This window comes from Dama dama, chromosome 4 (genome assembly GCF_033118175.1).
Source record: "Dama dama isolate Ldn47 chromosome 4, ASM3311817v1, whole genome shotgun sequence".
Classification (NCBI taxonomy): Eukaryota; Metazoa; Chordata; class Mammalia; order Artiodactyla; family Cervidae; genus Dama; species Dama dama.
In genome coordinates, this window is record NC_083684.1 from 68,732,088 (window position 1) to 68,986,964 (window position 254,877).

General features: G+C 58.3%; 23 protein-coding genes, 2 long non-coding RNA genes, 1 other non-coding gene and 1 pseudogene across 46 annotated transcripts in view; 14 read left to right on the forward strand and 13 right to left on the reverse strand.

The window, feature by feature from the left end:
• Positions 1–2,978: 2,978 nt before the first annotated feature.
• ZNF784 (zinc finger protein 784) lies at positions 2,979–5,981 on the forward strand. 2 transcript variants are annotated; one of them, XM_061140240.1, is made up of 3 exons: positions 2,995–3,098; positions 3,519–3,584; positions 4,288–5,981. In XM_061140240.1, exons 1-3 carry the CDS (start codon positions 3,021–3,023, stop codon positions 5,176–5,178), a joined length of 1,035 nt encoding a protein of 344 aa, XP_060996223.1. In that variant the 5' UTR covers positions 2,995–3,020; the 3' UTR covers positions 5,179–5,981. The 2 variants fall into 2 exon arrangements, with proteins under 2 accessions (XP_060996224.1, XP_060996223.1); XM_061140241.1 differs by lacking the exon at positions 3,519–3,584 and having other exon boundaries at positions 2,979–3,098.
• Positions 5,982–8,579: 2,598 nt separating this feature from the next.
• Positions 8,580–19,987, reverse strand: ZNF865 (zinc finger protein 865). 5 transcript variants are annotated; one of them, XM_061140244.1, is made up of 3 exons: positions 19,715–19,987; positions 19,104–19,243; positions 8,580–12,154 (listed from the first exon to the last, which is right to left on the reverse strand). In XM_061140244.1, the coding sequence occupies exon 3, from the start codon at positions 12,126–12,128 to the stop codon at positions 8,988–8,990; it is 3,141 nt and encodes a 1,046-aa protein (XP_060996227.1). In that variant the 5' UTR covers positions 12,129–12,154; positions 19,104–19,243; positions 19,715–19,987; the 3' UTR covers positions 8,580–8,987. The 5 variants fall into 5 exon arrangements, with proteins under 5 accessions (XP_060996227.1, XP_060996229.1, XP_060996228.1 ...); XM_061140246.1 differs by lacking the exons at positions 19,104–19,243; positions 19,715–19,987 and adding an exon at positions 18,868–18,898; XM_061140245.1 differs by lacking the exons at positions 19,104–19,243; positions 19,715–19,987 and adding an exon at positions 18,324–18,414.
• A 145-nt stretch (positions 19,988–20,132) lies between these two features.
• ZNF524 (zinc finger protein 524) lies at positions 20,133–23,784 on the reverse strand. 3 transcript variants are annotated; one of them, XM_061140251.1, is made up of 2 exons: positions 23,689–23,784; positions 20,133–21,197 (listed from the first exon to the last, which is right to left on the reverse strand). In XM_061140251.1, exon 2 carries the CDS (start codon positions 21,156–21,158, stop codon positions 20,361–20,363), a length of 798 nt encoding a protein of 265 aa, XP_060996234.1. In that variant the 5' UTR covers positions 21,159–21,197; positions 23,689–23,784; the 3' UTR covers positions 20,133–20,360. The 3 variants fall into 3 exon arrangements, with proteins under 3 accessions (XP_060996234.1, XP_060996235.1, XP_060996233.1); XM_061140252.1 differs by lacking the exon at positions 23,689–23,784 and adding an exon at positions 23,583–23,678; XM_061140250.1 differs by lacking the exon at positions 23,689–23,784 and adding an exon at positions 22,967–23,058.
• FIZ1 (FLT3 interacting zinc finger 1) lies at positions 23,674–28,796 on the forward strand. Of its 2 annotated transcripts, none has more exons than XM_061140247.1 (3): positions 23,674–23,902; positions 25,328–25,685; positions 26,513–28,796. In XM_061140247.1, the coding sequence occupies exons 1-3, from the start codon at positions 23,679–23,681 to the stop codon at positions 27,686–27,688; spliced, it is 1,758 nt and encodes a 585-aa protein (XP_060996230.1). In that variant the 5' UTR covers positions 23,674–23,678; the 3' UTR covers positions 27,689–28,796. The 2 variants fall into 2 exon arrangements, with proteins under 2 accessions (XP_060996230.1, XP_060996231.1); XM_061140248.1 differs by lacking the exon at positions 23,674–23,902 and adding an exon at positions 24,485–24,809.
• A 6,676-nt stretch (positions 28,797–35,472) lies between these two features.
• On the forward strand, positions 35,473–40,007 carry ZNF579 (zinc finger protein 579). Of its 2 annotated transcripts, none has more exons than XM_061140253.1 (2): positions 35,473–36,261; positions 37,876–40,007. In XM_061140253.1, the coding sequence occupies exon 2, from the start codon at positions 37,878–37,880 to the stop codon at positions 39,579–39,581; it is 1,704 nt and encodes a 567-aa protein (XP_060996236.1). In that variant the 5' UTR covers positions 35,473–36,261; positions 37,876–37,877; the 3' UTR covers positions 39,582–40,007. The 2 variants fall into 2 exon arrangements, with proteins under 2 accessions (XP_060996236.1, XP_060996237.1); XM_061140254.1 differs by lacking the exon at positions 35,473–36,261 and adding an exon at positions 36,807–36,886.
• A 15,954-nt stretch (positions 40,008–55,961) lies between these two features.
• SBK3 (SH3 domain binding kinase family member 3) lies at positions 55,962–62,454 on the forward strand. Its single transcript, XM_061136800.1, has 4 exons — positions 55,962–56,344; positions 56,793–56,943; positions 57,371–57,573; positions 60,201–62,454. Exons 1-4 carry the CDS (start codon positions 56,300–56,302, stop codon positions 60,885–60,887), a joined length of 1,086 nt encoding a protein of 361 aa, XP_060992783.1. The 5' UTR covers positions 55,962–56,299; the 3' UTR covers positions 60,888–62,454.
• Positions 61,558–69,603, forward strand: SBK2 (SH3 domain binding kinase family member 2). The gene is made up of 8 exons (XM_061140644.1): positions 61,558–61,573; positions 61,719–61,777; positions 61,884–62,039; positions 62,642–62,801; positions 64,158–64,424; positions 66,491–66,693; positions 67,076–67,633; positions 69,460–69,603. Exons 1-8 carry the CDS (start codon positions 61,558–61,560, stop codon positions 69,601–69,603), a joined length of 1,563 nt encoding a protein of 520 aa, XP_060996627.1.
• Positions 69,604–77,001: 7,398 nt separating this feature from the next.
• Positions 77,002–97,289, reverse strand: SSC5D (scavenger receptor cysteine rich family member with 5 domains). 3 transcript variants are annotated; one of them, XM_061140257.1, is made up of 14 exons: positions 97,139–97,289; positions 96,632–96,658; positions 96,059–96,367; positions 95,335–95,454; positions 95,032–95,145; positions 94,391–94,699; positions 92,614–92,931; positions 92,188–92,364; positions 91,643–91,960; positions 89,011–89,589; positions 88,615–88,932; positions 88,271–88,438; positions 83,039–83,194; positions 77,002–79,000 (listed from the first exon to the last, which is right to left on the reverse strand). In XM_061140257.1, exons 1-14 carry the CDS (start codon positions 97,161–97,163, stop codon positions 77,079–77,081), a joined length of 4,860 nt encoding a protein of 1,619 aa, XP_060996240.1. In that variant the 5' UTR covers positions 97,164–97,289; the 3' UTR covers positions 77,002–77,078. The 3 variants fall into 3 exon arrangements, with proteins under 3 accessions (XP_060996240.1, XP_060996239.1, XP_060996238.1); XM_061140256.1 differs by lacking the exons at positions 91,643–91,960; positions 92,188–92,364; positions 92,614–92,931 and having other exon boundaries at positions 88,615–88,929; XM_061140255.1 differs by lacking the exons at positions 91,643–91,960; positions 92,188–92,364; positions 92,614–92,931.
• Positions 80,376–80,482, reverse strand: LOC133055283 (U6 spliceosomal RNA). The gene has a single exon (XR_009692582.1). It is a non-coding gene; the product is annotated as a U6 spliceosomal RNA (small nuclear RNA).
• Positions 97,290–98,081: 792 nt separating the features above from the next.
• Positions 98,082–107,662, reverse strand: NAT14 (N-acetyltransferase 14 (putative)). Of its 5 annotated transcripts, none has more exons than XM_061140261.1 (4): positions 100,794–100,811; positions 100,016–100,130; positions 99,380–99,578; positions 98,082–99,228 (listed from the first exon to the last, which is right to left on the reverse strand). In XM_061140261.1, the coding sequence occupies exons 3-4, from the start codon at positions 99,572–99,574 to the stop codon at positions 98,680–98,682; spliced, it is 744 nt and encodes a 247-aa protein (XP_060996244.1). In that variant the 5' UTR covers positions 99,575–99,578; positions 100,016–100,130; positions 100,794–100,811; the 3' UTR covers positions 98,082–98,679. The 5 variants fall into 5 exon arrangements, with proteins under 5 accessions (XP_060996244.1, XP_060996243.1, XP_060996246.1 ...); XM_061140260.1 differs by lacking the exon at positions 100,794–100,811 and adding an exon at positions 100,537–100,561; XM_061140263.1 differs by lacking the exons at positions 99,380–99,578; positions 100,794–100,811 and adding an exon at positions 107,572–107,662.
• ZNF628 (zinc finger protein 628) lies at positions 101,266–107,535 on the reverse strand. Its single transcript, XM_061140258.1, has one exon. The coding sequence runs from the start codon at positions 104,574–104,576 to the stop codon at positions 101,394–101,396; it is 3,183 nt and encodes a 1,060-aa protein (XP_060996241.1). The 5' UTR covers positions 104,577–107,535; the 3' UTR covers positions 101,266–101,393.
• A 12,660-nt stretch (positions 107,663–120,322) lies between the features above and the next one.
• C4H19orf85 (chromosome 4 C19orf85 homolog) lies at positions 120,323–127,439 on the forward strand. Its single transcript, XM_061140645.1, has 2 exons — positions 120,323–120,495; positions 126,983–127,439. Exons 1-2 carry the CDS (start codon positions 120,323–120,325, stop codon positions 127,437–127,439), a joined length of 630 nt encoding a protein of 209 aa, XP_060996628.1.
• On the reverse strand, positions 121,585–123,772 carry LOC133052445 (uncharacterized; annotated as a pseudogene).
• Positions 127,440–128,767: 1,328 nt separating the features above from the next.
• ISOC2 (isochorismatase domain containing 2) lies at positions 128,768–138,402 on the forward strand. Its single transcript, XM_061140265.1, has 6 exons — positions 128,768–128,896; positions 132,252–132,389; positions 135,698–135,907; positions 136,167–136,237; positions 136,380–136,497; positions 137,998–138,402. Exons 2-6 carry the CDS (start codon positions 132,255–132,257, stop codon positions 138,076–138,078), a joined length of 615 nt encoding a protein of 204 aa, XP_060996248.1. The 5' UTR covers positions 128,768–128,896; positions 132,252–132,254; the 3' UTR covers positions 138,079–138,402.
• Positions 138,403–143,552: 5,150 nt separating this feature from the next.
• Positions 143,553–155,356, forward strand: SHISA7 (shisa family member 7). Its single transcript, XM_061140266.1, has 6 exons — positions 143,553–143,704; positions 144,649–145,379; positions 146,989–147,143; positions 148,567–148,632; positions 149,060–149,209; positions 150,898–155,356. Exons 2-6 carry the CDS (start codon positions 144,700–144,702, stop codon positions 151,539–151,541), a joined length of 1,695 nt encoding a protein of 564 aa, XP_060996249.1. The 5' UTR covers positions 143,553–143,704; positions 144,649–144,699; the 3' UTR covers positions 151,542–155,356.
• Positions 155,357–166,664: 11,308 nt separating this feature from the next.
• UBE2S (ubiquitin conjugating enzyme E2 S) lies at positions 166,665–170,637 on the forward strand. The gene is made up of 4 exons (XM_061140267.1): positions 166,665–167,080; positions 167,678–167,825; positions 169,079–169,269; positions 170,070–170,637. The coding sequence occupies exons 1-4, from the start codon at positions 167,078–167,080 to the stop codon at positions 170,397–170,399; spliced, it is 672 nt and encodes a 223-aa protein (XP_060996250.1). The 5' UTR covers positions 166,665–167,077; the 3' UTR covers positions 170,400–170,637.
• Positions 170,638–177,305: 6,668 nt separating this feature from the next.
• RPL28 (ribosomal protein L28) lies at positions 177,306–181,920 on the reverse strand. Of its 3 annotated transcripts, none has more exons than XM_061140269.1 (5): positions 181,770–181,920; positions 181,332–181,420; positions 181,114–181,237; positions 177,613–177,731; positions 177,306–177,441 (listed from the first exon to the last, which is right to left on the reverse strand). In XM_061140269.1, exons 1-5 carry the CDS (start codon positions 181,843–181,845, stop codon positions 177,352–177,354), a joined length of 498 nt encoding a protein of 165 aa, XP_060996252.1. In that variant the 5' UTR covers positions 181,846–181,920; the 3' UTR covers positions 177,306–177,351. The 3 variants fall into 3 exon arrangements, with proteins under 3 accessions (XP_060996252.1, XP_060996251.1, XP_060996253.1); XM_061140268.1 differs by lacking the exon at positions 181,770–181,920 and adding an exon at positions 181,641–181,665; XM_061140270.1 differs by lacking the exon at positions 181,770–181,920 and adding an exon at positions 181,607–181,631.
• Positions 181,921–182,978: 1,058 nt separating this feature from the next.
• TMEM238 (transmembrane protein 238) lies at positions 182,979–186,696 on the forward strand. Of its 2 annotated transcripts, none has more exons than XM_061140271.1 (2): positions 182,979–184,112; positions 186,569–186,696. In XM_061140271.1, exon 1 carries the CDS (start codon positions 183,566–183,568, stop codon positions 184,103–184,105), a length of 540 nt encoding a protein of 179 aa, XP_060996254.1. In that variant the 5' UTR covers positions 182,979–183,565; the 3' UTR covers positions 184,106–184,112; positions 186,569–186,696. The 2 variants fall into 2 exon arrangements, with proteins under 2 accessions (XP_060996254.1, XP_060996255.1); XM_061140272.1 differs by lacking the exon at positions 186,569–186,696 and adding an exon at positions 185,788–186,555 and having other exon boundaries at positions 182,979–184,119.
• An 892-nt stretch (positions 186,697–187,588) lies between these two features.
• On the reverse strand, positions 187,589–189,443 carry TMEM190 (transmembrane protein 190). The gene is made up of 5 exons (XM_061136810.1): positions 189,251–189,443; positions 189,130–189,165; positions 188,077–188,202; positions 187,915–187,999; positions 187,589–187,826 (listed from the first exon to the last, which is right to left on the reverse strand). The coding sequence occupies exons 1-5, from the start codon at positions 189,306–189,308 to the stop codon at positions 187,589–187,591; spliced, it is 543 nt and encodes a 180-aa protein (XP_060992793.1). The 5' UTR covers positions 189,309–189,443.
• A 5,384-nt stretch (positions 189,444–194,827) lies between these two features.
• IL11 (interleukin 11) lies at positions 194,828–197,288 on the forward strand. Its single transcript, XM_061136822.1, has 4 exons — positions 194,828–195,138; positions 195,312–195,398; positions 195,515–195,676; positions 196,667–197,288. Exons 2-4 carry the CDS (start codon positions 195,369–195,371, stop codon positions 196,835–196,837), a joined length of 363 nt encoding a protein of 120 aa, XP_060992805.1. The 5' UTR covers positions 194,828–195,138; positions 195,312–195,368; the 3' UTR covers positions 196,838–197,288.
• A 1,546-nt stretch (positions 197,289–198,834) lies between these two features.
• GARIN5B (golgi associated RAB2 interactor family member 5B) lies at positions 198,835–205,238 on the forward strand. Its single transcript, XM_061140646.1, is given in 10 exon segments — positions 198,835–198,984; positions 199,179–199,333; positions 199,439–199,728; positions 200,136–200,197; positions 200,345–200,448; positions 200,569–200,594; positions 200,698–200,780; positions 200,964–202,606; positions 204,868–204,940; positions 205,179–205,238. Coding segments are annotated over 10 exon segments (2,646 nt in total).
• On the forward strand, positions 204,234–206,611 carry LOC133052063 (cytochrome c oxidase subunit 6B2). Of its 2 annotated transcripts, XM_061136843.1 has the most exons (6): positions 204,234–204,472; positions 204,693–204,778; positions 204,868–204,940; positions 205,441–205,566; positions 206,223–206,323; positions 206,418–206,611. In XM_061136843.1, the coding sequence occupies exons 4-6, from the start codon at positions 205,455–205,457 to the stop codon at positions 206,469–206,471; spliced, it is 267 nt and encodes an 88-aa protein (XP_060992826.1). In that variant the 5' UTR covers positions 204,234–204,472; positions 204,693–204,778; positions 204,868–204,940; positions 205,441–205,454; the 3' UTR covers positions 206,472–206,611. The 2 variants fall into 2 exon arrangements, with proteins under 2 accessions (XP_060992826.1, XP_060992820.1); XM_061136837.1 differs by lacking the exons at positions 204,234–204,472; positions 204,693–204,778; positions 204,868–204,940 and adding an exon at positions 205,190–205,347.
• A 5,367-nt stretch (positions 206,612–211,978) lies between these two features.
• On the reverse strand, positions 211,979–219,267 carry KMT5C (lysine methyltransferase 5C). The gene is made up of 9 exons (XM_061140273.1): positions 219,169–219,267; positions 217,264–217,523; positions 216,927–217,092; positions 216,450–216,559; positions 215,484–215,647; positions 215,342–215,361; positions 213,585–213,721; positions 213,347–213,507; positions 211,979–213,150 (listed from the first exon to the last, which is right to left on the reverse strand). Exons 2-9 carry the CDS (start codon positions 217,521–217,523, stop codon positions 212,651–212,653), a joined length of 1,518 nt encoding a protein of 505 aa, XP_060996256.1. The 5' UTR covers positions 219,169–219,267; the 3' UTR covers positions 211,979–212,650.
• Positions 219,268–229,481: 10,214 nt separating this feature from the next.
• LOC133052078 (uncharacterized) lies at positions 229,482–232,695 on the reverse strand. The gene is made up of 2 exons (XR_009691996.1): positions 232,379–232,695; positions 229,482–229,602 (listed from the first exon to the last, which is right to left on the reverse strand). It is a non-coding gene; the product is annotated as an uncharacterized LOC133052078 (long non-coding RNA).
• Positions 232,696–236,330: 3,635 nt separating this feature from the next.
• LOC133054885 (uncharacterized) lies at positions 236,331–238,977 on the reverse strand. The gene is made up of 3 exons (XR_009692527.1): positions 238,711–238,977; positions 237,647–237,838; positions 236,331–236,503 (listed from the first exon to the last, which is right to left on the reverse strand). It is a non-coding gene; the product is annotated as an uncharacterized LOC133054885 (long non-coding RNA).
• TMEM150B (transmembrane protein 150B) lies at positions 236,544–244,812 on the forward strand. 2 transcript variants are annotated; one of them, XM_061140275.1, is made up of 8 exons: positions 236,544–236,742; positions 237,049–237,179; positions 237,539–237,614; positions 238,672–238,731; positions 238,802–238,869; positions 239,043–239,170; positions 241,287–241,470; positions 244,032–244,812. In XM_061140275.1, the coding sequence occupies exons 3-8, from the start codon at positions 237,547–237,549 to the stop codon at positions 244,229–244,231; spliced, it is 708 nt and encodes a 235-aa protein (XP_060996258.1). In that variant the 5' UTR covers positions 236,544–236,742; positions 237,049–237,179; positions 237,539–237,546; the 3' UTR covers positions 244,232–244,812. The 2 variants fall into 2 exon arrangements, with proteins under 2 accessions (XP_060996258.1, XP_060996259.1); XM_061140276.1 differs by lacking the exon at positions 238,672–238,731.
• The window catches only part of BRSK1 (BR serine/threonine kinase 1), a 22,965-nt gene continuing 12,874 nt past the window's right edge, over positions 244,787–254,877 (reverse strand). The window contains exons 9-19 of the mRNA XM_061140274.1: positions 253,919–253,950; positions 253,469–253,639; positions 252,693–252,790; positions 252,327–252,486; positions 252,048–252,108; positions 251,143–251,509; positions 250,620–250,668; positions 250,403–250,526; positions 249,498–249,696; positions 246,334–246,423; positions 244,787–245,016 (exon numbers count right to left, since the gene is read on the reverse strand). Of these exons, the coding sequence (XP_060996257.1) occupies positions 244,859–245,016; positions 246,334–246,423; positions 249,498–249,696; positions 250,403–250,526; positions 250,620–250,668; positions 251,143–251,509; positions 252,048–252,108; positions 252,327–252,486; positions 252,693–252,790; positions 253,469–253,639; positions 253,919–253,950 (1,509 nt within the window). The 3' untranslated portion in view covers positions 244,787–244,858. The remainder of the gene's footprint in view (positions 245,017–246,333; positions 246,424–249,497; positions 249,697–250,402; positions 250,527–250,619; positions 250,669–251,142; positions 251,510–252,047; positions 252,109–252,326; positions 252,487–252,692; positions 252,791–253,468; positions 253,640–253,918; positions 253,951–254,877) is intronic.

Sequence of the window (254,877 nt, forward strand, 5' to 3'; positions counted from 1 at the left end):
TTCCCAGACCAGGGATCAAACCTGTGTCCCTTGTGTTGGCAGACAGACTCTGAACCACTGGACCACCAGGGAGGTCCCACTAGGCAACTTGTTAACCACTTTGGAACCCTCTCTGGAACCTTCACTCAAAGGGAAATAATACATGTTTTTGCAACAACAAAATTAAAAAACAGAGAGATAACCAAAAAGAACCTACTGTATATGATAGGAAACTATATTCAATATCTTGTAATAAATTATAACGGAAAAGAAGCCAAAAATATATACATCCAAAAGAGAATATATATATATATATATATATATATATATATATATATATATATAGGAACCACTTCGCTGTAATGAGACTATCACAATATTGTAAATCAACTATACTTTCAGTAAAAAGGAAGAAAATTGGAACCAACCCAATGTCCACCACCAGGAGAATGAATAAAGGTAATCTGGCATCATCAGTCGGCTATCAAAACAGCATTGACAATGAATGACTAGACTACACTACCCTATGGATGTTTACAAATATAAAAAAGCAATATTGAGGGGAGAAAAGGTTACACTGAATGACACCATTTATCCTAAAGGTGTTAAATGTGCAGAACAGTATCACATTGTATCATGTATGTAGCAAAATAGAAAGACATACATGCATCAGTCAGTCAGTAGGAATGGGAAACAGAAGATGCAGAATCTAGTAACCTCTCTCAGGGAAGGAAAGGAGGAAAATCGGTGGGGAGGGGTACACAGAGGGCTTAGACTGCTTCTGTAAAGTTGTACAGTCTTTGTTTATTAGTGAGAACAGGGAGCTATTTATGATTCTGGATATTTTTTGTATAGAGAAATGGTTCAAGATAAAATTAATATTAATAAAGGCTCCTTATATTCATCTGTCAATAGACTCTGCTGCAGTAACAAACAACGCCAAGCTCAGTGGCTTTACACAACACATGATTATTTTAAGTGTTATATATCTAAGGAAGATGAGCATCAGGTTCTGGTCGCTGTAGACACATACTCTGGAATTTAGGCTGATGAATTCACTTCACTTCACCCTACAAGTTCCCAAGCACAGAACAGCAGGAATGGAAAGTGATCAACAGCTGGGCTGGCTCTTACCTTGTGCTGAAGTTGACACACATCTCTTTCACTTATATTTCACTGGGCAAGGAGAATCACAAGGCCATGTCTAATTGCAAAGGAAAATTCAAACTTATCATGTTCCCAGAAGGAGGAGAAGCAGAATTTAGGAATGACCATCATGTTTAGCATCTCCTCCCCTGTTGCCAGGAGAAATATCAATAACCTCAGCTATGCAGATGACACCACCCTTATGGCAGAAAGTGAATAAGAACTAAAGAGCCTCTTGATTAAAGTGAAAAAGGAGAGTGGAAAAGTTGGCTTAAAGGTCAACATTCAGAAAACTAAGATCATGGCATCTGGTCCCATCACTTCATGGCAAATAGATGGGGAAACAGTGGAAACAGTGAGAGAATTTATTTTCTTGGTCTCCAAAATCACTGCAGATGGTGACTGCAGCCATGAAATTAAAGATGTTTTCTCCTTGGAAGAAAATTTATGACCAACCTAGACAGCATATTAAAAAGCAGAGACATTACTTTGCTGACATCGGTCCATCTAGTCAAAGCTACGGTTTTTCCAGTAGTCATGTATGGATGTGAGTGTTGGACTATAAAGAAAATTGAGCGCCAAAGAATTGATGCTTTTGAACTGTGGTGTTGGAGAAGACTCTTGAGAGTCCCTTGGACTGCAAGGAGATCCAACCAGTTCACCCTAAAGGAAATCAGTCCTGAATATTCATTGGAAGGACTGATGCTGAAGCTGAAACTCCAATACTTCGGCCACCTGATGCAAAGAACCAATTCATTGGAAAAGACACTGATGCTGGCAAAGATTGAAGGCAGGAGGAGAAGGGGACAACAGAGGATGAGATGGTTGGATGGCATCACGACACGTTGGACATGAGTTTGAGTAAGCTCCGGGAGTTGGTGATGGACAGAGAAGCCTGGCGTGCTGCAGTCCATGGGGTCGCAGAGTCACACACGACTGAGCGACTGAACTGATGCCCCTGCCCTCCCAAGAAAACAATTTAAAGTTGCTCCAATCCAGTGCTCAGGGCTGGTGCATTGGGATGACCCAGAGGGATGGGATGGGGAGGGAGGTGGGCGGGGGGTTCAGGATGGGGAACACATGTACACCCATGGCGGATTCATGTCAATGTATGGTGAAAACCACTACAATATTGTAAAGTAATTAGCCTCCAATTAAAATAAATAAATTTATATTAAAGAGTGCCCCAAAAATAATAAAATAAAATAAAAAAATAGAGTTGCTCCAATCCAAATATCTTGCATATTTCTTTCTCACTGGGTTTTACAACCATCTACAGTTTTGTACGTGAGAGAAATGCAGGCACGACCCTAAGAAATGTGGTGACCTCTTCAAAGTCACACAACCAGGCCACAGAATGAATAATTGGACGCCTAAGACCTCAGCCCTGTCCTTGGTGCTGTCAAAACCCCACCATCTTTGGACTCTTTCCTCCCAAACATCATACCACCTAAGGACTTTTGCTAATAAATCCTAGTACCACCAGTGTGGCTGTTTGATGACTGTATTTCTGCAAATGGACTTTAAAATCCTTACATTGGTAAACTGTCTCACTGGGTTATGGCAAGCCATGCAAAGGAGATGACCGCAAAAATGTGTGGCATGGAAACAGAACAATCATTCAATTCTGGTCAGTGTCAACTGACTGCCAGAGCCTACTCATACAGGTTAAAAAGAGAAATTCGAGTTAGTTTCTCAGGCACCCAGCGCACCACGCAGAATGGCTCCTGAGGGCACTGACAGGTGATTAGAAAGAAATTGAGCACTTTCTTCCCAGCTCTCTGGATGCCCCGCCCCGTTCTCCGGTGCGCCTGCGCCGAGGCGCTGACGCCATTCCCAGGCCACGCCCCCTCCCGAAGCGACCACGGGCCTCGGGGGCGGGGCCTGGGCAGAAGATGGCCGCCGCGCGCCCGGAACCCCCGAGTCCGAGCTCAGCGGCCCCGGAGCCGCGATCCCCGGAGCCTCCGGACCTGGTGCGGGCGAGGAAGGGGCCATGGCTGGGGACTCGAGACGGCAGGAGGTCCCAGGGCTGGGGGCGGGGCCGGGGCGGGGCCTAGGTAGGGGCCGGGGGGGTATTTATGGCTCCGGCTCTGGGGGCGGAGCTTTCTCGGGGTGGGCGAGGGGCGGGGTTTATAGAGGAGCCAATGAGGGCGGTGGGTGGGGCCTGAGTGGGTGGACCCTGAGGTGGGGTGGGTGGGACATCTGAGCTGTTGATGGGTTCGGAGAGTTCCCGGGGATGGAGTTTGTCTAATTAGGGGGCGGGGCCTCTGGAGGGCGGGGCCTCTGAAATTTTAGGGGTAGCGAACCTCCTAGGTTGGGAAGGTGACCCTGAAAGACAAGGGTGTCGGGTTATAACTGGGGCATCCACGCTGGGGTGGGGTATGATTCTGCAGGGATCTGAGGGATGCGTCTTGATGCCCAGGAGAGGATTTGGGTGGAAGGAGAAACGACTGCTCCAGGTGACTTTGGACCCGTGCTCAGGATGGGAGAGTACCTGAGGACATTCATTCATTCGACAGACATTTACTGAGCTCCTACCTGGGCTAGACAGATGGAGACGCGAACGAATACATGAACTGTATTCTTTTGGAGCGCACAGTCGAGTAGGGGAAGAGAGACAATAAACGAGACTTAATTGTGATCTGGAGAGAAAGAGTGAGCTGAGAGAGTGGGGGGTAGGGGAGCTAAATTTAGACGAGAGCAGTCAGCTGTGTGCCGGCTTATAGTTACACTGGGGTCAGAGAGATAAGGAGGAGCTGGGTCAGGGTGGATATTAGATGACGGTTTGGGATTTTAAGTGCAGTTGGAGTCATGTGACAGTTTTGAGTGGGAAAATGACTGCTGTCTGATTTCCATTTTCAAAGGTTATAAGGGAGCAGGCGTAGGCACAGAGACATTCAGAGGGTTAGGAGACTTGGCAACAGATGATTGGCTTTTAAGTGCGGGTGGGGGAGAGAAATGGCTGGACCTGTGATGTATTTTGGGCAGGAGGAGAAGCCTTGATGGTCATAGGGCAGAATCCCGGAGGATGGAGAGCTGAATCTAGAAGTCGAGGGGCCCAGTAGGCTGCAGAGGGCGTTTTAATAAGTGGGGCGTGTTGGGGGGCGGTGCGTGTTGCAGCAGAGTCCACAGGCTCCTCTGTTTCTCCCCCTCCCCACTCAGGTCCTGGTACCTGATGATGGCCGCCCAGCCACCCCCCCGAGTGACCTCATCGAGATCCAGGTGGTGAAGGTGACGGACACCACGCTGGTCCCCGAGCCCCCGGAGCCAGGTTCTCTGCACTGTGCCTTGTGCCCGGCTGCCTTCCGGCTGGTCTCCGAGCTGCTGTTCCACGAACATGGTCACCTGGCGGGGGCTGAGGGTGGCGGGCAGGGTGGGGACCCCAGCCGGTGTCATGTGTGTGGCCACAGCTGCCCTGGCCCCGCCAGCCTCCGTGCCCACTATAGCCTGCACACGGGTGAGCGGCCCTACCGCTGCGCCCTCTGCCCCCGGGCCTTCAAGGCCCTGGCCCCCCTGCTGCGGCACCAGCACCGACACGGGGTGGAGCCGGGGGCCCCTCGGAGGCCCCCGGAGACGGCGGCGGCGGCAACTCGAGAGCAGCGGCCCTGGGCGCCCCCGGAGAGGTCGGAGGTGGTGCTGGCGGCGGCAGCGGCGGGCGCGGCGGTGGGGAAGCCCTTCGCCTGCAGGTTCTGCGCCAAGCCGTTCCGCCGCTCCTCAGACATGCGAGACCACGAGCGGGTGCACACGGGCGAGCGGCCCTACCACTGCGGCGTGTGCGGCAAGGGCTTCACCCAGTCCTCGGTGCTCAGCGGCCACGCGCGCATCCACACCGGCGAGCGCCCCTTCCGCTGCAGCCTCTGCGACCGCACTTTCAACAACTCCTCCAACTTCCGCAAGCACCAGCGCACCCACATCCACTGGCCGGGGCCGGGGGACTCTGGGGGCCCGCTGGCACCGGGGGCCGAGGGGCCGGGGAGCCGGTGTGGGGCAGGGAACCCTCCGGAAGAGGGGCGTGGGGAGATGGCCAAAGTGAAGGTGGAGGTCGACCAGTAGTCTGGGAGAGCCGGCGCACGTCGCTGCAGGGGACGGGCGGGTGAGTGAGACAGGCCGGGGAGGACGAGGAGAGGTTCGGGGCAGAATGACGTCACAGCACACAGAGATGGCCACGCGCGGCCCGCGTGGGAGAGTGCACGGACAGCCGGGCTCAGGACGCTCACAAGTCACACAGCCCCTGCGTGAGGTTCGGAGAAAGGCACGGCAGTAGCCCTGCGGGTGCTAGGAACCTGGGCTGGATGTCATGGCCTCGTTCAGCTCCCCGACGGCTTGTCCTTGCGCAAGACATCACTTGTCGAAGCAGAGCCTGGGCACTTCTTGGGGTGGGGGGATCCAGGCTGGACCCTTTCACCTACCTCACTGGATCACACTGACCCTAAGATTGCCCACCTGTCCTCAGTCTGCCCGCTGGATCCTCCGATAAAACTGGGACCCTGTCTCCTCAAAGCCAGAGGGTCCCCAAGTCACAGTGTCAAGGATGGAAGCCTGACCCTAAGGATTTTGATGCCCTGCTCCCATGGTGGTCCCTCCCTAAGCCAGACTCCTCTTTCAAGACAACTAAAAAGCCAGCCCACGCTCAGCCAGCTGCTGCGCCCCTCCTAAAGCTCGGCTCAGAGCCTAGGGGCTACCAAGTAGCCCCCAGTGGATCTAATTCCCTCCAGTCCCAGTTGGGAGCAAACAGCTTACAGGCCAGTCCCAGGCTATCCCGCGGAAGGGTTGGTGGATGCCGATGGAGCTGGCCTAGCCGGCCTGTGGTGGGTGTGGGGCAGGAGATGAGTCATGGCTGGGGGGGCAGAGGAGGGCCTGGGGGCTGGAGGTGGGAGGCCTCCAGTGCTATTCCTATTAAAGGACTCTCTGAAGGGTTTCTCTATGTTGACCTTGTGTTTCCGGGGGAGAGGGTAGGAGGGCTACACTGGGGTCTTGTCCCCAGCATTGAGTTGTGACTCTCTTCAAACCTCTGTTTCCTTATCTTTAGAACCAGGGAGGGGGTAGTCCGGGGGCGGGGGGTGTCGGTGGTGGACAGCGTCTGGCTATCCAGAGAAGCTATGTGGTTCAGCTGTGGAACTGGGGATCAGGCAAGTTCGGCAATATGAAGGGTCTCGCGGGATCGGTATGCTTCAGGAGGGGGAGCCCAGGACTCACACCTCTTCCTGTTCACCCAACACCCCCACAAGACATCTCATAGATGAAAGAGAATTCTGTTTTCACCAAGGAGACGCCCCTGGTGTGGACATCACCACCCAAGCTACACACCTTGGCGGGTTCCTTAAGCCGTCTTCACCCTTCACCCATCCGTCTAATCGCTTATCAATTTCCTGTTGTTGGAATCTGAATGCTTCTTTTCATCATCACTATCCTTGAAGACCAAGCCAACAACAGTCTCACAAGGTCGGGGCCCTGCCCTCTTCACTCCAGGCTGTGGCCACCTGGACCCATCCCTTGGAAACACAGATCCCCACCTTGTCACCAACCCCCAGCTCCTTGTGGCTACGAGGAGGGATCCCAAACGTGAGTGCCTATAGGGACTTCATGATGATGTGAGGAAGGTGGTGGGGTTTCAAGGAGAAACACCAGGACGAGCGAGGTGAAATGGGACCACTGGCACGTGGGATGTGATGGTGCTGGGAACTGGCAACAGTCTGGAGAATACATGCCACGTCCAAAGAGAGCAAGGGCTACTCGGCCCTGGGGGTCGCAGACCATGTTGCTAGACGTTCCAAATTATTCAAAAGTTGCATTACTGTTTATATTATGTGAACTCGCTCTCTTTCTTTTTTAATGTGGCTGCACTGGGTCTTATTGTGCATGTAGGATCTAGTTCCTCGACCAGGGATTCGTCCCCGGCCCTCTGCACTGGGGGCTCTGAGTCTTAACCACTGGACAACCAGGCAAGTCCCCATATGTAAAATCATTCCATGTTCAAAGTCTGGCAGCCAAGTCTTTTTTTTTTTCCCTCCCATGGGCTAAACTGGATGTCTCAGTAGCTCAGATCCAGCAGCTGCCAGCCTCCAACCCCTGCCTCCAAGGTCATCTGAGCTCCACTGTTTGGGATTCGTGGCTCTTCAGGAGCCAGTCCCCGACCCTTGGCATCTCCGGCCACACCAACCTATTCAAAACTTGCTGGAACGGCTGGGTTGACTTGGACATGCTTTAACCCTCCACCGGGAATTCAATGCCCAGGTCACCTGGCAAGCTTCCTTGGCTCTGTCCTCCTTTGGGTGTCCTGCTCCTCCCCGGAGCCTGGTTAGCCCCTCCGGTCTGATGAGGAGATTGCGCCATGCTCTCAACCCCCGGGGAGACTCCACATCCTTTGCAGCAAGGTGCGCCTCGTCCATGTGACTCACTGAGTCCCACACCAGCTCTGTCACCTGCTGGGTCTCCGGCGTTAGAGTAAGGTGGCCACACTGGCTTGCTGCCCTCTCGTGGGTCAAACTGGACTCACCCAGGCAGTGACTCCTGACCTGACTTGGTCTCCAGATTTCAGTCCTGAGGCACCCGGGACTGTAGGTCCAAGGCTCCTATGAACCTGCTAGGTATCCTTGGAGCCTTTCTTCTCTGGGACCTCAGCATCCTCTTCTGACAAGTGGGCTAAGTCAGCCTCCCAGGGCATATATTTCACTGCTCTGAGGACCAAAATGAGGGCTGTGAAAGGGCTTCTAAAGTTCCACTAAGTCACTCTGGAGGGCGACATCCTACAAGTGGGCTGTATCATAAACAGAGCCCTGGCTCACCAGCTCTCTTCCAGCTCATTTGAGGGAAAGGAACGTGTCCACTTCACATTTGTGTGCTGTCACTCAGTCTTGTCCAACTTTTGCAGCCCCATGGACTGCAACCTGCCGGGCTCCTGTCCATGGAGTTTTCCAGGCAAGAATACTGGAGTGGGTTGCCATTCCCTCCTCCAGGGGATCTTCCCCACCCAGGAGTCGAACCCATGTTTCTTACAACTCCTGCAATGGCAAGCGGGTTCTTCCCCACTAGCGCCAATGTTTCCCCAGTGTCCATCAAAGGACCCGGCAGACAGGGGCCTTGGGGAAGAAATGTTGGCCGCGGAATAAACAAACCACGAAAGTATCCTGAAGGGGAAGGAGTCCAGGTACATGGTCGGTTCCCCAGAGCAGTGCCTTACCTATCTTGTTCTGCGTTTGCTCCACTGGGAGACCAGAGCCTGGACATGGTGAAGCCTCGGTGACTACAGGCTGAAAGAGGAAAAGCAGAGAGAGGCAGGGCGAGGCAGAAGGGGTGGGGAAATCGCCATCCCAGGAAGCCAAAATTCTCAACCGTCTGTTTTTCAGCGCTCGACCCCCGCCCCTTGGGACGAAAGAAGGGACTCCAGCGGCCCTGTTGATAAGATTTATTATTCTCCGCTCTGTACAAGCCGCGTCTGCCCCCCGCCCCCCACCCCCACAAACCAAGAGCACCCAGGCCCCCACCCTGTGCCCTCCCGAACCGCTCGCGCTCCGCTGTCCGGCCAGCTTGCCGGGGAAGGGGGGAGTGTCAGTCCAGACCCGGCTCCACCCAGCTCACCGGGGGGCTGAAGGCTGCTGGGGCAGGGGGGCTGGAGAGGGGTACACATCAGGGGTGGACGGAGGGTCGAGTTCAGTGTCCGATAGGAGGAGAAGGCCGGGGAGGTCCAGGTGGAGAGAGGCAGGCTAGGGTCTGCACGACATGGGCCTTGGGGGAGGAGGCTAGTCTGTCTATAGTTCGGAAGGATGGATGGGACGGCCGGCAAGAGAAGGTCCGCGCCCCCAAGGGGCGAGTCCGGGAAGGGACGTCTGATGGGAGTGGCGGAGGGGAGGCACACCCCCCGGTCAGGCGTCCTTCCCGGGCAACGGGCCGGCCCCTGCGCCCGGCCCTGCCAGGCCCTCGGCCTTGTGCGCCAGGCGGTGTTTCTTGAGGCCGTAGGTGTTGGCGAATCCCTCGCCGCAGGAGGAGCAGCGGAAAGGCCGGCCACCCTGGTGGGCCGCCAGGTGCTTCCGGAAGTAGCCGGGATCCTTGAAGGCCTTGAGGCAGGCAGGACAGCGGAGCTCGGGTCGTGGCGGCTCGTGCGCGCGCTGGTGGCGCAGCACGGAGCTCAGGTAGAAGAAGCCCTTGCCGCAGTGCTCACAGCGGTAGGCGCGCTCGCCCAGGTGCAGCCGCTGGTGCTCCAGCAGGTTGGAGCGGTAGCGGAAGGTCTTGCCGCAGGCGCCGCAGCGCAGGGGCCGCGCCACGGCGTGCAGCCGCCGGTGCTCCGCCAGGCTGGACGACTGCGCGAAGCGCTTGGCGCACACGCCGCACTTGAAGGCGCGCTCGCCCGTGTGCACCACGCGGTGCTGCCGCAGGTACCAGGAGCGCAGGAAGCCGCGGCCGCACACGCCGCAGCGGTAGGGCCGCTGCTCCGTGTGGCAGCGCTGGTGGCGCATGAGCAGGGCCGCCTCCCAGAAGCGCTTGCCGCACACCGGGCAGCGGAAGCCCCGCTTCTGCCGGTGGCTGCGCCGGTGCAGCAGCAGGTCGTAGGCGCCCGCGAAGCTCTGGCCGCACAGGCCGCAGCCCAGCGTCCGGCGCACCAGGTGCACGTACTTGTGGGTCACCAGGCCCAGGAAGTGCTTGAAGCTCTGGCCGCAGGTAGCACAGCTGAAGCGCTCGGGGCCCGCGCTGGCGCCCCCGCCGCCCCCGGCCGCCGCGGACCCGCCCGCGTCCTCGCCCCCGGACACCCCGGCCAGTGCCGCCACGGCCGCCCCCACCTCCCCGGCCAGCCCGTTGTCCAGCACGGTGGCTGCGTCGGTGCCGCCAGAGCCCTCCGGAGGCTGGGCGCCGCCGGACGCGGGCGGCAGCAGGCGCTCGGGGGCCGCCTGGTGCACCAGCTTGTGCCACATGAGGTTCTCGATGAAGCCGAAGGTCTTGCCACAGGCATCGCAGCCGTAGGGCTTCTCGGCCATGTGCGCCTCCTTGTGGCTCATGACGTGGAAGAGATCCGGGAAGTGCTCGCCGCAGTCCGAGCAGGCGTAGCTCAGCCCGTCCGCGGCGGCCCCGGACGCGGCCGAGCCGCTCGGGCCGGCCGCCCCCGCCGCGCCCTGGGCGGCGGGGAGGCCGGCGGCCCCGGCCAGGGCGCAGGGCAGCTGGAGCCGATGCACCTGTCGGTGGCGCGTGAGGCTCTGCGGGTAGCCGAAGACCTTGCCGCAGAGCTCGCACTTGTAGGGCCGCTCGCGGGTGTGCACCACGTGGTGCTTGCTCAGGTGGAAGGACTCGCGGAAGCGCTTCCCGCACACGGGGCACTGGTGCGGCTTCTCGCCCGTGTGGATGCGCTCATGCCGCTTCAGGGTCTCGCGGCGCCCGAAGCCACGCCCGCAAATGCCGCAGCAGAACGTCTTGCCGGGCGCGCCAGCGCCCGAGCCCCCGGCCCCTCCCGGGCCGGCCCCGCCGAGCAGCAGCGGGTGGGCGCCCAGCAGCGGGACGGGCACGGCGCCATACACCACCGCCGCGGCCGCCGCCGCCGCCGCCTTCTCGCCGTCGGAGGCCGGCGGGTCTGGGGGCAGCAGATAGGGCCCCGGCGGGAAGGCGGGCGCGTGCGGCGCGCCGGGGGCCGCCGCGTCCTTGGGCGCGTCAGGGGCGGCGGGCGGGCCGTGCGCCGCCTTGTGGCGCAGCAGGCTCTGCGGCGCCGAGTAGGACTTGCCGCACAGCTCGCAGGGGTAGGCGGGCCGCGGCCCGGGCGCGCCCGCGTGCGCCGCCTGGTGCTTGAGCAGGTAGGCGGCGTCGCGGAAGGCCTTGCCGCACACGCCGCACGGCAGGCGCAGCAGGTCGGACGAGTGCGTCTTCACGTGGCGCTTGAGGCTCTCGCGGCGGTTGAAGCTCTTGCTGCACACGGAGCACGAGAAGGGCTTCTCGCCTGTGTGTATGATCTGGTGCTGGTGCAGGTGGCTGGGCTTCTTGAACACCTTCCAGCACAGCGTGCAGGCGAACGGGCCGTCGCCGCCCCCCGCCGCCGCCGCCGCCGCCGCCCCCGCAGGAGGGGCCACCCCCACGCCCGCGCCCGCGGGGGCCGCGCTGCCGTCGGCGGGCACGGCCGGGGGCCCCGGGGGCGCCGAGGAGGGCGCGGCGGGCGCGGGCAGGCCCAGCGGAGGGAGCGGCGGCGGCGCTGGGGCGCCCGCGGCCGGCGGCACGTCCTTGTGGCAGCGGCGGTGGCGGATGAGGCTGGACACGTGGTTGTAGGTGCGGCCGCAGACGCCGCACTCGTAGGGCCGCTCGCCCGAGTGCACCAGCATGTGCTGCACCAGGTGCGAGGACTGCTTGAAGGACTTCTGGCACACGCCGCACGGGAAGCGCCGCTCCATCAGGTACTTGAGCCGCCGGAAGTAGCCTTTGTCGTCCTTGGCCGCGTCGCAGGCCGCTGACCCCGCCGCCGCCGCCGGGCCCGGCGGCGCCTGCGAGGCAGCGGGGAGTGGCCCGGGGGTCCCCGGGGGCGCGGCCAGCCCCGGCGCGGTCCCCGGCCCAGCGGCCGGCCCCCCACGCTTCAGGTTCCCGAACAGGTGCTGGTGGCCCGAGAGGTCCACGATGCCCCACTGCGGGGCCGGAAAGGCCGCGTCGAAGATCGGGGGCGGCGGCGCCCCGAAGGCGGGCGGCAGCGGCGGGTCAGGCTTCTTGGCCTGGGAGGACGACGACGAGGACGAGGAGGACGACGACGACGAGGAGGACGAGGAGGGGGCCTCGGCCTTGGGCTTGAAGCTGGCCTGGGGCGGGTAGTCGTACTGCGGCGGGGGCGGCTGCGGGGGCGGCTGCGGCGGGGGCCCGGGCGCGCAGGGTAGCGCGGCTACCGCCTTGGCGTGCTCCCCGTATAGCTCCATGGGCTCGAAGCGCTGGTGGTTGAGGAACTCCAGGAAATCAAAGGGGTAGCTTTGGAAGTGGACCCCGTCCTCGCCCCCCAGGCCGCCGCTCCCGCCGCCCCCGGCGCCGCTGCCCGCTGGGTTGGCCTCCATCCTGGGCAGCGGGGAGACGGGGGACCCTGCAGAGAGGAGAGCGGGGCTCAGGAGGCAGGGCCGCGCGGGGTCCCCCAGCTGAGGGCGCTGGAAGAACCACACGCACCGGCCGGGGCCCCCCCCCCAACTGTCCACCCTCACCCGTCTGTCTCTCTGTCCTTCCCCTGCACCGAGCGGTCTTCCCCCGGGCTCCACTGGCACGCTGACCTCTCCCACTCGGCCTGCCGCCTCCTGCCCCTGTCCTCTCTGGCCCTCATCTGCCTCCTCTTCCAGAGATTCCCCCTCTCCCTTCTTCCCGCGGTTCCCACACATCTCCATCCATCCCCAACACCGCCGGCACGCCTTGTTCTCAGACTCTGGTCTCGGGCCCCTGTGCAAACACTCCCAGGCCTCCAGCCTGGTTCCCCCAGGCCCTCTGCTCTGTAGCCACCACCACACAGGCACTAGCCCCAGCCCTGTGCTTCCAAACCCCTCAGGTTCTGCCTTTGCCAAAAGAACAGTTTCTATCAGAGTGGTTAAGAGGGTGGCCTGTGGAGCCACAATGCCTCGCCAGCCTCTGTGTGACCCTGGACAAGTTCCTGAACCTCCCCATCTACACTTGGAGGTGACAAATCATGTCCCTGTCTCCCAGGGCTGCTGGGAGGACCCGACAAACTACGGTGGGTCGGGTGGACACTCGGGGCCCTCTGGAGGGGATTCTCACCCTCACCCTCACTGCTGGTAGTAGGAACATAAAGTCAGGACAAACGGGGGAGGGGGCGCTGGGAGGAGGGCCGTGTGGGCAGGGGCGTTCCTCCACTACCATGTAGGAAGGAGACGCTGCCGGCCTGGGAGGAAAAACAAGCTACAGTAGGAAACACGCCGGGCCTGGGTTTAAGCCCCATCCCCGTCCTGACCTATGCTTGTAAAAGGGGCGCTGACCCCCAGGAGGGGGACTTAAGGGGGCTGGCGCAGGGTGGAAGGGAACACGCTGGCTGACAGGGCTCGCCCAGTCCCTGGAGCTACCTATACCTTCATGGGCATCACGCGCCTGGGAGGAGCCCGGTGGCAGGTGGTCTGGGAGCCGGGTTCCCGCCCTCGCCCGAGGGCGATTCCCGCCCCCCCCCCCACCCCCACCCAGCAGTCATTCTCTAAGCACCTCCTTTCCAGGACCTCTCCTTCCAGACTGCAGCTGGCCAGTGTCTGCCCCAACCTACAGTGTCCCCTGCAATTGATCTCAGCCTGACACCCACCAGGGGCCCCGGGAAACGCCTCCACTGAGCAGGTGGAGCGCCACGGGGAGAAGGGCCCGCTCGGTCAGGCGTGCCTCTTAGCCATCGTCCACCCTCCGCTGGGGCCCGGGCCCTGCGGCCAGCCCACCCCAGGGGTCAGTGGGCCCTTCCGCGCCATCTGCCCACCTGGCTGCATCTGTCCCCAGACAGGTGAAAGGTGAGTGCCTCCCCGACCCCTGCCCGGAGGTCAGTATTTTTAGCCTCCAGCTCCGGGTGTCCCTGGATGCGATTCAGCAGCCCATGCCCTTCACACTCGGCTGGTTAATCTGATCTCCGGAAGGACCAAAGGCGTGGCCGGGTGCTAGTGGAAGTCTGTGGGCAAAGCCAAATCCAGGAGGCAGTGCTGGAGTGGGCTGGCCAGGGCAGGGGGCGAGGGTAGGGAGCGCCCGGTGGGGGCGGGGCCCCGAGATGAAGGCCCACCCCACCCCAAGCGTACAGCTAAGGCTGCGGGTCGCTCCCCAAGGCCAGCACCCTTGGAATCCCCGCCATGACGCGCGCACACACAAGGTGGTTCCCCGAGGAGGAGGAAGGCAAGGGTGGAACTCAGGGGACAGGAGCCTTATTTTGGGGGCGCTCTCTGGGTTATGAGGGGTGTTTCTACATGGGGCCGGGTGGGAGGGGGGTTACCTTCCTGAACATATGGAGTGGTGAGGTGGTGCGGCTGCTCCCTCCTGCCTGGACCCTCGTCCCCAGACCTCACGCCCCCAGCCCTAACCCCCTTGAGGTCTCTGCTTCAGGTCAACGTCACCTCCAGGAGAGGGGACGCGCGTCCCTCGCCCCACCACTCACGCGCCCCTCATCCTGCCGCACTTTTTTCACCAAAGCCACTGCGGCCAACATACTGCGCATATTTCCTCTTGCTGTCTCTTTACTGTTGGGCCTCCTCGCCTTAAAGAGCGAAGACTTGGCCTGTGTGGCTTACCACTGGGCGCCCAGCACCTAGCACAGCGCCTGGCACAGCCTGGTTACTTGGTAAATTATTTGCTGAAATGGAATTAAACAGCACCCTCCCACATCACCAGCGGGAAATCAGATGGACAAAAATGGAAAAGTAACAAAAGTTAGGAGATGCAGCTAAAGCTGGGCCCAGAGGCAAACTTATAGCTATTGGTGTCTGCTGATATAAATTCATTGAATAAATAAAGGGATTCGACTGTGCTGACCAGAACTTACGGGGGCGGGCATTTAGCAGAGATGGAGCTGATATTGTCGAGGTGTGCCCAGGAGGACAAGTTCTGGTGGGAATGATGTGAAGAGGGCCTCCAGGGCAGGTGAGATGCCGAAGGACTGCGGCTGAGAGATGCAGGCAGTGGGGCTAAGGGACAAAACTGACTGGGCTCACAACTATTTCCACTGGGAAAGGAGCCACATTTCCTGTCTCCAAGGACCCGAGTCTTAAACTGCTGTCTTTCTAAGGGGAGATGTGTGGTGGATTTCATGCAGAGTGACCTGAGGGGGGGAGCCCCTCCCAAGGGGCAGGTGTCCCACAGAAACCGCAGTCACAGTCCTAAGGACTCGTGTTTGCTGTCTGATGGGTTTCACGTGGACCATCACCCTGATGCCTCCTAATGTCCTGTACATTACTGGATCCATTGCACAAGGAAGGAAACGGAGAAGTGGGAGGGGTCACTTCCCTAAGGAGGGGAAAGCAAGTATTGGATCCCAGGCCCCTGATGCCCAGACCTGTGGGCCCTGCTGGTGCAGTAAAGCTGCCTTGTGATGAGATTCTCCTCTGTAGTGACAACAGCAATGACACATAGTAACGGGGAGCCCTGGGTGAGTGCTTCCTACGTGGCAAGTACCCTTTTAAATCCTTCGTATGTGTTGACTCATTGAGTCTTCCCAATAACCCTAGAAGATGTTTCAGATTATTAACCCCATTTTACAGAGGAAGAGATTGAGGGCCCGAGAGGTCAATTAATCTCCTAAAGTCATACCACCAACAAGTGGCAGGGCCAGGAGTCGAAGGCCAGCGGTGAGGTTCAAGAGGACATGCTGTTATCCTCACAACATGCTGTCTTTATCTTTTTCTTTTTTTGTGGTAACACCTCATGGCTTGCAAGATCTTAGTTCCCTGACCAGGGCTGGAACCTGGTCCCCCTGCAGTGAAAGCATGGGGTCCTAACCACTAGACCACCATGGAATTTCCATGCTGTCTTTCAATATTTCTCTCCAAAATTAAAAAAAGCCTTCACTCCACTTTGTACTGGAAATACACTCTGCCCATTCACTTTGCTGCCACACGACCCCAGGACTAGCCACTGGCATTTACTCAATGCTAACCAGCACTGCACTGTTTTATGTGCCTTCTTTCAATCAAACAACAGACTCGCAAGAGCAGCACTACTGGGACTTCCCTGGTGATCCAGTGGTTAACAATCTGCCTTGCCATGCAGGGGAAGTGGGTTCAATCCCTGGTCGGGAAATAAAGATCACACACGCCGCAACTACTGAGCCCGCATGCCACAACTAAGACCCGACTGAGCCAAATAAATACAAAAAAAAAAGGAAAAAGATAAGCTTTATTATTGTTCTTACTTAGTAGACAGGAAGACTAAGACCAAACCATGTCACTGTTGCTCCTTTGCTCAAAACCTGCAGTGACATCTCAAAAGAGGTCAGAGAAGACCTCCACAGCCCCAGCTGCCTCCTGGCAGCTCTGGCCTCATGCTGGCTCCCATCGCTGCCCCAGGGCCTTTGCAGGGGCTGTTGCTTCTGCCTGGAAGGCTGGGACTCCCACACACACAGCTCTCTCACCCCCTCATCTCCTTCACGTCTTTGCTCAGACGCTGTCTTCTCAGCAAGGTGCTCCAAGACCACTGTGACCTGTCACCCCCAGCAACATTCCTGCTCACCCCAGCCTCCTTCGCCTCTCTCCTTTCCAGTCAGTGCATGCGTGTGTGCGTTTGTGACCCTGTGGACTGCAGTCCGCAGGGCTCCACGGGGATTCTCCAGGCAAGAATACTGGAGTGGGCTGCCATGCCCTCCAGTCAGTGCCACCAAGGTATGTTCTATTTGTTGCTGGACTGCCCCTCCAGGAGGTGGGCTCCAAGCAGGCAAGATTTTGTATCTGATTTGGTCACTTGTCAGCACTTAGAACAGGGCCTGCCTCAACAAACATGTAAAATGAGTGAATGAAAGAGGCTTGGGGAATAGGGAGTGGTCTGCTCAGAGATATGATAGCTAGTGAGCCAGGGTTCATGCCCTTAACCATTTCACTCCCGGGGGAGGGGAGCATTAAGGAGCCCCCCACCCCCTTACCCCGGGGGGGACTGCAGCTGTCCAGGAGAGGAGTCTACACACAGGTTTAACTTTTTGGTGCTGGGGGGACGGATCTCTTGAAAGAGGCCTTCCTGCCACCTCCTCTGACTCTGCTGTATTTCCTTCACACAAACATCTATATTTCGCTTTTTAATTGTCTGCCCCAGAGGTGGCATATGCACTCCACGAGGACAGGGGTTTTTGTCTGTTTTGTTTGCTGCATCCCCAGTGTGTAGCAGGTGTTCATTAAACAGTTGTTGAACAAAGGGAAAGAAGGAACAAATGAAGAATGCTCTGGGCTCCGCGGAGCTGACCAAGGCCAGGAGACTGGTCACAACGCCCTCACCTCTAGGGCCCTGTGAGATCACACCGTTTCCCTGCTCATCCTCCCTTCCACTCCTCTGCTCCAACCTCACTACCTCCCCTGCTGCCCCTCCCATCAGCACACTCACAGCAACCTCAGGGCCCCTGCCTGGAACAATTCACCCAGACCTTTCCATGGTGAGGCTGCCTGTGCTAATTCAGGTTTCACCTCTGAAGTAGCTCATAAGGCTCTCAGAAAAATCCAGAAAAACAGCACCGATCTTGTTTACTTGCTTTTGATCTGTCTCAACCAGACTGTAAAGACCGACAAAACAAAGACTGTATGGCTCTCTCCCCTTCACTGCGCGGTACACCCTGGACCTGGAACAGCAAGCGCATGTTCGTTCAGTGAAGAGTGAATGAATGAATGTCCAGGGGAAGAGGCGGCCGTTGCCCAGTGAAGCTGGGTCTTCCTTGGGGAGTCCAGGAGGAGGGGCGTGGGGAGAAGCTGCAGGTGAGGATGCGAGCTGTCAGGGCCAGGGGAAGAGCTTTGAGGGGAAAGCCTCACGTGGGGCGCCGTTCCCTGGGAGGACCCCAGACAGGCGCTGACCCCGAGGAGGGCGGGGTGGCGGTGTTTCAGGGGAGCCTGGGGCTAAACTGACAGCTATTCCTATCTGAAGGGGGGAGGATGTGAGTGTGCCAGTACAACTCTAGGGGGAGCTGTCTATGGAAGGGGGGAGTGAGGGTGTCGGTCATCGAAAGCAATATTCTCAAGGGGGATTATTGCGGGGGGGGGGGGGCAGAAAAGGAAAAAAGGTATTTTGGGCCGCTGATCAGAATGCAAAGTATTTTTACAGTAACGAAGGGGGCGTTGGGGAGGGGGGTGGTTAAGAGCTTTGGGGCTGTTGTGCGTGGACAGAGAAAATAGGGATCTGCTATAAAATACTAATATCACACTCTTGCGAAGCAACCTACAAGAATACCAAAGGGAGGGTTCACGGACAGCTGCTCCGCACGGGGACGGGCAATGCCGATGGCATTTGGGGGGCTGTCCTGCAGGAAGCAAAAACGGGGGGACTATGTAGAAAGGGAACCTATGAGAAAGCCTTAGTGGGGGGCCCTGGCAGCAGCTGAGGGATCGCCACGAGTGAGCGCGTTCTGGTAGCTGTCCTGCACGGGGGGCGGTAATGGGGCGCTATCCGGAGTAGTCTTCTGGGGGAGAAGTCATGGAGGGGGCCCCCCAGCGAGGGCCGGGCGCGAGAAGCACTGATAGGAACGCTCTGGGAACCAAGGCGGGCCAGGGCGGGACCCCCCGCCCACGCTGCCCCCGGGCCCCCGGGCCACGCGCCCCGTCACTCACCGGCGCCGGGGTCTCCGCCGGGAGGAAGCTGAGGAGGCGGAGGAGGCGCCGCCGCTCCGGGGAGACCCGAGGGCCCGACCGGAAGTGCCGCCCCCTCCCCCTCCCCGGCAGCCCCGCGCCGCCCGCCTGCCCGCCCGTCCGGAAGCGGAAATCGCGCCCGTCTCCGAGGCGCCGGCGTGGAGGAGCGGAAGGGGGAGGCGGCGGCAGAGACAGGGAAGGGGAAATGCGCCTGCTCGCGGGATCTGGGGCCGCGGGGACCGGGGAAGCCGGCTCCGCTTCCGGTGGGCGAGCGGAGCGCAGTGCGCCTGCGTCCTGTGCCCCCGCCCCTTCCTAGGGCACCGCCCACACGCCCCGGGCCCTCGTTAAGCCACGCCCCTTATGCAAAATAACACATAAGCCCCGCCCCATCCACGACGGCGCCTCTTTCGGAGCTTAATTATCATAGTCCCCGCCCACCGCCTCAGAACCCACCCTCCTCGACCCGCCCCTAGAAGTCTACCCCGTACTTCCCCGTCTCAAAGGCCCGGACTCTCTGGAAGCCCACCTCTCCCTCGTAACCCCGGCCTCTCGGAGCTTCTGGGGCCGAGCCACGCCCCTGCGCGTGAGCCACGCCCTTTCCGCTCACAGTATTTAAGCCCCCGCCTCTCTCACCGCTTTCACGCTCAATTGTTTCCCACTTGCAAAGCATTTCCTGAAGTCAGGGGGTCTGAAAGTGTGACTTTAATACCTGCAGCGGCGGCGCCACAGGAAATTAGAACTGTAAATTCCCAGGCCCCTTACCCTAGATTCCCTGAATCACAGACCCTGGGGGTAGGCCTAGGGACCTGCGTTTTAAAATGCTTCAGGTGGAGTTGGAACTGCAGGGGCCCCGAGGAACCAAGTCGGCAGCCGGGCAGCGGGCGGCAGATTCTTTCTAGGGGCTATAAAAAAAAAAAAAAAAAAAAAAATGCTTCAGGTGATTCTGACGCAGGCTGAAGTTTCGAACCACATAGCTTCACGACATTTTACACGGCCCCTCACGTATACTCGCTCTAAGCCTCGCCTCTAACTCAGCCCCACCTCAAGCAGCTAAGCCCGAGTCTCTCCAGCCCTTCCTCCTAAGCTCTGCTTTCCTCTGGGACTCTCTTTCGGTACTCCTCTCTTAAGGACCCCCTTCTCTCCCCTCGGCCTGCAGAGCAGTTATATCCACCGCTCAGCATCCTCACAGCTCAAATCCTACCTGTCCCAACACCTTGCTCTCCTGCAGTTTCCCCTTGAAGCCCCTCCCGTCAGATAAGTCCCCTATCCATTCCATCTTAACTCTCTCAATTTCTGCCCACCAACCCGCCCACTCGTTTAAGCCCCTCCCGGTCCTCAGCCCCCTTATCCTAGGCCCCGCCCACAGCCTTCACCTAACTGCGCAGCGTCCTGAGCTCTGCCGGTCCAAGTCACTCCTTATCTACTTAAGCCTACCAAAGTGGTCAGTCCAGCACGCAACCCTTAATTTTGTTTCTCTGCAAACAGCGCCAGAACAAAGAGATGGGCCAAAGTGGTGGCTATACGATTTCCAGGAATCTGGTTAGAATGACGCAGGCGACAGGGACCCGGGGTCACGTTTGCACGAAAGGTCCTATGTTTTACTTGAGTGGACATTTAGGGGGGAGTGCTTTGGGGTCCGCTGGAGATGGGAGTGGCGGCAGAGGCTTCTCTCAATCCAGTCTTTAGCGCCAAGCTAATGAAGCGCATGGCATGGGGGTGGGGCAGCGGCGGAAGGACACGGGAAGGGAGAAGGGGGCCAGCCCTGGGACCGTGAGGGAACACACACCAATGGGCAGTAGGCAGAGATTTATTTCCACAGCCCCTGCCTCCACAGGCCTGTCAGTCCGCCGGAGGGTGGTAGAAGGCAGCAGGACCCAGAAGCTGAGGTCTGCACCCTCAGCCCACTCCCAGAACGGGAAGACCACCAGACAAGGTGTCCCGGCCTCGCTGCCCAGGCACCGCACCCGGGGCACGCCCAGCTCTAAGCCTGGCCGGGGGAGCGGTGGCCGGGGGTGTGGGTCAGGCCAGCTCTTTCCCCTCCAGCTCTTCCTCCTCGTCGTCGGCCCCTGCCGTGGCGGGGATACCGTCGTCGTCCCACGGCGCTTCAGGCTCTGGGTCCGGAGGACACATAGGTGCCCCCATGGCCTCGGGGTGCTTGCGTTTGGCGTGCCGCCGGAGCGTGTTGGTCTCCATGAAGCGCAGCCGGCACACCGTGCACTGGTAGGGGCGCTCGCCGGAGTGGACGCGGTGGTGGTGGGCCAGCTCACCCGCCTCTCGGAAGCGGCGGGGGCAGAGCGGGCAGCGGAAGGGCCGCAGGCCCGCATGGATGTTGCAGTGCCGCCGCAGGTGGCTGGACCGCTTGAAGGTCTTGCCGCAATCCTTGCACTCGTGCGGCTTCAGCTCTGAGTGTGAGATGCTGTGACGCTCCAGGTCGGAGAGGTAGGGGAAGGCCCGAAGGCACACCGGGCAGAAGTGCGGCGCCTTCTTAGGGCCGGGGCCAGAGCTCTCGGGCCCGCCAGCCACTGACCCTTCGGAGACCGTGTAGGGCACACCCTGATCATCGATCAGCAGGAGGTCACTGCCATCGCTGCTGCCCACCGGGGCGCTCACCCCCTGTGTCAGGGGGGGCTCCTGCTCTGACTTGGCTGGGCGGCCCCGCTTGCGCGAGAGGGAGGCCTTGAGCGTCCGGTTGGAGGAGGTGGCCCCCCCAAGACTTCGGCCTCGGCGGCCCCGGGGAACAGGAGGAGATAAGGCCAGAGGTTTCTCTTCTTCCTCAGGCAAAGGCGAAGGCCACGGGTCTGGGCTGGGGGTGTCCATTGAGCAGTGGGGGGCTTGGGTCTGGGCACTGGAGCCGGGCTAAGAGGAGAGAGGGGCAGCCGTCAATGCAGGGTGGTCTGGAATAGCCCTAGTCCCCCAGACAACTTCCTGGGTTCCAGTCCATCGACCAGGGCATGGCCGACATCCGCTTGGACAGGCAATTAAAGCCAAACTAGTGGGTAAAACAGCAGGATAATTCTGTGCCAGTCGCTAAACACCTGGGCCCCACAGGCATCTCCCAGACGTCCCTAACTCCTCCTAGACATTCAGGGTCAAGGAGCAAAAATAAACTCTTCCTGGGGTGACAGAGTCCAACTGAGAGTGTAGGCCAGTGTTTGAGCCTCAGAACAGAGAGAAGAGCCAGCAAGGTCTCAGAAATGTTTTATCTCTCTTCCTGACAAGGTGAGAAGGCCAGAGAAAGGGACCGGGGTGGGAGGGGTGGGGGGTCAGGACTGGAAGAAAAAAAGAAAGGGACTTGTCCCGGGTGACGTGTGCTCCTGAGCTGGAAATGAGGATGTATGTCAGAGCTGTTACGAGCCTGGGCTCTGGAGCCAGAGGTTTGATCAGAGCTCAGGAGCTCAGATTCCTGAACCTGTCACTCACTCTCTGTTTGGTGGCCTTGGGCAAGGCGCTCACCTCTTCAGGCCCCAGCTAAGCCTTTGCGAAACATGGTATTTCTACCTACTCGCACAGACGTGCCATGAGGATAATATACATAAAGTGCTCAGTAAACAAGGGGCTTCCCTGGTGACTTAGACTGTAAAGAATCAGCCTGCAACGCAGAGGACCCGGGGTCCATCCCTGGGTAAGGAAGATCCCCTGAAGAAAGGAATGTCTGCCCTCTCCAGTATTCTTGCCTGTAGAATCCCAAGGACCCAGGAGCCTGGTGGGCTGCAGTCCCTGGGATCGCCAAGAGTCGGACAGGACGGAGCGACTAACACTTTCACACACAGAGGTCCTTAGGAAATATTAGCTCTTATTATCATGGCTTGTAACTAAGCTTTACACCAACCCTCTGAATAAGGGTATATCACCTCCTTTTTGCAAACTTGGGAAACGAAGGCACAAGTTGCCAGCTCCCTCTGCTGGTAAGCGGCCGGGTCAGGACTTGATCTCAAGGACTCCAGTGTCTCAGGGAGTGGTAAGTTCTAGGCCCAAGGGAACTCATGAGGTCCCTTAGCCCTACGTTTGAATCCAGCTCTGCTGTTAACTAACAAGTGGCTTTCTCTCTCCGAACGAGTTCCCACCTCTGTGAAATGGACATAGCAGGGTTGCCGGTTGTAATAAGCACCAAACAATCTACCATCAGCAACACCACCAGGGCCTGGGACCAGGGGACTAGAGTGTACTAAAGTTAAAGGCGAGAAACACACAGGTGCACCCCATTAAAGCAGGCACCCAGACTGAGACACACCGAAGGGCAGCCACTTTTCCGTAACCACACGGCTCCCTCTGTTGGGAGTGCCTAGGCCTGAACCCGGGTCTCTGGAACGAGGCCCAGACCCTCGCCCTCCTCCACCCCGGGCGCAGGCGCGCGCTCGGCCGGCGGCCCCGACCGCGCGGGGCGGGCCCTGCGGGGGCGGCGGCCAATGAGCGGCGCCGAGCCGCGGACGGCTAGGCCGAGCCAGGAAGGGGGTCTGCGCGCGCGCGGCCAGGCGGGCCGGCTCGGCGGGGCGCGAGGTCGGCGCGCGCGCCTCGGCGGTCGCGCGAGCCGGAGCAGGTGGGGGGCGCGCTCCAGGCGCGCACGGCCCCGGGCCTCCCCTCGCCCGCTCCCGTCCCCCCGCCCGGGCCCCCCGCCTCTCGGGTACCTCATTTGCATGCCGCCTGGACTCGCGAGTGTGCGCGCGCGGGGGCGCGAGGCCGGCGCGCCGGAGGGGGCGGGGGAGAGGGGGGCCCTGCCTCCCGGCGGCGCGCGCGCGGCCCCGCCCCTCGGAGAGGACGCCCCTCCCCCACCCCCCCGCCCGGCCCGGCCCGGCCCGGCCCGGCCCGGCCCGCGGGGAACAAAGGGCACGCGCTGGGTCCTAAGGGCCGGTCACGTCCCCGTCGGCAGGCCGCTCCTGCACACCCATCGCTCTCGCTAGCCCCGAGCGGGAAAAAATTACGGCACCAACACATCCTACATAAACAGAAATATCGTCCTCCCCCAAAGGACCCAGCCGGGTGACCCAATCAAAGAAAGATACCAAAAGGAGGAGAAGCGCGAAAATGGCGGCGGGTTCCCGTAGTTAACATGGCGCCCGATGGGCTTCAAAACCCACTGGAAGACTAAAGCACAAGATGGAGCCCGCTCTTTCCTCCTGTGTCTGTCGCAGGCGGCGAACTTCAATGTCTGTCTTTTCCTGATGCCACCCGACGTCCTACCCAGGAGAAGCCTGAGGTTGCGACGAGGGACTCAAATCTGCCCTCATCTTTGTTAACACCCACCAGCGTCGACAACGCCGGGATGAGGCCGAGCGCTCGTAGCTTGTTGCCCTTAGTCTGTATGGCGCCGAGGGTCGCCTTAAGCCCCGCCCCTTCCCCATGCCCTCACCCAAGATGGCGCCGCCCCGGCTTCTCTACCCTCCAGCAGCTGGGAAAGGGACGGGAAAGAGGGAGAAGGGAGGGCGGCGGGGAGGAGGGAAGCCAAGAAGGCGGGAGGAAGGGGGAGTGAGGGGGAGAAGGGAGCCGAGGCGGAAGTCGAGGGGCCCCCCGGGTGGAAGTGACGCTACCCCCGCTGCCCAAAATGTCGGCGCCCAGAGGGAGGTGTAAGTAATTAAAGAGGAAAGCCGACTGACTTTCCCGGCCTCCCGGGGCCGCCTCAGGGCTCCAGAAACCCCGCTCCGAGCGAGCAAGGTGGACTCGCCGGGCCGCGGGGCCAGCCAGACCTGCCCCCGCCCCGGGCTCCCGGGCCCGCACCTCTCAGGGACAGGGGGGAGGGGCACAAAAGGCCGGCTCTCGGGGCCTGGGTCCCCGAGTGGACTGGGGAGGGGGGCCAGCCCCGCGGGCGACTGGGTGGGGAGGAGGCGGGGCCTAGCGGCGCCGGGGCGGAGCGATGGCTGCGAGGAGGCTGAGTGGGCGTGGCTTGCGGAATGGGCGGGACTGGGTGGAAGTGGGAGGAACTTGGGCAAGGGGCGAGGTTTGACGAAGGGGCGTGGCTCTGGGAGACTGGTAGGCGGGCCCTAGGTTGAAGGGTCCTCCACTGGGGCTGAGTGGGGAAAAGGGTTCAGTGTGGAGGTGGGAGGAGCTAGGAGAATGGGTGGAGTTTGTCTAGGGATGAAGCTTTCAGAAAGTGATGGGCATAGTGGAGGGGGGTGGGGTTTAAGCGTGTTATTTGGGGGCGTCTTTAGGGGAAATAGCAAGTCTTTATAACTGCAGGTGAAATGACAGAGAAGATGGGGAGGGCGTCAGAGAGGAACGGCTGAGGTGGCAAGAGAGTGAGAGTGATGGGGCCTTGGAAAGAAAGGGGTTTACATCAAGCCTGCGCTTAAGGAAAAAGTGAGCGGGATTTAGTAGGTAGATCTTGAGAAGAGATGGAGACTTCAAGAGGAAGCTCGGAGGAATTTAGCAGACAGCAGTTAATCAAAACAGCTTAGCTGTTGAGTCTTTGCTGTGTGGTCAGTAAGCACTTGGCGGTGTGGCCACAATTATGCTTAGTCCTCACCACCTCCTGAGGTAGGTCCTCCTAGTATCCTGTTTTGCGGATGGAAATAGAATCGGTTGGTTTTCTCGAGGATAGTCATAGTCACCCTGGAAAGTTGATTCATATGCCCTTAACCCAAAATCTTTGTTCTCTCATTGGTTAGCAATGTCAGCCTTCCTCCGAAGATGACTTTCATCTTCAAAGAAGAGAGGGGGTGGCTTTCAGAAATACAACAGGCTTCAGGAACAAGGAGACTTTGGAAGGAGTGGGCGGGGCTTAACCACAGTGGGTGGGGCTTGGAGCAGGGCGGGAGTCCAGCTTAGAAGTGATTGGGAAGATAGGTAGATGAGTGGTGGAAGGTGGGGAATCCCAGGAGAGTGGGAGGGGTTTTAAGCGCAGTGGGCGTAGCCTTTGACAGATGGGCGTGGCTTGGGAGGTAGTTCGCTGGATTTCCAGGGACAAGTGGCAGGTCTCTGAGTCCAAGGAGCCTAATTGGGGAGGCTGATGGGGAGGTGACTCCCTCACCCCGCTCCATGTCTCCCTGCTCCAGAGAGAGCCCCCACCCGCCACTGCCCTCGCACCGCGCCGCCATGGATGACGCGCCGCTGCCAGCGCCCCCGCTCCCCGCCCGGGCCCCAGCCCCGGCCCCAGCTCCGCCCGCTGCTGCCCCCCGCGTGCCGTTTCACTGCAGTGAGTGTGGCAAGAGCTTTCGCTACCGCTCGGATCTGCGGCGCCACTTCGCTCGGCACACTGCGCTCAAACCCCACGCGTGTCCGCGCTGTGGCAAGGGCTTCAAGCACAGCTTCAACCTGGCCAACCACCTGCGCTCGCACACCGGCGAGCGGCCCTACCGCTGCTCCGCCTGCCCCAAGGGGTTCCGAGACTCCACCGGCCTGCTACACCACCAGGTGAGTCCTGCAGCCCAGCCGTAGGCTGGCCTGGCTGTGCTGTGCCCTCGGAGCCCCGGAGACCCACTGTGAGCGACAGCAGACAGCTGGCCCCTGAGAATATTTCTCTCCCCCTCCCTCCCTCCCCATCGAAGCATCCTGACCAGTGAAACCAGGAACTAAAACATTCACAGTAAATTTGCCCCTCCACTCGCCCGTGCTTCTGCTCATATGCCAGCAACTTTGTGTTCATCTTCCCGTACCGTTTTCTAAGATAGATTTACCATATATGTCCTTAATTCCTTTACTCAGCAATTATCTATCAAGTGATTTCCCAGTTCCCAACCCTGGGGCTACCAGGATGAAACCAATAACGTCCATGCCTTTGGAGAACTTACATTCCATTGAAAGTGGTCCATCGCCAGGTAGACAATCAGCAAATTCACAGGCAAGGGTGATCTAGATAGAAAGGCAGAGATTTGGGGAAGGAAGTTAAAACACACTAATAACCACCTGCTATGGAGGAGGAAAGGGGGAAGAGCTCTGGGCTACCAGACAGGGTAGGAAGGGCAGGGCAAGGTGATGCTCCAGCTGAGACCTGAAGGAAAAGCAGGAATTCGCCGTGGGAATAGCATAACAGGCAAAGGGAACAGCCAGTTCTGAGGCTGGAGGGACCAAAAGAATGCGGACAATGGCCGGACGCAGAGAATGAGGAGAGGGTCGCAGCTGGATCCTGGTCCCGTGGATCAGGCCGGAGGCTTCCCCTGCGTCCCCCCGGGAGGCCAAGACTCCGTTCCCTGGTCTCGACGCTCCGCCCTGACGCCGGGCTCTCCCTCCTGCCCTCGCAGGTCGTCCACACTGGTGAGAAGCCCTACTGCTGCCTCGTCTGCGAGCTCCGCTTCTCCTCGCGCTCCAGCCTGGGCCGCCACCTCAAGCGCCAGCATCGTGGGGCGCTCCCGTCCCCGCTGCAGCCCGGCGCAGGCCTGCCCGCCCTGAGCGCGCCCTGCTCAGTCTGCTGCAACGTGGGGCCCTGCTCTGTGTGCGGGGGCGCGGGGGCGGGCGGGGGCGGCGCCGGCGGCGAGGGTCCAGAGGGGGCAGGCGCCGCCGCGGGGGGCTGGGGGCTGGCCGAGGCCGCGGCGGCCGCAGCGGCGGCCTCCTTGCCCCCGTTCGCTTGCGGCGCGTGCGCGCGGCGCTTCGACCAGGGCCGTGAGCTGGCGGCCCACTGGGCGGCGCACACCGACGTGAAGCCCTTCAAGTGCCCGCGCTGCGAGCGCGACTTCAACGCGCCCGCGCTGCTGGAGCGGCACAAGCTGACCCACGACCTGCAGGGCCCCGGCGCGCCCCCGGCGCAGGCCTGGGCCCCCGGGGCCGCCGGCGAGGGCGGCGAGGTTCAGCCAGCCTGGGACGGCGGGTTGCTCCTGGGCCGCGCCGGGGGCGGCGTGCCTGAGCTGGGGGTGCTGCTCCCGGAGGGCGGCGGCGAGGCGCCCGCGGAGCCGTCGGAAGACACGCTGTACCAGTGCGACTGCGGGACCTTCTTCGCGTCGGCGGCGGCGCTGGCCAGCCACCTGGAGGCGCACTCGGGCCCCGCGGCCTACGGCTGCGGCCACTGCGGGGCGCTGTACGCGGCGCTGGCGGCCCTGGAGGAGCACCGGCGCGCCAGCCACGGCGAGAGCGCGGGCGCGGGCGGCGCGGAGGCGGCGGCCGCGCCCGCCCGCGAGGGGGAGTCCCCGTCCGGGGAGCCCGCGTCCGCCTCGGGCCGCGGCAAGAAGATCTTCGGTTGCTCCGAGTGCGAGAAGCTGTTCCGCTCGCCGCGCGACCTGGAGCGGCACGTGCTGGTGCACACGGGCGAGAAGCCGTTCCCGTGCCTGGAGTGCGGCAAGTTCTTCCGCCACGAGTGCTACCTCAAGCGCCATCGGCTGCTGCACGGCGCCGAGCGGCCCTTCCCCTGCCACGTCTGCGGCAAGGGCTTCATCACGCTCAGCAACCTCTCCAGACACCTGAAGCTGCACCGGGGCATGGACTGACACGGCCGGGCCGTGCGCCCCGCCGTCCGACCTCCCCTCCCCGGGGCGCTGGACTCAGGGCCCGGGCCCCGGGGACCTAGGGACCACGAGGGAGGCGCCCCCCACTGGCCCTCCAGAGCCAGGCATGGGCCCTGGGAAGAGGGGACCCTGGCTGGAGGACAGGGGACCACCTAGCACCTGCACAGGCCCCTGAGCTGGTGGGCGGCAAGACTAACCTCGGGGTCCCGGATCTATGGAGAGACTCCTAACCTCGAGGCCCCTGGAACACTTGCTGAGCACCCCCATATCAATCGACCTCTAAGCTGTGGGGAGCTGGGGATGACAAAGGGGTCTCCACAAGTCCTCCTCCTCTCGAGGGCCCTAATAATTAAAGATGGGCACGCCCTTCCCCACCCAAGGAAAGACTGCCCCTCTTCCTAAGAGCCATCATTCCAACCATCTAGATCTGGAGAATGGGGGAACCATTTCCCTGGATTTCCCCCCCGCCCCCAAATGCTATCCACCAGGAGTCGTCACTGGTGCCCCCAGATAACAGATATAGCCGGAATCTGCCTCCTCCCCTGTCACTTAGACCCTGTGTGGAAAGAGGACCAGGGTAGTTGCCCGGTCTCGCTCCCCTACTGCGGAATGGATGGACCCTGATGATCTTCCCCACCCCTCAAAACATAGAATAGGCTGGTTCAGAATCCGACCCCCTCCCCCCGTAGGATGAACTGATCCGGATCCATGTAGACTCCACCCCCTGTCCACTGGAATGGGCGGTGCCGGTTGCGGCCTGCACCCCACCTCCTCAGAGCAAATACCACAGACATTCCTCCGCGACCTCCAGCGTGGGGGCCGGTCCACGTCATCTCCTGCTCTGCGAGCTCAAGAGTGGGGCGTGGGGTTCGCCGGGGCATCCCTCTCGCTCTGCTGTAGCACCTGTCAGTCTTTCCATATCTGTCAGTTTGTCTGTGTTCTTCCCAGCGCCAAGGGGAAGGGGGCTTTGGCTGGGGGGGGGGGGGGTGTCCCCTGTGAGCCTCGACCTCGCCCCCTCGCCCCACTCCCCAGCTTCTCCTGGACCCCAATAAACGCCGTCCTTTCAGCTGCTCCCGTCTCAGGTCCTGATCCTTGGCTTTTAGGGACGTGGGGGCTTCTCCCTCCCTGAATTAGAGCAGGGAGACAGACAAATAAAGACAGCTTTCCTTTCGCTGGAGACATTTCGAGTCCTCCACTCCCTCACAAAGACTGCCTGCCACCTCGTGGCATGTGGGAATCTTAGTTTCCCGATCAGGGATCGAACCCGTGTCCCCTACACTGGGCGCGTGGAGGCTTAACCAGTGGACCGCCAGGGAAGTCCCAGTGTATGACCCTTTTAATGTCAGGGATGGTTTAGATCTCATCCGAGTGGAACCCTGCCTCTGAAAGACAAAATTCACCCCCAACGGATGGATATGCCCCCTGGGACCAGACACACCCTTTAGAAACCCTCAATCCCACAGGACACGCCTCCTAAACACCTAAAGGCCCCGCCCCTTAGCTTCTGTGTCCCAGGCAACCAAGTTTGTCCCTTAGCATCCTTCCGCTAGATTAGGATCCGCCCATCTGAGAGTGAGCAGACTTTCCACACTGTCTTCTACACACTAGATTTTATTCCTGTACTGAGTGCCAGGCACTGTAATTCCCCCTGGGGATCCAGCAGCGAACAAAATTACTCCCTGAGAAAACAAGTGGCTGGACTGTGTCACCTTAGGTGGAGTGGTCTGGTGGGGGGAGGGGGGGGTGCTTCTCTGCAGAGGTGACACCTGATCTGAGACCAGAAGGGTGAGGAAGGGCCGGCCAAGTGGACAGCTGGGCCAGCCCAGAAGGGGAGGGGCTGGTGAGAGGAGGTGGAGTGGTGAAGCAGGAGTCAGGGCACGAAGACCCTGGGCCGACACAGACATCTGACTGTGCTCCGTGGACGCTGACAAGCACGACTGTAAGGGTGAAGGGATGCGACTGCTGCTGCACTTTCCAAGGGTCCCTCTGGCCGGCCGCTGGGTGGAGAAGGGGGCTGAGGGAATGCAGAGCAGACTACTGCAGTCCACCAGGAGAGAGACGTGCGGGCTTGGAGCTGAGCGGTGGACAGAGCTGGGGGGGGCCCAAGGTGAATCCTGGAGGTGCGATGTGGGAGGGCGTGTTGTGTGTGCGCCTGTGTTTAACGGAAAGAGAGGAATCAGGGCAGAGGCTGCTTTCGTGGTGGGGCCGAAAACGGAGAGAAAGCAAATTTAGGTGAGGCTGGAGAGGTCAGGAGCGCCATCTTGAGCTTAAATTTGAGATGCTTGGGAGGTGGTGGTGTTCAGTTGCTAAGTCATGTCTGACCCCACGAACTGCAGCACGCCAGGCTTCCCTGTCCTCCACCATCTCCCAGAGTTTGCTCAGACTCATGTCGATTGAGTCAGTGATGCCATCCAACCGTCTCATCCTCTTGCCCCCTGCTCCTCCTGCCCTCAATGGCACGCTTTAATAAGGCTGTGCTATTGATAGGCATGAACCCTAGAGAAACCCTGAACTCAGAACCACTGAAATACCATTGCTATGATTTAAGCATGTCCCCTCAAATTCATATGTTGAAATCTTAGTACCCAATGAATGTGATGGTATTTGGAGGTGGGGCCTTTGGACGGTGCTTAAATCATGAGGGCGGAGCCCCCACGAATGGGATTCATGCCTCATAAAGGGCTTCTTTGTAACTGAAAGGACTCCAGAGAGAATGTAGCCCCTTCCACCCCATGAGGACACAGCAAGAAGGCACAGCATTGAACAAGGAAGAGGCCCCCTCAGCAGAAGGCAACCGTGCTGGCACCTTGGCCTTGGACTTCCAGGTTGCAGAACTGTGAGCAATAAACTTCTGTTGTTTATAAGCCACCCGGTCTGTGGTATTTTGTTATGCCAGCCTGAATGGACTAAGACATTCATCACCAATACAGTGAATAAATAAATGATGGTATATTTATGCAGGCTTCTCTGGTGACTCAGATGACAAGGAAGCTGCCTGCAGTGCAGGAGACCCAGGTTCAATCCCTGGGTGGGGAAGATCCCCTGGAAAAGGAAATGGCAACCCACTCCATTATTCTTGCCTGGAGAATCCTCATGGACAGAGGAGCCTGGTGGACTGCATGGGTCCACGTAGTTGCAAAAGGGTTGGACATGACTTAGCGACTGAACAACAACAACAACAAATATTATGCTATGAAATACTATAGGGACTTCCTTGATTGTTCAGTTAAGAATCTGCCTTGCAATGCAGGGGACACAGGTTCCATCCCTGGTGGGGGAACTAAGATCCCACATGTCTTGAGCACCTAAGTCCACATGCCACAGAAAGATCCCACAGGAGTCAACGAAAATCCCTCCTGCTGCAACAAAGACCCAACTCTGCCATTTAAATCTATAAACACTATACAGGAAGAGAATGCATGAATACAGAGATACACAGTTACACAAGTGAAAGTTACAAAGAAGCCAGGCCAAAGAAACCAGATAGGTAGAGTCCCATTTCCTTCTACCACATGGAGGCAAGCAAAACTGAACTGCAATATCGCTTAGGACGCCCTGTGGGTGTGAGCCATCTAGAGGAAAACTTTTTTTTTTTTTCCTGTAAAACTCACAACAGTGTGGATAGATGGGTTAAGCTCGGGGTGGGACATAGTGGAACCTTCTATGGGGCTCTGGGGCAGCTGCCAACATTCCTTTTCTTAATCTGCTGATTATTTTATAATTCTTTGTTAAATTGTGTGTTTTTATCATGCGCTTTACACCGATACGTCTTATATTTCACACAGAAAAAAAACATTTAAATGAAGGAGATAAGTTTGAGGGCAAACAAGTGGGAGTTTATCATTCAAGAAAGACGTTTTGCCTGGAGATCCACACGTGCCCACTTGGAAGGGTGGCAGATCGGCCCCTGGGAATGCTCAACCTCTCCTCTCTACCCCCACTACTCAGCAAGGGGAAACAGACTCACCCATTTGGGGTAAAATAAATATATATATTTCTCCGAGTTGGAGAAACAAGACCCACCTCTTTAGGTACAGGTACCGCCCCCAGGGACAAGACCCGCCCACTTGGAGACCGCTCTGCCTGCAGAGTCGAGGGCCGAGAAATGTGCCAGGGTTGTCATGGAGACGCTCGCCTGGCAGTAGGGTGATGAATAGGGACCTCCCTCCCACCTCACCTGCACTCCAATCCTTTCTCTTCCGAGACGGTAGCGAAAGGGACTCACCCCTTTCCCGAATGCTCCCCAGTGTCAGGGGGTGGCCTGGACCTGGTCCCCTACTCGTGACACGGAGAATCCATTTTATCGATGTGCTCAATTGAGGCTCAGAGGCTGAAGGGATGGGTTTTACCCTGGGGGCGATCTCAGCGGTTCCGGAGCATCAACTTCTAGCCAGACGCCGGCACTCCCACGCCTCTGTGGGCGGCGCTGACTCCCGCGCGCAGACCCGCTCACCTGCGCTCCGCATCTCCCCTCCTCCCCACGGCAGTCTTCCCTTCCAGGGAGCCCCCATTGCAAAACCTGAAGCCGCGTCCTCCTCACCCCGCGTCCCTCTTTGTGTGCGCCCTAAGTCTCTTCAGTCGTGTCAAACTCTTTGCGACCCCCTGGACTGTAGCCCGCCAGGTTCCTCAGTCAAAGGATTTTCCAGGCAAAAATATTGAAGTGGGTTGCTAGCCCTCCTCCAGGAGACCTTCCCCATCTTCAGGATCGAACTTGCGTCCCTGAACGTCTCCTGCATTGGCAGGTAGGTTCTTTACCACTAGCACCACCTGGGAAGCCCCTCGGCCCTCTTTATTCACCTACAAATATTGCTCGACGTGCGACGCTCACTAGGGTAAAGCAGGTAAACAAACATGTGAAGAAACCCCCCGCCCTCGGGGCGTTTATATTCCAGTGGAAGGGGAAATAGGCAATCAGTGGGCAACTGATACACAGCCTAATATTTGTGATACGTACAATGTTGGAAATTAGGGCCAAGCAAGGACTAGATGGTGACAGGAGAGGTCTTTTAATTTTTATTTATTTATTTGGCCGCGCTGCGCTGCTTGTGGGATCACAGTTCCCCTATGAGGGATCGAACGGATGCCTCTGCCATGGAGGCGCGGAGTCCTAACCACTGGGCCGCCAGAGAGTTCCCAAAAGGGCTATTTGAGCTAAGGTGGACGAGACAGATGTCTCTGAGGAGATCTGTAAGAAACGAGGGAAGTAAGGAAAACATGATGGTAATCTAGGAGAGGCTTCCCAGGTGTAAAAAATCCGCCTGCAGTGCAGGAGAAGCGGGTTCGATCCCTGGGTTGGGAAGATCCCCGGGAGAAGGAAATGGCAACCCACTGCAGTATTCTTGCCTGGAGAATCCCATGGACAGAAGAGCCTGGCGGGCTACAGTCCATGGGGTCACAGGGTCGGACACGACAACCTAGGAGGAGGGCATTCCAGACAGAAAAGTGTGCGTGCAAAGCCCTGAGAGTGAACGAGCCAAGAGCGCGGTGAGGATGGAGCAGAGGGAGAAAGGCTGGAGCCCGTTAAGGGAGGCTCCAGGGTTCAGGCAGGTAGGGCGGGGAGCGGAGGTGTAGGTGAGGAAGGTAGGGAGGAAGAGGTGAGAGCCCCGGGACAGGGACCGCGTTCAGCACAGGAGCAAAAATGATTATGGTTTCCTGGTGCTGGAGACCGGACGGAGGGAGGGGCGGGTCCGCGAAGCAGGGACGCCAATGAGGAGGCGGCAGCGGCGGGAGTGGCATCCAGAAGGGCAGCGCTGGACCAATCAGCGCCAGCCCCCGCCCCCAACCAGAGGACCCCGCCCTCTGCCCGGGGCCCCGCCCCCAGACCGAGCCGGCCCCGCCCAGGCCTCAACGCTCACCTGGACCCGGGCCCCGCCCGCTGCCCAGGGGCCCCGCCCCCTACACGGGGACCCAGCCCCCAGCCCCAGCCGGCCCCGCCCAGGCCTCCTCGCTCACCTGGACCCGGGCCCCGCCCCCTCCCTGCTCGGCCTCTCCGTCTCTCCTGCATCCGGCCCGGCCTCCGCGCGGGTCCCACAGGAATTTCTCTAAAACACTAATCGGATCATGTGACTCTCCAGCTTAAAACCTTTTCAATGGCTCCTCAGTACACTCGGAATGCGTCCGGCCTTCAGCCTGGACTGGGAGGCCGGACGTCGTTGCTCGTGAGGCTCTTGCCATGCCCCAATCCAAGGCCCCACGTGTCCCCACAAGGCACAGATTCCCACGGCCGCCGCCGCTGCACACACGGACCGCACGCTGATCCCTCTGAAACTGCTTTCCCTCACCCTCATTCCTGAATTCGTTTCTTTCTTTTATTTAGGAAAAAATACTTTAAGGCTTTAAAATATATATAATAAAATAAATGCACACACACTTAGGTATATACCCAAAAGAATTGAAAACAGCCATTAAAACAAAAACTTTACACGTAACGAATGCTCGTAACAGTACTGTTCACAACAGTTCAAAGATAGAAACTATCTAAGGTTCATGAACAAATGAATGGATAAACAAAATACAGTAACCCATATGATGGAATATTACTCAGCCATAAAAAGAATGAAGCATTGGACTTCCCTGGTGGTGCATGGATAATAATCAGCCTGCCAATGCAAGGGACATGTGTTCAATCCCTGGTCAGAGAAGATTCCACATACCGTGGAGCAACTAAGACCGTGAACCACAACTATTGAGCCTGTGCTCTAAAGCCCACAAACTGCAACTACTGGGTCCATGCGCTGCAACTACTGAAGCCTGCATGCCCAGAGTCTGTGCTCTGCAACAAGAGAAGCCACCGCAATGGGAAGCCCGTGCACCACAACGAAGACCCAGTGCAGCTGAAAATAGTTAAATAAAAAAGAATGAGGTATTGACACAGGCTACACATGGATGAACCTGAAAAACATAAGTGAAAGAAGCCAGTCATAGAGGACTACACACTGGATGACTCAACTGATATGAAACATCCACAGCAGACAAGCCCATAGAGACAGAAAGACAATTATTGGTTGCCAGGAGCTGAGGGGAGAAGGGAATGGGGAATGACAGATTAATAGATCTGGGTTTCTGTCCAGGGTGATGAAAAAGTCCTGGAACTAGACACTGGGGTTTATTGTACAACTTTGTGAATGTTCTTATATCACTGAATTGTACACAGTTCAAAATGGCTAAAATAGTAAATTTTTATTTTATTTTATTTTTTTGCTGCACCACGAAGCATGTGGGATCCTAGTCTCCAACCAGGTGTCAAACCCACACCCCCTGCAGTGGAAGCCCAGATTCCTAACCACTGGACCACCAGGGAAGTCTCTAAAGTGGTAAATTTTATGTTATGTGTATTTTAACAAATAAAAATATACACACAACATGTTCATATATTGACTACTAGTTTTAAAACATAAGGTACTCCTGACTCCATAGATCTCTCCCCTCCCCTGACTGCCTCTCCCTTCTCAGAGGTCACCCTATCCCAAATTTGGTACTTATTGTTTCCATGGATGTGTTTAAACTTTTGATTCTTAAAATGCAGCATTATCCACCAAGTGCTTTTAAAAATCATGCTCCTCACCCACTACCATCTCTCCCATCTCTTTGTGAGATACAGAGACTTAGACCCACCACTTTGAAACTCTCAGGACCTCACTGCTCTGTGAAATGGGAGAGTAACGTTACCCACTTCTTAACACCAGGAGGAACAAATGGGTTTGTGTTTGTAAAGCACTTACATTGTAAGTTATCATTTATTTTCATTTATTTTTTATTATCCCTATTTGCATCTTTTCTCTTTACTTTGTGAAGTATGAAACACATTCACCATGGTTTCAAGTTCCAAAAGTACAAAAGGAGAGAGTGTAGTCACTTTCAGTCTTGGGAGTTAGACAATGTTGCCAGCTCTTCGCTCTCCTCCCAGTTCGCCCAGACACAGCCCACTGATAAGTGCAGACGGGGCAGGCTATGCTCCATCTTCCAAATTTTCCTCTGTTATCACTTGGAACCTTTCCATATTTTTACACAGCGAACTTCTTTGTTCTTTCTTTTATGAACACACAGCATTCCGCTGGGTAGATTTATCACTCAAATCCCCGACGGATGGGCGGATGCGCATTTAGTTCACTTCCCCTGTTTTGAAGCAAGGCACAATACTGCAACAATTAACCTGATACAGACACTTCTCCTGGCATGTTTCTGCGTAGTGCTGGTATATTTCCTTCCTATTTGCATTTGCTCCCTCTTCCCATTTCTAACTCTTGGCTTGCATCCTGCAGGCTTCAGCAGAAACACTGTTGCCTCCAGGAAGCCCTCAGGGGTCACTCTCACTCAGAGGCGAGTCTGCTCCGGTAATCGCAGGGCACCCTGCTTCCTGCCTCGGAGCAAACTCTCCGGGAGGGCAGGAGGGCCTGTGTCTGTCTCCTGCTCCGTCAGACCGCGAGCTCCCTGTGTACTGGGTCCAGTGGCCTCTGTCTCTGCTACTGAAGCTCCAGCACCAAGGACAGAGCTAGCTCGTAGTAGGTGCTCAGTAAACAGCGGTGGCTTCGGATGGAGTGAATCTACGTAGCACAGTGAGTAACCGGTTTCTTAACGTCAAGGGGATAGCCACGCGGGGGTTAATCACGGAGGGAGAGACTGAGGCTCACAGACGGAACGTCGCCTTCTCAGGCAGCCGAGTGACGGCTGCAGTCAGGTTCCCGTCCCGATTGCGGAGCCTTTTCCCGTCGGCTGTCACTCAGGGCCGCATTCACCATCTTTCCCGGCCACCCGCCTCGCCCCGCACAGTGCCTGGCGCTGACAGGACCTGATGAATGTGCATGTGTTGAAGGAATGAATGGGTGTGTGTGTGCGGGTGTGCGTGTGTTGTGGGAGGTGGGGGCTGACCTCCTGGAGGCAGAGGACGGGCCCCCAGCCCCCTCCCCTTAGAGGACCCAGGCGTCCGAGCCGCCCTGCGTCCCCGCCTCCTGGGTCCCCGCGTCCACCCGCTTCCGGCCTCCCCGCCAGCCTTTTCCCCTTCCAGGCGCGGGCGAGGAGCTGGGTTTCCGGGGGGAAGGCTTAGGCGGCGACACCGAGCCCAGCCTCCTCCCCCGCCCCCGCCCCCACCGCGCTCGGGGGCCCTGCCTCCCCGCTACCGCCGTCCGCGCTCGGCCGGCCGCGGGGAAGGAAGAAAGGAGCGGAGAGGCGGAGGGCGCGGAGGTAAGGGCCGGGCGCCGGGCCGCGGGACCGAGCCGCGGGTCCCGGGCTCAAAACCCTGCCGGGGAGGCCGCGACCCGTCGCCCCGATTCTGCCGATCACGCCTGCGGGGGGCCGAGGGCTGGGCCCAGCGCGGGGACGGGTCCCCCTCGGGGGCCGGGGGCTCCCCACCCAGCCCCAGCGGCCTTCCTCGGGGGGGCGTCCAGGCCCGGGCCCCCAGGCCCCTCCTCTCCCTTGTCTCAGGCGCCCGGCCCCCTCCCCCAGCCTTCTCCACCCCCGGGGACCCCGGAATCCACACCCCCCACCCCAGGTACACAAGTCCAGATGCGGGTCCCCGGCATTTCCTCCCCAGCGCGCGCGCGCACCCCCAGCCCCCGGATTCCGGGCCCCTGAGCCCCCTCCCGGCCTAGGACTCCGAGCCCTCCTATCCCGGCCTCTCCCAGCCTCTGGCCACCGAGGCACCCACACTCCATTTCCGGGGCCTCCGGACCCTGCCTCCCACCCCCTCCTCTCTGGCACCGGGGACTGTGTCCCGGCCCCTCCCGGCACGCTCCGGACGGGGCCCCCCCGGGAGGAAAAGCGCTTCACTGACTTTGCCCCCGCTTTCGTCTGTCTGTCTCGGTCTCGCTCTCTGTCTCTCTTTCTCTCCCTCTCTCCATCCTGCCGCGGTCCCGCTGGTCTCTGCTGGCCCCATCTCTGCCCGCATCTCTTTGTTTTCTCTTCATCTCTGTCTCTGCTGGGTGTCCCCATCTCTCTGTCTCTCTCTCTCTCTCCTGCTTTCTGCCTCTCGCCGTCCCGTCTTCTGCTTCTCCAGGTCTCTGCCTCTCGCTCCAGCCCCTTTCCTCGTCTGTCTGTCCCTCTGTTGCCCCGCTAAACCTCTGACCCTCTCTGTCTCTCCATCGCTCTGGCTCTGCATTTCTGCACTGCCCCCCCACCCCCGCAGCCCCCCGCCCCCGCAACAATATCTCTGTCTTTTCCCTTTGTATTTACAGGCATGGATCCGCAACCTCCTCCACCTGCCCAGGGAAGCCCACCTCACCGGGGCCGGGGCCGAGGCCGGGGCCGGGGCAGAGGCCGAGGCCGAGGCCGTGGCCGGGGGGGTGCCGGAGCCCCCCGGGCGCCCCTGCCCTGCCCCACGTGTGGCCGCCTCTTCCGCTTCCCCTACTACCTCTCCCGGCACCGGCTGAGCCACTCGGGCCTGCGGCCCCACGCCTGCCCCCTGTGCCCCAAGGCCTTCCGCCGGCCGGCCCACCTCTCGCGCCACCTGCGCGGCCACGGGCCGCAGCCCCCGCTGCGCTGCGCCGCCTGCCCGCGCACCTTCCCCGAGCCCGCGCAGCTCCGGCGCCACCTGGCCCAGGAGCACGCAGGAGGCGGCGTCGAGCTGGCCATCGACAGGGCGGCCAAGGAGGCGGCCGAGTCCGGCTGGGGCCCGCAGGACAAGGCCGCCGAGCAGCCACCCGGCGCCGGAGCGGAGGAGGAAGACGCGGCGGCGGAGGAGGCAGCGGCTGCGCGGCCTGAGCCGTGGGCCACGGGGGAGCCGGCCACGCCGGCAGCTGCCACTAGCGCGGGGCCCCGCGAGCCGGAGGGGGCCGAGGCCGAGGCCGGGGCGGCGGAGCTCAGGGCCGAGCTGGCGCTGGCGGCCGGGCGGCAGGAGGAGAAGCAGGTCCTGCTGCAGGCCGACTGGACGCTGCTGTGTCTCCGCTGCCGGGAGGCCTTCGCCACCAAGGGCGAGCTCAAAGCGCACCCGTGCCTGCGCCCCGAGGGCGATCAGGAGGGCGAGGGGGGGCCCCCGCCGCGCCCCAAGCGCCACCAGTGCTCCATCTGCCTCAAGGCCTTCGCCAGGCCCTGGTCGCTGTCCCGCCACCGGCTGGTCCACTCCACCGATCGCCCCTTCGTGTGCACAGACTGCGGCCTGGCCTTCCGCTTGGCTTCCTACCTCCGCCAGCACCGCCGCGTCCACGGCGCGCTCAGCCTGCTGGCCCCGCTGCCCGCGGCGGCCAAGAAGGACGACAAGGTGGCGGCGGCGGGCGGCCGGACCTCAGGGAGGGGGCCCGAGGGGGGCGAAGGGGCGGAGCGCGGGGCCGCCGCGGAGGGCGGGCCAGGCGGGCAGAACGGAGGCGAGGCGGCCCCTGCCCGGGCCCCGGCCGGCGAACCCCGATTCTGGTGCCCCGAGTGCGGCAAAGGCTTCCGGCGCCGGGCGCACCTGCGGCAGCACGGGGTGACCCACTCGGGCGCGCGGCCCTTCCAGTGCGTGCGCTGCCAGCGGGAGTTCAAGAGGCTGGCCGACCTGGCGCGCCACGCGCAGGTGCACGCGGGGGGCCCGGCCCCGCACCCCTGCCCGCACTGCTCGCGCCGCTTCTCCCGCGCCTACAGCCTGCTGCGTCACCAGCGCTGCCACCGCGCCGAGCTGGAGCGGGCCGCCGCCGCGCAGCAGGCACTGCAGGCCCCGGCCTCGCCGCCGCGCGCCCCGCCGCCCCCCGCGGGCCAGGAGGCCGAGGGGCTCCCGTTGCCCCTCGCCCACATCAAGGAAGAGCCGCCGTCCCCGGGGTCCCCGCCCCAGTCGCCGGCGGCAGCAGCACCCCCTGTCTTCCTCAGCGCCTCCTGCTTCGACAGCCAAGACCACTCGGCCTTCGAGATGGAGGAAGAGGAGACTGAGAGCAAGGCTCACCTGCGCGGAATGGGGGGCCTGGCCTCCTGACCGGCACCGCCCCCCTCAGCCCCTCCGTGGGAGACGCCCCCGCCCCGGCCTGCAGCACGGAGGAGGGAAGTGAAAAGAGAGGAGCCTCCTCTGTGAACCCACCCTCCCCTTCCAGCCCTCGACACTAGGGGCGGGGGCTGGACGCTCCTCGGTCCCCATCGCCCACCCCCAGGCCCCTGATGCTGGTTAGAAACTGCTCGCCCCACGTCTGAAGGCAGGACGCTGAGTCGGAGGCGGAGGACATTGGCCAGAGGGATGGAGACTGAAGGGGGACCCCCCCCCCAGCCTGGCTGCCTCCCCATTTCACACACTGGACACCATCACCTCTTTGGAACTGCCGGATCCTGGGGTGGGGGGCAGTCCCCAGTGAGCAAAGGTCTGTCCCTGTCCCTTTGTCCGTCTGTGAATAAATGTGAGTTTGTGGAACTGGAGAGAGTGGGGCTGTCTGTGCAGGGAGGGCCGGCGGAGGGGGTCTGGGGAGCAGGGCGGCGTCTGCCAGGCCCTGAGCCTTGGCTCAGAGTGGAAGGAGGCAGAGCCCCACTTCAGGGGACATGGGCCCACCAGCCAAGCAAGACATTCATGAGAAGAGCCAGGGGCGGCAGACGACAAGCTACCCTCTGCCCCGGGGGTCTTTGGGGACCCTTACGTGCACTCATTGACCGAACACTGCCTGGGCGCAGCTCGAGGCCCCGGGATGCGAGAAGAGGAAAGCCACTCGGCACTGGCTGACTCGGTGTAGCCACCGGCCCCAGGCGGCACTCCTGCTGATACGTTTATGATAAAATAATTAAAACGGAATAAGATTAAGCATTCCTCAGTCACACTGTTTCAAGTGCCCAGTATCACCCTGTGGCTGGTGGCTACCCGGCTGAACAGCACAAGTCTAGAACATTCCACATCACAAAAAGCTCCACCAGAACCTCGCTGCCCTAGGCAATAAGCCAGACTGCACGGTAACATCGGGTATTGATAAGGGCTTCCAAGAGAACTGCAGGGTGCTGTGAAGATGGAGCCCAAGGGGACGGCAGGGCCTCTGGGGAGATGACCTCTGACCTTTTGACCTGCATGAAGAACTGGTGGAAAGAGGGAAGAGCAGGGGTGAAGGAGCAGGGGTGTGTGTGTGTGTGTGTTGGGTGGCTGCTCCCTGTTTAAAAAACCACAAGGAACCATGGGCGGGGTGGGCAGTGTCATTGTGTACACAGACCTCGAGGTCTGTGTGTGTGTGTGTGTGTGTGTGTGTGTGTTTGTGTGTGTGTTTAGGTCCTAGTAGTGGAGGGGGGATGTCTCCAGGCCAGTCCTCCTTAAGTCCCCCCTCTTTCCTCCTACTGACATCCTGCCCCCCAGGTCTCTCGGCACCTGGGAGGCCAGGCAAGGGGCGGGTGACATCATCCTTGTTTTCCAGGGCAGCAGACAGAGGCTCGAGACTCAGGGAGGGGGTCTGCTTCCCTGGTGCGATGAAACTGGCAGAGGGAGCGGGCAGGAGGGAAGCTGCGAAGATGGGGGCTGAGAGGCAGGCCGGGGAGACGATGACCACTCGGAGCTTTGCAGAATTCCCAGACGTAACGAGACACATTGTAGCCGAGCCCTTGGAACGGTGTCGGGCACGTAGGAAGGTCTCCATTTGTGCTGCGTTCACCACACCCCGGGCTGCATGTTGGCGCCAAAGACCAGAGGACCACCAGCCCTCGGGGAGCTCACAGACTGGTGGGGAGGTAATCACATGTTGGCACAAATAATGAGTTTCCAAATAAGCCCCATTCTCCAGTGCGCTAGATCCCACCTGAAGCTGTAACTTAACCTTGGGTGCTGGAGGGAAGGGGGCTGGGGTATGCTTTCCTTACAGGCCAGCCACCTCCCTCTCCAGGAACCTTCAGTGGCTCCCTATTACCACATCCTAGTTGCAGGCCAGACACCGTTTCAGCACAATCTCACAGATGAAACTCCTTGAGGGAGGTGATTACACAGCCCTGTTTATAGAAGAGGCAAACTGAGGGTTCATGCTAAGAAGGCATTTGTCCTACTTCCATGATCACTAATGTGAACTGAGCCCTTTGGATCAACGTGTTACTGTGGGGAATTCTCTGGAGGTCCACTGGTTAGAACTCTGGACTCTTACTGCCAAGGTCCTGGGTTCAATCCCTGATTGGGGAACTAAGACCCCCACAAGCTGCATGGCATGACCGGAAAAAAAAAATTACTTTGTGGAGAGAGTTGAAGACAGTGGTTGGCACCTGGGGTCAAGTTTTTGCTGCTGTTGCTTTCTTACTGGTATAGATATGAACTCAGGGAATACTAGCTCCCCACAGGGAACGTCCTCACCATTTTCCAGAGGAGTTAACACTGCCCGGAGCAGGACTCTCTTGTCCAAAGTCCCAGAGGTAGGGAACAGCGGATACAGGACTCCAACCCAGACTGGACTGGCTCTGCACCCTGAACCCTGCACCAGGCCCATACAACCTTCACAATCAGCTCCCAGTCATGCAACCCACCTTTCAAGCGCCCCCCACACACACACATCCTGGTCTCCAAGCCCCAAGGCACCCCACTAAGGTGTGCCCACTGTCCTCCCCCACCCCACATGCTTACTCATACCTCAGGACACCACATCTGAAGAGAAACATTGCCAGAACAAAATATAGGACTTACAGCAAAATATAGGACTCACAGCAAGAAAAGGGCCTTGGAGACGGAGCCCACTTCTCCCATTCTGCAGATGAGAAAACAGGCCCACGTAGGTGGGACAGCCCCAGGAAATGATAAAATAACCAAGCGATTGGTATTATTGTAAAGCAATATTAGGGCTGTTTGTGAATCTTAACTCTGTTTCGATTGCTGTCTTTCCCTGGAGTGAGCATTTTACACAGACGATCTTGTCACACTTGATCATAATAATACAGAACACATTTCTTGAGCATTTACCCTACATCTCTAAGGAGATTGACGTGAATTAGCGCACAATCTTCACAACGGCATCCTTAGAGAGATACCATTACAGGCTCTGTTTTTTCTTCTTAAGCAGGTTTGTTGAGGTGTCACTTACATTCCACAGAATTCACTCATCTTAAGTGTACAGGTCAATGATTTTTGGTAAATTCACAGGATCTTGCAAGTATCGCCACAATCCAATTTTAGAACATTTTCATCACCACCACCACCCCCGCCCCCGCCTGCAAAGATCTCTTGTGCTCATTAAACGCACTTCCGACTTCCATCCTTAATCCCAGGCAGACACGAATGTACTTTCTGTCACCAGAGACATGCCTTTTCTGGACATTTCACAGGCGTGGGTCACACAACACGTGGCCTCTCATATCTGGTCTCTTTCACTTGGTGTCCTCAAGGTCCATCCAGGCTGTAAATTATATCAGCATGTCGTTCCTTTCACGGCTGAATACTATTCCATTCCACCCATTCACGGGCCTTTGGGTTGGATCCATTCTTTGGCTCTCACAAATACTGCTGCTACACAGTGAAGATGCAGACACAGAGAACGGACTTGTGGACGCAGAGGGGGAAGGAGAGGGTGGGAAGAACTGGGAGAACGGCACTGAGACAAATGCATCACCATGTGGAAAATGAGACAGCCAGCGGAACTTTGCTGCGTGACAGAGGGAGCTCAAACCCAAAGCTCTGTGACGACCTGGAGGAGCGGGAGGTAGCAGGGAGCTTCCGGAGGGCAGGGATGTGTGTGCGCCTGCGGCTGGGTCAGGCTGATGCATGGCAGAGGCCAACACAATGCTGGGAAGCAACTGTCCTCCAACTAAAAATAAATAACTTAAAAAAACAGTGCTGCTGTGAACACGTGTGTACAAGTCTTCCTGTAGACGTGTGTCTCCGTTTCTCTCGGGCAGATTCCCAGGAGCGGAATTGCGAGGGTGTGTGGGAAGTTTAAGGTGAGCTTTCCAAGAAACTGCCAGACCATTCTCCACCTACAGTCCCACCAGTGAGACATGTGGGCTTCCCAAGGGAGCTCTATTTTCCTAAGAACGAAACTCAAGTCCAGAGACATGAACAGATGTCCTCAAGGTCTGGTAGGAAGCGGCAGTTCCTGATATGACCCTGAGCAGTGTCGTCCCAAAGCCTGTGCTATTTTTTTTTTTCTTTGTTTCCCCCATTTTCCAGCTCTTTTCTATTGAGGTAAAACAGAACATAAAATTTACCTTTTTACCCACTTAAGTGTGCAGTTCAGTGGCATTAAGGACATTCACATTGCCGTGTAACCATGGCCACCCTCCATTTCCGGAACTTTTTCATCGTCCCCAACTGAAACCCTGTGCCCATTAAGCAATGGGTAACTCTCCATTCCCCTCCAATCTCCCCCGACAATCACCATTCCACTTCTTGTCCCTACGAATATGACTATCGTAGGTATGTAAAGAAAACCCTTCTGTTTTTCTTCTCCACTCTACTCTAATACTACTCGTGAAATACTTCATCTCTGATACTCCCAGTGGTCACACATCAAGCAATTCATCACCAAACTTTTGTTGTTTAGTCACCAAACCCTGTCTCACTCTTTTGTGACCCCATAGACCGTAGCCCACCAGGCTCCTCTGTCCATGGGGTTCTCCAGGCAACCACACTGGAGTGGGTTGCCATCTCCTCCTCCAGGGGCTCTTCCTGACTCAGGGATTGAACTCGCGACCTCTGCACTGGCAGGCACTGGCAGCTGGATTCTTTACTGCTGAGCCACCTGGGGCGTCTAGAATTCAATTCAGTTCTGGCACTGTTCACCCAGAGATAACGTCAGATCGCACAGGATAAGGCTCAGCCCCACAAGACTGCATCTCCTCTCCCCACCCCCAGAACCAATCAAAGTCTCGGCTGTCACCATGCCAGAGCCTGTGATTCATGCTTATCCCGTTCATTCATTTATTCATCCTAAACTCTACGGAGCATCTTGTGTTTAGAGGTAAAACATCAGCAGAGAAGCAAACAAGCTCACGTTCCGGTAGGAGATGCACATAAATATACTCAGGACATCAGTTCAAAATAATACTTGCTGGGCTTCCCTGGTGGTCCAGTGGTTGAGAATTCACCTGCAATACAGGGACCATGGGTCCAATCCCTGGTCTGGGAAGATCCCACACGCTGCAGGGCAGTTAAGCCTGTGTGTCTAGAGACGGTGCTCCACAGTAAGAGAAGCTACCACAGTGAGAAGCCCGCACGCTGCAGTGAAGACCCAGTGCAGCCAAAAGTAAATAACGAAAACGAAATTTAAAAAACAAGGAAACCAAACACTTGCTGAACTCCCACTCTGGGCTGGGCACCGTGCTAGCTGTTGATCACGCACTGTCTAGTGAAACAGACACGAGGCCGTCCCCACGAGGGGTGTCCTTCCTGGTGGGAGGAGACAGACATGAAAACACAGTGATCAGGGAAGGGACAAAGCATCTTCGAAGGGGATGATGCTGTGGATCAGGGAGACGCGGGACAAGGTGGGGTGTGGTGGGAGCTCCAGGCTGTCCAAACAGGACAGGAGCGGGCCTCGAAGATAAGCAGGGACGTGTGCCAGGGGAGGGCAGAGCGGATGCAGAGCTCCTGAGGTGAGACTGTGACCCGTGCGTCCAGGGAACAGAGAGGCCGGCCTGGGCGGAGGCAGAGACGGGAGAGGAGATGAGCAAGGGGAGGGGGACCAGATCCAGCAGCAACTCACAGGAGTCTGCTCTCTGCCCCAGTGAAGTGCAGACAGCGCCCCAAGGGATTCGTGAAGAGGCTGGCAGGACTTGACTTCCCTTTCCTGTTTAACATTTTATACATCTATTTATTTAGGCTGTGCCACGTGGGTTGTGGTCTCTCAGTCCCCCAACCAGGGATTGAACTCAGGCCATGGCAGTGAAGCCACAGAATCCTAACCACTAGACCACCAGGGACCTCCCCATCCATCTTTTTAAAAACGAATAGATTTTAATATCTAAGGCCATTTTAGGTTCACAGAAAACTTGAGGGGAAATACAGACGGCCTCCAGCCACCTATCCTTTAAAAATGCATTTCAAAGCAATCTGCAAACATGAGTCCACATCACCGCTAAACACTTCGGCGTGTGTATCATACCAAGATATCAAATATTTATCTAACCTCCTTGTCCTTGATAAAATTTAAATTCAGTGAAAAGCACGCAGGTTATGTTGCTGCTGCCGCTGCTAAGGCGCTTCAGTCGTGTCCGACTCTGTGCGGCCCCATAGACGGCAGCCCACCAGGCTCCGCCGTCCCTGGGATTCTCCAGGCAAGAGCACTGGAGTGGGTTGCCATTGCCTTCTCCAGCAGGTTATGTTACCATCTGATAAACTTTGGGAGCTTACAGAAGCACCTGAGCAGCACAGATTCTTCTTAAATAACTTTTTCCTTCTGGAATCGTTTTAAATATACAGAGAAGTTGCTATGGTGGTACTGAGGTTGGGTACCCCTGGCCCAGGTTTCCCGGATATCATCAGGTCCTTATCATCCAAAACCAAGACGCTAGTATCAGCAGGTTTCTATCAACCTAATGCAAGCCCCTTCCCCAGATTTCGCTCCTTTCCCCTATTGTCTTTCTGTCCCAGGATCCCCCCGCCCCACCCTCAGGACACCGTGTGGCCTTCCGTCCTGCCCCTGAGCCTCCACTGGCCTGTGGCCACTCCTGAGGCTGCCTCGGTCTTGCACGACCCTGGCCCCTGAGCGATTCCTGGACGAGAGGCCACGCCCCCGCGCCCCGCGGCTCCTGGACAAGGTACCCCATGACGTCACTGAGGCTGCTCCCCTCACCCAGCGGTTTGCACGGTGCGGAGTGTCACCCTGCTTCCAAGCTCTACTCCGTAAACAGACTCCGTAAACAGAGGGGAAGAAAGCTCCGCCTTCTGGAGGGGGCTGTATCCAGACACGTTTTGGGGGAGAATTCTTCTGTCCCTCCTGCTTATTCATGTCTTCAGTCATTTATATGAGCCCGAATGGATTCACAGCTGTTTCTTTTATACTTTGAGCGGCAAACCCGGCGTTATCTCATATAAATAGTCTATATTACTGTCCAGTGCCCCTTTATGAACCTCACAGGAGCTCACCTGTGTCTGAGTGCCGGGTGTTGTCAGGGGCGAGGGAAAGCAGCACAGGGAACTTGGTGTATGCTAGTGACCATGCGGGAGAAGGTCTGAGCGTGTGTGTGTGTGCAAGCGCACGCGCCTGTGTGTGTGTAACTGGGGCGTCCCAAGGAAAAGGGTCTAAAAGAGTGAGTGTGTGTGTGTGTGTGTAACTGGGGCTTCCCCAGGAAAAAGGTCTGAAAGAGTGTGTGTTGGGTTTGATCCCTGGTTGGGGAAGATCCCCTGGAGAAGGGAATGGCAACCCCCTCCAGTATTCTTGCCTGGAGAATCCCATGGACAGAGGAGCCTGGCAGGCTGCAGTCTATGGGGTTGCAAAGAGTCGGACGTGACTGAGCACGCACACACATGTGTGTAACTGAAGCAGTTTGTTGTATCTGAAACTAACACAACACAAGATCAACTACACTTTAATAAAAAAAATCAAAACCAGAGGGAGAAGCAATGCTGCGTGAGAAGCGAGGGCTTCTGGCCAGCGTGTGATGAGAGACGAGACTTCAGCCCGGTGATCAAGGAGGGCTTTGAGGAGGGGTAATTAGAGACCTGGGCTTCCCTGAAGGCTCAGTGGCTCAGTGCTAAAGGACCTGCCTGCCAATACAGGAGACCCAGGTTGGATCCCTGGGTTGGGAAGATCCCCTGGAGGAAGGCATGGCATTCCATTCCAATATTGTTCCCTGGAGAATCCCATGGACAGAGGAGCCTGGCGAGCTATAGTCCATGGGGTCCCGAAGAGTCAGACACGACTGAGTGACTAAAGGATGACTGGAGATTTGGCCCAGACAGGCCGAGGAGCTGAGCCAGGCAGGGGCTCCGAGGCCCACAGGGTCGGCCACCTGCCTGGAGCTCACCCGCCGCTCCCGGGCACCAGCCCCGCGGCAGCTTCAGCTCTCTGCTCTCGGCACCCCAGGAGGGCAGTTTGGAATCCAGCCTCCGAGGCCAAGTCCCCAGCCTCCTGTGGCCTCTTATCTCGCCACGCCCGGCACCGTGCCTGGCACCGACCCGCGCTCCGCAGATACTTGCCGCCACTCACCCGGCCGCCCGAGCCCCTGCCACCCTCCTCTGCCCTCCTCCCAAAGAGGCTCTTTCACCTCCAGGAGGGAGGGAGGGGGCACTGGTGGATCCTGACGGGAAGCCAGGGACGTGACCCGGCCGGGGTGGCCGGGAGAGAGAGCTGAGCGGCCTCCAGACTTCTGATAATGGGATAATCAGCACCGCTACTGCTTGTTATCTGGCCCGTTTGCTGGCGTCAGGCACTTCACACGCCTCTTCTGGTTTCATCTCCACAACAACTCGCTGGTTACCAGCACAGACCACGCTGCCTCGCCTCGTGGCCGGGGACAGGCCAGCCTCTTGGCCTGGAATGACCCCTCCCCCCTCCCCCCCAGGAGGCCCACCCTGTACCCCAGTTCTCTAGTGAGGATTGTTAGATGGCCCCCAAGATCCCTGCTCCCCAGGTGAACACACACCTCTTCCCAATTATTCGATCAGATGTGGGTGTCAGTGCTGCTGTGAAGGGACATTGAAGCTGGAATTAAGGTTCCGAATCTCAGATAGGAATTGGCTCTTTGGTGGGCCTGGCCTCATCAGGTGACCTCCCAGTAGGAGTGTATCTTCATTGGCCTGGTCCATCAGGTGACCTACCAATTGGAAGTGTATCTTTGGTGGGCCTGGTCCATCAGGTGACCTCCCAGTAGGAGTGTATCTTCATTGGCCTGGTCCATCAGGTGACCTACCAATTGGAAGTGTATCTTTGGTGGGCCTGGCCTCATCAGGTGACCTCCCATGCAACCTCTGGTAAAAGAGACTCAAAACATGAGGGGTGTTCAAAAGGGAGGAGATTCTCCATTGTTGCCTTTGAAGGTGGAGGGGACCCCACAACAAGTGGGTGTATCTCTGTGTCTCCCACTCAATTTTGTTTTAAACCTAGAACTGCTCTTAAAAATAAGTTTATTTTAAAAAAGAAATTTAAAAAAAAAACCCTCAAATCAAGGAGGATGCCGATGGTTCTTCCACAATAATGACTGAACATCATTCTGTTACATACAGGCCAGGGGGTGTTAAAATGACATGGGTGTCCAATACCTCAGGCCCTGGGGCCTCTGGTTAGAATGCATGCTCCATTGGGACAGGGAATTATTTTTATCACTTAATTGAGATACAGTTCCTAGACCCCATAATGTGTCCATTTAAAGTGTACAACTCAGGGGATTTGGTGTTGTCACAGACTTGTGTGACCATCACCACAATCAATTTCAGAACACTTCCATCACCCCAAAAAGAAACACTGTAAAAGAAGACAAAATAAGACAAAAAACGGAAAGAAATAAAAAACAATAAAAGAAACACCATCGCCCTTAGGCCTCGCTCCTCATTGACCCATCTCCTGGGCAACCATTCCGTCCCCTCTCCACCTCTGAGATTCGCCTCTGATGGTAAGAGTTGCGCACTTTGCTCGGACGTGTCCCCAAAACCTGCAGTCCTGCCGGCTACACCCAGCAGGCAGGCGCTCCATGTTAAATGTAATTTGGTAAAGCACCCACCTGCCAATGCAGGAGACACAAGAGATGTGGGTGCCTTTGATTCCTGGGTCGGGAAGATCCCCTGGAGGAGGGCGTGACTACACTCTCCAGTATTCTTGCCTGGAGAATCCCATGGACAGAGGAACCTGGCGGGCTACAGTCCCTGGGGTCCCAAAGAGTTGGACACGAGTGAAGTGACTTAGCACGCACGCATGCAATCTGTTTTTGTTTTGAGTTCCAGTCACGTCTGCTCTGTCTCAGAGCCCTGTCTCTCCCTCACCCACTGTCCAGCAGGACCTTTCAGAGTCAGCTCCGTTAGAGCAGGAAACACCCTGCTTCACAGTTGCCTGTGTCCTTGTCCAGGGCAGCCTCCGGACTGCTCGGGGCGGGGATGGAATCTACCTGGTCCTCTTGGCTCATTAGGCCCCGGGGACGTGGGTGTTGCCTTTGAATGGAAACCAGAGCAGGCAGCATCCTCCATACACACACGTGTTCCCAGCCCGCGGCCCAGCAGAGAGGCCCCGGGGGTGAGGCAAGGAGCCCACCTGTCCCTGAGTGAGTCCTGACTCTGCAGCTGACCCCCAGCAGGACGCCGGGCAGGAGATTTAATCTCCGCGAGTCTCCCTTTCCTCACTATAAAACAGAGCTAATAATAGGACCTACCTCTTCCCCACGGCTGCGAGGATTAGCACAGGGGCTGGTAATACACAGAGCTCAGTAAATACTGGCTATAATTATCGCTAAGCATGCGGGATTTATGAAGCCGTGACACACGCCCTTTGCTGGTCCATCCGGCGGCCGCCTCGCCCCGCACACGTTTCCGGAGGAGAGGCAGCAAGAATGCAGGGCACCCCCAGGGACTGTGAGTCCTTCCCCGTGACTGGGGTGTTTGGTGAAGCAGGGTGGGGCGGCAGATAAGATGGGGCCGGTGCCAGCCCCAGGAGGGCTCCGAGGCCAGCCTGGGGACTGTGGTCTCTTTCCCTGAGGGCCACGAGGAGCCAGCGGATGGTCCCGAGAAGCTGAGGGACAAAGGTTATCTCTGAGCATTAGGAGGAAGGCTTAGGGGGTGGGGGGAGACTGGAGGTCTGCAGGAGGCGGAGGCAGGGGGATGGCCCACATGGGGGAGGAAGCAGCCACGACCTTGGCCTGCAGCCCAGTGCAGGTGGAGACTGCCACGATTCTGAGCCCACCGCTTCTAGACTTCTAGAGAGATCTGGGAGGGTCTGTAAAACTGCCTTCGTCTGCCAGCCGTGTGCTTCCATTTTTACAGACGCAAAAGAGAGACAAGGTGAACGTAATTGTGATATGGTTTAGTTCACCCCGTACAGTGTATTTTTCCTCCTTGTTCACAGTAGTGATGGTTTATAATCTGGCATGAAGAAATGAAAGCATTAGTCGCTCAGGTCGTGTCTGATTCTTTGCGACCCCATGGACTCTAGCTCCCCCAGGATCCTGTGTCCATGGGGATTCCCCAGTCAAGAATTCTAGAGTGGGTTGCCATTCCCTTCTCCAGGGGATCTTCCCCACATCGAACCTGGGTCTCTGGCATTGCAGGCAGATTCTTTACCACTGGGCCACCAGGGAAGCCCCCTATAGCAGCATAGTGAACCCTGAATAACTGATCCTGAACCAGTGCAGGGTGGGAGGGAAAATACAGGGTTAGGCTCCTCATAGACTTTGATCATGCTCTGTTGTGGCTGTTAATTGTTTATACATAATCTTGTTTTATGTGTGTTTCCATTTAAAGGCACCTTGTCTAATGCACACTGTTGACTCACTGACATTGAACTCAGAGCCAATGGTGCTGTCACACATGCCCGGAGGAAGCTTATCTATCGTTTCCTCCATAAGGCACGTCCCAGCTCTCTTAGGCTTTTAGGACACCAGACAGCACTTGGGCTTTATGTTTGGGCCTGGGTAGGGGGCGTTTGAAGCTGTAAAATCACCAACAAAAAGCCCAATACTGTGGGGAAAAAAAAGATGGTCCTTTACTGCGAAGCAAGCTTATTCACCCTTAGCTGGGAACACGTGTCAGAGACAGAGGTGCTGGCCGCTCTGCGCATGCCTGCCGGGGGTTACAGCGGCATCTCAGTGGATAGGCAAATTGGCCAATACAGGAATCCGCCCAATGATGAGCTCGACTATATATCCAAAACATTATCATGTCATCATGTAATTAATAGAAATGTCACCCACGGATAGCTTACATGCTCTTTTTCATGCTAAGTCTTTGAAAGCCGGGGTCTATTTTGTATTCACAGCACATCTCAATTTGGCCTGGCCACGTTTCAAGTCCCAAAGAGCCCCACACAGCTGGTGGCTTGCATATCAGTGCAAGTCCCTGCAGCTTTCTTCACACTCTCCAAGGGCCCCGTGAACTCAAAAATAAAAATTGGAAAAGCAACGTCAGATATGGCCACCTTGGAGAGAGCTGTGTAGCAATACCTAAGAATTTAGCTGCACGTTCTTCTTTCCACCCAGAAATTCCACTTTGAGGCCAGTGCCCCATGAAGTGTACCACTTTGCACCAGACAACCCACATAAGAATGTCTTTTGCATCCCTGCCTGTAAGAGCACCATAGGGGAGAAAAAGAAAATGTCTTTGCTCAGAAGAATGCATACGTAAAGCACAGCATGTCCACACACTAGACTCTTCAACATCTTTGCAAAGAAAGGAACCTGAAGTCCCTGTAACAACACGGAAGAAACGCACAAACAGGGTTGAGCGGGTGAGGACAAAAGCAAGCTACGGAAGGTCAGGGACCTGATACTATTTATACAACATTAAAAACATGCAAGGCGATACTCTAGGGCAGTCACGGATTCATATATATGTAGCAAAAGTATTTTCTTTTTTAACATGAAGAATAACAAACATCTCCTTAGGGATGGTGGTTACTTCTGGGATGGAAGGGGAGGATTTTGAGAAGGGTAAGTACACAGAATGTTCCAATTATATTTGAAAAGTTGTATTTCTTCAGCTGCACACTTCTGGGCAGGGAGACACTAGTTGTGCTTATTCGGGATATTTTGGGCATGTGTGCCTGAGATATTCTTTTGCACAAGGAACCACAGCAAAGTTTTGTGCTGCTATGTGACCTGGTCAGACCAACAGTGAGGGGGCATGTGTGGCTTTGAAAAATACTAGAACTAAGATCACAGGTCGATGGTGAGGGTTCTGTGAAACTCCTGGATGGGGGATAAAGTCTCCAGAACAGTATCTGGCCTGCTGTAACTGCATCGGTGTGTCTGTTGCCAGAAATCATATGGCTAAGCAATTGCTCTCTTCTAGGTCCTACATCTAGTGTCTTCATCCATTATTTTATTTAATAGTGTTTATTCAGTGTATGTGCTGAAACTGAAGCGCCAATATTTTGGCCACCTGATGTGAAGAGCCAACTTATTGGAGAAGACCCTGATGTTGGGAAAGAGTGAAGGCAGGAGGAGAAAGGGATGACAGAGGATGAGATGGTTGGATGGCATCACTGACTCGATGGACATGAGTTTGAGCAAGCTCCAGGAGATGGTGAAGGACAGGGAAGTGTGCTGCAGTCCACGGGGTCACAAAGCGTCAGGCATGACTGAGTGACTGAACAACACACAAAAAAATCCAGTGTATGTAGGAATAAGGCCACCCACCCCGTGGGTGTGCCTGAGAGAAACATGAGTGTCGTGAGCACAGGCGGGCAGGCGGGGAGCCCAGTCCTCACGAGGCACCATGATAACCGCCAACAGTCACGGCTTCCCAATTAGTTTAGAATCCCGGCTTCCCAATTAGTTTAGAATCTTACTCGTTACAGAGGAAACACACTGATTTAATGGTAGGGCTTTTTTTTTTCTTTTTATCTCTCTCTCTCTCTTTTTTTTTCTTTTTGGCCCAAGGATGGTGGGGAGTTGGGGGGGTGGTGGAGGCTGGGCAGCTAAGCTATCAACTGCTCAACCTTTGAAGTACAATTTTTTCTTTTTCTTTTTTTGACCATGCTGTGTGGCTTGTGGGATATTAGTTCCCCAACCAGGGATTGAACCTGGGCCCTTGGTGGTGAAAGCGCAGAGTCCTAACCACTGGACTGCCAAAGAATTCCCATTTTCCTTTCTTTCTTTTTTATTTTGAAGTGTAAGTTAATTCTTTATGTCTTTATGTGATCTTTATTTGGAAAAAGATATCAAATATAAATGACATAGAAATTAATGCTGGATATAACGTATATGACATTACAAACTGCATGTGTGTGTTAAGTTGCTCGTGTCTGACTCTCTGTGACCCCAGGGACTACAACCTGCTAGGCTCCTCTGTCCACAGGGAGTCTCCAGGTGAGAATACTGGGGTGGGTTGTCATTCCCTTCTCCAGACACAGTGTATATAATATCTGATCATGTATAGTGCATTTATTATTGTGTTAGATACAATCAACATACACTATGAATGCATGCTACAAATGTTAGCTGTTTCTTTAACAGTAACACTCTGAGTAGGACCAGCAATTTCTCCTGTTTCTTAAGGAGGAAACAGAGGCAGGGAGGCAGCTGGACACTTGGCCGGGGTGTCAGAGGCAGGAGGAGGTCACCAGAGGAGCCCCTGAGCTGGAGAGCAAGGGCCACGGGAGGGAGAGGGGGAGGCCCAGAGCCCAGCTTTACCCAGGGGTGCATGCACCCAGGGGCCAGGGCCGGAGCACCCCCTCCCCCGGCACACCTGCCTCTCCGGGTCACTCCGGGTGACCCCATGGGGTAGTGTTGCTAAATGGGGAGGTGCAAAGCTCCGCGGATCATCGGTGAGCCTCTGGCGGGGAGGCGGGGGTGCTGGGGAGGGCGGAGGCCTGCAGCGGCCCCTCTGACCCTCCCCCCGAGGGCCCAGGTGGCCAGCTATGCAGCCCGACCTCTCAGCTCCCACCCAGCAGCTGGCCTGCAGGCCTCAGCTCCCCCACGGCCCTCCCCACACACTCACAGCCGCCCCAGGCCCCCAGGGCAGGGGCTGAGCTCCAGCCTGCATGGTAGGGGGCGGGGCAGAGGACAGCCTGGAATCCCCCGGAAACTTGGGGACCCTAGCGCTGCCTGTCGCCACCTGCTGGTCCCTGCCTCAGTTTCCCCATCTGTAAATTGGAAGCCATCACTTTATTCAGCGAAGACTTGTAGGGAGGACTCTCTGAAGTCTTGAACAAAAAGCAAAAAAAGAGCCAGGAAGGGCCTGACATCTGATCAGCATTGGATGAAAAGCCTCCACCGCATTATTTAATTTTAGTTTTTGAATTGGTAATACGCTGTGTAGCTGTTGTTCAGTCGCTCAGTTGTGTCTTGACTCTTTGCGACCCCGTGGACTGCAGCTCGCCCCGCTTCCCAGTCCTTCACTGTCTCCCAGAGTTTGTGCAGATTCATGTCCGTTGAGTCGGTGATGCCATAAGGGAAATTCAAACACTAGGAAAGGCAGAGGTTGCAAAGCTTCCCCAAAGCTGTTTAGACACCGAGTACCGACCCCACTGAAGCAGCCACAGGAGGCGAGTATGGGGAAACAGGGGGATGTGGAATGCAGACTGGGTGTCAGCTCATCATAAAGAATTACCGTTTGCGATTGAAAAAAAGTTTTGCCATTGAGCTGGAAATTTTCCTTCCTTTGATGGGAGACAGAAACCTGAGGCACAGTTTGTCCTGATGTCTGAAGCCTACTGAATCGCTTTTAGCTTTTTGTGAGGGAAAATTTCTAGCAGAACCAAAACTAAAAGTAAAGACACGTCCTTGTTCTCAGCAACACATGGGCAGATGTGTCCCGATCCCCTGCCCTCACTGGAGTTGTGATTTTCCAAGCAGGAGTATTTGAAATCAAACACCAGACGGCGCCTCATTTTGCCCCAGAAGATTTCCATGGGCTGCAATTTACTTTAAAACCCGCCATCACCCCAACAGAAAAGAGAGAGAGCCAGTAGGGAAAAAAAAAAAAAAAAAAGGAACATGCGTGAAATCTGGTCAGTGGACCCCGGGTGCAGCCTTTTCTTGCTCTGATCCGTGCTCACAACTTTCCACAAACCCCGGAAAGTCAAAGAGCAAAGGCAGCTCCGTCCGTGCCCCGCCTCAGCCCCGCGCAGGCTCCCAGGGCCAACACGCGAGCCGGCTTCTGGGGACCCTTCCAGAAGCCGCGTCTTTTATTAATAGCGGGTTGTAGTAGTAGTGGAAAGCAACCAGGCTGAGTCACACAGGGCTGGCCCGGCCGCCCCACACCTCCTCCCATCTGACCCGCTCGCTGCTCAGAACCTCAGTTTCCTGCTCTGTAAACTGGGGCTAAGGCCCCGCCATTCTGGGGGTGCCCGGGAGGACGCAGGGTAAAGGCCCGAGCTGGGGGTGGGGCGCAGAGCCTTGCTGCGTCCAGGAGAGAAGCCTACCCCCAACCAGGGTCTCCATCAGCAGCTGAGAGCTCCTGGGCCTGAGCGAGGAGGGGCCGGGGGCCTGCGTCCGGTGCTCAGGGCGGCCGTGGGGGCTCTTCCATGAAGGGGCTCTGGGAGTGGGCTCCCGGCCCCTGGAGGCCGCAGGTTAGGCTGGATGCACAGGGTCCAGGGCCCCCTCCCAGGTACAGGGCACAGAGCACCCATCTCCCTGCTGCCCGCTGCCCTCCGGCCCTTGGGGTTCAGGCTATGTTTTGTCCCCTCTGTCCTGGGAGCAGAGCCCAGAGTCCAAGCTGGTCTAAGTTTGGACGGGGGAGGGAGGGGGGCCGCGGGGCGGGGAGGTGTGGGGGGACGGGATGTCTCTGAGCTGTCCCAGCCGGAGAAAGGGAGGGACAAAAGCAGAAACAAAGACGGCAGGGAGACGGACGGGAGGCTGGCCAGAGCAGGGGACAGACAGGGCCTCTCGAGACAGACGGACAGGCGGCTGCAGTGGGGACAAGAGCGGGGGCCCAGGGACCAACAGACGGGCAGGGAGACCCCGAGACCTTGGGCGCTCGGACTCGGGCTGGACCAGGCCAGGGAGGTGCGGGGAGGCGGGGCGGCTGCTCAGGGCAGTCTCCCGGCCCAGACGCGGGGGGACACGGAAGTGGGCCCCGCAGACCAGCCCCCTGGCCTGGGCTCCGCTCAGAGCTGCAGCAGGGCTCGGTGGGCGGGTGGTTTTTCGGGGAGCCCAGACCAGGGGTGCTGGCCCGACCCTGAGATGGAGCTCAGGGACCCTGTGAAGCAGGAAGATGGGGACCCGGAGGTGAGAGGCAGGAGATAATGGAGAGAGGAGGAATGGGGGAGGGCCGGGGGGCCAGACACAGAGGGACTCACAGAGACCCAGGGAGCCCGAGGAGACGCAGTGAGACTGGGGCCCCGGGAGACACGTCCCCAGATAGAGGGGCAGGAGACACAGGAAGAGAGGCGGATGGAGAGAGAGAGGCGGGCGGGGCGGGGGGCGCGGGCTGGGGAGGAGGCGGCCCCGAGTGAGGCTGGGGGCTTCTGGGGGGAGCCCCAGACGGCCGTGGGCAGGGCCACCGAGACAATCACCCGTGACCCAGCCAAGGCCTGAAAACAGGTGGCCCGAGGCAGGGTGAGTCACTGTGACTCACCCTCCTCGCTGGGGACAGTGACCCCAGGCCCCCAGGCCCCCCGGCTCAGCCCGCTGCCCTGACTGACCCCCCACCCCCCGCCCCATCCCTCTCCTGCAGGAGGACACAGCCACGGCCCTGCAGAGGCTTGTGGACCTGACGGCAGCCAGGGTGACCCCCGTGCGGAGTCTGCGAGCCCGGTACCGCCTCATCCGAAGGCTCGGCTCCGGCTCCTACGGCCATGTGCTGCTTGCCCGGCCTCGCCAAGGGGGTGAGTGTGGCCATCGAAGGGCAGACCCCAGGACAGCCCCCTCTTAGGGTCCACGGTAGCCACCGCGATGGGAAGCATCCCTTCCGGGAGCTGACCAGGACCCCTCCCGATGGGGCTCTCAGAACGTCAAGAGCTCCATGATCGCCCGAGGAACTGGAGCTCTCACCCAGAGAGGGGGAGAGGCTTGCCTGAGGTCACCAGGATCGCTAGTCCAGTAGCCACGTCCCCCAGTTCACGCAAGAGGAGACGGAGGTCCAGAGAGGGTCAGGCAGTGGTGCAGGGTCACACAGCAATCTGAGACAGAGCAGAGAACGTCCCCAGGGAAGGGGTCCTCCAACCTCCCCCTTAGCAGATGGAGAAAGGAGAGGCACGCAGAGGTCAAACCCCCGGGCGCCCTGACTTGCCCTCTGCCCCCGCCCACTGGCAGGTCGGGCCGTGGCTCTGAAGCTCCTCCCGCGGGCCTCGGTCTTCAGAACCACCTTCCTGAGAGAGTTCTGTGTGGGCCGCTGTGTGTCGTCACATCCAGGCCTGCTCCAGACGCTGGCGGGACCGCTGGAGACCCCGCGACACTTCGTCTTCGCCCAGGAGTACGCGCCCTGTGGGGACCTCAGCGGGATGCTGCAGGAACGGGTGAGGCGGGCAGGCGGGGTCTCCTCCTGGTCTGACGTCGGCCCTCCCCCAGGCCTGTCCCCCACCCTGACCCCCAGAGGGAGCTCCGCCTTAAGCCCCTAAGGGCGTTAGCTGCTCAGTCACAACGACCCTCTGAACCTCAACACCGAAGTGGGTCGCCATACCCTCCTCCAGGCCACCTCTTTCTCTTTCTCAGCGCAGTTCCATGACTAACCCCAACTCTGATCCATCCAACCATCCGAACACAAACGCCTGGACGAGAGGCTGGGATTGGGGTAGAGGACAGATCAGGTCTGATGAGAGGGGGGGGACAGAGGCAGAGATGGGATGTTAATGGCAGTGGGACTGGGAAGAGGTGAGGGTGGAGATGGATGAGCTGAGCTTAGGATTGATGACAGAGTGAGTGTGGAGAAGCCCAGGGGTGGGGCTGCAGAGATGGCTGAGGGTGTGTCTGTGTATAGAGGGAGTTAGAGAAGGACTGTAATGGAGTTCTCTCTAGAAAGAACAGGTCAGGACTGAATCCATGACCTTCTAGGGGTACTTGAATGTGACGTTAAGGTGGGGTCATCTTTAGGGATAGCTTCCCAGGTGGCTCAGATAGTAAACATCTGCCTGCAATGCAGGAGACCTGGGTTTGATCCCTGGTTGGGGAAGATCCCCTGGAGAAGGAAATGGCAACCCACTCCAGTATTGTTAACCTGGAGAATCCCATGGACAGAGGAGCCTGGTGGGCTACAGTCCATGGGGTCACAAAGAGTCGGACGTGACTAACCAACTTACACTTTCACTTTCATCTTTAGGAATAAACTTGGGATTTGAGATAAGTTTGGGGATAAAGAGGAGGAAAGAAGGAAGCAAGGGAAATAAGGAGGAAAAGAGTGGGATGGATGGAAGGAAGGGTGGAGGGACAGATGGATAGGTGGCTGGGTGGGTGGGTGGCTGGGTGGATGGATGGGTGGGTGGATGGGTGGGTAGATGGATGGATGGATGGGTAGATGGATGGATGGATGGGTGAATGCATGTATGGGTGGATGGATGGGTGGGTGGATGGGTGGATGGATGGATGGATGGGTGAATGCATGTATGGATGGATGGGTGGGTGGGTGGATGGGTGGATGGAATGATGGATGGATGGATGGGTGAATGCATGGATGGGTGGATGGATAGGTGGGTGGGTGGATGGATGGGTGGGTGGATGGGTGGGTGGGTGATGGATGGATGGGTGAATGCATGAATGGGTGGATGGGTGGGTGGGTGAATGCATGAATGGGTGGATGGATGGGTGGGTGGGTGGATGAATGGATGGATGGATGGATGGGTGGATGAGTGGATGATGGATGGGTGGATGGATTGGATGGGTGGATGAGTGGATGGATGTATGGGTGGGTGGATGAGTGGATGGGTGGATGGTTGGTTGGGTGGTGGATGGATGGATGGGGGGGTTGAAGGATGGACTGACAAATGGGTGAATGGGTGGATGGAGGGATGTGTGGATGAATGGATGGGTGGATGAGTGGATGATGGATGGGTGGATGGATGGTGGGTAGATGGGTGGATGGATGGATAGGTGGATGAATGGATGGATTGGTGGATGGGTGGATGGAGGGATGGGTGGGTGGATGGATGGGTGGATGAATGGATGGGTGGATGAGTGGATGATGGTTGGGTGGATGGATGGATGGGTGGATGAGTGGATGGATGTATGGGTGGGTGGATGAGTGGATGGGTGGATGGTTGGGTGGTGGATGGATGGATGGGGGGGTTGAAGGATGGATTGACAGATGGGTGGATGGGTGGAGGGATGGGTGGATGAATGGATGGGTGAATGAGTGGATGATGGATGGATGTATGGGTGGGTGGATGGGTGAGTGGATGGGTGGATGGGTGGATGGTTGGTTGGGTGGTGGATGGATGGATGCGTGGGTTGAAGGATGGATTGACAAATGGGCAGAGGGATGGATGAAAGAAAGGAAAGGTGGATGGATAGATGGGTGAATGAGTGGGTGTATGGATGAATGAATTGAAGGATGGAGGAATGTATGGATGGATATCAGATACTAAATAACTGGACAAATTATTGAGCTGCTGACTAGCTGATAGAATGGATACTGAGTGGAACCCTGCTGTATAGACTGTTCGATAGATGACAGGTTGGGGTTAGGATGGATGGATTGCTGTCTCACTGCCTGGCTAGCTGAATGGACAGATCTATCAATCGATTAATGAAGTAAACGCTGGGACTTTCGAACTGGGTCTGAGTTGGAGATGGGACTTCAATTAGTACAGGACTAAGATTAGTTAAGTTCATTAGTTAAGTGTGAGACTTAGGGTTTCACTGGAGATCTCCGTGGTCTGTTGAGTGAAGATAAGAAATGTAAGGAGTGTCAGGACAAAGTTCAATGGAAGTTAGAGAGCTTCTGGTGAGATGCGGGGTCCCGGTGAGGAAAACGTTTGAGGGCGGGTCTACAGGGAGAGCTGGTGGTTGGGGATGACCTGGAGAATATGTTGGGAGATGTTTCAGGGACTCTCCTGGTAGCCAGTGGTCCTGGGATTCGGGCTCCTGAACCCCAAGAAGCAGCAGAGAGGAGGAACCGAGGGTGACCTTTGCCCTCTGCCTTTGACCCCAGGGCCTCCCAGAGCTACTGGTGAAGCGGGTGGTGGCCCAGCTCGCTGGAGCCCTGGACTTCCTCCACGGCCGGGGGCTAGTGCACGCGGACGTGAAGCCCGACAACGTGCTGGTCTTCGACCCTGTGTGTAGCCGTGTGGCCCTGGGGGACCTGGGTCTAACCCGGCCCGAGGGCAGCCCCACCCCGGCACCCCCAGGGCCCCTGCCCTCTGCGCCCCCCGAGCTCTGCGTCCTGCTGCCCCCCGACACCCTGCCCCTGCGGCCTGCCCTGGACTCCTGGGGGCTGGGCGTGCTTCTCTTCTGCGCGGCCACCGCCTGCTTCCCCTGGGACGTGGCACTGGCCCCTGACCCTGACTTCGAGGTCTTTGCAGGCTGGATGACCACCAGGCCCCAGCCGCCTCAGCCGCCACCCCCCTGGGACCAGTTTGCGCCCCCTGCTCTGGCCCTGTTCCAGCGGCTCCTGGATCTGGATCCTGAGACCAGGAGCCCCCCACTGGTGGTCCTGGACTTCCTAGGAGATGACTGGGGGTTAAAGGGGAACAAAGAGAGAGCTGGGGGCTTGGGGAGCATGTCCAGCGAGAGTGGGGAGGAGGAGGAAGAAGAAGGGGCAGCAAGCCTGGAAGAGTGGTCAGAGGAGGAGGACAGTGACAGCGGGGGGAGGACGGGCACAGATGAGGGAGAGCCCTGACCAGGTGACCAGGACAGGTGGCCGGAGGCCGGGCCAGAGGCCCCGCCCCCAGAGCCCACGGCCACCTGCAGGAAGACAGCTGTGCCCTGGAGAACTGAGAGCGCCCTGCGCCTCTCCCAACTGAAGGCTGCGCTCAGACGCACGACTCCCCTCCCAGCTGACGACCCAGGGGTCTGGAGCCCTCAGACCCGGGGGTCCAGACCCCCCAGCCCCGCCTCCCTCAGACCCGGGGGTCCAGACCCCCCAGCCCCGCCTTCCTCAGACCCGGGGGTCCAGGCCCCCATCCCTTCCCCCCTTAGACCAGGAGTCCAGGCCATCAGCCCCTCACCCTTCAGACCCGGGGGTCCAGGCCCCCGGCCCCTCCTCCCTCAAGGACCCTCCCTCTCCCTTCTGTTCTGTCGCGTCTTCCTGAGAGGAGGTGCCATGTCTCCCGCACATGCGTTTCTGCCCCGTGGGGACATGTTCAGTGCCTGTGGACCTCTGAGGGTCACTCCTCTCGTCTAAGACCTTAGCGGATGCCCGCTGACTACAGCTTTCCAGATTCAATACCGTGGAGCCCTCACCTGCCATCTCTTCTACTTTCCTGGGCTCTGAGAGACTTTACAGGAGTCACTCATCCTTTCTGGACCTAAATCGACATACATGCACACACAGGCACACATGTCCACAGATGCACAAATGCACAGGTGTGCATGCACACACAAACACGTGCATACGTGTGGGCACGTGAGCACGTAATGCGCACACATGCATACACACATACTCACTCTTTCTCCAGCCTACAGACTTTTGCGCACCCAGCATTCTCCTCCGAGAGTGTCTCCTTTCCAGTTCCAGGCCTCCGGGAAGCAGAGCCCCCGGGGGCCGCTCCCGCTCGCCTGGAGTCGGCGGTGCAGTGACCTGTGCCCCCACTTCACATCTCCCCTCTCGGGCCATCTGGGATGCACCTGGTCCTTCTCACCTGCGCATCCTTCCGGGTTCTCCTCCTGTCCCGAGAGTCTGCTGGGCCAGCTCCCCGAGACCACGCAGTCCCGTCCACAGCGAGGGCCACGACTGGTCTGCAAGGACCTCTGCCAGACCCCTGGCTGGCCCCATGCACCCCCCACAGCCCAGTACACAGACCCGCAGGCAGCGGGTGGCACTGGACCCAAGGCAGCGTCCCCTGCACCCAGCACAGTCACGGCTGCTTTTGGAAGCCTGATCTGAATGCTTCCTAGATTCAACCATGTGAGCTCCCCACGTACAACGGGCTGTCTGGGACTGGATCCCGGGACAAATAAAGGCTGCTGTGGACCTGGGACCAGTCTACCATTTGACTGACAGTTCCTATCTTCCTTTGGACAAATGGATGTGTGATCGGTGAGGACTCACCTGGTGGGGAGCTGGGAGAGGGGACGTGGGAGCTCAAAGCAGCTGTCTTGTGCATCCAGAAATGATTCTGGGATATGGGACTTCCCTGGAGGTCCAGAGGTCCGCCTCCCAACACAGGAGGTGAAGGTTCAATCCCTGGTTGGGGAGCAAAGATCCTGCATGCCTCAGAGCCAAAAAACCAACACGTGAAACAGAAGCAACATGGTGACAAATTCAATAAAGACTTAAAAACAATAAAAATGATTCTGAAATCAAAAGCTTACTTAAAAAGAAGCAAGTGAGTTGGCATTGGTCATCTGGCTCTAAACCTGGGCAGGGGTGTGCAGCCCCCCAAGCCCCCTCCCTCAGCCCTGGGGGTCCCTGCCTGTGCCCCCACCTTGCAGCCTGCAGCCTCGGGCCGGGGACGCCCCTCCGCCCGGCGCTCCCCCGAGGCCCTCTGGCCCAGTTGCTGCGCCACCTGCTCCCCTGCGCCTGCGTCTGAGGTCATCCCTCACTGCATCGTTCTGGAATCCTGTTGCGTCATCATTTCCCCGGCAGACCCCAGTGCCACCTCCCCCGGACTCCCCTCACCAAACACTTGCGTCTGGCCCGTCATGGGGCACTGAGGGGCAGCCGGGGGTGGTCACGGCGGGCCAGGCTGGACGAACGATTTCATCCTTTACAGGGGCCGGGACCCCCGGGTCTGAGGGAGGAGAGGCTGGGGTCTGGACCCCTGGGTCTGAAGGGGGAGGGGCTGGGAGTCTGGATCCCGGGTCTGGGGTCTGGACCCTGGCTCTGAGGAGGGTGTGGGGACTGGGCTCTTGGCTCTGGGGAGGAGGCAGAGTCCCTGGGTCGGGACGGTCTGGCTGCAGCCAGTTCTGGGCCACAACGCACGGTGTCGCTCTCCCCCTAGTGAGTCCAGGGGTGAGGCCGGGGGCGGGGCTCCGACCCCCTAGGTGGGGGCGGGTCTTGCTGCAGGCAGGCCTCTGCTGGCATGGGCTCTGAGTGCTGGGCACTGACCACAGCGGGCAGCCGAAGGGTCAGGCAAGCCTGGGAGAAGCTGAGGTCTGCAGGTTGGAGCCCAGGTCAGGAGGAGGCAGGGGTCAAACGGCCTGAGGTGGGCAGTGCCTGAGAGAGAAGCCGGGCAGGTGGTCGGAGTGCTGGGTCCTTCGGGGATCAGCGGCTCATTACAGACCCTGAGACTGCAGAGTGCTTGAGCGTAGGGGACACAGAGCCTGGGGTGGGGGCACCCCAAGATATGTGAGTTGCGTCAGGTCTCAGGAGAGGGGTCAGCTGGGAGCCTGGACCCCCGGGGCTGAGGGAGGAGGGGCTGGGGGCCTGGAGCTCTGGGTCTGAGAGAGGAGGAGGGACTGGGGCTGTGGGCACTGGACCGCAGACCACCCCAGGGCTGGACACCCCGTCCCAAGAGCTCGCTCCTACTGGGGCCCCAGCGTGCCCAGGCCTGGAGTGTGCAGCCCGCCCCCTGCAGCCCCTGGGGGCCAAGCACCTGTTTGCTCTTAGGAGACGGAGGCTCATCGTCCACCCCCAGGGCCCAAGTCTGTTTGCTTTGGAAACAGGGTGGGGGGGGTGTCTCGAGTCATCTGGTTCATCTTTCATCCTCAGGCCATCAGGTGGCGCAGGGCGCTGGGGGCAGGGCGGTCACGTCGGGGCCTCAGGCTTGCCCTCACCCCACCCAGCAAAGGGTCTGCTGCCCCAGAGACGCCCCTGACAAGGAGGGAGACCAGGTCACGAGGGCCCGAGCTAGTGACCCGCCACCTCCTCCTCGGACCCGGGGGTCGTGACCCCAGCCCCTCCTCCCTCAGGCCCAGGGGTCCAGGCCCCCAGGCTCCCAGGCCCTCCCCGCCCCTGGCCCGGGTCTGGCAGGGCTGAGTCCGGGCACCCTCTCCTCTGCCCTTGCAGGGATGCCCGGGGCAGCATCGCACTCGGAGCACATGGAGGCCGCGCATGGGGAGCACATGGAGAGCCAGGTGGAGGAGGAGGGCCTGGGGGGCCTCACAGCAGAGGAGCTGCGGCAGGGCCAGGAGGCCGCCCGGGCGCTGGAGGCCAGGATGGCGCTGAGCGCCCAGAGCCTGGTTCGGGCCGAGGTGGATGAGCTCTATGAGCACGTGCGTGCCCTGGGCCAGGGCCGCTTCGGCCGCGTCTCGCTGGTCACCCACCGGCAGGAAGGTAGTGGGGGCCTGGGGGCAGGGCACAGGGCGGGTGGTCTGCAGTCATCCCCCGTCAGGAAGGTACCAGGGCCTGGAGCCAGGGCACAGGGGCAGGGGGTCTGCAAACCCAGCCAGTCCCACCTCTGCCCTTTCCAGGTGGTGTGTTTTTGGTAACGGCCCGGCCCTCTCTGAACCTCAGCCTCCTCCTCTGAACACAGGGGTGATGATCCCTTCTCTGAGAGAACCGAGATTCCCAGAGGAGATGTCAGTGGCTCTGGTTGCCGGGGACAATGGGGAGGAAGTCACAGCCCCCAATCCGATCCCCCCCAACCGTGGCCCTCACATGGGGCCGGCTCGGCGGTCACCGTGGGGGCGATGAGAGATGCCCGGTCTGCCGGGCACTCAGCGAGGCCAGCACAGGGCCGGTGTGCAGGACACGGTCCCTGGCCCCCGCCTGCTGGTCAGCGTCCAAGGAGGCTGCAGGGCTCAGCCCTGACTGGGGATGGGACACAGCTGGGTCCCCCGAGAAAAACCTGCACCAGCCCTGCCTCCAGGGAGCCCCCTGCACGATAGGGTGTGTCTGTTCCCTGCAGTTGTCAGCTGATCACAAAGGGCCGCAGACTGGGGGGATCACAGCTCTAGAAGCGGGGGACAGGGACCCGGGTGCCAGCAGGCCGGGCTTCTCCCGAGGCCTCCCTTCTCGGCTTGCAGACGGCCAAGCTTCTCCCCGTGTCCTCACACCTGCCTGCATGTCTGCGTCCAAGCTTCCACTTCTCCGAAGAACAGCAGTCACACTGGAACTAGGGACCACCCCCCCACACCCCCAGTGACCTCACTGTATCTCTTTCACGACCGCATCTCCAGGGCACTCCCTGGCGGTCCAGGGCTCAGGGCTCTGCGCTTTCACTGCCGAGGGTCCCAGTTCACTCCCTGGTCCGGGGGGACTAAGACCCCACAAGCCGTGCAGCCAAAACAAAAACAAAAGCGCCGTCACCAGATACAGTCATGTTCTGTGAAAATGGGCATAAGGACTACTTTAACATGTGAATTTTGCGGGAGGCAGTGAGGAAGGATGCCAGGCAGCTCATAAGAGAGAAATGCAGAGAGATACAGACCTGGGTCATCACAGAACTCTGGGGACATGAGCGATAACTGGAACCACGGGCTCCATGAGAGGGCCTCGCCCATCTGGAGGCCAGCTCGATGCCCTCCCCCAGGGCCGGGCAGAGCTGGGGCGCAAAGGTGTACCTGCCCCCAGAGGGGAGAACTGGTCCTCAACATGGGAGGCGGCGAGTGCTGACAGCTGGCAGGAATTCAGGGCACTGCTGACACATGAAGGGGCTGCACTCAGGTATCTCAGGCAAGGAGTTGACCCTCCCCCACCACACACTGCCTCTCTGCGACCCCGTGGACTGCTGCCCTCCAGGCCCCTCTGTCCGTGGATTCTCCAGGCAAGAACACTGGAGTGGGTTGCCATTTCCTCCTCCAGGGGGTCTTCCCCGCCCAGGGATCAAACCCTCCTCTCCTGCATTGCAAGCGGATTCTTTACCTCTAGTGCCACCTGGGAAGCATTAAATGCTATTACTATCACTGGGCTTCCCTGGTATCTAAACTGGTAAAGAGTCCACCTGTAATGCAGGAGACATGGGTTTGATCCTGGGTGGGGAAGATCTCCTGGAGGAGGAAATGGCAACCCCCTCCAGTATTCTTTTTTTTTTTTTTTTTAATATTTCTTTATTTGACTGCACTGGGTCTGAGCTGCAGCACATGGAATCTAGTTCCTGACCAGGGACCTAAGGCAGGCCCTCTGCAGTGGGAGAGTGGAGTCGTCGCCACTGAACCAGCAGGGAAGTCCCACTCCAGTCTTCTTGCTTGGAGAATCCCGTGGACAGAGGAGCCTGGCGGGCTACAGTCCACGGGGTCGCCAAGGGTCAGATAGGACTGAGCGGCTAAGCACACACGGCATTTTCCGCACCTCCGGGCGGGGTGTGGGTGGCCAGGCTCCTTTGGGGCGGTGGGCAGGGGCGGGGCGGAGGAGCGGGGCGGGCCCGGGCTCACGCCCCCCTCGCCGCCCCCGCCCCCCAGGCACGGTGCTGGCCCTGAAGCAGCTGCCGAAGGCCTCCACCACGCTGCGCGGCTTCCTCTACGAGTTCTGCGTGGGCCTCTCCCTGGGCTCGCACGCGGCCATCGTGGCGGCCTGCGGCGTCGGCCTGGAGTCCGCCGACTCCTACAGCTTCCTGACCGAGCCGGTGCTGCACGGCGACCTCATCGCCTACATCCGCCCCAAGGTGGGTCGGCCCCGGAGCTGGTGGGGGGTTGTCTGGCGCGGACGCTCACCCAGCCTGGGCCTCACGAGTCACGCTCAGGGCAGCCTGATGCGGGTCACCCTGCAGGAGCCCCACCATGCCCGCAGGTCTGGTGGGATGGACGCGCCCCTCCGAGTCCACGGCTGTCACAGAGGCAACGCGGAGCCTAGCTCACAGGCTCACCCCGAGCCCACGGGGCTCATCAGGGCCAACCAGGCCTCTGTCGCCCTGGGCCTGCTCTCAGGGGCTGAGGACAAGCTCCAGGGCCAGCCCCGGTTGGTGGGCTGGGGAGGTGGGACCCCGACGCTTGTCCCCGGGGCTGAGGACAAGCCCTGGGCCTGGCCCCTGACGCCCGTTCCCGCAGGTGGGCCTCCCGCAGCCGGCTGCCCAGCGCTGCGCGGCCCAGCTGGCCTCGGCCCTGGAGCACGTCCACTCCCTCGGCCTGGTGTACCGGGACCTCAAGCCCGAGAACGTGCTGGTGTGCGACCCCGACTGCCGGCGGGTCAAGCTGGCGGACTTCGGGCACACGCGGCCCCGGGGGACCCTGCTGCGCCTGGCCGGGGCCCCCATCCCCTACACGGCCCCCGAGCTCTGTGCGCCCCCGCCCCTTCCAGAGGGGCTGCCCATCCAGCCCGCCCTGGACGCCTGGGCGCTGGGCGTCCTGCTCTTCTGCCTTCTCACCGGCTACTTCCCCTGGGACCAGCCGCTGGCCGAGGCCGACCCCTTCTACGAGGATTTCGTCGTCTGGCAGGCCTCGGGCCAGCCCGACCACCGGCCTCGGCCCTGGCTCGGCCTGACGCCCACGGCCGACAGCCTGCTGTGGGGGCTGCTGGAGCCCCAGCCGCGGAGGAGGAGCCCCGTGAGCTCGGTCCGGGGCTTCCTGGGGCGGCCCTGGAGGCAGCGGGAGGGGGAGGCTGAGGAGGTGTACCTCGGGGAGGACGAGGACTCGGGGTGAGGAGGGCGGGGCGGGGGTGCCCCCTCCGCTTTGGGGGGCGGCTCTTGGCTGCTCTGCCGTCTGTCTGCCTCCTGTCCTTGTTTCCCACCTCACCGTCTGTCTGCGGCCTCGCCCGGGGGTCTCTGAGCGGCCCCGTGTCAGTCCGCACCCGTCCACCTTCCCGGCCGCGGCACCCACGGCCCCCAACCCCAAATCAGCCAGGCCATCCCCACCCCTCTCCGCTGCCCTTCCTCTGTGACACACCTTCCCGTCCAGCCACATGGCTGCCTGCATTACCCATCCCGGTTGTTCTGTGTCTTCTGCCGGAGTGTGGGCTCCCAGAGGCCCGGGGTCTCGCCAGCATCCCCTCCGGTGGAGCCCACGCACAGGGGCGAGCGTGCGCGTGCAGGCGGCCCACAGATGGAGTGCACGGCCCATCCCTCCGGTTTTGCACGGCCCTCCTGCGCACGCCTGTCGTTCTGCCCGCGTGTCTCCACTCGCTGGGCGCCCTCCACTCCCCGCCTCACTCCCTCTGCCCCTTGTCCCACCAGCTGGGTCTGCGCCCTCTTGGTAACGCGTTTTTGTCTTTCTAACTCCAGCGGCTCTCTGCAAATAAAGTCCTTCTGGTACTTAGGTCCCCGCGATGCTGTTGGTCTGTCAGCCTGGGACAGAGAAGGCCGGCATGTGTGTCTGTCTGTGTGTGTGCGTGCGTGTAAGTGTGCCCTGAAGGGCATGTTGTGGAGGAGAGACAGAGAAGGGAGGGAAGAGAGGCAGAGACAAAGAGAAAGGGAGAGACAGACAGAGGAAGACAGACAGAGAGAGACAGGAAGAATGGCAGACAGTGGTCCCTCTGGTGGTCCACGAGATGCTGGCTCTGTGTGTGCGTTTCTGAGTGTCCCTGGGGGTGAGTGTGTTTGCACCTGCTCTGCACAGACATGTGTGAAAAGGAGAGAGATTAAACACCGGAGCTGGAAAGTGCCTTGCTGTTTTCGGGCAGGAACTGGAGCGTGCATCTCTCAAGTTCCTACCTGAAACTTGTGTGTATTTGTGTGTCCATGAGCACCCATCTGAGCCCGTGTGTGTGTGCAGATAATGGTGTGTGTGTGAGTGACAGAGAGACGTGAGGATTGAGTGTGTCTCACTCCACGTGGACGACATGAGTTGCGTGTTTTGTGAATCTGCGAGCCCCCGTGTGCTCAGGGAATTGTGTGACCTCGTGTGAGGGTCGAGAGTGGAATGCACCTGGCTGTGTGCAGACACTGGACCCGTGTGTGTGTGTGCGCGCGTGTGTGTGGCAGGGGAAGCAGAGTCCCAGGCGTGGCTGCCAGTCACCGCTGGGCCCCCCTCTCCTTCACACCTCCCCCCGCCCTCACCCCGGCCCCTTCTTGGCAGCCACCCTGTTTGCAAACACTCTCTCTTCCTCTCCGTGGCCTCCTTGGCTGCCCGCCCAGAGAAAGGCTACAACCCAGGCGGGATCGTGTGTCACCCTCTCCCTGGCCCCCGCACCCCCCCCAGGCTCCTGCTGCGGCCGCCGAGGTGTTGTCTGGTGGGTAGTCGGGGTGGTGGAAGGACGCCCAAGGACCCTTTCCATCTAAATTCAATCCAGAGACCTGGGGACATGGACTCATGTTCCGGGCAATCGCGGTGGGCTTCCTGGAGTAGGGGGCTGTTGGAGAGAATAAGACGGTGGGTGCATTGGGGGGGGGGCAGCAAGAGCAGGACTTCCTGTCCCCTCACCTGTGAGCAGCCCAAGCAACGCTGCCAAGAGTGTGTCCCCAAAAAGCTGGAGGTGGCTGGGGCAGAGTGGCACCGAGGTGGGGGGCAGTGAAGAGGAGCAAGGCAGGGCGGAGGGCGCAAATTGGTGGCGGCAGCTGGGGATTAACTGGGAGGAGGCGATAATGACCAGCGAAGGGCCCCAGGAGCAGCAGGAGGAAGGGCCCCGTGGGGGCAGTCATTAAGCATTACTTAATTACAGGACACAGGATACCAGATCGTTACACTTTACAGGAAGGAAGCCGCTCACCCCTCAAGCAACTCCTGGTAGGTGGCAATTCCTGACGATGCTGGAGGGGGTCCCTCAGACCCTCCCCACCCCAGGGGCGGGCACAGGGGGCCCAGAGAGGCCGAGCCACCTGCCTGAGCTCACACGGCGGGTCAGGCGGCGGGGGGATTCTAATCCAGGCCAGCCTTTCAAGGGTCTGAGGTGCACGCTTGTGTGCCTCGGCTGTCAGGGGCTGGAGGCCTGAGCATACGTGTGTGTGTGTGAGTTTGGGTGTGTGAGTGTGTGCTGGCAAGGGGGCCACCCCTCCCTTGGAGGAGATGGGAGTTGGGGCAGCTACATGGAAAGGAAAGCTGAAAAGCCTTCAGAGCCAGGCAATGACCGGAGTATGCAGACAGACAGCAACACGTGCTGGCAAGGAGAGGAAGTTGGAGCCCTCCTGTGGGGCTCGGGGAATGCGAAAAATGGGGCAGCCGTTTTGGAAGACCGCCCGGCAGTTCCTCAGAATATTAATTAACTTTGGAGTTACTATGTGTGCGTGCTCAGTTGCTCAGTCATGTCCGACTCTTTTATGACCTCGTGGACTATAGCCCGCCAGGCTCCTCTCAGGAGTATTTCCCAGGCAAGAATATTGGAACAGGTTGCCACTTCCTCTTCCAGGGGATTTTCCCGACCCCAGCGTTGAACCCGTGTCTCCTGCATTGGCAGGTGCATTCTTTACCACTGAGCCACCAGGGAAGCCCGTGGAGTCACTGTCAGTTCAGTTCAGTCGCTCAGTCGTGTCCAACTCTCTGCGACTCCATGAATCGAAGCACGCCAGGCCTCCCTGTCCATCACCAACTCCCGGAGTTTATTCAAACCCATGTCCATCGAGTCGGTGATGCCATCAAGTCATCTCATCCTCTGTCATGCCCTTCTTCTCCTGCCCCCAATCCCTCCCAGCATCAGGGTCTTTTCCAATGAGTCAACTCTTTGCATGAGGTAGCCAAAGTATTGCAGTTTCAGCTTCAGCATCAGTCCTTCCAATGAACACCCAGGACTGATCTCCTTTAGGATGGACTGGTTGGATCTCCTTGCAGTCCAAGGGATTCTCAAGAGTCTTCTCCAACACCACAGTCCAAAAGCATCAATTCTTCAGCGCTCAGCCTTCTTCACAGTCCAACTCTCACATCCATACGTGACCAATGGAAAAACCATAGCCTTGACCAGACAGACCTTTGTTGGCAAAGTAATGTCTCTGCTTTTTAATATGCTATCTAGGTTGGTCATAACTTTCCTTCCAAGGAGTAAGTCTTTTAATTTCATGGCTGCAATCACCATCTGCAGTGATTTTGGAGCCCAGAAAAATAAAGTCTGACACTGTTCCCACTGTCTCCCCATCTATTTCCCATGAAGTGATGGGACCAGATGCCATGATCTTAGTTTTCTGAATGTTGAGCTTTAAGTCAACTTTTTCACTCTCCTCTTTCACTTTCATCAAGAGGCTTTTTAGTTCTTCACTTTCTGCCATATGGGTGGTGTCATCTGCATATCCGAGGTTACTGATATTTCTCCCAGCAATCTTGATTCTAGCTTGTGCTTCTTCCAGCCCAGCGTTTCTCATGATGTCCTCTGCATATAAGTTAAATAAGCAGGGTGACAATATACAGCCTTGATGTACTCCTTTTCCTATTTGGAACCAGTCTGTTGTTCCATGTCCAGTTCTAACTGTTGCTGCCTGACCTGCATACAGGTTTCTCAAGAGGCAGGTCAGGTGGTCTGGTATTCCCATCTCTTTCAGAATTTTCCACTATACAGCCCCACAATTTTGGTACTAGGTAGATGCCCACAAGAAATAAAAACATGTGTCCACACAAGTATTCATGGCAACATTGCTCACAATAGCTGAAGAATGGACACAACCCAGATGTCAAGTCACTGGCAAAGCAATAAAATAAATGTGGTCTAGGGACTTCTTTGGCAGTCCAGTGGTTAGGACTCCACACTTCAACTGCAGAGGATGGGGTTCAACCCCTGGTCGGGGAACTGAGATCCTGCAAGTTGTGCTACATAGCCAAAAAAAAAAAAAAAGCAAGCAAGAAAGAAATGCAGTCCATCCATACAATGGAATATCACATGCGTGCATGTTCAGTCCTATCCGACTCTTTGTGACCCCCTGGACTGTAGCCCGCCAGGCTCCTCTGGCCATGGGATCCTCCAGGCAAGGACACCAGAGCAGGTTGCCATTTCCTTCTCCAGGGGATCTTCCTGACCCAGGGATCAAACCCGTGTTTTCTGTGTCTCCTGCGTTGGCAGGCAGATAAAGGAAGGAAGCACAGACACACACATCATGATGAACCTCAAAAACCTGGAAACCATCTGTGGTAGGGTTCTCTGTATGCACAGAGGAAGAAAGCTTAGCGATCACCAGGGGAGATGGGGGTGACTGCTCATGGTTTTCTTTTGGGGGGTGGTGATGGTGGTGGGAAAAGCTCTAAAATTAGATTGTATGAATGTTCTTAATTCTCTGACTGTATTAAAAAAGTCATCGAATTGTACATACAAAAGGGTGAATTCTAGATGGGCCTAGAGATTATTATACTAAGTGAAGTAAGACAGAGAAAGACAAATACCATGTGATATCATTTAAAGGTAGACTCTAAAAAAAATGATACCAATGAACTAATTTATAAAACAGAAATAGACTTGCAGACTTAGAAAACAAACTAATGGTTACCAAAGGGGAAAGGGGGAATAAATTAGGGGTTTGGGATTAAAATATACACACTATACAGTCCAGTATGTGGTCCAGTGGCTAAGACTCCGTGTTTTCAATACAGGGGCTGGGTTTGATCCCTGGTCAGGGAACTAGATCCCACATGCCACGACTAAGACTCAGCACAGCCAAATAAATAAGCAAAGACCTTCTGTACAGCCCAGGGAACTGTATGTAGCATCTTGTGACAACCTATAATGGAAAAGAATCTTAAAGAGAATGTATACATGCTTAACTGAATCATTTCGCTGGACACTTGAAACTAACACAACATTGTAAATCAACTGTATTTCAATAAAAAATTTTAAAGGGTTAATTTGGCACGTCAATTTCATCTCAATGAGACTGCTCCAAAAAACAAAAACAAAAACACAGGCATTTCCAAGTTCTCACGCTGTGACCTTGATCGTGTTCTCTGAGCCTCTGAGTTCCCGTTAAAAATAAAAGGGAAAACCCTGCCCTTTTTCTAAAATCGTCAAATTCAGAACCTGTTCGTCACACAGGACCTGCTCACATCTCTCTCCACTTTACAGACAAGACTGTCGAGGCCATACTTTCCAAAAATCCTAAAGTCAAAAGGTGGCAGAGTCTGATTCCAAAGTCTTTGGTCTTACTCCCCAGTCACCCGCCCAGAGTGTCTACGGGCCTCTGATCACCAAGGAAGTTCTGGCTACACCCCAGCAGGGGAACCCCAAGCTTGCAAGCAGGACCAGTTACAAAAATTTGTGGGTGTCCAGTATAAAATGAAAATGTGGGATTTCTTGTTTTTTAAAAAAGTTTTTTTTTCTGGGATTTCCTTTGTGGTTTAGGGTTTCCCTGGTGGCTCAGATGGTAAAGAATCTACCTGCAATGCTGGACACCTGGGTTTGATCCCTGGGTAGAGAAGATCCCCTGGAGGAGGGTATGGCAACCCACTCCAGTATTCTTGCCTGGTGAACCCCATGGACAGAGGAATGTGGTGGGCTACAGTCCATGGAGTCACAAAGAGTCAGACACGACTGAGCAACTAACACATTCCCTGGTGGTCCAGTGGTTAAGAATCTGCACTTCCACTACAGGGGCCATGGGTTTGATCCCTGGTCAGGGAACTAAGAGTCGGCATGCTGCCTGGTGCAGCCAAGAAATAGACAAATAAAAAAAAAATTTTTTAAGAAAAGCTTTCCCCCTCCCTCCCCATCCCCCATTTGCTACTGAATGTCGTGCTCCCCGGGCACCAGGATAATCATGGGCAGACCCTCAAGAGGGTAGGGGGTCGTGGAGTCTGCCTGAGGGCAGACAGCCAGGAATTGGTCATCAGAACCCTTCAGGGAAGTGGGACGTTGCATGAGCACGCAGAGCCTGCTTCCTTGTCCCATCAGCTTCAAAACGCAGAATCACCAGTCACAAAACACAGAATCAAAATTCACCACCCACATCAGGCTGATTAGTGGCTGTAGAGCATTAAACCAGTGGGGTTTACACCCAACCCACTCCCTTCTCTGCCTGGTCCGGCTGCACAAGGCTTCAGAGACACTGTCCTTGGCCCGCAGTTCATGTTTAGTTCAGACATGCAAATGGCTGGGCTGCACCCAAACGTCACCCCCACCCCCACCCTGCCCCTGCCCGCACCCCGACCCCTGACCTGGTTAAAACACAGATGCTTATCCAGGGGGGTCTGGATGGCGCCTGGAATTCTGCTTTTCTAACCAGCTCCTGGAGGCAAGGCCGATGCTTCTGATCTGGGTCACACACACTTAGAGGTGCAGGGAATGGTGAGAACATGATTTTAGAGTACTGACCCCTCATCCCAGCTGAACTGTCATTAACGCTAAACATTTGCCCGCTCGATTCCGTGCGGTTTTCGACGTGGCCGGTCACATCGTCTGTGGGGAAATGACAGACCTGTGGCTCCCTCTCCACCCTTTATCTGATTAAGGGGGCTCCCGTTGCTCCTACTCTGCAGACAGTGTGTGCGTGTGCGTGCGTGTGTGCGCGTTTGTAAACCATGAATGGGTGTTAATTTTGTCAAATGTTTTCTCTGCGTCAAGCTTGCTAGGCCTCTGCGGCTACTGTTTTGGGCTTGTTGCAAGCTGGCAGGCAGAGGAGCGGGCTCAGATGTCCTGGGGGAGGTGTCCGGGGTCAGGGCCAGCAGTAGGTGGGGGCTGGCCTCCCATCCTGGCCGTGGGCCCCGGGGCCAGATGTTTGGGCTTAGCTGCCTGGCCAAGCGGGGATAAAGTGACCGGATAATTAAGCACCCGCTTCTTCGGGGCTGGCAGAAGGTGGCAGAGGGTGGAAGGACCTTGGGCCCGGGTGCCCGGGAGACCCCGCCACCCTGGCTTGCAGACAGTGGAGTTGGGATTCTGAACCCCCAGGGGGGACCCTCTGGGGAGGGGGGCTGGAGCGAGGGTGCACCTACTCCCATCTGGGGATGAAAGAGGGCGCCTCTGGCTTCTGAGTCGGGGTGCCACCCTTGGAACCCCGACGAGCCGGGACAGCAAGGGGAATGCAGGCAGACACCTTCCCCAGGGCACCAGTCAGCAGTTATTTAAGTCTTAGGGCTTAATGGGACCCGGGGGGAACAGAGGATTCTCAGCGTGCTCCTTGGTCTGTTGGCAGGGGCAGACAGCTCATCTACCAAGACCCCCAGACAATATCCCTCCCCACCCCCAGCAAGTAACTGGACCCTGCTGGCCTTTGCCGGACCGCGGGGGCGCCAGCTCCGTGACCTTCCAGGACCTCAGAGCCAGGCTCTGATCTGGGGAGAGGGGGGAGGAGGGGAGCTGAGGGATTGACACTGTGTTATTCTGAGGCCCTGCAGCTCCGCTGTGTGACCCTGGGCAAGGAGCCTGGCCTCTCTGAGTCTCCAAGCCCTTTCCGAAACAGGGGTCAAGTTGCTCCCTCTGAGGGCTGTAGGGAGGGTGGGAGGTAGTGTATTAAGAGTCCATAATGGGGCTTCCCTGGTGGCTCAGTGGTAAAGGATCCACTTGCCAACTCAGGAGATGCCAGTTCGATCCCTGGTCCGGGAAGATCCCACATGACCTGGAGCAACTAAACCTGGGCGCCCCAACTACTGAGCCTGTGCTCTAGAGCCCAGGAGCTGCAACCACTGAGCCCACGTGCCTCAGCTTTGGAGCCCACACACCCTCGAGCCCGAGCTCTGCAATGAGAGAAGCCACCACAACGGGAAGCCCTGCACCACAGCCAGAGAGGAGACCCCACCCTCTGGGACTAGAGAAGGCCCACGCAGCAATGACGACCCAGCACAGCCAAAAACATATTTAAAAAAAAGAGAGCCGCCAGTGTGTGGGACACAGAGAAGTGCAGTGAGAAGTGGTCGTGACCCCTCGTGAACTCGTGCCGAGCTCCGCTGTCACCTGCAGTAACGCTTCTAATCCTCATGACCACCCCAGGAGGCAGGAGGCCTCTACTCCCTCCTTGGACAGATGGGAAAACTGAGACTCGAGAACGGAAATTAACTTCCAGAGGCCCCACAGCCAGCACATGGCCTTGAAGCCAGGGTGAGCTGACTGGGGGCACTTAACACCTTGTGAGCAAGGGCCCTGGGTCAGACGGGCCTGGGTTCTAGTCACGAGCCTACTGCACACTCCCTGAGTGACCAGGGCACAGGACCAAACGTCTCTGTGCCTCAGTGCCCTGACCTATAAAGTGGGGACAATTCGGTAATAACGATCACATGGAGAGCAGGTGTCAAGAGGCAGGCCCTGTGCAAAGCACTCTCGCATAGGCACTAATCTATCAGTTAATCATCACAGCAGCCCCACGGGCTGTGTATTGTTACTATCCCCCTTTAAGAGATGGGGAAACTCAGACCAAGCAGTAACTGACTCAGGGTCGGTCCCGCAAGGGCTCAAACTCAGGCATTTAGGCTCCAGAGCTCACCCACTCCCTGCCGAGCTGTGGAAACAGTACCCTCCTCAGAGGCTGTTCATGAAGATACAATGACATCATGCGTGCAAAGCCCTCCGCACAGAGCCCTACCCGTAGGAAGCGCCTGGAGAACATTAGTCATTATTACTATGACGATGAGTTCAGTCATTCAGAAGGTATTAATGGAGGGGGCATGTTGTGTCAGGCTCCATTCTAAGAGCTGGACATACATCTGTGAACAAAGATTTCTGCCCACGTGGGGCTTCATCATCACCATCGTCATTGCCATCGTGATTACCACCATCACCTCCACTATCCTCATCACGACCATTGTCACTTCCATCATTCATCACCATCATGATAGTCATCATTGTGACCTTCAAGACCGTCACCGCCACTGTGATCACCTTCAGCACCCTCGTTATCACCATAATAATCATCACCACCGTCACCACCACGATCGTCTTCACCCTCACCAGCATCATCCCATGACCACTTCCATCATCATCATCACATCACCGTCACAACAGCTATCGCCATGATCTTCATGACCGTCATTGCCAACATAAATATCACCATGACGATCATTACCTTCAGGATAGCTGTCACCACTGCCTTCATGACCATCATCACCATTACGGTCACCTTCATCACCTCGTGTGGTGCCTGAGGCATTCACAAACAGATCGTCTTGTGATTCCACCTCCCCCAGTGCCCCAGAAACATCATTCACACTTTGTGTTTAAGTAGATACTTTGGTTTTCCTTTGTTGTTGCTGTTGTCTGGGAGTGGCTTAAGTCCCTCCGATATGGTCACACATCTCCCCGCAGAGGCCTCTCTTCCCACTCAGGGGTGGTAGTGGTTGGGAAAGGTGTGGTGGGGGGCCAGGCCACCTCTGCCAGTCTCTTCACAACCTCACCCAGCTGCCCCAGACCCTGGGTGGCCTCCACCAGCTGGGTCAAGCCCAGTCCCAGGGCTCGGCGCTCCTGTTGATCTCGCTCCAGGGCCTGGTTCAGCCTCTGCAGCTGGCTGCCCACGTCCCTCACAGCGGCCACCAGCTCTACCAGGGCAGGCGGCTCGCAAGCCATGACCCTCACAGGTGGCACTGGGACCTCACACGGGCCCAGAGGGCCTGAACTCGGACTGGGAGCTGGCCCGAGGGAGAGGTGGTCAGGGGGCGGCTGATCCAAGGGGTGGGCCACAGGAGTCAGATGGTCCCCAGATGACCCCACAGGGGTCACAGTGGGGTCAGGGGCTGAGTGTGGAGTCTGGGTAGGTGGAGAGGTTACTTGGGGGCTCTGGCTTGTGGCTGGTTTGAAGTTCTCAGTGGACAATATATCCATGCTTGGGGCGGGAGACAGGCTAGACTCCGAGGCTGGAGATGTGGAGGGGTGTTGGGGCCCCGTGAAGTTCAACTGGGGGTGCAGGCTGGGCTTCACTGGAGAGGGAGACGGAGGTTCTGTTTCCAAGGAAGTTAGAACGGACTTGGCAGTGACCACAGGGGCTGAGGTGAGGTCAGGTGTCATGGCGCGGTAAGTAGTGGTAGTGAGGTGAGGGGTTGTGGCAGGGTACGGGGTGGTGATGGGCTGAGTGGTCGTGGTGGGGTGAGGGGTTGTGGCGGCGTGAGGGGTGGTGGCGGGGTGAGGGGTCATGATGGGGTGAAAGGTTGTGGCGGGGTGAGGGGTTGTGGTGGACTGAGCAGTAGTGATGGGAGCGGGGGTTGTGGCGGGGTGAGGGGTTGAGGTAGACTGGGGAGTGGTGGTGGGATAAGGGGTCGTGGTGGCGTGAGGGGTTGAGGTAGACTGGGGAGTGGTGGTGGGATAAGGGGTCGTGGTGGCGTGAGGGGTTGTGGTGGGGTAAAGGGCAGTAGTGGGGTGAGAGATCACTGTAGGGTGAGGGGTCGTGGTGGGATAAGGGGTCGTGGTGGGGTGAGGGGTCGTGGTGGCGCGAGGGGTCGTTGTGGGGTAAAGGGTAGTAGTGGGGTGAGAGGTCGCTGCGGTGTGAGAGGTCATGGTGGAGTACTGGACGGTGGTGGGGTGAGAGGTCGCTGCAGGGTGAGAGGTCATGGTGAAGTACGGAGCCGTGGTGGGGTGAGAAGTCACTGCGGGGTGAGAGATCATGGAGGAGTACGGGGCTGTGGTGGGGTGAGAGGTCGCTGCGGGGTGAGAGGTCATGGTGGAGTACGGGGCCGTGGTGGGGTGAGAGGTCACGGTGGAGTACGGGGCCTTGGTGGGGTGAGGCCCTGTGGAGCGGTCTGGGGAACTGGAAGGTTCTGGAACTGCGCTGGGCTGGGGAGACATGCCCCGGCCTGGGGCTCTGTCCAGCTCCGGGGTCAGCCCTGAGGTAGGGGAGAGGCGGGTCGCCGCCGCCGGCGCAGAGGGGTCTGAGGTGAGCTCCTTGGGCGCGGTAGGCGGTGGGGTGGGCGAAAGCCCAGAGGTCGGCGCGGGAGCCGCGGCGGCGTCAGGGGAGGGCCCGGTAAGGCTGGGGCTCGTCGAGGTGCGGTGGATGCTCCCCCGAGAGGCCGCGGCCGGGCTGGGCGGCACCGCGGAGGGCGCGTCAGGGGTGGCCTCCGGCGTTGAGGCCGCCGTGCGGGTGAGCGGCGGTGCGGAGGCGGACGTTAGCGGAGGGCCGGCGGACCCCGGCACAGCGGAGGAGGCTGGTGAAGGGGCGGCGGGCGCGGTCCTGGCCGTCGTGGGCCGCAGCCGGCGCTCTGGCCACGGCCTCCTCGGGGAGCCTGGCGGAGGAAAGACAGACGGCCGAGGTCAGGCCGCCCCGCCCACCTCGCGGCGCGCCCCGCCCTCCAGACGGTATGGCCAATGGGGAGGCGCGGGGCCTTGCGACGTCACGGGTCGCCGGCAGACTTCACCCGGCCCTAGTGCCCCACCTCCCCGAATGCTCGGATGTCTCCAAGCGCCACCTGGCGTCCTCTCCTCTGGAGGATGCGGGGATGGGCGCGCGGGGAGAGGGGGACGCGGAGGAGTACCCCGGGATGCAGGATGGTCGGGGGTAGATGTGCGCAGCGGGTGTGGGAGGATGCGGGAGGGAGCCAGGGGAATGCAGGCCGGGGGTGTGGGATGCAAGAGGGGGCGGAAGGGCAGAGATGGGGTGAAGGGAGATAAAGAGGCGAAGGGCATGGGAGGTGCTCGGAGGGAATGTAGGAGAGGTCGGAATCAAGTAATCAAGACCAGTATCTTTTTGCCCTATTTTTAAACAATCAAAATTAATGCGAAAGATCCACAATGAACAAAAAGTCAAAATTTTAATTCAAGGCAGGATCCGGACTACCTCACTGGAATCCCCCCTGTAATTGGCTGTCAGATCCTGGTGAGGTAGGTCGGATCCGACTTAAGTTCAGATTTTATTTACTTCATCGTGGATTGTTTTTGCATTCGTTTCTATTTTTCTAACCTATGGTATTAAGATTTTATCTTCATTACAAAATGCTTGGAATGCCCCCAAATTTTAGGCCTGAATAGGAGAAACCGTCCCCTCTTCCAGGCAAATGTGGTTTTTAACCTCTTTTGACAGATGAAGGAAATCAGGCCAAGAGGGCAAATAATTTGCCTGAGGTCACACACTGACACAGTTTGAAAGTTATAAGACAAGGTCTGAGCCCAAGTCCTTTGCATCCAGAGTCGGGGCCAGTAAGTGTCACTTTCTCAGCGGTGGGAATGTTCTGTGCTGGCCAGTATGGTAGCCGCTGGTCACCTGTGGCTTCTGAGGACTTGAAATGTGGTTCAACTAAGGAACCAAATGTTTCCTTTTTCAATTTTTAACATTTTTATTTTGGCTGCACTGGGTCTTCGTTGCTTTGTGCGGGCTTCTCTTGTTGGGGAGCACAGGCTCCAGGGCACCTGGGCTTCAGTACGTGTGGCTCTCGGGATCTAGAGTGCTGACTTCCATAGTTGTTGCGCACAGGCTTAGTTGCTCTGCAACGTGTGGAATCTTTCTGGACTAGGGATCAAACCCATGTCCCCTGCATTGGCAGGTGAATTCTCATCCACTACATCACCAGGGAAGTTCTCAACTTTTTTTTTTTTTTTTTACTTTGAATGGATTTCTTTTTGTAAATTTTGTAAATTCTTTTTGTAAGTTTTTTTAAACAACAAAAAAGTATGGAATACTTCACAAATTTGCATGTCATCCTTGCACAGGAGCCATGCTCATCTTCTCTGTATGGTTCCAACTTTAGTATATGTGCTGCAGAAGCAAGCACTGTAAGTTTTTTTAATTAAAGTATAGTTGACTTACAGTGTTGCATTAGTTTCAGGTGTACAGAAAAGTGATTCAGCCATCGATAAATATATATTCTTTTTCAGATTATTTTCTCATACAGTGTTTGTCACTTAGTCATGTCCGACTCTTTGCGACCTCATGGACTGTACCCTGCAAGCCTCCTCTGTCCATGGAATTCTCCGGGCAAGAATACTGGAGTGGTTAACCATTCACTTCTCCAGGGGATCTTCCCAACCCAGGGATCAAACCTGGGTCTCCTGCATTGCAGGCAGATTCTTTATAGTCTGAGCCACCAGGGAAGCCCTGATTTTCTCGTGTAGGTTATTACAAAATAGTGAGTATAGTTTCATGTGCTAAACAGTAGGTCCTTCCTTTTTCAAGTTTTTGATTAACTTAAACAGCTGCCTGTGTTGGTAGCTACCATATTGAATAGCACAGCTTGACTGAATTCCACTTTTCTGCAGGGTCCCTGAGGTGCCTCATGTCCCCCTGCAGGGTCAGAGGAACAGTTAAATAAAGGGCTTGGCCTCCAGCCAGGCCACCCAGATTTAGACCCCAGATCCACTGCTTCCTAGCTGGGTAACTGTGGACAAATGACTTAACTGCCTTGAATCTCAGTTTCTTCCCCTTCTGTAAACCACAGACGATCCATGTATCTCCCCTATAACCATGAGGGTTCAGAGAGCCTGTGCATGCACAGAGCACTTACGCAATGCCAAACAGGTAATAAGCATTCTCATCATTACTTATATTGCCATAGGCATTGATATCTGTGCCTCAGTTTCTCTCATCTGTGAAATGGGCACAATTATAGCACCTACATCACTCATTAGGCCTCGTGTGGCTGCTACAAGGATTAACATATATAAATGTTAAAGACTAACACACATAAAGTGCACAGAATAGTGCGTGACATATGGTATATTGCTCCATAAATGTTAACTGTTTCTGGTTATCATTTCAAGAATCTCAGCTTGGTTTGTGTTCACAGGGGCTCAGATACCTAGAGAGGTATTGACTTAATTTTTTAGACCCAAGGAACAGAGAGTTAAGCCAATCATACTCCCGTGTACATTGTCATCAATAGTTCCTGCAATGTCTCCTCTTGTTTTATTTTTTCCCCTCATCTTCTCCCACAGTCTAATGTGTTTCATGTGTGGTCTTAAACAATATACAATGCATAGATGTTTTCATGTTAATATAAAAGTGTATGTATATTTTAGGGTTTGTGCTTTTAATTTCTGCAAATAACATTCTGCTGGACATCTCATTGTTTCTGAACTTCTCAGTATTATGTTGTTAGTACCTATGCATGTTGCTGTGTATACAGCCTGCCATTGCTTTAGCCACTGCATAGAATTCCATCAGGTGTAACCATTTCTCTTCTTCCTTACCCTTCTCTTGGACACTTAACTTGCCTCCCATTCCCTAATACATCCTCACACATATTCCTTTGTAAGCCTGTGAAAGAATTTCTCTGGATGCGAAGAGCCGACCCATTGGAAAAGACCCTGATGCTAGGAAAGACTGAAGGCAAGAGAAGGGGGTGACAGAGGATGAGATGGTTGGATGGCATCACTGACTCAATGAACATCAGTTTGAGCAAACTCCAGGAGATAGTGAAAGACCAGGAGAACTGGCATGCTGCAGTCCATGGGGTCACAAAGAGTCAGACACGACTTAGTGTCTGAACGACAACAACAAACAGATCTAGGAGCAGGGTTGCTGGATGGTAATGTATAATCATATTTAATTTCACTGAACAGCTCTAGGTTGCTTTTATTGATTGCTCTATCCAGTGGGGATACCTGTCTCCCAAAACCCACACCCACACTTGGTATTATCGACCTTTCCATTTTTTTCCCACACTTGTCAGTTTTCATTTGGATTTTCTGACTCATTATGAGCGTGAGCATTTCCAGACATACATGTCGGGCATTTGGGCTTCCTAGTCTGCAAATCGCCTGTTTGTGCCTTTCCCCCCCATTCTCTTACAGGATTTCCTGTCATTCTTTGGTTGATTTGTCAGAGTGACGAACATGATACAGGTGCGGGTTTCTCCACTTTGGCCCTGTCGCCATGTGGGGCTGGCTGGTTCTCTGTGGTGGGGGGTTCCTTGTGCGCTGGAGGGTGTGTACAGCAGCCTGGCCCCCACCCACCAGGGACCACTAGCCTCCCCGCTCCCAGCCGTGACAACCTGAAATGCCTTCACGTGTTGCTAGTTATCCCAGCTGAAGACTACTGGTGTCGATAGAAATATTTTCAGGATATATTTCTGCCTGGTCTTTCTGGGGTGAGAGCTAGGTCACCACTGGAAAATCTGCAATCCACCTCTCCATTCTGTTGTTGCTGTTTAGCTGCTGAGTCGTGTTCGAATCTTTATGACCTCGTGGACTGTAGCCCTCGGGGCCCCTCTGTCCATGGGATTTCCCAGGCAAGAATACTGGAGTGGGTTGCCATTCCCTTCTCCACCACCTCTCCAGCCCACCCCACAAACACCCTGGCCGCCCCGCCCCCCCCAAGCCACATGCCTCACCTGTGTCCCCACGGAGCCTGGGAGCTAGAGAGGGGTGGCCTGAGCTCCTGGTGGTGCCAGGGGGGCCAGGCATGGCTTCAGTGGGGGTCTCCTTGGCCGGGACTCCTCCTGAAGGTGTGTCCCCCGTCTGGGAAGGCTCACGACAATCCTTGTCACCTTGAGAGATAATAGAGAGAACCGAGTAATCCCTGTCTCTGTGTTCTGAGGCTTTCTTCCCAGGATGCCAGGTTTTAGGAGGACTCCGTCAAGAAGAACACAAATAGGAACTGCTTTTCCTGTTAAAATGTCAACCCACCAAGGGCAGGCATGCTCCCTGGGTCTGTGTGTTCTTGAAATGTGTTCTAAGAAATGGCTGCATGCTCGTTCATGGTTCATTAGTGTGTGATCGATTTGATTTTTTTCATTAAAACATACACTGAAAAAAGGGGACCTGCAGGGCTTCCCTGGTAGGAGTCTGCCCCGCAGCACAGAGGACGCCGTGGCACAGGTGGCACTGGCAGGCAGATTCTTCACCACTGAGCCACCAGAGCAGCATCCATCTCTCTAGACATTGTCCAGCTGCCCTCACAAGTGGGTGCAGATCCTCAGGCCCGCCTTTATCCCACATCCTTGCCGCTGAAAGACATGTTAATTTTTGGCAAGCTCGTGGGGAGCTGGTGGGCAAAGAAGCTGCAGGTTCCCTACAGATGACCAACCTGAAGCCCAGAGAAGGCAAGGAATTTTCCTAAGGTCACACAGCTAAGGAGCAACACTGGGCTTCAGATCCAGCAGGCCTACCTGGTTCTGAATGGAGACCTCTTTCCCTGTGGGGTCAGATAGAAATAAAGCCTGAGGCTGGCCTCACCCCTGGTCACCCCACCCCCCCACCTGCCTGGCTCACTCCGCTCCAGCCAGGCTGGGATCCTTGCTCTTCTCTCAAGACCCCACCACAGGGTCTTTGCACATGCTGACCCCCCTGCCCAGAAAGCACCTTTAGCTCCCTCTCCAGGCTCCCCATCACAGCTGACATCTTTACAATGGACCACAGACCTCACCCCCTGCCGCCACCCCCACCAAGAACTCCACTTCTGCCCCACCGACCTCACTGCTGTGTCTCCAACCAGCTGAGCACACTCCCACCTCATGGCCTCTGCACGTGCATGCTGACTGCACTTTACGGAACACTCTCCAACCAAGTATTTGCATGGCTTTCCCCTTCTTTTTTTCCTTTTTCCTTTCATTTTATTTATTTTTGACTGCACTGCATGGCAGGTGGGATTTAAGTTGCCTAACCAGGGACTGAACCCTTGCCCCCTGCGTTGGCAGCGCCAAGTCTAAACCGCTGGACCAGCAGGGGAGTGCCCCTGGCCTCTTGAGCCTGTCACTTAACTGGCATTTCCCTAGTAAGTCATCTCTTGACCATTCCATTTTAAATGACAATTCTTCACACACACCCCTTTCCCCTCTCTTTCTTGGTCCATCCATGTTCCAAGGGGTTGGGACTCATGCCTGCCACACAGCAATCATCTGAGGCATGAACTAATGCCTGTGTCTTCAAACTCCATCATCCAGGAAGCCTCAAGAAATGTTGCTTCAAATGAAATGGAAAGAGAATTCAACCTTCATAAGCTTCCATCTTCACCTCCTGTGCACTCTCTCTAGACCTACACGGCAAACTTGCAATTGTTTGTTCATTCACCCATTTAACACAGATCCCATGGAAGACAGACTAATGCTCCCCAAAGATGGCCAAGCTCTAACCCTTAGAACCTGTGAATATGTTACCTTTCATGGCAAAGACTTTGCAAACTGACTAATGGTCCAGTCCTTGAAATGAAGGGTTTATCCTATATTAACCCAAGGGGACCCAATCTACCACACAAATCCTCATTCTTAGAGAATCTATCCCAGCCGTGGGTTTCCCTGGTGGCTCAGTGGTAAAGAATCTGCCTTCCAGTGCAGGAGACATGGGTTCAATCCCTAAGTCGGGAAGATCCCCTGGAGTAAGGGAATGGCAACCCACTCCAGGCAAGAGGAGCCTAGTGGGCTATGGGGTCCCCCTAGTCCATGGGGTCACAAAGAGTTGGACACAACTGAGTAACTAACACACACACAAATCCTCACTGTAGTGACAAATATATAAAGATTAAAAAAGGACCACAGAGACGCAACATTGCTGACTTTGAAGATGGAGGAGGGGGCAGTGCACCAAAGAATAAGGGAGCCTCTAGAAGCTAGAAAAAGCACAGGGAACAAACAATCTTTCCCTTCAGCCTCAGAAGGTATACAGCCCTGCCATCTTTGATTTCAACTAGTGAGAGACCCCAGCAGGGCTTCTAACCTCTAAAACTGCAAAATAATAAGCTTGTGTTGTCTTAAACCCCAAATGTGTGGTGGTGTTATGGCAACAATAGAAACTGACATAGCTAAACCTGAGACAGCTAAAAGTCTAGCGGAGATGACATGTCCTCAACAAGCAATGTTCTCAGCTCCCGTCATCGCTGCTCAGAGAAGCCCCTTCCTCATGCGGTCTCCTGGTGGAAAGGATGCCATCTCCTCTGCAAGCTTTTCCCCACTGCTCTACTAGAAATAATCGCTGTGTCCCTGGGACTCTACAGCTGTTGTTCATTTACGGTAAGTAACTCTAACAAGCAGTGCATTGCGGTTTTAAGTGATTTCACACACATTTTGCTCGTTGAATTGGGACCTGAGGTCACCCAACCCCTTGTTCTAATTCCAGTGTAGTCGCAGCTGGAACCCTGGCAGCCAGACTCCAGAATTCACACTTGTAATGACTTCAGTAATTCCCCAGTACAACAAGCAAACTGTGTGCAAAATCGTTTAAAATGGATCTCAGCCGCAGCTCCTGAGTTCAACGTCCCCGAGCCTCATTCCCCTCCCTCCCACCTGAAACACAAGGGCAACACCAGGACCTATGAAAGGGTGAAAGTGTTAGTCACTCAGTTGCGTTCGACTCTTTGTAACCCCATGGACTGTAGCCCGCCAGGCTTCTCTACCCATGGGATTCAGGACTTATGTCACCCAGTTAATGGCATGTGTTCCTGGCACTGTCCTTGACTCTTTCCAGGGACCCTGGAGCTGCGGCTTTGTTTTTATCGAAGTAAGGAATTGCGGCTCAATGAAGCGGAGTCATTTTTTTCCAAGGCCCCCTTGCTAATAAGGACAGAATTTCTGTCTGTTGTTTCCACCTCTCCCCACCCAACCCTGCCCCTCTTCCCAGTACTAAGGTTGCACATGTGACCCCCGGGATTTCCATCGCGCAGTGCCTAGTTTCGTACTTATCTGTGCTCACACACACCCTCCCCCCCACCACGAACAGGCGCGCTCTCAGAGGCCCGGACACCGCCGCCCTCAAAGCTGCGGGTGACCAGCCTCCGACCGTCTCCGCCGCGAGGGGGCGCGACGAGACAGGGAGGCGGCGCCCGGCTGCAGAGACCGAAGGCTCTGGAATCCTGGCCACACGGCACGGAAGAGCATCACCGCTGGAAACTGAGCCCTAAGTCACGAGTCCAGTGCCCCCGAGCCCAAATCTCGGCGGCTCCAAGGCCGGCTAAGCGCCCCCGCCCCGTCCCTCCGGCGGAAGAACGACACCCAAGGAGAACACCGACCCAGGCGGTAGAGGGGAACTATATAGCACGCTTCACGCTTTTATAGCTGCGGGCGTGGGCCAGCTGGCCAATCAGGAGGCGTACCAGCGCCTGTGACGTCACACGGCGCTGGGCCATTGACGTTCCCCCTCCCCCGTCCCTGCAGCCGAGGCCCCGCCTCTCTCGCTGAGGCCTGCGAAGTGCGCATGCTTGCTGAACGCGCGAAAAAGGCGGGATCCCGCGCGGAGCGAGCAAAGCACGCGACACCTAGGGGAGGGGAGGGGCCGGGAGAGCCGGGCGAGGCAGCCGGCCCGTGGGAAGCGGAGGGACGGAGGGTCGGCGAGAAGGACGAGGACACGGAGGAGGGAAGAGGGGAGAAACGGCCGCGGGCCGCGGGGTCGGATGGGAAACAGCGAGGAGGCTGGGCGTGGAGTGAAAGAGAAAGGAAGGCGGGGGAGAGAGAGAGAAACTGGGAGAGACAGGAGTGATGAAGCGTGGCCTTGACAAGGAGAGAAAAAGTGAGAAAAATGGTGAGAGGACGATGAGCGATAGAGACGAGGAGGGGGAGACAGAGGAGAGGAGGAAGACAGACACGGAGCTGAGAAGATAAAACTGACCGCAGAAAGCAGGGTGAGGAACAGAGAAGCTGAGCGTGAGACGCTGAAAATGACAGGAGGAGGGGGAGGACACAGGAGACATGAGGAGAGACTGGCCGAGAAATGGAGAGACAGAGCCGGGAGGGCGGGCAGTGAGAAATGGAAGGAAAGAGCCAGACGCCGGGGCGGGGATAAAGAGAAGCTGACCGAGGTGGGGGAGGGAGGACAGAAACAGAAATGGTGGGACATGAACTTGATGAGGAAAGAAAATGAGAAAGGTGACGAGAAAGAGACATGGTCGGTGAAAAAGAAAAAAGAGTGATCGAGATGCAGAGGGTGAGAAGTTGAAAAAAAGAAAGAGGAGCAGAGAGGGATCAAGAGAGACTGAGCAGAATGGAACAGAGATTCTCTCTCTCTCTCTCTCTCTCACACACACACACACACACACACACACACACACACACACAAAGAGCAGAGAAATAGGCACCATCTGAGCCGGTCAAGGCCCCGAGTGTGACCACACAGATGGAAGAAGGAAAACAGGCAACAGGGAGACAGAGGCCATGCGGCAGCGGGGGCTGGAGCTGTGGGGGCCCCCCAGCCCGCCTCCGAGCCTCAGCCCCGCCCAGCCCAGAGCATGCGCTGGGAGAAGAGGCTTGAGGGGCTGGAGTGGGGCGGCGGCGTGGTGATGGCTTGTGCCTCCGTGTGGGGACTGGGGAACTTCTGCGGAGGCTCTGGCTCCAGGGACACGGGCTTTGACATCAAGGCTGATTCCCGGAGGCCCCAGAAGGTCTGCAGGAGGACTGGGGGCCGGGCTCTGCTGAGCCTGGCTTGATCCCGAGACTCAGGGCGGGGCAGAGGAAGGGATCTCGCCTTCTAGGTTCTTGTAGGACAGTTACACACGAGTCCAGGGAGGGAAAGTTCTTAGCATCTCTGGAGCCGAGAAAAACCTGCCTGCGGTCTCGGAGACCCGGGCCAGCTCATTCAGGAGGGTCTTTCAGGAAGCCTGGCAGGGAGACGCCCCTCCCCACCCCATGCCTGCCCCTCACCTGTGCTTGGAAGGCGCCTCGTTGCTGGGACGGGGGCGCCTGGGCTCCCCGTTGTTTCCCGGGAGACGGTGTGTCCGGGCACCCCTGCAGCGGTGGTCCCCTTGGCCAGGTCCTCCCCCGAGGTGGGGTCCCAGGTCCAGGGGGGATAGTCCTCCTCGTCTGCGTAGCCTGGGGAGGAAGAGGGGAGGGGAGAGCCCGAGCCGACTCAGGGTCCTTGCCGCTGCTGCTGCCGAGGTCTTTGCCGGGATCTCCTGGCGCCACTCGGGGCCCTGCGCCGCGCTCCGCGCCCCGCCCCCCGTACCGGTGCAGGTGAAGTCCCCCGCCCCGCACCCTGCCCCCCGTACCGGTGCAGGTGAGCCCCACGTCCTCCTCGTGGTCGCAGTTGTGCTGTCCCCACGCCCGGGCGGGGCAGTCGCTCAGCGAGGATTCGCTGCCCTTGCAGCCCACGTCATCCAGCCAGATGGGCCCGGTTCCGGGGCCATAGTGGGTTTTGCCCACTCGAGGCCGGATCCTCCCGCAACCCAGCTCCCAGCAGGCCACCATGCCGTCCCGCAGGTCCCAGCCGTCATCACAGACCGTCCCCCAGCGTCCAGCATGCCACACCTCCAGCCGCCCGGCACACCGGTTGGGCCCGTCCGCCAGACGAACCCGGAACAGGCCTGCTGGTGGGAGGCCCAGATCAGGAGGGGTCAGCGAGGGTCCCCAGGGGCCAGTCTCACCCTTCTCATTCCTCTACCCACCTGCTGCGCTGGTGGGGGAGGGGGCCGGGTCCGTGAATGACTCTGGAGAACCTTGTCCTGGGACCTCAGCGGATGGCTCCACGGTGGCCTCGGAGGTCACTAATCGGGGGCCCTGGGTGGTGGGTGTCCCCACAGTCTTAGAGGTCCGTTCCCGGGGGGCTCGAGAAGTCCGAGTCACGGTGGTGTGCGAGGTCAGCCTGTGGGGGGCCTCCGTGGTCAGCCTGGTGGTAAACTCGGAAGTGGGTCTTCGGGAGGCCCCCGTGGCCGGGGTGCTGGTGGTGGTGGTCCGTGAAGTCAGTTCTGGGGGACTCTGGGTGCCCGGGACCCTGGAGTGCTTAGTGGTTGGCGTCGCCAGGGGCTGAGTGGTCGGTCTCTTTGCGTTCTTAGTCACCCACTTCTTGGTGCTTTTGGGCATCTTCCCTGGGGCCTTGGTGGTGGTTTTCTCGGGGACGCTGGGGGTCCGCCTTGCAGAGGGCTTGGTGGCCAGCTCCCCTGGGAGCCAGGCATCTGGGTCTCTGCCCAGGCTGGGGATCCAGCTCCAACTGAAGGGGTCTGAGATGGAGTCCAGGCCGGGGGTTCCTGGAGATGCGGGGGGGGAGGTGGTAGGGGAGACAGCAGACACCGTGAGGTCCCTGGCCAGGCCCCGCCTTCTCCTGTCTCCCCCTGCAGGCGGCCACCGAGTTCCCAAGCACTCAGCCTCACCACAGGTGGCATTCCAGTGTTTCCTATGAGCCAGGCCCTGTGGTGGGCCTGGGGCACTCCGTGGCCACAGCGGCCCCATCCTGCCTCTGAGCACTTGCGGTCCTGAGCTGCCTGCCCACCTTCGCTCCCTCACTCTGACCCATCCTATCTACTTCGCCGCTGCCCTTCTCCTGTACCCGCTGACTGGTCACCACCCCTCCAGCGTGGCACCAGGTCACTCCCCAGCTCAAAACCCTTCTGTGGCCCCCGGGGCCTTGGAGAGGAGAGGGAAAGAGGGAAAGTGCCCCAGCTTTGGGCTCTCAGCCTCCGCGGCTCACCCAACATCTTTCTGGGTAGCATAGGGAAAGTGGCAGATGCCGAGGGTGATGCTGAGGGTGAGTGGTGCAGGACGAGGGTCAGTCTGGCCCACAGAGGGGTCTGGCCCTTCACCCCCGGCTGCTGGAGGCAGGGGGGCCCTCCCAGCCCTGGCATCGTCCTGCCTGGTTGGAGTGTGTTGCTCGCCTGGGGGCCCGGGACCACCCAGGTCATCTCTGCTAACAGTGTGGCTCGCGAGTGCCCGTGGGCCACCAGCCACATGGGGGGATCCAGCTCCTGAAAACACTCTGCCTCCAGCTGGGAGAGCATCCCTGGCTGGCAACACGTCACGGGCATGATCACATGTTTTTGCTGGAGAGGGGGGCGGATTAAGAGCTGTCTGCACCCCTCCCCTGGGAGAGGAGGCTTCACAGGGGTCTCTCCCGGATCCCACCCCAGCTGCCTCCTCCCTTGTGATGTGAATCTGGGCCCTTCCGCTGCAGGAAACCCTGCTCCTGAGTCTGACAGCTTCTCTGACCGTTGTGAATCTTTCTAGAAAACTGTGGAACCTGAGGGTGGTCTTGGAGAACCTCCCGAGTGACAACGTATCACACGGGCTCATGTCTCTGTCCCTCAGTAAGCCCCGGGCCTCTCGGAGGCCAGGGCTGCATTCCTAGTGCTCTGAGTCCTCGGGACCGGCTCAGAGTCTGCCGCTGGATGAAACAAGGGCGCGTGAGAGAGCACAGGCCAAGGCTGAGCTCACTTCAGCTGGCCCTCCACCACACCGGCTTCTCACCATCTCTCGGTGCCCCTGTGCCTGCTTCCTTTCATCTCAGGGAGGACACAGCTCCCCTCCAGGAGGGAGACCCCGTGAATCTTGGTAGGAAGGAGAGGAGGAAGGACCCCAGCTGTGCCGCTTAGTTGCTGTGTGACCTTGGGCAAGTTACTCAACCTGTCTGTGCTGCAGTATCATCACCAGGCTTTCCTGCTGATGGTAGAGAGTCTGCCAGCAATGTGGGAGACCTGGGTTCCCTCCCTGGGTTGGGAAGATCCCTTGGAGGAGGGCATAACAACCCACTCCAGTACTCTTGCCTGGAGAATCCCATGGACAGAGGAGCCTGGTGGGCTACAGTCCATGGGGTTGCAAAGAGTTGGAGACAACCAAGCAACTGACACTAACATCTTCATCAGTAAAACTGGTGTCTGTGTACGTGCGCGCATGTGTGTATGTGTGTGTGCACACACGCCCTCAGTTGCACAGCTGTGTCTGAATGTTTGCAACCCCATGGACTGCAGCCCACCAGGCTCCTCTGTCCATGGGATTTCCCTGGCAAGAATACTGGAGTGGGCTGCCATTTCCTTCTCGAGAGGATCTTCCCAACCCAGGGATGGAACGGCATCTCCTGCATTGGCAGGCGGATTCTTTACCACCGCACCTCCTGGGAAGTCCCTCACGTGGGCATAACGTCCATCAGTTTGGACTTATCCTGAGGTGTGAATGGGGTCACTTGTGTGAAAACAGCCCTCCCCAGGCAGGGGTTAGGAGGCAGGCACTCAGTCAACATTAGTGCCAACGTCAGTTCCCGTTCCATCCTCCAAGAAGCCCTCCAGGGGCCAGCAGACAGCAAGGCCTCACCCGCGCAGGTGACTCCAACGTCCTCATTGTGGGCACAGTTGTGCTTCCCCCAGGGAGCGGCGGGGCAGTCGGCGAGGGCAGCCTCGGTCCCTGCGCACCTCACGTCATCCAACCAGATGGGGCCGGCGCCCCAGCCAAAGCGGCCAGCGGTGGGGTCCGGTTGCCGCGGCCCCCCACAGCCCAGCTCCCGGCAGACCACGGCCGCGTCACGCAGGTCCCAGCCATCGTCACACACGGTCCCCCAGCGTCCGGCATGCCACACCTCTAGCCGGCCCGAGCACCTGCTGGGCCCCGCCACCAGGCGCAGCTGGGGGGACCCTGGCATGGGGGGGGACACAGAGAATTCGAGGCAGGCCATCCTCCGTCTTCCCTCCATGCATTCACCCAGCTGGGTGAGGAGACCCCAGCTGGCCCAGACGCTCTGTGCTCTCCTCCCCTCTGTCCTCTGAGCAGGGAGGGGGCGCCCGGGGGGCTGCGGGAGGGGGAGGGCAGGAAACCTACGCTCAGCCCCACACTTAGGGTTCAGGGGAGGACAGGGGGCTCACCGGCGTCTGGCCCAGGCTCCTGAAGGGCGGTCGGGAGGGCGGGCGGAGCTGAGACACCGGGCGTCCCCTGGGCCTGGCTTGCCGTGGGGGGCAGGGGCCTGGATGCGGCCCCCCTGGGCCCCGAGCTGTTGCTGCCCGCTGCTGGGGCCGTGGGAGGGACATACCCGAGAGGCATACCTGGGGCGCGGGAGGGGAGAGGTGACCACCAGCCCCTGCTTGTGGCGGGCGGCTCCCCGACCACCAGCCCAGGACCACCATGGGGGGGATTCACAGGTGAGCATGAACGGGGCAGGCGGGCCACCTGGACAGAAGGAGTGCAGACACCTGGGAGAACCTTCCAAAGACACACAGTTCCCCCAGCTCTCGCCCCTCTGGGTGAAGCCCCCCAGGCCTCCCTCCCTGGCCTCTCCCCGGGGCTGCCCTCACCATCACACACGGCCCCGGCGTCCTCCCGGTGGTGACAGTCATGCTGGCCCCAGGGCCGCGCTGGACAGAACCGCAAAGCCGTCTCGTTCCCCCGACAGCGCAGGTCATCCAGCAGGATGGGCCCCGCACCCTCCCCGAAGAAGGCGCCCCCAGGGGCGGCCAGTGCGCCCCCGCAGCCCAGCTCCCGGCAGGCCACGGCAGCGTCCCGCAGGTCCCAGCCGTCGTCACACACGGTGCCCCAGCGCCCGCCGTGCCACACCTCCAGGCGGCCGGCGCACCCGTGGGGCCCGTCGGCCAGACGCAGCCGGGGGGCCGGGCCTGGACGTGGCGGGGGGAGGAGAGCAGAGAGGAAGGAGACTGCAGTGGACAGGCAGGGACTGCGGTGGCGAGGATGGGGGAGCGGGCCTAGGCCGCGTGTGGGTCCTGCTCCACACCCAGTACAGGGCTGCAGAGCAGACCCTCCACCCTCACAAGTGAGGAAGAGGCTTTGAGACGGGCCATCTGGATGGACGGAGTGCAGGCACTAGGGGGACCTCAGGAAGATACACAGGACCCCTCCAGTTCTCACTGCTCTGCTCCGTCCACCGCCCCCGGCACGTCCCTGCCTCCCCAGGGGAGAGCCCAGGGCCCACCTTCCCAAGCAGGTCCCCATGCCCCAGCTGCCTTCCCCAGGCCTGCAGGGCAGGGCTTCTCATCCTCAGCTCCCCCGACACGGGCGCTGTCCCGAGCACGTAGGATGTCCGGCGGCCTCTCCCAGCTCCACCCCAGACGCTGGCAGCCCCTGCCCCTGAAAGGCCTGCAGACCCCGTCCCTGTCACCCTAGCAGTGGGGCTGAGAGCTAGGCTAGAGGTTTGGGGACATTTCTGTTAGGTGTTTGTGGCCTGAGAGCAGGGCCGGCTCTGGACAGTGTGGAGTCCATCTCCAACCCCCAGTCGGTGTCTAAAGGGGACAGACCAGAGAGGGTGCCACACCCCTGGCCTGCATCACCCGGCTGCATGTGCAGAGCTCCCGCAAGGCCCACCCCGAGGAGCAGAGATGGAGGTAAGACACCAAGCTCCCGGCCCCTCGATGGGGTTCGCAACTTCCCGCCAGAGCTTAACCGCCCTGGGGAGCCTGGGCTGACCTTCCAGGCTTCAGAGGCCACAGCTCGGCCCCCACGGTACAGCCCTCAGAGGGACCAACCTCACGGCTCCGGGTCCCCCGACCTATGTCGCCCTGGTCTCCACCCCCACCACACCCCCCACGCCAGACCCCCACATCATCCCTCTGTGCGGCCGGCCGGATGTCATGCTCTGGTGGAGCCTCTGCTCCATCTGGGAAGGGTGGGGCAGTGTGGGTGGGGGTGCGGCTCAGAGCGGCTCTCAGCTCCCTCTCCCAGTTCGCACCCACTCCCTGAAGCATTTCCTGGCCCCTGCGACTTAGCAGCAGCAGCAGCAGCCCCCTGCCTGGGTGGGTGGGCGGATGTCTGCCTCCAGTGGGTCCTTCAACTTGCCCACCCCACATCTGTGCGCCGGCACGCCCTTTGCCGGCTGCGTCCTCGTCCCGCAGCGCGAGGACTCCCAAGTCGGGAGAGCGAGGTCTGGGTCAGTGCCCATGTGCATGGGGCTGAATGAGTGTGGGTGTCGGGAGGAGGGAGGGAAGAAGGAAGAGAGGAAGGAGGGAAGGGGGCTGGACACCTTTAGGTGAGTGGTATGGGGGCGTGGCCCGCGGGAGGGGCGTGGCCCGCGGGAGGGGCGTGGCCCGCGGGAGGGGCGTGGCCCGCGGGCGGCGCACGTACCGGTGCAGACTAGTCCTGCGTCCTCGCTGTGGTCGCAGTTGCTCCGGCCCCACGGGCTTCGGGGACAGTCTCTTAGGGTCTGCTCTCCGCCTCCGCACCCCACGTCGTCCATCCACACGGGCCCCGCGCCCGGGCCGAACCGGGCCCCCCCGGGGGCGGCCAGCGCGCCCCCGCAGCCCAGCTCCCGGCAGGCCACGGCGGCGTCCCGCAGGTCCCAGCCGTCATCGCACACGGTGCCCCAGCGCCCGCCGTGCCACACCTCCAGGCGGCCGGCGCACCCGTGGGGGCCGGAGACCAGGCGCAGCCGCTCTGCGGGGCGGGCGGGAAGGGGCACTGTGAGGGGACTCATGGAGGCGGCTGGTACACCCTCGTTTTCAGTCTGGGAAGACGGAGGCCCCGACGTGTCAGGGGCCTGAGATCGGCCTGCCAGCCAGCCAGTGGCAAAAAGTCAGGGTCTGGACAGGGCAGGGGGCCTGGGGGCCTGCCGGGAGTGGACACCCGGCTCTACTGACCAGGCGGGGAGCCTGGGCCTGACTGAATCCCTGGGGACGCGGTGCCCCCCTACCCTGCACGTGGGGGTCCCCAGTTTGGCCTGACCCCTTCTGGAGTTGTTGCAGACGGAAGGCCTGCCTCGGACTTACCCTGGCGGGGGGCTCCAGCAGTCAGCACTGGGGCCCTGGTGGACTTGGCCAGCTTGGGTGGCCGGGGGCTCTTCTTCCGGGAGCTGCTCTGGGGGGTCCCAGCTGGGCGGGGGGCTGGGTGAGGAGGGGGACAGTGGGGGGGGGTGCAGTTGGGAGCTGAATCTGGGGCTGCAGGTCAGTCCTGAGAGCCCCCAAGGGTCTGAAGAGGGTGTCACGGGGGCCCCGGGGAGGGTGGAGGAGTCGGGCCTCTGTCCCTTCTCCCTCACAGCCAAAGCAGGAGACAGAGCATGGGTGGGGGCTCACCAGGCGTCACCGGGGGCTCCTCAGAGCTGGGGCTCAGCTCCCCTGCCAGCCCCGGCCAGGGGTCCCCATCCAGGACTGAAGGTGGGTCGTCGCGGTCCCTGGAGTCTGTCCCACGCTGGCCTTGGGGACAGCAGCGTGTGGCTGGAGGGCATGCTCCCTCCTGTGGGCCTGTCTCAGGCCTGGGCTGCCCCACCCCACCCGGCGTGGCTGAGTTTCACCCAAGCCAAGTAGGTTCCCTATCAGTTTTTACCCTTGCCTTCTCTGTGAAAACAGATGGTTTTTGCTGACACAGTTGATAAGTGGCCCATGAAGAATAATAGTCAGGAGACCCCTTGAGGGAAGGGACAATCCCCAGTTCCATTCTGTGCAGACCAGCTCTGGCCCCTGTAAGTCTTCCTGCACCTCTTTAGGTGGTGGGAAGCACATGTGCAAATAAATAACTCTGGCTTGCCATCTGCCCGATCCATTCTGTCTGTATGAGTTCCCCGTGTGAGTTCATGATAAAGTTCATAGTTGTCCTTTACAGAGCTGCCGGCTTTATCAGTCTCAAAGTTCCTTCCAAATAGTTTGGAGGATGTTCTTCGATACCCCTGCTGTCCAACACCCCAGTGCTATGGACAGGGCAGGCCCTGAGTGAGGCAGGGGTAGGGTGTCTGGACTTCTGGATGCTCAGACTTACTGGGCTGAGAGTCCCTGGGTGTTGAGGAGGTTGAGGACCCCTTACCTGCACAGACGACCCCCGCGTCCTCCTCGTGTGAGCAGATGTGGGCTTTCCAGCCCCGGTGGGGGCAGAGGCCCAGCTGCCGCTCCCCGCCCCGGCAGGCCAGTTCACTCAGCCACACGGGCCCTGCGCCCTCCCCGAAGAAGGCGCCCCCAGGGGCGGCCAGCGCGCCCCCGCAGCCCAGCTCCCGGCAGGCCACAGCAGCGTCCCGCAGGTCCCAGCCGTCATCACACACGGTGCCCCAGCGCCCGCCGTGCCACACCTCCAGGCGGCCGGCGCACCCGTGGGGCCCGTCGGCCAGACGCAGCCGCTCTGCGGGGACAGAGGAGAGGCTGTGACACCCTGGAGACCCCAGGGCCGGCCGGGAGGACAGGGGCTGGGGGCTGTCCTGCAGGGGAGTGACCAGGAGCCCCTTAGGAAGCAGGAGGGTGGGTGACCACGTGGTCCTGCGGAAGTGCTGTGGGGGTCGTGGGCACATGCGGGTGGCCAGGGTCCAAGGGAGGGTGAGCCCGGGCCGGGCGTGGGGAGGGCCTGGAGCTGAGCGAGCCGACGGGAGAAATGTTTGGGGCCACTTACCAACAGCCTGGGTCCCCATCAGAGCCACTGGAAGGGAGGTTGGAGGAGTGAGGCAGTGAGGTCCTCCTCGCTCCTCTGAACCAGAAACCCTGCCGCCGGGAAGGAGGACTCGGGCCCAGCGCCTGGCCAAGGCTCAGGTCCTTGGGATGGGCGGAGCCTGGAGGCCTCAGGTCTGGGCAGGGGGCCAGGCCCTTGGCGCTCCCCCCTGGGGGCCTGGCTAAAGGTGAATGATGGGTGAACCCCCCCTGCAGGGTCAGGGCTCATGGAGGGGAGAGGAAGTCCTGGGGTCTCCTGAGAGGGTGGGACCCAAAGTGCCTGAGGTCGGGTCCCTGGAGAATCAGAGGCAGCCAGATGTCCTGTGCCCGCCCCCCACCCCCCTCGCCCCGCACCAAGCAACAGGGATGGGGCCCTGGAACTCAGAGGCTTTGCAGTGGGTCAGCTCAGGGGTCAGAGGGCCGGGGCCGGGCCTGGGCCCCTGAGCCCTGGAGGAGGGGAAGGGTCACTCACCGAGGAGGCAGGCCAGGACCCTCATGTTTGCAGAGTCAGGGTGGGGACAGGGTGGAAGCGGACGGGAGCAGGAGCAGGGAGGAGGGGACGGCCGACGCAGGAGGGAGGGGAGCGCCTGCCGGAGGCGCCCTGGACCCGGGGAGGAGCAGGCGGGGGCTGGACGCTCTGCAGGAGGAAGAAAGGCTGCCGAGGAGGCAGCAGGGGACAGGAGCGGGGCGGGGAGGGGGCTGGCCAGCGGCTGAGGCCTGGGGAGGAGGGCGGTGGCGGGCGGGAGGGAGGGTGTCCAACTGCAGACACCCACACAGGAGACAGCCGGCTGGCCAGGAGTGCTGCGCTCAGAGAGGCTTGGGGGGCGGCAGGCTGCAGGGGAGGACCCCAACAGGAGCGCCCACCCATCTGCCTCTTCTCCCATCCCACCAGGGTGGCGTGCCAGAAGCAGAGGGCTGTGAGGGTGGGCTCACATCAGCTGCCGGGGTTGGGGACCTGGTGCAGCAAGAGGGCTTGTGGGCAGACACCAGGAAGGACTTCCTGGACTGGGAGAGGAGACAGAGAGACTCCATTCCCCCTGGCGGATTTGCGGGCAGAAGTCATCAGCCCCCTGGGTGTCTCCCGAGAAAACTGGGGTCAGGGGTCGAGAGGGCCAAGTATCAGACTTGGGTGGGGGAAGGAGACTGCATACACACACGCACACACACAGGAACGCACTCTTTCTCTCTCTCTGCAGTAAGCAGCTGTGAGGCGGAAAAAATTCGCTAATGGGGAGCGTGAGTCAGAGGGCTGGCAGGGAACTGGGCTGCCTGAGCTCATTGCCTCCCCTGCCCCCAGTCCAGCACACTCCCCCCCCCCCCCGAAACAATTACTGTCAAGCTCATGAAGGAAGGGCCAGACAGAAGTGGGGGGTGCGGAGGCAGACTGGAAAAGGCATCAGAGAGAAACGGGCACGCAGCGGTTACAGGCTTTATTAACAAACGGGTGTAAAAAACCAGATGGGTCTGGCCTCCCCTCTGGGCTCCCACCTTCCTGGGGAGGGGGGCTGGCCGGGCCGCCCTGTGCCCACCACCCCCTCCCTGAGGCTCTATCCAGGCAGACAACCCTCCCCTGCAGAGGCTTCACTCAGCCCCTCTCTGCCTCTGCAGCCTCACCCCCTCCAAGCAAGGGCATCGCCCCCCCACCCCACTCCCCTGGGGTGGGGTGGGGGGGCCCTTGTCCCTGCCCGAGTCCTAACCCGGGTGTGGGGCATACTTGCTCGGCTTCCTCTCCTGCCACATGTCATAGCACAAGCGACACAGGCTTGGCAGACAGACAAGATAAAGAGATTTCTCAGTGCAGACAGAATCTGAGGCAGGGGTTGGACGGGTTGACGTCTCTAAGAAGTTCAAACACTAGGGATGGGCGTCAGGCTGTGGCAGGGTCTCTTGCCCTCTGCAGGCTTCAGCTGCTGGGCCCTGGGTGGGTGGGGGCTCAGGGAGGGATGGCGTGGAAGTGCCTGCACACAGTAGGTGCTCACTGAGTGCTGCTTGTCCTCCCTCCCGGGGCGGGAGTCACAGTTCCTTGCTGAACTCCCGCACCAGCGTGTAGCCCATGCAGCCCCAGCTCCCCTCGGCCTGGTAGCCACAGCCCTCCAGCAGCCCGGCCACACCCCACGCCGCCACGGCCACCGGGACCACGAGGCGCGCCCGGGGCTCCCCCATGCCGCCGGCCCAGGCTCGCGCCCGGGCCTCGGCAAAGGCCAGCAGGCGCCTGCCGACGCCTCGGCGGCGGTGCCAGCGGGACACCGAGAGGCGGGTGACCCGGGCCCCGTCCCCGGCACCGGAGCCTGGGGCCAGGGCCAGGACCCCGCACACGTCTCCCGAGCCCCGCACTGCCACCCAGGGCCCCCCGAGGCCGCCCGGCGGGGGCAGCGAGCCCCAGCGGGCCCGCAGGCCCAGCTTCATGGCCGCCACAGCCAGGAACACCGGCAGGAGGAGGGCCAGGGCGAAGGAGGCCAGGACGAAGCGAAGGCCACTGCTGGCCGCAGCCAGGAGGAGCAGGGCCGGCGGCCGGGTCAGCGCATGAAGGGCCACGCGGTTCTCCGTGTCCTTCACGCCAGCCTGCGGGCAGGAGGAGCAGTCAGCGTGGGGGCTCCCGCGAGCGGCAGGCAGTGGGGGCGGAGGCAGGCCCTGCCCGGGGTGGGAGGGATCGGAGCGGAGGGTACAGCAGTGAGCCAGGGCTTGTGGCAGGCGTGCCACGGCGTGAACACACCTGCTGGCTGGCACACGGGGCTCTGAATGAGGGAGCGGGTGAATTAGGAACGGTGGGCGCTCCGGGTTCAGTGGAGTTGCAGGCCTGAGGCACCAGGGGAGGCTGGACAGAGGAGCAGCCCCACCAAGAGAGGAAGCTGGAAGGGGCCTCGAGGTCCTCAAGGGCCAGGCTCGGAGGAGTAGGAGGCCAGGTCATAGGGCTGAGGGGAAGTGGGAAGATGGAAGGGCTTGTACTGCGAGGGGCACGGCTTGGATCCATAGTGAGGGAACACTAACATCCCGCGTGCCATGTGTCGTGGCCACACACACACACACACACAAAACCGTTCTCGATCCCCAGGTTAGGGAGAAGGCACTAGAGAGAGGAGGGTCCAAGACTGGAAGTGTCTTAGGAGCAAAAGATTGCTCTCCAGGGTTACCGCTGGCTCAGGAGGGTGGCTGAACCCACTCGGAATGCCACCCCGCCCCCTCCCAGGCTCCCTGGTGCCCCTCATTCTGTCCCCGCCCCTCCCAAGCTCATTGGTGACCCCATTCTGTCCCCGCCCCCTCCCGGGCTCTCTAGGGTCCCGCCCCCCACCCCGAGTGGTCCCCTCCGTCCCACGCCCCCGGGCTCGGTGGCGCTGCTAATGGCTCTCACCTTCAGCATCTCCAGCACTAAGGGTTTCTCATCTTCCCTCATCTCCCGCACCGACAGGTGGCTGGGGGCCATGGCAGCCCCCAGGTCGCGCGCCCCCAAAGGAGCAGGCGTGCACCTGGCGAAAACAAGCAGGTCAGTGTCAGGAGGGCACCTCTTGCCCCCAAAAGCGCCCCAGAGCTGCGGGCCACCAGCGGCAGCGTGTCCAGGTCAGGACGCGGGATGCTGGCGGCCTCTAGGCGAGGGCCGAGACACGACAGGCTTCCCGGTCAACCCAGCGACCTTCCGAAAGCCTCTCGGGTGAAGCCCGCCCCGGCGGTATTCGGCGACCCACGCCTAAAAGCCTGGTGCCTGCCAACACCTGCCAACACCGCGCGGCCTCCAGGCCCCGCGGCTGCCCTGGGGGTGAGTGAACCCCCCAGCCAGGGAAAAGACCGCGCTCCCCGCCCCCAGCGCCCAGAGCGCCTCTGCCCCCCGGCCGCCCCCGAGCAGCGCCTGTCGCAGGAACGAGGACTTGCAGACACCTCTGTGGGTCGCTCAGCTTTTGACAAGGTGCGGGGGGCGGGGGGGCAGGGTCGGAGAGGGGTCGCCGGCGGAAGTGACGTCAGACTCGCGCACTGGGGGCGGGGCGGTGCCTGCTCTCGGCCTTAGCAACCGTTGCCAAGCGTCTGGCCCGACGGGTTAGAGCCGGGAGGAGCGGCGGCTAGAGCGGGGCAGGGGAGGGGGCCGGACGGACGGGCCTGGAACTCTGGACCGGGTCGGGGCGGGCAGTGGGGCTTACCCAGCGCGCGCCCCAGGCGGCTTCCCAACGGCCCCTGGTTGCTAAGCGACCTGAGCGCGGGGGTGGGGCCGCGAAGACGGCTTGATTCCCACTGGCTCCCGGGCTTCCGCGGGCGCGGCCGCGACAGCATCTCGGACCCACAGGTTCCCCAACTGCCCACCCGGGTTCTCAGTGACAGTCGGGATACGCATTTCCGCCATCCACCTATTTTTCTGTGCGAGGAGGGGACCGGTGACTTACCGAGAACAAGAGGTAGAACCAGGATTCCAGATTCCAGCGCCTCCCCCATAGAGTGACCGTTGCGTCCCTTTTCTTAAAAAACGGATAAACAGGGCCCCCACATAGGAGCAGCGGCTGGCCCCCAAACGCAAAGCCACCTGCGAACCAGGAAGCAGGAGACTCCCCAGATCCCAAGTGGTGGCTATGGTCATTGACCTCCCACCCCACCAAGAAGAAGAAAAAACACAAGAGAGGGGATTCTGGTCTTTATTAGCAAGCCCAGCCTGCAGCTCCCCTCCCCCCAGCCCAGCTCAGCCCAGCCCAGGCGGAGATGGGGTCGGGGCCTCTCTGTGGGGCGGGAAGAGGTACCGGTGGTCCGACTCAAAACGTGTGCACCAGCTGGACCGCGGGCAGAGTCTGCACAATCTGAATGGAGGGCAGGCCCTGTGGGGCCACGCCCCCGGGTGCTGCTCCTGCGGGGACGACTTGTACCATCTGGGGGCCCGGGGCCGCAGGGACGCCCGCGGGAGCAGAGGCTGGGCCAGGCGGTGGGGGCGCCAGCAGCTGCAGCGCAGCGGCGCCTCCCCCAGCGCTGCCGCTCTCCAGCAGCTCTGCGGCCGGAGCGCTGCGGATAATCAGCAGCTTCTGTCCGGGCGGGCCGGAGGCGGGCGGCTCGGCCAGCCCCGACGGTAAGGTTTCTACCTCCTGCACACACAGCTGGGTCTGCTCCCCGTCGGCCCCGCTCAACACCAGCACGCTCTGCAGCCCCTCCTCCGTCTGCAGCGTCTCAAAGAGCACATCCGGGACCACCCCCGGGCCGGCCTCGCCCTCGCCAGTCTCCCCTGGGCCGGGGTCCGCCAGCAACTCCTCCGGCGCCCCGCTCTGAACCACCAGCAGATTAGGCGCCTCGGTGGTCACAGCTCCCCCGCTGGAACTGGACAGCGGACCCGTCACAGGCTGGAGCTGGACCGTGGTCACCTCCTGGGCCGGCTGGAGCTGGACGGTGGTCAGTTCAGGAGCTGGACGAAGGGGCTGGAGCTGAACCCCACTCACTTCCTGCGGGCCTGCCTCCCCACCCGCCACGTTCTGCAGAACTATGAGGCTCTGCCCTCCCACGTTGGCCCCAGCGTTGCTTCCTCTCTGCACGCCTAAACCCCCAGGGCCTGGCAGCCAGACTACTCCAGCCCCCGGCCCAGCTTTCCCCGTGGCCCGCGGGCCCTGCCGGGCGCAGCTGCCCCCCCCAGCGGGGCTGGAAGAGGGCAGCAAGATGAGCTTGGGGGGCGCGGGCGGGGGCGGGGGTGTGGGCGGCTGGACGCTGCTGGGGATCAGCTGCAGGCCCTGAGCTGTCTGCACCAGGAGAAACGTTTGCGAGTTGGGAGCGGCGGGGCCGGGGGCCGTGGCCGGGGCCGTCCCCCCGGCCACCTCTAGGGAGAGCGTGGCCTGGAGGTGGGGGAGGACGTGCACATCCTGGGTGGCCGACGGGGCAGGGGCGGCGGCCAGCGGGGCCTGGGGCTGGGGGCCGGCCGCGGGGGCCGCAGGGGCATGCGTCCTCAGGTGCCGCTGCAGGTAGGCGGCCATGACGAAGCTGCGGCCGCAGACCGGGCAGGCGAAGGGCCGCTCGGCCGAGTGCGTGCGCTGGTGCAGCAGCAGGTTGGAGGAGTGCGTGAAGGTCTTGGGGCAGAGCGGGCAGCGGAAGGGCCGCTCGCCCGTGTGCACGCGCTGGTGCTGCCGCAGGTTGGAGGTCTGTGCGAAGCTCTTGCCACACACGCCGCAGGCGTGGGGCCGCTCGCCCGTGTGCACGTGCCGGTGGCGCCGCAGGCATGACGTGTTGCGGAAGGCCTTGCCGCACTCGCCGCAGGCGTAGGGCCGCTCGCCCGAGTGCAGCCGCAGGTGGTACTGGTAATGCGAGGACCACTTGAAGGTGAGGCCGCACTGGCCGCACGTGAAGGCGCGCAGGCCTGTGTGCACGCGCTGGTGGATGGCGAGCAGCGACGAGCGCTTGAAGGCCTTGCCACACTCGCCGCACTGGTAAGGGCGCTCGCCCGTGTGGTCCCGCAGGTGGTAGCGCAGCCCCGACGAGCCCTTGAAGGCCTTGCCACACTCGGCGCACTTGTAGGGCCGCTCCGCGGAGGCCGGGGCGGGCGCCGGGGCCGGCGGGCCGGGCGTGGGCCCCAGCGGCTCCTGGGGGCAGGTGACCTCGGCGGCCTCAGCCTGGGGGGGTGGGCGCCCGGCCGCGGCCTCCTCCACGTGGCTCTGCTGGTGCGCCAGCAGGCTGGCCAGCTGCGGGAAGGCGCCGTCGCAGCTGCCGCAGCGGAACGCCTGCCCACCCGCCGCCCCGTGGCTGTGCTGGTGGCGGGAGAGGCCGGCCACCGTCCGGAAGGACTTCCCGCAGGGGAGGCAGGCGAAGCCGGGGGCGGCGGCGGCGGCGGCGGGAGCGGGCTGGGGCAGCGGGGACTGCGGCGGTGGCGGCGGCGGCGGCGGCGGGTCGGCCTTGGGCACCTCGGAGGGCGCGGCGGCCGGCGGGGGCGGCGCCTCGGGCCCGGGGCATGGCTGGTGCTCCAGGAGCAGCTCCTCGCTGCCGAAGCCCAGCTCGCAGCCATCGCAGCGGTACACCAGCTCCACCGTGGTCTCGGCCGCCGCCAGGAAGAGCTCGGGCACCACGGGCGGGGGCGCGGGCGGCGGCGGCACGGGCGGGCTGGGCGGCGGCAGGGGCCGCTGCAGGTAGGCGTCGGAGACCAGGACCTTGCTGCCGGCGGCGGGCTCGCGCTGCGGAGGGCCAGGGCCGGCGCCCGGGGCGGGGGCGGGGGCGGGGGCAGCGGCAGCGCCATGAGTGCGCTGGTGCAGCAGCAGGTTGGAGGAGTGCGTGAAGGTCTTGGGGCAGAGCGGGCAGCGGAAGGGCCGCTCGCCCGTGTGCACGCGCTGGTGCTGCCGCAGGTTGGTGCTCTGCGTGAAGCTCTTGCCGCACACGCCGCAGGTATAGGGCCGCTCGCCCGTGTGCACGTGCCGGTGGCGCCGCAGGCTGGACGAGTTTTTGAAGGCCTTGGGGCAGTCGGGGCAGGGGTAGGGCCGCTCGCCGGTGTGCTGCCGCAGGTGGTACTGGTAGTGCGAGGACCACTTGAAGGCCAGGCCGCACTGGCCGCACGTGAAGGCGCGCAGGCCCGTGTGCACGCTGCGGTGGATCTGCAGCAGCGACGAGCGCTTGAAGGCCTTGGGGCAGTCGGGGCACTGGTAGGGCCTCTCGCCCGTGTGGCCCCGCTGGTGGTAGAGCAGCGCCGACGAGCCCTTGAAGGCCTTGGGGCAGTCGGGGCACTTGTAGGGCCGCTCGCCCGTGTGCGTGCGCTGGTGGTGTAGCAGGCGGGACGACCAGCGGAAGGACTTGCCGCACTCCCCACACTCATACTGCGCCTGCGGGGCGGGGGCCGCGGGCCCGGGCTTCTCGCCGGCCCCCTCGGCGGTGGAGGCCGGCGCCATGTCCGCGTGGGAGCCGACCATCACACCTGGGGAGGGACGCGGGATCAGGGCAGGCCGGGGGCTCCCCGCACCTCCACTCACACGCCGGACCATCGCAGCCACACACCCACAGGCTGGCCTTTTCAAAGGCAGGGAGCACCTCCCTTCGGACAAGGAGGCTACCCGCGATGGAGCCCTTGGGTGCTCAAGGGGGAACTTCCGGCACACTAGGAGGCGTGGTCTCACTCCCTGATACGGGCCTCCCCCTCCTGGAGGCGGGAGCGTTCTCCGCCCCGTCCCCCTAAAGACAGGCGTGTCCTTAAAGAACACCAGATCTCTAGCGTCCTGGCTCTGGATCCTTTGGCCGGCTCCCTCTAAAGACCTGCTCCTCCATCCTGCCTTAGTACCTGCTCCCACTTCCGAAGCCCCTTATCTCTAGACGGAGCCTCTCCGACACCCACTCTCCACCACCACGCATCCTGCTCCAGCGCCCCCTCCTGGCGCCCGAACCCCGAACCGACCACTGACCCTGCAGCCCGCACCCTAGCCCCCATCCAGACCCTTGCCACCCCCTTACCCAGCATACACGCTGCCAGTGACCTGAATCCGCCTGGCCTCCGTCTCCCTGCGCATCCAAGCCCAAAGATCTCAAAGCTCCCGCCCCATCGCCCTGCACTGCCCACCAGGTGACACCTGGCGCGTCTTCTCTCCTCTCCTCTCTCCTGTCCCCTCTTGCTCTTAGCCCGAGGAGCCTGCCACTGACCCTGTGGCTGAGAAAAGCAACCAGAACAGAATGTTCCCACGATGCAGCAATCACACCGGTGGATCTCAATGGCGCGATGCCATCTGCACACCCCCCACTACGCCCCCACCCCAGGGGACATCTGGCCATGCTTGCAGAGTGGGTTGGCTGCTGTCGACTGGAGGGGCAGAGGCCAAAGACGCTGCTCCACATCCTAAATGCACAGGACAGAACCACTCACCCCCCAAACAGCAAAGAGCCATCAATTCAAAATGCCAGGGGTGCTGAGGCTGAGAAACCCTGAACTGCCCCCCACCCCTGCCATCTGCCTCCTGCCTCTGGGCCAAAGACTCTGATTTTCCTCATGTCCTGGAGCATCGGCATCAGTGTACCCACGGGCTAAGTCTCCCATCTTTAAAAAGAGCAAAGACCCTTCACCCCACTTCCTCCTCCAGCTGTGGCCTCCTTTCTGTCTCCGTGCAAAGCCACCCCAACATGCCATCAGGACACCCTTCCCCATCTCAAACCATGCCAACCAGGCCCTCCCCCACACTCATGGCCTCCATGCCAGTGGTCTCTGCTCAGTGGTCAACAGACATCTTGGTTCTCTCTCCTTGAACCACTGCCCTGGTTTCTGGGCTCCCCGCTCCTCTCACCTGCCACCCCTTCTCTGTTTCAGGTGGCGGTCCTACTTGTGAATACAGCAGAGGCCAGGGCTCTGCCAGCCCTCCTCTTCTGCAGCCACCCTTTCCCTTGGGGCCCCCACCGCTCCTGGGACTCCACAATCTACAGACGGGACCATTCCGAAACTCCTCTCCACTTGACACCTGTCCTTGGACACCTACACCCCTGCTGGGCGCCTAAGAGACACCTCACACTTAACAGGCCCCACACCTAGCTCCAGCTCAATTTCTGTTCCTGCTGTCTCCCCACTGTGTCCCGCCCTGCTGCAAGTATCTCTTTCACCCCCAGTCTTCTCCATTTCTGAAGACACCTTTGTTTTTCCTCAGGCCAAGAGTCCCTGGGCACCCTCAACTCCGCTCTCTCTCCCTCTCTCTGACCAGTCCATTAGCTGACTCCTCTATCCTGGCAGGAGCATCGCTGGAATCTGACAGTTCTAGTTCCCATCCTTACTCTTCCCACCCCCAGCCTGTTCCCAACACAGAGGCTGAATGGAAATTGCGGACACAGACCACCTGAGTGCTCTGTGCTAAAGGCTTCCACAGCTCCCATCTGACAGACGAAGGCAGATCCCTCCCCAGAACCTACAGCCTTCCCACAGCTTGTGGCCTCCTCCCGTCCCTGACTCTCTGCCTGCTGGCCTCGCCAACCCTCACAGCCAACCCTCACAGCTCCCTACTCACAGGGCCGCGCAGGCATGCCTGCTCCCACCTGGGGCCCTCACACAGGCCCCTGCCTAGAAGCCCCTTCCCTCCATCACCTCCAAGGGTTTGTGGAAACGTCATCTCCGGGAAGTATTCCCTGATCACCCTGCTAAACTCTGCAGTCCCTGCCAACACGCTGCAATCTCTTTCTCTGCCTTATTATCACCCCCGCCCCCCTGCCATAGGGCTTATCACTTTCTAACCTACTTTATAATCAGAGTTTCCTAGCATCAGCGCTGTTGAGATCTGGGGCTGGACGGGGGTCCGGGGGGCTGTTCCCTGCACTGCAAGTTGGTCAGCCCCTGGCCTCTGCCCACTGGATGCTAATGGCATCTTGTTCACTGTTGCTTCCCGGAGCCTAGAGTCTAGAATGCACAGGCCATAAAGATCCCCTTTGAGAAAAAATGAGGGACCCCTTTGAAATGGAAGCACCTCCTTTTAAGAGACTACCCCAGGAAGCTGCACGTGTCTTTCAGAAGGCAGCATGCCTTAAGGAGAAGACAGCCGCGCTCTGGAAGGGGCCGGACCCTGCTAATCCGGTAAACAGCAACCCGTCAAGAGGCCAGGCCACACCCTTCCATCAGGCCCGACCTCCCCTTTAAGAGGGTTCTGGCCCGCGTACCCACCTATCTTGCTGAGCTAAACTAAGGACTTGCTTTGAAGCCACTAGGATGCAGAAGCTTTTCCTTCAGCGTGTGGGACACTGTCACCGGCCTTTAGGAGGCGAATTCTTTCTGGGGGTGCGGGGTTGGACAGAGGGGCGATGGGAGAGGGGAGAGCTTGCGAACTGCACTACCTGCCCCGAACCTTTAAAAAGTGGTCCCTTGCCCTTTAAGAGGGCGGGGGCCAGCCCGGCGGACAAAAGTCGGAGGTGAGGCAGCGCCCTTCCCTTTAAGGCACCCCTTCCGGTTTCACGTTCGCCGTTTCCCCAACGTCTCCGCCCTCGGGTCCCTCCCCCACCCCCGCCCCTCCGGTCTCTCACCTGCGGCCCCGACCGGGGAACGAGCGGAGGCGGCCCAGAGCCCTCCCGCGGGGGTCGACGGGAAGGCAGGGCCCCAGCGGCGGCGGGGCGGGAGCGGGGGCCGGGGAGGGGGCGGGGGCGCGCTCCCTCCCAACGGCCCCCGGCGCGAGGCACCCAACCTTTATCGGCGGCCTCTCGCGCACACAAACCCCGACGTCGCCGCCGGTGCGTCAGGACGCCACGTGCGCCGAAGCCCCGCCCCTCCACCCCATTGGCCGCCGGTGGCCGCGGCGCTCTCGGGCGCTTACGGCGCGAAGCATCCTGGGAGTTGTAGTTCTCCCGGTAAGCCCGACCGCCGATCGGGTCCCCGAGGCGGTCGCTGGGGTGGGACCAAGGCCGGGCAAAGGCGGGTCGGGGCGCGGGGTCGGACGTACGGCTTTATTAGCATCGACTCCCTTTTGTCTGTGATAGAATCCCAAGCAGGCGTCGCCCTGTCACTCCTGACCCACGCCCAGGCCCTCGGGGCTCCCGTTACCCCGGTGAGGGAAACCGAGGCCCGCAGTGCTGGCGGTTGCGGGCGTCTGTCGCCTGCTCACGAGTGCGCCTGTCAGGCAACCTGGGCCTGGCTTTGCAGGGGGCTCGCACAGGGCACTAGGGACTCCTAGGGGCTTAGGGGCCGCCGGGACCGTTCTGAACCCCTTGTCTGCCCTTTCCATGTTCACCAGCCTCCAAGCCACACCGACTTTTCTGCGGGCCCTCCAACCCAGTTCTCAGCCGGGGCACTAGTAACATCTGGGCTCACCTCTCCGTGCTGTGGGGGCTGTCTTGTACCTTGCAAGCTGGTTCAGCCTGGCCCCCACCCACCACACCTTAAGACGACCCCCTGCAGACCTGGCCACAGTCCCCTGGTGGAGAACCACTGTTCCACGGCAACGCCTGAGGCCATGACTCATGCCACCCCGTGCCCTATCCCGTCTCAATTCCTACTGAAAAGTCGCTGTGTTAGGGATAGAATCGGATAGTCATACAGGTAGCTGCAGATAGGGAAACCTAGGAAACTTTGGGAGGCCACTGTAAGTTGATGATCACTCAAGAAAGTTACTGGACCGTGTTCCCTCCCCCGTGTTCCTTTAACTGTAAGATTGTAGCTCACTTAATCCTTGGTGGCAGGGTGGGGTGTCCCTGATGGCTCAGATGGTAAAGAATCCACCTCCAATGCAGGAGACCCAGGTTTGATCCCTGGGTTTGGGAAGATCCCTGAGAAGGAAATGGTAACCCGCTCCAGTATTCTTACCTGGGGAGTGCCATGGACACAAGAGGCTGGTGGGTCTTCACTCCATGGGGTTGCAAAGAGTCCCTCACAACTGAGCAACTTTTTTTTTTTAATCCGTGGGGGCAGAGCTCCCTCGCCTGCCCATTTGCACCTCTTACAAGCGTCCTATATTAATAACTCTACTTCTTCCTATCACTTAGTCTCTCACTGAATTCTTTTTGTGATGAGACCTCAAGAATCTGAGCTTCATTGAGTTGTGAGACCAGCTGTGTGGTCCTAGTGGGAAGACTGTGGGTTTGGGCTGGGTTCCAGTCCCAAGCTGAGATGAATGGTCTCACTTTTGGTAGGTGGGGGTCCCATTACATGCTCAGTGCTCATCTCTGCTCCATGTCAGAGGGGTGGGTTCTGCCTTTGCCACCCAGGTGTCCCCAACAACCAACAAGGGGCCCTGTCAGGACCAAGCGGCCCTCTTCAATGAGTGAAGTTCTACAGCCTTCCAGGTGGTTGGACCATAAAGAAGGCTGAGCTCCTAAGAATTGATGCTTTGTAAGTGTGGTGTTGGAGAAGACCCTTGAGAGTCCCTTGGACTGCTAGGAGATCCAACCAGTCCATCCTAAGGGAAATCAGTCCTGAATATTCATTGGAAGGACTGATGCTGAAGATGAGGCTCCAGTACTTCGGTTACCTGATTCAAAGAGCCTTTTTCCACAGTTCCTGGAAAAGACTGAGGGCAGGAGGAGAAGGGGGAGACTGAGGATGAGATGGTTGGATAGCATCACTGACTCAATGGACATGAGTTTCAGCAAACTCCAAGAAATGGTAAAGGACAGGGAAACCTGGTGTGCTGCATGCAGTTCACGGGGTCCCAAAGAGTCAGACTCGACTTAGCGACTGAACAACAAAAGACAGTTCCCCAAGCCCCCAGGCAGGCTGGGACTCGGGTTATCTGAGCAGTCAGACCTACCCTGCCCTGCAGGGTCTTTATGAAATCCCCAGTGAATTCACAAATATAAAGCCCTTGGCTTACAGCTCAGCCCAAACATTCCTCTCCCTTTAGCTTTTATCTACCTCCCCTATCAGAAAGGGGGAGCGCACAGTTGCACTCATCTCACACTCTAGTAAAGTAATGCTTAAAATTCTCCAAGCCAGGCTTCAGCAATACGTGAACCGTGAATTTCCAGATGTTCAAGCTGGTTTTAGAAAAGGCAGAGGAAGCAGAAATCAAATCGCCAACATCCAATGGATCATCAAAAAAGCAAGAGAGTACCAGAAGTACATCTATTTCTGCTTTATTGACTATGCCAAAGCCTTTGACTGTGTGGATCATAATAAACTATGGAAAATTCTGAAAGAGATGGGAATACCAGACCACCTGACCTGCCTCTTGAGAAACCTGCATGCAGGTCAGGAAGCAACAGTTAGAACTGTACATGAACAACAGACTGGTTCCAAATAGGAAAAGGAGTACGTCAAAGCTGTATATTGTCACCCTGCTTATTTAACTTATATGCAGAGTACATCATGAGAAACGCTGGGCTGGAGGAAGCACAGGCTGGAATCAAGATTGCTGGGAGAAATATCAATAACCTCAGATATGCAGATGACACCACCCTTATGGCAGAAAGTGAAGAAGAACTAAAGAGCCTCTTGATGAAGGTGAAAGAGGAAAATGAAAAAGTTGACTTAAAGCTCAACATTCAGAAAACTAAGATCGTGGCATCCGGTCCCATCACTTCATGGCAAATAGATGGGGAAACAGTGGCTGACTTTATTTTTCTGGGCTCCAAAATCACTGCAGATGGTGATTGCAGCCATGAAATTAAAAGACGCTTACTCCTTGGAAGGAAAGTTATGACCAACCCAGACAGCATGTTGAAAAGCAGAGACATTACTTTGTCAACAAAGGTCCATCTAGTCAAGGCTATGGTTTTTCCATTGGTCATGTATGGATGTGAGAGTTGGACTATAAAAAAAGCTGAGTGCTGAAGAATGTATGCTTTCGAACTGTGGTGTTGGAGAAGACTCTTGAGAGTCCCTTGGGCTGCAAGGAGATCCAACCAGTCCATCCTAAGGGAAATCAGTCCTGAATATTCATTGGAAGGACTGATGCTGAAGCTGAAACCTCAATACTTTGGCCACCTGATGCAAAGAGCGGACTCATTTGAAAAGACCCTGATGCTGGGAAAGATTGAAGGCGGGAGGAGAAGGGGACTACAGAGGATGAGATGGTTGGATGGCATCACTGACTCGATGGACATGGGTTTGGGTGAACTCCGGGAGTTGGTGATGGACAGGGAGGCCTGGTGTGCTGCGGTTTATGGGGTCGCAAAGAGTCGGACAGGACTGAGCGACTGAAGTGAATTGAACCTGCCAGAAAGGAGGCCCTGGAGGGACACCTGAGCAGAGCACTGAACGGTTCAGGAGGACGAAGGGAAGGCTAGGGAGAAGCGAGAGCAGGCCGAGACCCGGGGTCTGTATCCCCTGCTCTTCCACACGCCAGGCCCGGCCCCGTAACCCGGGCTTAGGGAAGGAGGGAGGAGTCCCCGGGAGCAATGGGATCCCGTTCTCTGGGGCCTGGGGCCTCTTTGGGGAAGAGGGGAAAAAAATCTGCAGATCTGACAGGCTCATTTTCAAAGCACCCGTAACAGCCCCGTGGGGCGCCTGACAGAATGCCGGCATGGTGTCTGGCTCCCCAGGGACACGCCCGGGAGGAGCCTGCCCCCCCACCAGCCATGCCTGCGCTGGAGCACTCACGGAGCCATTTCCTTCTCCAGGGGATCTTCCCGACCCAGGGATTGAACCCCAGTCTCCTGCATTGAAACTAGATTCTTCACCATCTGAGCCTCTACAGGGGGTGAGGGGTGGCAATAAACAGGACATAATAAATAACGCATGTCCTATGGCTGTGTGCTGCTAAGCGTCTCAGAGGAGAAAACAGCAGGAGAGACAGGCAAGGGGACGTGTCCAGGGCTAGGGGCATGAAGGCTCCACGGGAGACCAAGCCAACATCTGGATGTCTGCCTCTCCAGTCCTCAGGCGGGATCTTGGTTCCCAACCAGGAGCTGAATGCCAGGGACAGAACTTGCGTCCCCTGCAGTGAAAGCATGGAATCTTAACCACTGGGCCGGCAGGGAAGTCCCGCAAGGCATTCTTCTTTCTGGCAGACGACACCCCGCCCCAGTGCTTTACAGGGGGAGGGACCCCTCCACGGAGATCAGGGGTTGCGTCCAGCCCCAGTCCCTCGAGCCCCTACCTGGCCAGTCGGCAGGACGGTTCTTCCCAGGGGGACAGGGCTGAGGGAGACCCGCAGTCTTTGAAGGTGGCCAGGACCTGGGGCCACGGGGATCACACCTGCCCCAAAGGCCCTGTGTGCGGCGGGGGTGCCCCTCACTCCTGTGACCGGTTCTCCGTAGGTGCAATCAGGGGTCCTCATCAGCTGACTTTGAGTTAATCAACAGGAAACGTGAGAGTTAATTTCACGAGTTACCTTGATTGGACCACAGGCTGCCCAGCAGTGAAACGTGATTTCTGGGTGTGTCTGTGAGGGTGTTCCTGGGAGAGTTTGCATTTGGATCCGTAGACTGAGCGGAGCTGGGGGCCCTCCCCCGCGTGGGGATGGATGCCATCCGACCCACCGAGGGCCTGAACAGAACAAAACGGTGGAAGGAGGTGGACATCACTGTCTGCCTGACGGTCTGAGCTGGGACACGGCTCTCTGCCTGCCCTCGCCACTCCTGGTTTTCGTGTCTTCAGACCCAGACTGGAGCCTGCAACATCAGCTCTTTCCCTCTCAGGCCTTTGGACAACACCACGACTTTCCTGATACGGCAATGACACCACCCTAATGGCAGAAAGTGAAGAGCAACTAAAGAGCCTCTTGATGAAGGTGAAAGAGGAGAGTGAAAAGGCTGGCTTAAAATTCAACATTCAAAAAACGAAGACCATGGCATCCAGTCCCATCACTTCGTGGCAGTAGTTGGGGAAACAATGGAAACAGTGACAGACTTTATTTTCTTGGGCTCCAAAATCACTGCAGATGGTGACTGCAGCAATTAAATGAAAAGTTGCTCTTTGGAAGAAAAGACCAACCTAGACAGCATATGAAAAAGCAGAGACATTACTTTGCTGACAAACATCCGTATAGTCAAAGCTATGGTTTTTCCAATAGTCATGTATGGATATTAGAGTTGGACCATAAAGAAGGCTGAGTGCCAAAGAATTGATGCTTTCAAACTGTGGTGTTGGAGAAGACTCTTGAGAGACTCTTGGACTGAAAGGAGACCAAACCAGTCCATCCTAAAGGAAATCAACCTTGACTATTCATTGGAAGGACTGATGCTGAAGCTGAAGCTCCTATACTTTGGCCACCTGATGTGAAGAGCTGACTCATCTGAAAAGACCCTGATGCTGGGAAAGATTGAGGGCAGGAGGAGAAGGGGACGACAGAGGGTGAGATGGTTGGATGGCACCAGCGACTCGATGGACATGAGTTTGAGCAAGCTCTGGGAGATAATGAAGGACAGGGAGTCCTGGCGTGCTGCAGTCCATGGGGTTGCCAAGAGTCAGACACGACTGAGCAGCTGAACAACCGTGATAGGGACACTACTCTTAGTGGACTACGGCCCACTCAGCGGACCTCCTCTCATTTAATTACCACTGTAAAGACCTCATCTGGGAACTAGTCACAGTCAGAGGTAGGGTGGCTGGGACTTCAACACACGAGTTCAGGAAGGCACAATTCAACCCATCCCTCTTCTCAGAAGAAAAGATATGATATAAATATGACAGGGCTGGCAGCTCTGCGTTATGGGTTGAGGACACCAGGAACCTGTCATCTGTAAATTTTTACAATAAATGTTATGGGGAACAGGGACTTCCCTGGTGGTCCAGAGGCTAAGACTCCATGCTCCCAATGCTGGGGGCCGGGGTTCAACCCCTAGTCAGGGAACTAGATCCCACACGCCATAGGAGCTTGCATGCCGCAGCTAAAGATCCCCCGTGCCACAACTAAGACCTGGCACAGATAAATAAATAAATAAATATTTTAAAAAGAAAATATTATGGGGGACAGAGTCCCTCTTGGACTTGGTTGAGGGAGGCAGCATATGGCGGGGTGGAGGCAGGGAGAGAGAAGTCTTATCTGGACTCCCAGCGGGGTCCTGACACCCCCTCCCCACACCAGAGAGGGATGTAGGGGCAGGGTCAGCAAGGCCGGCAAAGGAGGTTTGGGGCAGGGCCCTGAGCTCCGGGAGCTACCTCTGTCCCAAACCCTCCATGGCTCACATCACTCTTGCACTTATCACCCAACTCCTGCCTAGCCTACAAACCCCCACGTGTCTGGCCCCTGACCACTTCTCTGATTTCACCTCCTCACATCACTCCCTCTCTCTCACTCCCTCCCTTCAAGTGTACTCCTGCCTCAGGGCCTTTGCACCCGCTGTGCCCTCTGCCTGGGAAGCTCCTGATTGCCACCACTTCCATCAGGGTTGCCAGACAATTATCACCTTCTCAGAGAGGGTTTCTCCACCTGAAGCATCACCCCTGCCTCCAACTTCCTGTCCAGCTTCCGCATCCTCATGGCACCTCTGGAACCGTAATTTCTAGTTTACAGACGGCTCCCTCCCAGACTCTGCTTGTCTTGTTCACCACTGCATCCTGAGTCCCTGCACACAGCAGGTGCTGCATAAATGTTTGCTGAGTGACTCCTTGCACCCTCTACCCCCAGTTCCGAGAGCTGGGATAGGAGAAAGGAGTCTGTGAATACTTTCTCATACCTGTAAGGACAGGTCCTCAGATGAAGCCAGCCCCCAGCTGCGGGAGACTTTCATCAAGGAAGGAGACAGCGGGGTGGTTTAGTAGTCAAGGATCCACCTGACAAGGCAGGAGATTCGGGTTTGATCCCTCACCCTGGAAGATTCCCACATCCTGCGGGGCAACTAAGCTCATGCACCACCGCTGTTGAGCCCGTGCTCTAGAGTTGGGGAGCCACAACTGTTGAAGCCCTCACGCTGCAAAGCCTGTCCTGTGCAACAGGAGAAGCCAGAGCACTGCATCTAGAGAAGGCCCATGCAGCAACGAAGGCCCAGCACGGCCAAAAATAAATGCATATTTAAAATTATTTTTAGGGAAGGAAGGATGCAGGGGACTTCCCTTGGTGGTCCAGTGGCTAAGACTGTGCTCCCAGTGCAGTGGGCCTGGGTTCAGGTCAGGGAACTAGACCCCACACGTCGCAACTGAAAAATCCTGCATGTGCAACTAAGACCTGGTGCAGCCAAATAAATATTTTTAAAGACTTTTTTTGCTTTAAAAAAAAAAAAAAAGGACGGAGACAGGAGGAGAAGGAAAGAGGCTCAAAAGTGGGAGCCACGCACACCCTGGAGCGTCCCTCCCTTGGGGCGTCCCAAGGCCGGCCTCGGACGTTGGCGCCCCCTGGTGTACCATCCAGGCGACACCCTGCTGGCCAGCCGCCCTGGTGCAGGGACAGAGTGGTCACACTTGTTGCCCGTGACCCTTGATGGCTTGGATGTGAGTCCGCTCCTGGAGCTGGGCTGGCAGAGGTCACGCCAGCTGTGCAGAGGCAGCCCCTTGCCTGTCCTGGGGCCTGAGCTCTGACCTCCAATCCTGCAGAGACCTGGGGGTCCACCCCCCCCCCCCCAGCCCCCCTTGCCAAGGCATCCTGGACTTTCTCCTCTGGGCCTGAGAGCAACAGGTCAGGAAACCTTCCAGGCCTACCTAGCTAGGACACCACATACCTGTCCAGGACACGTGTGCACAGACAGACAGACAGACACACACACACAGTCGGCCCAGATCAAGACGGAGATGCAGGCAAAGTCTGAAAGATGCTCTGGAGATGGTGACAAGTGGTGACAGAGACAGCGAGACAAGCCAGAAGCACAGAGTGGGGGGCGTCATCAGAGACACCGCGAAGAAGAGAGAGGTGCAGACCCGGGGCGGGGCAGGAGAGCTGGGCGCAGAGGAGGAGAGAGCAGGGGCGACACAGAGACAGCCCTGGAGTCAGGGAGACTCACAGACAGACAGCGAGAGGGCTGGGGCAGAGCGCAGGAGGCCCATGATGCCCCCAGGTGGACGCCCAACACCCAGGCCCCCACGCTGCATCCATGCTGACCTGTCCCTGACTGAGGCATGGCACACAGGTGACACTGGGGGGTGGGAGGGACAGCCCTCAACACCTTGGAGCTGTGGCTGGTGTGGGTGATACGGGGCGTCTAGGTGACCCTCTGCCACTGGCCTCACTGGTTGCAGCTCACAACACGCTGCCAAGGGGACTGGACCTCCGGCAACGTCGCTGGCTGCCTGCTGCTGGCACAGGTCGCCTGCCCCATGCAGGCCGCCATGCCAGGGTCCAGCCTCAGCAGGATCCAGGGGTACCCTCAGGATGAATGGCATCGGCAAGAGGGAGAGAGAGAGAGAGACCAGACTGGGGTGTGCAGCAGGGTCTGGTGGTGGTTTATTTTTCACCATAGCTTTTATACCCCAAGTTAGTACATTTCTAAGGGGAAGATAAGCACACAGAGTTAGTTTAACATTACATCAGCTTGTCCCTCACGAAACCAGGGTGTTTTCTGCATACTTCTTTGTTTATGAGACTCTTGTACATTATCTTCTGACCTTGGGGCCTATTGACATTTTATGACCTAGGTGAATGCAAAGCTGTTTTCCGTAATCTATTTTTCCATTTTGCCTTGAGAAAACAGAAAACAGAAAAGTTGCAGTCTCATGTTACAGCAGGTTGCAACATAGTAGAAATACAATCCTGTTAACACAAAGGTCAGTCCTTTTGCAGGTAAACCTTTTCTTAAAGGTTTACCACACAAAGACTCTGCAGCCTGTTTAGCATTCTTGGTTAAAATTAACAGTTCTAAACTCTTATTTTTCTAAATCTCTAACTATATTAACAATAGTTTCCACTGCACAACCTCAGCACATTAAGAGCAAAAACACAGTAAGCAAATGATCCAATAACCACTTTTAGAATAATATTTTTTGTGTTCTCCTATAGGGCTTCCTCACCCCCGAAGGGCTCTGTGCCTACTAGGGCCTTTTGTGTGATCAGGTTCTTTATGCTGTTTATGATTAAGGTGTTGTGAGCGGTCATGTGCATCAGTACGCATTTGCCAAGCAGGCTAGAATGGCAGCAAAGGGGTCTAAATTGAAACACTCCTTTCATCCTGGATAATCTTAAAGGATACCACCATCCGGGGGACATATTAATTAAAGTTCTAAGTTGATTCTGTTTGGAGAGAGATCAGGGAAGGCCTTCTACCTGTGTCACAGAAATTAGGGAGTAGTCTAATATAGTAAGCATCACAAAAACAGATATCATCTTTAAGGTGAGTGCCGGGGCAGCTTTTCGAAATCCCTGAGGTCCTGATCTGCCTTGCTTGTCAGGTCTTCTCCTCATGACCTTGTCATGGGTGGGATCTCGTGTGCTGGCTCCCGGCACCGCCACATTCAGTGCCCGCTGTTACCGTGCTGTGGCTGGCCTGGTACCCCCTCTGAACCCTGTGCCCGGCCGGGCTTCGGCTACTGCCCACTGGGTTGTCACCAGGGGCATGGCTGGATGGTGAATGGCCCCGGGAAGCAAAGGCCTGGGTTCCAGCATTGTTGTTGCTTAGTCGCTAAGTCGTGTCCAACTCTTTGTGACTGTGTGGACTGTAGCCCGCCAGGCCCCTCGGTCTGGTCCACAGGATTTCGGAATTCAAGTTCAAGCCCCAGCTTTGCCACTCAGTTGCTGTGGGAGTTTGGGGGATTTCTCCCTGGGCCACTTTCTCATCCCCATTTTACCAGTGAAGTAACAGAATGTGACAGTTAGACCATAAGGAAGGCTGAGTGCCAAAGAATTGATGCTTTCCAACTGTGGTGCTGGAGAAGACTCTTGAGAGTCCCCTGGACTGCAAGGAGATCAAACCAGACAGAGGAACCTGGCAGGCTACAGTCCACGCAGTCACAAAGAGTTGGGCACGACTTAGAGACTAAACAACAACAACAATGCCCGAATCCAGGCCTTTGCTTCCCGGGCCCATCAACCCTAAAGGAAATCAACCCTGAATATTCCTTGGAAGGACTGATGCTGAAGCTGAAGCTCCAATACTTTATGCTATATCCCATCTGGTAGCTTTCATTTCCAAAAGACTGCTATGCTAAGAATTCCCCAGCGGCTCCATCCTCTCACTGCCAGTATCTGGGTTCAGTCTCTGCTCTAGGAACTCAGATCCCTCAAGTCTCTCTGCCATAAAAAAAAAAAAAAAAAGAATTCTATAATATATACTCTCTTCTTGAAGCCGTTTTATAGTGGTTTATAATTTGTTGCTGATAATATTATCTGGGAATCGTTCAGGGGGAAATTTATAATAGATGGACTTAGAAATAAAGTACTTTAGTATTTAACCACTGTGAGAAGCTTTGTCTTAAAGATTTGTTTGTTTATGTTTGGCTGAGCTGGGTCTTGGCTGCTTCCTCCGGCGGCGGCGGCGAGAAGGGGCTGCTCTCCAGTCGCGGCGCGGCTGGCTTCTCGACGGCAGTGGCTTGTCTTAGGGCAGCGCCCAGCGCTGGGTGTGCGGCCGCCATAGTCGCTGCACGTGGGCTCAGCCATTGCGGCTCCCGGGCTCCAGAGCGCAGGCTCAGTAGTTGCGATGCGCTGGCCCAGTTGCCCGGCGGCATGTGGGATCTTCCCGGGCCCGGGATCGAACCTGCGTCCCCTGCGTTGGCAGGCAGACTCCTCACCTCTGAGTCATAAGGGAAGCCCTGTGAGCGCTTTCAGAAAGGGCTTAGTTTCCCTCCTGAGAGCTTTCTCCCCGACATGCGTTAGATCCCAGCTCAGTTGCCCTGACTCTGGGTGCACGTGTGTCCTGACCTGTTTCTCCTTCAGGAAACAGGGACAGGCCTGCCTTCCTGTGCGTGCCTGGGGGCAGGGGGCCTCGCCAAGGGGCAGCGTGTCAGGCACTGGGGACCCCAGGGGCTCCTCCTCACCGTTCTGTGTCTGTCTGTCTCCCTGCCTGGGCGCCGCAGCACGCCCCGCACCCCGCCTCTGCCCCGGGGCTCGGCCTCAGCGGCTGCAACCACTGACCCAGTTGCCATGGCCTCCGGGGGAGCTCGGGAGGAGCCATCACTGGGGCCAAGTCTCTCCCTCTGCGGCCTAAAGCTGCCGACGTCCTAACCTGCGGCACCTGCAACCGTGTGCCTTCCGTAGTGAGCGGGACTTAGCGGGCGTGGCGGAGTTCAGGATGCGAACAACGGGAGGTTATTGTGGTAACCCGGTGAGTCCCTATGACGGGGGACAGGAGGGGCGGGGTCAGAAGGAGCTGGGGCAGCGGAGGCAGAGGTCGGAGGAGGACTCACTTAGGTCACGGAGGAAGGAGCCACAAGCCAAGGACTCCGGGCAACCTCAAGAAGCTGAAAGGCAGGAGCAGACCCTCCAGAAACAAAGCCCTGACCTTAGCTCAGGGGAGCCGGGGTGATCCTGACCCACGTGGTGTGAAGCGGCGAGCTTTGTGGCCACGTGTTGGGGTATCCACGGGCTCCTGTACCTCCCAACACAAACCCCCCCACCAGGTCTTCTGAAATGCGGAGACCACCCCCCCACACACACCAGCCAAGGCCCCAGGAGGCAGCCATTCTTCCCTACCTGGTCCAGGGCCAGCCCCCCAGTCCCTCAGTGGCCTGGGTCTCTGCTTCCCCTCCCAGCCCAGTCTGCTTGGCATCCACGTCACCCACCTGAGCAGCCAGGCCCAGCCCGCAGGTGGCCCCTGCCCCTCTCCCCTGCTCACTGGGAAGCTGAGATGGGAAAGGCTGGGTTTGGGAGTCAGCCTACCCCCGCAGCTGTTAGGCAGGCCCTGGGCACAGCAGGCGCTCTGAGCCCTGGAGCAGAGGGGGCGGGAAGGCAGGAGAGGTGGCCTGGCGGGGGCTGGGCAGATGTGGGGTGTCCGCCCCTCAGCTGGAGGCGCTCAGCCTGCCTCCCGGGGGCACTGCTCGTTCCCTCAGGGCGCCGGGCACCCAAGCCTCCCCGCGCCCCCTCCCCTGGGCTGCAATTACGGGTCCTCCAGGCTAATCGCTGGGGTTGACTCACTCCTGGCCCTGCTTCCCTAATGAGGCCTTTGTCCCCTTAATTGGCCATCTCCAGGCGCTTTTCTCCGCCCCCCCCACCTACGCTGCCTGTCCCAGATCCCAGGCCCAACTATGTGCTAATTGGGCCTTTGGGGGGGCACACAAAATGACCCCTCCCCTCCCTGTCCCCTGGCCTGCCTATATCAGACCCCCACCTATGGGCTCCTCACACCTCAGGACCTGGGTGAGGGCACAGGACGGTTCCAATTCTCCGGGCCCTGCTCCACCAACCAGGGTCGTGCCCCCCCCCCCGGGGTCCCCCACCCCCGTCTCTCTTCCCGTGCTCCTCCCTGGCCCTGGGCCCCCTCACAGATTTGGGGGGGTGGCTGCTTTCTGATCAGCATTGTGGGGAGCCGCTCCATCACCCCGGCCATGCACCCTGGGGCTCCCGCAGGCCCTGGAATCTCCGAGTCAGGCCCCCGGGAGCTGTGTGCCTTTGTGAGCGGGGCGGCTGCCCATGTGCTGCGTGCCCTACACCCACGGCGGGCCAGGCCCCCCAAAAGGAGGCCCAACCACAGGCGGTTCCTACACAACCAGATCTGCAGGTGAGCGGGGGTTGGGGGGGCAGCGTGGGAGGGGGCTGGGAGGGGCCGGGGTGGGACCCAGGCCCAGACAGCGCAGAGCAAAGGGGACCCCCAGGGCCGGCTGCACCCAACGTGCATCCACGGAGTGCCGACTGTGTGCCGGCCCCAGAGGCCCATCCATAGGACGCAAAGTTCTCTGCTTTGGGAGTCCCTGGAGGTCCAGTGGTTAAGCCTCCATGCTTCCACTCAGGAGGCATGGGTTCAATCCCTGGTCTGAGAACTAAGACCCTGCATGCCGCAGGCATGGCCAGAAAAACTCTCTGCTTCATGGAGTCTGTGTTCCAGTGGGGAGGCAGCTGATAAGGGACTGTCAAAATAGAGAAGCAGGGCCTTCCCCGGCGGTCCAGGGCTTAAGCCTTCACCTTCCAGTGCAAGGGGTGCAGGTTCGGCCCCTGGGCAGGGAGTTAAGATTCCACACAGCGTGAAAGTGAAAGTGTTAGTTGCCCAGTCTCGTCCCACTCTGTGTTGCCCCACGGACTGTAGCCTGCCAGGCTCCTCTGTCCATGGGATTCTCCAGGCAAGGATACTGGGGTTCGTAGCCTTTTCCTTCTCCAGGGGATCTTCCTGACCCAGGGACCAAACCCAGGTCTCCCGCATTGCAGGCGGATTCTTTACCAGTTGAGCGGGAGGCCCAAGATCCCACATACCTTGTGACCAAAAAAAAATAAAACAAAACATAAAACAGAAGCAATATTTAACAAACTCAATAAAGACTTTAAAAAACTAAAGAAGTGAATGACATCATATGAGGCTCCAGCACTACAGGATGGTGAGTGAAAGGAACCAGACACGAAAGGTCCCCTACTGTGTGAGTCCATTGCTGTGAAGTATCCAGAATGGGCTCAGCCACAGAGCAAGAAGCAGGTTGGCAGGTGCCAGGGGCTGGGGGCTGGGCTGGGGAGACATGCCTAACAGGTGCCAGGTCTCCTGGGATGTAATGGAAAGTTCTGGAACTAATTAGAGGGGTGTTTGCATGACATCGTGAGTGTACTGAAGGCCACTGAATTGCACACTTTAAAATGGTTCCTTTTAAATACTGTGAATTTTACCTCAATTTTTACAAAGGATACGGCGTGTTCGAAGCTGGTGAGTGCTGCGGAGGGCGTGCTGGGGGTGGGCTGGCATTTTAAGAAAGGTGTCCGGGGAGGGCCTTCCTGGGGAGGGGAGGGAGGAGCCCTGCGGAGAGCAGGGGGGCAGCCCGGGAAGGGAGCGTACTGCAAAGGCCCAGAGGCACCAGGGAGCAGGCCTGGGGAGGCTGGAGCAGAGTGCAAGGGGAGGGACTCAGGTTCAAGACAGACAGGGGACTGATCTGGGGACCTTGTGGGCCTCAGAGGGACTTGGACTCTGGGCAGGGAGGTGGGGGGGGGTCTGAAAGGACCCCTCGGACTGTCGATCAGGGGTGCAGGAGGCTAGGGATGGTGGTGGCTCAGACGACGGAGGCGGGGTCCAACTCCGGGGCTGTTTGAAGGCAGCGCCTTTCTAACCCACACACCATGCACGCTTGGCCTTTCTTCTGCTCGAGCACCCCTCCCGTGGCTCCCATGGCCCTCAGTGCAGAGACTCTGCCCCGCCAGCCCCTGTTCCCCTGCCAGCCTCAGCTCCCCACCTAGCTCTGCACCATTCAGCCTCTTGCGGGGGCCACGCCTTGCCCTGTCTCCGGGCATGTGGATGGAGACCTCTGCTCCTCCGGCTCTCTGCCCAGCCTGTATGCCCGCACACCCGCCCAGCCCTGTGCTTGCCCCTCACCCTGTGACAGTGACCATTTTTTGAGGTTGCTGTGTGCCAGGTACATTGTCTTAAGGCCCCAACATATGCTAGGTCGCTTAACACTCCCACAAACCTGCACTGTAGGTTCTGTCTTTTCCCTATATTACTGACAAGAGAGCTCAGAGAGGTGCAATGACTTGTCCAAGGCTACACAGCTAGAGAGGTGAGACAACTATAGGCAGTCTGAGTCCATGCTGTGGACCACTCTGTAGTCCTGCCTGGATATAGCATCTCCGGGACTGGGTGGTGAGGGTGAGGGTGATGGTGGTGATGGTGATGAGGGTGAAGATGATGGTGATAATGATGAAGGTGACGGTGAGGATGATGGTAGTGACTGTGATGATGGTGATGGTGCTGAGGATGATGGTGATGGTGGTGATGGTGATGGTAGTGATGGTGAGGGTGAGGGTGGTGATGGTGGTGAGGATGATGAAGGTGATGATAATGGTCATGATGGATGAGGGTGATGATGGTGATGAGGATGATGGTGATGGTGGTGATGGTGATGATGGTGATGGTGGTGAGGCTGAGGGTGGTGATGGTGAGGGTGATGGTGGTGGTGGTGATGGTAGTGGTGGTGATGATGGTGATGGTGGTGAGGGTGGTGAGGGTGGTGATGATGAGGGTGATGGTGGTGATGAGGGTGATGGTGATGGTAGTGGTGGTGAGAGTGGTAGTGGTGGTGAGGGTGATGGTGGTGATGGTGAGGGTTGTGGTGGTAAGGGTGATGGTGGTGGTGGTGATGGTGATGAGGGTGATGGTGGTAATGGTGATGGTAGTGGTGGTGAGAGTGGTGGTGGTGGTGAGGGTGATGGTGGTGATGATAATGGTCATGATGGATGAGGGTGATGATGGTGATGAGGATGATGGTGATGGTGGTGATAGTGATGGTAGTGATGGTGGTGAGGGTGGTGAGGGTGGTGAGGGTGGTGATGATGAGGGTGATGATGGTGATGAGGGTGATGGTGGTGATGGTGATGGTAGTGGTGGTGAGAGTGGTAGTGGTGGTGAGGGTGATGGTGGTGATGGTGAGGGTTGTGGTGGTAAGGGTGATGGTGGTGGTGGTGATGGTGGTGGTGATGGTGATGATGGTGATGGTGGTGAGGGTGGTGAGGGTGGTGATGATGAGGGTGATGGTGGTGATGAGGGTGATGGTGATGGTAGTGGTGGTGAGAGTGGTAGTGGTGGTGAGGGTGATGGTGGTGATGGTGAGGGTTGTGGTGGTAAGGGTGATGGTGGTGGTGGTGATGGTGATGATGGTGATGAGGGTGATGGTGGTAATGGTGATGGTAGTGGTGGTGAGAGTGGTGGTGGTGGTGAGGGTGATGGTGGTGATGATAATGGTCATGATGGATGAGGGTGGTGATGGTGATGAGGATGATGGTGATGGTGGTGATGGTGATGGTAGTGATGGTGGTGAGGGTGGTGATGGTGAGGGTGATGGTGAGAGTGATGGTGGTGGTGGTGATGGTGAGGTGGTGATGAGGGTGATGGTGGTGAGGGTGATGGTGAGGTTGATGATGGTGGTGATGGTGAGGTGGTGATGAGGGTGATGGTGCTGAGGCTGAGATGATGGTAAGGATGATGGCGGTGGCAATGGAGCTAAAACCTATCAGACACTTCCCACGTGCCGGGCACTGTTCTGAGTGCTTTAGTTTTAGCCCCCGATGCCCCTTACAGTGAGCATGAGCTCAGGAACCGCTGACAGCAGCCCCAGGAGGCGGGTGCTGTCACAGTCCTCCTTTTCAGATGAGGAAACTGAGGCACAGAGCGGTGAAGTGACTTTCCCAAGCTCCTGTTTTTCTGGAGGGAGGGTGGCTCCGGGGACTTGCCCCAGGAGGGCCTGGACCACACGTGAGTGAGTGGGGGCTGCCCTGCCTGACCGCTGCTCCCCTGCTGCAAGCGGCCTTCCTCCAGTGAGCCCAGGATGGAAGACACACCTGCCCCCAAACACGGACATGCCCCATGTTCCAGAGCCGGCCTCCTCACCAACTGCTCAAGGACCCCTCCCCACCTTCAGCCCGCCCCCAGCCTGGACCCCGTGCAGATGCCTCCGGGTTCCGAGACTCCCTGCCTGTCCTCCCCGCCCCCTAGGGCCAGCCTCCGGTGGCACAGACCTCCCCACCCCCACTGCGGTTCTGCCGCAGGCTCCCCGAGGTCCTGGCCGCCCACAGTGAGCACATACCCCTGGGCACGCAGGCGCAACCGACAAGACCCAGGATACAGGCAAGCTCCCCTCCCGCCTCCCCACCCACGCCCTCCTCCTTTCTCCGGGTCCCCTCAGGCCCTGCTCCCCCGGGAACCCCCTCCCACCCACGCTAGAGACTGTTTAACTCTGTGTGAAAATTTTTCAAATCTACAGAAAAGTCAAAAGACAGCTGTCTGATGCAGCAGTTCTTTTATAGAAACTTTATTTGGCAGCTCTGGATCTCAGTTGCGGCCTGCAGCAAGGCCCTGCAGGGACCTAGCTCCCCAACCAGGGATGGAACCCGCGGCCCCTGCTTTGGAAGCACGGTGTGTCTTAGCCACTGGACCACTGGGGAAGTCCCAGCAGATACATTTTTCTAAAATTAATTAATTAACTCTTGTTTATCTTCGCAGCTGTGTGGGTTTCTCTCTAGTTGTGGTGAGCAGGGGCTCCTCTCTAGGTGCGCGCCTGGGCTTCTCATTACGGTGGCTTCTCTCCTTGGGGAGCATGGGCTTCCGGCACAGGCTCAAGGTGTGGTGCTTGGGCTTAGTCTCTCCAGGGCATGTGGGGTCTTCCCTGATCAGTAATCGAGCCTGCCGTCTTAGTCCCTGGACCATCAGGGAAGTTCCAACAGATACATTTTTTACATAAACCTTTCCCTGGAGGTTTATAACATAGCAGAAAAAAAAAATGCACACATCATCTGTGTGGAGCTTAATGAATTTTTCCTAAAGGGGACCTGCTGATAAAATCAACATTCAGATCCAGGAACAGGGCATTTCTTGCCCCCAGAGATCCTGGTGGGATCTCCTTCCCGTGAGTCACCATCCTGATGTCTCTCCCTGTTGATCAAGTTAGCCTGGTTTTGAACTTTTATTTCTATGGTGTAACGCACCCACTAAGTCTCACTGCTTTTGTTCAAAATCACGTTTTTGCATTCATCTGCCGGAACTTCCACGATCAAACACGACAGACTGGGCAGGGCAATGAGGACAACCTTCTCCTGATTCTGGAGCCCGAGGCCCCAGACCGAGGTGCTGGCGGGGAGAGGCCTCCTCCTTGCTTCTCCTGTGGTCATCCCTCTGTGCGTCCTAATCTCCTCCTGGGTTAGGAGCCACTCTGATGATGTCATTTTGACTTAATCACCTATCTAAAGACTCAATCTCCAAGTGCAGTCACGTGTTGAGGCCCTGGGTCTTCCCTGGTGGCTCAGGGGTAAAAAATCTCCCTGTGATGCAGGCGACCTGGGTTCAATCCCTGGGTCGGGAAGATTTCCCCTGGAGAAGGAAATAACAACCCACTGTAGTATCTTGCCTGGAGAATCCCATGGACAGAGGAGCCTGGCAGGCTACAGTCCCTGGGGTCGCAAAGAGTCAGACACAACTGAGCGACTTTTCACTTTCTTAGGTGCTGGGGGTTAAAACTTCAACATATCAATTTTAGGGGGACACAGTGCAGTGCATGACCCACCTCCATTGCTACTGAGTGGGTAGGAATACTGGGGGGAGACCCATGCAGTGAGTACTGCAATCATCCAGGTGGGGAGGCTGGGGACTCCAGCCAGGGGTTGGTGGAGATTCTGAGAGGGTTGGTGGAGATGCAGATTCATAGCCCTTTAGGAAGCAGAATCCATATGGCTTCAATGTTAAAGTCGCACTGCCAGTCCACAGAGTGTCTTTGTGCGGAAAAAAAATAAAATTTGTAAAGGCACCCCTTAAGGCATTTTTTACTTCTCCATGTTGGAATATGGTCAGAATAAATCTAAATACCAAACATATTGGGATTTCCTGGTGGCTCAGGGATAAAGAGTCCTCCAGCAAATGCAGAAGACATGGGTTCCATCCCTGGTCTAGAAAGATCACACAGGCCTCGGGGCAACTAAGCCCACGCACCACACTATTGAGCCTGTGCTCCAGAGCCCGGGAGCCAGGACAACTGAGCCTCACGCTGCAGCTACTGAAGCCCTTGCACCCTGGAACCTGTGCTCTGCAACCAGAGAAGCCACCGCAATGAGAAGCCCACGCTCCTCAACTAGAGAGGAGCCCTCATTTGCCTCAAGGAAGGAAGGCCCCACAGCTGTTCATAGCTTCCCTATGATGGGGTTGGAAGTGAAACAAAGGCTTAGTTAATCAGTCCTGTCCAACTCTGCGACCCTATGGACTGGAGCCCGCCAGGCTCCTCTGTCCATGGAGATTCTTCAGGCGAGAATACTGGAGTGGGTTGCCATTTTCTTCTTCAGGGAAACCTTCTCCACCCAGGGATGGAACCTGTGTCTCTTACATTGCAGGCAGATTCTTTACCATCTGAGCCACCAGGGAATCCCATGAATGGGGTTAGAGACACTGAACTGTGGGACTCAAGAAAACGGACCTGGGGCAGAGACAGTAGCATAAAGACAATGGGGAGGGAGAGAAGAGACACGTGACTACTGGGATGGCAGACGGGAGGGGATTTCTCCGTGGTCACCCCTATAACGCCCGGCTCTTTCTGCAGGCAGTTTGCCAAGATCGAAGCTGCCACCCAGCGCCTGGCCATGTCCATCCTGTCCCAGGAGGCGCCTCCCCAGAGACCGCCGCCCCAGAGGCCGCCCCCACCACCTGCATCCCCCTTCCTGGGCGTGGCCTGTGCCGTGGCGCCCACCGAGGCACCCCATGCTGGCCCCAGCCTGAGTCTCGCTGCCCTGGATGCCTCCACCCTCGACCTCTTTGAGGACATCGCGCTCCCCCCGCCGTGTCTTTCAGCGCCATCTGACCAGTCCCTCTGTGTGCTGGGCCAGCCGGCCCTGAGGCAGGACACACGGCTCTACGACCCCCTGCTCCCTCCCCCGCATTCCCTGGGGGGAGGGGAGCAGCTCTTGGCTTCTGAGGGTCGCTGGGGGGGCAGGTGGGAGGTGTCTTGTGCCTGCCCTTCTCAGGGGACCCCCGAAGGCTGGGGGACCTGCTTCCCGTGACACCCAATCACAACCCAGCCCAGGCTCCCAGACAGACCAGAGCCCCTGCCATGACAGCTCCTCAGCTGCCTGCTGGGCAGTCCCCTGTCCCATCCACACCCCTCCTGGCAACCTCTGGCCACAGGAATCCCCCCAGACTCCCGCCTCGGCCTCAAGGGTCTTCTCCCAAGTCCAGGGCCCCCAGTTCGGCCTCCGGGGTGGGGCACGGAGTGCTCTCTCCCTCCTCACCTTCTTCCTTCTTTCTGCCCAGCCCCACCTCCTTGGTGACTGTCCCTCCGGCTCCCTCTCACCCTGGTTCAGCTCTTTCTAACATCTGGTCTCCTCTTGTTTATTCCCAAAGATTTGTGGAGCGCCTACTGCATTCCAGGCCCAGATCTGGGTGTGGAGGACTCAGCAGTGAATAAAACAGACATCTCTGCCCTCATGGAGTTCACATGGCAGGGTCGGGGGTAAAGTTGGAGTCGCTGAAAATAAATGAGTACACCTATTTTTTTTAAAGGCAAGATAAATCTCCAATTTCAGATTGGTATTAGTGCTGGGAAGAAAATATTGATAGGATAGTGACCCGATCGGGTGACTCCTTGATACAGGGTGGTCAGGGAAGGCCTTCAATGACAATGAGCTGGTACTGTGAAAAAGTCTGGGGTTTCAGGCTGAGGGACCAGCCGGTGCAAAGGCCCTGAGGTGGGACGTTGGGGGCCAGCCTGGCTGGAGCGGAGTGAGCCGGAGGAGAGTGGTAAGACTGGAGGGCGGTCGAGGGGCCGAAAAGGCAGACCGTGATTTGGGAGTAGTTTGGCTTTTTTTCCAAAAGTAATGGGAAATTCTCTCTCCACCGCTTTCTCGCAAGCCCACTTCCAAGCACCATCTGAACATTAGGACCCCACCCGAGCACGCAGGTGCTGTGAGAGGGAAAACTGAGGCTCCAAGAGAACAGACTAAAGAGCGCGGAGAGGGAGGGACTTCTTGGCTTGTCGCGCCTTCAGCCCTTTCCTGGAAAGTGCGTGGGTGTCTCTGTAAGCTTCAGTCTCTAGCTAGAAGGGCCAGGTTCGGACCCAAGTCCTGCCCCTGCGCCGCTGTCGTTCGAACTTGACAGCCCGGCTGCTCGCGACCCACCAACCTCTGGGGCTGCAGTTCCAAGTTCTCTGTACCCTTTAGACCGCCAGCACGCCTTTCGCGGCTCCCCATTGGCCCGACGCCCTGCCTTTCTCCTGGACGGGCCAATCACGCTCTCAAGACGGACAGCCTGGCCCACCGCCCCGGGGAGAGGCGGGGGGGAAGCGGCGCTCGTGGATTGGCTGCCAGCGGCAGAGCTAGGCGAGTGCCTATTGGGCGGATCGGCTCGGGAGGCGGGACGCGGAGGGCGCGGGGTGGGGCTCCCAGTCCAGAAGGTGAGAAACGTTGACCCGGCCTGCGGACCCCGCCGGTGGAGCCGAGCTGCGTGAGTCCGACGGCAGCGGGTGAGTGACTGCAGGCCTCACTTGCGGAGGGCAGGCCCGGATCCCTCCGGCGCCTTCCGGGTAAGGCCCCGCTGGCGCTGCGGTGGGACCGACCTCCCCGCCTGCCTCTGCGGGGACCGAGGCTCCGCGGGGCCATCCGGGGCCGAGGGGACGCGGACGGGGCAGGACTCCTGCCCGCGCCCGACACAAGTGGCCAGGGCCGATTCCACCCTCCGCGCCGAGTGCCTGCATCACTCCTGCTCGGCGGGTGTTTCCCCAAGAAGGAAACAGGCGTGAAGCTTGAGGGTCACACAGCCAGCGAGGCTGGGCTGTGGACGCACGCCCCCCGGGCCACCTCGAGGGGGTCTCAACAGACCGATTCGCTCCGCAGGTGGCCGCCCATCGTAGGCCGCTCCTCCGCCCGACCTCGGGCTTCCTCTGCCTCGAGCTGCGTTCTGGATCCTCACCACTCCCCTAGAGCACCCCCAAACTCTGTCTCCAGCCCCGACCCCGCCCCAACGTGTTTCATCTCCTCTGCCTCAATCAGGTGGGCTCGCCAAGGAATTAGCCCACCCTCTGCCGACTGGAAACCAGGCCCGCCTACCCCCTCCTCTCCGTCCCCGCTACCTGGACTGGACCTTGCCCTCCCGGCCTCCACCTCCAGTCCAGCCCCACAGGCGGCCAGCGAGGCCTCCCTGTTTTCTATTTTCAAAACTTTCTTGTGGAAGTTTATTACATGTGTAGGGATAAGTACAAATCACAGATACACAGCTCACATAACTTCACAAAGAGTGTGTGAACAGCATACAAACACAAAAACCAAACAACCCCCATGCAAGGTCCCAGCCCCTCCTTCATTACTGCTGCCCAAGGACAACCATTATCGTGACTTTAATGCCACAGATGGGTTTGGCTAGGTTCTTGCCTTATGTAAACGTTTTACTGTATTGTATTCACTGTATTGTAGTTTACTGTATTGTGTTTACCTGACTGGACAACCTGTTTACACACTGTCAAAATTTAAGAGCAACAGAGTCATACACACAGTGGTCAAACATCCTTCACACTCTGCCCCTCAGAGACCTGTCACTGCAGAAAAAGCTGCTCGCCAGAGAGCAAATACAGATTGCAAATACAGATTGCATCAGTAGGCAAGATTTTTTTTTTTTTTCCTTCTTGCATTTTGGCACAAATGGGAGCATTGTTTACACACACTGTTTGTTCTGTCCCCACCCCCCACCCGGTTAACATCTCTCAGACACTTCTCCACGTTGTTACTTAAAGGTCTTCCTTGTGATTACCAGTGCCCTAACCCTGGATGTTTGGGTTTATTTCTGTTCTTTTGCTCAGGGAGGGGTCTCATAGTGAATAACCCTGTCCCATAAAGAATAACATGTTACTGCACAGGCATGTCTGTAGGGTAAGCACTTAGGCTAAACACTTAGTGTGAGTTCTCTGGGTCACAGGGTTTGTGAATCTGTAATTTTGAGAACTGGGGGCACACGGTTCTCCCTAGGGGGTGCTTGCTGCCGTTTACACTCCTACCAGCCCAAAGGGGAGCTCCTGCAGAAGCCTGGCACAGGCTTTCCTACATTCCAGCGCTCCGCCCGCTCCTGACCGTGTCCCTCCGTCTGTTGGGGGAGTTACCATCAGGAACCAGAGTGAGGAGAGCTCTCCAGGTGGAGCAGCTGCCTGGGCCAAGGCCCTGAAGGGGGATGTAGCAGTCTGGCGCCTGTGGGAGGAGGGTACCCCTTAGTCTTGAGGACAGAGAAAAGCCAGGAGGCCTGGAGAGCTGAGGTGGGGTGACAGGGTCAGCTCTGTGTTTTCAGAAAGATTGCTCGCTCTCCACTTTCTCCGGGAGAACTCTGCCAAGACAGAGTAGCTTCCCCAGAAATCCTCACCCTGGCCACAGCTGTGATTACACAATGAAGTAACACAGTGTGGTTTCATTTTTGAGGGAGTTTCCCTTCCATTTGTATTTCGAGACAAAATTCCCACTGCATAAAATCCACCATGTTAGCCATCCACTAGGTTTTAAACTTTAGATATGACACATGTAGGAAACATTTTCAGTGGTAGATGTGCTCAATTTAAAGAATAACCAAAACCAGCTGTGGGACTCCCCGCCTGACACTAAGACTTGCCCTGAGCGAGGGTCGGCCAGCTTGCCCTCCACTGGGTGCCCGGGCTGCAGGGCCTTAGTTTCCTAAATAAACTAACAAATAAGTGAGTGACAGGCAGAGATGGGGGGAGCTGCAGACACAAGCCAGGACTCCCCATTTGTGCAGCAGTTCGGGGAACCAGAGACACAAGTCTCTGGGAACATGGGCTGGGACCGTGAGATTCAGGGTGTCCAGGGCCCTGATGGGGAGAGGGGACAGTCACCCCTCTAGTCCCCGCAGCACCTCCGCCTTCATGGACCCCTCCCCCGTACCTCAGTGTCCTCCGCTTTAAAAGGGCTGCTGGCCAGGTGGCTCTACCAGTGCTCCCCTTAATTTTTACATTGCTTGCTTTCTTTGTTTTTTCTATTTATTTTTATTAGTTGGAGGGCTTTCTTTCTTTTTAATGGTGCGAGGGACTTCCCTGGAGGCCCAGGGGGTTAAGACTGTGCCTCCAATGCTGGGGGCACGGGTGCCATTCTTGGTTGGGGAACACATGCCACACAGTCAGAAATTAAACAAAATAAAAATAATTCAAAAAATTAAATTGTGCCAAAATACACATGACCTAAAATTTACCATCCTGACCATTTTAAAGTATACAATTAAGAGGCATTTTGTATGTTCCTAATATTGTGCACCCAGCACTGCTATCTGGTTCCAAAACATTTCCATCTCCCCAGATGGAAACCCCATGCCCCTCTTCAGTCTCTCCTCTGCGCCCCCCGCCTCAGCCTGCTCCGTCTCAGTGGACGGTCCAGGTAAATGGATCCATGTAAAGGGACTCCTGCTCTGTGCTGTGACTCGACAGCATCACGGTGAGGAAATCCGCGCCATAGCATGTCCGTGCTCCTTTCCTTTTCGTGGCCGAATACTCCTCCACGCCGCGGGTACCCCAGCCTTTCATTCTAAGACCCCAAGGCGGCGGGGTTCAGCTAGTGAGTCTCACGCGTGGGCAAACTGCATTCAGAGAGGCAGTCAGACCTGAGGGATCGCAGGGCGGGGGCGGGGGGGGGGGTGCAGCTTTGCCTCAGGACCGCATCCCGACCCCTCAGGAGCTGGCCGTGCCCTCCGGCTGGACACTTCAGAGCCTCAGTCTCCCGCAGGCTGCAGGAGGGTCACAGTGGGAGTCTAGGGTGTGAGTGCGTGGACCCCGGACATGCAGAGAAGCCCCCTCTGAGCCTAACTGCACTCCCTGGGCCCCTCTGCCACCCCAGGACATGGCAGCTGCGAGGCCCGCGTTGGGCCGCGTCCTCCCTGGATCTTCCATACTCTTCCTGTGCGACATGCAGGAGAAGTTCCGCCACGTTGTGTACTTCCGCCAAATCGTCTCTGTGGCTGCGCGCATGCTCAAGGTACAGCGCTCCTCCCTCAGACCCGGGGGTACAGACCCCCAGGCCCTCCTCCCTCAGACCCCGGGGTCCAGGCCCCACACCTCCCCCCTCAGACCTGAGGGTCCAGACCCCCAGACCATCCTCCCTCAGACCCGGGGGTCCAGCCCCCACACCTCCTCCCTCAGACCCGGTGGTCCAGGCCCCACACCTCCCCCCTCAGACCCCGGGGTCCAGGCCCCACACCTCCTCCCTCAGACCCGGGGGTCCAGACCCCCAGACCCTCCTCCCTCAGACCAAGAGTCCAGGCCCCCGGCCCCTCCCCGCTCAGACCCCGGGGTCCAGGCCCCACACCTCCTCCCTCAGACCCGGGGGTCCAAGCCCCACACCTCCCCCCTCAGACCCCGGGGTCCAGCCCCCACACCTCCTCCCTCAGACCTGAGGGTCCAGACCCCCAGACCATCCTCCCTCAGACCCCGGGGTCCAGCCCCCACACCTCCTCCCTCAGACCCGGTGGTCCAGCCCCCACACCTCCTCCCTCAGACCCGGGGGTCCAGCCCCCACACCTCCTCCCTCAGACCCCGGGGTCCAGCCCCCACACCTCCTCCCTCAGACCCGGGGGTCCAGCCCCCACACCTCCTCCCTCAGACCCCGAGGTCCAGCCCCCACACCTCCTCCCTCAGACCCCGGGGTCCAGCCCCCACACCTCCTCCCTCAGACCCGGGGGTCCAGGCCCCACACCTCCTCCCTCAGACCCGGGGGTCCAGACCCCCAGACCCTCCTCCCTCAGACCAAGAGTCCAGGCCCCCGGCCCCTCCCCGCTCAGACCCCGGGGTCCAGGCCCCACACCTCCCCCCTCAGACCCCGGGGTCCAGGCCCCACACCTCCTCCCTCAGACCTGAGGGTCCAGACCCCCAGACCATCCTCCCTCAGACCCCGGGGTCCAGCCCCCACACCTCCTCCCTCAGACCCGGTGGTCCAGCCCCCACACCTCCTCCCTCAGACCCCGGGGTCCAGACCCCCAGACCCTCCTCCCTCAGACCAAGAGTCCAGGCACCCGGCCCCTCCCCGCTCAGACCCCGGGGTCCAGGCCCCACACCTCCTCCCTCAGACCTGAGGGTCCAGACCCCCAGACCATCGTCCCTCAGACCCCGGGGTCCAGCCCCCACACCTCCTCCCTCAGACCTGGGGGTCCAGACCCCCAGAGCCTCCTCCCTCAGACCAAGAGTCCAGGCACCCGGCCCCTCCCCGCTCAGACCTCAGGGTCCAGGCCCCACACCTCCTCCCTCAGACCTGAGGGTCCAGACCCCCAGACCATCCTCCTTCAGACCCGGGGGTCCAGCCCCCACACCTCCTCCCTCAGACCTGGGGGTCCAGCCCCCACACCTCCTCCCTCAGACCCCGGGGTCCAGCCCCCACACCTCCTCCCTCAGACCCCGGGGTCCAGCCCCCACACCTCCTCCCTCAGACCCGGGGGTCCAGCCCCCACACCTCCTCCCTCAGACCCCGGGGTCCAGCCCCCACACCTCCTCCCTCAGACCCGGTGGTCCAGCCCCCACACCTCCTCCCTCAGACCCGGGGGTCCAGACCCCCCGACCCTCCTCCCTCAGACCAAGAGTCCAGGCCCCCGGCCCCTCCCCGCTCAGACCTCAGGGTCCAGGCCCCACACCTCCTCCCTCAGACCTGAGGGTCCAGACCCCCAGACCATCCTCCTTCAGACCCGGGGGTCCAGCCCCCACACCTCCTCCCTCAGACCCGGGGGTCCAGCCCCCACACCTCCTCCCTCAGACCCCGGGGTCCAGCCCCCACACCTCCTCCCTCAGACCCGGGGGTCCAGCCCCCACACCTCCTCCCTCAGACCCGGGGGTCCAGCCCCCACACCTCCTCCCTCAGACCCCGGGGTCCAGCCCCCACACCTCCTCCCTCAGACCCCGGGGTCCAGCCCCCACACCTCCTCCCTCAGACCCCGGGATTCAGCCCCCACACCTCCTCCCTCAGACCCGGGGGTCCAGCCCCCACACCTCCTCCCTCAGACCCCGGGGTCCAGCCCCCACACCTCCTCCCTCAGACCCCGGGGTCCAGCCCCCACACCTCCTCCCTCAGACCCCGGGGTCCAGCCCCCACACCTCCTCCCTCAGACCCGGAGGTCCAGCCCCCACACCTCCTCCCTCAGACCCAGGGCTCCAGACCCCCGGCCCCTCCCCCCTCAGACCCGGGGGTCCAGGCCCCACACCTCCCCCCTCAGACCCGGGGGTCCAGCCCCCACACCTCCTCCCTCAGACCCGGGGCTCCAGACCCCCGGCCCCTCCCCCCTCAGACCCGGGGGTCCAGGCCCCACACCTCCCCCCTCAGACCCGGGGGTCCAGCCCCCACACCTCCTCCCTCAGACCCGGGGCTCCAGACCCCACACCTCCCCCCTCAGACCCGGGGGTCCAGGCCCCACACCTCCCCCCTCAGACCCGGGGGTCCAGGCCCCACACCTCCTCCCTCAGACCCGGGGCTCCAGACCCCAGACCCTCCTCCCTCAGACCCGGGGCTCCAGGCCCCACACCTCCTCCCTCAGACCAGGAGTCCAGGCCCCTGACTCCTCCCCCCTCAGACCCGGGGGTCCAGGCCCCACACCTCCCCCCTCAGACCCGGGGGTCCAGGCCCCACACCTCCCCCCTCAGACCCGGGGGTCCAGGCCCCACACCTCCCCCCTCAGACCCCGGGGTCCAGCCCCCACACCTCCTCCCTCAGACCCAGGGCTCCAGACCCCCGGCCCCTCCCCCCTCAGACCCGGGGGTCCAGGCCCCACACCTCCTCCCTCAGACCAGGAGTCCAGACCCCAGACCCTCTTCCCTCAGACCCGGGGGTCCAGGCCCCACACCTCCCCCCTCAGACCCGGGGGTCCAGGCCCCACACCTCCCCCCTCAGACCCGGGGGTCCAGCCCCCACACCTCCCCCCTCAGACCCGGGGGTCCAGCCCCCACACCTCCCCCCTCAGACCCGGGGCTCCAGACCCCACACCTCCCCCCTCAGACCCGGGGGTCCAGGCCCCACACCTCCCCCCTCAGACCCGGGGGTCCAGGCCCCACACCTCCCCCCTCAGACCCGGGGGTCCAGGCCCCACACCTCCCCCCTCAGACCCCGGGGTCCAGCCCCCACACCTCCTCCCTCAGACCCAGGGCTCCAGACCCCCGGCCCCTCCCCCCTCAGACCCGGGGGTCCAGGCCCCACACCTCCTCCCTCAGACCAGGAGTCCAGACCCCAGACCCTCCTCCCTCAGACCCGTGGCTCCAGGCCCCAGCCCCTCTGGGCTCAGACCTTCACTCCTCCGCCCCTCACCCCAGGTGGCCCGGCTGCTGAACGTGCCAGCCGTGCTGACTGAGCAGTACCCGCAGGGCCTGGGCCCCACGGTGCCCGAGCTGGGCGCTCAGGACCTGCAGCCGCACTTCAAGACCTGCCTCAGCATGGTGCCTGCGGTGCAGCAGGAGCTGGACGCTCGGCCCCAGCTGCGCTCCGTGCTCCTCTGTGGCTTAGAGACACAAGCCTGCATCTTGGTGAGACCCCCACTGACGCTTGGGACCTCCTTTCCACCTGGGACCTCCCCACCCTGAAAACCCAGAACCCTGGACACTCCCCTCCCTGACCCGTGGCTCCCCTCCTGACCTGGGACCTTCACCTACACTCAGGACCCCCTGGGCTTTCATCCTGCGAGGATCCCGCTATAATCCCCACCCCTCCTGCCCTGATCCGCCCTCATCCCACCCTGGCCCCCGTCTCCTGGCTGGGGTGGCCCTGACCTCTCTCTGCCCCTAGCAAACGGCCCTGGACCTCCTGGATCGCGGGCTGCAGGTCCACGTGGTGGTGGACGCCTGTTCCTCCCGGAGGTGAGCGTCTTCTCAGGGGTGGGGTGCGTGTGGGTTGGGTTTGGGCCACCCAGGGAGAACCCGGGGGCGGATCCTTGCTGAGTTCATCGGGTGTCTGGGCGTGCAGACCGAGATGCCGACACCCTCTCCCTCACCCCCTCAGCCAGGTGGACCGGCTGGTGGCGCTGTCCCGGATGCGCCAGAGCGGCGCCTTCCTCTCCACCAGCGAGGGGCTCATTTTGCAGCTCGTGGGCGACGCCGCCCACCCTCAGTTCAAGGAGGTACTGGGCCCCCCCACACCCGACCTCCCCCTTCTCCCACGCAAACAGCAAATGCCTTTCCAGCTCCCACGGTACAGCGGCAGAATACATCCGGGAATATAGCGGCTGCCGCCCCCAGGGGAGACTGCAGGTCAACACCATACATCCAGGAGCAGAGAAGCCGGCTGACCCTAAGCGCTGTAGAGAGAAAGCAGGGGAGGGGCCGGGTGTGCCAGGACGGGTTGCTGAGGGCGGTCCAGAGGCCTCCCAGAAGAAGGGGACTTTAGAGGGAGGTGGAGATGGAAGGGAGCCACAGGGACCCTGTCCACAGCGCCCCCGGGCCCTTCCCCAGCATCCCTCCTCCTCCTCCAGTCTTTGACACTCAGGTCCAGCCTCCACAGCCACCACTCACGTGGACTTCCCAGTACCCAGGTCTGACTGGGTAGCCCACGGCTTCGCACCTTGGCCCTTAGAGTAATGGAATATGCCAATATCCCAGTCCTCTGAGGTCTGCCCCTTCTCCTCTTAGATCAGGTCTGTTGAGCATTTACTGAGCACCTACTGTGTGCCAGCCAGTGTGGCAGGTCCAGGGGCAATCGCAGAAAAAGACAATCTGTATTCAGTTTCACATGGCGGCCAGGAGCTGGGGAGGGAATCTGTGGGGTGTGTGAGAGATGAGATGGGGGCCTGCCGCACAGAGGCCCCTCCTGGGGGTGGCCTTAAAGCGGAGACCTGACTGGGGGCAGTCAGCAACCGGTCATCCGAAAAGCATTCTTGGCAGAGTGGACAGCTAGGGCAGAAGCCTGGACGTGGGACTAAACTTGACTTATTCAAGGAACCACGGCAGGGCACGGTGAGCTCAGGGTGGAGGAGGGGCGGGAGGCGGGGAGGAGCCAGAGCAGAGCCTTCCTAAAGGTTTTGTCGGGGTTGCACCTGGGAGCTGGACACTGTCAGATCTGTGTGCCATGCTGGGCGGCTCATGGACATGGGGTAGGAAGGAGGGAAACGAGGGTGGAGGCAGCAGGATTACAGGCCTGGCTCACTTTTATTTTGTAACTTCTGTAGGTTAGCATGAGAGGACTTGGTGGTGGGCGCAGTGCGTGAAAAGGTGGCCCAGAGAGGCTTCAGGTTGAGCACGGCTGCTGAGGCTGTGTGCTGATGGGGGAGGGGGTGGAAGGTCAAATGACCACCAGCATCTAAGAAGCAGTTGCATAAGTGCCTCCAGAGTTGAGGCGCAAGGCATGGGCTGGACCTGAGAGTTGAGAGGGGAGATTACTTAAGAAGCAGGAAGCCCCAGGAGAGTCAGTCACCCTCAGTGGTCGAAGCTGCCAAGGTGGGCCCAGGCGACAGATGATCAGGCACTAACCCTGGTAGCTGTGGTGAAAGGGAGCTCACTCACCAGCAAAAGTCTTGAGGGGAGGGGGCGGTTAGTTTGGCCAGTTACTGCCGGGGGCGGGGGGCGGCCAGGGAAATGAAAATGGATCTGTCGTGGAGACGGGAACCCCTGACTCCCCCCTACAGGTCCAGAAGCTCATCAAGGAGCCCAGCCCCGATAGCGGACTGCTGGGCCTTTTCCAAGACCAGAACCCCCTCTTCCGCTGACCTCGCCACCCTGCGCTGAGCGGAGACACCCTCTTCTCCTGTCCTCGGGACTCTGGCAGGCGCTCTTTCTCCCCCCGTCGCCGGGTCCCGAGAGTGGTGCAGTCCACCGGGAGAGCCGCCCCCTTGGGAGGGCGGTGGGTGCCGCCTTCCCATTGGGCCGCAGCTCCCGGAAATGCAAATGAGGCTCCCGGAGCCGGGCGAGGGTTGGTCGAGCCGGGTTGGAGGCGGGGCTCGGCCCCGGGCCACTCCAAGGGGCGGCGTGGGGGAGAGCGTCACAGGCTGTGTGGGACCCGCTCGCGGAAAATAAACACTGATGTGACTGTGGGCCGAACCATTCTTGTTCTGGGGGGTGTCCCGGGGGCGACCGGGGCCCGCGGGCGGCGGGGGAAGAGGGGTCCCCGGCAGGTGGGGAGGAGGTGGTGCCTCCGCTCAACTCCGAGCCGGCGGCGCGAGGCAAAGGCGAGGGCGGCCACTCACATCTGCACCGCAGCCGGCGCGCATCTGCCCGCAAAGGGACTGCCGGCCCGGGTCCCCGACACGTTGCCGGCCGCCCCCCAGGCAGCGCGCGCGCACACGCCCAGCCGGGTTGGCTCGCAGACACGCGCTCGCTCTGCCTCCCCCGGCCGGCCCCCTACGTCGCCGCCACCCCCCGACTCCCCCTGGGTCCCGCATCCGGAAAGTGAGGTGAGCGCGGCCGCACCCCGGTGCGGAGGGGGAAACTGAGGCAGGAGGGAGTTGGGGACGCGGAGGAAGGAAGAGACAGGCATGCGGATGAATGGATGGACGGATGGATGGGAAGGACAGATAGCTTCATCTGAGTGGTCCCTGCTCCCCTAAGACGCAGGAGCCCGGGGATCCGCATGGGGGCTCCCAGAATTCTACAGCCCCCTTGGAAATCTGGGAGTCAGGACTCAACGAGCCCCCCAGCCAGGGCCCCTCAGCCCTTTTAGATTCTCAGGCTCCCCCACCCCCACCCCGCAACCTTTGGGGGCCCAAGAAGGCAATCCGAGTCCCCCAGTCCCCCGGCGTCAGAGCTCTCAGCGAGACCGCCCCCACTGGGGAATCAGAGCATCTCCCCCCGGCCCCCCGCCCCTGGATCCCAGACCTCGCTCAGAAGGCCGGGTCACCGGACCCCGCGTCAGAGCGCCCAGGGCCCTGTCTCCACAGGGACCTAGGAGTCCCTGCTTCCCCCTCCTCCAGGAACCCCTGGGACTGGGCGCCAGCGCCCCCGGCCCCCGCCTTCCGGATCCAGGTGTCCCCCCTCCTCAGCCCCCAGCCTGAAGCCTCGCGTCTCGGAGGCCGCGCTCGCGTCGCCATGGCAACAGGAGTCTATTTTGCGCTGGGAACACACAGCTCCCGTCGCAGCGCGCCCCCACCCCGCCCCTCTAACCCGAGCCTGAGTGAGAGTGAGGGCCCGGGGAGGAAGATGGGTGGTCCGGGTCGGGGGCGCACAGAGACACTCACAGGGTCAGAGATCTGTAGACAGCAAACCTGGGAAAGAGACAGAGATGGAGACACGCAGACGGAGGTAGAGGGAGACGGGGATGTGAAGAGAAGAGACTGGCGGGCCAGAGGGGAGGAGGGAATGCTCGCACGCGGAGGAGACGTGGGGCAGAGACGGCCGGATGCAGAGATGCGCTGAGACACGTGGAGAGAGCCGGACTAAGAGAGCCCGTGACCCCGGGCACCGCCCCGCAGAAATGAGACTGGCCGGCGGGCCGAGGGAGGGGCAGTGGGGCGAGATCCCGGGAGGAGGTCAGGACCGGGAGACGCAGAGACTCGCAGAGACAGAGAGCGGACGGGAAGGCCTAGGCACCCGGGCGGGCCGCGGGGGATGCGTGGGAACCGGCCGCGTCTTTCCCTCAAACCCCGGCCCCCGGGCGGCGAGCTGGAGGCGGGGCCGGGTCCCTCCACCCCGCCGCCCCCGCCGGGAGCTGGGATCCCCGCCTCCCGCCCGGACCCCTGCGGCCGGGTCCGCCTCCTCTTGAACCCGGATCCCCCTCCTACTGCCTGCTCTTCACATCCCTACCCCAAACCCACCCTCAACTCCAGACATTCCCGGGAGGCCCGCCTGCCTTTCGCCTTCGGACCCCCGCACCCTCAGCGCCCACCTGCCCACCCCTCTCCACCGCCCCGCAGCCCGAGATCAGGCTTCTGACTTTCTCTGGGTCTCCTCCCTCTGCGGGTCTGTCCTCCTTCTCTGGCTCTCTCTTTCCTTCTCTCTCGCTCTCCTTCGATCCCCAGTTCTCCGGGTCTTTTCTCCCCGTCACTGCTCGCCCTCCGGGCCTGTGCCCTCCCAGGTGTCTGTCCTCTTTTCTTTGAATATTCTTTGACTATCTTCAGTTTCTTTGAAGGGAGAAGAATATCCCTCTTCTTCATCTCTGTTCTTCTCTTCCTGGGTCTCCGTCCCTCTCCCCGCGGCTCCGTTTCTCTCCCTGAGTCTCTCTATGGGTTTCTGTCTCCCTCTCTCTAACCCTCTGCCCTCACCCTCATCCTGTTCTCATTCTCTGCTCCCAGGCATCTCACGAGGCAGTCCTTGCCCCCCACCCCCAGCCCAGCTGACAGGGTCAGGAGAGGGGTGGGCTGGTGAGGTGTGGGACGCAGTGCTGGCAGGGCAGCAGGGGGAGGACGGGGTTCTCCAGAAGCGCAGGGACCCTGTCTCACACTGGCTCCCCAAGCTCTGTGCCCACATCTGTTATCTCTCAGCTCCTGGACTAGGATCCTGGGTTCTGGCCCTGAGCTGCTGGCTGTGCCCGGGGCAGGGAGGGAGAAGACGGCTTGGGGGGAGGAGGAGGATCGTGCCTTCCTGTGTGTGTGTGTGTCCGGGAGGGGGTGCTGTCTGGGCGTGTCTGACGGAGGGTCACATGCCTGCTTCTAGACGCTCCACCGTGGGGTTTGCACTGGCGTGTGTACCCACGAGGCTGCCTGTCTGGCTGGGATACAAGCGTCCATGGTCTACGGGCGGTGGGCAGCGTGTCCAGGTGCAGCTGGCTGGGGCGGGTCTCTGGCCATGTCCTGGAGCTGTGTGTGGTCCCAGGGTGTCGTGGTGTCTGAGACTGTGTCTGACTGTTGGGTGCTGTGGGCAGGAAGGCCCACAGACGCAGGGCTGTGTGTCCACAGGGAGCTGTACTGCATGTGTGTTGGGAGGAGGCTCGGGTGTGCTACCAGGATGATACTGGGTGTTCTTGCGTGTTGTGTCTGAGACACCACGTGGGTGCCCTGTATTCTGTGTCACTGTGACACAAGCTCTGTTATGTGTCCGTGCATAGTTCTGTGAGGCAGAGGAAGAGCCGGTCCCCTGTGTCTGTGCATCTGGCCCAGTGTCGGCAGGGGTAGGTGCTGCAGGGCAAGAGGTGGGACGCAGGAGCGAGAGGCTCTGGGGCCCCGCTGACAGAGGGGCCGTGTGTGTGTGTGGCTGGGCCTGAGGGATTGTATGCCCCCGCTCCTCCTGCCCCACTCCCTGGAGCTGTCAATGACCAGGAGTTGGAATTTCCCTGGGAATGCGCCTGTGTGTGAAGTTGGAGGGGACCACAGCACTCTGTCAGCAGAGGGAGAAATTCTGTGATGGAGCCCCACCGGAGGCTTGGCACAGCACAGGCACCGAGCCTGCAAACTACTGGCCCATGTGGGGCAGCCCTTGGCCCTGTGCAGCTCCCCAGCATCTGTGATTTAGCAGGCAGATGGCACCCTTGTGTGTGTTTGGAAGGAGTGCCCCTTCCCACAGATGGATGCCTCCCCACCAGCATGCCTTGGGAAGGAGAGCCAGTCTCTCTGCCAGACCCTCTTGTGCAGTGCACAACCTGCCCAACCGTACGCAGCAGCCCTTGTGTGAATGAAGGAATCCACTTCGTCACGTGCATCTGTCACTCTCCGAAGGGCTATGTCTGCGAGCATGAAGGCCCGCATTTCTCTGTGTGGAATAGAGGCATCCACAATCTATGGGCGGCAGTGCCCTGAGTTCAAAATCTAGCTGTCACACCATCTGATGTATATCAGTTGTTTCTTTTGTTTCTTAACTGTAGTAAAATATATGTAACACAAAATTTACCATTTAAAGTGTACAGGTCAATAGTATTTAATGATGTTGTGTGACTACCATCACTGTCTAGTTCCAGAACATTTTCATTACCCTCAAGGGAGGCCCTGCCCCCACTGAGCAGTCAGCTCCTCTTCCCAGCTGCCCTCAGCCCCAGGCAACCACTTATCAGCTTCCGTCTGCATGGATGTGACTGTTGTGGACATTTCATCTCAATGTAATCATCGATATGTGACTTTTTGTGTCTGGCTTTTCTCTCTGAACGTCCTCGAGGTTCTTCAGGATGTAGAATGTATCGGTGCTCCATCCCTTTCATGGCTGAGTATTATTCCACTGAATGGCTAGACCGCATTTTGTTTACCATTTGTCAACTGATGGGCACTTGGGTGGTCTTCCATTTGGGGCTGTCGTAAACCATGCTGCTAAGGACATTCATGTTTTCAACTCTTTGGGGCAGATTCCTAGGAATGGAACTCCTGGGTCATGTGGTAACTCTAATTGTGTGTGTGTGTGTGTGCTGGGCCACGTCCTGCTGCATGCAGGATCTTAGTTCCCAGGCAGGGACAGAGCCTGTGACTCCGGCATTGGGAGCACAGACTGTCGACCAGCGGCCCACCAGGGAAGTCCCTACATGTTTAACTCCGGAGGAGCTGCCGAAGTGCTCTCCGGAGTGTGGGCCACGGCACTTCTCAGATCACAGTGACGCAGCGGGCGGGGGCGTCCAGAAAGCAGTGAGCAGGGGGTGCAGGACAGGGGCCAGAGCAGAGCTCAAAGGGAAGGTTGAGGCCCCATGGGGACGCGGGCGGCGCCTCAGCCTCCCACAGCCCTCTCCGCATCCCAGCCCCCAGCAGCCTTTGATAATGCCGTGGAGCCGAGATACACGTGCACTCAATGGGGAGGAACAAAGGGTAAAAATAACAGCGAACAGACATCTATTAAACTAGTCCCACCCACCCACCCTCACTCCCACCTCCTCACGCTGCTTTTATTTCTTCATGGCCTCCTTCATAATTTCTTAGTGTTTCTTCATAATAGTTTTCAACGTGTATCCCATTGATACGTGTCTGTGTACTGGCTTTGTCTCCGTGCCAGAATGCAAGCCCCATAAAAGACAGAGGCGGAACCCTGCAGTTCACCCACCACTGTCCCCTCAGCCTGAGTACACACTGCTGCAGGAACCCGCCTGCCGGCCTGTAGACACGGTGGGGCTGTCCCGTCCGTCTGGCCCCTCTCATCCTGCGTCCCCTCCAGGGGGTACAGCACCTGCACTAGGCCAGGCGCTGCCCGAAGCCCTCTGACTGCGTGCTCGGTCGCTCAGTCGTGTCCAACTCTTTGCAACCCCACGGACTGCAGCCCGCCAGGCTCCTCTGTCTGTGGAATTCTCCAGGCAAGAATACTGGGTGGGTTGCCATGGGTTCGTCCTTCCAACCACCCAATGATAGCCACCCTCACCCCCAGTTTACAGATGGGGAAACTGAGGCATGTGAGGACTTAGGTGTGTCCAGTGTCAGGCACCTGGCAGGTCTGGGAGAGGAACCACTGCTGCTCGGACTTGCCAACTGTGCAAGGAGACACTTCAGAGCTGAAATTGTAAGACTCTGTGTGTGTGTGTGTGTGTGACAGGGGTAAGGGTGGGGTGTGTGTGTGTGTGTGTGTGTGTGTGTGTGTGAGACAGGGGTAAGGGTGTGTGTGTGTGTGTGTGTGTGTGTGTGAGAGAGAGGAGTAAGGGTGGGGGGTGGGGCAGAGAGAGAAGGGAGACAGAGGCTCAAGACCCCTTGACTATCAGACCTAAATAAAGGAGAAAAGTAAGCCTTGGGGGAGCTGAGGACCATAGGGGTCTAAGCCAGCAGTTCTAACTGGGGGACAAATGTGCCCCCAGGGGAACACTTGGCAATGCCTGGAGGCATCCTGTGTTGTCACGATGCGGGGGGAGGGGGGGGGTGAACGCTGCTGCACCCAGCAGCTGCTGCTAAACACCCCACAGTGCAGGGAGGGGCCCTCAACAAAGTGCACTCCGCCCTCTGTCAGCAGTGCCCGGGCCTTCCTCTGATTCTCAACTCTGATCTCTCTCTCCTCCCCGTCTCCCCACGCCCCCTGCACCCCCCTCATTGCCGCCCTTGGTCCCTGTCTCCCCTTGGCCTGTCCCTCCGCCCTCTCCCTCGCCTGCCTCCTTGGTTTCTTCTCCCTCCATCCCATCTCTCCTCTGGTTTCTGTCCGCCCCTCTCATTTCTTCACACCCCTGTCCACTTTCCCTGTCTTTCCTCCCCATTCATCACTCTCTGACCCTCTCTGCCCATGATCGTTGCTGTTCCCCTTCCGTGGCATCGGGGCATTCTTCTGTGGCTCCCCCATCACCGACCACTGCCCCCTGGGCCTGGCCAACCCCGGGCCCATGCACGTCCCCCCCTTTTCCGCCTCCTGGCTCCTGCCCGCCCCCCTCCCCATCCTTCTATCTTCCCTTGGGCTGCCTTCCTCATCCTTTCCCGCCACCATCTCCACATTTCTGCACCTCTGGCGCCTTTCTTCCGTTCCAGCCTCGATTCTCCCCCCAGCCTGGCTGCCCCGGCCGAGCTCCTGCGTTCCCCATGCCGGCCCTCCTGCTCCTCTGGACCCTCCTGTTCCTGGCCTCGACTACCGGCCAGGCTGGGGCGCGTCCGTCCAACGCCACGAGCGCCGAGCCCCCGGGTCCGCTGCCCGCCCTGCTGGCACACCTGCGGCGCCTGACCGGGGCGCTGACGGGCGGCGGGGGCGCAGCGGGCCCAGGGGCCAACGGCACAAGAGCCAGCACCCCGAGCTCGGCGGGCGCTGCCGCACGGGCGCCCCCTCCGGCTGAGCTGTGCCACGGCTACTACGACGTCATGGGCCAGTACGACGCCACCTTCAACTGCAGCACCGGCTCCTACCGCTTCTGCTGCGGCACCTGCCACTACCGCTTCTGCTGCGAGCACCGCCACATGCGCCTGGCGCAGGCCTCCTGCTCCAACTACGACACGCCGCGCTGGGCCACCACGCCGCCGCCGCTGGCCGGGGGCGCCGGGGGCGCTGGGGGTGCGGGCGGGGGACCTGGGCCCGGCCAGGCCGGGTGGCTGGAAGGGGGCCGGGCGGGGGGCGCTGGGGGGCGTGGGGGCGAGGGCCCAGGGGGCAGCACAGCCTACGTGGTGTGCGGGGTCATCAGCTTCGCCCTGGCCGTGGGCGTCGGCGCCAAAGTGGCCTTCAGCAAGGCGTCCCGTGCGCCCAGGGCGCACCGGGAGATCAACGTGCCCAGGTGTGTGTACTCTGGGGCCGGGGGGTGGGGAGGGGGAGCCTGGGGGCGGGGCTTGGGCAACGGGGGCGGGGCCATCATGGAGTGAGCGGGGTGGGCCCGCTGGGCCAGAGGCTGAGGCAGCCTCCCGGAGCGCAGAAGCCTTGAGGAGATGGGCGAGGCCTGAGAATACAGGTGACTTAAGTGACAGGCTAGGGAGTGACGAGGTAGGCTCAGGTCTTCATTCAGCAAATATTTCTTGAGCGCTTTCTGTGAGCCAGGAGCTGGGGGCACAGCGGTGAACAAGACAAAATCCCTGCACTGACGAGTAAACCTAGTTCTAATCCCAGGTCAGCCGCCTGCAGGCTGTGTGACCCCGGGAAAGTTGCTTAACCTCTCTGTGCCTGTTTCCTGTGTCTGTACAGTGGGGCTAATTATTGTTCCCCACACATTCGGACAGCAAAGAAGATTAACTGGGTTGATTGATGTCCAGTCCTGGCACATGGTAAGCCCTCAATAAATGCTGGCTACCGTCATCATTAAGAGAGTAAGCAGTGTTAGTTGCTCAGACGTGTCCAATTCTTTGGGACCCCATGGACCATAGCCCACCAGGCTCCTCTGTCCATGGGATTCTCCAGGCAAGAACACTGGAGTGGGTTGCCATTTCCTTCTCCAGGGGATCTTCCCCACCCAGGGATCGAGCCTGGTCTCCTGCATCGCAGTCAGATTCTCTACTATCCGAGCCGCCAGGGAAGCCACGCACAGGGGCAATGTACTTTCAGATGCTGATAACTGCTGTGAAGAAAAGCAGTGTGACGAGCTGTGGGTGGGAGGGGAGGTGCTGTTTTACGTGAAGCGGTCAGGAAAGGCCTCTCTGAGCAGAGACCTGGAGGACAAGAGAGAACCAAGCAGGTATCTATGGGAAGGGCACTCCAGGAAGAGGAAGCCGTAAGTGCAAAGGCCCTGGGGTGGCGTGTTGGGAGGACTGTGAGGAGGCCCACGACACTGGGCGCAGTGCATGAGGAGGAGGTGGACAGAAGCGGGCAGAGGGGGGCTCAGCCTCAGTGTGACGGGGGAGCCACTGGAGCGTCCTGAGCTCCATGTGAGCCACCTGACCCCTGGGCTGTGCATGAACTTAGACTGCAGGGGACAAGGGCAGAAACGGGCAGGTCAGGTGGATCCATGGCGAGAGACAGGCTGCTAGCCGCAGAGGTGGTGACATATGGTTGGGATATATTTTGGAGAGCGAATCCAGGGGGTTACTAAGGGCCATTGAGGAAAGACAAAGAAGAGTCAAAGGTGATTCTAAGGTTTTATCGCTAGGGAGAAGGCAGCGAAAGAAACAGGAGTTAGGTCCCAGGTTCGGGGTGGGGACAGGGCCACAGAGAGGACGCTGTGGGAGGGACCACACAAGGGGTAGGGTCCAGATGAACTGGGGAAGTGAGTCGGAGGGACCTTGAGGCAGGCGGCGCTCAGACTGACGCTAGCAAGGGGCGTGGCCAAAGGCGAGAAGCCGAGCTGAACTAAGATACCCGCAAAGGTGAGACGGGGAGGGGAAAGAGGCCTGCGCCCTCCCTCTCTCCATCCCTACCCGCAGCCCCCAAGCCACTGACCATCCCTCTGCCCCTTCCAGGGCTCTGGTGGACATTCTGAGACATCAGGCGGGGCCAGGGGCCCGCCCAGACCGGGCACGAAGCAGCTCCCTAACCCCAGGGGTCGGAGGCCCCGACAGCATGCCGCCGAGGACGCCCAAGAACCTCTACAACCCCGTGAAGCCCTCCAATCTCGGTGAGCGAGAGGCGGGGCTGCGGCCGCCCTCGGCCCCGCCTCACCCCTGTGGCCCCGCCCCCACGGTGGCCCCGCCCCCCACCTCCCCGGCCTCTGCCTTCCTCAACCTTCCCAGCGGAGCCCTGTTCGGACACTGCTCCGGACGCTGCAGTGAGCCCGCCCCACTCCCTGCCCTTCCGTGGGCACCCTGGGTGGGCACCGCGGGCGCGTGGACGGTTTCTCAAGCCACTGCACCTGAGAAACTCATGTCAGACCACCCAGCAGCCGGTGACCCAAAAGGACGCAGGTAGCGACTGAGTTAGAATGTCTGGAGCCAGACGCCTGGTTAGAATCCTAACTCTACCACTGTGACCTGGGGCGACCGGCTTCAGTCTCTGGGCCTCATTTTCCTCACCCATAAAATGAGCATCAGAGGAGGGCTCGCCTCACGTCACCGCCGTTCTTACCGGGCGTGGCCAGAGCATCGGCGGAGAGGTCCAGGAGGCTGGGAGAGGGCCAGAGGGTCTCGTCTGAAGAGGCGGAGGAGGCGCCCTCAGAAAGAGATCTCGGGGCAGTGGCCAGGGGACGGAGGGGAGTTTCTTGTGCAGGGGGAGCTCAGCTTGTGAGGCGCCCAGAGCTGAGGCTGGGCAGAGGGTGGGCAGGCACCTCAGGAAGGGCTCCGAGTGCCAGGCCGAGCTGAGTAGCTCTGTGTGCCGAGGGCAATGGGGAGCCAGGGAGGAGTTTAGAGCCGGAGAGGGGCAGAGCCTCGAGTGGGCAGGACTATGGAACCCGTGTGCAGGGAAAGAAATGAGAGGAGGAAGGATCCGGAGGAGGCTGGGACGCAGGTCCAGGCAGTAAAGGACGCGGACTGATCTGAGGTCAGGAACGCAGTAGAGGAGAGGGCTTTGAATACTAGTGATGAAGAAGAGACATTTGACCTGGATCTGGAGGGATGAGCAGGGAGGAGGTCTTCAGGCAAAGCAGGGGAGGAAGGGGTTCAACGCGCGGAGAACAGCGGAACAGCCCGTGCAGAGGCCCTGTGGCAGAACTGAGCTCGACCACTGGGCATCAGAGGGAAGCAGGGCTTGAGGGGAGGGGTGAAAGATGAGACTGGGGGCAGGTCGGAAGGCCTCAGAGGCCGCCCCCAGCTTAGACTGTGTCCCATCGGTGATGGTGAGACCGGCGGAGGGTTTCGAGCAACAGAGGGGTGTGTCTGTGTGTGTGTCTGTGTGTGTGTGTGTGTGTGTAGCACCGCGGAGAGGCTGGTCTTGGAGCTGGGCTGAAGGCTGGTTTGACGATCCAGGAGGGAGAAGGAAGTCAGGGCAAAGATTGCAGAGCTGGGGGCCAGGAAGACGCGAGCAGGGAGCCCTCCGCACGGACCAGGACGGGGCGCCAGCTGGGCGCCGGCAGCGGCAGTGACGCCCTCCCCTCTTGGTCCCCACAGATAACCTGCACCACAACTACCTGCACCTCAACGTCAACAGCCCCAAACACCACGCTGCCACGCTGGGTACGCACCCAGGGCGGGCAGGGCTCCTTCCCTCCTCACCTGGCACTGAGTCGGAGCCAGGTACCCTGATAGGGCAGGGGTGAGGCCTTGGGAGCGTGTCCTCATGGACCAGTCGGGTAACCCAGGAGCGGTCCGCGGGAAGCGGCCTGGAGCGCGCCCCTCCTGCTTGGGGCGGGGCACAGAGGACGTGCCGGATGTGCCTTCTGCTCCTTCCCCGGCCAGGAGCTCCCGAGGGGTCGTGGGGGGGAGTGAGCAGAGGGAGCTTGGACTGCTGCAGCTTTGAGAGGCTGGAACCCCAGGCTGCTAAAACTCCAAGGGGGCGGGGGACGGAACCGCGGGGTCCGAGGGAGCAGGCCCGGACTGACCCCGGCCGTGCCCTCTGCCCCAGACTGGCCCGGACTGACCCCGGCCGTGCCCTCTGCCCCAGACTGGCGGGCCATCCCGCCGCCCAGCCCGTCCTTGCGCTACTCCACGCTATCCTGCTCGCGGTCCTTCCACAACCTCTCGCACCTGCCCCCGTCCTACGAGGCCGCAGTGAAATCGGAGCTCAACCGCTACTCCTCTCTCAAGAGGCTCGGTGAGTCCCGGGGAGGGGGTGGTGGTGGTGGTGGGCTGCTTGGGCGGCGGGCCGGGGGCAGGGCCTGGGTTCAGGACCCTGGACAGTGGCCCGAGCGCCTTCTCAAGCTCTCGATTCCCCGCTTAGGGTTTTTTTTCCTCCAAGTGGGCTTCCAGAAAGACCCAAGGTCATTCTGCATCGCAATGAACTACTTGGGGTGCTTTTCATAAATGCAAATCCATGGTCCTCCCCGCAAGATCTATTGCATTCATCAGGACTTGTGTTTGCAATTAATAGGAACACAATTAAAAAAAAAAAAAAGGTAACTATGCTGAAACAGAACTTAAAAAAAAAAACAAAAAAGGCAACTACATTGGCTTGATAAGGCAAATTCTGTGTGCGGCAAGCTTCAGGTGTGGCTGAACCCAGGTGCTGAAGAGCTAGCACCAGGATTCCACGTCTCTCAGCTCCTCTGAACAGTGGGCTGGCTTCATTTTCAGAAAGAATCTCCCCCTGTGATGGCAAAGACTGCCCTGAGAGAATCTTCAGGGCAGTTCTTACCAGAAGAGTATCTCCCAGTGATTGCAGCAAAAATCCCAAGCCTGAACCCCACTGACCAAGAAAGGGTCATGAGCTTGCCCCAGAACCAATCACCATGACTCTGATTGGACATTCCTGGTAGTGGAGGAGGCGTCACACATTTTAAACTGAGATTCACAGTCAGAAAGGGTTTTTATACTGTGTCTCATAAAACCTACGTACACCGGCAATTTTTTAATTACAGCCAAGTTTTGAAACTTGCTATTGTGGACATTTTTAAACACGTTCAAGAGCAGACAAACTGTAAAATGAACCCCTAGGTTCCTATCACCCAGCTTTAACATTTTCTTATTCCCTCCTTCCCCCACCCCATCTTTTGGTGGATTATTTCAAAACAAATCCCAGATATTATGTCACTTCAACCACTGATATTTCAATAACACACACAGCTGAAACAAAAATCATATGAATGGTACTCACCCTTATTCTCTTGATGGGCTTCCCTGGTGGCTCAGACGGTAAAGCGTCTGCCTGCAGGGTGGGAGACCTGGGTTCGATCCCTGGGTTGGGAAGATCCACTGGAGAAGGAAATGGCAACCCACTCCAGTACTCTTGCCTGGAAAATTCCATGGATTGAGGAGCCTTGTGTGCTACAGTCCATGGGATTGCAAAGAGTCGGACATGACTGGCCAACTTCACTTTTTTCTTATCTCTTATTGTGGGAAACTTTCTAATAATTTTCTATCTTATTTCATTTTGCAAAATACTGTCTCTACCCACAACACTGACTTTACAATCCACGAATGGGTCGAATGGAAAAATACTTTCTACAGGATGAAAGAGAAGGAAGTTTCCTCAAAAAGCAAGAGCTGGGTTCTACACACACAAAAAAGGATATTCCCAAGTGATTTAAAAAACAACACCCCTCCTCATCTATGACCCCATCACCACAAGCTGGGCCTGGGAACATGCATTCTTCTAGCCTGACTGTTCCCACTGGTTAAAACCATGCCCCTGCCCAGGCTAATGCCCAGGAAGTTCCCGGTGATGTCTGGAATTCTCCAGGGCGGAAGCCCAGTGCAAGGAGAGGCAGAGGGTTGGCCCTGGGAGGTGGGCAGCTTCTGGGCCGGCTGGGGCCCCAGCTCTGTGGTTTACCCCTTCTCCCGCAGCCGAGAAGGACCTGGACGAAGCCTACCTGAAGCGCCGGCACCTGGCAGAGGTGCCCCGTGGGACGCTGCCCCTGCACGCGCTGCGGCGACCCGGCACGGGGGGTGGCTACCGCATGGATGCCTGGGGCGGCCCCGAGGAGCTGGGCCTGGCCCCTGCGCCCCACCCGCGGCGCGTCATGTCCCAGGAGCACCTGCTGGGCGACGGGGGCCAGTCGCGCTATGAGTTCACGCTGCCGCGCGCACGCCTCGTGTCCCAGGAGCACCTGCTCCTGTCGTCGCCCGAGGCCCTGCGCCAGAGCCGCGAGCACCTCCTGTCACCCCCGCGCAGCCCCGCGCTGCCCCCGGAGCCCGCCGCGCGTGCCAGCTTGGCCGCCTCGCACTCCAACCTGCTGCTGGGGCCCGGGGGCCCCCCCACGCCGCTGCACGGCCTGCCACCACCGCCCGGCCTGCACGCGCACCACCACCACGCCCTGCACGGCTCGCCACAGCCTGCCTGGATGTCAGACACCGGCGGGGGTGGGGGCACGCTGGCCCGCAGGCCACCCTTCCAGCGCCAGGGCACGCTGGAGCAGCTGCAGTTCATCCCCGGCCATCACCTGCCCCAACACCTCCGCACGGCCAGCAAGAACGAGGTGACTGTCTGAGCGTCCGAGGCCGGGCCGGGGGCTGGGGCGCTGTGGCCTGGGGCCCCCATCCCAGCCTGCACCCCCCGCCACACCTGGCTGGGGGGACTGGAATCCAGACCTGCGGGGGCCAGGAGGGCTACCTCCAAGGACACGGTTTTGGACGAAATCCTCATGAGAGAAAAAGTTTCCTTCTGCAATGTCACAGCAGATAAGATCCTCCTCCTACGTCACAATCTGAGGCAGGGCCTCCTTCCCATGACGTCATCACAGAGGAAGAGGCCTGTATGTGAGGTCATCAGTAGCAAAAATGTCTGTGTTCATCACAGGGACAAACCCTGCTTCCCATGAGGTCATCGCAGAGGAACAGGCCCACTACAGTCATCGCTGGAGGCCATGTCTGTGCTCCACGGTGTCATCACGAAGACCTCCCTCCGGTGACGTTGTAAGAGGAACAATGCCTTGTCCCATGACATCATCCCAAGAGACCAGGAGCCCTCCTGTGATGTCACTGCACAGATAAGTCTCACCCTCTGATGTCGTCTCTGGCACCAAAAGGTCTCTGTGGACATCATCGTCACCAGGAAAATATTTCCTTCCAAAGAAGATGCCTCTGTCTATGAAGCCGTGCCTGCAGACAAAGCCATCTTCCCGGGACGAGCCACAGGGGAAAGCGCCTTGCCAGCCACGTCCTCACGAGACACAAGGCCTCCTTTCTAGGACGTCACCACGGGGGCTCACTTCCTTCCTGTGACACCGTCGCCAGAGGAGCTGGCTTGCCCTGTGATGTCATTCCTGGAGAGGGCAGCCCGCTCTGGGGCCCTCTCCGGGGTGAGGCCCTTCTGCACTGCAGCACTGGCTCTGCCTGCACAGAGACTGTATCCCCATGAGACACATCCACTGCGATTGCCCAGCACCCACAGGCGGGCCCCCCAGAGCCCGTGGCTAAGCTGGGGGCCGCCAACGAAGGGCCCGGTCCTGAGATGCTACCCCGGGCATCATTGCTGGGCAGCTGCCCTGTGGGGAAGCTGCAGCCAGAGGTGACAACCCACCCCTGGCGCGCCGGAGCTGTGATGTCACCACCGGAGACACTGCCTGCTCTGGAAGGCCATTCCTTGTGACGGTGTCACCAGAGTTTCTGCCTTGCCCCACCATGACTTAGCTTGGTTGCTCTCTCCCCTGACCCCGGGGACAAGTCGTGAGGGATTTCCACCAGACCCTCCCCTCAAGTGAGGCTGGGCCATGGGTCCTCCCCCCATGCAGGGATGTCACCTCCTGGTGACTCCCGGAGTACAGCACGCACCCCCAGACTGGCTTCTGCTCCCAAGGAGGCCGCTCCACTGCTCCTGGAGTCCTGGGGACTCTCAGGCAGCCCCATGCCTCTCTGCCACAGCTACAGACATCATCACCTCCGCATACAAAGTCCTGGCCTCCTGCTGGGGTGGGGGTGGGGTGTGCCTGCTATTGATGTCATCGGCACCACAAGACTTCCACCACTCATGGCAGCACTGCACCTGGGGTCCCGTGGTAACCATGCCTGATGATGATGTCATTTCCCAGGGTTCCCTATGATCTACGGCATATTCATCTCCCAGGATTCACCACAGCTGATGATGTCATCATCCCCCAGAACCCACCATGACCCGTTGATGTCATCACCTTCCAGAACCCAGTATGGCCGATGGTGACATCTTCTACCAGGATCCACTAGGACTGATGATGCCCCAGTTCCCCACAGACCCCCACAGTTGTGCTGTCATCATCTCCCAGGATCCACTCCAACCATGATGTCTTCATGCCCCAGGATCCAATGGTGTCATCACCTTAGCCATGGTGTCATCACCTCCCAGGATCCAATTCAGCCATGATGTCACCAGCCCCCAGCATCCATGAGAGTCAATGGTGTCTCGGGACCCATGACATCCAACATCATCATCTCCTGGGATCCACTTCAACCTTGGTACCGTCATCCACTGGGATCCACCATAACTGTGACATCATCATCTCCCAGGATCCAGGACACCCAATGATGTCATTTATCAGGAACCACGTCAACCATGCACCATCACCTTCCAAGATCCATCCCCTTGGGAGCCAAGTACTCGGACAGCTATATTTCAATTGTCTTGTGGGGTCACCTACAGTCGTTCCCTTTAGCGGAACCAGCACAATACATATTCTTTTCCCATTCCCTCAAAAAGAGCGTGGGGTGGGGCTCCCTCTGATGACATCATCCTACTCCAGCCCTTCTTGGTGATGTCACTGCCTTGCTCCTGACTCAGGCTGATGCCTGCCTCAACCCGACCACAGACTTGGCCTTGGTCAGTCCCCCCTCACCCCTGGGTGAGGGCACCAGTCCCTCCAGATAACTGCCCTTCACCCAACCATCTGATCGGTGACAGGGTCAACACAGAGACCTCTTACCATCCCCAGAGGGAGGCCTTCCAGTCCTTGGGTGATGTCACTGCCCCAGTCCCATCCCTGGCACCGCATGCCATGGGCCTAGGCCAAACTCTCCCTGGAGACACCCGGGGCCAGGCCAACAGCTGCTGACCTCCCCAGGACCTTCAGTGGTGTCTGCCGCTGCCTTGGTCCCTCATCCCGGGAGGGCACGGCTGGAGCACTGCGGGGCAGGCTGCGCTCTGCACCTCCCCAGGATGGCAGATGAGTGCCCTGCTCTCCCCTTGCCCCCTCACCCTCTGGGGAGTCCCCAACACCCAACGCACAATTTGCCCCAAATTCTCTTTGTACATAGCCATGTTTGGGGGGCGGCCATTCCCCCACTCTTAAAGGGCTACACGCCCCCTCTCCCAGCCCCGAGGGCCAGGTCGGGGGGCCTCTTCTCCCTCCTCTGGGCCGCCCCCCTTCCTCTCCTCTCTCCCCACAAATAACGGCACCTCAGCTCATCCCTTCTCATCAGGAGCCTGGGGCAGATAATTGGCCCTCAACTCCCACCATGGTTCCCTGGAGGAGGAAACGGCAACCCCCTCCAGAGCTCTTGCCTGGGAAACCCCATGGACAGAGGAGCCTGGAGGGCAATACTCCATGGGGTCTCAAAGAGTCGGACACGCCTGAGCAACTGAGCACACACAACACGGCTCCCACCACACAGGACACTGAGGGGCTACCCCCAGTCTACCAGGGCCTCAGTGGCAGTATTTCAGCCCCCTGCTTGCAGCTGCTCCCTGCAAGGGCCTCAACACGCCCAGGGTCCCTATGGCAGACTGTGACTTCCCCCAAAAGGAGCCGGCTTGAGCTCCCCCAGAGCCCCGCCCCTCCACTCACCACCCCCAAGGAGCACTCAGCCTTCTCCAGGCCCCACATCTGCAGGGTTTGGGGCCTCTCATCTTCTCTTCACCCCCTCCCCTTCCACTTGCTCTTTCCTGGCCTGGATTCCAGGCTTCTCGCCCCCCGCCGCCCACCACACATCACTCACTCGACACAGGCTGCCTGACCCTGGGGCCTTGACCTCTTATTTCAAATAAGCCATAGTGGGGAGAGGTCTCGAGGTGGGTGAGGAAGTGAGCCTGTCCTGCCAAGACCCCCTTTATGCTTCCAGAGCTGAGACCTCGCCATCCGAGTCTCCCCCCTGCCCTGCCGCCTTGTACATCATACAGGCTTGTGCGCGCACGTGTGTGTATACACACACACACACACACACACACACACACATTCCAGTGAGGGGACAGTGGAGGGCAGTATGGAGAGAAGATAATCCATTCTGGACCAAAAGACCTTCCGCAGCTCTGCCTGCTTCCTTACCCCTCCCCACCCTACTCCTCCACCCAACACCGGACTCTTGCCCCAGCTCCTTGGTGAGGACAGCCAGCCAAGCTCCACTTGGTATTTTCTCTTTTTTTAAATAAACAGATGTTTTCCTGATCCCCAGCCTCAGGTTTACTGTGGGGAAAGGACGGGCTTCCACCTCCGCATGTGCAGGTCACTGGGGAGTGCTATGGCCGAGGCAGGGTGAGCGTCTAAGTGTCTTTGCAGCTGGGTGGTCAGGAGTCAGGCCTGGGGCTGCCCTTCTAGGTGCTTTTAAATCCTGGATTTCTTCCTACGTGTCTTGACTCTGGGGGCGGGGGGCTGCTGTGTCAGTTTCCCTAGGCAGTGGGAACATAGTACCACACTCGGGGCAGCTTAAACAGAAGCGCATTCTCTCCCCGAGCTGCTGGAGGCCGCAGGTCTGAGAGGGAGGTGTGGGTAGGACCCGCTCGCTCCTCCTGAGGCTGGGTGGGAGGATCTGCCCGTGCCGGCCCACTCCAGCTTCTGGGGGCTTGCGGGCAGTGCTGCCACTCAACACATCGTCTTCCCTCTGTATGCCCATCTCCTTGGCGAAACGGCACACTTCATAAGGACACACACTGGTTATGACGGATTAGGGCTCACCCCAATGATTCTCCGTGCAAAGACCCCTAGTTCCAAACAAGGCCATATTCACAGGTCCTGGAGGTTAGGACTTAAAACACTTTTTTTTTTTTTTGGCGGGAGGAGGGGACAAAATTCAAGCCATAACAGGACGTGTGACAGAATACAGTCTGTCAGTTTTTATGATAACCAGAAAGCATTTTCCACACCTCTCTCTTCCCACCCAGTGCATTAACATATATGCATAATGAAGACAAAACTGTTCCCTCCTTCTGTCTCAGGAGGTGCCCCGAAGGCAGGGTTTTATGAACTTTAGGACAGCCTACCCCAGGAGCATCTAAACGCTTGTTTATCAACTGCCGGCTCTCATTACATCAAAGCGTGAGTTTGCTCGTCTCTCTGGGTTGTGTGTGCAGGGCATTCCAGTATCAGTTTTATCACTAAGAAAACCCCTTCCTCCCTAGTGCATTTAAGTGTTTGCCTCTCAAATATTAGATTTTATTCTGTATCAGTCAGGGTACTGCAGAGAAACAGAACCAGTGTGTGTGTGTGTGTGTGTTTCTGTTAAGGAACTGGCCTGTGTGACTATGCGTGCTCAGTCGCTTTAGCAGTGTCTGACTGTTTACGACCCCAAGGACTATAGCCCATCAGGCTCCTCTCTGTCCATGGGATTCTCCAGGCAAGAATACTGGAGTGAGTTGCCATGCCCTCTTCCAGGGGATCTTCCCTGACCAGGGGATCGAAACTGTTTCTCCTGCATTTCCTGTGGGGGCTGGCAAATTCAGTCTGTAAGGTATTTCAGAAACTCAGGCAGGCCTTCTAGGGTGCAGTCTTGAGGCAGGATTCGTTCTTTTCCAGGAAACCTTAGTTTTTTGCTCTAAGGCCTTTGACTGATTGGATGTGGCCCACCATAAGATCTAGGATAACCTCCTTTACTCAAAGTCAGCTGACTGTAGGTGTCCACAGAATACCTTCACAGCAATACGAGGGCTGTGTTTACACCACCAACCAGGCCCTGTCACCTAGCCAAGTTGACACATGAAACCTTACCATCCTTGCAGGGAAGGGCTAGCTGGGAGACAGAGTGTGACCTGCAGTTGAGAAAGACTCCTCCCCTTCCGTGACATGTTCACCACCAACTAGATTTCACCTGCTTGGGTCCATTTGTTTGACTCTAGATTAATGGGAGGGGAAGGGGGTAATGCCTTCAAATACTGATGTTGGCTCACTGGTAAAATGCCCCCTCCTGGCGCATGTCAGGGTTGTGCGTCCATCTATTCTTTGTGTTGGAGGCTTTGTCTACAGGAAATTGGAGGGTGGGGTGAGAGGAGAGGGAGGATGGTGATACACTGCCTCTAAGTATGGGATCACTGAGCACTCAGAGGGTCTCCTCCTGGGCACAGACTAGGACAGTACTTCCCTGCCTCCCAGACGTTGTTAGACACGCCAGATATAAACAAACCATGTTGCTTTAGCACCTGGGGCTCTGGGGCTGCTAACTGCTACTGTGGGACACTGCAGCCTATTCTGGTTGATGCACCTTGCCGGTGGAGAAGGGAACTGGATGGCTGCGGGCCATTTGCTGAACTCTCTTGCACTTGTATCTTACCTGCCTCCTGAGAAACCTGTATGCAGGTCAAGAAGCAACAGTTAGAACTCGACATGGAACAACTGACTGGTTTCAAATTGGGAAAGGAGTATGTCAAGGCTGTATAATGTCACCCTGCTTATTTAACTTATATGCAGAGCACATCATGCAAAATGCCAGGCTGGATGAAGCACAAGCCAGAATCAAGGTTGTCAGGAGAAACATCAATATCCTCAGATATACAGATGACACCACCGTTATGGCTGAAAGTGAAGAGGAACTGAAGAGCCTCTTGATGAAAGCTAAAGAGGAGAGTGAAAAAGCTGGCTTAAAACTCAACATTCAGAAAACTAAGATCATGGCATCCGATCCCATCACTTGATGGCAAATAGATGGGGAAACAATGGAAACAGTGACAGATTTTTTTCTTCTTGGGCTCCAAAATCACTGCAGATGATGACTGCAGCCATGAAACTAAAAGATGCTTGCTCCTTGGAAGAAAAGCTATGACAAACCTAGACAGCATATTAAAAAACAGACACATTACTTTGCCAACAAAGATCCATCTAGTCAAAGCTATGTTTTTTCCAGTAGTCGTGTATGGATGTGAGAGCTGGACCATAAAGAAAGCTGAGCACTGAAGAATTGATGCTTTTGACCTGTGGTGTTGGAGAAGACTCTTGAGAGTCCCTTGGACTGCAAGGAGATCCAATCAGTCCATCCTAAAGGAAATCAGTCCTGGGTGTTCATTGGAAGGACTGACGCTGAGCTGAAACTCCAATACTTTGGCCACCTGATGCGAAGAACTGACTCACTGGAAAAGACCCTGATGCTGGGAAAGATTGAAGGCGGGACGAGAAGGGGATGACAGAGGATGAGATGGCTGGATGGCATCACCGACTCGATGGACATGAGTTTGAGCAAGCTCCGGGAGTTGGTGATGGACAGGCAGGCCTGGCGTGCTGCAGTCCATGGGGTCACAGAGAGTCGGACATGTCTGAGCGGCTGAACTGACTGGCTGACTTGCACTTGTGACTTTTCTGTAGTTGTGTAACCTAACTTTGGGCTTCCCTGGTGGCTCAGATGGTAAAGAACCACCTGCAATGCAGTAGACCAGGGTTCAGTCCTTGGGTTGGGAAGATCCCCTGGAGAAGGAAGGGAATGGCTACCCATTCCACGATTCTTGCCTGGAGAATATCATAGACAGAGGAGCCTGGCAGGCTACAGTCCATGGGGTCACAAAGAGTTGCTCACAACTGAGCAACTAACACTTTCATTTTTACTTTTTTCAACCTAGTTTTTAAAAAGTTTAAATTTATTTTTTTAATTATTTAAATTTTTTTTTATATTTTCAAATTTAGAAAAAGTTTAAATCTGAATGTCAACAGTGCCAAATTTGGCTGCCATTGCCCTAAGTAGATAGATGCCCAGGAGTGAGGGTGATATGGGAAATAGGAGTCTCATTCCCTTCCCATGCAGTTGTAATGCCAGGGCTTAAATGTTACCTATTTTTCATTCAACATGACCTCTATGTGCCTGTCAACTACTTCATTTCTGTTCAACCAAGAAAGTAATCTGATCCACATGTCCCGTGCTTTGGTTGGGCAAGTCAAGGACAAGATCTGGCACAAGAGTTTTGTCTTTATAACCTAACACTTGCTCAATTTGCAACTTCACTGTGTTGATTAAAAAAAGTTCAGCCTCTGAGCAGGTATTCTTAAGCTGCGTTTGACGGGGTAGGCTTGTGGACTTCTGATATCTATACCAGATGCTGTGTGCACATGCCTCTTTTTATTTTTGTGTCTTTTTAACTGTATATTTTCAAAGTTTCATGCATGAATTACAAGAATAAGCCCAAGAACTCCTGCACAGCTTTTGTCAATTCACCAATCGTTAGCATTTCATCACACTGCTTTCCAGTTTTCTTCCCATATAAATATTTTTTTAAGACAGTTGAGAGTCAGCAGCCCCTGAGGAACATTTCTGAAAAACACAGACATTCTCTTACAGAGTCACAGTATAGTTATCAACAATCAAGGACTTAACATTGATGAAGTCCATGTTCAAGTTTCACCAACTGTCCTAATACTGTCCTTTGGAGCAATTCTCTTTTCAGCCCCTGGTACTCTGGGATTAGGTGTTGTATGTAGTTATTGTGTCTCTCGAGACTTGAACAGCTTCTCAGTATCTTTCACGAGTTTTAGAGTCCAAGGAGCAGCATAATTTTTATTTCAGTCCCTACCAGTAGACATCTGGGGTTTCCCCATTTTCCACTATGAAAAACAATACTTTGAGGAATATGCTTTTGCACACCACATGGAGCATTTACTTAGTTTTCCCTGGGATGAGCTCCTAGGAGGGTGAACTTCTAGTTTGGAGGGAGGTATGTTTTTAAGACTTTTGCTACATGATGCCAAGATGCAGTTTCAAGAGCCTTGCCAAGTCCATGTATCTGAGAATGTTCATTTGCTCCCACAGTCACCAGCATCAGGCATTGTTCTATTTAATCTTGCAGTGCATCAGAGAAGTCAGTTTTACAGCCATTTAAGGGAGCCTCTGGTGGCTAAACTACGTTTTTATCCAAGGCGAAGTCAGCCCTGCAGTCTGGGGTTTTGGAGCAAAATGAGAGGCGATGCGGTTCACTGCCACTGTCACTAGAGGGCGCACATGATCCATTGCAGGCAGTGTTGTCCAGTCACTAAGTAGGGTCTGACTGGGGCTCCATGGTCTGCAGCACTCCAGGCTTCCCTGTCCTTCACTATCTCCCCGAGTTTGCTCAGGCTCATGTCCACTCAGTCGGTGATGCCGCCCAACCATCTCACCCTCTGTTGTCACCCCCTTCTCCTCCTGCCCAGCATCAGGGTCTTTTCCAATGGTCAGCTCTTCACATCTGGTGGCCAAAGGGATCAGAGCTTCAGCTTCAGCATCAGTCTTTACAATGAATATTCAGGGTTGATTTCCTTCAGGATTGACTGGTTTGATCTCTTTGCTGTCCAAAAGACTTTCAAGAGTCTTCTCCAGCACAATTCCAAAGCAGCAATTATGTGGCACTCAGCCTTCTTTATGATCCAACTCTCACATATGTACATGACTACTGGAAAAACCATAGCTTTGAGTATAGGGACCTTTAACAGCAAAGTGATGTCTCTGCTTTTTAATATACTGTCTAGGTTTGTCATAGCTTTTCTTCCAAGGAGCAAGCGCCTTTTAATTTCATGGCTGCAGTCACCATCCCGTGATTTTGGAGCCCACGAAAATAAAATCTGTCAGTTTCCATTGTTTCCCCACCTATTTGCCATGACGTGATGGGACCAGATGCCATGATCTTAGTTTTTTGAATGTTGAGTTTTTTAAGTCAGCTTTTTCACTCTCCTCTTTCACCCTCATCAAGAGGCCCTTTAGTTCCTCTTTGCCTTCTGCCATTAGAGTGGTATCATCTGTATCTCTGAGGTTGTTGATATTTCTCCAGGCTGATGCTTGTGATTACTCCAGCCTGGCATTTCACATGATGTACTCTATATATAAGTTCAATAAACAAGATGACAATATAGTCTTGACATACTCTTTTCCCAATGTTTCCCCAATTTTGAACCAGCCCATTGTTCTGTGTTCAGTTCTAATTGTTGCTTCTTGACCTGCATACAGGTTTCTCAGGAGACAGGTAAGGTGGTCTGGTATTTCCATCTCTTTAAGAATTTACCAATATGGTAAATTGGTAAATACGGTAAATATGACTGCAGTCACATTTACCAATTAAGTACCTCTGACCACCAAAGAGAGTTCTAAGTTCTGCTCAGGGACACAGAGGAAAGTGGTTCTTGTTAATCACCTACCACAGCCCCTACAGACGACATGCTTAAAAATATTAAGGTCACTAAGGCAAAGAATTTGTCAGCAACCACAGACCATGGACTCAGCAATAAATATGGAGGATTTACCCACGAAAAGATGCTCAGCCTCACTGGGAAGAAAGGGACACAGGAGAAAGACAAGGCACCTCTATCTTTCCATGACTGACACACGTTTCAGAGACTGCTGATGCTTGGGCTCATTTCTGCATCAGGACATTGACATCAGCAGCCTCCTCTGCCTGGAATAGTCTTTCTCCTCTGGATATTCACAAAACTTGCTCCCTCACTTCCTTTAAATCTTTATGGAAATGTTTCCTTCTCAATAAAGGTCTACCCTGACTCCCCGAAACTAAAAATTCTCCCCCTCACCCTTCCTCTCACCCTAGTGTTTCTGAACCTTCTTACCTTAGCTGCTCTAATTTTTATAGTAATTATCTTTTTGTACCACCAATTTTTCTTACCAACTAGCCTGGGACCTTCCCAGTGTTAGCACTAAAGTTCGGCATTGTGGGTAACCTGGACAGTTGGCCACCTTGGGTTTAGTGCTTACTGTTTATCATCTGTCTCCCACAGAATGGATGCCCCAGGAAGGTGGTGCCTTGCTTCCTGTCTTGGTGACTGATGTATCCCAAGCACACAGAACAGGGCCTGGCAGACAGCTGGCTATAAATAAATACTTGAATGAAGGGACCAGATCCTAGTGGTGGGGATCCAAATAAGGAGAGCCCTGCCAAGGGCTACTTGGCAGAACTTCAGACACTCGTGCTCTTTGAGCCTGCTATTCCACTTCTAGGAACTTCCCCTTCAGGAAAGCTCACAGCTTTGCCCGAGGATGCTCACTGCAGCTCCTAACCACACACTAGACCAGCATAAACACCCATTAGCTAGAGAATGTTAGAAACTCCCAGGTTCTTATGGAGGACCACAGTGCACACTGCTGAGGAAAGATGTGTGAGAATGTAAACGTGCAAGTAGTGTGGGGAGGAAGACACCAGATATTCACAGGAGGTATGTGAGGGGTCGTGAATGGGAATGTGAGAGGGGAACGAGGGCTAGAGCTGTGCTTCCTCCTTTCACTGCAGTCACTGTGAATTTCCCTCCAAACATGTATTTCTTCCATGACAGAAGAAATGAAGGTTCATTTCTAAAGCTAGAAATTTGGGTTTCACTAAGCAAAAGTTAAGTTTCTGGGCCTCCAGCACTTGGCAAAGGAAGGACATCCCTCTCCCAGCCCATCTCCTGCCCATCCACCTCCCAAACTAACTCAAAAGGCTCCATCACTAGGCCACCTCCCGAGTCCTTCTCAGATCTGCCCACTTTTCTCCCACCATGGCTATGGCCACCACCCTAGCCCAAGCCACAAACAACTTCCTGTTGAAGTTTCTGCTTCCACTCTGGGCCCTCCAATCAAGTCTCTAACCAGCAGCCTTGAGCTAGAATTACAACAAATCCATTCACGTCGCCGGGTCAGAATTCCTCACTGGCTCCCTAGGGCCCTACCGACCATGCCCACCTCTCCCAACTCAGAACATTCTCTAGTCAGACCTTTCTTTCCCCACTCCTCTGCCCTTCTCTCAGTTCCTCCCATCTCAGGGTTTTCAAAAAATTCTTTTTAGAAAATAACAGCTTTACTGAGACATAACTCACACACCATACACAAAACTTACCAATTTAAAGTGTTTTGGTATACTCAAAGAGTCACACATCTATGCCATCACCACAGTCAAGTTTAGAGTATTTTCATTGCCCCAAAATCTATCCATTAGATATTACTTTACCACCCCCCAGCCCTAGACAATCACTTATCTACTTTCTGTATGCATGGATTCAACTGTTCTGGACATTACATATAAACGGAATCATACAAATGCAGTCCTTTGTAACCGGCTTCTTTCCCTTAGCACAGCGTTTTGAAGGTTTGCCCATTCTGTAGTAGGTAACAGTACTTCATTCCTTTCTATGGCTGTATTGATCTGACATTGTAAGTATACACCACATTTAGTTTATCCATTCACCAGGTGTTGAATATGTTGGTTATTTCCATCTTTTGGGTATTACAAACAATGTGATATGCATTATCTGCACAGCTATGAACATCTGTGTATGACTTTCTGTGTAGATATGTTTCTATTTCTCTGGGATATGTACCTAGCTGTGGAATTGCTGGGTCATATGGTAACTCTAGGTTTAACCCTTTGATGAATAGCCATACTGTTTGCCAAAGCAGCTACACCATTTTTCATTCCCACCAGCTGTGTGAGGGTTCCAATTTTTCCACATCCTTCCCAACACCTATTATCTCACTTTTTGATTACAGCCACCCTGGTGGTGTGAGATGGTATCTCATTGTGGCTTTGATTCTCATTTCCTTGATGGCTGATGACACTGAGCATCTTGTCATGTGCTTATTGGCTATTTATATATCTTTGACCACCCGCACCATCTCTTTTCAGGATTATTCCAACAGCCTCCTCTCTGGCCTCCCTGCCTCTGCCCACATCCCCAGAAGCATCCCCCTTCATCCTCTTCTCCACCCAGCAGTCATAGTGAGACCACAGCAGTCCTCTGCTCAAAATCTGGCAGTGGCTCCCCACTCCCTCAGAGACAAGACCACAGTCCTAATCACGGCCTTCAAGGTCCTGCATGATACCCCCTCCCCAACTCCATCCACATATACATTTCTCTGACCTCATCTCCCCATACTCTCTCCTTGCCCACTCTGTTCCAACCACACTGGCCTCCGTGCAGTTCCTCAAATGTGCTAGGCCTGTGCTCCAGCTGTTTCAACTGCCCAAATACACCTTCCTGATAAGCACATAGCTCATTTCCTCCCTTCCTTCAAACTTGTGTTCACATGACACCTGAGTGGTGAGGTTTCCCTGGCCATCTGGCTAGAAATTCATTCCAGCTGGCATCCCACAATCTGGCACCCCCACCCGAACCCCTCCCACCTCGCTCTACTTTTCTCTTTTTCCACAGCACTCACTCCCTTCTAACCTAAATAAATATTTTATTTATTACATTTTGCTTCTGTGTCTATTTTCCCTTACCACAGGAAACCCCAAAAAAGGCAAAGATCATGTAACGTTCTTAGCAGAGATGGGGCGTGTTGGAATTTCAGGAGTCAATAAAGGCAGCCTCCCTGAGGACCGACCCCAGCCACTACCTGTTTCTATCAACAAAGGCTGACTGGGACACAGACGCCCCCTTCATCTGCACATCCACTTGGCTGCTCAGGCTAGGGCAGCAGAACGCAGTCGGTTGGGACAGAGATGTGTGGCCTGCATAATCAAAAACCTTTACTGAGAAGGTTCGCTGAGCCCAATTTTAAGGCTGTGGGCGATTCCTTGCTTCTCCCTCAGGGCCTGTCCACGTCAGGGATCCCCAGCACGTCTCCCACCTGCCCTGCCACCAACGTGCTAGCCTGCCTGTCTGCTCCCGCCCACGGCCCATCAAAGCCTCCAACTGCTCCCCAGGACCTGAAAGCTTCAACACACCGCCCACTCAGCCTCACCGGCTTCCCAGTGGCGCCCCAAACACAACATGCATGATCCCCTCGCCTTGCCCTTGTAGGAGTTGTTCCGTTTTCTGAAGTGCTTTTCCCATATGGAGCCCAGGCAATTCTTCCTCCGACAGGTCAGTGAGAAGCCCCAGCCCTCTCTCCCTGCACCCGGGGCCCTGACTGATCCGATCTGTCTTTATCACTCGCTGACGTGATAGGATATACTTACTTGTTTACTGTCTGGTTTCCCCACGACATTGTCAGCGCCCTGAACACAGGGATTTTGTCTCTTACTCTCAGCTGTATCCCCAAAGCATCCTGCCTGCCACAGGGCTGTTGCTGTTTAGTCACTAAGTCTTGTCCAACTCTCTGCAACCCCATGGACCGGAGCCCGCCAGGCTCCTCTGCCCATAGGATTCTCCAGACAAGAATACTGGAGTGAACAGCCATTTCCCTCTCCAAGTGATCTTCCTAACCTAGGGATCGAAGGGGAGTCTCTTGCATTGACAGGCAGGTTCTTTACCACTGAGTCACCAAAAAAGGTGCTCAAAAAACAAAGCACACTGAATAACTGCCAGTGTCCAGAGAGGAACCTCATAACATCCACCTGACCGGGTTGTTTCGAGGTTTCAATGAAATCAGACATGCAAATAAACTACAACAGTGCCCCGGCCATCAAGCACGAATCAGTAACCATCACTCTCAGGAGCACCATCAGTCTGTCGGGTGGACTCCGCAGCTACAGATCAGTCTGACCACCAACTCCGCCTCATCCCAAGTGGGGGGCCCTAAGCAAGTCACTAGAACCCCTCTTCCGTCAGAGTCCTTTCGTGTTAATTGGGCCGGACTTAAGGTGAGGCGTGGGGGGCACCCGAGTACGGTCAACCCGCCACATGCTAGTTCTGGCTAGGGCAGTGGGTGCCTCTGCACGTTTCTGCCCCAGTTCCAGAAGCTAGGGCCCCACTTGGGGTCTTGTCGGGACCCTCTCTAGAGGATCTGAGAGGCCTTGGCGGGGGCGCTGTGGCCACACAGTAGCTGAGGAGGCGGGTCAATTCCCGGGGGTCTTGCTCTCAGAGCGAAGACACATGGCCACCCGGGGCGTGCCAGGCCGGGTCTCCAGACAGAGAAAGGGAGTCCTGAAGGGGGCTGGCTGGCGGAAGAACGGGGTCAGTCACAGGCAAGCCCCGCCCTCAGCAAGGCCTGAAAGCTCTTCCTTCTTTATCAGACACCGTCCTCACAGGAGACTGAGGCCAGAGGTCACACATTGGAGGGCCAGGCTTCTAAGCCTTCAGCGCCGGGATCATTGGTCCTGGAACCTCTCCTACACAGCACGCAGGTCACACGTCATTCCCACCACAAAATGGCGCCTCAAACAAAAACGTACCGCGACGGCCAGCGCCCACCCCCACGACGGGCTGAGGAAGGGGCGCGAATGTCCGTGAACTAATTTGCATACACAAAACCAACGAACTTCATTGGCTGTGAGAGCCTGAGTCCGCGCCAGGCAGAGCTCCCATTGGTCACTCTCCTTTTCTCCGCCCCTCTGGTACCGCCGTCTACGTCAAGGATTGGCCCGCGCGTGTCTCGTGACGCCACTCCACGACTGCGCGTCCCTGTTGGTCGGCGTGCCTTCCATCATCCTTTTAAACCCCGCGAGTCCCACCTCCTTTCGCCCCGCCCAGGCTCCACGGCCGACCGTTAGTCGCGTGCGCGATTTCTGGGCGTCAGGGCGCGCGCGTACGCAGGCGTCTCATTCAAACGGCCCAATCAGCGTCCGCGTCGCCCTTTACGTCCTCTTCCTTTCTGCTTCCCCCTTCTCCACCGCTCCATTCTCCCCGATCCCCTTCCGGACCCCCACGCGCCCCGACTGGCCGGCCCGCTGCGCGCCCCCTCTCCAACTTCTGCCCGCAGTTTGCAGGAAGGGAGCGAGCCCGTCGAACGCCGAGGACCGTGCGCGCTGACGTCACGGGTCGAGGCGCCGCGAGAGGGGCCCGTGAGGGGGGGCGTGGCCTGTAGGCGGATATAAAAGGGTAGCTGTGCGCGCGCGGCCGGCTTATTGCGGCCGGTCAGTGGGGCGGGTGGAGGTGTTGTGCGGTTCGCGGCGGACGTCGGAGGCAGCGAGGAGCAGAGCGGGGCCGCCAGGACCTCGCTAGGGCCGCAGCGACAGCAGTTGGGCCCCCCGCCCCGGCAGGCGGCCGGAGAGCGCGGGAAGGGGGCCGGGGGGACCCGCCCCCGGCCGGCTGCAGTCATGGTGAGTGCGGCGCCCAGGCCTGGGAAGGGTGAGCGAGGTACCCCCCCGTATAGGAAGAGGCGTGGTCTCAGGACGCTCTCGCGGGCGGCTTGAGGGGTTGGAAAGCCCACCTGGACGTCCGAGGCCTGAGTTGGGCCCAGGGGCCTTCCTGTAGGCTGGGCGGGAGGGGAAGGCCCGGCCGCGTCCCGGGGAGAGCTCCGGCCTTTTGGGCAGGCCTGTGGTGTTGTGGGAACAACACCACTCCGCGGCCGTCTCCAGGACCGATCTGGGGTTTCCAGGGTGGTCTTGTCAAGATTAGGTGGGGGAAAGGGTCCAAGGTAGGCCTCGGGCCTACCCAGAATCATTGGGGAGCCTGTACGGAGCTACGAACGGGCTTCGGGGGTTTCTGGGGGAGGTGGAGTCTTCCGCAAGAGCTCGGAGATACGCCCCATTTCTAGTGGATTAGCCTGGGACCGTCGCCTGAAGCTTCCTGGGTTGGGGTTTCCGGGAGCTCGGGGTGATTAATTGACAGCCCGGGACTCCACGGACTCCTAAATCCTGCAGGAGGCTCCAGGCCCTGGCTTTGCCCGTGGCTCACCCGCTTGTCTCCATACCTAGAACTCCAACGTGGAGAACCTGCCCCCCCACATCATCCGCCTGGTGTACAAGGAAGTGACGACGCTGACCGCTGACCCACCTGACGGCATCAAAGTCTTTCCCAATGAGGAGGACCTTACCGACCTGCAGGTCACCATTGAGGGCCCTGGTGAGTGAGCGAACGACAGGGAGGGGTGCGCTTCCTAGATCTTAATCATCCTAGAGCCAGGATAAGAGGCTCCCACTCTAAGTGGATTGCCAGACCTTGGGGACCCAAGGATGGGCAGGACAGGCACACCTGTTACATGTGGTGTTCCTGGTGTGCAGAGCTGGACACTAGGAATGACAAATAATTATGTCCTCTCCCCCCATTAAATGTTGGTGAGAAAAAACTCTGTGGGCCAAGAGAGCATGTAATGGGCCCTTAGCTTGGGTCTGGGTGTTTCTTGGGGGAGATAATAAGCAAACCACCACAGGCAGTAGTTTGGTCTTGTAGGCTGGTTTAGTGTGTCACTTCGCGTGCACTACATCTAGCTTATTGAATTTTTACGATTTAAATGAAGAGTATGTAGTGAAAGATCTAGTCTGGAGTTCGGTTTGTGGGCAGAGGGTCAGGGAAGGCTTCCTGAGATGGTCACAAGGTGATTCACCCCATGCTGATGCGGGCTCGGCGGGAGGTGAGGATCCCAAAAGGCCTTTGGCAGTCTTGTGGTGTATAAGAACAGAAGAAAAAGTACTGGCAAAGCTTACAGGAAACAGATCTTTTAGCGTCTGTAGGTCTCTTCAAGGATTTTAGAAAAGGAAGCCCTTGGTGTGTTTAAAGCAGGACTTCACTGTGACTTTGGTGGGGGTTTGGGTGGGGTTGCAAGCCGGAGGCTGGCATCCATCAGGTGAGAGAAGTGGTTCTGCTGGACTTGGAGGGGGGCTCAGATTTATGGGGGGAAATGGATGGGTTGGACGTGGAGGCTGAAGCACCAGGAACAGCCTTGGCTCTGGAATGGCTCCCACGGGTTTTTGACCTGATCAGGAGAGTGAATGAGAGGGCTGTTTGCTGCAGCGGGGAGACCATGGAGTGGACAGAGCTGTCCTGACTCTTGCCTGAGAGACTTTCAAACAGATGTTTTTCCGGGGGACTGAGGGGCATATATGTCTCTGCCAGTTGGGAATGGTGTGCGGTGGCTTCAGTGGGAAGTGAGGAGGCCTCCGTGGGTGGAGACCACCAGTCGGGTTAGCTCTGAGCTGGGGGGAGGGGTGGTGCCTGCAGCCCCCTGGGAACCTAGCCCTGTCCTCTCAAGAGCTCCCAGTCTGGGGAAAGAAGTGGGGGTACTTGCCTCACTGTCAGACTGGGGAGGCTGGGCTTTGGGGTTTTGGGGGTGCCTGGAAGACATGAGCCTCCTGATATGTCCCCTCCTTGCATTCCAGAGGGGACCCCGTACGCTGGAGGCCTCTTCCGCATGAAACTCCTGCTGGGGAAGGACTTTCCGGCCTCCCCGCCCAAGGGCTACTTCCTGACCAAGATCTTCCACCCGAATGTGGGCGCCAACGGCGAGATCTGTGTCAACGTGCTCAAGAGGGACTGGACCGCTGAGCTGGGCATCCGGCACGTGCTTCTGGTGGGTGCTGCGCCTGGCCGGCCCAGTCACGTCCAAGCCACAGAACCTTGTTCCCCTTTAAAATAATCAGTGCTGAAGTGGTGGGGGCCTCCACGTGAGAGTCCAAGTTTTCAGCTTTTCTAGAAGGGTAGGCAGCGCCCAGGGAGCTCTGCCACGGGGCGGGTGAGGGGTTTGTGTGGGGACAGTTTTCTGGCAGGCGAGTGCTGAGCGTCTGGTTGGAGAGCCTTTCCGACACCGAACAGCTAGTGCAACCATCAGCGCTGTAATTTCGCTGCTTCTCGCCCAGGAGTGGCTCTGTGCCCCCGGGCCGTCTTTAATTGTCCCAGCTGGGGTGCTCCACCCCTAGTGGGTTGACGCTGGGGAGATGCTGCACCTTGGAGAGCCATGCCCGCCCACCTCCCCCAGGTGGGGCCCCAGGGTCCCTGTGCCCCTTAGAGCATGGAGGTCACCTGGTGCCTTTCCCCACCTGCCTCACAAGGTAAAACTTTTTTTAAAAACCTGAATTTCTTACGAGTCCCTGGGGCAGACAGGGAGTTGGGTTTCCTGCAGGGCACGGGGAGGGTTGAGCACCAGGGTAAACAGACCCCAGACCAGTCCCTCCTCTCCCTGGAGTGTTGGTAGCAGTTGCCAGGGAGACTGCGGGTGAGATCACTGAATACCCGCGTGCCCGCAGAGTGGTGAGTGTGGTCTGCCGGGCCAGTACCTGGGCTCCCCAGCCCGGGCCTGGGCACCGATGGCAGGGCAGTGTGGGGTCTGAGAAGCTTGGAGGCGGGCCCCTGACCCCAGCTCTCTCCCCACAGACCATCAAGTGCCTGCTGATCCACCCCAACCCCGAGTCGGCCCTCAACGAGGAGGCGGGCCGCCTGCTGCTGGAGAACTACGAGGAGTACGCGGCCCGCGCGCGCCTGCTCACTGAGATCCATGGCGGCGCCGGCGGGCCCAGCGGCGGGAGGCCTGAGCCTGGCCGCGCTGCGGCCAGCGGGGCAGCGGCCTCCAGTGCTGACCCCACAGCCCCGGGGGGTCCAGCGGGGGCTGAGGGGCCCATGGCCAAGAAGCACGCGGGTGAGCGCGACAAGAAGCTGGCAGCCAAGAAAAAGACGGACAAGAAGCGGGCGCTGCGGCGCCTGTAGTGGGCTCTCTCCCCTCCCTTCCCACCTGACCCGACTCTGTCTCTAAGTTATTTAAATTATGGCTGGGGTGGGGGAGGGCACGAGGGCACTGGGATCTGGATTTGTTTTTCTAAATAAAGTTGGAAAAGCAGCTCTGTGCCTCCACCACCTGGGCTGTGAGCAGCGGGCACCCCACCCTGTCTGGGGTGCAGTGGTCGGTGGGGGCCTGGTTCTGCTCGTTCCTGCCCTTGTCCTGAAATGGGCAAAGCGGACTCGTGGGGTCTGGCCAGGCGGAGGGTGCGGGCCCCATGCGTCTGCCCTGCCCTGGGTTCTTGGTCCAACTCTGGCCGCAGGGCGTTCTCCTGGGGGCCTCTGACTCCTTCCAGGCTTTGTGACACCAGTGGGCGGGTCTCTGCTCGGGTCTCAGGTTGAAGCTGACCAGGCCCATTCCTTTCTTGGGTCCTCTCCAGGCTTCAGTTCCTGGGTTGGAGGGTCTGGGGCCGCCCTCAGCTGGAAGCTGCCAGCGTCCTTACCCCACGCCCCAGCTTTTGTGGCTGACCTGGTCCTTTGGCAGGGCCTGGTTGATTAGATGCAGCTGTTTGATGAACCCTGGGGGAGAACTTGACTGCAGGAGCTTGTCCCAGTGGGAAGGGGGGTGGGTCTGGGGCATGGCCCTCTTCCCTGCCCAGTTTCCTCATCTGCAGGAAGGCAGAAGCAGTCACTGCACCTGGTGGGCAGCTGTGGAGAGTCAGGGTGAGGCCACAAAACCTGGAGAAGTGGAGGGACAGCAGGGAGCACTGGTTTGGCAGAAACCCCTGAAGGCCCAGAGGGGGACGCCATCAGGTTCTGTGGGGCCTCAGGATGCATCAGAAATGATCAAAAAGTACAAAGAGAAACGAAGGCCTGCCAGAGACTGGTATGCCAACTTTAATAGTTGCTGCTTTCATAATCAGACTGGAAATAGCAGACGTGTTCATCAACAGATGAGTGAAGAAACTGCAGTCACTCGGCAGACTACTACTTAGGTACCCAAAACGCTGAGTGAAGCCACATAAAAGAGTACAAATAGCAAAGCTCCACTTCTGTGAAATTCTAGACGACAGCCAAAAGCAGATCCCTGGCCTGCTGGGATCAGGGAGAATCAAATACACAGAGCCTTGGTGATGAGCACGTTCCAGATCTCAGTTACAGTGGGGCTCATGTGGCTGCATAATTATGTGAACGTGTGTATTTAAAATCAGTGTATTGTACTCTGTAAAGTAGATCTCAGAATTTGATGTAATTTTTTAAGCCAAGGAATTCTGTTCAGTAGGAAAGATGATAGTTAACAAGACATACAACTGAAAGCACAAATAATGCGTGAAGAGCTCCTACAGATCAGTAAAAATGAGAAAGCAAAAGCTCTTGCACAAACACGTCACAAAAGGGGGAATTCCAGTGACTACCAGGCAAACAGATGAAGATTCCCATCATCACGAGTGATGGGAAAGGTACAGCAGAAGCCTGAGCTGACCCCGCTAGACCTGGCAATGCCAAGTGTAAAGCCACGGATGGTCTCCCAGTCCACGGTGCGCCCTTGGCAGGAGCTGTCACGTGGAGACACAGTGGAAAGGCTGAAAGCCGAGTATGTCATTACTCGGCTTTCTTGCACACATACCACGAGCTGCAAAGCCACATTTGTCCTAAGTTGCAAGCAGTATAAACATGCCTGTATACAGTTGAGGAGTGATACTATACAATACAAGAGTGGTGGGCCATCACTCCCAGCAGCATGGAGAAGCTTGCCATCAGCCAAACGCAAGTTTTAGGAGACCCACAGTCCGAAGGCCATCGCATGCAGTTCCAGAACCATCAAAACCAAGCTCTGCTGCTAAACACACATACTTTGGTGCTCACGCTGTTTGAGAACAAGAAGATTGCTTCCGTAAGGCTCAGGACACTGGTTACCCCTAACCAGCAAGGAACCCAGGAGCAAAACATATAAATGTGTGCTTTTCTGTGCATCTGCCGTATTTCAGAATTTTAAGAACATGAAGGGAGGGAGGTGGGAGGGGGTTTCTGGATGGAGAACACATGTGCACCCATGGCTGATTCATATCAATGTATGGCAAAAACCACTATGATATTGTACAGTAATTAGCCTCCAATTAAAATAATTTTTAAAAAAAGACAAAACACACACACAAAGAACATGAAGAAGCACATTATGAGAGATGGACCAATCTCCAAAACATATTATGTAAGAAAGAGCAACATGCCAACACTGTATAAGATATGCTACCATTTCTTTTTAAACTTTGGCCAGAAGGTGACATTAGCACCTGCAAACGCTGTCCCAAGAAAGAAGAGCCTGGAATACCGTGTGCATGGCACCCATTCAGAATGCAACGTCTTGACTTTTAAAAAATTTTAAAGATAATGAAGTTTCACTAGAACGGCTCCCTCAAACTCCCATCTCCCCCAACACCCAACTCCCTAATGAGGGACAACCAGCATCAGTGGGTTCTCTTGTATTTTTCTGAGGAAATTCTATGGGAACGCAACCAAATTTAAGCATGTTGTTTAGTCACTAATTCATGTCCGACTCTGCGACGCCATGGACTGTAGCCCACCAGACTCTTCCGTCCATGGGATTCTCCAGGCAAGAATACCAGAGTGGGTTGCCATTTCCTTCTCCAGGGGATCTTCCTGACCCAGGAATCGAAGCCACATTTCCTGCATTGGTAGGTGGGTTCTTTACTACTGAGCCACCAAGAAAGCCCCCCAAATTTAAGCATATATTCTGTTATTTATATTTTTTGGCCATACCACACGGCTTATGGATCTTAGTTCCTCGGCCAGAGATTGAACCTGTGCCCTTGGCAGTGAAAGCGCAGAGTCCTAACCACTGGAGCAGCAGGGGAAGTCCCCAACACCTGTCCTCTTACATCCACTGTCTCATCAGTGCACACCTGGCAGTCACCTGCACACGGCGTGTCACAGCTGGGCTTTTTGACTAAGACTGTCTGGCTGGCTGTGTGGTAGCACCCAGCCTATACATGCCCTCAGTTGCGCCCCAACATATGGCAAAAAACCCAGCAACACTGGAAGGAATGACCTCGGTGCATGGAGCCCGGGGCACACAAGAAGTCTGCAGTCACCCTTCTCTGTGACGTTCCTGTGCCACAGGGTACATCTGTGTGGAAGTCTGTACACATACTGCCAAGTCGTTCCCCGTGGGTCTGTACCGCTGGACACCGCCAGCAACCTGTGTCCACCCCCACCCCACCCCCGCCCACGTGCTCACCAGCACTCTGATTTGTATCCAACTGGGGTTTTTCTCAAACTGAGAGACAAACACTTAGTCATCTTTAATAGACTTCTTTTAACAGGAGTTTCGGATTTACACACAAATTGTGACCATAGTACAGGGTACCTCATGGCTGTGTCTCCTCCGTAAATGCAAAGTTGCTGAAACCAACGTGCTGGTTTGGCTGTGAGAGCCTGGCCAAGGGGCATGAGTGTAAGGTACAGTTCCGGCGAGGCAGAAAAGGAAAGACGACCTCAACAGAAGTAGGTTACCTTTATTCAGGCAAGGAGGGGCGACAGTCGGCCTAACGACCAGGCTGAGCGCCGAAAGGGATCAGGGAGGCTTCATACTTACAGGGAGGTTTGTGGAAGCAATAAGGGAAACGTCAATCAGGCGGGATATTTTGAGTATTCTTTTGTTGAGATGACACTTGTAGTTGGGCAGGGGGTGATAAGTCTTTTTGGGCGGGTGTAGGGGGTGGTAGGTTTCCGGACAGGGGGTGATAAGTCCCAGATAGATGCAGCTGGCCTGGAGCATCAGGATGGAACTAAAGTTATGCTTTGTTTTCTCCGAAGTTAGATGATTCAGCAAGGGGCCTTTGAGACTGTTGTTCTCTTTTCTAGGCCCAAAAGACTCCTTCAATGAGGACTTCCCTGGCTCTCCAGCAGTGAGGACCCCGTGCCTCTACAGGGGGCATACGTTCGATATACATCAGGCAACGAAGATCAGATCCCACACACCATGTGGCATGGTTGGACCCCCAACTGGAATCCTGGGCTCCTCGCATGTCTCCAAACCACATGCACATGTTATTTTCTTAACAGAAGACTTTACAGAATAGGTTTTACTCCAGCAGATGACTACAAGAATAACAACGGTAAATTTTTTAAATTCCTGGACAGGGCAGAGACAGTCTGGAGGGTACAAAGGTATTCACATAACTCACGAAGAGGAAGCCGCAGGCATTATTACCATGTGGATTTGTCCTCAAAGTGCTCTGAAAAACCCGAGCATTGTATGCAAACAGTTGTAGACACGGAAAGACGTTTGTGTTCGTTCTGAGTCCATCTGCTCAAGATAAATCACACCCATTCATACGTGCAAGGGAGATCTGTGGACTTGTCCCAGCAAGCCATGTTACAAGCTCTTTGCACATTTAACCTCAACAACCCTAGGAAGTAAGGTCTACTGAAGTGCACGTGTCAAAGGCAGAGAGGTCAAGGAACCAACCCAAGGCTGCACAGCCAAGAAATGGCGGAGCCCTGAGGTAACTGTGCAGATGGAAATTCAATCAAGGAGCAGGTTTCCACTGCTGAGTGACCCTGTGCGGGGCAGCTGCCAAGGGCGTGCCCTACACTCAACTCTGCAAACATTCCCTAGATTACCACTGGACACGACGCAGCACACAGAACCAAGATCTCTGCTTCTCAGAGCCCCAGGCAATCAGACACAAAAGGAACTCCGTTTCACGTACAGGGAAACCGAGGCCCAGAAAGGCTAGTGCCAGAAGCGTAGGAACTGGCAGTTCTGGAACCGGCACTCAGGCAGTTTGGCCACTGGTGCAGAGAAGGGTGTTGGGGGGGGTGTTGCTGGGTGGCATCTCTGGACACCTGCCCATCTTCCGCTCTCCCCACCCTGGCCCTATGGTCCCCGCTGAGAAGCCAGCAGTCAGTCTGGCGCTCCCTCATGAGTTGCTTTTCAGATTTTCCCTTTGTCACGGCGTCCAGCATTTTTGCCAGGACGTGTATCTGCCCAGCTGGACTGTACGTGTGCCGAGCGCCCAGAGCAGCGGGGATCCGGGTCAGAAAAGGAGACCCCCACATCTGACCACCAGCTACCACAGTGCAGCGGACGCCCAGGGCTGCGTGCCTCTGGCCTGCTGGGCTACGGTGACTCACCAGCAGATGGTATGCTCACTGGGGTGGGCGTGCCCAGGTCCAAGGCTCAGTGTGGGCAAGCACCTCCCAGAGAACTGCGAGGCTCGGTGACGGGGGGGGGGCACCGGCCACGGCCAGCCTCTCCATGAATGGGACGGGAACCATGGCAGAGCTCTGAGCAGGTGTTAAGTCACCGAAGTTCACCGGAACTACAGACACCTCCCCACCAGAATTGAGAACAGACCTGGGGAGGGCAAAGGTGGTCGGTCCTGGGGAGGAAGCTTTGGCAGGAAGGGTTCCTGACCACATCCGCTGACTGAGGAAGGCTGGAGCTCCTGACCCCAGCACAGAGCTGGGGGTGGGGGGTGGGGGGCAGGGGCCTCACATTGGCAGGATGGGTGGCACACAGTAGGTACACAGGGAACACACCAGGAGCCATGACATGGGTAACCTTTACTCATCTGAGCCTCACTTTCTACATCTATAACGTGGGGATAACGTCCGCTTCATGGGGTGTCTGGAGGACAGCCACTGCACACGTGCATACTTTTGTGTACAAACACGTATACATGCTACAGGTCGATCTCGTTGCCAACAGCTAATTACCACACTTACCATGTGTAGGCTGTCCTCCGGGCCTTCATTAACCTCCTTAATCCTAAGAGGCTCAGAGAGGGGCACTCACTTGCCAAAGACCACACAGCTAGACACTAAGCTGGAAGAAGTCAGGTAGGTACCCACCAGCGGTGCCTACATCCTGGTTTTAACAGACACGAGGAAGCCAGCAGCAGAACCGACTTCAGACCCAGCCAACAGAGACCCTGGGGAGACAGCTGTGCACCTGGGCAAGGGCTGGAGGGAGGCTCTGCCGCAGAGCAGAGTGGGGAGAACTGAGAGGGGCTGGGCGCACTGGGGGCAGGCATCCGCTGAGGCAGCAGCAGGTGAGGTCAGGGTTGAGTGCTCGCTTCCAAAGTAGGAGGCAGACAGCTGGCCGGGTGGGTTCCTAGCCAAGAGGCTGTGGCCGTTGCAGCCTGCCTTCCCCTGTCGCTGGGGATAGGGCCCCACAGGGTCCAGGACTCAGGAGCTGCCTGGTGCCCCAAGGGCAGGCTCCCTTCCCAGACGAGCACTTGGCCCAGAACCAAAGGCCAAGGCACAAGTGGGCCCTGCCCACTCCTAAGCCCCAAGATCCTCAGTTCACACCTGCAGGATCCCCCGGGAGACTGTGAGCTGCCCAGGACCCTCAGCTGAGGGCAGGATCAGTCTGTCCCCCTCCTCCCCGCCACAGCTCCCACTGGGGCTTCCAGACCACCCCGAGGAACAAGAGTCCACAGGCGGGGTCCCAGACAAGACACGCATCACCTTCACAGGCCACAGAACTACCGACTAGGAGGTGCACTGAGCCTCCATCCAGATGCCCACCCCTCGGGAGAGAGACTATTCAGACACCAGAAACTTCAACACAGGCCTATCCTGAAGCTTCATCATGCACTGGCAGAGTGTGGTGTTGTGACGATTCTAGGTTTTACTTCACGTGCAACTCCTAGTCTCCCGAATGTTGAATTTACACTAACCACCAGCCCCGACAGGCAGAAACGCTGGGCCACAGACTCAGGGCCCCTGCCTGGAGCTGGCCCTTCAGACCCAAGACGCTGGGGAACCTGTGTGGTGCCGGCGGGTGTGGGTGGTCTCTGGCGGACAGACAAGAGCAGGGACAGACTCGCAGGGGTAGAGACGGGGCTGCACAGAAGACGGCAGGCAGAGGAGGCTGCTGACAGCTTTATTGCTCTGGGGAGGGGAGGCCAGAGGCTCAGGAGCTCTTGGTGGGACGGCTCGGCTTCCTCTTCACCATCACAGGCTTCTGGCTGCGCAGGATGGCGCTGGCTCTGCGGATGGCGGCCTGGAGGCGAGGCGGGCTCAGGTCACCTCCCCTGGGAGCTTGTGCCCCCCACCCTGTGTTCCCAGAGCGCAGGTCCCGCTCCACAGTCACCAGAGGACCGCCCCTCGCGGCACTGCCCAGGCGCCCCCGGCCTGCCCGGCCTGCCCGCCCTGCGTGACCAGCCCCACTCACCATGCGCAAATCCGGGCGGTACTTGTTCTTCCGGATCATGTGTCGGATGCTGCTGAGGGTGGCCCGGGCGTTCTTGTTGATGGTGGTCCGCACGTAGGAAGTGGCTGGCTTGCGCTGGCCTGGCGGGGGATGGGGAGAAGGGGGACCCCAGGTGTCAGTGGAGGGTCTGGAGCGTCTGTGCCCACACCTGTCGTGAGAGCCCGAGTGCCTAGGCCGTGTGAGTGCGGGAGGCTACCTCATCTCCAAGCTCCACTCACAGGAAACAATCACACGGATAACCACAGGCCAGGCCCTGCACTGCCCCAGGTGTCTCCTCCCTACCCCGGCCCGGGGCCAACTCTGCTCAGCTGACAGAGGTGGACTGTCATGTGTGAGGTCACATGTACCCAAGTGCGGCAGCCACTCGGCACCGCACGGGCCAGGTAGTCAGTGCTCCCCAGAAAGCAGCTTTGCTCCTCTCACATCCTCACCCTCCCGGGCCCAAGCTACCACCCTCTCAGCAACAAGAGTCCAAAAGGCCAAGCTCTGAGGCCTGGCCCCAATCAATGTGGGGTGATCTGGAGCTACAGGAAGGACAGAGGGAAGATGGGCGGCTGGTGTGTGTGTGTCGGACGGAGGGAAGATGGGCGGCTGGTGTGTGTGTGTGTGTGTGTGTGTGTGTGTAGCACCCGGCTGGGGGTGTGTGTGTGTGTGCGTGCGCGTGGAGCACCCGGCTGGGGGGTGTGTGTGTGTGTGTGTGTTGAGCACCCGGCTGGGTGTGTGTGTGTGTGTAGCACCCGTCTGGGGTGTGTGTGTGTGTGTGTGTGTGTGTTGAGCACCCGGCTGGGTGTGTGTGTGTGTGTGTGTTGAGCACCCGGCTGGGTGTGTGTGTGTGTGTAGCACCCGTCTGGGGTGTGTGTGTGTGTGTGTAGCACCCGGCTGGGGTGTGTGTGTGTGTGTGTGTGTGTGTGTGTTGAGCACCCGGCTGGGGGTGTGTGTGTGTGTAGCACCCGTCTGGGGTGTGTGTGTGTGTGTGTGTGTGTAGCACCCGGCTGGGGTGTGTGTGTGTGTGTGTGTGTGTGTGTGTGTGTGTGTGTGTGTGTAGCACCCGGCTGGGGTGTGTGTGTGTGTGTGTGTGTGTAGCACCCGGCTGGGGTGGGTGTGTGTGTGTGTGTGTGTGTGTGTGTGTGTGTGTGTGTGTGTGTGTGTGTGTGTAGCACCCGGCTGGGGTGTGTGTGTGTGTGTGTGTGTGTAGCACCCGGCTGGGGTGGGTGTGTGTGTGTGTGTGTGTGTGTGTGTGTGTGTGTGTGTGTGTGTGTGTGTAGCACCCGGCTGGGGTGTGTGTGTGTGTGTGTAGCACCCGGCTGGGGTGTGTGTGTGTGTGTGTTGAGCACCCGGCTGGGTGTGTGTGTGTGTAGCACCCGTCTGGGTGGGTGTGTGTGTGTGTGTGTGTGTGTGTGTGTGTAGCACCCGTCTGGGGTGTGTGTGTGTGTGTGTGTGTGTGTAGCACCCGGCTGGGGTGTGTGTGTGTGTGTGTGTGTGTAGCACCCGGCTGGGGTGTGTGTGTGTGTGTGTGTGTGTGTGTAGCACCCGGCTGGGGTGTGTGTGTGTGTGTGTGTGTGTGTGTGTGTGTGTGTGTAGCACCCGGCTGGGGTGTGTGTGTGTGTGTGTGTGTGTAGCACCCGGCTGGGGTGTGTGTGTGTGTGTGTGTGTGTGTGTGTGTGTGTGTGTGTGTGTGTGTGTGTAGCACCCGGCTGGGGTGTGTGTGTGTGTGTGTAGCACCCGGCTGGGGTGTGTGTGTGTGTGTGTGTGTGTGTGTGTGTGTGTGTGTGTGTGTGTGTGTGTGTAGCACCCGGCTGGGGTGTGTGTGTGTGTGTGTAGCACCCGGCTGGGGTGTGTGTGTGTGTGTGTTGAGCACCCGGCTGGGTGTGTGTGTGTGTAGCACCCGTCTGGGTGGGTGGGTGTGTGTGTGTGTGTGTGTGTGTGTGTGTGTGTGTGTGTGTTGAGCACCCGGCTGGGTGTGTGTGTGTGTGTAGCACCCGTCTGGGGTGTGTGTGTGTGTGTGTGTGTGTGTAGCACCCGGCTGGGGTGTGTGTGTGTGTGTGTGTGTGTAGCACCCGGCTGGGGTGTGTGTGTGTGTGTGTGTGTGTGTGTAGCACCCGGCTGGGGTGTGTGTGTGTGTGTGTGTGTAGCACCCGGCTGGGGTGTGTGTGTGTGTGTGTTGAGCACCCGGCTGGGTGTGTGTGTGTGTAGCACCCGTCTGGGGTGTGTGTGTGTGTAGCACCCGGCTGGTGTGTGTGTGTGTGTGTGTGTGTGTAGCACCCGGCTGGGGTGTGTGTGTGTGTGTGTGTAGCACCCGGCTGGGTGGGTGTGTGTGTGTGTGTGTGTAGCACCCGGCCGGGGGGTGTGTGTGTGCTGAGCACCCGCCCCTCACCTGTGCACAGCTGGAGTCCGCTCTCCACCGGCCAGGGAACAGAGAAAGTAAAACTCCCCCCTTACTGTGCCTCAGAGCTGATGGGGACCCAGCTGCATCCTGTGCTTCTGGGTTCCCCCAAGAAGCCCAGGACCCTGTACCACACTGCAGGTTTGATGTTAGCCTTCGCTGCCCCAGAGGGGAGCCCCCGTTACTCCCTCAGGTCAACCCAATTTCTGACAGCCCAGGAAGAGCCACCAACAATCCAACAAGGCAAAGCAAGGTTTTTGGGACCCAGCACCCCAGAATAGGGTTCTCAGGAGTGTGGGAATCGGGGAAGCCTAACAGCATAAGCAACTGGCTGCCCCGGGGCTGCACTTTGAAGAAGAGAGGCTAAACCTCGTCCCTGTGAGACCAGGAAGCAGCAGCTGTGGTCGGTGCTGTCACTGAACAGTACACCAAGCTCAGAAGCCACAGAGAAATCAATCAGGGACCTGGAAAAACTCGTTCCTATCTCATAAAGCCCAGGGCCCACTTAAAAACAAAAGTGTTGAAGGTGTGATACACTAACTCAGCTGTTATCCAGAAACCCCTCCTCACCTTGAGCCCACTCGAAGACTCTAAAAGACAAGTCTGTGGGGTAAACCAGTTTATGGGGGGTGGGGTGGGATGCCAAGACCTCCTTCTGAGCTCCCCCAGCCACAAGTCGAGTCTAACTACTGCTTCAGACGCTTCACTTCCTACATGTGGGAACTAAAGGTCGGTCCCTCATCTGTTTGCCTTCGTTTCCCCACTTGTGGAGAGACAAACGCCCACCTCCACCTGGGGTGCTTCAAGGATTTATTCTGAAAACATCATTAAACCGCAGCAATTTTGGAGTCCTGACTCAGATCCTATTAATCTCCTATTAACTCAGATCCTATTAATCTCCACTTTTCAGACGAGCTCCTGTAACTGATAGGCTCGCTTGGAAAGGAACCAGCCTCCCAGGCAAACACCCTGAGCCCAGGAATCCTGATTAAACAGCACAAGCACGGACACGGAAAAGCCACAGCCCCCTGCCCCGGAAGGAAGTCAGTTGCCTGGGCCCAGCCATGGTAAAGGCTCACCGGATCTTCGCTTCATCACCACCACGACCCCTTTGCCGTCCGCCGCCGGCTCCACGCCCACGGTCTTGCGGTGAATGAGCCCATTGTAGCGAAAGGAGTTGCGCGCCTTCAGGTTATTCGGCTCCTGGGAACCGGAACGCATCGCGGTCGTGAGGACGAAGGGGGCACGGCGATCGTGAGACCCCTCCCTCCGACCGAGGCGTCGAGGCCCCACTTACGGTGCTGTACGTCTGCTTGTTCCTCTTAATCAAGAAGCTGGAACAGTTCCGCACGACCATCCACTGCAGATGCGCGGACATGGCGGAGACTGCGGGGAAAAGGGCGCGGGGAAACGTCAGGGGAGCAACAGGCAGAAACCTGAACACAGAGAAGAGGTATTTTGGGGGGACGCGGGGAATGGGGGCACCACGTGCGCCGAGAGCGCCTAGAAGTCTGCCAGGCGGGGCTGAGCCGCCTAAGGCGGCGGGGCTGAACTCAGGCTGCCGAGACTCACTACAGGTGACGAGGCGATGAGAACCCACAGAGACCTAAGGCGGCGGCGCCGGAGAACAGCCAAGAACGCGAGGAGTGCGGTGAGAGCGAACAGGCCGGGGCACAAACACGGGGAGCAGGCGCGAGACGCGGCCACGCGGGAGGAGGAAAAGGCCTCCACTCACCTCCTTTCAGTGCGGCGGCCGGAGACGGAAAGAGGCACGCTGGGGGCGGGGCGACGCCTTTAATACAGACACGCATTTCCGCTTCCTGTCTGGGCACGCGCGTGCGGTCGGCCACACCCGCCTCCGAGGCGGCTCGTGAGCCGCCTCGTCACCGTTCGGCTATTTCCGCCAGTCAGTCGCCAACCTTTCGGGGCCCTTCTGAAGCCTTCCGCTAGGGGCCCGAGGGCGCGTGCGTTCTCGACGCGCTGCGCCGCCCTTCTGAGGGCCCTTCGTGTGTCCTCGGAATTCCGCGGCCGGATATCCGAGCGGGTCTCGCTACAGAGGCCCCCAAGTCCCCTTCCTCAGCGGCGTCTTTCCAACATGGCCACCCAATGCTTGATACAGTATGGGTGCTCAGTACACATTTGTCTGATAAATGAAACTGAGTGCGTGAACTATTTAACCCTAGTTTCAGGGACTCCAAGGGCCTCCAGCTTTTTCGTAGACCGTCGACTATTCCCGACGAAGCCAGCAGGCCCGCTCGGACATTTTCGGAACTCTCCGGAAACGCCCTTCGGAAGGATGGCCGCCTTCCGTCGTCTTGCCCCTTGCCTACTTCGGATCGCTTCGGAAACACTCGGTCCCTATTCGGCCACCCTCGGAAAGCTTCGGCTATCCTCGGGAGCCCCTTCTCTCAACTCGTCCTCGCCTGGGGTCTAGAGAAAAGCTGGACGGAACTTTCTCGCAGACCGCCACCCTGGAGGGACGTGGATTTCCTCTAAGGGCGAGTTGTGTTGGAGGAGAGGACATTTGCCTGCGAAACCTCTGGTTCCCTTAGAGCTTCCATTCCTGTTCCCCCCTCTTCCCTGTGCCTTGCGGCCTCGCGCTCCATTCCCACCAGCACCGTTCACGACCGTTACACTTTATGCAACTTTTCTTTTCTGTTGTCAGGGTCCTCCTTTAAGGAGAAGGAGCTTCGCCTGATACATCTCTGTGTCGCAGCCTTGGCTAGCACAGAGCCTGGCGAGACTCCCAAGTGAACAGAAGGAAAGAACAGGGCCTTATGTCACCTCCTCCAGGACAACGCTTGATTATGTCCAGGAACTCCTCGAGGGCAGAGGCCTTGTCCATCTCCTTGCCTTTGGACTTCGCCCCTAATGAGTCCCGACAGTCCCGAGGCCCCAGGAGAAATCTGAGCAAGCAGGGACGTTGGGGTTTGCCTGTTCCCTCCATTGGAGTGCTCTAAATCTGATGGTGGCGACAGAGTTCCTGTGAGTCCCATCCACCGTTCTGTCCTTGGGATCATCCTCTTTGGACCACACAGGCGGCCTCGGCAGGCAGGCAATATAGTGCCCACTTACATTCCTTAAGGCGCTCTGACTGCTGATGCCCTGCCTCCCAGGGCTCTTGGGGGCCCGGGGCCTTGTCTGATCCTTGTTTTTTGACCCCGCCTGTCCCCACCGCGGGGCCCGCTGCCCAGGAGGCAGGCACAGAAACAACGCCAGGGCTCCCCGCCCGCCCCGCCCCCCCCGCCCCCCCGCACCTTCTGGTGCCTCCATCAGAAAGTCCTGAATTTGGATCATGTGCGGCTTCAGACTCCTGGAGGAGCGCAGGGGGCTCGGGCCACACTAACCTGTGCGCCCAGCCGGCCCCAGCATCGGCCCCTGAGGGCCAGGGCGCCCCCGGGCCGGGCCCGTCCACACCCGGCCCAGCCCAGGTGACCAGGAGAGAGCCGGGCATACCTGGCGCAGAACCCTGACCCCGCCCCGGGCCGCACCCGGAACGCGGAACGCGCTCTCCGCGGGTCAGAGCCAGCCATGGCGGCGGCGCCGGCCCTGTGCACCTCGCCGGGGCCCCAGCTGAGCGGTGCACCTTCCCCGGCGGCGGGCGCGCCGGGGCTGGCGTCCGGCCTGGGCCGCTGCCGGATGGCGCTGCTGCTGGCCGTGGCGCTGGACGTGGCGGGCATGGCGGCGCTGCTGACCGGCGTGTTCGCGCAGCTGCAGGTGCGCGGCCGCGACTTCGGCGACCTGCTTATCTACACGGGCGCGCTGCTTGTCTTCCTGAGCCTGCTCGGCTGGATCCTCTGGTACACCGGCAACATCGAGATCTCGCGCCAGGAGCTCGAGCGCGACTACGGCCTGAGGCCCTCGGCGCTCGCCCGCCTCGCGCGGAAGCTCTCCCGCCGCTGGTCGGCGCCGGCTTCCTCCGCCGTCGGCCGGCGCGCCGCGCCCGGCTCCCAGGGAGCGCGCCGCGTCGCCCGCACGCCTCCGCCTCCCGCCGCCGGTTCCCGCCGCGTGCGCCTGCAGCTCGCCTCGCTGGAGGCCGGGCCCGGGGCGACGGGAGCGGGCACAGAGTGAGCCCGAGGTGAGGGGTGGGGAGGCGGGGCGGGGCGGGGACGAGGGGAGAAACGTCAAAGGGACAGGGAAGTGGAGAGGGAAGTGGAGAGACGGGGACAGGGACACGCCGGGAAGAGAGACAGGTAGAGGTCAAGATCGCGGGAGGGAGAGAAGCAAAGAGCACAGAGACCAGAGAACGAAGACCCAGAGACAGTACGCGTGGGTGTAGACCGGGAAAGACAAATGAGAGCCCGTCTCCAGACGTGGGAATTTCCAGGTCGCTCAAATGGTGAAGAGTCTACCTGCAGTGCAGGAGGCCTGGGTTCGACCCCTGGGTCGGGAAGATCCCCTGGAGAAGGGCGTGGCCGCCCACTCCAATATTCCTGCCTAGAGAATTCCATGGACGGAGGAGCGTAGTGGGCTATATACAGTCCATGGGGTTGCAAAGAGTCGCACACGACTTGAACGACTAACACACACACACACAAACACCTCAGCCATGAGAGCCAGAGAGTCACGATCGGCTCCTTGAATATTTGGGGATATTGGTCCCAGTGTCTCCAGTCTCCAGGCACACCCGGTCTCATTTCCCATCCAGTCCTCCCAGTGTAACAGTCCCTGAGGTCACTAGTATTACCGTCCCATCCCAGGGAGGACACTGAGGCCCCCAAAAGGTGCCACCTCTTGCCCAAGGGGGGCTAGTTGTTGTACTCCCCGGAGTGCAGAGACCTGCTGGGGTTCCTTGCTGCCCTCTGGTTGAATGCAAGCAGCTCACTCTGTGTGTGTCCCCCACTGTCCTGCCTTCTCTGCAGTGATGATGACACCCCAGCCCCCCACCCCCGTCCATCATGGTCTGGATGTCTCCCACCAACTGGCCTCTGTCCACGCCTTCAGCTTCATCAGGGGCACACTTGTAGTCTTCACTCCGCACAGAAAGTTTACCAGATGTCTTTTACGATCTGACTCTGATTTCAGTGCCTTTTTCTGGGTCTTTTCATGGTCTGAGTTACCCCCTTTTATTGTTTGTATTGCCTTGTGGTGTGTGTGTGTGTGTGTGTGTGTGTGTACAGTCTCTAGCACCCAAGAGGGAGACCCTAGAGAGTAAGATCTGGGTCTCTGGTGTCTTTGTTCTTAGCATTCCCCAGCTAAGAGTGAACTCAGGAAGTCAGAGGCTGATGATTGGGTGGGTGGGTGGATGAATGGATGGACAGATGAGGGATGGATGGATGGATGAATTGATGGATGGATGGGTGGGTGGATGGATGGATATGGTGGGGGTTTCAGTTTTTTGTTTTTGGCTGCACTGTGTGCCTTGTCGGATTTAAACTTCCTGACCAGGGACTGAACCCAGGCCCATGGGAGTGAAAGTGATGAGTCCTAACCTCTGGACCTCCAGGGAATTCCCAATACGGTGGGACTGATTGATGGCAGTTAGGTGGATGGGTAGTTGAATGGATTTGGGGCAGATGGGTAGGTAGACAGATGAGAGGACAGATGAAAGGGTTGGTTGGTAGGTGAACAGGTAAGTGGAACAATGGATGGATGATAGAATCAGTTTCCCAAGTGAGGGGTTCCATAAACGAACTAAATCCATGTTCAAAGACATTCTCTATTGGTGATGAATTAATTTTCCTCCTCTGCAACCAGAAGGATGCTAGTTATATACCGTTTTTCTTTCTTTTCTTTTTTTTTTTTGGTGAGAGAATTTCGAGAATAGTCACCTGGATCAAAGGCTACGTTCTGTGTTTCAGATGAGGAAACAGTTGAAGACGAACAAATGTATGCATAGACGAAGCGTGAGCTAACACACAGTTTGACATACCATGCAGAAATAACTGCCAGTGGTTAAAATTACCCCCTGGAAACACTTTACGTTGCCCAGAAATCTTAACGCAGCTGTGGCAGACCAGAACCTGCTGCCAGAACCACTTGCCAGAAACTGGCCAAGCTGATTGGACTCTAGGCCCCTCTGAGAAGGAAAATGGGCTTGTCCAAAGACAGGACTCTCATCATGGGCAGGGCGAGGTGGCTCCAGCACCCAAGCGACAGAGAACTGGAATTTGAACAGAGGGACTATGGGTGGGACTCCAGGAGCTCCTCTCTCCCTCTGGGACCAAAACCCATTGGGATGCACAGACCCAGCCCCAGCCCACGTCATTTCTCCCCGTGTCATCTCCTCTGTCTCCGCCTCTCTGTGTCCCTGTGTCTGTCACAGTCCATCTCCCATGTCCCTCTGCGTCGTGCCTCTGTGGTCCCCTCGACTTCTCTGCCTCTCGTCTCCCACCCTGTACCCCTGGGGTCCGCTGCATTAAAGGGACAGTTGCTGCTGCCAGCAGGCTGCGAAAATCGGAGGAGCCCTGAATGAGCAAGTGTGAGAGTCCGTTGTGAGGGGCCAAAGCAGGAGGAAGGGGCCCCTGGCCGTGCATGGTGGACCTGGGATGCAGGGGTCCCGAGCCACCACTAACGCCACCCTCCATCCTACAGATGAACGCGTGGCCCCAGCTGTGAGCACCTGACGGAGACGCGCCGCTGCCCCCAGCAGCCCCTGGCCACCAGGATACACCTGCCTGTCTCCCATCTCTCCTCCCCCAGATAAACGGCTCTGCCTCCCAGCACTGCATGTCTGTCTGGGGAGGGACGCTGCTGGAGCAGGGGAAGGGGCCCTAGGAGCCCAGCTGTCCAGGCCACCCCCTCGTGGAGGGGGGACAGGAGCCTGGGGCAGGCAGGGAGGGAGGCAGGAATCTCAAGCCCAGACCCAACTCCCCATCCAGACCTCCTGCATCCCAGGTTCCTCAGTTAGTTCTGGGTCTCCGGAGAGGCAGACAGAGGGACAAAGACTGCAAGATATTTATTGGGAAAAACACAAAACGTGTGGAGGGTCAGCTGGTGTGGGGTCTGTCCCTGAGAAAGGAAGAGGTGAGGAGGGGGGCCGAGCAGGATGAGTCTTCAGCCGTAAGGAGCTTCCAGGAAGGTTTCCGTCCGGAGGCCGAGAGCTGCAGTCATCCAGCCTTGGTGGGGAGCAGGGCGAGCAGCTGCTGGCCCAAGGGCCGCAGGATCCCATGGGCCGGCAGGTGGGCAGCAGAGACTGTCAGACAGTGGCAGAAGGACAGATGAGGGGCTCAGCTGCCCGTGAACCACCCCTCCCAGCCCAGCTGGAGTCTCAGCTGAGGCCACCACCACCCCCTCAGTCTAGACCCCCCGCTAATCACAGCCTGGGACCTACACTCAACGAATGGTGTCTGTTAGCCCAAGTACCTCTCAGCTCAGATCCCCCGCACTTACCCTGGGGCCTCTCTCATTCCAGACGCCTGTCCCCACTCACCTCCCGTGATCACAGTCCAGCCCCCCCCCCCCGTCAGCTCAAGACCCCCCCCACCCCAAAACACACACACAAACACATTCCCAGCACCGTGCCCGCCCCACCCCCTGCTTCATGCTTCTCAGAAAAGAGACCGAGCATCTCTGTGCTACGTCTGTATTGAGGGGCCCCTCCAGGGGGCGCCCCTAATCATCTTCGTCCCCCCCTTCCGTTTCTTCGCCCCCTTCCGTCCCCTCCCCCTCGGTGCCCCCCGAGACGTCCAGGGTCCCCTCCGCGGGCGCCGAGGCAGGGATGCTGCCGACAGAGGGCGTCTTCTTTTCGCTCGGAGTCCGGTCCTTGGACAACAAGGAGACCGTCCTGGACAGGTCACACTTGCCCTTCAGGAACCGGGGCAGCCGCAGCATGTCGCGTCGCCTGGCCCACCTGGCGGGGAGAGGACACCGTCAGCCGCGCCGCCCGCCTGCCCCCACCCCCGGGTGAGGGGCGCCCGCCCGCGCCGAGCCCCACTCGCCAGAACAGGCAGATGCTGCTGATGAGGAAAAGGAGGCCTCCACACGTCCAGCCCAGCGCCCACATGTGCTTCCGCCGCATGTTCTCTGCGCAGAGCGGGCGGCGGTGAGACCCAGGGCTGCCCACCGCCAGCCCCACCCCGGGGCCCCGGCTCCCCGCGCACCATCCGGACGCTGGTGGTAGCAGACCCCGTCGCGGTAGCAGCATCGGAGACGTAGGCAGAGGTTGGGGTTCTCAATTGCCGCCTGGCCCCCGCAACTCTCCCGGTCCCACACGTCTCCTTCACAACCTGGGGACCCATCACGAGGGGCGGCGGCATCACGGAGCCCACGGCCGGGCCCAAGGCCGCCAGCCCAGAGCCCACTCCAGCCTGTGCCCCCAGCCCCTGTTCTGTCAGAGCCAGAGTCCAGGCCCCCGGCCCCTCCTCCTCAGACCCGGCGGTCCGGACCCCATCCCCTCCTCCTTCTGACCTGGGAGTCCAGGTCCCCATCCCCTCCTCCTCAGACCCTGGGGTCCAGACCCCCGGCCCCTCCTCCCTCAGACCGGGGGTCCAGACCCCATCTCCTCCTCCCTCAGACCCGGGGGTCCAGACCCCATCCCCTCATCCCTCAGACCCGGGGGTCCAGACCCCATCCCCTCCTCCCTCTGACCCGGGGTCCAGACCCCATCCCCTCCTCCCTCTGACCCCGTGGTCCAGACCCCATCTCCTCCTCCCTCAGACCCGGGGGTCCAGACCCCATCCCCTCCTCCCTCAGACCCGGGGGTCCAGACCCCATCCCCTCCTCCCTCAGACCCGGGGGTCCAGACCCCATCTCCTCCTCCCTCAGACCCGGGGGTCCAGACCCCATCCCCTCCTCCCTCAGACCCGGGGGTCCAGACCCCATCCCCTCCTCCCTCAGACCCGGGGGTCCAGACCCCATCCCCTCCTCCCTCTGACCCGGGGGTCCAGACCCCATCCCCTCCTCCCTCAGACCCGGGGGTCCAGACCCCATCCCCTCCTCCCTCAGACCCGGGGGTCCAGACCCCATCCCCTCCTCCCTCAGACCCGGGGGTCCAGACCCCATCCCCTCCTCCCTCAGACCCGGGGGTCCAGACCCCATCCCCTCCTCCCTCAGACCCGGGGGTCCAGACCCCCGGCCCCTCCTCCCTCAGACCCGGGGGTCCAGTCTGGGCTCTCTGTCCCTGGGGGGAACCCCGGGTGTCCTCCACTGCTCACTCCATGGATAGAAGAATCCCTGGATTCCATTCCCGTCTGTGAAAGAAAAGAGCCGTGTCGGGAGACTGGAGGCTGAGGAGTTCCCGGCTCCGCCCTCCGACCCTCTCGCCAGCGCCCTCACCTACTGAGCCCTGCATGAGCAGGAGGAGACCCAAAGCTGGGATCCCAGAGCCCACCATGTTGCCTCCCCAGCCTCCTGGGGCCTCTGTGGGGAGAGACCTTGAAGGCCATCACCCCAGCAACCAGCTTGGCCCCGCCCACCTGCCTGCCTGACCCCCAAAGTTCTAAGTTCTGTTGCTAGGGAGCCCCCTCAGCGGTGGGGAAGGAAAAAAGGGGGGTCACACTGGCCTGGTCATGCCTGGTTGCTAGGGAGTTGCTTCCTTAGCAACCAGGTGGAAGGGGCCTCAGGGGTGGGATGGGGCCCTGGTGTTAGAAGAGCCCCCTCAGCAACCTGGGTGCAAAGCAAGGGGAGTCTAAGTCATCTCCCCCTTGCCAACCAGGGGACCCCAAGAGTGGGCACCCCAAGACCTCTTGCCAAGGCCTCCCTCTGCTTAGTAAACTGATGCCCGAGGGGAAGGTCCAGGGGCCCCAAAGCCTCCTCAGACCTGGTTGACAGGGGGAGGGCCTCCCTAGCAACCAGGGGTGGGGGGCCTGAGGCCCAGAGGACCTCACTGAGCCCCATTGTTAGGGAGGTTCCTGAGCACCCAGACCTAGGAGGGTGATGAAAAAATGGGGGTCAGGCCACATAGCTCCTGTTCAGGTGTCCCCCTGGTCCCAAGGGCACCCAGGCCCCTGATGGGGAATGTATAACCTACCAGAGGGCTGGGCCCCCAGGATCCGAGAGCTCTGAGGCCTGGGTGGTGGGGCGGGGGGTCACAGAAAGGGAGCCCCGTATAGCGCGTCTCAGTCTCTCCAGCCGCAAATGGGGAAATACACCCAACTGGGGTCCCCAGGCTTCTGGTCTGGCTCCCCTGGTGGGGGAGGTGGTCAACCTGGGGGCTGGGTTGGAAACTGATCCTGAGTTCTCCCCTGAACCTGCACTCAGCTTCCAGCCAGTGAGGACGGGGCTCATCGCCCCTGGAGTGGTCTGTCCTTGTGTCCAGACCTTGGGTCTGAATGGGGAGGGGCTGGGGGTCTGGACCCCTGTGTCCTTGAGGGAAGAGGGGCTGGGGGTCTGGATCCCCGGGTCTAAGGGAGGAGGGGCCGGGGGTCCTGACTCAGGTCTGACAGAGGCGGCCGGGGGGGTCCTGACTCAGTCTGAGGGTGCAGGGGGCAGGGCCGAGGTCTGAGGGCAGCTGACCAGGAGTCCAGAGCCCCCTCCCCAGGAGCCCTGTGAGGCTGCCTCCCGGCCTCCCCACCTCCTGTAAACATCCTGGTGGGTGCTGAGTGGGCCCCGGGGTTGCCTTCGTCAGAGATGACACAGGTCAGAGGGGCTCGGCAGGGGGCCGGGGGTGGGGGTCAGAGGGGTTGCAGGGCTGAGGCCAGGCAGCTGCTGACCGTTTCCTGTGTCAACATCATCCGGACCCACTTCCCAATTCCCGGGATTCCTCAGGGATCAAGGAGGGGGTGGGGGGCGGGGCCGCCGGCCCTGGACCGCGGCTTGGGGCTGGGGGGGGGGGCCCACCGTCACGGCCCTCACCGCTAATGACAGGTTTGGGCTGCCTCTGCGGCCCGCCTGCCCCGTCACCCCCCAGAGGCCAGACAGGACCCCCCAGGGACAGACAGACGGACACACACAGCCTCGGACCTGCTGACCTCACGCCGGCCAGCTCCACCTCAGCCGGGGGCCAGCCCATGAGCAAGGACCCCCTGGGGCCCCATCGTCTCCCAGCGGTGTCTCCCCCCCCCCCCCCCGCGTCTGTGACCACCCCTCAGCGCCCAAACCCCTCTGTTTCTCCCCATCTTTGTCTCTCAGCCCCCGAGCTTGTCTCTCTGTGTCTGTGGGTCCCAACTTTTTGTTTGTTGTTTGCATCTCTTCCTCCCTGGTGCCTCGCTGTGGCCCCGTCTCCGTTTGTCACCATCATCTCCTGTCATTGTGATTCTCCACCATGTCTTTCCCCGGGGTCTGTCTCTGCCTCTCTTTCTCACCCTCCTTTCCGCAGAAGTGGCCCGAGTGTCCCCACCTTCGGGGAAGACCCGGGAGTCCTGAGAACTCCCACCCTCCCAGCCTGCACCCACCAGCCCCCTGCAGCCCGCCTCCTACCCTGAGGGGGGGGAGATGACTCCCACACCCTCAGGGTGGGGGCTGAGGAGGGAGCTGGTGCTGGGTGCGGACCGCTGACCCATACCCGGGACTCCAGACTGCACTCCCCAGATTGTAGCATGCCTACAAGTTCTCTCCGTCTTTCGAGAAACAAGGGTTTCACTCCTGGACAGGACACCTGGGTCTGTGGGAGGAGGGGGCTGGGAGCTGGGCTCCTGGATGTGGAGGAGGAGGAGGAGGCTGGGGGTCTGGACCCTCTAGAGAGAGGGAGGAAGCTGGGGGGGACAGTCTTGCGATCTTAGGCATCCTAGGCTGAAGCAGCGGGTGGGGGCTGGCACCTCCCCTGCCCTGCCCCCCGTCACTGGAGGGGCTGCCTTCCGACAGGCTGGCCCCAGGCCCAGGCCCCCACACCCCCTCGGGCCAGGCCATCCCCCAGGCTGGTGGCCTGAGTCACCTTGGCTGGCCCCGCCAGTCTGGGGGGGGGCTACGTCAGTTCTCCCCTCACTGACGCAGCCTCGGGCCCCCCACGCTGACTCAGCCGGAAACAGGCCCCCTGAGGGGCGGAGACCCAGTGGTCAGAGGCCTGGGTCCCAGCGCTCGCGGGGGCTGGGGAGGGCCCCTGGGGGGCCCTGGCAGGGGTGGCCGTGGCAGACTGAGAGGCAGAGTGAGCTCTCACCTGAGGCGATGAGGTCATGTCCCACCGTGGGGGGCTGTGACCTCACCTCCCCGGGGGCCTCAGCAGTCACCCCCCAAGTGGTGGGGGATGGGGGGGCCTCCAGCTGCCATCCGTCCCCGGGGTCCCCCTGGCAGCTCAGCACAGTCTGGGGTCAGCGTGCGGGGGGTGCTCTGCAGGGAGACCTTCGAAAGTCCTGGTCACCTTTTGACTTCTCACATCCCTCTGTCCTCCTTTGCTACCTTTATCCTGGGGCGGGGGCGGGGGTTGCTCTTGGGGGCTTGGGCTCCTGTCTGGGTCCCTCACTCGTCCTGCCATGAACCCCGGGGGCCACCTCTGCTCCATACCCTAACCTGGTATACCTGCGTTTGTGTTGGCACCGCTGTCCCCTGGAGTCCGTGTCCCCCTGCGTGTCCAGCCACTGTCCGCTTCTCTGCCTCTCTGCACATGTTGTCCCCATCCCTGACCTCCCCCCCCCCTCAGCTCTCTCCCTATCACCCCATCTCCATCTCCCTAGGGGCCACATCTTTCTATCTGTCTCCCTGGATATGTTAATAAAATATCAATGGTGAGAATGGCCATGGTTCGTGTCTACTGAGAGCTGACTGTGTGACTTTACAGGAGTGAATTCACTGTCTCCCTGCACAGATGTTTGGGGAGGGTGCCTGGGGTGTCCCCATTTCACAGATAGAGCAACTGAGGAACAGTGAGGTGAAGCCACGTGTTTGAGGTCCCACACCTGCTGGGTGTCTCTTGACCCTGGTCCCTGTCTCTGCCTCTGGTCCTCTGTCTCCATGTTCCAGCGTGTCTCTGGGAGAATGGCCCCCCTCTGTTGGTCCCCATGGCTGACCCCTTGCTGGCACCTGCCTCTGTCAGGGGACCTCGGCCCCTGGGCGGCTCCATCTCTGTCACCCTGCCTTGGGCCTCTGCTGCCCTGCCTCCCCTCTTTCGGACACACCTGTCTCTGTCTCTTTTCCTTTTTGAAGGGAGAGTCTCTCCAAATCTCTCCTGCTGACCTTGTGTTGCTTCCTGGACCTCACCTCTCTCTGCTGGTTTTCTCTGGCTGTCTCTGTCTCTCTGGGGAGATCTCTGTCTCCCTCTCTCTCTGCATCTCAGACGCTCCATCTCTGCTTGCTGCCCATATCTCTGTGTGTCTGGACCTCCCTGCCTGGGTCTGGGTCTCCCCAGCCCTCTCTCTCTATTCCTAAAAGCGTCTCTGCACTCGCACCTCCAGTCCTCCAGCCCCCATCTTCAGCTCCCTATCTCCCCATCTCTCTGCCAGCCCTGGTCCACCCGCCCCCCCCTGCCCTGCAGCCAGGCCCCGTTGTCAGCAGCGTGTGTCTGCCCCGGCGGCCGGCCGAGGAGGTGGAGGGAGGGGACGCCAATGACCTCACCAGCCCCTCTCCGACCACCCCCCCCTTTCCCTTTTCAACTTTTCCAACTTTTCCTTCCGTGCCCTCCTCCGAGAGCGGCGGCGGCGTGAGCCCTGCGAGGCAGCCGGCTCCGTCTGAATGGAAAAGGCAGGCAGGGAGGGTGAGTCAGGATGTGTCAGGCCGCCCTCCCCTGCCGCCTGCCCCCCGCCCGCCCGCCTCGGCCCCCTATATAACCCCCCAGGCGTGCACACTCCCTCACTGCCGCGGCCCTCTCTGCTCACACGCACATGCCTCCCCGCCCCAGGCCGAGGCCCAGCTGACCCCCAGGGCTCCCACGGCAGCGGACAGGGAAGGGTTAAAGGCCCCCAGCCCCCTGCCCCCTGCCCTGGGGAACCCCGGCCCTGTGGGGACATGAACAGTAAGTTGGTTCAAGTTCCTGGAGCGGGGAGTTGGGGGGGGGGGGGTGGACGGGGAGGGAGAGAGGAGGGAGGGACCGTCGCTGGAAGGGTGGGGAGCAGACAGAGCGCCGGAGGAGCGCGAGGCAGCGATGGGGAGGCGGAGACGCAGCGAGGAGGACCTTCGGGGCGGGCAGGGGGCCTAGGCAAGGGACGGGCAGCGGGAGAGGTGCAAGGCCGGGTCAGAGACGCGGAGACCCCGACGGGGCAGCGTCAGGCGCAGAGACAGAGATGGGAGGCCCACGGACAGACAGACAAACGCCAGGGGCTGAGCCCGAAGGGCCCGGGACCCCCGGGGCGTCAGAGGGCCCCAGACACCCGGGGACCCCGACGGACAGGCTCCAGGAGAGAAACTGAGGCAGAGGGCCCCAGGAAGTCAGAGCGGACCCCCCACCCCTCTCCGCGCCCAGCCAAGGGGAGGAGAGAGAGAGGGAGACGCAGGGGTGCAGACAGAAACGGCAGAGCCAGACGGATGCGGACAGACCGACGGACCGCGGGTGGGGCGGGCCCAGGGGGCGGGCCGGGGGCGTGCCGCGGGAGCGGGGCGGCCCGGGGGGCGCTGATTGGCCGGCGGGTGGCTAGGCGGGGCGGGGGGGGGATGGGCGGTGGCGGCCCGGGGTCCCAGCGCACCTCGCCGCCGGCGCCCTCTCCGCCCGCGGCGTGCGCGCCCGGCGCGCCCGCCTCCCCACCGCCCGCCGCCCAGGTGCGCCCCGGGGCATCTCCGACTCTGCGGCCCGCTCGGGTCGGCCCCCGCGGGGCCTCCTCCGGCGGCTCCATCCCCCCCGGGTCTCTTTCCCCGGCTCTCGGTCCGGCTTGGGCTCGCGAGCCCCGGGAGGGGGGCAGGTCCTGGCCTGTGCGTCTTCCCCCCACCGTGCCCCGCCCCGGGGCCCGGATTCCGGCGTCCGGGGGCGGACGGGAGACGCCCGGCCCGTCTACCCGCCCCGGGGCCGCGTCTGCTCCGACGGGCGGGGCAGCCCGAGCCGGGGAGGGAGAGGGAAACCCGCCCAGGCCCTGCACCGAGCCCTGGGCGCTCCGCCCGGGGACCCAGGACCCCCACTCCAGCCCCTCCTCCCTCAGACCCCAGGTCGGGGCTGAGCCGCTGCCCTCTCCCCGCACCTCTCCACCTCCCCAGGTGTTTGCTGCCTGGTCCTGGCCGCCCTGAGCCTGTGGCCCAATAGAGCTGCTGCCCCGGGGCCGCCGCCCGCCCCGCCGCGGGCCTCCCCGGACCCTCGCGCTGAGCTGGACAGCGCCGTACTCCTGACCCGCTCCCTCCTGGCGGACACTCGGCAGCTGGCCGCACAGCTGGTAGGACAGCCTGCAGGGGCCGGGCTGGGGCCAGGGCCGAGACCCTGAGGGCTTCTGGGCTACCAGGGTGGCCGAGACAGGGTGGGGGAAAGGGGGTCAGAGGCTTGTGGTGGGGGAGGAAGGACCCCCCGGAGCTGGGTTGGGTCCCTCTCACCGCCTCTTTTCCCCCCAAGAGAGACAAATTCCCAGCTGACGGAGACCACAGCCTGGATTCGCTCCCCACCTTGGCCATGAGTGCGGGGGCGCTGGGAGCCCTGCAGGTAAGGGCCGGGGTGGGCCAGTGAAGCGGGTGCAGGGGGCTGGGGGCTGGCGCGGGCGCTTGCCAGGCGCTTCTTGACGCCCTCCCCGCCCCCCCCCCCCCCCACCGGGCCCCCAGCTCCCGGGAGTGTTGACACGGCTGCGGGCAGACCTGTTCAACTACCTGAGGCATGTGCAGTGGCTGCGACGTTCAGGAGGCCCTTCCCTGCGGACCCTGGAGCCCGAGCTGGGCGCCCTGCAGGCCCGGCTGGACCGGCTGCTGCGCCGGCTGCAGCTCCTGGTACGATGACCTGGCCCTGAGCCCCTGGACTCCAGGCCACTCCGAGACCCTCCCCCCGTGTCCCCGAGGCCCCGGACTCCAAAGTCCTGCCTGCAAACGCTAAACTCTCACCCAGAGACTCGGACCCCATGATCTTGTGACTCCAAGTCTCCCACCCTGAAGTCCTAAGAGTTGAGAGTCCAGACCCTCATCCCAAGACCTGGAGACCTTGACTCCAAGACAGGAGGATTCCAGACCCCAAGCCCAGGAAATTCTGAACCTCCGGACCCTGAGACGCGCCCCCCCCCCCCCCCCCACACACACATCCTGGCCCTGAGATCCTGACACCTTAAGGCCCCAGACCCTATGATGATGAGCTTTGACTCAAAACCAGCCTGGAGACCCTCGCTCTGCAAGCCCCAGACCCCAAGGACCTAGATCCTGAGGTCTCCAATGAGAAGACCCCAGGCCCTGAGCCCTAAGTCCCCAAGAGCTCAGACCTAGGTTGTGATCCCTTATGACCCCAAGACCCTGACTTTCTAAACCCCAGACCCAAGACCCTGAGGTGTTAAGACTTCAGTCCTCAGTTCCTGGACATGAGCCCAAAGGCCCTGGAACTCAGACTCCAATTCTCAGCTCTGAGACCCCAGACTTGAGATCCCAGCCTTAACCCATGAGTGTCTGAACTTGATCCCAGAGACCCCACATCTAAGACCTCAGCCCCAGGATCCCAGCCCTGACCTTCAGACCCACCCTGGCCCCCTGAACTTGACTCTGGAACCCCAGCCTCAAGACCCCCACCTTTGGCCCCAGCCTCAAATTTCTGAACTCAGCATCCTGCAGGACTCTCTCCCCCAACACCCCAGCTTCCAGGCCCCGAGATGCTGTGGCAATAGGCCCCTGGCCCTCGTCCAACCCTGGTTCAGCACAGGCCTCAAACCCCCTACCCCCTTACTCGGACACCCCACTGCACTCCTGGCCTGATGCTAACCCTCTGTCCTCTCCTGACAGATGTCCCGCCTGGCCCTGCCCCAGGTGCCCCCAGACCCCCCGGTGCCCCCCCTGGCGCCCCCAGCCTCAGCCTGGGGGGGCATCCGGGCGGCCCACGCCATCCTGGGGGGGCTGCAGCTGACGCTCGACTGGGCCGTGCGGGGCCTGCTGCTGCTGAAGACTCGGCTGTGACCCTCTGCCCAGAGCCACCCGCGCCATTCAAAGCCAGATCTTATTTATTTATTTATTTCGGGATGGAGTTGTGGCGGTCAGAGGATTTCCCCCCCAACTCCATTCTCTCCTAGTTAGAGACGATCCCTCCAGGATCCATCCCGGAGACCTGGGCAGAGGGGCATCTGTGCCTTATTTATACTTATTTATTTAACAGGGGTGGTGGGAGGCAGGTGGACCCCAAGGTTCCTGAGGAGGCAGGAACTTGGCTCCCAGATTCGTGGGTCTCTAAGAAGTCTGGCCACAGTGTCTCCCTGACCCCCACCACTCTGGGCCTGGGCAGGAGCATGTTATTATTTATTAAACTATTAACTTTTTATGTTGGGGTGGGCAGGGAGGGGGAAAGGAGGCCTGGGTTTTTGTACAAAAATGTGAGAAACCTTTGTGAGATGGAGAAGGGGGAATTAAATTTGTCATACACATCCACTTAGAGGTGATTTCTCTGGGGGCTGGGGGCTCGATGTTGGGGTCCCTGGGGGGGTGCCTGGTCGGACAGGAAAGGAGAGGGGGGCCATCTAGTCTCTGGGTCACCCCCAGAGACCATGAGTTCTTAGTGCTGTGTCTGAGCCTCACCTGGTGGCCAGCAGTTCATAGGCACTCAATAAATATTTAATGGAAGATTCCAGAAGTTTACTAGTACAGGGCAAAGTTGCAAGTTCAAGGCTGTCCTTTATGGCAGTGTTTACAACAGCAAATTGAAAACAGCCTAGATGCCCGACAGTAGGGGATGGTTATATAAATTATAGTGCCTATCTACGTGACAGAACACACCAGCTGTGAAGAGAGATGTTCCAGAGTCTGCCTTTGGCATAGGAGGAGTGGGCTACAAACCACTGTGTGATCCCCACTGTGTGTGTATTTACACATGTAGGTATGTAGATAGAGATAGATATATGGATTATTTTAAAACCCTAGAAGGAAATACGCCAAAATGTTGCCAATGGCCAGCTCAGGGTAGAAGGTGGGGGTAGGGTTGCTGGTGACTTTCATTATTTGTGCTTCTCTGTATTTTCCAGAACTTTTACAATGACCACGTATTTTGCATGACACATTAAAAAAAGAAAATAAACACTATATTTAGAGTGACAGAGTAGCAGCACCCACCCTCCCCAAAAGACCTCAGAAAGGGACAAGAATGACCATTCATTGCAAGCCTGCTCTGGGCCAGGCCCTAAGTGTGGGGTTTTATTTACAAGATTCCCTGCACTCCCCGGTACCCACCCGCCTCATTTTACAGAGGAGGGAACAGGCTCCTGGGGAATCCCAGGCCACATAGCTAGGGAGAGTCAGTTTGACTCTGCCCAGTCTGGCTCATTCCAAACCTGATGTCCGAAGGTACAGCACTGGGCCATTACAAGTTCGTTGTAACAAATGTAACAACATAACAACAATGTAAGGTTGTAACAACGGCAACCACTGCCACAGACACAAGTTTAGATACAGGGAAACTGAGGCCCCTGGCAGCATGGACCTTCCCCCGGGTCTGGAGAAGGGTCAGTGGCAAGTGGAGACTGTAACTGAAGCCTCCCCCTCTTTAAGAGTCAGAAACCCTTGGATTTAATTATCCATTTACAGCCTCCCAGAGGAGCCCTCCCAGGGCCCTGGGTTGTCGCTAGTTTGGGTCTGCAGGGGGGATTCTGATTCAGCCCTTGGGACTCCAGGGCAGGGTCCCATGAGGAGGAGAAGGGAGCCCACTGTCCCTCGGCAGTTCCCGGGAAGCGCCGCACCCGTGGCCCATGAGGTCACAAAGCCCCTCCGAGGAAGGCTCCTCCCCCAGGCCGGCGCGGACCACCCCTGCAGGGCCATGCCGGAGCCCTGGGGAAGCTCCACCCGCTGGAGCCGCTGAAGTCCGAGGGGCTAGGCCCGGTGGGCTGGGACGGGGGCCGGGGCAGCCAGGCGCCGGGGTGCCGGGTCCCTGCCTCCGCGCCCCCGGGTGACCCGTCCTTTCTGCAGCCGCCATGAACCGGCTCCGGAACTTGAGGCGTCCGGAGCCGCTCCGGGGCCCCCCGCAGTGGGTCCCCACTCTGGGCGAGCTGCAGAAGACCCTCCAGCAGGGGGAGCACTTGCCCCTCCGCCCGCTGCCCATGTTCGAGAGTAACTTCGTTCAGGTCCCCGGCTCCCTGTGCCCCGCGGGCGGAAGTGGGGCAGGAGGGGCAGGAGACCCCACCCCCACCCCGGGCTGGGGGATTCGGCGGGCAAGAGGCAGCTGGGGGGCTTGATGGGGGTGGGGGGCTCGCTGTGGGGGAGCCAGAGGAGCCTAAGAAACCCGAGTGGTCCCAGCCCCTCTCCCTGGACCCCCCAGGTGACCAATCGAGGGGCGCCGGTGTACGTCCACCACAGGACCAACCGAGTGACCATGGGCGTGGCCGCCTCCCTGCCAGGCCTGGTGCTGCCGGACATGCTGCTGCTGGCGCAGCCCCCCGAGGACAGGGAGTGCTCCAACCTCGTCCTTACCAGGTGCCTCCATCCGCGCCCGTGTGCCCCGCCCCGGGGGCGCGCTCTACCGCCGCCGGCCCCCGCACCCGGGTCGCGCGCTCTACCGCCGCCGTCTCCCCCTCCCAGGATGATCCCGCTGGACCTGGCCCACCTCTACGTCCACGACCTGTCCGCCTGGCGCCTGAAGCTGCGCCTGGTCACGGGCCGCTACTACTACTTGGAGCTGGACGCCCCCGACAGCGAGGTCAGCTTCCTGTTCGACCGCTGGATGCGCCTGATCAACCTGCTCCAGCAGCCGGCCACTTCCTGGGCCCCCAGGACCCCTCACTCGCCCCCGACGGGCCTCTCTCACCTAGGGCCTCCTGCCTCCACCTGGCGCCTCCAGGTGCGGCCCTGACCCCCAGGGACCCCTGCGGGCAGCTATGGTTCTAGATTCCAGAGGGAGTCAGGACCAAAAGCCATGAAAGTACAGGAGCCCTGGGAAGGGGGCTGGGGGTCTAGACCCCCGCGTCTGAGGGGGGTGGAGGGGCTGGGGGTCTGGACTGGGAAGGTAGTGGAGATGTGGACACCAGGAGGAGACCCCCCTTCCTGACTGCCCCCCTCCCCTCCCACAGGTCCCATCCCACCACAGACGTTCAGGTGAGCTGGCTGGGGTGTCCCCTGGGCCCGTCCCCCAGTCTCAGCTCCTCCGCCAGGCGTGGACGGAGCCTCAGCAGTCCCTCTCTTCCCCTCTGTCCGCTGGCCGAGCCCCCCGTGAGTCTCCTCGGGGCCTCCGCCCATCATCCCTGGGTCCTTGACGTGACGGGACCCTGTCTCTTTCCAGTCACGACTGTCGAGCCCACCTTTCCTTACAAGATTCTGACAGCTCAGAGACAGAAGGTCAAGGTGGGCGACCCCGCCGGGGGGGGGGGGGGGGGGTGGTGTCAGGGCGGGGGGGTGGTGGTGTGGGGGGGGTCGGGGGGAGCAGGTCGGGGCATGAGGGCTTGAGGGGCTGCACCTCTTGACCACCCACCCCTCCACACACACCACCAGACCCTCAAGCGCAAATTCAAGTCTCAGGCCGTGGGCGACTCTCTGCCTCTCGTGTGGTCCCAGCTGGAGCCCGCGGACGCCAGGAAGAAATCCATGGAAAAGAAGTAGGCTTGGGCCTCGTCGACCACCAGGGCAAGGGGGCCGGGGGTGGGTCTAGGTGCAGAAGCTGCCAGACTCACACCAAATTTCCCCTGCAGGCCCCAACCCGCCCTCCCCTCTGGCAGACCGAAGACTGAAATCCAAGTTTCTGGTGAGCACACACCCCCCTGCATGAATGGATCCCCGAAATTCTGACCCTTCTGCGGAGGGCTCAGACTGTTTTCTCCCTGCATCCCCTCCCCCCACCCCCACAGAGAAGCCCAGCATCACCATTCGGACCATCTTCAGCATCATTTCCAACACACCAGACCACATGGAGTCTTCTCCCAAGGCAGTTGTATACCCAGGGCTGGGGCAACGCTTGAGACAGAGCAGGAGGGGCTGGGGGCCTGGATCCCCGGGTCTGAAGGGGGAGGGGCGGGGGTCTGCACTTCCGGGTCTGAGGGAGGCGGGGCCACAGCTGGCGTCCGGGCGTCTCCAGCGGCCTGACCACCAATGCCCTCCCGTCCCCCACCCGCAGTGCTCTGACTCTGAGGGTGGCACGTGCCTGGCAGGCTTACTGGAGACCCCTTTACACTGCATCTCGGAGGACAGCCCTGAAATGCCCCTGCTGGGCGCCTGTGACGCCCTGGATATGTGCGCGTGGCAGCAGGATGTGCACAACCTGATGGACCCTGAGACCAGCACCATGTCCACCTGCTCCATCCCTGCCGCCTACACTCCCGACTTCCCCAGTTTCAATGAGAAGGCCAGGCCTCTGCCGCGCACCCGGAAGCCTCCAGCTGTGCCCGCTGCCCCTCGTAAGGCTCCCTTCATCCTTGACCAGTCCAAGAGGGTCTCGGCTGTGCCTGCTCCACTGCAGATGTCCACTGCGCCCGGCCCCTCCCAGAAGGCCACAGCTTATCCTCGTGCTCCCCAAAAAGGCCCATTTCAGAACCCCCCTCATGCACCAACCGTTCCCCAAAAGGCCACAGCCGTGCCTGGCCCATCTCAGAAGCCCCGTCATGCACCAGCCATCCCCCAGAAGGCCCCAGCCATGGTTGCGCCATCTCAGAGGGCCCCGGGAACACTTGGTGTTTCCCCAAAGGCTGTTTCCCACCCTGCTCCCAACAGAAAATCTGTGTTCCTACCTGCCCCATCCCTGAAGGATCTGACCTCATCCTCCCAACACCGCATGACACTGGGCCCTGACAGTGTCAGCGTGGTGCCCGCCAGAAGCCACGCAGGGGATGTGCTTGAGAAGAGGAAGCCTGAAGAGAAGCCAGAGCCGGTGAAGTTGATGGGCACCAAGGAGAAGAACGTGGTAGAGACGAGAACTCAGAAAACGACCGTGGAGGTGCCTTTCACCACCACCGAGAAGAAGTCGGAGGAAGTCCTGATCCGCAGGGCCCAGGAGATCGCCGTGGACGGCTTGAAGGGCAAGGGCAAGCTGGAGGACAGGGTCCACACGATGAAGGAGGAGATCGCTCAGGACATGCCAGGCTTCAAATCCAAGGAGGTGGGGCAGCAGAAGAAGTGGGTCAAGTCCAAGAAACTGGCCATCCAACAAGCCCCCCAGGAGCAGACCAGGCCCTTCTCTGTGGAAGGGCTCACCCTTGCCAAGCTGATGATCATTGCAGGCTCCAAGGACCCCACCTTGAGGTCGGCTCTGGTTGACCTGCCCTCCTGGTTCTCAACATCACAGGGGCGTGACTTGTCCACGATGGGCAGGGTACCCCTCAGCTCCACCCATTTGTCCATGCTGGAGGAGACGCTGGCGGGGGTCAGGGAGCAGCCACAGTTGGGGGTCAGGGTGGAGGAGATGCCCCAGGACTCAAAGGGACCTTCCAACATGTCCTCTCGCCCCAGGCGTGTGGTCAGCAGCCCCAAGATGAATGTTGCCTCTCAGACTCCCATCCCTCTGCCCGCCACGAGGTGGGAGGACATACCCGAGTCACCCACCTCGCTGACCCCCATCTCAAAGATGGAGGCCAGGGTCTCCCAGCAGTCCAGGAGGGTGTCTCAAGAACCTGAGAGGGGGCCAGACCAGGGCCCTGTGGCCACAGTGGGGTCGAACTTGGAGATCCTCCTGCCCACCCTCTTGGAAATCCAGAGTATGAAGGACGAGGCCTTCAAGGTGGAGAAGATAAGGGAGGAGCTGGGCACCTTCGCTCCTTCGCCCAGGTATTTGGCGGTGGTCATGATCCCCTCTACCTGGTGTCCACGAGGAGGCAGGGGGCTCACTCCCTCTTTCCTTACTTCCCTCTGGGCTCCCAGCATAGACTGAGCATCAACCAGGCACCAGGCATCATTCTATGCACTAGGGACATGGCATGGAGCAATTCGGGGAGGGAGTTGCTCCTGGCATCTTTGTGGAGCCCAGGAATACCCCTCAACATCCCACAGTGTAAGGGATGGTGCCCCCCACCAAAGGATGAAGCCCCACAAGATCGCAATAGTGCTGAGGTTGGCAACTCTGACGACAGAATCCACATTAATTATATCGTACATTAGAAAGTGGGAGGGCTCTGGGCACATCGCAGGGTAGGGAGAGTTAGGCGTGGGAGTAGGCAGGTTCCGGGACTGAGTTGAGTTGGTCCAAGAGGGCCTCAGTGAGCTGGTGTCATCTGTGTGAAGATCTCAAGGAGGTAGGTGAGGAAGCTGTGCAGACATCTGGGGAAATCTGTTCCCTTCAGAAAGAACAGCCGCGGCAGAGTCCCTGAGGCAGGAGAGCACGTGATGTGCTGGACCGATATGGAGCTCCGGGACGTCCTGGAGTGGGAATCGCGGTCACGCAGGCCTTGCAGGCCACCTGAAGTAGTGTGGGTTCGCTGCTGAGTGGCCCTGGAGGGTTTTGAGCAGGACGGCTGGAACTTACGTATATTAGAAAGGACGCTCTCTGGCTGAAGGGTGGAGAGGTGGAGGGGGACAGATGGACGCCGGGAGAGGAGTGGGACAGGCCGTTGCCATGGTGACCGAGGCACAAGGTGATGGTGGCTTGGACCAGAGAGGCGGGGACGGGAGTACAGAGGAGTGGGGCTCTGCAGATGCTCTGATAGTTGAGCCCACGGGTCACCTCATGGGCTGTGCGTGTTTGATGTGGCACCACGGGCGGCCTCAAGGTTTGGGATCGGGGACACCCGGAAGGAGCGGCAGCGGAGGCTGTGCGCGGAGCAGGTGTCAGGGAGAAGACTGGGAATTCTGTCCTGGACATCTTGCCTCTGAGATGTCAGGTGAGGATGTGGGGTAAGCGGCTGGACACGAGTCTAGAATGATGTGGGGAGTCACCCACACGTGGACAGCTTCTGCAAGCTATGAGCTTGGAGGTCACCAGCGAGTGAGGGCAGGTGGAGACAGGGTCCATGGTGTTTAGGGAAAGGGAAAACACGGTCAGAGATTGAGCACGGAACAGCCTCCTGAACACACCAAGTGAAGAAAATGACCAGGGACATCGTGGGAGCAGCTGTGTCGAATGCTGCAAGCAGGTGAAGGTAGACGGGAGGAGACAGAACCTCTGGATTTAACAGCAAGGAGGGGAAGAGGGAGGACCTAAATGGGGTAGGCTCAGGCGAGCTGCGACTCTTGAAAACGTGGCTGAGTGAAAGGAGCCAGACACACAAGGCCACGTCGTGTACGATGTGGTTTGCACGAAACGTCCAGATGAGGCAAATCCCAAGAGACAGGAAACAGATTGGTGGCTGCCTGCCGGGAGCTGCAAGGGGTGGGAGGGGTGGGGAGTGACTGCCTCAAGGATGTGAGGTTTCCTTCTGGGGTGATGAAAACGTCCTGGGAACTACGTGGTTGCACAACACTTGAGTGCAATTTAACGCCACTGAGTTGCACACTTTCAAATCATTACAGCGGTAATTTTTGCAGGGTGTGTATTTCCCCAGTCGTTAAACACACACACACACATACGTAAAGTGGGGAATTGGAGAGGAGGCATTAACCAGCTCTTTCCAAGGAATTCACTGGAAGGGAAGGAGGAACCTGAAGAGGAAGCTGATTTAGGATGTGGGACACGAGAGGACTTCTTGAGAGGAAGGAGATGTTAGTGCATTTGGATGCTGGGGTGAAGGATCCAGAGTCAGGCTTGATACTGGGGAGGCAGGAGGGAGGGAAACCTAGGAGGGACCTTGGAGGAAACATGGGTTCCAGGTCAGGCTTGCCAGGCCCTGGAGCAGGAATCACCCCCCACCTACACTCACTACTCTCTTCCCGTGGGTCCCCCAAGCCCTCTCTAGCTTTCTTTCTCTCTCTCTCTCTCCAGCAGGCCGCACTCGCAGCAGTCTCAGTAGTGGGATGGGACGGACTCAACTTCAGTCGCCAGTGTCCAGAGGAGCCTAGAGGGGCCAGGTAGCCCCTGAGCCCTGTAGGTCCGCCTGACACCTGGCCCTGGCACCAGCAGCCCGGCCCTTACCCTGGCTCTTTCCTCTTCCTCACAGGCCCCCAGGTGCTGTGCACCTCTACTGTAAGAAGCAGGGTGCTGAAAAGGCCGGGCGGGGTGCTTCTTGTCGGGTAGAGACCAGAGCTATCTATACGTTTATATAGGGGATGGGGCGGGGGGCGGGGGCCGAGGCCCGGGAGAGCCCGCGTGGTGCCCCAGCTTCGCAGAGATTAAAAGCCCGAGTCTGAGACTCGGCCGGAGTAGCGCCTGCTGCCTGTGTGCGCGCGTCGGCACCGAGAGGGGCCGGCGGGTGGCGGAGGGGGGTCGTCCGCACCGACCCGGCTCGGCGTCCCGCAATGTTTCCTGCAGCGCAGCGGCTCCTATTGGCTGGGGCTCCGGGGGGCCCAGCCAATCGGGCCCGAGGGGTAGTGCTTCCTGGGCTGGGACCCTCGAGACTCCGCAGCAAGGGCCACCCCCGACGGAGCCACAGGCGCAGCTGAGTCAGCGAGCCGCCGACGGCCTGCTGAGCGCCGGACAGGTGGGGACCAGGGTTGGGCTTCGGGGCGAGCGTCAGGCGCCGGGCGGAGCGAGGGGTGCGGGTCGGCCCCACGGAGCCCACCCCTCCCCGCAGCGCCGCCTTCGCCGATGCTGGGTGCTGAGTGCCCGAAGCCCTGCAAGGGGAAATGGCCAACGCCGCCCTTCGACCCGCGCTTCCCCAACCAGAACCAGACCCGCAACTGCTACCAGAACTTCCTGGGTAAGACCTCGCGGGCCAGGTCAGGGGCGGCGGGTGAGAGAAGGTGCGAGGCGGGGAGGGGCGCGCCCCGCCGGAGGACGCGGAGACCGTTGGGGTGGAGGGGGAACCGGCGACTGCAGGTGGGGCGGGGCCTCGTTAAAGGAGGCGTGGCCTCGTTTAAAAGGGGCGGGATCGTTCCGTGAAGGGGCGGGGCGAGGGAGGAGCGGGTCCTCCAGGTTGGGCTGGGACTGAATCTCGGAAGGGGCGGGGCCTACCAGGTAGGGGCGTGACCTCATTTAAAAGGGGCGGGATCGTCCCGTGGAAGGGCGGGGCGAGGGAGGAGCGCAGCCTTGCCTGGAAGAGGAAGGTCCGAGTCGTGGAGGGGGCGGGGGTTAGGGGAGGTGGGCGGGGTCTGGGGGGGCGGAGCGGGGCCTTCCAGGTTGGGCTGGGACTGAATCTCTGAAGGGGCGGGGCCTACCTGGAGGCGTGTGACAGAGTCCTGGAAGGGTGGGAAGAGAGGATAGGCGGGGCCTTGCGGGGAGGAGGCGGGGCTGGCCCTCTCGGAGGGCGTGGCTACGAGGGGAGAGGCGAGTGCGGGCCCGGCGGGAGGGCGGGGCCTCCTGTGGGGACGGGACTACCCAGCTGCTCGCCCCGCCCCGCCCCGCCTCCGTCGGCAGACTACCATCGCTGCATCAAGACCATGAACCGCCGAGGGAAGAGCACACAGCCCTGCGAGTACTACTTCCGCGTGTACCACTCGCTGTGCCCCATCAGCTGGGTGAGCGGACACAGGGCCGCACGGACGGGCCGGGCGAGGGTGGCTGGGTCGGCTGAGTTAGGACGGCGCCCACTCCCGTCTTCCCCACCCCCAGGTGCAGCGCTGGAAAGAGCAGATCAAGGACGGGACTTTCGCTGGGAAAATCTAACGGTCTGAGCGCGGCTTCTCCTCCGAAGAATTAGCCCCAGTGACATTCCCCGCCCCATCTTCCCGTCTCCCGGAAAATGGCCCCACCGCCCCAAACCTCACCCCTCTCCGCCCCTTCTTTAAGCCTCAAATAAAGCGGTGTTACTGCTGGTATTTCTCTTTAATGTCTTGTCGGTAAGGATAGGGGGCCTCGGGAGGCCCTTCCTGTACCCTGCCGCCGACACTACTGGTTCCAGTCGTGGGAGGGGTGAGGGAGCCCCGCCAGTCCCCTTCCCAGCTCCCCCCCATCCCCGCCCCGCTCCAGTAGGGTCTGCCTTGGCTCTCTGAGTCCCAGCGCTCGGTCCGTCAGGATGGCTCCGGGGTCCTTCTGCCTCTCAGTCCCCCACCTGTCACTCAAGTCCCTCAGGGTCCTCTTCCCTTCCTGGACCACCAGTCCCACCCCCTCCATCTCATCTCAGGTACAGAGGAGCAACGTGTATACCACCCAGCACTGACCTTGTCATCCCTCCCTGCTCCAGAACATTCCTGGCTCTTTCCTTTCCCTCGCCCCCATCCCCTTTGACTCCCCTCCCCTCCTGGTACATCCCCGAACCCATCACTTGGGCCTCTCCCAACAGGGTGCCCTGCCTGGCCCCCTCGGTCTTCTCAGCACCTGTCCATGGCCAGGAGCAGCCTTGTCTGCTCAGACACATGTCACTTCAGTTTCTCCTGCCAGCCCCTCCCTGTGAGCTCCTCCAGGACACTTGGAGCTCCAGGCTGAATTATTCTTTGCTCCCACCCCACTCCTGCTCTGAGCCTGCCCTCAGTCAAGCTCAGGCACAACAATGCTGAGGTTCATCCTGATTCCAGATGCTTCTCAAAATGTCACCTTTCCAGCCACCTCCACCACCACCACCATTGCCCTGAGCCAGGCTGAGTGACCCTCGACAGAACCTGGAGCCTGGGGCTTCTAGCCCAGTCCTACCCTAGATGGGCATGGGCGTGGGGGTGGGGGTGGATTTGACTGTTTCCTCCTGAAGCTGTCAGCCTCTTATGGCAGCCCGGACCCCCAGACTCTGCTTGGAGTGATCTCATAGGGTCCCCATTCAACCCCAGGGTTCAAAGGTAGCTATTACTAATCTTGTGATGACTTCCTGGGTGGCCCCAGACAAGCCTCCTGACCTGCATCACCTCAGTTTCTCCAGCTGTGCAGAGAGATGGTGCAAACCCCATTATCAGGAGAGGTGGGATGATGGGAGGGGCTAGGCGAGATGGGGGGAGTACAGCAGCTTTCACTCCTCCCCCCAGCCCTCTACACTGCCCTCATCGCCCCCTCCCCCAAGGCACACCCCAACGTGCCATTTCCCACGATGGCTCCACCGAAACCTTGGCCCTGGGCTCCCGCTCTCAGACCACAACCTGCAAGGCACCCGGGCAAATGAGGGCACAGGGTGTGGACTCAGACAGACAGACAGGCTGGAAGCTATGGCAGGGGGTGGGGGGGCAGAGTGAGGCATTCTCGCGACCTCCCCTGACCTGCAGACCTCTGGCCCGCACAGAGGTGGCGCTGCCGCAGGGAAGAAAGCAAGCCGCGATGCCACGCAGACAAGGCAGCTCTGAGTCACAGCACGGACCAGAGGCCGTCTGAACACTCGCTGAGGTCACCCAGGTAGTGCCAAGCACAGGGTCTGACACCTGTGGGGCCTCGGCTGGCCTCCCGACCTCCCCAGGGGCCAGTGCTGCCGCAGCCCCTCCCAGTTCCCCCTTCTTCCCCTCTGGGGCCAGGATCCCGGCCCCATCCCTCCAACACCTCCGGGACATTCCGACTCGCCCAGCCTCCCGGCTGGCCACCTCTGTCCGCTGAATGCCTGAGCCCAGGGCAGGGCCAGACCCACCTCACCTCCAGCCAGGGGAACAACACTCTCAGGCCCCAAACTCTGGCTGTGAACACCTCCTCCACGACTCCCTGGTCAGCGTTGCCCGGCTGCATCCTGAAACCCCCAGGTGAGCCTCCCAGGACAAAGGAAACAGAGGCCTCTGGCGTCTCCCATCCCCCACCCCTCCCCTCACCTGCATCCCTGCTCCCCTCCCCGCTCCCCTCCTCTCCATCCTCACCCTCTTCCAGCCTCCTCTCATCACCACCACCCTCTTCCCGTCCCTCTGCAGCTCCTGCCTCCCCTGACAGGTTCAGGATCACAGAATCACAAAACCCTTTGCTCCGTGAGCCCTCCTGGCGCTGTGCTCTCTGTCCACCCACCACACCATCCCATGGAAGCCACTGCTGAACCGAGCCCTGGGCCTCCCGTGGGCACAGAGCCAGCCTCCCTTCTGGTACCTGCCTCTTTCCCAAAGACCTCAGAGCCTGGATGAGCTCTGAACATGGGTTCAAGTTCCGGCCCTGAAGCCTGCCAGCCCCGTGGCCCCAGACAGACTCCCTAAGGCCTCTGGGCTGGGGCCTTCTCACCCAGATCACAGTGATAACAACACCTACACTTTCCAGAGCCGTGGGTAGGATGATGCCGTGTGACCAGCCAGAACAGTGTCCAGCCCAGCTGCTCTCAGGGGGTGTGCGATCTCTGTCGGTTAGACAACCTGTGGCATGTCGGTCCAGTTCTGGGGCCCAGTATCACACCAGGTGGTGGGGTGACTGTCAGTTGCCCTCCCAATCGGCAAGCCCACGATGACCAAACCCACCAACAGGGCCCTGGAGCTCCTGATGTGTGCTGTCGCCTCAGTCCTGTCCGACTCTTTGCAACCCCGTGGACTGTGGCCTGCCAGGCTCCTCTGCCCATGGGCTTCTCCAGGCAAGACTACTGGGGTGGGTTGCCATGCCCTTCTCCAGGGGGATGTTCCCGACCTACCCAGGGATCGAACCCATTTCACCTGCATTGGCCGGCGGGTTCTGGGTTCTTTACCACTAGCGCCACCTGGGAGCTCCTGGAGGCTGAGGGTAAAAGGGTCAGAGAGCGCCCTCAAGGGGAGAAATGGGAGCCAGGCCTGAGTGTCCTGCCTGGCTTTCCCTGCTGTCTCCGGCACAGCATGCGGCACTTTCTGAGACTCTGGGCTGGAATTACTTCTCATTTCTTTCGGCTTTCTGCTTCTCCTTCTCCTCCGGCCAGCCTACCCGTTTCCTTGCTCTGGCCCCCTGGTCTATGACGGGGTTCTCAGACTGAGCCTTGACCCTCCGGCCCTCCCCCAGGGGCTTGCCCAGACCCAGCTCCAGGTCGACACCCCACTCAGGGCCTGCCGGCTCACAGGACTCGACAAGGACGCCTCTCAGCTCCCTGTTGAGGCTGGGGCTCCCTCTGCCTGGCGGTGCACGGTGGGCTCGGCACAGTACCAGCTCTGCGGCCTCAGGCAGATGCGCCTGTCCTCCGGGACCATCTGCAGAGGTGCGGGGCCATCTTGGCAGCGCAGCTGTGGAGGCAGATGCGAGGGTGCCTGGGGCCGTGATGGTGACGGTTGTGCTACCTACCGTCCCAGAGGACCTGCTTCCCCATCATCTTGTCACTCTAGCCCACAGGTCTCGCAGGGGGCTGGGTTTGGCCCCCAGGGGTACATTTGGCAAGGGCCACAGATATTTTTGTCACCACGGAGGGGGTGCTACTGGCATCTCTGAGTGAAGGCTGGAGAGGCCAGTCCTCGTCCTGAGACACAGGACTGGCAGCTCAAGGCGGCAGCAGTGCTGAGGATGAGAGACCCAGATCACTGGTTCCTCATCTCCGTTGTTTTGCGGTCCAGACGCTTTTGAGGGTTGGACGAAGGTTCTCAGCCCTCTGGGCTCAGAACGTGCATGTGAATGTGCAGTTACTACATGGGAAATGGGGTTCCAGGAGGCCCTCGGAACCTCCAGCATCCATCCAGGCTAAGACTTGCTCGGCGGTCACATTTGTCTAGAAGGCATGGACTTCTGCTTGTTTAGAGGGACGGGTTCCTTAGTGATTGTGTCGGCCGTCTCTCTTCATCCTCCTCACTGCCACTTGCTGACCGGGAGGTCCTCTCCCTCCTTACTTTTAACCTCAGGGAGAAAGCTAACAGGGTTCAGTAGGACTCGCATGGAACAAAGACACACTTCCCCGCTCTAAAAGGAATCAAACAGGCTACACATAAATGGTCTTTCCTGGTGGCTCAGATGGTAGTCTGCTTGCAATGCAGAAGACCTGGATACTATCCCTGGGTCAGGAAGATCCCCCGGAGAAGGGAATGGCAGCCCACTCCAGTATTCTTGCCTGGAGAATTCCAGGGACAGAAGAGCCTGATGGGCCACAGCCCATGGGGTCACAAAGACTCAGACACAACTGAGCGACTTTCACTTCAAACTTCATACATACATGAAACATTTTAAAGTTAAAAAGAATAGTTACCTGCTGTGAACTGGCCACCCCGTTGGCCCACCCGGGTCTTCCAACAGTCCCCTCAGGCCCTCCACGTTCCTCACCAACACAGCCTGGTCTTGTCAGCCTCCAGCGTAAACTTTGCCATGGTTGTCATGGAGGAGATAAACCAGGGCCTGCAGCCCACACCCGACCACACTTGTGATATGGTTATGAGGCCTCAATGAACAAGAAGAAAAATGTCCACAAGACACTTTGCAGGGGGTTGGGGGGGGGGTGCACCTGGTATTAGGAAGCGCCAATTGTCAGCTGTTAGTATTTCTGTAGAAGGCAATGGCAACCCACTCCAGTACTCTTGCCTGGAAAATCCCATGGATGTGGACGGAGGAGCCTGGTAGGCTACAGTCCATGGGGTTGAGACGAGTCGGACACGACTGAGTGACTTCACTTTCACTTGTCACTTTCATGCATTGGAGAAGGAAATGGCAACCCACTCCAGTGTTCTTGCCTGGAGAATCCCAGGGACAGAGAAGCCTGGTGGGCTGCTGTCTATGGGGTTGCACAGAGTCGGACATGACTGACGCGACTTAGCAGCAGTATTTCTTTTTTTTTTTTTTATTTTTATTTTTTTAGCAGCAGTATTTCTGTAAAAGGGGGTTGAGGGGAGAATTAAGAGGTGGTGGGAGGAGTTCTCTGGTGGTCCAGGGGTTAGGATTCTGGGCTTTCGCTGCCATGGCCCCAGGTTCAATCCCTGGTCAGGGAACTGAAAACAGAACTGGATCTCAAGAAATGAGACGATTCACTGTCCTGGCCTCACGGAGCTAGACCAACCCAGGTGACACACATGAGGGACTCGGACTTCAGACAAGGGCGATCTGGCCCCATGTGACCCAGGGTGAGTCACTCTAATTGCTGGACCTCAGTGATCTCATCTGGAAAATGGGCAGACTCCCCTCCTGCATGAGACAATGGGTCTAGAAGCATTCTTCATGAGCACAGTTGGTGTGATAGTGGGATTCTTGCCTCTGTACCTGGTCATCCTCAGAGCCCACGGTCCTTTCACGCTCCCAAGCTTTATAGGGCCCAAAGTCTTGGCTGTCTCCTCCCAGTCTGGTCTCCCCAGCAAGGCCTAGGGTCTCACCCTCCCCACGGACATCTCTTCAGAACATAAGTCAAAATGAAATGCTTCCAGGAGCACTGCTTATAACAACGTTTTAATAAAATAAAATAAAAAGTTCAAGTGCTTCCAACCCCCCAACATATCCCATTCTGGTGTGGGGGAGGGGAGAGACCCCCCACACCCCAGTAGCACCAGGGATAGCACCATGAGAAAGATGAGGTCGCACCCGGCCTCCCTGAGACCCACGGGGGTGGTGGGGACAAGCCCCTGGCCAACCCCCCTCGCCCCCCACTCAGACAGTCACAGGCTAAGAGCAAACTGACCCCTCCCCTGCAGGGCAGTGTCTAGGGAGGCCACCCCAGCCAGCCCCACCTCCCCCAGGCCTGCGGGCAGCCCGCCCCTATGGCTTTGCTCCCCGAGCAGGAGAAGGAGGTGGGCAGGGAACAGCTCCTTCAGCCCTGGAGCCGGGGCTGCGGTCGGGGGGGTGGGGGGTGGGCGGCAGTGGCCAGGGCTCCCTGCCAGGGTGGGGGTGGCTCAGGGGTCAGCAGTCACAAAAGGTCAGGGGTCAGATCCCTGGGGGTGTCCAAGTCAACCTGCCCCCAGATCAAAGCTGTGCTGGAGTCGAAGGTCAACTCCTTCCCAGAGGTCCAAGAGCTCCTTCTGGAGGTGGCTCCCCGAGAAGCTGGGCAGGAGGGGACCAAGGAAGGACACCCTGCTCTCCCAGCCCAGGCCTCCCTGTCCAGCCCGTCACGGCCCATCACTGTTGACATCCAGGTCAATGGAGCCATGGCTGACCACCAGCCGCAGGCGCTTGGGTGGGGAGAAGGGGGTGAAGGCAAGGGCCTGCTTGGGGACGGGGATGGGGCCGGGGGTCCTAGCAGGGGCAGGGCTGGCAGTGGGAGGCAGGGCTGGCGCCACGCGGCTCAGACCCACACGGACCACAGAAGGCAGCCCGTAGCGCCGGGCCCAATGCCAGTCCTGCTGGGGGGCCCAGCGGGCGCGGGGGGCCTGACCCAGGGCCACCTGGGCCTCCGCCCGCAGGCAGCAGTGGGGGCCGCAGCCTCCCCACCGGTGCAGGGAGACGCGGGCAGCTCGGAGAACCGGAGGTGGCGGGGCTCGCCGGGGCTGCAGGCGGCGGCGCCTCCGGGGACGCACACGGAGCTGGGGCTGAGGCAGCCAGTGGAGCCAGAGGGGCGAGGCGTCCAGGCGGGCGCTGTAGGGCGGGGGGCGCAGGGGCTGGCAGGCGGCTGTGGAGGCCCGGGTGGGGGGGCAGGGAGGAAAGGGCGGCTGCGTGAGCAGGGCTCCCGCAGGGGCACAGCTCCTGCTCACGCCGCCTCCTCCAAGGCTCTTCCTGGTCATCAGGGGGGACAGACCCAGGGAGTGACGTGGGAGGAGGGGCGAGGCAGGAGCGCAAAGACGGGGCAGCGCCCACCCCGTGCTCACCGCAGAAGGGGTCCCGGCGCCGCAGGGGTGGGTGCGCACAGGACCGGGGCCTGTCCAGACCTTGCTGCAGCCGCCGCTTGGTCTCCCGGAGCTCGTACTTGTCCAGCGGCCGGGGCGGCAGGGGTTCCCTGGGCCGCAGTCGGAAAGCGCCCTCACCTCTCCTGGGGGCGGGAGGGCGGTGAGGAGGGAGGGCTGGGCCTCCGAGGACGCGCTTCCGGCTCCCAGCCCCACGGCCCACCTCTCACAGGTGTAGCATTCACAGTGCTCGTTCTTCTCGCCGAAGAAGCCCTCGCCGTAGAAACAGGTCACCTCGTCCCCCGGCTCGATGTCCCGGAGCACCTTCACGCAGGCTGCGTTTCCATCTGCAGGCACAAACTGGGGGCCGGAGGCTCAGCGCCCCGCCCTGGGGGTGGCCTGGCTCTCTGCCCCCACCGCCTGGCCTGGCCTGGGCCCCTGGCCTCACGGCCCACCCCTGGGATGGGCAGGGGCCGAGCCCCGGGACACGCCCTGCCCAGGGCCTGCCCTCGGCACTGGCTCCCTGGTCCCCCCACTGCTTTGCCGGCTCCCGCCCTCGCTGCAGGACGATGACCTAACCGGGCCTGGCAACGCACAGGAACCGCTCCCTCCGGCCCATCCCCTGGCTCCTCGGGTGGCCGGGCCCCCGCACCGCCTGCTTCTGCGCCGCCTGCTTCTGCCGCCTCCCCTTCTCCAGGCCCGGGTCCACCCCCAGCCTCAGCCCAGGATCGCCACCCCCCTCGCCTGCCTGCTCCTGCCTCTAGGTTCCTCCTCTGGGAGAGGCGGGACTCCCACCCACCCGCCTGTCCATCTGTCCACTCGTCTCTCCGTCCCAGCCTGACACACACCTGGGAGTGGCCCTGGCCACCGGCCTGCCTGACGCCAGGACAGCTGGCTGGCGTCTCCCGAGCAGGCAGTGCCAGGTGTCCGCATTCCCTCCGTGCCTAAGACCCCTCTGGAGCCGGCCTCTCAGGGCCTCCCTGCCCTGGGCTACCCACCAGCCTCGGCCTGTACCCCACCTCCACGCCAACCCTCCGCACCCCACGGGAGCCGCCATGGGGCGACTGAGCTCACACACGAGGGGAGCCCCCGTGCCACGACCTCCCAGCCCCCCCAGCCTGGCGCCCCATCTGAGACACCTTAGCGTGCGCCCCTTCAACCTCAACACCTGGGAAAACTCTACTCCTCCTCCAGCTCCTGGCCCTGACTGGTACAGCCTTGGCTCTGCACCACGAGGCGGCTGGCGCCCCCCTCACCAAGCCCTGCCTCCTCTCTCTCCTACCCACTGCCTGTGCCCCAAAGCCCAGAGGACACTGCCACACGCCGGACTTCACAGCTACGCCAGCGGGCGAGTTCTCACCCTTTCCCGTCTGAGAGGACAAACCAGGGCCCAGGCAGGGGAGCCAGGACTCCAACCCCTTCGTGTGGGGGGCTCTGGAGGATGGCCAAGGCCAGGGAGGCCCACACTTTCAGGGCGCACGCCCAAGGCCTTGCTGGGCGTCACCCCTCAACTCCTCCCTCCCACGCACTCCGTCCTCCACACACAGAAGAGGGGGGCCTCCCTCTGCCTCCCAGGGCCTCCTATCAGGAGAAGCCCTGGATCTCCAGGGCAGGGCTCTCTCTGACCTCACCCCCAGGGCCTCCCCCGCCTCCTGCTATCATCACAGCTGCAGGGGCTTCTGCCCGGGAGGCCGGGCAGGGGCACTTCGGGTCTGCCCACCACCACCACCCTCCCCCTCAACCAGCCCCGCCCCCAGCCAAGGTTGGGAGAGCAGGCACTGCAGCCAGCAGGTGGCAGTGTGACTGGGTTCCAGTGTGACTCTACCAGAGCCCCCTCCTCCCTCCCGGCACGGGGAAGGACGGGTGGGAAGCTGCACGGTCAGGTGGGGAGACCCCGGACAGTTTCTAGCTCTTCACTGACCCGAAAGCCCCTCCCCACGTGCCCATTCCTCCCCGGATGTGGGGACCCTCAGGTCTCACCTTGCAGTTGGGTTTGCAGTCTGGAACCAGTTGTGGGTGTGCAGGGGAGAGAAGAGACTCCGGGTCAGAGAAGCCAGAAAGCTGGGGCAAGCCCCTACCGCCCCCCTCCCCTCCCCCTGCCAGCCCCTTGCCCTGCCCCCACCGTGGTTGATGAAGGCGGCTGGGCCGAGCCACAGCTGAGCGCTGCGCTTTCGGGTCGAGTACATGATGCTGAAGTCATTCTCCCCGGCCCTCAGTAGCTCCTCGTCGGCCTCCCGCAGCTCGGCGATGCAGCCCACCAGCAACTCCAGCTTCTCGTTCTTTTTCCTGCCAAGAAGCCACTCACTGTGGGTCTGTGAGTACCTCCCCAACCACCAGCGCTGGGGACAGGGGCCTCTCATCCCAGGCCTCCTGTGGGAAGAACTGATGCGGGCCAGCGCGCTCCACCACCCAAATGTCTCTGAAAGTCACATTGCCGCCCTACACCCACAGATGCCTGGCACGCATCCTCTCCTGCTCTGGTCTCCTCTGGCACCCACTGCCTCAGCTTCCCTCGGTCCAGTCCTGCCTGGAAGCCCCACCCCCCCAGGCACCCCAGGCTCTTCACTAGACCCTTTAGTCATTATGTGGGTCTCAGCCTAGGTCTGGCCCCCAAGTACACACTCAAAGTTCCCAGGCAGGCTCAGGAAGCACTGCGCAGCTGAGGTCAGCCCCGCGAGCCTGCACCACTACCACCCCCTTCTCACAGACTGTGAGCAGAGGGCAGGGTTCTTCTTGCTCACTGGGCTGCCCTCATACCCAGCAGTGATTGCTACTTGGTGGGGGTGGGGGGGGTCTGGTAGGGATGAGCAAAAGGACAGCAGTGCACTCTTGGGCGCAAGGTCAGACCTTTCCCAGCAGCCCCAGGAAGCCTGGGTCGCTGGAGGGGGTTTCATCTTCCGCAGGGCTGCGGTAGGCCAGGGGGGTCCTGGGGGCCAGGCCCTGCCTTCTTTCTCTCAACACAGACATCTTCGTGGCCCTGCTGCCTCAGTGCGGGGTCTCCTCCACAAGGGTGGAGGTGTCTTCTCCCAGCGGTCCCCGGGGAGAGATGCCTCCTGTCAGGCCTGGGCTGCGAGTCCTGCCCTCTTACCATGCGCGAGTTGACACAATCTTGGCTCCGTTTGTCTCCATGGAATATCGGGTACAGGGCAAGATGGTGAAGCCACTTTCAGGCAGGAAGGCGCGGAGGTAGCGATAGATCTGGGGGAGGTGAGGGGGTGGGTGGGGTGAGGAGCTGGGGCAGGGTTGTCCTTGGCCCTCTCTCTCCTGGGTTCTAGTCCTGCTCTGCCACTGACTTACTGTGTGGTCTCAGGGGGCTCACTTCCCCTGTTGGGGCCTCAGTTTCCTCATCTGTCAAATGAAGAGGTTAGACTCCATCTCAGAGGGCCCCACAACGCACCTGTCCTAGGAGTCTGAGCCTTGCTTTAGATGGTCCCAATGGATAAGAAGTCAGGGGGTCCTGGGGGGCTGCGCCGAGGGTCTGCCCGACAGGGCGGAGGGCCCAGGACAGGTGGGGGAGACAGGAGAACATGAGGGCCAAGGGGAGGAAAGGGAAGGGCTCCCTCACGTGGGTCTTGAGGGCAGCCTCCTGCCGTGGGCCCCGGCTCTGGAAGTAGTGGGCCATCCAGCCTCCCAGCGTCAGGGCCCGGTACGCAGCCTCCAGGTCCCGCTGCCTCAGGAAGGCCTCCAGAGCTGAGCGCAGGTGGTGCTGTCGTCGCAGGGGGGGCACGGGGCTGGGGGAGAGGGCATGCCTGGGTCCCAGGGCCTTGGCCTATTCCCTGTGGGCCTTCCCAGGCCCCACCCCACCCCCGCTGGGAGCTGAGAGGAGGATGGGGCAGAGGGGTGGTGGTGGCAGGGCAGGGGTCCCGAGATCCGTGGGTCCACCCTCCCCGGGGTCGCCTCACCTGACGTTCATCTTGTGGGTGCGGAAGCCGAGGTAGGGGTCCAGGACGAGGCTGGTGGCCAGGTCGTCGTTCTCACACAGCTCTCTGGCCGTTACTCTGTCGGGCCCCATGGTGCCCCACGCACCATGCTGTCTCTGGTGGCGGCGGCAGGGGGTGGGGAGCACGGGGCAGGGGGCGCGGCGCTGGGATCCCGCGTGTGTGCTTGCTCTGTGCCACTTGTGAGCCCTGTGAGCCTGGGGCGGGCCCTCTGGCCTCCTCATCTGTAAAGCGGAGAGAGAGGCAGTACTGACTTCACAGGGCTCTCAGTGAAGGTGAAATGCAACAAGTGCTTCTGACACTGGGGGGACCCCCCCAGAAATACCAGCCACCATCCTTAGTAGCTGCACCTCCGCAGCCTCCTGAGCACAGACATAAACCCTCCAACCACTTATGACAACTCCCCCCCTTGCCCACACACACACATTCACAGACCCCATGTATGCACGCAGATTTCCTAGGACTTCCATATACATGTATACACGCGCGCAGGCACGCAAAGGTCCCTACAGACCAGGGAAGGCTGATTAATTGGCAGTCTGGGATAACCCTGAAGGCTTAGTCCTGCAGGAGGTGGGAGTCAGGGGGCTCCGGGCAGCAGCTCCTGCCGCGTCAGAACCGCTGGTTCCTCAGCCCACCCCCACTCTCCCTGCCTCGGCCGCCACCCGCCTCCCCAGCAGCCCTAGGGAGCCCTCCTCCGAAGGCTCGGGGTGAAACCTCAGGCAGTCTAGAGGAGGGGGGGTGGTGGGGGGAGGGAGAGCCAGGAAGGCTCCAGCACCTGCTCTCTCTCCAAGGATTCCGGGGGAGGGGCGCGGAGGACAAAGCGCGGGGAGGGGGGAGAGAAAAAGAACGTGTGGAGAGGCAGAGGAGGCCCAGAAAAAACACAGGAGAAGGACGGCGACTAGCAAAACGAAAACAAAACAAGCCTCCTAACCCCGACGGCGGAGGCCTGCCCGGCACCCACACCAGGGTGCTTCGGGGAGTCGACGGGAGACTGCGAGGAAGGGGAGCTGGAGAGAGGCCAGGAGCTACAGCGGCTGGGAAAGGGGGCAGAGGAGACCCGAAGGCTGAGGAAAAATAAAGAGGGGGCGCTGCGGGACGGCGCTGGGACGGAACTGAAGCTGCAGAGGGGCAAGGGGGTAAAGGCAAAATGCGGACACCACAGGGAGGGAGCCAGCGCAGGGAGAAGGCCCGGGCTGCCAGCGGGGGAGGGCGGCGGGGAGGCTTGGGGACCCAGCGAGGACCCCAGGAAAAGCCAGCAGGAAGACCAAGGCTCCAGCGAAAGCAGAGAAGGACCTGGAGGTCCAGGGAGGGTCTTGGGAAGGTAGAGGGGGGCGGCCCACGGGTTCCACAACGGGGTTGGAGAAGCAAATGGAGCCAAGGGGAGTCCTGGGGCTCCAGGAAGGAACCCTGAGCCGCGAGGAGCGCGCCCAGGCTCCAGGGTAGAGCCTGGGTAGGCAGTGAGAACGCAGGTTAAAGGCCTGAGGTGCTGAGGGAAACTGGGGGGAGCACACAAGGGCCTGGGGAGGACCTGGGGGGGGGGGGGTTCCAGGGGCCTGGGCAGGCGGCGAGAGCGCAGGGGACGCGCCTGAGGGCCAAGGACGGGAGTGCAGAGTCAGAGGGCGAGCTGAGGGTCCAGGGAAGGGCCTGAAGCGCGACAGAGGGGACTGGGGGAGGAAGCGCAGGGAAGGGGCTGGGCACCGAGAGCAGCCTGAGGCTCGCCGAAGGGCCAGGAGACGTGGGCGCCTGGACACGAGGAGGGGCGGGCGGGCCGGGGGACAGACGGGGATGGGGACGACCGGGAGCCAAGGCGGCGCGGGGCGGGGGCCGAGAAGGGGCTCAGAGGTCGGGCCCCGCGCCGCCCCTCACCCGCTTCTCCTCCTCCTCCTCCTCCTCAGGCGCCCGCGCCGCAGCTGCCACCACCTCCCACAGCCTCCTCCTCCAGCTCTCGTCCGACCGGGTCGCCGCGCCTCCAGTTAGCCCCGCCGGGCCCGCCCCGCCGCGGCCACTACGGCCTCCCATTGGCCAATGTCCCCGCCACTCTTCAATTGCCGAGAAGCTTGCTCCGCCCCCATTGGTCAGGCTCCGTTATGCCCCACCCCTATCGCCCCCCTTCGGTGCCCCTACAGAACCCCGCCACGCCCGCGCTGCCGTCAAAGCGCAGCCAACTGCACCTAGTGGCTGCCGCCGCTGTCCTTCCGCCGCTGCCATGGAGACGTATCCCCGCCCACGGCCAGAAGTTGACGCCCTCATTGGCCGAAAGCGCTGTCGCTCCGGGCGAAACTCGGGTTTGAGTTGGGTTATTTGGGTACAAGAGGAGAGAGGGAGGGCTCCGTCGGCTACAGAGCCCGCGTGTGATTGGTTGGCCTTGGAGCGACTCATGCTTCCATTGGCTAAGGTCTCCGCCTGTCACCGTTAGGGTCACGCCCTCCCTGTTCTCTTTCCCTGGCTAAACCTTCGGCCACCAGAGGGAGAAAGCAGAAAAGCCACGGCCGACGAGCGGGGCTGAATGCGTGCGCACTTCTGTTCTCTCTTTCCATCCCCCCTACCCCCAATTCGACTGGACCTGCGGTTGCCAAGGCGACAAAACTTTATTGACAGCCCTGCAGGGTACAAAGGGCTTTTCCTTTCCTTCCCCGCTCTAGATCACCTTCTCGTCCCCCCAAAAACCCTGTTTAATTTTGAGTACCCCCAATAACACTCTGTGGGTGAATCGGTCAGAAAGACGGAAGTAGGGGCTTTGGAGAAAGCCGTGACTCATGGGGTGCTCTCATGGGGCACCCCCCGACGCCCCCAATAGGGATCACCCTCCTGCTACAGTCCTAGAGGCAAACATAATTAGCAATTCATCATAATTACGCTCAGAATAATAAGCCCCACACTTGGAGCAGGCGGTCTTTGTTTTGTTGACTGCTAAATATCCTGTGCTCTTGGAACAATGCGTAGCATGGAATAGGTGCTTCGTTAATTTGTGCTGAAGGAATGAATGTATGAAGCTGGTTTCTGCAAACAGTCCTGTGACTGTGGAGAAGTGGCTTGCCCTCTACGGGCCTCGGGCTCACATCTATAAAATGAGAAGCCCTCTTTGAGAGACCTTCCTGAACACCCTCCTCGGGGTCTTTCATCTGTGCTTCCACACTCTCACCCTCTGTTCTTACTGTCCCTTCCCGAACTAGGACTTAACCTCAGATCTGAGACACCCCCAGCCTAGGCACATTCCCCCCACCCACTTCCGCCAAGGATGGCTCAGACAATAAAAGAATTCTCCTGCAATGAGGGAGACCTGGGTTCGATCCCTGGGTTGGGAAGATCCCCTGGAGAATCCCCACTCCAGTATTTTTGCCTGTAGAATCCTCAGGGACAGAGGATCCTGGCGGACTACAGTCCATGGGGTCGCGAAGAATCGGACACGACTGAGCGACTAAGCACTGCCTCCAGCATCTTCACGTAGGGGAACGCTATACAGCAGTGAAAGTGGGTGATCCAGCACTTAGTATATCAGCCTTGACAATCCCAAAGCATGCTGCTAGTTGCAGAAGTTTACAGAGTCGAATGCATACGGTTAAAGAGGAAAAAAAAAAAAAGAAAGAAAGAAAGAAACAGGAGTTGTGTGTGGACAGGTAATAAAACGCAAACTTGCCTGGGTATGACATGGGGTTGGGGTGGGGGTGCCCTAGTGGCGACCCCTGGAGGAGAGCGGAAGGAATGCAGTCAGGAAAGCTACTCAGGACATCCTTACCTGCAATTATTTTTTCTAAGCCTGCAGGTGGAAGCCGTGAATTCCCTATACTCCCTGTTTTTTCTACATGTCAGAGATATTTCATAATGCAAAGAAAATTTTGACCCACCAATGCCACTTTCGGGGTTTTATGCTAAAGAAATAATGGGACAAGTGTTACAGTATTTAAAAATGTTTGTCTCAGCATTTGTTGAAAAAGCAGAAAAATAGGAAAAACCGTAATGTCCAACTGTAGGAGATTGGTCTGACTGATTACAGCATACCCCTAAGATGGAAGAACAGCAGTACCTAATAGTTAACTGAGCTCCTAACACATGCCAGTCACTTTGCAAATAGTCCTATGCTTGTGAGCTAAGTCTCTTCAGTCGTATCCGACTCTGCGAGGGATGGGCTATTACCCCATTTTACAGATGAGCAGACTGAGGCTTTCCAAGGGGATGTAACCGGCCATCAAATCATAGAGCTTGTATTCTCAGCCCCTACTGCTACATTGCCCAGATAGGATGCAGCTTGTTCTCCACCCACAGATGACATAAAAGACACCTTGGGAAAAGAATAAATCACTGACACATGCCACAACTCGGATGAACCTTAAAAGCATCACACTGGGTAAAAGGAGCCAGACACAAAAAATCACATATGGGGTGATTCAATTTCTATGAAATATCAGAATAGACAGAAAGACAGAGAGACAGAAAGCAGATTTGGGGGATTCCCTGGCAGTCCAGTGGTTAGGACTCTGTTCTTCCACTGCAGAAAGCACAGGTTCAATCCCTGGTCAGGGAACTAAGATCCCGAATGCCACATCGCAGCAGAACAACCAACCAAACAAAACCCCCAAACAGATCCACGACTGCCCCCAGCTGGGCAAGAGGAGAATGGGGAGGGGCTGATACAGGATGTGGGGTTTCCTTTTTTGGATGAAGAAGTTCTGGAACTGGAGAGCAGTGACGGTTGCCAAGTGCCGTGCATGTGCATAATGCCTTTGGATTGCATAATTTCAAATAATTAAAATGGGGCTTCTTGGGGGCTCAGGGGTTAAGACTCTGCCTTGTAATGCAGGGGACATTGGTTTGATCCCCGATCCGGGAAAATCCCACATGCTGCGGGGCAACTAAGCCCAAGCACCATAACTACTAAGACTGCTGTGGAGTCTGAGAGCCGCAACTACCGAAGCCCGCTCGACTAGAGCCAGTGCTCCACAACAAAAAAGTCACCGCAGTGAGAAAATCTGCACAGAAGAGTGGCCCCCGCTCTCAGGCAACTAGAGAAGAGCCTGCACGGCTAAAAATAAATAAATATTTTCTACAAAACAAAATGGTTAAAATGGCAAGTTTGACATTACATATATTCTACCACCAAAAAATCAAGCAAATAAAAACAACAACAAAAATAGAAACCCCACTAAAAAACAAGAGAGAGAAAATTATAATCACCTTGAGAATGTAGTGAAAATATGGATTACAAGGTTTACCCTCTAGAAAGTCTGGTCAATTATTTAATAACTATTTCAGGACATTGCTACACAAAGTGTAACCGTGGACCAGTGAATCAAGCAGGATCCCTTAGGCACTTGGTAGGAATGCAGAGTCTCAGGCCCTCACCCCTGACCTCCTAAATCAAAATCTCCCAGACTGGTGACTCAGATTCCCAGTATGTTTGAGAAGCGTCCCTTAGAAGATGCCTTGTTGCAGGTGGCTTTCTCAGACCGGACATTCATTGCTGGCGAGATATTGTGGGCTTGATAACTCTCAAGGTTGCAAGTCAACTATTAAGGGGGGGGGGTGGTGGTTCAGTCACTAAGTCGTGTCTAACTCTTGCGACCCCATGGACTATAGCCCGCCAGGCTCCTCTGTCCATGGGGATTCTCCAGGCAAGAATACAGGACTGGGTTGCCATTTCCTCCTCCAGGGGATCTTCCCGACCCATTGGCAGGCAGATTCTTTACCACTGAGCCACCTGAGAAGCCCCGTTTACTGAACATTTATTTTCTAATCTGTCAAAAAGGCCACCGTAGCTTAGTGAGAATCTGGAATTACTGCCTGGCCTCAAATTCTAATTCCGTCATTGACCAGTTTTGCAATGTATTTTTGTAAATTAGTCAACCTCTTAGCACCTCAGTATACTTCACTATTTGGATTTTTATTTATTTTTGGCCACATTGTGTGGCATGTGGGATCTTAGTTCCCTGTCTGGAGTGAATCCATGCCCACTGCGTTGGGAGCACAGAGTCTTAACCACCGGACCACCCGGGAAGTCCTCCGTCTATAAAATGAATTAAACAGTTGCTTCTTCATGAGTTTTATTGTTGTTGTTTAGTTGCCCAATCGTGGCCCCATGGACTGTAGCCCACCAGGCTCTTCTGTCCATGGGATTTCCCAGGCGAAAATGCTGGAGTGGGTTGCCATTTCCTTCTTCCCAACCCAGGGATCAAACCCAGGTCTCCTATATCATAGGCAGGTTCTTTACCAACTGAGCCACAAGGGAAGCCTACTAAGGGGGAAAGCTAGCTCTAAAACAGCAAATTCAGGATGATCTTTTTTCTTGGCGGGGGGCGGGGGGTGCACCATTCAGCTTGTGGGATCTTAGTTCCCTAACCAGGGACTGAACACATAACCTGGGCAGTGAAAACTCGGTGTCCTAACCACCGGGCCTCCAGGGAATTTCCTGGATGGTCATATTTTGAGGGGAAGGATTATCTGCTTATGTGTATGTATAAATTAAATGATTGGGGGAAGGACTTGGAGAAAAGGAAACTTGGTACACTGTGGGCATGTAAACTGGTGCACCCACTATGGCAAACAGTGTGGAGTTTCCTCAACAGATTAGAAATAGAATCATCATATGATTCAGCAATCCCATTTCTGGATAATACCCCAAGGAAATAAAATCACTGTCACAAAGAGATACCTGCACCCCCAACTTTATTGCAGCAGAAGTCATTATAACCAAGACATGGAAACAAGCTAAGTGTCCGAGGACAGGTGACTAGATAAAGAAAATATGTATAAACACAATGCAGTGTTTTTCAGCTATGAGGAAGGAGGAACTCCTATCATTTGCAACCACATGCATGAACCCGGAGGACATTATGCTCGGTCAGAAAAGACAGACACAGAAAGACAAATACTGTGTGAACTCATTTATATGTAGAATCCAGAAAATAGTTGAACTCATAGAAACAAAGTGGAACGGTGGTTGGGAGGTGGTAAGGGGAGGTTGGTCAAAGGGTACAAACTTCCAATTATAACATGAGTAAATTCCAGGAGTGTAACATACAGTGTGGTGACTATAGTTAGTAATAAATATAGTTGTACATTTGAAATGTGTTAACAGAGTAGTCCTAAGTGTTCTCACCTCTCCCACCAAAAGGGTAGCTCTGTGAGGTGTTAATTAGCTTTATCATGGTGATGATTTCACAATCTGTGTATATCAGAAAAACCATGTTTCACACCTTAAATATTCATAATTTTTGTTTGTCAGTCATACTTGAAAAAAAGCTGGAAAAAAATAAATGATTGGTGGGGAGTTGTCTCTGTTTTCACGTATTACTTGTGTAATAACAGAATGCATTTTTTGTTGTTGTTCAGTCACTGAGTCACGTCCAACTCTTTGTGAGCCCATGGACTGCAGTATTCCAGCATCCTCTGGTCTCCACTGTCTCCCAGAACTTGCTCAAACTCATGTCCATTGAGTTGGTGATGCCATCCAACCATCTCATCCTCTGTCATCTTCTTCTCCTCCTGCCCTCAATCTTTCCCAGCATCAGGATCTTTTTCAATGTGTCAGCTCTTCACATCAGGTGGCCAGAGGATTGGAGCTTCAGCTTCAGCCTTAGTCCTTCCAATGAATTAGTTCAGTTCAGTTCAGTAGCTCAGTCATGTCCAACTCTTTACAACCCCATGGACTGCAGCATGCCTGGCTTCCCTTGTCCATCACCAACTCCCGGAGTTTACCCAAACTCATGTTCATCGAGTTGGTGAAGCCATCCAGCCGTCTCACCCTCTGACATCCCCTTCTCCTCCCACCTTCAATCTTTCCCAGCGTCAGGGTCTTTTCCAATCAGTCCGTTCTTTGCATCAGGTGGCCAAAGTATTGGAGTTTCAGCTTCACCATCAGTCCTTCCAATGAGTATTCAGGACTGATCTCCTTTAGGATGGACTGGTTGGATCTCCTTGCAGTCCAAGGGACTCTCAAGAGTCTTCTCCAACACCACAGCTCGAAAGCATCAATTCTTCGGCACTCAGCTTTCTTTATAGTCCAACTCTCACATCCATACGTGACTACTGGAAAAACCATAGCTTTGACTAGACAGACCTTCGTTGGAAAAGTAATGTGTCTGTTTTTTAATATGCTGTCTAGGTTGGTCATAGCTTTTCTTCCAAGGAGCAAGTGTCTTTTAATTTCATGGCTGCAGTCACCATCTGCAGTGATTTTGGAGCCCCAAAAATAAAGTCTCTCACTGTTTCCACTGTTTCCCCATCTATTTGCCATGAAGTGATGGGACCAGATGCCATGATCTTAGTTTTCTGAATGTTGAATTTTAAGCCAACTTTTTCACTCTCCTCTTTCACTTTCATCAAGAGGTTCTTTAGTTCTTCTTCACTTTCTGCCATAAGGGTGTTATCTGCATATCTGAGGATATTGATATTTCTCCCAGCAATCTTGATTCCAGCTTATGCTTCTTCCAGCCCAGCGTTTCTCATGATGTACTCTGCATATGAGTTAAATAAGCAGGGTGACAACATACAGCCTTGACGTACTCCTTTTCCTATTTGGAACCAGTCTGTTAATCCATGTCCAGTTCTAACTGTTGCTTCTTGGCATGCAGAGAGATTTCACAGGAGGCAGGTAAGGTGGTCTGGTATCCCATCTCTTGAAGAATTTTCCAGTTTGTTGTGATCCATACAAAGGCTTTGGTGTAGTCAATAAAGCAGAAGTAGATGTTTTTCTGGAACTCTCTTGCTTTTTCAATGATCCAACAGATGTTGGCAATTTCTGATTCCTCTGCCTTTTCTAAATCCAGCTTAAACATCTGGAAGTTCATGGTTCATGTACTGTTGAAGTCTGGCTTGGAGGATTTTGAGCATTGCTTTGCTAGTGTGTGAGATGAGTGCAATTGTGCAGTAGTTTAAGCACTCTTTGTCATTGCCTTTCTTTGGGATTGGAATGAAAATGACTTTTTCCAGTCCTGTGGGCACTGCTGAGTTTTCCAAATTTGCTGGCATATTGAGTGCAGCACTTTCACAGTATCTTTTAGGATTTGAAATAGCTCAACTGGAATTCCATCACCTCCACTAGCTTTGTTCGTAGTGATGCTTTCTTTTTTTTTTTTTTTCGCTCAGTCGTGTCTGACTCTTTGCGACCCCATGGACTGTAGCCTACCAGGCTTCTCTGTCCATGGGATTTTCCAGGCAAGAATACTGGAGTGGGTTGCCATTTCCTTCTCCCGTAGTGATGCTTTCTAAGGCCCACTTGACTTTGCATTCCAGGATGTCTGGCTCTAGGTGAGTGGTCACACCATCGTGGTTATCTGGGTCATGAAGATCTTTTTTGTATAGTTCTTCTGTGTATTCTTGCCACCACTTCTTAATATCTTCTGCCTCTGTTAGGTCCATACCATTTCTGTCCTTTATTGAGCCCATCTTTGTGTGAAATGTTCCCTTGGTATCTCTAATTTTTTTGAAGAGATCTCTAGTCTTTCCCATTCTATTGTTTTCCTCTATTTCTTTGCACTGATCACTGAGGAAGGTTTTCTTATCTCTCCTTGCTATTCTTTGGAACTCTCCATTCGAATGGATATATCTTTCCTTTTCTCCTTTGCCTTTTGCGTCTTTTCTTTTCTCAGCTATTTGTAAGGCCTCCTCAGACTACCATTTTGCCTTTTTGCATTTCTTTTTCTTGAGGATGGTCTTGAGCAGTGTCTCCTGTACAATGTCACAAACCTCCGTCCATAGTTCTTCAGGCACTCTGTCTATCAGATCTAATCCCTTGAATCTATTTGTCACTTCCACTGCATAATCGCAAGGGATATGATTTAGGTCATACCTGAATGGTCTAATGGCTTTCCCTACTTTCTTCAGTTTAAGTCTGAATATTCATCGTTAATTTCCTTTAGGATGGGCTAGTTTGATCTCCTTGCTGTCCAAGATACTCTCAAGCGTCTTTTTCAGCCCCACAGTTCAAAAGCATCAATTTTTTTTTTTTTTGCTGAGCCTTCTTTAGCGTCCAACTCTCACATCTTTACATGACTACTGGAAAAACCATAGCTTTGATTATGGACCTTTGTCAGCAAAGTGATGTCTCTACTTTTCAATATGCTGTCTAGGTCTGTCATAGTTTTCCTTCCAAGGAGCAAAATGCATATAATAATTGAATAAAATATAAGCAGTACATATGTTAATTTATATACATATTCCTGTATCTGTATATAGATATGCATACCTGTGCATATTCACACATGCACATACACATCTATCTGTAAAATCATCCTCGTCAGGCTCAAAATTCTGCAAGGGATTCAAACCCTGGTGGCCAGCCCCCAAGATGACCTTCACTCCACACCCCCCCCATGCCCTTCTACAATGAACAGGGCTGAGCTGTGTAACCAACAGGATTTTGCAGAAATGATTGCAAGTCCATGGCTAGGATATCAGAGACACCATCCTCTGTGGGATCACTCAGTCCTCTAGAGGAACTCAGCACTGCGTCAAAAGGTCATTGCAGCCACCTCATGGCGAAATCTACGAGGCAGGGAGGCCTCATGCCGGCAGCTAGAGAGGAACTGAATCTTCCTCCGATAGCCTGACAGTCATGTGAATAAACCACCCCATAAACAGCCCTCCCATCTGAGCTGAGTTTTCAGAGGATGATGTCCCGTCTACAGCTTGACAGCCACCTCAAGGGAAATACCAAGACAGAAGCACCCATCTAAACCATTCCTGACCCAGAGAAACCATGTGAGATAAGTATTTACCGTCCTTCTAAGCCACAGGCAATGAATACACAAAATAGATCAAAATCCAATGTCATTACAATGGCCTCTTTTCTTCCTCTGGTCTTATTGCTGACTATTCTTCTTTCTGATGCTGAAGCTGAAACTCCAATACTTTGGCCACATGATGCAAAGAACTGACTCATTGGAAAAGACCCTGATGCTGGGAAAGATTGAAGGTGGGAGGAGAAGGAGAAGACAGAGGATGAAATTGTTGGATGGTATCACTGACTCGATGGACATTAGTTTGAGTAAACTCTGGGAGTTGGTGATGGACAGGGAGGCCTGGCGTGCTGCAGTCCATGGGGTCGCAAGGAGTAGGAAACAACTGAGCTACTGAACTGAACTGAATTGATTCTTCCCATTGCTCACTCTGTTATAGTCCCATTGGCTTCCTACAGTTCAATTCAGTTCAGTTCAGTCGCTCAGTCGTGTCCGACTCTTTGTGACCGCATGAATCGCAGCACGCCAGGCCTCCTTGTCCATCACCAACTCCCAGAGTTTACTCAAACTCATGCTCACCGAGTCAGCGATGCCATCTAGTTTCTCATCCTCTGTCGTCCCCTTTTCCTCCTGCCCCCTATCCGTCCCAGCATCAGGGTCTTTACCAATGAGTCAACTCTTCGCATGAGGTGGCCAAAGTACTGGAGTTTCAGCTTCAGCATCAGTCCTCCCAATGAACACCCGGGACTGATCTCCTTTAGGATGGACTGGTTGGATCTCCTTGCAGTCCAAGGGACTCTCAAGAGTCTTCTCTAATGCCATAGTTCAAAAGCATCAATTTTTCGGCATTCAGCTTTCTTCGCAGTCCAACTCTCACATCCATACATGACCACTGGAAAAACTGTAGCCTTGACCAGACTACCAAAACCCCCAAACCTCTACAGGTCTATCCCTGCCATTCTCTCTGCTCACCGATATCCACAGGGTTCACTCTCTCACATGCTCCATGTCTTTGCTGTAATGTCCCTTCTTCAGGGACGCCTTCCCGAAAGCCCAGGCTGGAAATGCCCACCCACCCCAGCCATCCCCTCACCTGGCTCTGTTTTTTATGCTGTCAGGTTTGTGGGGTTTGTTACAACAGTCACAGGAAGCTAATACAGATGGTTGATTAAGTGAACTGGATCAATGGGAAAGTGGGTGATTGGAGGGATGGGTGGATTGTAGGATAAATGGGAAGAGGGAATCGATAGAATGGATTAAAGAATGAAGGACCTTACGGGTGGATGAATGGATATTTGAATGGATGGAGCTTTGGTCAGCTGGAAGAGTAGCTAAAGAAATGATGGTTGGGTAGATAGGCAAGTGAATGGTTGAGTGGATAAATAGCTAGTTGGATGAATGCATGAAGGCAAGAATATATACACAGATGAAAAGGTGGGTTGGGCGGGAGTTTGGATGGATGGACGTGTGGATGGGCATTCAAGCAGGAAACATGACACGCTGGGGAAGAATCAGATTTATTATTTTATTTTAAAGGTTTATTTATTTATTGACTGTGGTTTTTCTTGTTGCTCAGTTGTGGCAGTCAGGGGCGACTCTTCATTGCTTCACATTGCAGTGGCTTCTCCTGTTGCAAAAGACAGGCGCCAGGGGCTTTAGTAGCTGCATCATATAGGCTGAATAGTTGTGGCACATGGGTTTAGCTGTCTGCCCCCTCCTGCCCCCACCCTTGCCCAGTATGTGGGTTCTTCCCAGACCAGGGATTAAACTGGTGTCCCCTTCATTGCAAGGCAGATTCTTAACCACTGGACCACTGAGAAAGCCTTCTTATTTTATTTTTTAAATTGAAGTCTAGTTGAATCACGATGTTGTGTTAGCTTCAGGTGTACAACAAAGTGATTCAGTTATTAATATATATATATAATTCAATATAACTATAAATAAACATAAATATAATTATATTTATTCCTTTTTGGGCATTGGTTCCTTCTTTTTCATGGCCTAGTAATATTCCATTGTGCAAACATACTGCTCTTTATCCTTTTGTCTATCAATGGACACGCTGATTGCCTCCATGTCTTGGATATTGTAAACAGTGCTACGAAGAACATTGGGATGCATGTATCTTTTCAAATTATACTTTTCTCTGGATATATACCTAGGAGTGGAATTGCAGGATTATATGGTAGCTCTGTTTTTATTTTTTTCAGGAACCTCCATGCTGTTCTCTGTAGTTGCAGTAGCAGTTTACATTCTCTCCCAACAGCGTAGGAGGAAGAATCAGATTTTAGAACCAAACAGATCTGGGTTCTGCCCCCAGCTCCTCATGGTGATATTGTACAAGCCTGGAAGCCAAGGTGGGTCTCCATTCAAGAAAGAACTTATTTAACTGTGAGAAGTGTATTTGGCTAACTGCCCCCAGCTGCAGTACCTGTAACTAGTTTTTTTTTTTTTTTTAAATCACGTTTCTTTCCAGGCAGCCCCCAACCAATGACTAAGCCTTAGGGTGGGGGCCGTGCTAGGGCCTGACCACTTCCATCCAATGTGGGACTCATCTAATAGCAATCTCTCTTATTTTTCCTTTTTTTCCTTCTCCTTCCCTTCCCCTCCTCCCTCTGAAAGTGAAGTGTTAGTTGTTCAGTCCTATCTGACTGCCGCCAGGCTCCCCTGTCCATGGCATTCTCCAGGCAAGAATACTGGAGTGGGTTGCCATTTCCTTCTCAAGGGAATCTTCCCAACCCAGGGATTGAACCTGCATCGCTTATGTCTCCTACATTGGCAGGGGGGTTCTTTACTGCCAGCGCCACCTGAGCTGAGGCACCCCCCCCCAACTCCTCCCTGTTTCTTTCTTGATCTCTCTCTTTCTCCCTTCCCTTTTTTTTAACTTTGAATTGAGATAAGATTCAGGCAACACAGGACTTCCCTGGTAGTTCAGTGGTTGGGACTCAGCTTCCACTGCAGGGGTCACTGGTTCTGTCCCTGGTGGGGCAACAAATCCCACATGCATGCTGTGTGGCCAAAAAGAAAATGAAAAGAAAAACAATTCACAGAACACAAAATCATTCCCTTTGAGTATTTTAAGTAGCATTTAGTACAGTCAGTCTTGGGCCACCATCATGTCTATCAAGTTCCAAACATTTTCACCACCCTGAGAGGAAGTGATTAAGCAATCACTCCCCACCCAGCCAGCAACCGCTAATCTACTTTCTGTTCCTATGGATTTGTCCACAATGAATCTTTGCACTGCTTCTCCCCTCTGGCTGAGGGACCGTGCAGTTGCATGGTCTCAGGCTCTTCCTAACTATCCTATCCTCCTGCCTTTCCTTTCACAGGTGGCAGAATGACTTCCTGCCTCCTCCTGTTCTTCCTCACCTTTATCTTTCACTTGTTCAGTGGCTCAATCGTGTCTGACTCTTTGCGACCCCATGGACTGCAGCACGCCAGGCCTCCCTGTCCATCACCAACTCCTGGAGATTGTTCAATCTCATGTCCATCAAATCGGTGATGCCATCCAGCCATGTCATCCTCTGTCACCCCCTTCTCCTCCTGCCTTCAATCTTTCCCAGCATCAGGGGCTTTTCCAATGAGCCAGCTCTTTACATCAGGTGGCCAAAGTATGGGAGCTTCAGCTTCAGCATCAGTCCTTCCAGTGAATATTCAGGGTTGATTTCCTTTAGGATGGACTGGTTGGATCTCCTTGCAGTCCAAGGGACTCCCAAGAGTCTTCTCCAGCACCACAGTTCAGAAACACTGATGTCATCCCAATAAATCCCTTGCATCGCTAACGCCACAGCAGCATCTGCTTCCTGGAAGAGCCGGCCATGCCACAAGCCTCTTGCTCTGAGCTCCAGCTCCCCACCCTACGGAGCGGCCCAACCTCTCAGGGGTGCAGGAGGCTGTGTGGGGGTTCTGAACACCTCCTGGAGGAGCCCTCAACCTGAAGACTGAACTGTGTGCTGCTTTCGCTATGTGCCAGGACCGCTCAAGTCCCTCCATGAACTCACTCCTTATATATAAACATGTCCTCTGTGTGTGTGTGTGTGTGTGTGTGCATGTTTGTGTGTGCGCGCGCGCGTGCTCAGTCACTTCAGTCGTTGCGTCCGACTTTTTGCGACCCTATGGACTGTAGCCCACCAGGCTCCTCTGTCCATGGGGATTCTCCAGGCAAGAGTGCTGGAGTGGATTGCCATTTCCTCCTCCAGGGGATCTTCCCGACCCAAGGATGAAACCCACGTCTCCTGCATTGCAGGCAGATTCTTTACTGTTGCGCCACCAAAGAAGCCCATATGTGTGTGTGTGTGCACGCGTATATTATGTATTTATTTAATTTTGGCTGCTCTGGGTCTCCACTGTTGTGCGGGCTTCTTGTCTAGCTGTGGCGTGGTGGGGGGCGGGGTACTCACTTTTGCGGAGCACAGGCTCTAGGCGTGAAGGCTTCAGCAGTTGTGACTCCTGGGCTCTAGAGCACCGGCTCAGTAGTCGTGGCTCACCGGCTTTGCTGCTCTGCGGCCTGTGGGATCTTCCCGGACCAGGGATGGAGCCCGCGTCTCCTGCACTGGTAGGCGGATTCTTTACCACCGAGCCATCAGGGAAGCCGGGTGGACTCGCTCCTGAACCCCATGACGGAGGCACCATTATGACCCTTGCTTTTATAGATGAGAAGACAAACGCCTGGAGGCCTCCATCCCCTAAGTGGGCGGTTTCCCTTTTCTGGAGAAAATGATCCGACCACGGAGCGGAAGGGAAAGATTCCAGAAAGTGAAAGTGTAGTATGGTCTCACCCAGAGGAGGACCTCTGGGGCCTCCTCCCCTCAGCTGAACCAGGGTAGCAGAAAGATCCAGAAGCTTCCAGGCCCCTAGCCTGCACATGGACGCGGGCAGAGCCTGGTGCCCACATTAAAAGCAGCCCCCAGAGCTGCCTTTCCCTGCCCCTGGGTCCTCACAGGGGTGTCCTGAGGCTGCTACAGGCACTGCAGAGGACACACGTCAGCCTAGCCTCTGTGCCAATGTGGGCATGTGGGTACCAAGACCCAGACCATGGGAAGTGTGTGGGGGGGTGTTCTTGCCTAGGATCACCTGGAGGTCGGCATCTTTATTTCCTTTTGATAGAGACACAGGAGGGACTCCCCTTGTGGTCCAGTGGCTGAGACGCCACACTCCCAATGCCGAGTGGGCCTGGATTCCATCCCTGGTCAGGGAACTAGATCCCACACGCCACCACCAAGACTTCTCACGCCCCCACTAAAGACCCCACAAGCTGCAACTAAGACCGGTGCAGCCAAATAAGTGAATAAATATTTTAAAAAGAAATTAAGCCATAAGGTGGGATACAGAGAAGTTAGTAACCTAAGATGCATTAAAAAAAGAAAGAAAGAAAGAAACAAAGAGGAGCAGGAATGAGACAGGCACTAGCACAAATGGGGCAAGGTGTGTGTGGGGGGGTCGCTGCTCCCGGCAGGGGTGAGCAGTGGGTAGTGTCCAGCACCCCCACCCCACTCCCCTCCCTGGGTTGTGTCCATCCTGATCTCCAGGACGGGTGGCAATGGTACCTTCCACGGCAAAAGGGACTTTGCAGATGAGGTTAAATTAAGGGTCTTGAGATGGGGAGGTTGTTCTGGATTTTTAGGGTGAGCCCAACATAACCACAGAGTCCTCACAAGTGCAAGAAGGGTCAGAGTCAGAGAAGGGGGTATGGTGATGAAGTACCTCCCACCGCACAGAGGGAGGTAGGCACCCCGAGCCAAGGGATGTGGGCACCACCAGAAGCTGGGAAAGATGAGGAAACGGGTCCTCCAGAAGGAAAGCAGTCCTGCCCACCCCTTGATTTCAGCCTACAGGGACAAAGACTCGTTTCCGACTTCTGACCTCTAGAACCAGAAGCTAATAAATCTGTGTTGCCTTAAGCCACTATGCTTGTGGTTTACTGGTACAACCGTTGCAGTGCTCTCTATGGGCACCCAGCTCTTAACTGGCAGAGGTGGAATTTGAAACCAATCTCACGGAGCTGCTTGCAGAGTTGAAAGTTCTGGATCTTCTGGGGTATCGCTTAGAGGTGTGAAGTGTGGAATTATTCCAGGTGCTTCATCCTCAAGGTTGCTGGGCTGTGTGTGTGTGTGTGTGTGTGTGTGTGTGTGTGTGTGATGTAGAAGTGAGTCAAGACACCAGGAATTCTACTTTCATGAGGATTAGGGGATCTGGTGAATAACTCCAGCACTGACAACTCAGGCTGTCGTGAGAATTAGTGAGTTAACCCCCGTGGAGCCCAGTTAACACAGGGCAGGGCCTGACACATAAGATGAGTTAACACCCATTACATCTCTTTCATGGCTACACACCACCAGTGTCAGCTCCTCTCTCTTCCCTGCTCAAGAACCTTCCATGGCTCCCCTGTACTCTCAGGATAACATCCAAGCCCTTTATGTGACTGAGAACTTAGGGTCCTGACTCATTTCTTCTAGTGGGTCCCACACTCTGGAACCCAGCAGACTGCCCCCTAAAGAATGTCGCTCTCCACCTGACTCCAGAAGCATGGAGGGGTTAGCCACCGGAGTCACTAACCTTTAACCCACCTTTAACTGGAGTCACTAACCTTTAACCCACAGTTAACTGGAGTCACTCACCTTTAACCTACCTTTAACTGGAGTCACTAACCTTTAACACACCTTTAACTGGAGTTACTAACCTTTAACACCCTTGGATGAGGCGCTCTGCACTCTGGGAAAACTGGAAGAACAGGCCTTCAGATATTTTCAGGAAAAAAATGTTACCAGCCCAAATTCTTGCACCTTCTTCTGCTTCGAAAAGCACTGAAGTCATTAACTAAGGTATCCGTGCCTTGTGACTAGCAGCAAGCTTCTAAGGAGATATCTGTTGGGTTGCCCAAATCCCTTTTGCAAAATTACTGATATGCTGGTATCAGAACCTGAGAACTCCCGGAGAGGTCTCATGGGCCACAGGACTCAGCATGACCCCAGATAAAATGGAAACTCGCAGGTTAGCCGTTTCTATTTTGGTCAAAAGACAAAAGCACTCAACCCTCAGGGGCCAGGTTTCAGGAACCACCTGGGCCCTGCTGAGAAAGCCTTCGTGTAGCTCGCCTGCCTCCTCTAAGCACGGCTTGTGAGATTGTCCTAAACTTCCCCCACAGCCAGACAGGCACTAGCCACCATTGCTGGTTACCCACTTCCCCTTCTGGGCCCACCCTGCCCTGCTCTGCACTACTATAACATCTCGTGTTCTGGCTTTTTTTTTTTTTTTTTTTTTACTGCACCCTGCACCCTATGGGATCTTAGTTCCCTGACCAGGGCTCCAACCCATGCCCCCAGCAGTGGAAGCGCAGAGTCCTAACCACTGGACCACCAGGGAAGTCCCGAGAGATCTCATTCTTCATTGGTCACTGGGCCTCCGCCTTCAAGAAATACTCGTGATCCCTGTCTGTCTGTTTCTCTGCTCTCTCGTCTTTGCTCTCAAGGAATCTGAGAGCTGAAAACCCTGGCTATTGGGGCACTTGGAAATCCTGAAGTGCAAGGGACGAGAGAAGCGGGCTTCAGAAGTCCCCGTGATGGGGGGCATTGATGAAATATTATTTAGCCACGGAAAGGCACGGAGCATTGACCTGTGCTACAACATGCTATGCTAAATCACTTTAGTCGTGTCCGACTCTCTGTGACCCCATGGACTGTAGCCCAGCAGGCTCCTCTGTCCATGGGATTATCCAGGCAAGAACACTGGAGTGGGTAGCCATGCCCTCCTCCAGGGAGTCTTCCCCACGCAGGGATCGAACCCATGTTTCTGACATCTCCTGCACTGGCAGGCAGGTTCTTTACCCACCTGGGAACCTGGATGAACCTCAAAAACATCACGCACAGTGAGAGAAGCCAGACACGAAAAGGCACACACTATTTATATGAAATGTCCAGAAGTGCCAAATCTATAGAGACGGGAAGCAGTTTGGATGTGGCCAGGGGGTTGAGGGGTGGGGAGGAGGGAATTGGGAGTGTCAGCTTAACTGGTAAGGGACTTCCTCCTGGGGTAGTGTAAAAGTTCCAGAATGAGGTAGCGCTACTGGTTTCAAAACACTGTGAATGAGCTAAATGTCCCTGAACTGTGTAATTTAAAACGGTTAGGGAATTCCCTGGCCCTCCAGCGGGTAGGACCGGGTGCTCTCACTGCCGGGGGCCCGGGGTTCCATCCCTGGTCGGGGAACCAAGATCCCACAAGCCACGACGTGCCACAAACCATAATGCAATCAAAGTCAAATAAAGTACAACTTAAATAAAGCACAATAAAATAAAGCGAAATGGTTAATCTTACGTGAATTTTATTTCAATTATAAAAATATCAAAAGAGGTGGGAGCTGAGGGAGCGGGTGGCTGGCACTTCTGGGTCTCAGGGAGGAGACGCTCCCTGCGGCTGAGGGCGGACGGGCTGGGGGCCTGGACCCTCGGGGCCTGGGGACGCAGGAGGGGGGCCGGGGCCCAGGCACCCGAGTAGTGAGAAGGGAGGAGGCCAGGAAGCCGAGAGCTGTTCTGTGGGAGAGAAAAGAAAACGGTCAGAGGAAGCAGTGGTTTTTGGGGAGGGAGGTCCTCCTGACGGGGACGTTCTCCGAAGGATCACCCTCCCCACTCACTCCCTGGCTGTGGGGAACGAGGAGGCCAGTGTGGGCAGGATCCAGGCACCAGGTCCGGGCCTGCCCCCGCCGCGTCCACACAGAGACGGCACCCGGCAGAGCGGGCACCCGTAGATCTGGGTTCTCGGCCCCAAGGAGGTAACAGCAGGGAGGCTAGACCACAGGGGCTAGAAACAATGGCGTGTGCTCTGGAAGAGGCTGGAGGCCCGGACTTCTGGGTCCCCCAGGGAGGAAGGATGGACAGAGCCGGAGGCTCAGATTTCTGGTTCTTGGGGAGGACTCCCCGTCTGGGAGCCTGAACGCTGAAGCTAGAAAGCTGGAGGAAGGGAGCCGGAGGGCCCTGGGAGCTAAGCCACGGTCCGCTCCGAGACTGAACGTGCAGTTAGTTTGAGGGTGAAGTCCCAGGACAGCGGGACAGCGGAGGTCACCCTCTTGACCTGACAGTGTTCTGCTGGCGTTCGATCATGGACTTTGGCTCTGCTGGGGAGCAGACAGTCCCACCCCCACCGCTCAGCCTTCTTCCCCAAACTCTCACGCGGCCCCAGGACCGAGAGAGCCTGAGAGAGCCTGGACCGGTGAGCGTCTGGCAGAGGGGTGCAAGGGGTGCGGGGGGGGGCGGTGGGGGCGGGCAGAGGTTGGCACTGGGGGAGGGGCTGGAGAGACTCGGGAGCTGGGTGGGGGCAGGACAGCCAAGAGACACTGGGACATCAGGATAAAGGACTGTGCAAAAAAAAAAAAAGCGAAAGTGCCCCAAGCAGAGAGCTGGTGTTATCATCCTGAACACTTGCCCACTATTTATGCCTGGGAGCCAAACAGGGCCTCAAAGACGGTCCCAGAATATGACACACCTAAACCCTTAGGGCCGGTTCCTCACCTGGGACAGAGACGCAGAGGCAGCGCTGACCTCAGTCCCTTCCCCTCTCCTCCCCTGCAGACCCCGGCATGTGGGGATACTTGTCTCTGCTGCCCATCTGCCTGGCCTTCGGGGCTATTGCTGGCATCTGGACCGTGTGAGTGTGTCTGTGTTCTTCCATTTATTTACTTATGTTAGCCTGTGCTGGGTCTTCGCTGCTGTCCGCAGTCTTTCTCTAGCTGCGGTGAGCCGGGCGACTCTTCTTTGTGGTGGCTGCTCTGGCTGCAGAGCGCCGGCTCTAGGCGCTTGGGCTTCAGTAGTTGCAGCAGGCTCAGGAGTTGTGGCGCACATGCGGGTTTTGTCCCCAGCAGCATGTGGGATCTGCTGGGACCAGAGTTGGAACCTGCGTCCCCTGCATGGACAGGCAGATTCCCACCCACTGTACCACCAGGGAATGGACCGCGTGAGTGTTAGAGGCAGGAGACATGCCGGCGTCTGAGCCAGGAAGGGCTGGGGGCCAGGACCCCAGGTCTGAGGGAGGAGGAGCTTGGGGCCTGGACCCCGGGTTTGGAGGAGGGGCTGAGGGTCTGGACCCCCAGGACTGGAGGAGGCGCTGGGGGCCTGGACCTCTGGGTCTGGATGAGGGCCTGAGGGTCTGGACCCCCAGGTCTGAGGGAAGAGGGGATGGGGGCCTGGACCCCGGGATCTGAGGGGGGTGGGCTGGGGGTCTGGACTCATGTCTGAGGGAGGAGGGGCCAGGGGCCTGGACCCCCGGGTCTGGAGGAGGGGCTGGGGATCTGGACCCCCAGATCTGGAGGAGGGGTTGGGGGTCTGGACCCCTGGGTCTGGAGGAGGGGCTGGGGGTCTGGAGGGAGGGCTGGAGGAGGGGCTGGGGGTCTGGACCCCTGGGTCTGGAGGAGGGGCTGGGGGTCTGGACCCCCGGGTTGGAGGTGCTGGGGGTCTGGACCCCTGGGTCTGAGGGAGCAGGGACTGGGAGCCTGGACCCCCAGGTTTGAGGAAAGAGGGGTTGGGGGCCTGGACCCCAGGGTCTGAGGCAGGAGGGTCTGGGGGTCTGGATCCCCGGGTCTGGAGGAGGGGCTGGGCACTGGTCTCCTGGGCCTGAGAGAGAGGGAGCGAGGAGCCCGGGTTTGTGCTGGAAACAGAAGAAAAGTGTCGTGGCAAGCCCTCGTTTCACCTTGGCGTCCCGCCCCCAGGTTCTCGCTGGCTGTGGTTAACAAGGCCGTGAACCTCACCGAAGGCTTCCCGTACATCAGGTGGTCACGGCGCGGGCGGGGAGGCCGGGGTCGGGAGGGAGCAAGGAGGTGAGCCTTTATCTTCCCCCAGTGTGTGTGGAAACGCGCCTCCCCAGAGCTGCATCTTCAGCCAGGTGCTCAACTTCGGAGCCGCTTCGGGTAAACGCTCTGCGCATGCTTTCCATGAGGTGCTAGCCCCGCCCAGCCAGGACCGTCGGGGTCCCTGCCTCCTCCGCCCCACCAGATCCTGGAGTTGGGCTCCCACCCCTGGACCCATGCCCTACCCCCAAGTCTGGGGCTCCCGTCTCCCACCCACTTCCCTCTCCTCCCAGCTGCCTGGATCTGCATTCTCCGTTACTACCAGCTTCAGGACTGGGGCGTCCGAAAGTGGCCTAACCAGGTGATCCTGTGGACGGGGCTCCTCTGTGCCTTGGGCACCTCCATAGTGGGCAATTTCCAGGTGAGACGGAGTAGGCCAGCCCGCCGGAGTGTGGGACTACAACTCCCAGCATCCTCCGGGGCGCAGAGCCCGCACGGCCTCCTGGGACTTGTATTTCTCTGTGGCTCTTGGGCCGTGGATGCAGTGATGAGTTCCACTCTCTGAGTAGAGAGAGCGCAGGAGGCTGTTTGTAATCATTCCGTGGACCCCTAGGAGTCTGGGGTAGTTCACTGCCGTACCCCTCCGTCTAATGATGAAATTTCTCGGTTTTGTATTTTTTTTTTTTTTTTTTTTTTGGCCGCACCGCTCGGCTTAGCGGAGGATACTAGTTCCCAGACCAATAGAACCCAGACCCTTGGGGGTGACAGCGCGGAGTCCTGACCGCTGGATCGCCCTGTGGATGTGTGCTCACTCTGTAGGAGGCACTAGCTTTACATTGTGCTGGGTTATTTTAACCCATCTCCGCAAGAACTCCCGGGAGGTTCTTTTTGGTCAAATGCCGGAGATATTTCTTTATTACCAGGTTCTTGGTGGTCAGAGATGAACCCAGATTCCTTGATTCTTAGAGCCCACATTCTTAACCACGAAGCTCAGTAGGTATTGGTAGAATAAGTAAATGGATGAGTGATAGGAGAAATCTTTCTGATTTATCTTTTTATTTTTCTATTGTGATTACCTCTGACGCCAAACTTCTCCTACCAAAGGGCCAGGGGAGCTTCACAGTGTTTAGACAAGAGGCTGCCTACAACTTAGTAAAAATTCCACATCATATTTGCATAGCAAATCATTCACTCACTGATGTATTCCCGTGTTCCTTAACCTTTCTTTTTTTGTAATCATTATTGCCCTCCACTCAGAAGCTTTCGTTTTTTTCTTTTTTGGCTACTCCACTTGGCATGCAGGATCTTAGTTCCCCACCAGGGACTGAACCTGTGCCCCCTGAGGTCGAAGCACTGAAAGAAGTGAAAGTGTTAGTTTCTCGGTCCTGTCAGACTCTGTGCGACCCCATGGACTGTAGCCCACCAAGCTCCTCTGTCCATGGGATTCTCCAGGCAAGAATACTGGAGTGGGTAGACGTTCCCTTCTCCAGGGGATCTTCCCCACCCAGGGATCAAACCCAGGTCTCCTGCATTGCAGGCAGATTCTTTACCGTCTAAGCCACCAGGGCAGCCCTGAAGTGCTGAGTCCTAACCAATGAACCACCAGGGAATTCTCCAGGAGCCTCTTTTAGACATTTTCTCCTAATCATCCCTTCACCCATGAAATGCTGCTGCTGCTGCTAAGTCGCTTCAGTTGTGTCCGACTCTGTGCGACCCCATAGATGGCAGCCCACCAGGCTCCCCCATCCCTGGGACTCTCCAGGCAAGAATAGTAGAGTGGGTTACCCATGAAATATTTCATATTAAAAATTTTAAATATAATACAAATGATATCAGTAAGGCACAAACCATTGCAATATTTAAGTTTTTGTTGTTTTTTTTTTTTTCAGCCTCCAGGAGCCAATTTTTACCCCCTTCTTGCCTGGAGAATCCCAGGGACAGGGGAGCCTGGTGGGCTGCCGTCTATGGGGTCGCACAGAGTCGGACACGACTGAAGCGACTTAGCAGCAGCAGCAGCAGTGGCAATAATCTGCTCTCTCCCACCAAGGCTGAGAATGAAGTATTTATTCTCCTAATATTTGCGAGGCTCTATTATGCCTCCCAGGTGGCACTAGAGGTAAAGAACTCACTTGCCAATGCAAGAGACACAAGAGATGGGGGCTTGGATCCCTCGGTTGGGAAGATCCCCTGGAGGAGGGCATGGCAACCCACTCCTGTATTCTTGCCTGGAGAATCCCATGGACAGAGGAGCCTGGTGAGTTACAGTTCATGGGGCCGCAAAGAGTTAGCCGGGACAGAAGCCACTTAGCGCGCACCATGTGCCAAGGCACTGTTTTAGGGACAGAGGTGCCAGCAGGAAACAGCAGCTTTAAATGGGGGCCCTCGTGGGTGGAGCGGACAATAAACAGCCAGTGCACCGAATCAACACGCCTGTCGCCGGGTATGGCAGGCAGTCTCCCAGCACAGCCCGTGGTGGTGGACTTGGCCCCTGGCTCTCCGCACGTCCGCCCCTCAACTCTGCGCCCTCCTCCTCCCAGGAGAAGAATCAGCGGCCCACGCACATGACGGGCGCCTTCCTGGCCTTCTTCGTGGGGATCTTATACTTCTGGCTGCAGCTCTTCCTCTCCTGGCGGATGAAGAACCTGCCCCAGCCTGGGGCTCCCTGGATCGGGCCACTCCGCCTGGTGCTCTGCAGCGCCTGCTTCATCCTCGAGGTGGCCAGTATCCTTCCCTGGAGTGGGGGTGGCTCTCCGATGTGGTGGGTCTGCTCTGCGCCGTCCTGGGTGCCCCTTCCTTCCTCAGCCTCGGTCTCCGTCCAGCGTTACAGAGGATTGTCAGCGAGTCCCGGGTTGGAATCCCACCACCTCAGTGTACTAGCTGGGGGTGGGGGTGGCCTCCTCTTCTTTCCTAACTTCCTGGTGCTTTGGGTGCCTCATCTATCAGATGAGGATGATGGTAAGGAATGTGAGGAGTGAAGGAGCACATGAGGTGCTTAGATGGGTGCCTGGCACAGAACAAGTGAAGAGTCAATGTTGTGACTGTGCTCCGTCGTGTCTGACTCTTTGTGACTCCCATGGACTGTAGTCCGCCAGACTCCTCTGTCCATGGGATTCTCCAGGCAAGAATACTGGAGTGGGTTGGCATGCCCTCCTCCGGGGGATCTTCCTGTCCCAGGGGTCGAACCTGCATCTCTTAGGTCTCCTGTATTTGCAGGCCAGGTCTTTACCACTAGCACCACCTGGGAAGCTACGCTAGCAGCTTGAAACGGTGGGGATGGCCGTGGTTTCTCCCCCAGAAACTGACGTGTTTTACGAATCAGAGCTGGTTGTCATATGTTTACCAGCATGCCTCTGGGTGGAGCCTCGACTCCAACCCACTTCTCGAGCCAAACCAGTCTCGGAGTCCCAGTTTCCGTTATCTGTGGAATGGCCTTGCCTTTATCAGAATAGTGATTGCTACTGATTAGCAGAGTGCCCTGAGGGAGAGCGGGGTCAGCCCTGGGGCTGGCTGCCCCCTGTGGGGACAGGAGGGAAGGGGCGCCTGAGAGGTCATTGGCATCCGGAAGAGGCTAGGGGGATCCAGCGAGGCCCTGGGTGGGCTGCCCTCAGTAGATCCCTTCAGAGACTTGGATCCACTTTCCCAGCAAATTGGAGGTGGTGATCCGGTTTCCCAGAGCAGCGGATTGGATCCCATGAAACGGGTGGGAAGGGCTGCTCCTGAACTCAGCCTTCTGCAACTGCAGCTGCAGAACCAGCACATCCTCCGTGGTGGCGGGCGAAACTGACCACGAGGTCCAGGCAGCCCCTCTCGAGCCCCACCTGTGCTCATGATCCATTTGGCTACAGGGTCCTCGTCTTGGGGGCCCCAAACATCCCTTGACTGTGGGGAGGCGGGGGAGATGGGACTGTAAGATGGTCAGCTGAGCGTGGTAAGGGCTGGATGGCCACGGAGGGCTCTGAGACATGCTATGCTTTGAGCTGGTCTTGCAGAACTGGCCTGTGTTGGGAGGTTGGTGCCGGGTGGGGGGGGGCTGCCTCTTCAGGTACGTGGTTGCGGGGTGGGGGTGAGGGGGGAGGAAAGCTGCCCAGGGGAGGCGATAAGGCTGCTGGCAGGGCCAGAGGTCAGGCTGTCCTGCGGAAAAGTGAGGGGTTACAGGCTTGGGCTTCTGCCTGAGGGCAACAGGAAGCCCCAGAAAGCTTGTGAGCAGGGGAGGTACAAAGTCAGGGCTGGGGTCAGCACTTGTGTTTGGGGGCTCACATTTTGTCTGAGGATCAGTGGGGCTAGGGGATGGTACTGGCCTTCCTCACTGTCTAAAAATCCTTGAATAAATGAAACAATGTCTAGTCTGATCTAGGAGAGGTAAGTCGGAGCTGGGTTGGCCGAGAGGAGAAGCACTTCAGTGAGGTGGGCGGTAGTCCCAGAAAATGAGGGGCGTCTCTGCCAGGCCGGAGCTGGGGGTGTGTGTCGGCCAGTGGTCACAGAAACATTTTATAAACAGCTGGGACTGCGGAGCTGGAGAAGGGATAAGGCTGGTCAGCAGAGACGCCAGACCAGAAAGAGATGAGCAAGACAGACAAGACTTGGAGTGACCAGCTGGCCAGGGGGCGGAGATGGGAGGGGGTTGAGGCACCGGAGTGGATGGGGTAGTCATGGAAAGAGGAAGAGAGTTTAGGAAGAAGGTGAGCCTTTGCTTGCGAGTGAGCAGGAGGGGCTTGTGAGCCACAGGTGTGGGGAGAAAGTTGCAAGCACAGTCCCAGGCTGGTGGGCAGGGCGCGAGGGCAACTTTAGTGTTAGTTGCTCAGTCCACACAACTAAGCCGACACGACTCTGTGGCCCCATGGACTGTAGCCCGCCAGGATCCTCCGTCCATGCGGATTCTCCAGGCAATAATACTGGAGTGGTGGTCATTCCCTCCTCCAGGGGATCTTCCCTACCCAGGGATTGAACCCAGTTCTCCAGCATTGCAGGCGAATTCTTTAGAGTACCGTTAGGACACTCTAAAGGTGGGAGGATTTTTGAGACGGCGGGAATCCTGCTGCAAACAGGAGGAACGTTCGACGGGAAATGTTTGGGAAGCGACTGAGACAGAGGGGGCACGAGGAGGGCCCCTTTGAGAGCGTCTGGGAGGAGTTGCTGAGAAGGGGGGAGGCTGCCCGGCGAGAGGGGCTGCTCCTGCTGGCGCGAGGTGGCCGAGTCGGGGCGGGCTCCGCCTGTCGGGCCCCTGGGCGCTCCGCTGGCTCCCGCTCCTCCCTGTGGCCGTGCGCCCTTGACCCTGGCCCCAGTGGTCGTCCTGCACTCCTGGTCCATGCGCTCCATCTCGGCCATCTGCGAGTGGGTCGTCGCCATGCTGCTGTTCATCCTCTTCGGCCTCCTTGCCGTGGACTTCTCCTGCCTGGACGGCTGCACCCTGCGTCTCCAGCCGGGCTCTGGCAGCCTCCGCCCCCCGCCGGACTCCCCCACCTCCCTGCACGTGCAGCTGTGAACAGCAGTCCTCACACCTCCTGTCCCTGCCGTCCGGTTCCGCCCCCGCAGTTGGGGCCACCCAGGAAGCGAGAGGCCAAGGCCAGCCAGCCATCCCTGATCGAGGATATTTATTATTATTATTATTGTTAATTTTTTGTTGTTGCTGCCGCCGGCGGAATCAGAGACACGGACGCAGGCAGGATCACGCGAAATCAGAATTCCTTCCGGAGAGCAAATCCGTACAGAAGGTCATGGGGGGAGAGGGAGAGGACTGGGGGGGCAGGGGGGGCCCAGGAAGGGGGAGTTGGGCACACAAGGACAGACGGCCCTGTCCGTCCGGATCTGCTAAGCCACCCCAACCAGCCCCTGTCCCTCCCCCACCCCACCCCGCAGAGAGACTGACCAATAAATAAAATAATAAATTAATCAATAAATAAAATAGAAACGGCTCCCCCACCCGCAGTCCCCCCAGAAACCCCCCCTCGTTGGGCATGGCCCCCGGAGCCCCATCCCCGAAGGGCAGGGCCGGGTGTGTTGTATCTCCCCCCTCCCCACGGACGCCTTGGGGCCTATTTACAGATTCACAGTTGGGGGGGGCAGGGAAGGGGGGTGGAGGGGGCGCCCCTCCTTCCCCGGCCCCCTGGGGTCAGGGCAGGGGGCTCCCGTTGGTGGCCAGGAGCTTCTTGTCCTTGGGGGGGCCTCGGCGGGGAGAGCTGGTCAGCTCCGGGTCTGGGCGGCTGGGTGCGGGCTGCAGGCTTCGGGGTGGGGTCCCGGCGGGCCGGGTCTGGGCTCCGTTCTTCTCGTCTGTGCAGGGGCGGAGTGGGGGGCGGGAAGCGGTCTGGCCTCAGGAAGGGGTGCCAAACCTCTGGTGGTGAGGGGGCGGGGGGCGGCTGCCAGGGCTCACTCATGCCAACCACCACGAGGCCTGCCTGCCCTGCACCAACAGGGCGCAGCCCTCCAGCCCGCGGCCGTGGAGACCAGACCAAGCCCCAGGGAGTCCTGGTGGGCCCAGCTCAGGAGACAGCCGAGACTCTGGTTACTGCACTCTCCGAGGCCCCGTATCGGGGCCAAAGCGCCCCCTTCCCTTTGGGAGCCTTGGGGAGCCCCCAGCAGGTTGTTCCGGCTCTCCCAGCAGCGCCTGCATGACTGGGCCACTGGCCAGACCTGGCCAGGGCTGGTTCCCAGTGGTCAGGCAGCAGTTTCCATGGGGCCCGAAACAAGGCCTGAGGTCCCGTACCAGAGACCACCCTTTAAGAGACACTGATGCTGGAGGCCATGCTGCCATAGCAACCCCCAGGGCTGCCCCTCTCTGGGGCTCAGTCGGAGGTCCCCGCACTGCCCCACTCCCCGTATAAGGCACGTGTCTCAGACCCCGGTTCCCTGTGGGTCCTACAGCTCTGAAGGTGTGCCCTTTAAGGAACTCTGGTCGTCAAGGCCACCTTTCCTTGGCAGCCGGGTCTAGGGGTTCAGGGGGCCTTCCTGGCTTCTGGTCGCCCTGGAGAAGCAGACTAACAGGGCAGAATTCCTCTACCTGCCTATCGGGGCGGCCCTCCACTCGAGGTTAGCCCCGTTCGTCTGTGTCAGACCTCTGACCCCAGGGCTGCGTGATAATAAATTGATGTTGTTGGAACCACAGAGTTTGTTTGTGACCTTGACGTCCTTGATCCCTGGTGGCTAGGGGACTCCCCTCCTGACGACCAGGTGGGCACAGAGAAGCCCCTTCCCCCCGGAGCACAGACCTCACCCCCTCCCGGGGAGAGGCCCGAAGCTGTGAAAGCCAGGCCCAGCAGGGCCAGAAGGGTCTGTGAGACAGAGACCACCTTGTCCTGGTTTTAGCACTGAGAGTCCTTGGTGTCGGGAACCTTGGGACGGCTGGTCGCCCTCTTCCAGAGCATAGTTCAGGAGCCTCCGGTGGCAGGGAGCGCCACCACCTCCAACAAGAGACCGGTGGCCCCTTAGGGACCCTGGAGGTCCCCTCCCTCCGTGGCGAGGCCTTCGCAGGCTTGGGAAGGCCTGGTTCCCTGGGAGCCCTGCAGCTGAAGCCCCTGTCCCACTTGGCCACCAGAAGTGCCCCCTCCGCCCCACTGCCCTGCCCCCGCGGGTGCCCCAAGTGCCTCCCACCTGCCAAGGCCTGTACGGATGGCTGGTCGTGTGTGCTCAGCAGCTGGGCCTGGATGGTCTCCACCACCCGCTTGAACCGGCGGCTGGGACCTGCAAGGGGCAGGGCAACAGACCGATGAAGCAAGATCCATGTTTTCCGGCAAGAGGGGAAAAATTCAAACATGAACAATGTTCTCCGCCCGTTTGGGCCTCCTCTCCCCCTTGGTGTGTCTCTGTCGTGCGCCTGCATTGAGCACGCCTGCCTAGGAGGTAACCTTCCTAACCCTGACGATGACCCATGACCCACGACTCGCTCTGCACCTGGATCGTGCAAACTGTCAGTAACGCGTCATTTCATGTACGGCCCTCTGTCTCACAAACGCATATAACGGCGTGTGGACCGCTCATGAGCGGAACAGTTCTCAGACGTTCTGAGCGTCTGCTCCTGGCTTATAGTACTCAGTTTGACTCGAATAAAATTGTCCCATTTTTTTCTTTTTTTAAAGGTTTTATTTATTTTTGGCTTCACTGGGTCTTCCCTGCTGTGCGTGCCTTTCCCTCTAGTTTCGGGGGGCGGGGGCCACTCTCTAGTTGCGGTGCTCACTGCAGTGGTTTCTTTTGTGGCAGAGCACGGGCTCAATAGTGGTGGCAGACCGGCCTACTTGCTCCGTGGCATGTGGGATCCTCCCGGGACAGGGATTGAACCTGTGTCCCCTGCATGGGCAGGCAAATTCTCAACCACTCAACCACTCGACCGTCAAGGAAGTCCCTCCATGTTTTTCTTAAATCAACGGATTCATCTTTTCATCTGCCGTGCTGGGCTAACTGGCTGGATATGACAGGCACCCACCAGAGGGCACCGGGAGTCCGCCAGAACCAACGCTAAGAACCAGCACGGGCCCGCTGGGCTTCTCGGTACTTCGCAGGTGTCCTGATGAGTTCTCCTGCTACCCGGCTCTCACTGTTTGAGTGATGATCCTGAAAACTTTATCTGCACTGTTTTCACTTAAGGCTTGAAATCTGAAGGGGCTCCAGTGCATTTCCTAGGCAGGACCTGGGCAAGAGGCCCAGGGAAACATAACCGGCTGGGTTTTTGTTAAATTTGACTTAAATTCAAAATTAAACAAGTTGCTATATGGTCTGAAAAGAAACTTTTGCGAGTGAAAGGAGAGACTAAGTTATTCAGCTCTTAACGATACCAAGCAGGGCCCTGTGGGGCTCCTGGGCACAAAGCCTCTCTGTGTCCCCCATTTCTCTGATTTTAGGAAACAGCCTTCATTCAGCCTCCATGACCTTCCCTGAGCTCCAAGGGGCAGATTCAAGCAGTTGTTAATTAGGGAAGGGAGGCGGTGTGAGACCTGGGAGAAACAAGCAGTCAAGAGCAGCCTTGGGGGCTTCCCTGACAGTCCAGTGGTTAAGAATCCAGCTTACCAGGCAGGGGCCCCCATCCGGTCCCTGGTCTGGGAGATCCCACATGCCACGGAGCAACTAAGCCTGTGCGCCGCAACTACTGAGGCCCGCGAGCCCCCGAGCCTGCGCTCCCAAACAAGAGATGCCATCACAGTGAGAAGCCTGAGAACCGCAAGCAGAGAGCAGCCCCGACCCCTGCAACCAGAGAAAGCCCACGCGCAGCAACAAAGACCCAGCGCAGCCAAAAAATATCTTTTAATTAAAACACGTAAAAAGTTGAAAAAAGTAACCTGGGGTAACTCCTTGCTAGATTCGGAAGCAGCACGCAGGCGATTTGCCACAGTGCCCTCAGAAAGTTGCTTAGGTTGTATTTCCTATCTGAATTAGGCTACAAAATTAATAATGGGAAATTGCGCCTCAAAGGCCGAACAGCTCCTGTACAGACAGCCACTGATGGGAATACCAGCTGGGCTTATGTATGCTTGCAACCACTTAATTGAGAATTAAAGGAAATCCTGCCCTGAAATGGCCAACATAGGTCTTTTCAGCACCCTACAACGGATTTTTCACACACAGTTAAAAGCCTGCAGTCTCCTGGACTTCTGCCTGCAGGGTGTACTGGAAACAACAGTGGTAAGAGTTTTTCCTCTTTTTAAAAATTAGGTTAGCAGGGAAAATATTTGTAGGGCTAGCTTCTTGGATCTTTCGGATTGGAAAAACTTCTAAATTATAAAATTTTAGACAGCTCTCATCATATTTTCCTATTTTCATTCGTATGCAGAAGCCCCCAAAGTTTTCCAAATTCCAAAAATGCCTCATTGAGGGATTTCCCCGGTGGTATCTGTGGTTAAGAATCTGCTTGCCAATGCAGGGGACACAGGTTCAATTCCTAGTCGGGGAACTAAGATCCCATGTGCGTCGGAGCAAGGACTGAGCCAGGACATCACAACCAGAGTCCATGTGCAGCAACAAGGATCTCGTGTGTTGCAACTAAAACCTGACAAAGCCAGATAAATAAGCAAATGAATATTGAAAAATAATTTTTAAAAATGTAAAAAGTAAACTGAAAATTGAAGGCAAGGTAACTCTGAAAGAGAGAACAAAAGGGAGACAGGTGATCTGAATCCAATCTCTTTTCTAACTGTTGGGTTTTACATTATTGTTACTGACTCCTGGCTGAAATTCTGAAATGGAAACTATGGGGTGTCTATTGGTGCATTTGTATGGCATCTATATGTGTGTATTGTAGATGTGTGTTACTGCCAAAATTAATCTGTAAATGAACTCTATTTATTGGCTTACAGGAAAATAGGCACTTACATAAATGCTCAGAAATGGAAAAGAAATTAACCCTAATGACTTTCAGGTTTGCATGAACTGGGAAACATTCAGTATAGCATTAATACCTGGCACTAAATTTAGCTTAAGTTTGTTGCATTAATTAATACAGACATGTTTTTAGAATCATCAACATTAAGTATAATATTTTTTATTGTATCTAGGCTTCCTAGAAATCAAATAAATAAGATCTTATTATTCCTGTTACAAAGTTTGTCCACAAGAAAAATAACTAGATATGATAAAACTTTCCAGTTAATAAAATAGACATAAATAAGTGCCTTTAGGTAAACTCTTTTGGGATAATTATGTTTGGGGAATGTCTATCTAAACTAGCCCCTTCAGACTTTGATAACCTGAAACTTTAGAGGACTGCTACCCTCAGCGGTCTTGAGCATCCCACACACGAGGGTGCAGCCGCAGCACGGGATGCTTACCGGAGATGAGCGTAAAGGTGACTGAGTAGATGCCACCACCACCGCTGCCGTCCCGCCGGGGGGAGGGTTCTGGACCCTCAGAGGAGCTGATGTCCACCTGGAAGCGGACGGGCTTCTGGAAGACGGAGGGGCCGCCGCTGGCCTTGTACTCAGCCCTGAAGCTGGTCTGTGACAGCACGCTGTGACTCAGGCTGGGGATCTGAGAGGGACGGGAGCAAGAGGAGAGGGTGATTTCAGCGACCTGACTCCAAGGCACAGATAAGCAGCCCTTGACCAGCTCTGCCCCAGGAAACACCAGTCCCCTCAGCCACCAGGGGGAAAGGATAACAGAAGAGGCATTGGGAGGCCCCACTGCCTGCTGGGATTTATAGTTTTCTCTATCTTATAAACAGGGCATCAGAAAAATGGCTGAGCTACTGAATCCCATGGTAATATGGACTTTCACATCTGGTGCCAGCCCCAGGCCCCAGGACCACCTTAAACGAATTCCTTCCTTCTTCCACAAACCCTGCCCAAAGTCACATCTGTCTCAGAAACGTTAAGTCCCATGAGCTCCTTGGGCAAAGAACCACAGGACCCAGCAGACAACCCCAGAGTCCACTAGAAGAAGTATTGACAGTTCCTTTTGCCAATCTCAGACCTGGTGGTAGGGGAATGGCAACTCACTAGTCCTCAGTAGATGCTAACATGCAGGGAATAGTAATTCCGGATCTTATTTCTCACTTCCAGGCCCCAGGGCGCAATACACCTGGCTCCTTGTCGCCACAACCAACTCTGGCTAAAAAACTACAAATCCCATGAGCCCCAGGTGGACCCCAGGCGAGCACGAAGGAGGTGGACTCCAGAGGCTGCTGGGATTTGTAGTTCTGTGGAAGCCAGGGTGCATGGGGACCCACGGCCCTCACCGACAGGAAGGCGTGGACAATGTCCGCTTTGATGCTGCTGAGAGGTTTATCCTTTAGCACGAGGAATATTTGTTCTTCTTTGTCCAAGGAGATGAAGTTCCCGAACCAAGAGCGTTTTGCCAGCCTGAGTGGGAACAGATAGGTTGGAGGTGGGTTGGGAGGAGGCTAACGGAATCGCCCCTTCCATCCACTCTCTTCCCTTCCCTGTCAGACTCACTCTGGAGAGGACTCTGGCGTCAAACTGGACATCTCCTCGGCAGTGGGGACTGGGGAAGACAGAGCAAGGTCAACACGTGTCCATCACCTGGTGTCCAGCACACAGGCCAGCAGGGACCTCCACCCAGGGATTCCAGACCCCAGAGTCTGTTCACTTTCCAGCAGTTAAACCCCAAAAGGCATGTGCGCTGCGTGACGTTCTCCCCAGGGATGTGGCCCCTCCCTGGTTGGGCCACGCCTTCTGGGGGTGGAGCTTGTTAGCCATGAGCCAATGGGAAGGTGAGCCACGGCACTGAAAGGGGATGTCCTTCTGACGAGCTCCTCCTCCAGAGTTGGAGGCCCGACCTCGCCTCTCCCCAGCACCTTAATCTCTGCTCCCAACAGCATCTTCTCATAGGTCGTGGGAGTCCAGGCCCCCAGCCTGGTCCTTCCTGGGGACCCAGATGTTAGACCCCAGCCCCCACCCCACATTAGGACTCAGGAGTACACGTCTCACACCCTTCACCCTCAAAGGACCCCCGTACCCTGCATCTTGCGCCGGTGAAAGCGGGGGGAGCCCAGGAAACTGTTGCGGATGGAGTTGAGACGACTCCTCCAGGCGGCTCCCCCGACTCCGCCGCCAGGGCTGGGGGGTGGCGTTGTCCCTGGGGTCCCAGTGGGGCTGGCCCGGGGCGTGTGCAGGGGCGAGTGCAAAGGGGTCCCCCCGGAGGAGCGCGGGGAGCCTGGGGGGCCGGGCAGGGGGGTGGAGCGGGCACTAGGGGGCGGGGGCTGCTCCCCGGCACCCCCACCCCTGGGGCCCCGAGAAGGCAGCGTCTGCGTTTTAGAAGTCGGTGAGCCCCCACCCCGGGCCTCATCTCCAGTGGGCTCCGGCGAGAAGGAAAACACTGGACTCTGTAGAGCAGTGGAGTCAAGTGAGAGAGTGGACCACAACTCCCAGGACACCCTAGGAGCCCCACAGGTGCGTGCGCGCGCGTGCGCGCGCGCGCGCACACACACACACACACACACACACACACACACACACACACACACGGGTGCACCCCAAAGCATGATGGAACTTGCAGTCCAATTATTTCCCCAACACCCCCACCCCCACCCCCACTGTTGAGTTGGGGGCAGGGACTTTTTCTATCATGCTCAGGGGCTGTAAACCCAGCAGTGACAAGAACAGAGTAGGTGCTCAACTAACTTTAGCTAAATGAATAAATGGGACCCTTCAAGCACACTGAAAACCCAACATGGGAAATGACGTGGGAAATGGTCAGTCAGTGGACTAAGATACTAACGAGGCCTTGGGTCTTTGGCTCTTTGGGGACAAGGAGGCAATGTCCCAGGACTTCATGGGAATTATAATTTCTGCTGCTTCAGCTTTGCTCCACAGGGTCTTCATTCCCTTACCCCCCTTAATCCATCTGGGACCTGGCCTTACCCTTGGGCTGCTCAGAGGACTGGACGACAGACCAGTGGAGGCTCCACTGACACTACGGGATCTGTTTCCAGAACAGATTAAGGGGAAAAAAATCAGGTGGGAGGGTTTCAGAAGGCTCGGATGTCTTCTCCCTTCCACACTCCTTCAAGATGAGGAAATGAGGCCCAGAGAGGGAAGGAGACTTGTCCCAGTCACCTCTGAGGTGGCCATAGCGTTGGAGCCCTGAACTCTCTCTCCACCCAGGGCTGTGCATTCCAGTGGAGGGGCAGGGGCTCTCACCTCTGGCTGTGCTGGGCCATCTCCAGGGCCCGTCGAGTGGGCACTGGGGAGCCACCACCCCCAGCATCTGTGATGCTCAGGACTTCCATGGACTTCCGCTCTGGCCGCCGCTTCCCGTGACGGCTCAGCATGGGGGAATCTACACGCTTCCGAGGTGGGTCTGCGGGCCAAGAGTATCATCCTGATCAGAGGGTGCACCGGTGCAGCTGGGCATGACACTCATACAGATGCAGAAACTGAGGCTCAGAGTTTGACAAGGGTCTCAGGGCAAGTCAGGGAGTCTAAAGTTAGAAGCTCAAGGCCTGCAGCCCCTCCGTCCCTCCCTGAGGAATCTGGGGTCTGGACTCCCCGGCCTGCCCTTCTCACCAACATCATTCCGGGGAGGCAGGTCCTGATCCTCACAGCTGGGGTACCGCTCCTTCCGATCCAAAAGCAGGTAGTATATCATCTTCTCTTGGTTCTCCCTAAGGGGGGTGGGGGCAGGAGAGCACTGGGGTCAGAGGTCAGGTCCCAGGGTTGGTCTTATTCCCTCCTTGTGTCTGTGGCTCAGTGGAGCTCAGTGCACTCAGGCTCTCTGCCGATGGCTCCATTTTCCTAGGTATCAATAGGGTTGGCCCCTTGGTCTCAGTATACAGCTCAGCCTCATTTTACTCAATGATATAATAGTGACGCTGATGTGGCTCAGACAGTAAAGTCTGCCAGCACTGCAGGACACCCAGCTTCAATACCTGGATGGGGAAGATCCCCTGGAGAACAGCAACCCACTCCAGTATTCTTGCCTGGAGAATCCCATGGACAGAGGAGCCTGGCGGGCTACAGTCCATGCGGTGGCAAAGGGTCGGACACCACTGAACAACCAACACTTTCACTTCAACCTCTGAGCACTTACTGTACCTAAGCACTATGTGAGGCGCTGAGTCGTCCTCAGCAGCTATTCATACTTTTCAGCATCCTTTCTTCTCCCCACTGTTCCTACCACCCACCTCCGCCTGGTTCCCCCTGGAACAGCTCCACGCCCCTTCTAGTGGCCAGGCCTCCCCACAAGGGGGCTCTGTCTGTGGGCTCCCGGCAGGGTCCTGGGGGACCCCCTCACCCCCACGTGGCCAGGGTGTCTGTCAGGATGGGGGGGGGGCGGGTCTTACTCCTCACTGCGCAGCTCCCGGTGCAGCCGCTCGCGGTCCCTGAAGCAGCCCAGTGAAGCCATGCTCTCCAGGACATCCGGGTCCAGCTCTCCGTTCGACGGCAGGCTCCGCATGGCCACGCGGCGGCCCGGGGCTGGCTCCAGGCACGGATCCGGCTCGTGTTTCCCGCCCCTGGGGAGGAGAAGAATCGTAGGGAACCCGGCGTCTCCTATGTCTCCTAAAGCGGAGGCTCCGGGGTCTCCCGTCCCAGCCTGCTCCTTTATTGGGAACCCTGGAGTCAGGGCCCCAGCACACCTCCACCTCAGATCCAGGAGTCCAGACCCCCAGCCCCTCCTCATTCAGGACCCTTGGCACCCCACTCCCTAGCAGGCTCTCCTACTTTGGGGGCCCTTGATATTTGGGGTCCTCTCCTTCCCCCAGGACCCAGGTGTCCAGTTCCCCCATACTCACAGGTACCAGGGGTGTTTCTGAATTTGCTCCAGCTGTGAGGGGCGTGGTTGGTAGAGAAGCAGAAGTGAGGTCGTTTGAACACAGCAGGTGCGCAATTAAAGTTGCCTAGGTGGCTTTGGGGGATCCCTAATGCGCCCCCCAAAGGGCTGGCAGCACGCCGGCTCATGTCTCCCCCTAGTGGCGGCTGCCTGACTATTGCGGAGTGGGGGGGGGCGGGGCCCTGGCTACATCTCGCACATGCGCATGCGCAGTGGCATCCTGCCCGCATGGCCTTGCAAGGGCCAGTATGCGCATGCGCCCTCCCAGGTTTTTTTGCGGGGGGGGGGGGGTGGGGGGGGTGTTTCTTGGTGTGGGGTGTGTGAGTGTGAGTGTGTCAGTGTGTTTGTCCAGTACGCACATGCGGCCTCCCGGGTGTGTGTCTGTGTCTTTGTTTGTGGTGGTGTGTGTGTCCACTATGCATCCTCTTGCATTTGTCTGTGTGTCTGTGTGTGTGTCTACTATGCACATGAGTCCTCTCGTGTTTGTGTGTCTGTGTATGTGTGTGGTGTGGTGTGTGTGTGTGTGTCCACTATGCACATGTGTCCTCTCATGTTTGTGTGTGTGTGTGTGGCGTGGTGTGGTGTGTGTGTGTCCACTATTCACATGCGTCCTCTCGTGTTTGTGTGTGTGTGGGGGGGGGGGAGTGTGTGGTGTGTGTGTGTCCACTATGCACATGCATCCTCTCGCATTTGTGTGTGTGTGTGTCCACTATGCACATGTGTCCTCTCATGTTTCTGTGTGTGTGTGTGGTGTGGTGTGGTGTGTGTGTGTGTCCACTATGCACATGCGTCCTCTTGCGTTTGTGTGTGTGTGTGTGTCCACTATGCACATGCGTCCTCTCGCGTTTGTGTGTGTGTGTGTGGTGTGGTGTGTGTGTGTGTGTGTGGTGTGTGTGTATGTCCACTATGCACATGTGTCCT

Bases quoted from the DNA above. Each gene is read 5' to 3' on its own strand.
- ZNF784 (XM_061140240.1), top strand. From the start codon at position 3,021: ATGGCCGCCGCGCGCCCGGAACCCCCGAGTCCGAGCTCAGCGGCCCCG. The intron at 3,099-3,518 runs GTGCGGGCGAGG...ATGATTCTGCAG, and splicing joins CCCCGGAGCCTCCGGACCTG to GGATCTGAGGGATGCGTCTT. The intron at 3,585-4,287 runs GTGACTTTGGAC...CTCCCCACTCAG, and splicing joins AGGAGAAACGACTGCTCCAG to GTCCTGGTACCTGATGATGG.
- ZNF865 (XM_061140242.1), bottom strand. From the start codon at position 12,446: ATGGAGATGTGTGGGAACCGCGGGAAGAAGGGAGAGGGGGAATCTCTG.
- ZNF524 (XM_061140251.1), bottom strand. From the start codon at position 21,158: ATGGACACCCCCAGCCCAGACCCGTGGCCTTCGCCTTTGCCTGAGGAA.
- FIZ1 (XM_061140247.1), top strand. From the start codon at position 23,679: ATGCCCTCACCCAAGATGGCGCCGCCCCGGCTTCTCTACCCTCCAGCA. The intron at 23,903-25,327 runs GTAAGTAATTAA...TCCCTGCTCCAG, and splicing joins GTCGGCGCCCAGAGGGAGGT to AGAGAGCCCCCACCCGCCAC. The intron at 25,686-26,512 runs GTGAGTCCTGCA...CTGCCCTCGCAG, and splicing joins CCGGCCTGCTACACCACCAG to GTCGTCCACACTGGTGAGAA.
- ZNF579 (XM_061140253.1), top strand. From the start codon at position 37,878: ATGGATCCGCAACCTCCTCCACCTGCCCAGGGAAGCCCACCTCACCGG.
- SBK3 (XM_061136800.1), top strand. From the start codon at position 56,300: ATGGAGCTCAGGGACCCTGTGAAGCAGGAAGATGGGGACCCGGAG. The intron at 56,345-56,792 runs GTGAGAGGCAGG...CCTCTCCTGCAG, and splicing joins AGGAAGATGGGGACCCGGAG to GAGGACACAGCCACGGCCCT. The intron at 57,574-60,200 runs GTGAGGCGGGCA...CTTTGACCCCAG, and splicing joins GCGGGATGCTGCAGGAACGG to GGCCTCCCAGAGCTACTGGT.
- SBK2 (XM_061140644.1), top strand. The intron at 62,040-62,641 runs GCAGCGTCCCCT...CCCACCTTGCAG, and splicing joins CGGGTGGCACTGGACCCAAG to CCTGCAGCCTCGGGCCGGGG. The intron at 66,694-67,075 runs GTGGGTCGGCCC...CCGTTCCCGCAG, and splicing joins TCGCCTACATCCGCCCCAAG to GTGGGCCTCCCGCAGCCGGC.
- SSC5D (XM_061140257.1), bottom strand. From the start codon at position 97,163: ATGAGGGTCCTGGCCTGCCTCCTCG. The intron at 96,368-96,631 runs GTAAGTGGCCCC...CTGTCCCCGCAG, and splicing joins GATGGGGACCCAGGCTGTTG to AGCGGCTGCGTCTGGCCGAC. The intron at 92,932-94,390 runs GTACGTGCGCCG...CGCCACGTCCAG, and splicing joins CGCAGGACTAGTCTGCACCG to GCCCGGCCCCCCGGCTGCGT.
- NAT14 (XM_061140261.1), bottom strand. From the start codon at position 99,574: ATGACCTGGCCTCCTACTCCTCCGAGCCTGGCCCTTGAGGACCTCGAG. The intron at 99,229-99,379 runs GTGTGTTCACGC...TCCTGCCCGCAG, and splicing joins CCCCGTGTGCCAGCCAGCAG to GCTGGCGTGAAGGACACGGA.
- ZNF628 (XM_061140258.1), bottom strand. From the start codon at position 104,576: ATGGTCCGGCGTGTGAGTGGAGGTGCGGGGAGCCCCCGGCCTGCCCTG.
- C4H19orf85 (XM_061140645.1), top strand. From the start codon at position 120,323: ATGCACCCTGGGGCTCCCGCAGGCCCTGGAATCTCCGAGTCAGGCCCC. The intron at 120,496-126,982 runs GTGAGCGGGGGT...CTCTTTCTGCAG, and splicing joins CTACACAACCAGATCTGCAG to GCAGTTTGCCAAGATCGAAG.
- ISOC2 (XM_061140265.1), top strand. From the start codon at position 132,255: ATGGCAGCTGCGAGGCCCGCGTTGGGCCGCGTCCTCCCTGGATCTTCC. The intron at 136,238-136,379 runs GTGAGCGTCTTC...TCACCCCCTCAG, and splicing joins GACGCCTGTTCCTCCCGGAG to CCAGGTGGACCGGCTGGTGG. The intron at 136,498-137,997 runs GTACTGGGCCCC...TCCCCCCTACAG, and splicing joins CCCACCCTCAGTTCAAGGAG to GTCCAGAAGCTCATCAAGGA.
- SHISA7 (XM_061140266.1), top strand. From the start codon at position 144,700: ATGCCGGCCCTCCTGCTCCTCTGGACCCTCCTGTTCCTGGCCTCGACT. The intron at 145,380-146,988 runs GTGTGTGTACTC...TGCCCCTTCCAG, and splicing joins CGGGAGATCAACGTGCCCAG to GGCTCTGGTGGACATTCTGA. The intron at 149,210-150,897 runs GTGAGTCCCGGG...CTTCTCCCGCAG, and splicing joins CTCCTCTCTCAAGAGGCTCG to CCGAGAAGGACCTGGACGAA.
- UBE2S (XM_061140267.1), top strand. The intron at 167,826-169,078 runs GTGAGTGAGCGA...CTTGCATTCCAG, and splicing joins GGTCACCATTGAGGGCCCTG to AGGGGACCCCGTACGCTGGA. The intron at 169,270-170,069 runs GTGGGTGCTGCG...CTCTCCCCACAG, and splicing joins GCATCCGGCACGTGCTTCTG to ACCATCAAGTGCCTGCTGAT.
- RPL28 (XM_061140269.1), bottom strand. From the start codon at position 181,845: ATGCGTGTCTGTATTAAAGGCGTCGCCCCGCCCCCAGCGTGCCTCTTT. The intron at 181,421-181,769 runs GTGAGTGGAGGC...TTTTCCCCGCAG, and splicing joins GGCCGCCGCACTGAAAGGAG to TCTCCGCCATGTCCGCGCAT. The intron at 177,442-177,612 runs GTGAGTGGGGCT...CCTCGCCTCCAG, and splicing joins ACCGCCCGGATTTGCGCATG to GCCGCCATCCGCAGAGCCAG.
- TMEM238 (XM_061140271.1), top strand. From the start codon at position 183,566: ATGGCGGCGGCGCCGGCCCTGTGCACCTCGCCGGGGCCCCAGCTGAGC.
- TMEM190 (XM_061136810.1), bottom strand. From the start codon at position 189,308: ATGGTGGGCTCTGGGATCCCAGCTTTGGGTCTCCTCCTGCTCATGCAG. The intron at 188,000-188,076 runs GTGCGCGGGGAG...CGCTCTGCGCAG, and splicing joins CTACCACCAGCGTCCGGATG to AGAACATGCGGCGGAAGCAC. The intron at 187,827-187,914 runs GCGAGTGGGGCT...TCTCCCCGCCAG, and splicing joins AGCAGCATCTGCCTGTTCTG to GTGGGCCAGGCGACGCGACA.
- IL11 (XM_061136822.1), top strand. From the start codon at position 195,369: ATGAGTGCGGGGGCGCTGGGAGCCCTGCAG. The intron at 195,399-195,514 runs GTAAGGGCCGGG...CCGGGCCCCCAG, and splicing joins GGGCGCTGGGAGCCCTGCAG to CTCCCGGGAGTGTTGACACG. The intron at 195,677-196,666 runs GTACGATGACCT...CTCTCCTGACAG, and splicing joins TGCGCCGGCTGCAGCTCCTG to ATGTCCCGCCTGGCCCTGCC.
- LOC133052063 (XM_061136843.1), top strand. From the start codon at position 205,455: ATGCTGGGTGCTGAGTGCCCGAAGCCCTGCAAGGGGAAATGGCCAACG. The intron at 205,567-206,222 runs GTAAGACCTCGC...CTCCGTCGGCAG, and splicing joins CTGCTACCAGAACTTCCTGG to ACTACCATCGCTGCATCAAG. The intron at 206,324-206,417 runs GTGAGCGGACAC...CCCCACCCCCAG, and splicing joins CGCTGTGCCCCATCAGCTGG to GTGCAGCGCTGGAAAGAGCA.
- KMT5C (XM_061140273.1), bottom strand. From the start codon at position 217,523: ATGAGGAGGCCAGAGGGCCCGCCCCAGGCTCACAGGGCTCACAAGTGG. The intron at 215,648-216,449 runs GTAAGAGGGCAG...GCTTCTTGGCAG, and splicing joins ATTGTGTCAACTCGCGCATG to GAAAAAGAACGAGAAGCTGG. The intron at 215,362-215,483 runs GTGGGGGCAGGG...AACTGGTTCCAG, and splicing joins AGCCGCCTTCATCAACCACG to ACTGCAAACCCAACTGCAAG.
- TMEM150B (XM_061140275.1), top strand. From the start codon at position 237,547: ATGTGGGGATACTTGTCTCTGCTGCCCATCTGCCTGGCCTTCGGGGCT. The intron at 238,870-239,042 runs GTAAACGCTCTG...CTCTCCTCCCAG, and splicing joins CAACTTCGGAGCCGCTTCGG to CTGCCTGGATCTGCATTCTC. The intron at 239,171-241,286 runs GTGAGACGGAGT...TCCTCCTCCCAG, and splicing joins CCATAGTGGGCAATTTCCAG to GAGAAGAATCAGCGGCCCAC.